Source organism: Schistosoma haematobium, chromosome 1 (assembly GCF_000699445.3).
Source record: "Schistosoma haematobium chromosome 1, whole genome shotgun sequence".
Taxonomy (NCBI): domain Eukaryota; kingdom Metazoa; phylum Platyhelminthes; class Trematoda; order Strigeidida; family Schistosomatidae; genus Schistosoma; species Schistosoma haematobium.
Window position 1 is genome coordinate 56,605,335 of NC_067196.1, and position 288,358 is coordinate 56,893,692.

Here is a 288,358-nt window from a genome sequence, read left to right on the forward strand (position 1 = left end):
TAAAGGGGGTGTTATCAAGGTAATTTACGATAAACGATTTGGGAATGATGGATGTGAAGATTAAGATAGAGGTAATAAAAAAAGAGGGGATAAGATGTTTATAATATCCAACCTAGGTATCCAGTGCACCAGTCGTGGGCCAAGGTAAACATAGAGGCTGGATATACTTTTTCTGGACACATACTTTTGGTTTTCTGGAGTTGATCCAGATGGCTTCGGCTTTGTAGAGTAATCGTAATCTAGCTCCTTGAGGTAGATATTTTGGGACTTGATATAAAACAGAGAAAGTTTCCTCTATTTTGATATGATGTTCACTATCTACCAAGTGCGAAAGAACGGTGCTGTTAATCGATTTGGTAACTCCTTTTCCCAACCATGTTGGTACATGTTCACGAACACGCAAGGATAAAGCTCTTTGAGTACGGCTTATGTAACTAGCTCCACAGGAGCAGCTGAATTGGCATACACACATGGAGGATCCCATCTTAGGTAACCTATCCTTGATTAGTTGTGTGAGTACTGGTTTGGTTGAGAAAATTATGTGTAGTTTGGTGGCGTGAAACGTCCTTTCGACATGTTAAAATATCACCTGTTGTATCCCCTTTAAGTCTAGTCTCAGATATAGGGTTTTTTTACTGACTGTGTCGCAATTTCTTCTTTGTAAAATATCATAATTATAGACTTATAACTGTAGAGCCTGATGATGAAGTTATTGAAAACAACTGCTCGCTCAAATATTCTTCATTTTTAAAAACTCTGTTAGTTTAATATCTACTGATTTACTGGCGAAACTATCGTTAGATAAACACTTATAAGGTTGTTGTGAATGACTAACTTTAAAGTGTATTTTATGAAGTTGACTTTATAAGTTGCAATTTAGCAGATCAACTTTGTTTGAAATAAAATTGTGATCAGAGATGAGAATTCTTTTAAATCGCAAAGCGCGATCATAACTTCCACCAGGTTATCAGGTCCTGAGTTCAACTTAGTGAGTGTTTACTTTGGATTTTATAGAGAATGTTCTGGACTGAATATAATTAGTCATGATGCGTTCTTTAATTTTTAGCGACAATTCAACCTGGTAATCTCTAGTGTAAACTACAAAAAGAGCAATACACGTTTCCAAAAACATTATAAATACATTTGATCAGGTCAAATATGAGGTATTTCATCTACTTGGAAAGAACATAAGGAGCACCTTCTATTTAAAAGCGATAACATCATCAATTTTAGAGTGAGCAGTCAATTTTTTTCAGGGATAAAATGTCATTCATTAACTTTATAAAAAGATTTCATTTATAATTACATATATAAAAAAGATTCAAGGCATATTAATAATTTTGATCAAAGTTTTATATCAACAATTTATTTTGAGTCTAAACATTTTTGTTTTCTCTCTTGCTTAAGTCTGTTAACCAGCAGCATAAAAACTGGCTTTATAAAATACATTCTTTCTAGAAAACAGTAGAACACAAGCTTCATCGGACCAAAGAAAGGTTTCACCATAGACGGGAATCTGTGTTATGAATGAACTGAACATGATTGGTATAAATAAATAATATATTTGTAATATCCCAACGAGTAGAAAAATTAGATTTTCTGACGTTTCGTGACTTAGAGTAAGCAACCGTTTTTTGATTGATCACATAATATTCGTGTTGTTTCGTTTGTACTATTTAAACTTGGATTAATTTTGATTTGGTTATTTATTTATTATATAAAGAAGTGGCTTATACTGAGTCACGAAACGTCAGAAAATCTAATTTTTCTACTCATTGGGATATTATTTATTTATAGCAATCTACCTAATACTCAATTTATTTGAAATTATCAAGTCAAACCTTGGTAATGATATCTATGAACATGATTGGGTGACTTAATGACTTATATTAAGACTATTTATATTGAAAAGAAAACGAAATTACTAATCTCAATCATTATTTTACTTACTAGGTAGTTAAAAGGAAATCCTGGTACTCGTCAGCAAGGTGTACCTGTAACCTCGAGTGTACTGATGTGCCTATGGGGATTCGATCCTGTATTATTTGGCCTTACAATCAAATGTGCCGCGATTGACCTCTTATAGAATTAAGATACATTTACAATTGATTGATCATTAAGTAGTGAGCGATGTCATAAACATCAATTCCATCTTAATGTTGATCAAATTCTATTAGTCTTCTAGTATATATTATATATATGTCAATTTATGTAAATAAAACATCATTAAACATTTTTTATTAGCGTCTGATTTCTATTTTACAACCATTATTATGAAAAATGTCAACCATTGTACCACACTTGGTAAATGTCACTTGATAAAAAATAGTGAACAAGGATTTGTAAAAATGAATAATTTTATTTCATTACATTTAAGTTTGAAATTAGTGAAACTTCGTTTTTTTTTCCGTAAAGAATATCATCGATTTTAAAGAGATGAAGGTGATATCATGATCAAGATTGTGAAGTAATATTTACTTTTAAGATAAATTGAATAATCTTAACTTTTCATAGCAACCAGTAAGAAGTGTTCAGTATTTTCTATGTTTAAATATACTTGCCTATAGGTTATGATGGTACTTAAAGTAATCGATAAGGTATTTGACTAAATAAGCTTTTTAAAGTATCTTATTCTATAGAAGAAAAAATTAACTTTTCACAAGGAATTCGCTTTATCGAAATTGTGTTTTTTTTTCAACTACATAATATGGTCTTCAGTGACAACGTTAAACTAGTAAAACGACATGTGTACAAAAAACATTCACTCAATATTCCGATAGATTTAACATGAAATATCAATTAAGTGAAAGTTTACTATTTTACTGTATTTCATTTAACATAAGTTTGTCAACGTGACTTACGTAATAAAAAAGCTTTTATAATAACTGTATATCGTAGATAGTTAGTGAAAAAAAGCCAAGTCAATCTAGACACCATGTATAAATAAGCTGTATATTTGATATTAAAATTATAGAGTCCTACCAATCCACATTTATAACCAATGAAGAAGAAAATATATTCGGAAAATATCCTCTTGTCAGCTTAGTTCCAGTTGAATCTTCGAGGATGCGTATATATATTGCCAATAAGAATAGCTATTAATGCATAATCTTTTCATAATTACTAGTAAATACAAAAGCATTCACAATTTTAATTCGTTTTTGCATTGGTTGTTTGAAACTACTCATTGACGTTTAGGACTGTAATTGATCAGTCTTATGTGTATCCTGTGCGAATTGCCTCGATATTGTCTTAACCTGTCGTTGGTTATTATCTACAATTTCAGTTGAAAACATTTTGTATAGATTGGTTTAATTATTAGATCGTATTTGTCACGCACCGATGTCATTAGAGGTATAATCAAAAACTAGGAAGACATGAAGTTTTTTATTTTAGTAACGGACTACTCAGCAGTGCGCACTTATGACCCTATCGGAAAATGAACCCAGGAACTTCGGGTTTCAACGTGAACTACCGGCCGTTCAAACCACATGGTCGAGATCTGGTGGTACAATCTTAATTTCAATTATTACTATCTTTGATAAGTTATTGGGTTCGGACTGTTGAGGAGTTCCTTACTGAAACAAAACAGCTTTCCAGAGCTACCTGATTTGTAATGGTATTTTAGCTGAGATCAATTTGTAGCAAATGTGTACATAAATTATTAATTCGTTTAAGCTTCGCTGACTGTTCACAAAGTAAATGCTTGAATACAAATTAGTATTGATAATATAGTTTGTAATAAATATGGAACCCACTTACTGAGAATTGGAGCAGAAACTCATGGGTTTCAATGAATGAAACCTTTGCACTACAAAATGAATACGGTTTTAAAAATAACTTGATGAATAATGACTCCATTATCTAAATATTTCGCGCTTACAATGAGACTTAATAATCCTTGGTCCGATTGTATTTAACACAGTACAAACTTCAATGTAATCCTAAACTAATAAAAAACTACTGTGAAATATTTTTTTCTTTTATTAAAACAAACCTCTAAATCATGTAAGATAGCTAAGAAAATCCTCTTACTAGAAAAGTTTTTACAGATTAGGGTTTTATTCTTTATTGCATCCAGTGGAACATACGTAGTGAAGGCTACACATTTGTATGATGACACGAATCATTGACAGTCATATGTATAAATTCAAATGATTACTTAACACTAATATGATGAAAAGTAAAAGCATGACAGTGTAAAAATATAATGAGAAGAGGAATAAAATGATTCAATTAATCTTACATTCATTTTTGTAACTATCAAATACGTTTAGGGAAAAACTTCGATGAAACATCTTTTTATACCTTTCACATCTAGCTTGCACATAAAATAGGGTTTAGTTATCACTATGAACTCCGCCAAGGTCGGAATAGACAACACTGGATATGAAGATATTATGGGACGACATGGACTGGGAGAGAGGAACGAAAATGGAGAAAGATTTGCAAATTTGTGTGCATTCAACAAATTAGTCATAGGAGGCACAATATTTCCACACAAACGTATACACAAGGCTACATGGATCTCACCGGACCACACTACAGAGAACCAAATAGACCATATTTGCATCAAAAAAATTCCGAAGGACAATGGAAGATGTGAGAACCAGGAGAGGAGCTGACGTAGCTTCAGATCACCACCTAGTTGTAGCCAATTTCAAACTGAAGCTAAAAAAGAACTGGACAAGTGGACAAACAGCAATACAAAGGTTCAATACAGCCTTCCTTCGAGATACTGACAAACTCAATGAATTCAAGATAGCTCTCAACAACAGATTCCAAGCCTTTCAAGATCTACTGAAGGAAGAAGAAACCACCATGGAGGACAACTGGAAAGGCATCAAAGAAACATTGACTTCAACGTGTCAAGAGGTTCTGGGCCTAAAGAAACACCATCATAATGAATGGATCTCTATAGAAACACTGGACAAGATCAAAGAAAGGAAGAACAAGAAGACAGCAATTAACAACAGCCGAACACGAGCAGAGAAAGTCCAAGCACAAGCTGAATACATAGAAGCAAACAAGCAAGTGAAGAGGAGCATTAGAGCCGACAGGAAGAAATACGTGGAAGAATTAGCAACGACGGCAGAAAAAGCTGCTAGAGAAGGAAATATGAAACAGCTCTACGATACAACGAAGAAACTATCAGGGAAATACAGTAAACCAGAGAGGCCGGTCAAAGACAAAGAAGGCAAGCCAATCACTGAAATTCAACAACAGCGAAACAGATGGGTAGAATACTTCGAGGAACTCCTGAATAGGCCGGCTCCAATGAATCCACCGAACATCGAAGCAGCACACACAGATCTTCCTATAGATGTCAACCCACCAACGACGGAAGAAATTAGAATGGCCGTCAGACAAATCAAGAACGGGAAAGCAGCAGGACCCGACAACATACCAGCTGAAGCACTGAAATCAGACGTCGAAGTAACCACAAGCATGCTTTACCCTCTATTCAAAAAGATTTGGGAGGAGGAACAAGTGCCGATGGACTGGAAAGAAGGACACCTCATCAAGATTCCAAAGAAAGGAGATCTGAGCAAATGTGAAAACTACAGAGGCATTACACTACTGTCAATACCAGGGAAAGTCTTCAACAGATTGTTGCTGAACCGGATGAAGGATGCAGTAGATGCCCAACTTCGAGATCAACAAGCTGGATTCCGAAAGGATCGGTCGTGCACAGACCAAATTGCAACACTACGGATCATCGTCGAACAATCAGTTGAGTGGAACTCGTCACTATACATCAACTTCATTGATTATGAAAAGGCATTCGACAGTGTAGATAGGAGGACATTATGGAAACTTCTTCGACACTACGGAGTTCCTGAGAAGATTGTCAATATTATCCGGAACTCATACGACGGACTACAGTGCAAAGTAGTGCATGGAGGACAGCTGACAGATGCATTCCAAGTAAGGACCGGAGTCAGACAAGGCTGTTTACTCTCTCCCTTCCCCTTTCTTCTGGTGGTCGACTGGATTATGAAGACCTCGACATCTGAAGGAAAACACGGAATACAATGGACAGCTCAGAACCAATTAGACGATCTGGACTTCGCAGATGACCTAGCCCTCCTATCACGTACACGTGAACAGATTCAGATAAAGACAGCCAATGTAGCAGCAGTCTCTTCATCAGTAGGCCTCAGCATACACAAAGGGAAAACCAAGGTCCTCAAATTCAAAGCGGAGAACAGCAATCCAATCACCCTTGATGGCGAAACTCTGGAAGATGTAGAATCCTTCACATATCTGGGAAGCATCGTCGATAGACATGGAGGTTCAGATGCAGACGTAAAGGCGAGGATTGGCAAAGCAAGGGCCGCATTCCTACAATTGAAGAACATATGGAACTCAAAACAACTTTCAACCAATATCAAAGTGAGAATCTTCAATACGAACGTCAAGGCAATTCTACTGTATGGAGCTGAAACTTGGAGAACTACAACAACCACCATCAAGAAGGTACAAGTATTTATAAATAGCTGTCTACGCAAGATACTCAACATCCATTGGCCGGATACCATCAGCAATAGCCTTGTGTGGGAGAGAACAAACCAACTTCCAGCTGAAGAGGAAATTAGGAAAAGACGATGGAAATGGATAGGACATACATTACGCAAATCGTCAAACTGCATCACGAGGCAAGCTCTAACTTGGAATCCTGAAGGGAAGCGGAAAAGAGGAAGGCCAAAGAACACATTACGTCGGATAATAGAAGCAGATATGAAAAGGATGAATTACAACTGGAAGGAGCTGGAAAGGATTGCCCAGGACAGGGTTGGATGGAGAATGCTGGTGAGCGACCTATGCTCCTTCACGAGGAGTAACAGGTGTAAGTAAGTAAGTAAGTATCACTATGAATTGGATTATATCGTTTTTTTTACATTTCAAACCTGCTTTTATACTTTTGAAATAAAACAAATTCATACAAACAATGGTCATGTGTTCACTGGTTTTCAGGTATGAGTAGTCTTGAAATTTTACTTAGAAGTTGTGACTGTTATACTTCAATCATCGTGAGAGTGAACGAGTCACACAGTCACAAAATATGATGTTCTAAAGTGACCAAAGTTAGGGATGCTGATCACTGCCTTCATATTTAATGGTTTTCGGGTAATTTTTAAGTCGCAAGACTTCAGTCTACAGGATTCCATCAAATGGGCAGTCATAGACACACATTACATACAGGAGTCCCATCCCAGAAAAATGATGATCGTCCACTGCTTTCCAGCTTTCCCCTAACCTCATAACCAACGTGTATTTATCATAAAATCCTAAATATTAAAAAAAATTCTTTAGTTGAAAATAAATCCATTGTGTTCAGTGAGTTTATTTAGATATTAAGAGCTACCCTATGGATTTATATGAGTTCTACATTTGAATTCTTCGCTTTATATTCCCACTTAATTTCATCGGTCACTAGAATCAGTATAATTAATTTCCAGTAACGTTTACTATCAGAAGATGAAACATTAATAAGACTGTTCATTTTCTATGACTACCAGAAAAGGTACATATTAAAAATTGAATTCAGCAAATCCCATAGTTGATATAATCGATCTAAGTATCATGTCATTGAAAGTTTTGTGTCTCTCACTTTTATTCCTGATTAATAATTTATAATCCGATGAGTAATTCACATTCCGTCTAAGTTGAATATTTTCTAATAGAAATGATCATTCCAATTTAAATAGGTATTTATGTTTTCTCATGATTATAATAATGATAATAACTTTTCAGTATAGAGTTGTGGAGATTACTGAGTTTAAGGCGTTCACGCACGAGGCCGAAGATCCTGGATTCGAGTCCCGCGTGCGGTATCGTGGATACATGCTGCTGAGGAGTCCTATACTAAGACGAGACGGCCGTCCAGTGCTTCCAGGTTTTCAATGGTGATTTAACGTTGATCTATTCATGATATTAATAAAAACTTTTGTTTGTTTAGAAAAGTAAATTTTATGTTATGCTTAAAATTTTAATTAGCTCAGTAAATATATTTAATAAAAAGGTCACCTACACTCTACTATTATTTCAGTCTTTAAAGTCTTCATATATTGTAAACTCCAAATCTAAATGTTTAAACATCTTAATAAATTAAACTTAAAATTCCATTTTGTTTTTTTATTACTAGTGACACAACCCAGTTTTGCTGTCTTATTGTGTGAATAATTGAACACTGAATGAGGGTCAACAGTTATTGTTCACTAATTTTTTTGCAGTGTACTGAACAAACCTTTTAGATAGATCCCAATAAGTTACAAGCGTGATTTTTCAATCAAAACATACTTTATTTAAAAGGAAAACAATTTCATCATCTCCTTATTATCTTTTTTAGTTTGTTGCGCTTCGAAAATATTTCAAAAGTACATTCATTAATAACTTAAAAATAAGAAACAAAAAGGCGGTTTAAGAATAATCCTTAAATTTCTAATATTTCATGTTCGTAGAAAGGACTGACTGGTTTCAATTCGGATCTGAGAAAAGCTATTGGTGTCATTCATAAGTACTTTCTGTTTTAAATCAGTTTACCTTACTTACACTTGCTACCCCTCGTGGAGGAGCATAGGTACACCATCAAGATTCTACAACCAACTCTGTCCTGTGCAATCCTTTCCAGTTGTTCTCAGTTGCTACTCATTATTTTGATTTCTACTCCCAATTCCCGACGCAATGTGTTCTTCGGTATTCCTCTTTTCCTTTTCCCTTCAGGATTCCAATTTAGGGTCTATCTCGTGATGTACCTTGATGATTTCCCTATTGTATGTCCTATCCACTTTCAGCGTCATTTCCTAATTTCATTTTTATTTGGAAGCTGATTTGTTCTCCATCACAGTAAGTTGTTGCCGATGACATTTGGTCACTGGAAATGAACTATATTACGTCGATATCTGTTTATAAATACATGTACATTTTTTATTACAGTAGTTCGCCAGATTCCATCTCCGTACAACAAAATTGTTTTGATGCTTGTGTTAAAAGTTCTGACTTTGATGCTGGTTGAAGGTTGCTTTGAGTTCCATATGTCCTTCAATTGTAGGAATGCTGCCAAAACTTTTCCAATCCGTTCCTTTTACGTCTGCACTAGATCCTTCTTATCCATCGATGATGCTGACAAAACATGTGAAAGGTTTCACCTCATCCAGAGTTTCTCTATCAAATGTGATTGGACTGATGTTCTCCTTGTTGTTATTCAGGATCTTGTTTTATCTTTTGTGTATGTTGAGATTTACTGTTGTAGAGGCTGCTGCTACTATAGCTGTCTTTACCTTCATTCATTGCTGTGTATAGCATAGGTCATCTACGAAGTCTAAATTGTCTAACTACACGCAGGCTGTCCATTATATTCCGTGCCTTCCCTGAAATGTAGAGGTCTTCATAATCCAGTCCCCATAAATCAAAAGAGAAAAACAGGTGAGTAATCAACCTTGTCTGACACCGTTAGGAATTTCGTATGATCTTGACTATCTCATCAGGTACACCATAGTAGCGAAGAAAGTTCCATAAGGTTCTCCTATCCACACTGTCAAATGCTTTCTCATAGTCAAGGAAGTTGATGTATAGTGACGATTTCCATTCAACTGTTTGCTCAACAATGATCCATACCGTTGCAATTCGGTCCGTAGATGACCGATCCTTAAGGAATCCAACTAGCTGATCTCAAAGTTAAGTTTATACTTAATCTTTCATTCGGCCCAATAACACTCTCTCGAAAACTTTTCCTGGTACTAATAGTAGTGTGATGCCTCTGTAGTTTTTACACTTGCTCAGATCTCCTTTCTTAAATATCTTGGAGTGTTCTCCCTTCCAGTTTGTTGACACTTGTTCCTCCTCCCAAATCTTTCTGAATAGAACGTGGAGCATGTTCGCAGTTACTACTGTGTCTGACTTCAGTGTCTCGGCTCTCGCTACTAGGTCTTCCATGTATTTCTGCTTGTCAGCTCCAATGCTCTACTTCACTCTCTTGTTTGCTTCTGTGTGGTACGTCTGCGCCTTGCCTTTCTCTGCTCTTGGTCGGTTGTTGTTATTTACTGTCTTCTTGTTTTTTCCTTTCTTGAATCCTGGCCAGGGTAACAATATAAATCAATTCCTTATGATGATGCTTCTTGAGGCTCAGAACCTCCTGGCACGTTGAAGTTGATGTTAACTTAGTACCTTTTTAGTTGTCCTCCATAGTGGTTACCTCTCCTCTGAGTAGATCTTGTAAAGCTTGGAATCTTTTGCTGAGAGCTAGCTTGAATTCGTTGAGTTTGTCAGTACTGTTTAGTTACAATATATCCTTAATACAAGTGCATAAACGGCTTAAAATTTAAAATAATCTCAGAATGAAGTATTTTCTAATAACCTATTTGCATGAAAAATACTTTTACAGTGCTAAATACATATGAGTTCATCTCCACATTTGGTTTTTTAAACATATTAGCTACCAGGAGTTAAGAAAAAAGTGGTCTCGCTGTAGAGAATAAATTTGATGTTAGATGAAACATTCTTGGTCAATTCCCCAGTTATTCAATTCAAGAAAATTTTTCATAAACTGTTTATTCAATAGAATCAATTATATTGATAAATACAAAAGTCCCCTTGAGTGCAATTTCAATATTACGACTGCCCATTTCATTGGTTTCACCTTCATATAAAATACTTTATGAACAAATAGAAAAAATTATTGCTGAGAAAATTGCTTTTATATAAATAAAAGGTATTTACAAATAGCTCTGATAAACTGGATAGATTTAATGAAAATTAATCTAGCTTGCTTGAAGATTTTTTGAATATTGAGTTTAAAGAATATGACAAATTGCAACTCCCAAATCATTAATTCTATCACCGTTTTTATTTTCTATACAACCTATACAACGCTCCCATTTTCAACCATATAAACTTCCCTGTCTAATATGGTATGTAGATAGTGATTTAGTTTCTAATCATTTATCAGTGTACATCAGTTTATTCAACCATTTGACTTATTTCAATCTTTAGGCAACTGAAAAAACATACAGCAGGACAGTGAATTTTATGTATACTGAGAAATGATTAAACAATATAGCATTATTCTCTAGTCAGGAAACTGACCGGAGTAAAACATATTACTTAGACTTACAGAAGTTTAATCGATGCCCATACATAGTTCGGTAACAATATAACTGAGCCAAACTATAATTAGTATCATTACCCTAACAACTACAAATATGTTTTACTGGCAAGTTCTAATCAAGATGATACTCACACCAATACTTTATGTTAGTTGATTACATTAAGTTGAAATCAGTAATTAGTATTCTCTTCTTTATGAAAATATGTACACTTTAACCATGCAATCAAAACTTTCTTAAATATCGCTGATCATTCCTCCGTAGTTATGTTAACGTGCACCACATGTATACCTTGAAATAAAAACAATCCGAAGAAATAACTGAAATTTATTCAACCAAATGGAACTCTCCGTTTTACAACATGGCAGGAGATTATAGTCGTCGCAACAGTTTATCGAATACAAAAGCTTTTAAAATAATCCCACATATAATTTTTTTTGCATTATGCTATGCAGTTAGTTCAACTATTAACACTTTTTAATTTCAACACATATTCTTTGTTTCTGAAAGTGGGTTTTATGACCGAATATTTGCGATTTTAGATAATCACTTGCTTGTGAGGTAAATACTCTTTAAAATCATTAATTATGTAACATAATTATCGAGATAATCATTCGTATTTCATTTTGAATATTCCAATGCAAAAGAAAAATTAAATCAATTTAAAAATCATTCGATAACCAAAAGTTAATAGACAACTGTTCACTTATATTAAAGTTGAATAATGGCTAGCAGTGGAATCCAAGATTTTCGTTTCGTTCTATTTGAAGCTTATCAGTTATCCACTCCTAGTTTAGAACTTAATAACAAAGGGAATATATTGGATAAACATAATATTAGCTGTTTGACTTGAGAGGAAGTGAAATTAATTCAAGGTTGTACACTTGAAAAATACGAAATCCACCTTTGTTGCCTGAAAAAAAAACATTCAACATTCAAAAATTCGTTTGATGTAACTATGTTTAGACTTACTTTTAAAATACAAGGGACTGTTTTCTGTACTTGCGAAAGATGATACTGAGTGTGTTAAGCTTTCACCTTCAACAAGTATATCATAAGACATTCTAGATTAATTCAATACGGAAGAGATGAGATGCGTCGAGTTTAATCTATGAATATTTATTGACTTTGATCGATTATCCAATCCACATAACACTATTAAATTCCTTAAATCTTTAACTCTACAGAACCTTTTGCTATTCGTAAGATGAAGCTTGAACTTTGTGTACAAAAGATGTTTTATCTCAGTCTTTATCTCGATCCTAACCAAACATTATTATTTTTATTTCATATGCTCTCTGAAACTTAGTTAATGAGAATAAAGCATTTATTTTAATCGAATTACCTTACACACACGATTATTCAATGTCAAATATTTCACATCATTTGGAAGTTACACAATATTGTATTTTTACCATTTATACGGTCTAACTAAATATTAGATTCGTTATGTTCATTCACTGTTGACATTTCCCCATAGCATTGTCTTATAGATTTCACATAAAACTATTCATGTACAGTTTGATCAGCGAATTTTGTATCCCGAAAAAAATCTTGAATAGTTTTAGTGACATATTTTCATTACTACAATATAGCTTATTTATATTCAATAATAAAATTAATGTGAATAGCAGACCAGTTGGAATTTCGTTCCAGTCTGGTTTGAACTACATTCAATCAGTGATATTAAATGATAAAATATCATAAATTGACTTCAGATTGGAAAGCTAAGCATTATCATGTTCATCAACAGTCCAGAAATTCTTAATCCAATGTTCCATAGGGTCATAGTAGCAAAATACTGAGGTCTGAAAGACTAGAATAAAACAGTTCTTATTATTATTTGTGGATATCATTACCAAGAGTTGACTTAACAATTTTTAAAGAAATTGAGCATTGGTTAGACTGTTATTATTAAAATTAATTATAAAGATTTAGTATCTCAATGAAGTAGAAAATCAATTTTCTGATATTTCGGAACTGATTATGAGCTGCTTCTTCAGGGTAAATTTACTTTGAAAACTTTATACTTCCAGAATGATTTATTGAGATGTTGGAAAATGTATGTCATAAAATAATTTTTATTAAAATGTTTTGAAGAAGTAATTAATAACTTAGAAATTCAATCAATTGTACTGAGATCGATATCAAAAATAACAGCTGATCCACAACGATCACATAGTGAACTTAATTTAAATTTCTTTGAAAACCGGTTAATTCAAGATTTATATGAAACAATTAGTTAGCAGTTTGAAAAGGATGAATTAGACAGACGTAATTTTTTTAGCTAATAATATACTAACGATGATTTATGTTGTGAAACTGGAGCTAATGAAAATAAATTATCACCAAGATGATAAGACATGTTCAATATGATGAACTTATAATTGGATGAAAATATCATATATAGGATCAGTATATTCATTAGTATTCAAATTTAAAATGAAATTTCATTTTGGATAAAATTCAATTAATTTAAAAGTTGGTAAGTGTTATATGAATTTTTAAAATTTTTGTATTTCGTTTAGTAAAACATTTAGGCAAGAAGAAGTGTGACAATGATAAATCATCTTAACTGTGTATTTTGGATTTGATTTTCCATAATAGTGATTAAATATTTCGTATAAATCATTATAATACAGTTTATAAAGGAATTTTTCGAAAGGAAGTAACATTTTGTTTTTAAAATAATTACAAATAAAGCTTGTATCAACTTGTTGCAAACATAAAGAATGTTAATCACAACCAGGATGCGACTTGGTAGTAGTAAAGTAAACAACATAAAGATTCAGGAAAAACGTTCAAGTAGAATGAAATCATTTCTTAAATCCTTAACAATTCTGGATTTATACTTCTGTTATGTCGTTTTTAGTTTAGAAAGATAAAATATGAAAAATTTTTACAGTTGAGTAGATGAGTGGGCAACTTTTTTTAATAAATATCAGTGATAATTTGTCTATGTAGTTTGTAGGGTCAGCGATGTCACTGGGCCCTGGCGAAATGATCCAGCATGTAGGTCACTGAATATCGAATAGTTTGCCGATTCGCGTCAAGGTCGAGGACAACCAGGGTGTGTCAATCAGTCGTAAGCCATGAGCTGGCCCATGTGGCAGTGGTTGCATCCTGTTTCTTTTACCTTTTATTACTAATACATTTCTGCTATAAAGTCATGTTTCTTCCATGCGGTCACCAAAATAACCACACTACCTGGACACGAAGAGAGGACAATCCATTTTAGGCATTCACTGCGAGACATGACTTCAGAATAAGTCAGCAGGTCACACCATTCCTGTCTAACTCAAGTAGACCCCAATCATGTACGCAGATTATTTACGTTAGTGATCTACAAGTTCTTTCTAATTATATGATGATATTGTAGTGTCTAGCACTATGTCGAGCCAACATGGATTATTCTAGCTTCCGGACAAACCATTTTATTTATTCATTTTGATCCACATTTTGACCTCATCAATTATTCGCTTATCACCTTAATTGTTTTCATTTCAGCATATGTGTGTATTGCATACCCTACTTATCATACGTCTATAGCTTATTTTTGTCTGGTTTTAAATATTGAGTCACGGTTCATCAAACTGCGCCGGTATTTCTGAGTTCTCCGACCTGCTTCTCCTCTTCGTTTCTCTGAATATCCATCTGGATCAACGAGTGTATGAAACATACGTATCAAAAAATTCGTTCCCGTATTTAACGTTTTTATTCTGTTATTCTTTAACGCGAATTAAGTTGATGATCACGTAAGAGCATTGAAGGCATGTATATTTCATTAACATTATCGTTCGATCAAATTGGAGTCAGATTAAGGTTACAGAAACATAATACTTTGAAGTAAGTTATTTCGGACGTATACTGTTTTGAGAATGTTTAATATTTTGTATATAAAATTGATCTTTCACATTGATATTTGATTTGGCGTATATATATATATATATTTGTGATAGCCCAATGAGTCGAAAATTGTTTTTCTAAATACAATGCTCAGTTTATTTGAAACTATCAAGTCTAACCTTGACATTGATACCTACAAACCCATGATGTGTGTTTTGTTTACTCAATCCAATAGTCAGATGTCTTTTATGTCATTTGCCGGCTGACTGAGGATTTATTTATTTTAAAGCATCTGCTATAATCGTATGAGGCTAAATAGGCATTTTGTTTTTTACAAAATAAACACGTTTCCAGCATAATCCTGTGAAAAAGCAACCATGGTATTTAGGCAAAGACTGATGAACATTTTCTCAAACGGATCTTGATTAATAATCTACAAGTTATGTTACGTGTATAAATTTTTTTGTTTGACAAGTTGGCACTTGTCAGTGAGACTTATCTGTAAACATGATATATTAGAAATATCTATCTTGCAGTAAGTAAGTGGTGACACGAATAACTCAGTTGTACCATCTTATGCTGTAAAATTGTGTTTGTCACAGGTTCAATTATTGAATCTTTAAATATGGTAATATTACTCAAATGTTTGAAGAATGTCTAGAAAACATAAAATACTAAAAAATGAAATACAAAGAAATACCCTATTAGTTAAAAATTTCATATATTTTTCTCAACATTGATAAGATACTGTTTATCTATTCACTTAGCTATTCGTTTAATCAAATTACCACTGGACTGATATCAATTAAATGCAATGATGACAACTATAAAACTATGTTTTATTATTCTAAAGACTGAATTGTACAAAACAGAATATTTTGTACAAGTAAAAATAAGTTTAGATTATGAATCGGGATACCTTTTATGGTTGAAACTACTATACTTTCAACTGAATCAGCCTATAGTTCTTATTGGTGCTCCGATATAGTAGCTTCTCCCCGAACCCAGCCAGTTCAGTCCAGAACATAAATATCAGCCTCCACATCACGAATCATATATTTTAGAAATACTTAGTTTATATACAAACAAACCAGACCGCATCATACCAAAAAATAGAAAATAACGACCACACAAGTTCAAGTCAATGTGACTGTAATTGTGAGAGGCTGTGACTAATAGACTAAGAACAACCTGAGAATAGTCAATCGTATAACATTAAGCAATAGGTCAAATGAAAGCTTATAATGACAAGAATATGAATATACATATAATATAGTTACTTAAGTAACACTTATCCAATAAGAATATACGTTAAGATTAGTCCATAAATAATTCCCAGAAGTTACCCATAATTTAATCTTCGCTAGGATATAACATATATATTTATATATCCAAAGGTCTAGAAAAGTTCTGGAAGATTGTCATTCCTGTTTTACAAGGTAATATTCACTTTATTGTTCATAATAAAATAAAAAAATTTCACTTGTTACCTGGATCTAGATAGGCAATATTTATTGGAATATACAAGGAACTGAATGTATTCTAGTTACAGATGGTAATAAGGTCATACTAACAGTGTTTATCAATTAATTCTTATTTATCAGTATGGGGGTTGTGGAGATTGTTAAGTTTTTTGGTTGAGATCATGAATTAATTGATGTTAGACCACCGTTGGAAACCTGGAAGCACTGGACGGCCGTTTCGTAGAGACAGGTATCTGCCTCAGTACAATGGAAGGTGGTCGCGCAATTTCGTGGATTGGTTGATGTTAGACACTAACACCATTGGATGCCGGCTCAGTGATCTAATGGTTAAGTGCTCAGGCGCGAAGACAGTAGGTCCTGGGTTCGAATCCCGCGGGGTGCGGGACCGCGGATGCGCACTGCTGAGGAGTCCCATACTGGGACGAAACGGCCGTCCAGTGCTTCCAGGTTTCCAACGGTGGTCTAACATCAATTAATTCTTACTTACCAATTTCACAGTTTCCTGTTACAGCTGTTATGCATGATATAAACGATTTTTCTCAAACTCAATTTTAAACGTCATCAGTGATATATTTTATCTCTGTGTACTTTCACAAAAAGAAAATGGGTGATGTACACTTCAATAATTTTAGTGTTTTGACCCGGAAAGTTGTATTGATCTGATAATATTATCAACAATGATTATTTATTTTGGTTTGTCTATGAGCTCCATTAAACTTAATAAAACTAGTAAAACAGTTGAAAACTTCAGAACTATAACGTAAATATTAGGGTACTTTTATTAAAAACGAACTTTTTTTAATAATCAACGAAACGAGTTTACTTGTTTCGTGTTGATTTATTGAACGCATTTAAAAGATTCAGAATATAGTTAATGGACATAAATAGTTCTGATATTTCTAATTATGATATTCAGTTGTTACACAAACATGCAACGCTATCTTTAGCTATCCTGATTCATTACTGTTTCGAGTCTGTAATCTGATAAAAAATTTATACAGAGCAAGAAAAAATGGAGAATAAAATAAATTCATTCGATTTCACGGCTCTTCATCAACGGCATATTGCTGATAATTACAATGAATAATATTGTTCGAAGCAAATATTTAATTCTACATTGTAAAGTTCAAATAAATGTTCGAAACGTAACAGAAACAAGGTGAACAAATAAACATAATTAAAATGGATTTGTAATCATCATATGTCGGAAAGTAGTAATATAGAATAAAATAGTTGACGTTGTAATTACTAGTAGTCTCAATGAAGATAAAAGAGATTATGCAAACGTAATGCAATTATTCATTAATTGCATAGTCATGCAATATGTTAAGAATAAAAATCAAATAAATATGTAAGTATTAATCAGATTAAGCAAGACATACATATTCAAAGACAATAAAAGGAGGGTTGAAAAAAACTAATAAAGGTTATTTAATCAACATTCAGTTACCATGTCAGAGAACGACTAGTCATACTCACTTTACTGTAAACATAGATCAGGTCGGAAATGTTTGATGGTGAATTCCTCTGAAAAACGGAGTAAAACTGGTGTCGGTTAACTATTTTAAATGCATTTCTTATGTCTACTATCCTAAAGATGCCTGGCGATTGCACATGTGACAGTGGTTTTCTAAGTGACAGTTGATTTGTCATCCCATTTCCTTTAGCACTCCTCTATTCCCCTCAATTGGCCACATTGTGGAAATTATTAAACTCAATCACAAACCAAACTCTAACTTTGAATTCTCAAGGCAAAAGAGAAAGTAAATGACCAAATAACACGTGGGGCTGGAAATCGGAGGCAAAAACCAAAAGAATGAACAGTACTTGACAACAGCCAAAAGGAAAACCTCAGAATAAAGTTGGTTGGAGATTCTTGATCAGTGGCTTATGTCCCATGAGGGGCGAACGGTTTAAACGACTAGAATCTAAAATTTTGATATTTATTTAAACATTTTCTGTACGATACACCTAGTCGTTGGTTATTTTTAAATGATTATTACCTTACAGATTGTTTTACACCATGGATAAACAGATCCTTAGTTTGTGTGTATTTTCGATAACTCTGGATAATTAATTAATTTCACATTTTTTGAAATTATTTGACAGAAAGTTATCTAGAAAAGCTTTCTGTGTAATCAATTTCTCTCTTGTTTAATTCTAATGAGCTCAGTTTTATTTCACGTCTAAGAATCAAATCGCATATAAAACTTCATAACATTTTTATGGATTTATAATCATTTTTAAGGCAGTAAAACGTTACCATCTAAAAGGGTTATATAATCTGGATTCATTTACTCTCATGCAAAATTGTCTCATTTAATTAACAGTTAGTAGATGTTTTTGATTAACAAAATTCAAATAATCTAATAATCTCATATTAAAAGTTTCCAAATGTAGATAAAACCAGATTAAAATAAATTGTTCACAGACACGAATGATCTCTATAGACTTAATTTTAAACTGACGTAATCTTTAAAAAGGAAAATGATATTCAAGATAACTGTCCAGTGCTTCCAGGTTTTCCATGGTGATCTAGCTTCAATTAACTCATGATTTCAACTATTGAAATAACTGTATTTGTTGAATTTTTCTATAAAGATTATCCATTTTGTTTAGGAATAATATAAATTATTCATTAGAATGTACAGCTTATGAGATGTACATTAAGAGGTGAAATAAATTTCTTATTTTTTTTGTTAATACTTGTTAATATTTTACATTAAACTTAAAAATTTTTCTCATTCAATCCAGTTTAATTTAGATGACAAATGTTTTACTCTTTTAAATTGTATAGATTACCATTCTAAAATGATTAGTTTGTTCTTTTGTTTGAAATTATTGTTTCAAATCTTATAAATACATAATTCTTTATGTTCACATTTTGGAGACAATTGCTTCCCTGCTGTAAAAGAATTTTTTCTCATTTAAATAAGAGACAATGTTTAGTTAGGTAATTCATATGAACAGTTTGTATGTGTGCATAAGTATTGAATTATAAAGTAGAGAGAAACAAATATCCAGGTCTTTTTTATTGTCAGTGGTCATTGTGAAAGGTATCCCTAATGACTTATTTATTATGAGTACAAATATGACATTTAAACATAAACATCTGATAAAAAGTAGACTTCTACTCATTAAACAAACTTTCATCTAAGTCGGATCAATGATTGTTAAATTAAAATTGTGTTACATAGAAATTGTGCTTGTTTCTTCTTCCTTATAAGGTTTTAGTCAGGATTTCTTTCCAGTACTATATATATATATATATATATATATATATCAATGATTATTGATTTATGCTGGTTTTACATCATTTTGTTACACAACTTTGAACAATTCATACAAGGTATTCTTTCATAAGGTTCCTTATCAAAGCCCTGAAATAGTCTATACTAAATTATAAAAGAATGTTCGGATAACCAACTGTATCCACCTGTCTGTATGAAGTCTCATTAAAAAAACGTTGCTATTTGATTTCAAATATGTGATATTAAGCGTTCAATGCTGAAATCCCGATAAATTTGAGCATTCATACTTCTGTTTCCACTAAATTTTATAAACGACATTAGAATATAAACAATAAAATTATTCTACTCTCAATAGTATAATCCCGAAAATTAGTAATGTGCAACTTAATTTACTGCTTTCCAATCAGGTTTCAGTATTTAAATGAAATTTTTGCGAGTATTCATCATTTGTGCATAATCATTATGCAAACAAAACTATGGTATCACAGTAAACATTTGAAATCATTAAAATCTAAACTTTTCAAGTTTTTTTTATTAGATTTTTTATTTAAACAATAAATAATTTTATAGATACAAAACAGCTTTGAATATTCAATTATTTTATATTTCATCGTCTATACAAGTTGAACGGCGGCTCAGTAGTCTAGAGGTTGACAGATCACGCGCGAAACCAAAAATTGTGGGTTCGACTCTCGGGAGTGGAGTAGTGGTTGCGCACTACTGATGAGTTTCACACTAGGACGAAACTGCCATTCAGGCTTTTATTGGTGGTCTAACTTAGGATGGTTCAACAACCTCATAATCCCACACCAATAATCTTACATATATTGCTTAAATGCATATCATTAATTTCTTTTATTTGTGTACACAATCTGCAGAAAATTAGGCGAGGCTGTGATCGATGGGCGAAACAATGGGAATAACGATAGACGCTCTTGAATTTTGACCCGAACTTCATTCATCCATGTATTTAGATAGCATTTATGCCCCATAGGTGATGTAAGTCATATTATTCTCTTTGGATATGTTGTTTATAAACGGTGGTATCAACCTGATATATTCTATCAAATGTCTGCAAAATGTTGATTCAGAATGTATGAATCATTTCTTTGAGTAAATTTATCATTTCAATCATCTCAGTCATGTAGGTATTTTATCAAATAAACTTTTCTCCATTAATATTAGTTACTTCAACTGTGATCACTTAAATTTTCCATTATAAAAAGTGAGAATTTGAATGGTAGTTTAATTCCTCAATGAGTTTAATAAAAGCTTATGGATGAATGAAAACAACAAACTATAATTAATTATAATTCTAATCGTACAACTACAAAAATTGTGAAGGTAACAAGTATAAACGGTTATTTAATCTCTCTTCACAAGTATCTATGAGTTAGAAAGTTTAATTTTCAGCTGACATCAACATGACAACACTATTAAATTATAAATTTAATAGTGAATAAATCAACTCCGCCTGAAGTCCCTCCGGGGGCTACTGCCGGTCGTAAGCCCGGATAAAGGAGGAGGGTTGGGCATGGGGTTAGCGTCCCATCCCGTAGAAAACTAACTAGTTAAAAAAACGCTAACCAGAAAAAATTATTCAAGCCTTTTAAATTCTGCCACGGGAGTCAGAAGGTCTTCATTTAGAAGAATTATGACGCCTCATGATGAAAGCCGAATTCCTTCGGAAGTTACGAGGCCGATGCCCCTTCTGACAACCGGAGCGACCATTTATTTAGGTACATAGAGTGTTCGTACAATGTGGGACACCGGGAGAGCCTTCCAAATTGCTGCAGAAATGAGAAGATACAACCTAGAGGTACTTGGGATCAGTGAAACACATTGGACACAAGTTGGACAACATAGACCAGCATCAAGAGAGCTCCTGCTATACTCCAGCCATGAAGAAGAAAATGCACCACATACACAAGGAGTTGCATTGATGCTGTTCAAACAAGCACAAAATGCACTTATAGGATGGGAATCTCATGGAACAAGGATCATCAAAGCCTCGTTCAAAACAAAGAAAGAGGGCATTTCAATGAACATCATCCAATGCTATGCGCCTACCAACGACTACAATGAAGACGCTAAAGATCAATTCTACAATAGGCTGCAGTCAATAATCGAGAAGTGCCCAACAAAGGACCTGACCATTCTGATGGGAGATTTCAACGCCAAGGTTGGAACGGACAACACTGGATATGAAGACATCATGGGACGACACGGACTGGGAGAAAGAAACGAAAATGGTGAGAGATTTGCAAATGTATGTGCCTTCAATAAGCTGCTCATAGGCGGCACCATATTCCCACATAAACGCATACACAAAACCACATGGACTTCACCGGATCACACCACGCAAAACCAAATCGACTATATTTGCATCAACAAAACGTTCAGGAGGACTATAGAGGACGTGAGAACCAAGAGAGGAGCTGATATAGCATCAGATCATCACTTACTGGTCGCCAAGATGAAATTGAAACTCAAGAAGCACTGGACAACGGGGCGGACAATATCACAAAAGTTCAATACGGCCTTTCTTCAGGATACTAACAAACTCAACAAATTCAAGATAGACCTCAGCAACAAGTTCCAGGCCTTTCATGATCTACTCAACAGAGAAGGAACTACTGTGGAGAGCAACTGGAAGGGGATCAAAGAGGCAATCACTTCAACATGTCATGAGGTCCTGGGTCACAAGAAGCACCATCACAAAAAATGGATCACTGTTGATACACTGGATAAGATTCTAGAAAGAAGGAACAAGAAGACAGCAATCAATACCAGTCAACCAAGAGCAGAAAAAGCCAAGGCACAAGCTGAATACACAGAAGTTAACAAACAAGTGAAGAGGAGCATCAGAACCGACAAACGTAAATATGTGGAAGATTTAGCAACGACGGCGGAAAAGGCTGCAAGAGAAGGAAACATGAGACAATTGTATGACACGACAAAGAAACTCTCTGGAAATCGCCGCAAATCAGAACGACCAGTGAAAAGCAAGGAAGGCGAGGTAATCACCAACATTGAGGAACAATGAACCAGGTGGGTAGAACACTTCAAAGAACTCTTAAATCGACCAGCTCCACTGAACCCACCCAACATCGAAGCAGCACCCACGGACCTCCCAACCAATGTTGGTCCACCAACAATTGAAGAAATCATCATGGCTATCAGACAAATCAAGAGTGGCAAAGCAGCAGGACCGGACAACATCCCAGCAGAGGCACTAAAAGCAGACGTAGAGGCAACTGCAAGGATACTACACATTCTCTTCAATAAGATTTGGGATGAGGAACAAGTACCAACAGACTGGAAAGAAGGACTTCTGATCAAAATACCGAAGAAAGGCGATCTCAGCAAGTGTTATTACTACAGGAAAATCACTCTTCTCTCAATACCGGGAAAAGTCTTCAACAGGGTATTGTTAAACAGGATGAAGGACTGCGTAGACGCCCAACTTCGTGACCAACAGGCTGGATTTCGTAAGGATAGATCGTGTACAGACCAAATCGCAACTCTACGGATCATTGTGGAACAATCAATTGAATGGAATTCATCACTCTACATCAACTTCATTGACTACGAAAAGGCATTTGATAGCGTGGACAAAACAACACTATGGGAGCTTCTTCGAGACTACGGCGTGCCTCAGAAGATAGTCAATATCATGCAGAACTCATATGATGGATTACACTGCAAAATCGTGCATGGAGGACAGTTGACAAAGTCGTTCGAAGTGAAGACCGGTGTTAGGCAAGGTTGCTTACTCTAACCCTTTCTCTTTCTCCTGGTGATCGACTGGATCATGAAGACGTCAACATCTGAAGGGAAGCGCGGGATACAATGGTCATGTAAGATGCAGTTGGATGATCTAGACTTCGCAGGTGATCTGGCCCTTCTATCCCAAACGCAACAACAGATGCAGGAGAAGACGAACAGTGTGGCAGCAGCCTCAGCAGCAGTAGGTCTCAATATACACAAAGGGAAAAGCAGGATTCTCCGATACAACACAGAATGCACCAATCCAATCACAATTGACGGAGAAGATTTGGAAGATGTAAAAACCTTTACGTATTTGGGCAGCATCATTGATGAACACGGTGGACCTGATGCAGATGTGAAGGCGCGGATCGGAAAAGCCAGAGCAGCATATTTACGATTGAAGAACATCTGGAACTCAAAACAACTATCAACCAACACGAAGGTCGGAATTTTCAATACAAATGTCAAGACAGTTCTACTGTATGGGGCAGAAACCTGGAGAACTACGAAAGCCATCATCCAGAAAATAGAGGTGTTTATTAACAGTTGTCTACGCAAAATACTTCAGATCCGTTGGCCAGACACTATTAGCAACAACCTACTGTGGGAGACAATAAACCAGATCCCAGTGGAGAAAGAAATCAGGGAGTAGCGCTGGAAGTGGATAGGACACACATTGAGGAAAGCACCCAACTGCGTCACAAGACAAGCCCTCACATGGAATCCTGAGGGTCAAAGGAAAAGAGGAAGACCAAATAACACATTACGCCGAGAAATGGAGATAGACATGAGAAAAATGAACAAGAATTGGATGGAACTAGAAAAGAAGGCCCAGGACAGAGTGAGTTGGAGAATGCCGGTCAGCGGCCTATGCTCCATTGGGAGTAACAGGCGGAAGAAGAAGAAGAAGAAGAAGAAGAAGTGAATAAATGAGCTATAATTTTCAAGATAATGACCCCAGGTTTGTGCTTAGTTTCTTTAAGTAAATCATTCTATTTAGTTATGCACATGCAATAAGAATACTATGAACTTAGACTGCATTAATTAAGAAAGTTTCTATACATATAATGTTTTCATGATAGTTAATGAAATCTTTCCATACTTATTTTCTACAAGACGATAGTGATGTTGATGACAACAATCAAGAAATCCACATATAGTTGTAAAGAAAGAAAATAAACAATTAAATAATCAAAGCAAGAAAAAACTAATAAACTGTTTACTTTGTTCGTCATTCTCATGTTATATATGAATGATTCAATTCAATCGACTTGCAATTAGAACACGGAAAAACATGGTTTAACAGTTATAAAAGTTGTATATGTAACTTAAGATTACTTGATGCTTTTATTTACTGCACATCATTATCATATTGTAAAGTGGCTCACAAGAACCAAATGTCAATTTGGTCATAATACTAAAGATGTGAATTGTTCTCGAGAGTGGGGAAAGTCAGCTCTCCATCTCTAAACGCTCTCACATGACCACACGGATACAGCCACTGCAAGGGAAGTTCTACTCACTGTCTTCTCGTGGTGCGGATTTGTTTACGACGTTGAGAGGAAGAAAAGCGAATGTCCGGCTCGTCAACCGGCTTGGTGGACACGGAGAGTCTACCTAGGGGATTTGGAAAACCCTGATTCCAAACTATTGGTGAACATGGGCTCCGGCATCCTGAAGGAACAAATGGCGTATGAACCTATTGTTGGTCACCGGATACCATGTGATTACATCTCCTTAAGTTGCTCCACTGCCTTTTGCATGAGACCTTTGGGTCAAAGGCTCGGGGAGTGGCCTCCTAAGAAACAAAACGCTTCGGTTTGGACGCCAAGACAGTATCCTATCCCTCACACAAACTAAATAATTTTTGTGGCGCATATATACCTGGTGCTCCCATGTACTAATGTTTATGTGTTTAAATAAGCCTTAGATCAAACTGTAACAGAATTAAAACAGAAAAGTAATCCTGTTAAGCAGTGAATAATGTAAAACGTATTGATGAAAAGTGGCAATTCCATAAATTGCATAGGCTTCATTTGTGTTATCGATTTCTTTCGATATTATTCAGCAATCAATTACTATTGATAATTATTTTATCTTATTATTGACTAAATTATCTCTTCAATAATCAATAATCGTCAACATTTGAAATTTTTGGCTAATTTTGAAACCGGAAATTACACCTATTTACTGTGTAGCCTGTGTATATAAATCCACGTTTTACATAATTTTCTAATTTTAATTATATGACCTTAGTAGAATACCACTAACCGATTGGATGAATTCAAATAAACCAATTATCCAATCAAATGAAGGGCAAAAACAGAATAATAAAAATTCACTGTGAATCAGATTGTATTTCATTCCCTATGCTAATCATCAATTTGTATTATTACAAAGGAAATGTTTACATAAGTAAATAATATAACTGATTACATGAATAAACTGCTTCCATTATTTAAAAAAATAACTTATGCTTACATAACACAATTACAGAGATTATTGAAATGACAGAGGTTATGATTAAAAATCCCACTGTAAAGTTTCATAAACTTAACTACATTATAATATTAACACTTACTGTTAGCATCACCTTACCTACAGTCTTTAGTGATCAAGGTAAGTAAAACATATTGTTTGATAATCGAAATGATGTTGTGTATGAAATGTGATTGCATGGTTTAAAGGTTGATTTATTTTTAGAGAAAAAAAGACATGATCATTAACTGTATGTATACTTATTTCAAGATATATAAGAGGTATTGATATGGTGAAAATGCGTAGATAAAAACTGTCTTGATATCGTTTGCAATATATATAAGTAAACTGGTTTTCTCATGTTATGCAATTTAAATAAAGAAAGCTAAAAAGTTTTGTTTTTTAACAAGAATAAATTAATGTTCAGATCATCAGTCTTAATGAAATCAAATGGATAGATAAGACTGTCAATAGTAATAATTCATGCTCTAACTCAGCTCCAGGTAAACACTCACAAGGCTGTAACTCTCTATTTGCAGTGTTATTATCGAATACACTGAAAATATATTCAGTGATATTGAATTTTTAGTTGGATCAGTTATCAGGAAATATAGCATTTCTTAAACGCCAGTTGAGAGAATAAATCTGTATCCTACTCTTATGGACCAAAACTTATACTAAATATCAATATTACCAAGATTTTCATTTTTAACAGCACTTACAAATTATATGAAAATGGATCCTTTCCTGGTTTAATAACCAGTAAGCCTTAAACCAGTTTTCTCATTCCATATTGGTACGCTTACTACAGATTATTCTGTATGTAACAGTTTTAGTTTTTGGTGATTAATTACATTTGTAGATATTTTTTTATTTTATCATGGACTGATATAATCTACAAATCCAGATGCGACACTGATAGGAGAAAAGGGATAAAAGATTTCAAACAAGAATAAAACAGCTGTTTAGTGTATCTTGATTTTTAAATGGTTTTCCAGATTATATTAGTCTGTCAAAAAATTGCCTTTAAAGATTTTACTATCGTAAAACTATATATGATTACTGATTTATTTTCCGTCAATACTGGTTTATTCTTTATTCTCAATTATTTGAATTGTGTGAATTAGTGAAACTTTAGTAAAACTAACAGCTTAGTTAAATAATTTATGATATATCAACAATCTAACACATTTACCCACGTCTACTTTTGTAAACACAGTTCATTAATCGGTTGTATTAAGTACAGTATATTTCATTTGTGTCTAATATTTTTTACATTGTTAGGGGTGATATTGTTGGAAAACAAATAGCAATGGATTGTTTGCGAAACTCATTTTATTTCATGAGTATCAACAGAATTAATAACAAATAGACGGATATTTGTAATTTATATCATGTACTAATCTCAGTTAAATAATCGTCGAAAATAAGGATGTAATAAACAGCTGTTTCATCCGAGTATGTGATTCATAAGCAAGGTGTACCCACGGCCCGACTAGAAGTCGAACTCAAGACCTTCAGCTCTCGCTGTGAGCTCTGAACCTATTTACCACAGAGTTGAGGTTTATTGGTTTACTTTCTTAATTTGAAGGGATTCGCAATATTGCACAATCATTATTCAGTGACATTTATGACTAACTACTACACAATTGACAGTTGAACTCTACTGATCACAACTTCTTACTAGAACTCACGTAATTACTTTTCAAAATTAGTCACTACTGAGCACAGGAATTTATATATTTAAATAAGTATTACAAATCTGAAGTCATCACCTTCTGTTTTATTGAATGTTATAAAGTTGGTTCCTTGCTGTCCAACTGCTGCTTAGCTTTTATTAAATAGCATAAAAGAAGAACTTAAATACATTCATCGGTTAGCAAACATGACTTAGTTTTCTTATTATCTGAATTCTATTGTTTTATCTAATTGTGTATTCCATCTAACATTTAAAACTGACTTTTTTAAAAAGATTTTAGTTTATTGATAAAAAAACGGTTGATAATTCATTGTGTTTTTCTCGTTAACAGTTGGAAATTTGTAATTGGAAAGTGCAAAATAAATGTTGTAGTAACTTTTTTTAAAACACTCTATGAAATACTATTCATACATACTTTCTTCTAACGGTTTTAAGATTTAAAAAAAAATAATATATTTCTAGGAACTAAGTATGCTGAATAATAGGATTATTCTTTTTCAATGGTCTAAAAGTATACTGTAATTGTGAATAAATATCTTTAGATCGAAAAATCGAAATTATAACCTTTGACAAATAAACTGTTGATACAATAACATTTGACAAATAAGTTGAATAACATTCCAGAGTGAATTTAAACGATTGTACTTAAGTAAAAACAAAACATACTATTGGCTAGAAAACATATAATCTAAGAAGAAAATCTTGATAAATAGCGAACAATTTCAAAGTGATTATATCACCCTATAAAGTATGTAAAACTAGGAGTTCAAAGGGGATCAGAACACTCTTCATTAATATAAGTACTATGTTTTGATCAGATTTGACGAATTTACACTTGAAATTGTTTACACTTAACAACAAAATAATGTTAAAACTCGATAAGACAAAATCTATTTTGAGTGGATTCAAATTATTTTCCACCTCCAAAGAAAAACTATATAGATAAAACACCTTAGATTCTGTCATTCAACTGAAAAGTGAATTCCAAATGAAAAAAAACAAAACAAAACAAAGACAACTATTGTTGTAAAATGTAATCAGAATGAATTATTGATTTCATGAGCATTCTGTCCTAATTTAAGACGTTTTGTGAACGCGAAGAGATAAACTTTTAGGAAATTGAGTAGAGAACCATCTGGTAGCACAGAAAGTAATATACCACCAGAAAATATTTCAGATGACTCATAATATACATATATAGGCTTTTTTTTAAAAATTCTTCTAGAAATCACAAAGATATGGTTACTATTTCTAAAGTTCATAGGTTTTCGCACGTTTTCGTGAAAGCTAGTCGACTTCGTGGTTTGACTCAGCAATAATAATAATAATAAAATCTTTAAAATTTAAACGAAACTTTATCAGTAAAGTTTAAAATTCAACTGAATTCGGGTTGATGATTCTCTTATGATTTAATTTATTCTAAGCTCATACGTAACATTGCAAACTTGAGTTCAGTTGCTAAATCACATGCTTTGATCACAAGATTAAGACAGTTATTCATTAATAAAAAAATAATTTGTTCATTACTCAGCAACTATTATCAAAATTTTATACAAACTCACTACTGCAAACATTTTTTCCCTTCATGAGTATCGATTTTAAAATCATAATTGAGGTTAAGAAGTTAAACAATAATCCACATGGAGCACATAATGTTATTATAAACTGTCTTCAGTAAAACACGTTCCATGTATACAATTAAGTAGTGACTATTAAACTGACTTATTTTCACACAAACCGATTACATCAGTAGTATGTTGCAAATGGGGAACGTGAATCTCATTTTCCTATCGCACATCTTTAGTTGAATAAAACTATATATATAACCTAAAAGTAACACCGGATTCATACTCGTCTTAATTCCTCTAGATATATTATTAATGATACTGATGTGACCATTTTGTAATTTTTCCCTCATTTATCTGAACAGAACAACTGTTTTAAACTATTCAAGATATATATATATATACAAAAAAATTAATCGATTCATCTAAACAAATCATCACATCATGAAAATATTGTCCACTGCTGATTCATTTCAATGTTTAATTGTTTAACAAAGATTAATTTTTGCTGAAAAATTGTTCTACTGTAATTTGATAATCGATATGGATATTCTATTTGAATTTATACAATATATTATATAACTGATTACATATAGAAATATCAAGAAAATGATTTATTTATAGTTCGAACTTTAGGACAACTATTGATTATATTTATCAATAAAAGTGAACTGTTTAAGTTTTAAAAGTATTGATTATCATCGATTATTTTGTTTGTTTTGTTTTTAATGGTTAGGTGACCTAAATGATGCTCATAATATTGCATTACTTAGAATATGACAAAATAAACTTTTATCAGAATGAGTTTTGTGGAGATTTTAGGAAATTTCACAGGTTGAAATCATGAGTCAATTGAAGCTAGACCACCATGGAAAACCTGGAAGCACTGGACGGCCGTTTCGTCCTAGTATGGTGTTCGGTGGCACAACTTCGTGGATTGGTTGAAGTTAGACATTAACACCGTTGGATGCCGGCTCAGTGGTCTAGTGTTTAAGTGCTCGCGCACAAAGCCAGTAGGTCCTGGGTTCGAATCCCGCTGTGTGGGGGCGGGTTCGTGGATGGGCACCGCTGAGGAGTCCCATACTAGGACGAAACGGCCGTCCAGGGATTCCAGGTTTTCCATGGTGGTCCAGCTTCAATTGACTCATGATTTCAACCTGTGAAAATAAATTTTTATCAAAATATGTATGTTTTTTAAAGAAAAAATGAACAACATTTATCTTATCTTTTCCATGTATATTTCAGTCAACTTTTAAATGTATTGCTTTATTATAGAAAAAATTCGATCATTTCATATTGTAGTCAATAAGAAATAACCTTGAGTAAATAGAATAAAAGAGGGAAAATATACAAATATTAAAGATATATGTTAACTATTTGTAGAATCACCGACTGAATGGTATCGAATATCACATTGTCTAGTTTCAGTTATATGGAGAAAACTATGAATTTACTATGTAGTCACTTATGTACGTGAATTGATATAGATACTGTATTTTGTTAGATGATGATAATCAATGGGAGATTAGGTTTCGTGTTAGATGTGACTCATTGATAAGGGAAACTGATGAAACAGAAGCTTCCTATATGAGTTAACAAGTGTTTCAGTTCGAGACGATACCACTGAATCAAAACTAACATTTAGTTCTACTTTAACTATATGTCAGTAAAGAATACAAATACAGTAATCTAAATGTTTTGTAGCTATTGCTATTTTTTAAGATTAGATGTCATATATCAAAAGTAATACTATACCTTAAGGCTTCTAGTTCAATGTAGTCTCTAGATAGGTGAGAATTAACCAAAACAAGACTTAATCTATTCTCTACAAAACATAATCAGGTTAGTAACTTAGTTTAAAAGAAGTTAATATCAAATAGGTTATTTATTTACTAACTATTTAACACATTATTTTAAAAAAGACTAAAAAGATTTATGATAACTTATGTTTAACCAGTTGATTAGTAATTCAAATTTCGAAATGAAAAGAAATTAAGTCACTACTAATACGTACCGTGAAAGTATTTAACTATGCTTTAGAACTTATGAAAGTACCATTTTAGTTCAGATGCGTTAAAATCAGGATATTCTATCCTCATTTACTACTTTTCAGAAACGCTTTACAATAAACTATCACAACTGTCCTAGATTAAATATACTAAACAGTTTGTTTTAACACAGGTTTCAACCTTAACAATTATTAACAGGGTACATCTTTAACTATAAGGACGTCAGTATTCTAAATACTCTATAATTCAAGACAGTTTTTTCATATGAATCATTCGCCCCACTCTAAGTAAACTCCGAATGAAATTCTCTATTGACTAATAGCCGTCAGTGAACTTTGTAAATGTAACCATTGAGATGTGCAGTTAACGATATCAAATAATTTGAAACTACCATCGATAATGTTGGGATTAGAAAAATTAATACGACATTAGTTACTAAACAATGTTTATTGCTAAGTTTGTGTAATTTAGTTATAAACTGGTTATTGGATAGATAAATAAAAATGCTTATTTCCCAGCGCCATACGTAGATTGATTAGAAACTTTTAAAACTGACATAAAGTAATAACATCAGAATATCAAATTAGCTCATTCTTTATAATATCATCTACCAGAAAGTTGTTTTTAAGTTACCAAAGTTTATAATTTTTAAGAATCAAGATATTTAGTTCTGAAAATCTGTGAAGTATAACTAACTGCTTTATAATACACAGAATCAGGTCTTCATAACTGTTACCCACCCAGAATAATACGTATTTTTGCTAGATTTAATAATAAAAATCAATTTCGAAGGCTGATATGACTCAAATCTAATATAAATTTCCATATTCTAATTAGAGCCATACATTTTGTGAATTACTAAGTGATCTTACTTGACACTGGGAGTCAAAGTACATGAATTAGCAACTAAAGGTGTTTTCCAGTTATTACAAGAGAAGTAGTTTGATTAGTCAATCACCAAAAAATCAATCAACTGTGTTCTGAAATTGTCTCTTGCACATGAAGTAGAAACCCAATCCAATGCGGTATATAGAATAATCACATGGAATTACAAATGTTTTCCAGAACGTTTAGTCAGTACTGTTCAAAGACACAGAATATTATCTTTGTTCAGATAATCGATTGTTATGAATAAACCTTTCTGTTAAACTGGAGCATACAACATTTTGATTCATTTTATAATCGAATTATTTAACCATAGAATTAGACGAAAACCATATCATCAGAATCTTCTCAAAATATCTTACACTTCAACTTTTTCCCAAAACTAAATTATTACAAAATTAAGGTAACAATTGTTTTCAATGTTTACACAATACTTCTGTTAACAAATCTTAATTGAATAACTCGTATTCGAAACTAATTTGCGTTAATCGTCACAAAGATACTACTCGTCAATGGGAAACTAAGAAGGAAAGAAAATGTAACTCATAATAATCAAATTTACCAACTATTAGTTAACACTGACAGCTGAATCCTGTTTGAACACTAAATTGCATGTATTTATAATATATCGAACTGCCAATTCCATCAGGTGATGCTAATTCATATGCGTTAAATGGATAAGAGATTTATAATTCACATTGGTTTTCAACTAATCATGCAAAGTAATAAAAAAAAACCATAAGCCAGTTGTTGAGTAGTATCCAATATAGTTATGTCTAGTTATTTGTGCTTATTCAAATTCTGTTGGTTAAATACAGCATATAATCACTAGACTAAGTGACAAAATATAGTAGTCCAGTTTTTCTAATTCTATATGACTGAAGGCAATCAGGAGGCAGTTGTGGATCTAGGTTCCTTTCAGGTGTATCTACCTAGCGACTATCGTTTGTAAAGTCTTTTGTCAGCATTACACAAGATGATGAATCCAAATGTGTAAGGGAGCAGAACAAAAGTACTGAATACGATTAGTAGCTTACTAAAAACAAATTGCATCAAACTAATTCATAACTCATTGGTAGGAACCAGTAGTACGCTCATATCATCATCATCATCATCGTATTAACCAAACTTGTTTATTTTAACCAACCATTTCATGATGTACAATTCCTTGATCATGTCATCCATTGAGATTTTCGTAGGATATTTTCTAACCCAATCAATATGACGATTTCATTAAAGTGAGTTGAATAGTCATACCTAAAAGCTATATATTTAATGATTGTGTTAAAGAACTTACTTATTATTCCTAATACTAATAAAACATGGAAAAAGTTAACTGATCTTATTCAGATCACACAAATTAAAATCAAACAATTCTAAACTAACGATTTGGAATTTTGTTTGCATTTTCTTAAAAATTTACAGGAATATATATATGAAAGGAGAGCATATCTTAGATTTTTTGAACATGTTCCAAAAAGTCTTAGAAGAAGGGAAAGAAAGACTCTGAACAGTGCAATCACCAAACATCTCCTTGATACAGGACATCAGGTCGATACCTTACAATCCTTTAGGGTGGTTAGTAAGCAGCCAAACTCCAGTCTTCTGAAGTTTACTGAAGCCATCGCCATCAGGCGTCAAAAACCTAACCTATGTATTCAAAAGGAGACGGTGGTTAATCTTTCCTTGCCCTGGTGAAAAATATTCCTTCACTGCACCTTAAATTTTTTTTTCTTTTTTTCCTTTGCATTTATTACATCAGTGATGTTATTTTATTTTTTCAACTATCTTTCAAATTAGTAATCTTTCAACTGAACTCTACTCACTATTTTCCTATCAATGTTTATTCATTATGTAATCAATTGTTTCCAATCCACAATTAATGTGGTAGAATATCCTTTCACATTAGGTATATATTTACAATATTCAGTGAGCAATTTAAACCCATTATATAAGTATGATTTTTAAATATCACAGGTTGTAAGCAGCTGACGAGAACCTACGGAATATATTTCATCTAGATTCAAAAGATTATTAAAAATGAAATAATAGAAACATCTAGTTACACTTAAATAGATTTTAGAAAATTTCCAAATAAAAGTTCCATTATCAAATCAACTAGTAACAAAAATAGAAGAAATAAAAGTCAAACGTTTCTACATACCCTACTAAATTACTTTAAGTAAATCTATATTATATGACAAGTCGACTAAATCCAGAAAGTGTAGTACACCAAATCCTGATTGAATAATTCAATAGTATTTCATGCATACTTCAGTGAGAACAAGTACCATCAGTCTAGTTCACAGATAAAAATGATTTTAATTTAATAACATTTTCTTAATGATATTTCGTCAAAACACCTTTTTTGTTTTATTGTCATAGAAATAAACATTTGCAAATTCATTAAACAGTTGTAAATCAACTTTCTATGCTTTGAAATTGGATTGGCTGAAGTTAGACATTAACACCATTGGATGCCGACTCAGTGGTCTGGAGGCTAAGCGTTCGCACGCGAGACTGTAGGCCCTGTGTTCAAATCCCGCGAGCGGGATCGTGGATGCGCACTGCTGAAGAGTCTCACAATAGGACTAAATGGCCGTTCTGTGCTTCCAGGTTTTCAATGGTGGTCTAACATCAATCAGTTCATGATCTCAATCAAAAGCTTTCAAATTAGTTTAATTACCAATTGTCACGTTTGTAATTTTTTCATTAGAATAATTCGGGGTGTTTTTGTTTATGTAAAAAGTTTTCAGGTTCAAAATTCTTAATATTTTCAAGTCGCTTAACTCCTTACCAATGATCTATTCAGCAAGAGATCTAGGGTGACTGATCAATAATTAATTATTAATATCTAAAAATGTATTGCATACAAATGAAAAACGGCTTGTAAGTTGTGTAAGAGTAGTAACTAGCCGATAAATAAAAGTAGAATTAAATACCCAGGTATATGTTTGTAAGTTCTTTTTTAATTTTTTGTTCTATTTTTCGTAAAAATCAGTGTACTTTTGATAAATAATAGTTCTGTTCTACTGAATATTCAAGGTTAAGAGCGGAAGCGAAACAATAAATACAAATTTAAAATTAACTAATATAAAGTTCTAAATTCTTCAATATCGGTAATGATAAAGTGAATAATTAGTAATGGATCATCAGTAAACTGCCTTCAGTATCGAAGGCATAATTGAACACTGTCTGATTTTTCTTGAGCTGAACGCTACTGTTTGATTATAAATCTAATTAACTTATATAAATAAAGCATTTTGTAGTTATGAGATTGTTTTCTTGAAGAAAACCTATTGATGAGAAAACACATCCAGATAATAATTTCTAGTGTGTTTTTTATACTTAACAACATTAAACGGTGTAAATCAACTATCTATCTCAGTAAATAAAGTCAACTGACTCACACAAGCTCGAATCTGGCTATTCAGCCTGCCAATGTGTGTCATCGTGGTGTAAATTATGTCCGTGACCTAATAATAATGATTTACGACCATTTAACATCAATCAACTTATATTTTGTACATTTGGAAGAATTTTGTTTTCCTTTCTGTCTTCATTTCTACGGCTATTATGCAACTGTTAATTAATCACATCCTTGCTGGTAAAACTGTATTGTATTCTAATCATTTTTTAGACTAACTCCTTAATAAAATAAACAAAATACCAACGTTGAAATAATCACGATACCAATAGATAAGTAAATAGTGTGAAGAATTTCCAACATAAGACTATACATAGTTTATATAAGCATATTATACTTTAAACAAATAAATGTATTACTACGATTTATTGTTTAAAACAAAACGAGAAAGAAAGCAATAAATAGTTCTGACTCATAATGGAGACAAAATATTCACCTCAAAGAATTCATTCAATACTGCAGGATAGTTCACATATTTAATACCCATTGAGAGAAAACGGAAATATTTTGTTATTATTCACCTATGCGTTACGGCAGTTTGGATTTTAGAAGCTTATAGGATATCAAAAGCGTATAATCACTCTTGAAATAGGCAAATCACTTGTAACCATCGTAAACACATATGAAATTCACATGAAGATAAATATATATGTTTAAATTAAAAACTAATTCAAATACATGTATGCATAATATCTATCTTTACGTCATAATGTAGTGAACAGAACACGGGTGGAGACAATCGAATGTATTTAACACAAAATTTCAGAACTTGTTAATAAAATCTAACAATGATAAAGTAAATGTTTAATTTGTAAAATGTCCACCAATTGACTCATAATGACTCAGACTTCATTATTCTTGTATTTTCATACAAATTGCATTTTGTTTCCATTCTTTACTGTTCGATCCTCTTGTCTCTGCTTCCAGACCTTCTGTTTACGACTAACATCATATACTGCTTATGTCAATATAAATAGCACACACCACAATAATACTTAATAAGGTATTGTCTATTATAGTAAATTTTGTTCGTAATTTTTGTCAAAACAAGAAAAAAATAACTCAACATACGCACACGTAAAATTTTTTAGTTAATACTGTTACATAGAAATTATGAATGTACTTAGTTTCTGTCGCATCAGCGATCTATAAATTGACTACGTAAATTTTTAAATCTAACTAACAAATAGATCATAAAACATACAATTTCAGTCCATTTGAGTTTTATTAGAATTTTACCCATCTGTTGTTTGGTTGACAATAAAAAAAATCATAATCATGTATAATAAATAAGGATATAACATATAGTTATTTTTCGCCCACACACAATGTTCATAGACAGAATTTTCCCAGTCTAATTGATAATATATTAAATAAAAGATCAATTGAAATCCAGTTACTAACTAAATTTCACAATTAAACTAATTAATACAACCATAATTAAGTTAGTTCTAAAAAGAGAAAAAGTTGATATTGTTTTGAATGCTATCAGCACTGAATACATATGATTATAAAATTTTATTGGTATACACTATACTGAACATTATGCATTCAAGTGAGTAAATAGAGATTAAGATTTGGAATAAACAATTAGTTCTTTGCTTTACAGAAACGTCTGTAAGTCATAATTAGATAGCATTAGTTATTTCGGTCGACCATTTTTGTACCCTATATAATAAAATCACCTATACGCTTAATTGAGTTGAAAAGAAATATGAAGTCTAGAAATTTAAGAAAACTGCAAACTAATCAGTGCACAAGAGATCTGATTTCAAACGAGCATAGAAGTAGTTAGTTGGCATTATTGAGAATTGAATGTGGCACTAAATGATTGTTTATTAGGATAGTTTGCGGCCGGTAGATCTTGTACTCTGAACGTTCTATATAATAAATTTTCAGCTGTTTTTTTGCTTCAAGAGTTCTTCCACTTCTTAACTCTCAGCAAGTAACAGAAGGCAGATGTTTAAGGAGCTAAAAGTCATGGGTGGTATTATGTAGAGAAAATAAAAGCATTTAAAGGATTGAAGGCAATCTTAAGATCCTGTCAGTTTTGAGAAAGATGCTACATATAGCAAAATAATTTGTAATTATTTAGTTAGAATAAGGAAAACAAAATCGATCGTTGTCTGTCTTTTCCTTCAAAATTTACAAAGGTTATTGATTCTCCAAGATGTTTTTGGTATTCCTTCTAGCTTCTGGAGATATTCTGAAGGAGTTATCAAGAACTTGTAGCAATAAATATACAATTTAGTTTAGAAGTGGTAATTTTAAACTATCTTATTATAATTAGTGTACTGAATATTAGTTAGAAATGAACAATTAATTGCATGGTGAATGATACCAATTGTAATTGGCGGTCCGACGCAACATGTTGATAACAGAGTATTTGCTTTAAACATATATAACCATGTTATTAAGTGATTTAGAGGTAGTGGAGAAGGTTTGTAGCTCCTGTGAACGATTTTGTTAGTTTCATACTTTGAGCTGGATGGCGTATTGGCAAGTAGGCTAATAATATATATATATATATATATATATATATATATAATAAGAAAATGTAGTAATGCATTATAAAACATGATAGTTTTTCTCATCCTTAGTTATTTTCTTCAATCCAAGGAACATAATAATAGTTTTTGTCGAATTCATTTCTGAACTCCTCAGCAGTGTGTCGCTCAATTTCGTGGATTAGTTAAAGTTAGACATTAACACTGTTGGATGCCGGCTCAGTGGTCTAGTGGTTAAGTGCTCGTGCGCGAAACCAGTAGATCCTAGGTTCGAATCTCGCAGGGCGCGAGGTCGTGGATGCGTACTGCTGAGGAGTCCCACAATAGGACGAAACGGCCGTCCAGTGCTTCCAGGTTTTCGAGGGTGGTCTGGCTTCAACTGACTCATGATCTTAACCATTAATATATATATATATATATATATATATATATATATATATAAACACATAAATGTGTAAATGCACACATACACATGTACTCTTATCGAAGTATAAAGTTTTCATGACGAGATGTAATTTAGCCTTTTCATTTAATATCGAGCTTATGAACAGTCGACAGAATATTATAAGTCGACAAAAAATACATACGAAATATGAACGTACTCATAGAAACTAAAAGTGGAAATATTCACCTGAAATGAATATTTTTAGAAATATAGATATGAAGATAAAAAAACATTTAGAAGAAGAGAAAGAAATTCAAAAAGACTTTTAGGGATGAATTCAATGACTAGTAAAATAATATTAATTAATTAGATATAATTAAAATTATTGTTATCAATTTCTGAGATCACAAAGCTTCGATCACTTCATGTATTTCATCGAAAATTTACAGATATAAAATAGAATCTTCAGTAAATTTAAGCCTGAACTTTAGTGTGAATGCACACTCACAACACAATTTTGAATAGACGCTGAAATGTACTTTTTTGAAATGCAACTTTTTACAGACACGGACAAGAAAGAGTATGAATGTAATGGATGTCTTGACGTATTAAAAAATTTGTAAACATACGTTTTTAGATGTTCACCGAAATTGAATATCATAAAACTGTCCCAACTTTTAACAATTAGAAAGATTAAGAATTAATCAAATTTAAACATGGAATATAATAACATCATAAATTAGTGATTTTTCTCTTTTTCTCTGATATGTTTTAAATTACAATTCAGTTGTATAATAAATTAATGAATAAAGTTGAAAGTAAACGGAAACATCTTAGAATCCAAATTAATACATTTCAGTTTAGTATCTCAATATTGGACCGACTAGTCTATAGTAAACATACATAAAAATGGCATGTTTTTGAAACTAATAAATCGTAGACGCTTATTTACAAATCACAAACATTTGATTAAATTACGTAAGATAAATAGTTGACATTTAAATTCCTTATTGTATTTCATACATATATGTAGTTTCCGAAACAGTATTCGATACATTACATCCATTTGTAATCACAACAAGTAGATTCTTCGAAATGGTCAGTGTCAACCGTATTCGTATATATTGGAAATGAATCGTAGGAATAAAAACACTTAAGTAATAAATGGTAAATAACTTGAGTTTATAAATCCAACTAGCGAAAAACGTCCGGTTAAGTCGAATTATGTTTAAGCACATACGAACATAATATACAAGCATAAAGACAAATCTCATTAAAATTTTAAGAAAAGGCTCTTCAGTTCCTTTTCTGAATGACTTTCAAACAATGACGAAAGACTTGTCAGCCGCTAATCTATAAACCAAAGATTATTTTAGTTTGTTCCAAGTGCGTTTTGAACAGCACAAACAAGCAGCTAAATACCTTTACTTGTATATTTATAAAAATGTAACGTCCATTATCATCGAGAAATATAAACAAATGGAAAATTAAGAATACAGAACTGATTCTTCAAGTTGGTAATGTAGTGAACGAGAAAACAAGTGGGGACGATCGAATGTATTTTAACACAAAACTACAGAGCATCTAAGTAAAATCTGTGGACCATATAGTAAATACTTTATTTGCAAAATATCAATCAGTTGTCTCAAACTCGACAGTTCCTTTGCAAATATCAGTCAAACGTCTCAAACTTCACTGTTCCTGTATTTCCATACCAATTGCTTTTTGTTGCCGTTCTTTCCTCCTTGATCTTCTCGACCTTCTGCTGTTAGATATTCTAATCCTGACTATCATCATATACTACTCATGTCGATATAAGTGGCACACACCATAGTAGTATAGCTATATTAAACACTTGTCCGTTAAATCCGTTTGTCTAATTTATTTTACCAATACGTATGAATATGATCTAAAATATGTAGAATATGTTTTTGTTTTCAGAAGCCTAATAAATCACCTCAAATCCAATGTTTAGGTTAAACAACGAATCAATAAAAGCATTCATGAACTTTTAATCTACCCATGAGAAATATACTTTTACATCTATAAGATATTATGTAGCATCATGAAATGAATGCTTTTTAGTTTAGTCAAATAGTTCCAAGTATTTGAAGTTTATTTTTCTCTAATAAACTGTAGAGTTTTAAGATCTGATGTATTAGTCGAAAAGATGTTTTTTTTCAATTTCGCTTAGTATAAATATTTAAGCTGCTTTTATCATAAGATATGCAAATTAATAAGCGTTAAGTTTATCGAACAACTCTTATCTAACTGCAAAAAGCTTGGACCAAATTGCCGGGCGAAACGTAGGATTTACTTTAAATTCTTACGCTGAGATTTTATGAATATATTCTTCCTCTTTAATATTATCTAACTTATTTCGTTAACTTTTAAACCATCATTAAATTTCGCACAAATTGAATTTTAACATATTGCAAATTAATTTAAATAATACTTCCTAGTTAACTCGATGCTAGTGAGCCATTCAACTGCTATACACTACATGGTCCGATATCTATTCAGTTTCGTAGACGGATAATTATGTGAATGAATGATAACATCCTCACTATACTATGTGGAGCTTAATCATGTGTTACAGCACGAGGTCATAATGTTAAAAAGTCCTAAACTGACGTGATACACAAGTACGATTTTTCCCAATTCTCAAAGGTTACACAGTTGATATCAGTTCACGATAATAAAAAACTACCTACACATTTCACAATCTAAACAAAGCAACTTAAATTAGTTTCTCTTATTTCGTAATCATTACTAGGTAGCTTAATCACCAATATTTGTTTACAAACAAATTCCATTTTCAGTATATTTTTTCTCTTTCAGTAATCATATATTTTTCCTTATATTTTACCTACGTAATTTTAAATTAACACTCACCCATCTTACAATCAGACGTATTCTATTCGATATTATTTAATAATTATATGAAAGCGAATAACAGTAAAGTTCAACACATCACTAACAACAGTTTACAAAAAAGTTTAATTTTCAGTTCATTGTGTTCCGATTATTGGAATATTGTTAATACAATACAATATTTTACACAATGTATGTTGTATATGACAGTATGAAGTGAAAACTGGTCTATGCAAATGTGAAAAATATACCCAAATAATCTGTAAGACCAGGATTTCAGATGATAATAGATAATAAATGAATGTAAGATATGAATGTCTATATAGACATATATGTTTATGGACAGACTCAATATTAAGCCTAAGAATAAATGTTTTTTTTCAAGAACCAGTCGGTAAAAATACGTTTTTCGAAAATTATTAAAACTACCACCCAGTGTTTAGTTCATTTCAACCTGATCATCGAAAACTCTCAATTGAATTTGTTGATCCAATACTAATTAAATCGGTTAATAATAAGTATTTTACTTCTATCACTAAAAATGTTTTCCAACAAATTAACCAAGTGGTTTTCATCATGAACAGAAGCCAACTGAGAAACTAGTAAAAATCAATGAGTACAAGACATTTAATTCATCGTAACCTGAGTATTTTAAACACTGTTTTCCCTCGAATCTATATGAAATGAATATTATTAGTATTAGTCAATGAATAGACAATAATCGGTAGTACAACCTAATCAACCATATAATTCGGTTTTAATGTTATTTTCTTTGTGCACAAAAATTAAGTGACAAAGTGTTTTAATATTTTCAGAATTTCATTTATATCCATTTAAAATTCTCTAGACAACCTGTTCAAGAAGATTAGAAATGAATTAGGTAATACAATATCAAATTCGAGGTTCTATGATTTATACACAATGTGTTGTTAATACAAAACAATGATATTTTGCTAAGTTGAAAATTTTACCCAAAAGAATGAAATAAAACCTTTAGACAATACATACTATCATCTTTCATGTAAATCGATAAAATCTTGCAATGAACCTGTACAAGATTCATTTACTTTAGTTTAAATAACAAATAAACAACATAAGAGAAGTATCAAACTAGTATGAAACAGTTAAGTCGATTCTATTAGCTTTATTTCACCTTTTTAGTAGATGTAATTATCTGATGATGATAACCTTCATTAATGAAACATTTCCATACAAACACCTTTGATAGCTCTATTGTTAAGTATTAAGCGTGAAAGTCATAAATTTAACAATAATAAAAAATCAATTGGATTTAATTCAGTGAAAATATATAATTAAATAGATCTTATTCTCCTTGCTTAATGAATTTCATGTTATTATTCCTTTTCTATCTTTTTGCTTTATATAGGTGTTAATTGGGATATAACGTATCTATTAAATCGTCGTTATGATATAGCACGTGCTGATGAAGAATTCCCTATCAAAATTCAACCACCTTCAGGTGATCTTTTATATAGTGTACCAGCATTACGTTTATTTCCACAATCAAAATTACCAAATGAAACATTTTTTATTCATTTAATATTCAAACCAAATAAAACAGCTATTCAACATGGATTATATTTATTCAGTATACGTGATCCAGATAATGTATTAAGACTTGGATTAAAAATAGTTGAAGTTAGTTCATTTAAAAAATATTTGTCTTTGAACAGTTAAACGATTTATGTGCTGTTATATATATATATATATATATATATATAAACCTTATTGATGTAACCACTAACACGTTTATCAATCATTTACAAACAACTAACTCTGGTGATAAGTTACTGATCATTTAGTGTTAATGACCAGAAGATAAAAAACAGATTAACTATTCCTTCTCCATTTAGATTCGTAAAAAATACTCTACTATGTTAACTTTTAAATTTCAATACAAAGTATGAAATCAAATACTCTATATGAAAACATAATTATAGCAGTTAGTGGTAGCTCAAGAAAGAAAATTCAATTTCCTGGATCATTCGTACTAGATTTTTTTGTGAAAAGCATTTTTAGAGTTTGAACTGAAAAATATAGCATAAGCCAATTGGTATTGGACAGCCTATCTTTTTATTATTGTTAAGTATTGTATTCCTCCGTTGCCGATATTAAAGACTGTAATTGATCGATCTCTATTGGTATATGAACACCCTGAGTGGATTCCTTTAATACTATCATCTAGTAATATGTTTTATATTGAATTTGGATAGTAGCCAGGCGTGAAGTTCAAAACGCGTGTTTTGTCCTATTTGGAACTCGTCAGCAGGATGCACCTGCTTCTTAGTGTTGATATACATACAATAATTAGAGCCCAGTACATTAAGCCTCAAGCCCAATAGCATTATAAATTGAGAATTTTACTTATTTATATTTATTTACCTATTTTCAAGTAAATATTTAAAACCAGAATCTCGATTGGATCCAGTAAAATGGAATATTTGCAACTATAGATGTTATAGTTACCATTACTCAGCACAACTTTAAAATGTCAATATACCAAAATGTATTAAATTGTTACTGAAAAATAAATATCATGCTCTTTAGTTGGTCTTATAATAATTATCTCTTGAAAACACCAAATTTATTTGAGTCATGTCGCTTATTATGTTTCTGAATCCCAACCATAGAAATCTTCGTGTCTAGACACCAGTTAATAAGCATGCAATATGTAATAACATTGACAAATTTGGAAAATGTTTTCATAGTGTTATTTCATTTAACTACAAAAAGGCATAAGATGAGTAATTATTTAACAATAAGAAATCTTTATGGCTTCAAATAGATTACTTTAAATTTGTTAAAATCCTCCTCCTATGATTCATAACAGAAAACATAATTTTAAATGGATTTTCCACAATTCTGTTCATTTAATGACTAGTTATTTGATGATCATAAAAAATTCTTTCAAAACAGGTATATTTCAAATTCACTTGGTGTTGTTTTTTTACCTGGATCTTCCCATTGTTGTTTAGGACTGCAATTTATCAGTCTCTTATTGGTATATGTTCATTCTGTAAGGATTGCCTCGATATCGCCTTAATTCACAAGCATTTTAAGTAAAGATGGATGATGGCTAACAATGGAATCCAGGACGCTCGTTTCGTCCTATTTGAGACTCATTAGCTAGATTTACCTGCATCCCAGAGTCGATGTTCATCTTTGTTTTTAAAGCTTATGACTTAAGGGAATATCGAGGCAATACGCACAATATGCACATATGCCAATATGAAACTGAACAATTGCAGTCCTAAACAACAATGGGAAGATACAAGCAAACAACATTAAATGAATTTAAACTTCACCCCATTGCACAAGCAGGGGGCTATCAGGACTAATTAGCTAATTGGATAATGCGATGGCGTTTGAAGCGAACAGTACTGGGTTCGAGTTTCCGAGTGAACATCAACTCTGAAATTCATGTACGTCTAGCTTACAAGTCCTAATTAGGGCAAAACGCACATCCTGGATTCCACTGCTAGCCACCATCCATCTTTGCTTATAAGTGTATTTCAGTATATTTCAAATAATTATAAAATGACTGAGCCTTTTAACAGCTTTCAATAATGAACAATTTGAATCTCATCCCACTTGAGGGTTAGTGATTTGTACCACTAAGGAGTTTCGAATTAAAACAAGATAGATGTTCAATACCAAACGAGTTTTTTCTAAAGTTCTCTAGATGAAATGAGTTTATAGTAAAATATCAGCTTCGAATTGTATAAAATCTACATAAAATCATCTTAGCAAATAAATGGACAGGAAGAAGTTATCTTTGAAGTTGGAAACGAATAGAAATTATTGGTAATTAACTTTCTGAAAAAATAAAACAAAATTAATTTAAATTGTTTCATCAAGTATCTATGTTAAATGATAATACAACTGGTCTACAAAATTTAAGTCTTTACGTCTCATCCTATCATAATCTGGCTAGTCTCTCACAATTGATTGATCACTGCGTGGTGATCAATGTAATGCTTGTCTAGTCCTTATTAGTGCAGATCGAATGCTATCGATCAGGTTGCAATGTGGCCACCAGTCTAGGTGACTCGACACTGCGGGCACTATGTATTGAGATTTAGATGGTGGTTGGAGGTAGTCAACAGGGTTTCCTGTTGACTACCTCCAACCACCATTTAAATCTGGCTAGTCTCTATTGATTATTTAATACAACTCACGAACTGTGTGTAAAAAGAATGTGATGAGATTTCATTCAACGGGGATATCTTCATGTTAGTACAAAATGGGACTTTGAGGAAAGTGTCACCTATTCAAAGTTAATTTCTGTTTCAATTTATTCTATGTTACTACAAAAGATAGTCTTACACCCTTGAATGTCAGTCAATAGATTTTTTCGAAACTTAATTTAATACTAGATAAAAACTTTTGGTGTAAAATGAATAATCGAAATACAACTGTAACAAAACAACTGAAAATATCTAAACATTATTTCTGAAATACTTTTTTTGAAATTAAATCCAACATTCATAATTATTGCACATAACAATTATGAATCGCATTTCACATTGAGTTGGCATGTAAACATTTTCTTATCTAAAAACAAGGACTTATAAACTAGCTATGAGATCTAACACACAAGTTTGATACTGATCAGATCTCCTTAACTTATTGGACAAAAATCTATGATAATTTAAGGTTCTTATTAAAATTGACTGGATTTAAACGGATTAGTGATGTTCTTTGGGCTACTATCAAGTTACGATAACCATTAAGGGATGTCAGTAGGTAATATACATTATTTTAATTGTAAGCTTTGAGTGTTACCAATGTTTGTATTAGCAATGATTGTAAAAATCTGGTTAAAATCTTATGGTTCATATGTTAAACATAAATCAATTCTTTAAATGTTGTTTTACTTAAACCAAGAAACTTAACTCAAGTTTGTTACAATTTATCAAAGCTATAAACCCATTAAGAATGAAACAGTAACTTGATTCCTTCATTCAGATAAACATGAGATATAAAGTATGTTTTTGATGAAATTATTAAAAAGTTGTTTTAAGAAGGCCATTTTGATTTTATTTCTTAAAAGTGTTGTCAAAATAACAGAAAGAAAGAAAATGGTTTCATTTTAGGACAAATTCCATTTTTTCAAACTATTCTACAAACTGATATAACATGAAATGAAACTTATGTAGCCGTGTTTAAACAAATACAATAAAATCTTGAAGAAAAATTGCCCTTAAAAGCATTAAACTGTTATTCTTAGTTAAAAGGAACCGACAATACACTGAAATCAAAATATAAATAAGTAAAAACTTGAATGTTATGTAAGTTATTTATAATTGATATTTCATATGTTGATTGCACAAAACTATAAGAAACCAGTTGGTCTTACTCCAACTAATTTGATTACAACTGGTCATCTCAATACTTCTCCCAGGAAACATTCCACTTTTTTGAAGTTATAGAAATATATGGAAATGTTTTTACAGCGATTGAAAGCCATTTTCTGCTAAAGTATTTATTTAACTAAATAGTGTTCGTGTGCTTTTTTGATATTTAACTTCCAAATGGATTTAAATGTATACTAGCCAAATGTTTTGTCTGTGACGGCAGCAATGGCAAACATAAGCTAACTACAAAGTGGTGACTTTGGATCAATATTTTACTTTATCACGAACTAAATGACGCCAAAAAACTGAATAAGTTGACACTGACTGGAAGTGAGTCCTAATATAGTTGTATGGTACCTAAGAATCTCAAGTAAAAAACTATATGGGGTTATGAGTGCATCATGTTGAATAGTTTCAAGAGTAGATTTCTCGTGTTGAAATCAGCTTTTCTGTAAATTTACCTTTACTAAGACTTTAATCACAAATGTCTTATTCATTAAACGACATGGATGTAGAAGTGAAGTGCATCAGCAACGGAACCTTGATAAATAAGCAGATTGAAAAAAAAGCTGTTATATGTTTCAGTCTACATGATCCAGTGCAAATAAGTTGTACGGTACCACATATCAAACTTGGGCTGTTACGTGGGAAGTGAGAGTACGCTGTCCAGAACGGACCTACAATAATTGCGAAAGTTGAATAAGATCAAAGATATTTGTGGTTATTGTCTTCAATAGACCATGCTTCTTTCTAACACATTTCATAACATTAATTATTACGGAACAACTATATAATGAAGACTTGGGAAGATAAAATCAATCATATCATGCAAACGTACACACTGCATTTGTAAAATATGAAAACGATACATTAAATATACCATTTACTCTTCTTCCTTGAGTTATCCTTTACAAGCTTTCATTCCTGCTGCCACTCTGATTACCCTTGTATTCCTCTTCTGCCAGTAAGAATTCCACTTTCAATTCCTGCTACATACTACATAGATCTGTCAGTATAAATGACACAAATCACACTGCTACATGTTAAGTCATAGACACTGACTGACTGATGTACACATATAAAAGCACATAAAAACACAGATATGAATTAAAGTGTCTGTAATGAAAGCAGAGACACTCAAAAGTTATTACCAGGACAATTCACTTCAGGAGGTTGAAAATTCCACTCTTTATTATTTCAGCAAATTTAACATCATTGAATGTCAGTCCACACTAATAAGGATGTGACCAAAAGTGTGTGGTTAAAAAGGACTCATATTAATAAAGATGACAATTGATAGGGGGAAATATTTTCGATGGTGTGAAATATGTTGGATTTATCCTATTTCAGAATACCTTAGCATAATTAACAATGTGGTGGACGAGTGACATTTAGGCCCTAGCCAACTTATTGGTGCCACTTATCCAAGTATATGGAAATTTACTGATACCATGAAAATGGAACAGAGCGTAATATTTCATTGAAAATCGAACAATCTCTCGCAGGAATCCAGCAATAGCACTTAAAAAGTATAAGGAGCTAACAGTATGTACCGAGCTAATCGTAGATTACGGATGTTGATCGACACTAAATCATCTTCGTGGAAAAGTAGATAATTTAAATGTTTGTATATAATAATCTTGAACTGTGTTACGTAAATTTCATAACGTGTGTAATTTTTACATCTGTATTAAGTTGATGTAACCTCTTTTTGATGTATTATATTCAGTCAGTTAATATATTGTAGGGATTATTTTATTGTAGTATTTAAATCGCCTTATCGGGCTGAAGAGATATCACCGTGTCAGAGTCGTGGTTCGAATTTTAAATGTTTCTATCGCTTACTTACGCCTATTACCCCTCTTAATCTGTCAAAAAATATAAATAGTGCATAAGTTCGATGATCGAAATAAGATTGCGTTATGACTGAGAAGTAAAAAGAAATCCAAATGCGAGAAAGATAATCATCCATATAATGTGTATGGGAAAGATGAAGAACAAATTAAAAACATGAAAGTTATAGTAATTAATGACTAGAAGCGAGAAACATTAAGATAAAGTGTCAGTAACCTCTTGACTGTGTGTGAAAAATTAGATATTAGAACATGACTCGAATATGATGACGGAGCTTTTGAACAAACAGCTCAGATTTGAAATGATGAACTGATACCGCCTCTACAGAGAAACTATCTATAAGATATTGTTGCAATGTATTTGAATTCGTAATTCAAGCTCATTTCAAAGACTGTTTAAACGTTCCCACCTGTCAAACGTGGATCTGTGTATGGTTTTGACTGGAATAAATGATAATCTGACTTGTATGCATATTGAAAATTCTTATGTTAACAAAAATAATTGGATATCAGACACCTAATATGTTCCACCCATTCATCTAATTAATATTATGATCACAGACCTCAACAATCGATAGAATAAAAGTTCATCAAGTTTCGCTAAAGAGCACAAAGGATAATGTTTTCTGGAATACATTTGGTGAAGAATGCCGAGCATGACTTTAGTTTTTTTTTAAAAAGGCATGTATTTTTAATATTTGAAACTTATTTGAAATAAAATTAACCAAACACCGCTCAGGCATTTTCGAAAAATCCCTATAAATAGACTACAATATTATAGTATCTGCTAAAAGTAGACTCTTCATTAGAAAACCACTATTTTGATTGGTCGTAAGGAAGAGGTACAGAAGCCGAATCAAACATATTTTACACCTTTAAAAGTGTTATTCGTCTTTTCAATTCTCATTCTTAATAATGTGAGTCTTTTTGATAGTCACCCTTATTATTGTGCACCCTTTTAAAAACGTACCTTGAAATTACACTAACAATGCAATTTTGACTACATCTTAGCAAATTTACCTGTTCAATTACACTTTATTTAAAAAAATACCATGTCAAATTACTCAAACAATTAATAATATATCAAACCATTTCTATTCATAAATATTTTATTCTTAGCTTACACAGTTTCACTTTTTTTGTTATTGTTTTATTATTACCAAAGAAAGAATGTAAGAATAAAGTAATGGTCTCATTCATCTACTTTCATCTTGAGAAATTTTTTAAAAGTATATTTTGAAACTCAATCTAAGAAGTGAACTCACTCTCTCTTTCAGGCATCCCTGAATAAAGAAAGAACAAAATCGTAGTCAAGTTGAGGGACTAAATATCATATGAAAATGATCAATTTCCTGCAAGAAATTCAGACAAAATTGGGCAGAAACTTTAAAAAGACATTTAAAAAAAGCCTTGTCAAAGAATAATTATTTGAAGATATTCTAGAAAACCCTGAAAAACTTATTTTTAATTTGTCAAGGATTAGCTTGATTCGAATTGAAACTGAGGTAGTTTAACTAGGATCCTAATTTTATATTCTAAGAGAACACACTAACATAACTGATACAGAAACTGAGTTTGAAAACTTGTATCAACATCCGCTACCATATTTGTTTTTTCGTTACTCATTTTCATAAATGAAAAACGTTATATGAAATCTCAAATATCCGTTGGTAATAATCTTCGCTGTAACTTTATCAAACAAAATAAAACAATGTTCTTATTTACATGTTTTCAGATGTTTCTATTAAAATATCTATTTGTACTGGGGGAAGAAATCATCTTTGAACACAAAGAAGTGTCTTATAGCTTTTATGTAAAATCTAGTTTTATTAACTATTATCTGAAATTAATTCAAATGACCATATACGAAAAGCTAAGTTTACGTTGAGTGTAAATTATTTATTTATTTGAACACAAATATTTATACAAAGGAGCACCGAATACATATGCGCCATACAAATCACTTGATTTGTGTTTGAGCTATAATACTTCTCGGGTGCCCAGATCGATGCAGGTGATTTTTTTAAGAGGCCATGCCTGAAGCCTTCGGCCTAAAGGTCTGATCCACAAGGCAGTGGAGAAACGTCAGGAGATGCAGTCCCATGGTAGGTGGTGACCAACAATTGGTTCATACGCCATTTGTTCATTCAGGATATTGGAGACATGTGCACCATTGTTTTGGAGTCAGGGTTTTCCAACTCCCCTAGGTAGACTCTCCGTATCCATCAACCCGGTTAAAGAGCCGGATATTCGCTTTTCTTCCTCCCAATGTCGTAAACAAATCCGCACCACGAGAAGGCAGTGAGTAGAACTTCCCTGGCATTGGCTGTATACATGTGGTCATGTGAGAGCGTTTCCAGAGGAAGAGCTGACTCCTCCCACCCTCAGCCGTACCAGGGCATTTATAGAATGAATGAAATTAAAAATTGGATAAACTTACATTTGATATCATTTTTATTTCACAGATTTTCATCATGTGCTTTTAATATATGCTTTCTTTTGAATGCAATTATAGTTGTGTATTTTAATTCCTGGTTATAAATATTCTGTTCTTATATTTGATTTAGGTGACAAAAAGGTCTTTATTTTTTTTGTCAAAAAAAGGATAATTTAAGAAATGAAACAAGTTTTCTGGTTGCCCTCCCTATTCTTATTAAATAAATGTTCAAATATAAGCAAATGATATCCTGTCAAATTTAGCATACCTTACATAAAATTTGTCAAAACTAGTTCAATCGGAAATAAAGTTTATTTGTAAAAATGTATTTGAAACAAAATAGTAACCATGTATGTTATATCACTTTACAATTTATTTAGTAACAAAACTGAAAAAAAAAATCATACTATCTTGTGAATCAAAATGACAATCAGTTAACCCTTTTAAACTTGGTTTATGAGTACACGTATTGGTTACTAACTGTAAGCAATAAATCACATAATACAATGTAACGAATATTTTAATTGGTCGTTTGAATCTTACTGATGATGTTTAGATCTGTAATTGATCAGGATCTTTTTTAGCATATATGCATCTTGTGCAAATTGTCTTCATATTGTCAGTAAATCACAAGCATTTTAAGCAGAGATGGATGGTGACTATCAGTTGAATCCAAGAATTAAAATTAAAATTCACCCAACTGTACAAACCAGTAGCTATCTGAACTCAGTAGCTATGTAGATAATGCGATGGCCTTTGAATTGAATCACACTGAGTTTGAGTCTCAAAGTGAATATTAACTCTGAAATGCAGGTAAATCCAGGTGACGAGTCCCAAATAAGATGAAACGTGAGTATGGAATTCTACTGATAGCTACGATCCATCAATGCTTAAAATGAATTTAACCAATAATTTCAGATTATGGTTGACATAATTATTACAAATTTGAAACCAATCAAGAATTTCATCCACTCATATTATGAATATAATCTATCATGTTCGACAAAGTATTTTTGCATTTGCTTATTACTCATACCCTATTTCTCTCATCAGTTTATCAACAGAGATAAACAAATCGACTGACCAATAGAATTTGTTTTCAATGTTTAAGATCATGAGTTAGTGGAAGCTGGTCACTACTTCTCACTAGAACTCCAGGATATACCACTTGAAGCTAGTCACTAGTGAGCATATGTTGATTAATATCATATGGGTTTTGTGGATATTATAGTTTCAATGCTTAAGATCATGAGTCAGTTGAAGCTAGGCCACCATGGAATACTTGGAAGCACTGGACCGCCGTTTCAACCTATTGTGGGACTCCTCAGCAATGCGCACTCAAATTTATTCTTCCTAATTAAAAACTGTGACCGACTCGTTTTACTCTACTGTTATGCATTCAATATCAAAATGTTAATTGTTTGTGATAATTTAAAGTGATTTAAAGAATTTTTTAGAAACAAACATGTATTGATGAACAATTATGAGCAAATATATATCTAAGAATTATTAAGACCTTTATTTTCCATTGATCAGTGACTACATTTCTTTTTATTAGACTAAAGACTAAATTTGCACCAAAGTTGTCGCCCTTGTAAATCAGTCACGTAATATTTTATTACTTTTGTAATTAAAATCAGGCATTTCCACCACTTTTTCTATTTTATAAAGTATATAACGGTATGAAATCACTACCATGTTATGTACCATTCTAAAGATAACCTAAGTATTTTTACCACCAAACTGTTTGTACTGAATTATTTTAATATAATTTGCTTCTCTGTCAAAATATACATTAGGCGATTCAAAGTTTTTTAAAATACTTAATTTAAGTATAAATCAACTATTTGAACAGAAGCTGTTGTATTAATATAAACCAATTTTCAGTAGGTCAGACATACCTAATCTGTTCAATAAATGCACGACCTGAAGTTATGGGAAGCTTTTTCTTTAAAATGTAATGTGCGTCGTTCGTATTCCCTCCAATAAACCTCCCAATATTGAAATCTTACATGTTTGTTCTCCAGTTCCACTGATCAAAATATTATTAGAAACCTTCAAAAGTCAAGCTGATCAGCTAACTAGTTGTTGCACATTTCGTCGGAATTGTATAAACAGATAGTTTTCCTATGTTTATGACATCGACAATTATCTGGACAGTTAATCGATGATTGGAAGAAATAAGATACTGTTCACATTCAATGGGTCTGTTAACATAAGAAATCAATGGATATCCTAATTTTATAATGTTCACAGCACTAACTAAAAAGCTTGACCTACTTTAAAAAATGTTACTTTTATTGAGTTAACCCCGATAAACAGACTTTAACCTTCCATAAATTTCCTGATTTGTTAATTATTGACAGATCCAAAGTAATCAGGATAACATCTTTGCGTTCTCCTAGTTTGTTACTGAATCTTTATTATTAATGTGAGTAGTAGTTAGTGGAAAAAAACTATAGAGGTTGAACAGAACAATTAGTATGTCTAACTCAAAGACTAAATATACATCTGTCTCATAATTAACCGTATGATAAAATATTAACTGATCATTCGTTATTTGCATTAGGAACATTAGTGAATAAAGCAGTTTGTTATGTCCCGGTTGTTCTCATCGTTCTTTCGCACTGTCATTGTCTACAAGAGTAATTATTACTCCGGAACAGTTTGTTTTTACTAATTGTGAAACATTTTTAGAAGAATTGCTCGAAATTGTATTAATTCTCCTCACTTTCATAATTCACACAATACAACTAAATTATTAAGTTTGGTGTCTTAAAACAATTATTTAAAGCTCTGCTGCACGTTCATTTTGTAGATCATAAAGATAAGAATAAACAATTTTTATTGTTTACCATCGAAATTGCTATCAAATCACATATCCCACCACAGCGTGATTTACAGACATAAATGAATCTCTGAAAAACATTATAAATCCTATAATTTATGCAATCAACTACTTTCAACTATGTATCAGTCCCCATTTATGCATGAACACTTTTTTTTCAAATAACTCTTAATTAATCGACTAGGAATTAGCTTTTTAACATTTTTGAGCCAAATGGCTGTAATAACTCCCTTAATAGTTAAGGAGAATTTGAAAATTTCTAAAATAAACTCAGGCATAACGTAAGCATAACATTGATGGATGAAATGTATTGCCTAAATGATTATTCATCCAAAGGCTGAGTTCATCATTGAAATGTAAGTATGGTGTATCCGATTGGATAAGAAAAGCTTCATGATCAAACCACCAACAAAAATAATATTTGGATTTATTTTAATGAAAATATAGAAAATATCATGGATGAGATATCTATATTCCATACCATTTTCACTAAACAATTATTTAATATGTCTATGAAATGTTTCCAAAAAAGAAGCACATTCAATGGTTTAATTCTTTCTCATTTAGTATTAATACTACATCACTAGATACTACTACATATATATGTGTATGGGCACACAAACACACTTTCGACAAAAGATGAGTCATTTAAATACTGTGTATAAACGTGTTGTTTTCTTTTTCACATTTTACACCACACTACATATTTTCTTCTGTTTCTTTAGTATAGTTTGTTTATTTATTTCTATATCATTGATTTTATTTACCCTTTGTTTTATCTACAGTACACTACCTATCAGATAATTTTTACTTATAATCCACTATCATTTAATGGTAATTCAAAAGAAGTGGAATTCTCCATTCCATGGAATGATGATTATTGGCATTTGGGAATATTAATTAAACCCGATCAAGTTAGTTTACGTCAAATTTAGTTGTGTGTTCAACTTGTTTGGCATATATATCAGTAAAAATTAATGCTGTTTATTTTATTTATAATATTCGATATTTGTTTATTGCTATTAATAATTGTCTATTTTATTATTGTATTATGAAACAAAATCAAAGTTATAAACAATTCCAACGAATCATTCAGAATTAAATGACGAAACAAGAGTTATGTATGATAAAGTTGAAATTCTAACTGGAATATTTGATGTTATTTTCTATATTTCAAGTTGGTCTGTGTTTAAGTCAAACTAAACTTAGAAAATCATTTCGATTAAAACTGAAATGTGCAACATAAACTATGCAGTTAATATTATGAATTAAAGGAAAACACAGATGAATCTGTAGTTTATTCATATGAAGTAATATATGACTTGTAGAAATAACTATAGAATACAATTAATCATAAAGACTTTATAAAGAAATCAACAGAACACCATATATGTGTTAAAGAATACGTTTGTTTTTATTTTAACAATAACTCTGATTTCTTATGTAAGTCATGAAGTTCTTGTTAAATTTTGAAAAAAAATATGTTTCTTCCAATCAAAATTTACTGACTAATACATTTTAACGTTTTGTATACTTTAGCTGTGAAAATTGTTTCTAACTACAAATAAATGTTTCATGTCATTGTAAACTACAATCTGTTTTAGATGGAAACAAAAATGTCATTTTTAAAGGTGAAACACAATGATGAATTTACTATAGTTATAAAAGATCTGCTTCAAACTACTGCAAATTATAAAGTCATAATTACAGATTATTATGTTTTGTAATTAGAAATATTTACAACATCGTCACTGATATTGAATTAAATCCAGCTGATGGGTCCCTGATAAAAGAAACACTAGTCGTGAATTCAGTTGGTAGTCACAATTCAAAATATCTCATCAATACTACACTTTTAAAAAAACATGATTTAAGCTCATTATTATGAACAGTCTTTATAAGAGAAGTGAGCCAAATCATAGATTCGTGATTGCCTAGGATCAATGAATCCAGAATAACTACATAATAATTCATTGTACATTATGTGCATACAAAAGATTCTAATTTCAAAAGATTGTTTTCATCTTGTCAATGATATTGAGTTATACTTTTGCTTTGATGAAATATCAAGTGTTGATGAGTTGATGGAATACTCGATAGAGATTATTTGCAGCTCAGTTGGATGGTTTTGATGAAGTTGCGTCCTCCAAGCTAGATGGTTTAAATGTGAAGCTTTTATTGTTTTTCCAGAAAATATCATCAGTATAAACTTCAGCTCCAAGAACAAAACTTCACAAAAACTTGATAGGTTCATTGAGATAGTTTATCGAAAATTCATTATCGGCTGACTTAAAGACATTGCAGGTGGAACGACTGGTATAGCTGGCCTTACATTAACAAAAAAATATAATACGATTGTATTTATGATTGATACAGTGGACAAATCAAAATTCGTCAAATAAGATGCCTGTGTTATACTGATCAAAAAACCTCCTAATAACAAGTACATGTTACTGGCTAAGAAATGATTTCATTTTCTATGGAGTAGACGTAAAATAAGTGCCTATGCAATTGATTCGGTCAAGTCCAGTGAACTTCCTTCTTCATTCTTGGTCTTCTTACTCGATAGCTGGTTGACAGTGTACGTATAGGAAGTTTGTGTATCAGCATCGGTTCTGTACACCGCTTGTTATATAAAAGACATTAAGGAAAAATTGTCCCTTATCAATTATTGCAAATCAATATACCGTTTTCACTGCGACACAAACATATAAATTAAAATTTTGTTAACTATTTACAAGGTTCGTTGTTCAACTCAAATAAACTTCTACTCTACAGGGACCATGTATTAAATGAATCGTTTTGTTGCCAACATTCTTAAAACAGGTGATCATTTCAAACTTGTTCACTTGTATATATTTAATTACTGTTCTAAACAAAACACTAACAGTTCAGATTGAAAAATTTGTTTGGTATAGATAACTTATTTAGTTATTTTTCATGTTCTAATTTAGTAACAGCACAGAAAATGCACACAAAAAGACTTAAATGCTTACCATATAAAATGAAAACTGAGGAAACAGATTACTTTTCAAACAAGCATAACTTTGGAGGTAGGTTTTTATAAAGCAATCAACCTATTAGATAAACTAATTCAAAAGTTACGAAATATTTTATGCAGTGATTTGTAAGCATTTAATATTACCGGCCTGTAAATTCGAACAGATTGCTGCTGGAGGTAATCGTCACTTAAATCAATTTATTTATCTGTGGTTTCTAGTATTATGATTGTGTACATGGTAATGTTTTTTATCGATTAGTAATTAATTTTAACTTTAGTTTCATTGCATTTCTTTTCTTTTCGTTTCTTCTTGTACACACATCCATCCCATTGAAGATTGACTTCTATACATCATGTGAAGAAACTCAAAGGATCGCTTATCATTTCTATCCAGTTCAAGGTTTACTAGGTGAACCATTATTCCGTAAAGGTGCAACATTTTATGCACTTAATAGTGGCTTAAAGAATGCATCTGAATATTTTGAGGTAAATTCCCCAAATCATTATAGTTTTTGTTTAATTTCCTTTATTTATTTGTGTTTTTACTTCAAATTTTAATTTACTACGCAACAATTTCTTCACTTGTAGGCAATGGAAACAAATCTTTTTAAAAGAGTGTAGGTCTTGTAATTATAATTCATTTATAGGTAAATAAATAGGGAAGCCACATGTATAACTGATTGTGTTGTACTAGTCTAACGAGGGATTCAGACTTATGCTATTGTTTTAGAGGGTAACTAACAAAGAAAGCGAAACACTAACATCAATAATGACTCTTATTTAATATTTCCTTATCAAAACTAGAGCTCTTTTAGAGTGTATCGTAGTCTAGACTTTTAAATCTAGAAAAAACAATAAATACTACTTTAAATCGAATGTACGACCTGACTATCTCAATCACTTTAAGATCTAAATTAAGACAGTATACGGACATGTTTTTATAAGAGTGAACTTTTAATCGTAAGTCAAAATTCATGGGAAATAGGTCACAAAATTTATTATAAAGTGCATTTTATTATTTTATACACCATGAGTATTTTTCAAGGTAAGTTCCGAAGTATAAACAAATCGTTACACAACCACTAATGTATTGTCCATTTGAATTTGAAAAGGATACATTTGAATACAAAATAAACTTGTTCTGTAACCGAACTTAATTAAATAACTAAACATTTACATGTTGCGGCTAATAATTACAATACATTAAACAACTATTCACTTAACTATGATTGTATGATGTTAATTTGTTTATTTCCGACAACTTTTTATGAAACGGTGCATCATGTAAGAGTCAAGCTACAGTCATATCCACAAAATGAGGTTTGATTAGTAGATTTATACAGTAAATGTAGTAAGTATTTGTAATTGTACTTATCAGCGCAACTATACTGGATAGAACTTAACTTACTATTGAAAATCTATATTACCAAATCAATAATTAGATCTAAGCGACTTTATTTTCAACAATCGCAACATAATATTTGTTGCATTAATATTATTAAAAAAGGTAGTCATATGTTTATATTATACGTGATTAAGATATAACTTGTTCAAAGTATATACATTAATTAACTGTTGTTTATTTCCATTTAATCATCAATTTGGTAATTGTTGTGTTTTCTCTTACAGGGTTATTTAAAAGCTTTCAGTTTTCATTCAGATGAAAATGCTCTCCGATATATGTGTACCAAATCGGAAGTAAGGTTTTTTTGTTTGTTTTTCCTCTTCATAAATATTTACTAATTCTACAGAGATTGATAAGTTTACAGTTACATTTTGCTGTCAGAATATTGTCTGTATATGATATTTTTAGCTTTATAATTTATGCTCTATTTAAACTAAATGTAATTTACTGAGTAATTATTTCATTGTAATATAATGAGTCAATTAATTGTCTATCAGAGATACTACACGAATAATTATTAGTAAAATATGAGATTGATATAATTTGCTTTAATGCATAAATTGGTTACTTTGTTCACATTAGGGAAAAATATCACATTAGACTTGTATGGTTACAACTTCCTTCAAAGAATAAGTAAACTATGACTCTACAGATAGATTTGTTAGTAGGAATTTTAAATCCTAAAGTGTAACAAAATTGCAGGTACACAACAGTATAAGAAATACAACATTTTTGTTTGAAAACATAGTAATGTAACCCAACATATACCAATATGTATCGTTGCTAAGATGTTTCATTTAATGTAAAACTCACTATGAATAATATTTTAAGTAAATTCACTGCATCAATACAACTTGAATAAAGAATATTTTAGAGCTGTAATTTGTTTAACTTCAAATTTCATGTCAAACACTTCTTTAACAAGATGAGTGAAGTGAGTACCGAACTAAACAATGGTGGTTTCTATTATGTGTAAATAGCTTCAATATTACTACATATAGGATATATGTACAATTTTAAATTTTCCAGTTTAATCATAAGGAAATCAAAGATAATAAAATTGTATTCTTACACAGAAATAATACATGTAATTATATAATACGAAAACCAATACGCTATTTGTATGATTCATATTGAATTATATTTAGATTGTGGGTAGCAGTGAAATCTTTTACTCGTGTCTCGTTCTATTTAGGACTTATAATCTGAATGTACCTGAATCTTAGTTCTAATGTTATTAGGACTTCAGTCTAGTATCAACTTCAAATGTCAACAGTTAATTTAATAAGTTACTGATTCCAGGCAGCTACTAACCTGTCTAATGGGTATAAGGTCATTTATAAGACTTGTATTCAACCGGTATTACTACTCAAAAATTAATAGAAATCTATGTTCGATTAGACTAACATATTACATGTTTCAGTATCCTTGTCATATTTATGGGAATTAAATAAAATTATTTAATAAAACTTACCAAGAATCTTGATGAAACGGCCTACCTTATATTTTTACTACGTAAAAAGAAACTAATTGTCATCATATATTTCTTCTGAATTATAAACCTTTTGCACTATAAATATGACGTACATTATGTAGTCACATTCAAAGTATTATAGTTTGATGCATGAAAGTTATATAGTTAACTGATCAATAAGGTTTGGAACATAGAAATTCACAGACCTAAAGATTTTTTTCAACAACCTAGTGAAAAGGGTTAACTTCATTTTAATGTTGTAATTTTTACGAAGTATAATATTGCATAAGAGTATATATGAAAACGATAGGAAATAAGGATCCATCAATTAACTTGAAAATGAAGCACTGAATAGTAAGTAGGTAACTTTAGAACAAAAACGTGAGTGCCCTTAAAGGTGAAGATACATTAAATTCTAAATATGTATCCAGATTATTTATGATAAATCTCCTAATTAAACGCTAGACTCTGTTACTTAAGCTCTTCTAGTAAATTCCAGATTAAATCTTTACAGCAACCTGAACACGAGAGAAAAGGCACAAAATATGGAAAAGATGCTTTACTCCAAGGTTCATTTATGTACAGAAAATTTAAGGTATTTATAGCATTTTAGACGGCTTTGTGCTTCTGAAAATTTCTGGAACACCACTACATATAGTAGCAGCATAGGTGACATGTGACTTTTCACTTTCTAGATGTTTCTGGTAAGGCATCTGTTGAATGCTAATTGGATAAGATGTTTCTCAGCGTTTTATGGGCCCTTTTTGGATTCTTTCGAAGAATTTTCCGAGTCTCCCCAACAATTTAGTTATTAATTCGCAACATTAAATCAAATCATTGAAGTCCTAAAGTTTATTTACTAAGTTCTTACCTTTCACACCTTTCACTGATTTGAAAAGAGCATTGACTTTGTGGCATATCTTGCGTAAATTAATAAAAACACTAAATTTACAATTATCATGTTTTATTTTTTTGATTACATTGTCACCTGTCGGAAAGTACTATCATAAGTTAACCACATAGCACTGAAATATAAAGTACTACACTAAACAATCAGCTTGTACGTAATTGTAAAATGTCGGAAATTCAAGATTCTATTCATTAGGACATTACTAACATACTATTATCTTATTATTAGAAACAATTACTATTTATTTAGGAGTTTATAAGACATATTTATACAACAAAGAATGTGCACCTCACTCAATGAGAGTGAAACTGTTTATGAAATATTGAAAGACTTTTATATTATTTTTATTACTCTACATAACTAAATAATTAATTGGGAAAATTTTAGTATTGATTAGTATTGGTTATCAAATTTCAATAATCGTTTCACTATCTATTTTAGAATTATGAAGGAAGTGGTGATGCAGATCGTTTTAAATATGATCCCGAATTCGGAAATATATTAATTGTAAGTTCTCAAGGGACCATATTTTTTGGTAAATTCATAAAGCGTATCCTGTATATATATCGTCACATTATTGGGTGTGGTACTTTTAATGTCATAGGAAGATGAATTTCCAGCTTATTTCAATTCAGAAAAAATATGATCTTTGGACGTAACAAATCTATACATACTATGAAATAAATAATTAACATCTTGCATTTACTAAGGGATTTACATTCGTTAGAACAATACAGAGATATTTACTAAAAACTACATTGTCAAAATTAATCTTATCACAGTTACAAATACAACCTTAATTATCGATCAACAACTGCTACGTTTATCCGTTTTTTGAATACAAATCATGCGAGTATTAAAATGACATTATTTGTAATAAATTTATTAAACACAATTAACCTTATCCATTACATGTCCATTAAGTGTAGCCTACTAACTATATATATATATATGTTTGTATACAGCGACTGAACTAGATGGAAACGGTAGTTATACGTGACCGGAAATATGTATTCCTAATCAATAATGTAAGGCGATTGACAGCATTTCGACGAATACAAATCATCACTTGTAAGCTAGTTAGTTATGTTGTCAATTTTTTTTTCTCCAATCCTACTACTTATTAGAACCATTTGCAAACGATACACATCGTAATCAATGTAACATTGACACATGAATTCATGGAAGGAAAAACACGGTTTTCTCAGACTATATAATTTTTGAGCGCCTTTTCAATAGGATGACATGCGCAATAATAATTGATTACGATTAAATAAATTATAGTAGTTTAACTAATAAGAATAGCTTAAACAACAAAGGGATAACTGAATCAGTGGCTTAGCTTTGTTAATCAATCACCTTGGTAACCGTTAGCATATAAGTCCCCAACGGTATTTGAATTCAGAAGGCGATAAGAAGCGGCAACTACGGCTTATTAGCAGATAGAACAAATAACAAAGTTACAAGCGCATCGAGCGAATTGGAGTAAAGAGGCCAATGTCTATGCAAGCGAATACACAGGCCAATTTATAGTTAAATCGAATCAAGGTGCAGTGAGGCAAGGCATTTAGTAAGATTCAAACATACACGTTGACAAAGAAATAGACAAATTGTTAATGTTCGAATAACACTGTCTGTTAAATAAGTCAATAAAAGGTTTCGACAAAGTTAACCATAAACAAAAGTGATTGTAAGAGAGTTGCTATAAGTCGAAGAGAAAAGCAAAGTAAGGGATCCGATTCAATACCTTGGATTCCTCAATGAATCCTCATTGTAAAAATAACATAAATAAAGTAAATTGGCTTTGTATTGTGCCATTGTCTCTGCTAACTTAAATAAAAAGTCATTCATTCAAAGAATGTGATATTTGACAGTAAAGTCATATCACAAAAATAAACTTCAAAATCTATCCAACTAAATTAACTGATTTCAAAGAGGAAATATTTACTAAATAAATCATTAAAAAAGGTAGATAATTTCAACTGAATGCTTACAGAAAATAAATCAGAGCCATTTGTAAAATATTGAACATCTTCAATTGAATATAAAATTTGCTCTAGTAGTTACAAATTGAATGATAGCAACAACAAAATTTTTATCAGTGAACACTTAACTACTGAAGAGTTTGAGAGTTAATGTTTCACATCAAAAAATCACTTATTTATATCTTAAAGCCAGTTAATATAAATTAATTAATGAATAAATTAGTGATCCCTTCAGATAATTCTTTTTTAATTATACTATTATTCTGTTAATTTTTAAAAAAAAATAGCATTCATTACAAATTATAACAATTGACTTTGTTTAATTATGTCAAATGAACCAAATGGTCAACAACAACAACAAATTATTATTATTATTTTATATTAAAACTATTTTTAATTTGATAATTGAATTAATTCTAGTTACAATTTATTGTTATTTCTGATTCTAAAATAAACTTCAATAATTAATTACTTGCTCCAAAAATAATTAACATATCACATTGATATAGATATATATATTTGCTTACATTTATGAGGGTAAATATCTGAAATGGTGAAGAAGATTTGTAGCTCAGGTGGATGATTTTCTTGGTGGGGTTTTGTTCTCGTTACAAAGATTTTACAGTGTTAAATTTGACAAATATTAGAAATACCAACAATAAATATTAGATATACACTTTAAAGAAATGAAAAGGTTAAATTATTGAATTTCTTCTATGTAAATTAATTTTGATCCTATAGTCTAGAAATTACACTGAGGAATGTATAACCATAAATAATCGACTTGTAACACAAAACTTACTTTACACTGTTTAAATTTTGATCAACTTGTCAACGTGCGTTGAAACAGTTGTTGATTTTGAATAATGAATTGAATTAAAAACAAGTAGATCCTTTTCATATTTGTTAAAGTTTGTTAGCTGATTGTATCTGAATCCGAATGTTGATATTTTAATCCAATGACTATCGCTTTGAAATTTATAGCTTTATTCATTAGTTACCAAGTCATAAAACTCGCCACTTATTCATTATATCCAGTTATTGATGTAAAAAAAGAGACTAAATCTGGTGGCCTTCAGCCAACCACTATGAAAACTGTAAAATCGAACGTAACTTCACCTATTTTGATTCATACTAAATATTGACTATCGAATAAAGAATTCGCACACGTATCAATGATATGGTAAATGGCCTAGATTCAATGACTTCCGTATAAATCAACTGTTGCCTATTTAAAAATCTTGTAATATATAAGATGTAAGAGAAATTTGGTTACAAAAACAGATGTGTTTAAAAGAAAACATACTTTATGACTGGATCTACGCTTGATTTATTATCAAATGTTTTGAATTAAAACTGATTTAGTTTGTCTTAGCAACAGAAACACTTTGAATATCTTGCCGATTAAAAATGAAAAGGAAAAATTTCAGAAAAGTTTTGAAGTACACAAATACGGGAAATCGATGATAAATTTAAATTTAACGACTACTTATAAGCTTGATAACAAGTTTATGGGTGAATGAGATGTTTCTCGTTCAGTCAGCTATTAATGTGTAAACAATTATAGTGTTTCATCATATTAAAAGTTTAGCTAATTTTGCATGGTGAGTCATAATACGCTTCTACAACCCCCACTTGTATCAATTAATAAATCAAGTGAAAAGGATTATTAACTTTAATGATTATTAATTTTTAATTTGGATATTTTCCTCATAACAAGGAAACTACCATTCACACAGTAATTGAATGTCATGAAGTAATGGAAAGGTTTTTCACTTTTCTGTGGTGTCTCAGAATTGTATGCACGCATAATTCATTTCACTGGGAAATTCTTTATAATCAGAATGGGGGTTTGTGGAGAAGGTAGTAATTTTAACAGTTGAATTCATAAGCTTATTAAAGCTAGATCACTATGGAAAACCTGGAAGCACTGGACAGCCGTTTCATCTTAGTATGGGACCCCTCATCAGTGCGCATCCATGATCCCACATGCGAGACTCAAACACAAGACCTTCGGTCTCGCGCGCGAACATTTAACCTCTAGACTACTGAGCCGGCATCCAATAGTGTTAATGTCTAATTTCAATCGATCCATGATTTTGCACAACTATTCCTCTACTGTGTGCGGTAGATACCTGTTTCTACCCAACACGGACTGGACTATTGATCACGGCTTCTCACTAGAACTACAGGCAGCCAGTCAAAAGTGAGCACATGATGATTATGATCAGTGCTTCCAGGTTTTCAATGATGGTTTAGCTTAGATCGATTCATGAATTCAACTGTTAAAATCCATTACACTCACATCCTTCGATGAAGCCTTTTGACTCAAGCAGTTCACATGTCTAGTCACATCCAACTCGCAATATACTCCATCTTTCTAATGTGACTGAAAAACAGGTGATCCACCTCAATACAATCATACATTTTCCTCTCTATTCAACAATAATATATATTAAAAGTTAGTAAACTGAAGAATTAATCTGTTTGTTCAACGGACTAAAATAAATGTCAACTACTGGGAAATTTCCATCCAATGCTTTTTCAGTCAACTGGCTGTATACAACGTAGGTCTCTTATGCAACTGTGTCTAAGCTGACACATCACAGAATAGTACAGTGACAAAATTACCAAGATAAAAGTAGGAGAAGAAACAAAATTAAGTCGAATGTAAGGCTAAGATTGATAAACATATTTTTTGAATCCATATTGAGATTTTGTCTGCCAAGAGGCTAGCAAGGCTTATGAAAATTTCAAGATGAAGAGCAATGATTGACATACTCAACAACTTGACATGAATCGTTTACACCTTAGTCTGTATTGCATGTTTGATTGTATATTATCTTATAATAGAATTAGCACTCAATCCACAAATCATCAGTTCATTACTAACATATAATAAACCTTTATCTTGTAGTGAATCGTGTATATCAACAGATTCATAGTGATATTTCGTAAACTATTATTTATACATAAATTTAGCTGGCTAATGTTTGTAATTAGTAATGATGAAAATGACAGTTTAGTAATATTGAGTAAATGAAAATTAATATCTTTTGACTGTGCGTGTGTAAGTTAATAGTGTTCTGTCCTGGTTATAACACAACAGAACGGTAAGGTCATCAAAATATACACAATTATATTCTTTTCTTGACATGTAAAACATAACAGTTTTGTTTCTATTTGTTTATCTAATACAGACTAGCTCAATACAAGACGATGAAGAGGTAAGTTCTAAAAAATTCATATAAAGCAAACAAATAATATAACACCCAATAGTTTTTGACACAGTGATCTGTAGTTAAAACGGATCATTTTGTAGTTAATGGGGATGTCTCTGTTGAATAAATTAATTGTGAAGATCTATTTCGGTCTTTCCAAACACCATCAACATCATAAACTCTAAAACAAATCAGCTGGTAGAATTTCTTAAGCTTGGGTTGATTATGGTGAGTGGGAGGAAAATAAAACCTCTACAGTTGAATCGCTTAACTGAGTAAACAAAACATTATTAAATTTAACATATTATTTATTTCTGAAAAGATACAAAAATTACGATGAGACTATAATTTGTGGACGACCTTTGAGCGACAGTGAAGTGATCTTGAGGATGTTCACCCACTTACTAGGGCCAAATGAGGGTTATAAACTTGTGCAAAGAATAAGCATTATGATTTACAGTTGATGGTTAGGATTAAGAATTATATTCAGGGTTTTCATCACAAACTGACATCAGACAAAATGCCAAAACGCTATTTAGCCAAATGGATGAATGAGTTTCGTACTAAGATCCAAGATCTGTTATCCTAAACCTGATTGATCCACCCATAAACTATAGTCTCACCCTAATAACAACCGATTAAAACTCGAAATGGGTAAAATATTTGTTTCTCTATTCATAGTATATTTAATTGATAGTATTGTTCAACAATTAACACATCCTGAACCTCATTCCTAGCTGAACGTATTCAAACTCAAGGAGGTTTTTTACTTTAGTTCAGATTTGGTTTAATGTCACTCAAAAATGCAACTTATTAATGAGGATTTTCTAAATTTCATTTTCTTCAATTCTAGTGATATTTTATTTAACTACTAGGTATGTAATAATAATGTCTTAATATAAAGCATAGTTCAAAGTGGGTAACACATTATTTAAACCTAATGTGTACCTTTACATCAGTCTAATTAATATATATATAAACTAGCAATCATGTAAGAATCATGAGTCCGCATTCCCTAATATGACCTTTAACTGAACATCCACTGTTTATTCCATTTCACATAAATAACATTAAATCTAATCAAATGGAATGTCGATTAACTTTCCTAAATGTGAATGAGTGGATTGTAGAAAAACTGACTGATTCAATATTGATACCATAGTAAATCTAAAAACCATTTAGTTTCAGTGTTCAGAATTTCTCGAATACACCTTGCGGCTAACGGTACCGCTGCAAGTTCAGGATTTACTTAAAACTTCATAAAGTGTGAAAACAGAAGCATTTATTTAATACTTTTAAAATTACTAATTCACTTCCATTTACTGAATTAAAAGACAGTGCGTATTTTAGTGGAGTAGGAGGATTAGTAGTTATAAAGCTTGGTTTTTAATCAATAGACCAACATTTCATTCCTGCTTTACCCACTTAAATTAAGACAGTTCATCAGTGCTGACTAACCATCACAGAAGCGGTTGGACTCAAAGTTTCGTACATTAATCCATACTTGGTTAATGAGTTACATTAAATAATTAGTGTATTTTAATGCTAAAACCAGTAACTCTATAACCCTGAAGAGTACTTATATACACACAAACTCCTCAGTCCTAGATGTCAGATGTTTTCATAATATAGCCTTCTGTTTCAGTAGGAATCGCTATTGATTTGATTAGGTGATAAAAACTCGTTATCAAGTGAACATTTGGTCAAATGAAAAGGAGAAATTGTACTCTCTAATATTAATGCAGCAAAACTGACTATTTACCGATGATCAATTTGTAACTTTTATTTAATTAAATTGTTTATCGTGAATTAGTTTGTCCAAGACTAATTTGTCAATATTTTGCTAATTAATTAGATAAATAAGTGGGTTTTGTAGTTATTGCTAATACATAACGAGTTCGTTCAAGGAGAACATATTCCAGCAGAGACCGATCTAATTCGGTCATGAATTTAAACAAAGGCAAAATATGAACTCTTTCGACCAGCAATACACATCAAACCCATTTAGAAAGTTTGTAGACATCTTGACTCAGTAGCCTAATGTGTAACTAATGAGTGTCGCAAGCGATAGGTACCGTGGTCGTAGGCTTATTTTCAACATTAAAATAAGTATCCACTTACATTAATCTGATCAAATTTAGATAAAACTAGACGTAAGTCCTGTGTTCCACTGATCGTCGCTATCAAGAAGTAAAATGAAATTTCTACTATAGGTTGATAAAAACCAATCACTGAAAACATCATCATTTCAGGTATTCAAGGTCTAAAACTTGATATAAAATAATAATAAAATATCATTAACAAAACAATGGAGCTTTCCATATTTCAGAATGATCCAATTTTACATGTATTTATTGAGAATTCTATAAAATGACGATAATTGTTTGAGTTTAAATTAGGAATTTAAGCCTAAAAATAAATTATTGATAAGCTCGAAATACCTATATCTGGAAAAAGACAAGAATGTGTAAAACATTTCAATCAGAATGCTTTTGACTTTCATAAATTCCAGGGTATGTAATTGAAAAGAGAAAAAAACAATAAATGAGCTTCGAATTCTTATACACCGTGTAAACAGAGAGAACTGAGAGATTTTGTATTAAAAAAATAACGAGATAAATTAGTCAAAAACGATATACCATGAAATTAAAATAGCTGATAGATGTTATCATAAAATAATACACGGTAATAGGAAAAGTAGAACAAATAACGCAAATAAGTGTAAATGGTGAAAAAAGTAGGAAAAAACACTTAATTCCCTTCTCGATAAATACTTCCTATTTTAGAAGGAGATTACAATAAACAATGAAGATTATGAAAGTGGAAAACAAGAGAATAAAGAGGAAATTACAACAGAAACAGACAGCAAAGAAATGGTAACGACCGAGAAAACTGACATAAAACTGAGAACGCAATATAAATATAGATATATAATGAAAGACCCAGGAACAGGAGGTCTAGTCGACATACAAGATATGAAGGAAAATGTCGTTATAAACGGAGCTATAAAACTAACAGATGAATTAGCAATTCTACCAAACGGAGATATTGTAGCAACGAAGCCGCTCATTGAAAACCAAAGTTTCATCATAGCTGAAAATATAAGTAAAATAAGTGACAGAAAGGTTTATGGAACCTACAGCGGAGAAATGATTAAAGGAGCAGAAGCAGATGACAAAGGAATAATATATTTACCCAATTCGACACATGTTATAAGAGTTTCACTAGACAAGGATCGATATGTCATATTGAAAAACAACAAAACACAGAGAGAATTAATATTCGACCGTCGTCTCGGAACAGAACTAGTAAATGCCACGCTCCACCATAATGGAATGATCAAATTAGCCACTGGACAGCTCGTAGCTCCCTCCTCTCGAGAAGGCTATAAATACATGGTAGTCACAAATGAAGACGACCAAACCCTTCTAGTTTACGATCGTTTTACAGGAGAACAGATCAAGGGTGCACAGGTTGATCCCAATGGTTTGATTCAGTTTGAAGATGGACGCATGGCCATCGAGCCATCATCCAAACTAGATAGATATGTTATAATGACAGACCCAAACAACGGTGAAAAACTAGTTTTCGACAGACGAACAGGTAGTCATATCAAGGATGCTGTGTACAGTGAAGATGGGTTGATTCGCTTTCCAGACGGTAGGCGCGTTGCACCAGGTTCCACTGATAACAGCTCACAGTATCTAATTCACTTCGACCCTACAACGAAGGGGAACTTGGTTTTTGACAGACACACTGGTGAACAAGTCGAGGGTGCCTCAGTAGACTCACGAGGTTTCATACTTCTTCCCGATGGTAAATTGCATCTAGATCAGAACCAAGTAAAGCATAGGTACATTATCCTACAAGAGACAACCGATAATACCACATTCGTAGTCGACACTAAATCAGGCCAGAAAATTGATGGAGCAGTTGTTTTGGACAATGGTCTCGTCAAGTTACCCGATGGAAATCTGGTTGCACCCAGCTCAAACACAAGCGCAAATTACATGGTGGTCGGATTGACTGAGGGCGAAGAGAATCCAGTAGTATTCGATCGCAGGACAGGTGAGCAAATCCCAGATGCTTACCTAGACAAGGATGGTATCATACATTTGCCGGATGGAAGTTTGGCTATCTCGGCATCAGAAACTATGGATCGCTACCTTGTGGCACAAGATAACCTGACAGGAGACCCTGTGATGTTTGATCGTCGCCTCGGAACAGAACTAGTAAATGCCACGCTCCACCATAATGGAATGATCAAATTAGCCACTGGACAGCTCGTAGCTCCCTCCTCTCGAGAAGGCTATAAATACATGGTAGTCACAAATGAAGACGACCAAACCCTTCTAGTTTACGATCGTTTTACAGGAGAACAGATCAAGGGTGCACAGGTTGATCCCAATGGTTTGATTCAGTTTGAAGATGGACGCATGGCCATCGAGCCATCATCCAAACTAGATAGATATGTTATAATGACAGACCCAAACAACGGTGAAAAACTAGTTTTCGACAGACGAACAGGTAGTCATATCAAGGATGCTGTGTACAGTGAAGATGGGTTGATTCGCTTTCCAGACGGTAGGCGCGTTGCACCAGGTTCCACTGATAACAGCTCACAGTATCTAATTCACTTCGACCCTACAACGAAGGGGAACTTGGTTTTTGACAGACACACTGGTGAACAAGTCGAGGGTGCCTCAGTAGACTCACGAGGTTTCATACTTCTTCCCGATGGTAAATTGCATCTAGATCAGAACCAAGTAAAGCATAGGTACATTATCCTACAAGAGACAACCGATAATACCACATTCGTAGTCGACACTAAATCAGGCCAGAAAATTGATGGAGCAGTTGTTTTGGACAATGGTCTCGTCAAGTTACCCGATGGAAATCTGGTTGCACCCAGCTCAAACACAAGCGCAAATTACATGGTGGTCGGATTGACTGAGGGCGAAGAGAATCCAGTAGTATTCGATCGCAGGACAGGTGAGCAAATCCCAGATGCTTACCTAGACAAGGATGGTATCATACATTTGCCGGATGGAAGTTTGGCTATCTCGGCATCAGAAACTATGGATCGCTACCTTGTGGCACAAGATAACCTGACAGGAGACCCTGTGATGTTTGATCGTCGCCTCGGAACAGAACTAGTAAATGCCACGCTCCACCATAATGGAATGATCAAATTAGCCACTGGACAGCTCGTAGCTCCCTCCTCTCGAGAAGGCTATAAATACATGGTAGTCACAAATGAAGACGACCAAACCCTTCTAGTTTACGATCGTTTTACAGGAGAACAGATCAAGGGTGCACAGGTTGATCCCAATGGTTTGATTCAGTTTGAAGATGGACGCATGGCCATCGAGCCATCATCCAAACTAGATAGATATGTTATAATGACAGACCCAAACAACGGTGAAAAACTAGTTTTCGACAGACGAACAGGTAGTCATATCAAGGATGCTGTGTACAGTGAAGATGGGTTGATTCGCTTTCCAGACGGTAGGCGCGTTGCACCAGGTTCCACTGATAACAGCTCACAGTATCTAATTCACTTCGACCCTACAACGAAGGGGAACTTGGTTTTTGACAGACACACTGGTGAACAAGTCGAGGGTGCCTCAGTAGACTCACGAGGTTTCATACTTCTTCCCGATGGTAAATTGCATCTAGATCAGAACCAAGTAAAGCATAGGTACATTATCCTACAAGAGACAACCGATAATACCACATTCGTAGTCGACACTAAATCAGGCCAGAAAATTGATGGAGCAGTTGTTTTGGACAATGGTCTCGTCAAGTTACCCGATGGAAATCTGGTTGCACCCAGCTCAAACACAAGCGCAAATTACATGGTGGTCGGATTGACTGAGGGCGAAGAGAATCCAGTAGTATTCGATCGCAGGACAGGTGAGCAAATCCCAGATGCTTACCTAGACAAGGATGGTATCATACATTTGCCGGATGGAAGTTTGGCTATCTCGGCATCAGAAACTATGGATCGCTACCTTGTGGCACAAGATAACCTGACAGGAGACCCTGTGATGTTTGATCGTCGCCTCGGAACAGAACTAGTAAATGCCACGCTCCACCATAATGGAATGATCAAATTAGCCACTGGACAGCTCGTAGCTCCCTCCTCTCGAGAAGGCTATAAATACATGGTAGTCACAAATGAAGACGACCAAACCCTTCTAGTTTACGATCGTTTTACAGGAGAACAGATCAAGGGTGCACAGGTTGATCCCAATGGTTTGATTCAGTTTGAAGATGGACGCATGGCCATCGAGCCATCATCCAAACTAGATAGATATGTTATAATGACAGACCCAAACAACGGTGAAAAACTAGTTTTCGACAGACGAACAGGTAGTCATATCAAGGATGCTGTGTACAGTGAAGATGGGTTGATTCGCTTTCCAGACGGTAGGCGCGTTGCACCAGGTTCCACTGATAACAGCTCACAGTATCTAATTCACTTCGACCCTACAACGAAGGGGAACTTGGTTTTTGACAGACACACTGGTGAACAAGTCGAGGGTGCCTCAGTAGACTCACGAGGTTTCATACTTCTTCCCGATGGTAAATTGCATCTAGATCAGAACCAAGTAAAGCATAGGTACATTATCCTACAAGAGACAACCGATAATACCACATTCGTAGTCGACACTAAATCAGGCCAGAAAATTGATGGAGCAGTTGTTTTGGACAATGGTCTCGTCAAGTTACCCGATGGAAATCTGGTTGCACCCAGCTCAAACACAAGCGCAAATTACATGGTGGTCGGATTGACTGAGGGCGAAGAGAATCCAGTAGTATTCGATCGCAGGACAGGTGAGCAAATCCCAGATGCTTACCTAGACAAGGATGGTATCATACATTTGCCGGATGGAAGTTTGGCTATCTCGGCATCAGAAACTATGGATCGCTACCTTGTGGCACAAGATAACCTGACAGGAGACCCTGTGATGTTTGATCGTCGCCTCGGAACAGAACTAGTAAATGCCACGCTCCACCATAATGGAATGATCAAATTAGCCACTGGACAGCTCGTAGCTCCCTCCTCTCGAGAAGGCTATAAATACATGGTAGTCACAAATGAAGACGACCAAACCCTTCTAGTTTACGATCGTTTTACAGGAGAACAGATCAAGGGTGCACAGGTTGATCCCAATGGTTTGATTCAGTTTGAAGATGGACGCATGGCCATCGAGCCATCATCCAAACTAGATAGATATGTTATAATGACAGACCCAAACAACGGTGAAAAACTAGTTTTCGACAGACGAACAGGTAGTCATATCAAGGATGCTGTGTACAGTGAAGATGGGTTGATTCGCTTTCCAGACGGTAGGCGCGTTGCACCAGGTTCCACTGATAACAGCTCACAGTATCTAATTCACTTCGACCCTACAACGAAGGGGAACTTGGTTTTTGACAGACATACTGGTGAGCAAGTTGAAGGTGCTTATGTTGATGAATTGAATATGATACATCTTCCTGACGGTGATTTATTTCTTCAGCCTGATATTTTATATCCACGCTACATGTCACTTTCTCGCAGCAGTGATAATTTTCCCGTGGTTTTGGATTCTTCCACCGGTGAAATTTTGAACGCATCGTTCTTAGGTGGTTCTCTTTTCCGTGTAAATGGTGGTGGAGTAATCGCAGTCGGCAACTTATCAGGTGGTCGTTTCGTTGTTTATGATGGTGTTGATGTTGAAATTCCACGTATTTACGACACGTTGCTGGGTCACGCTGTACCAGGAGCTGTTCTTCGGCCTGATGGTTGGATTGAGTTTACGGATGGCCTAGTCTTTCCTGTGCTTTCTTCTGTTCCTGTCGGTCAGCGCTATTTTGTTTTTCGCAATTCATCCTCAGGGCAGGAAATTGTTTATGACGCTATATTAGGTTCAGCTGTTTCGGATTCATTTGTTGACGAAAACGGTCTCATTCATTTAACAAACGGATCAATTTTTAGTCCAATCACTTATAATCACACTTCTTTTTTGTTTGACGATCTTTCGGAACCTGCTTATTCATCAACACTTCGTGAACGTAAAAATGCTTCTCTATATCATATTGTCTCATTGAATTCGACTACTAAAATGGTTAGTTATATAAAACCACTGATTTACAATGTCTGTAAACTAAACTGTACGCACTTGGTTATATAGCTTACACTAATCATTTTTAAAACGCTTATCATAGAAATGCTAATATATCTATGCTAATGACCATGTTTCTTAACTGCATATTTCATCAGTTTTGTTTATTGTTTTTCATTGTGATTGAATTATTTTTTAACCTATTACCAACTACCATTTCAATATCATAAAAATCTGCTTCCTAAATTATCTACTCACTATGTTCATCACTTCAAAACTTAGTAAAGTTTTCACTGAATGATCATAAATCTTACGCTTTCAACTCACCTCAGTAACTAAACTTTCAGTCATTGTAAACTAAACCTATTTTTATTAGTTCAATGGAATCGTCTGCGTACATCACTTCTGTAAATATAAACATAGCTTAGAAATTTTTGTGTAATAGTATACATTTAACTATCTGCAAATTTTCCGATTATTTGATATGCAAACACATTTGCACGATGCTTGTTAATAAATTAAATCCTTTCATTTGTATCTTTGCTATGTATGCACATTTGAAATTTATATTCACAATTAAAAATGTTTCTTTTTTCCTGAGGTTATGCTGCACCCATAATTGAATAAAATGGAAATATCTATCAAATTATTTTAGGGTATTTAACGCATAATAAACTCTTTTCTCCCTTATTCTTACAGCAACCTGAAGAAATGGATTTAATTTCTCCTGGTAAGTTCTGCATTTATGTTTTGAATTTCAAAAAATTTCCCGGACATCAGTTGATTAAGCTGGTAATCATGACCAGTTAGGTCTCATTTAGGATCCCTGCTAAAACACCAAGATCACAATACCATGTGCTATATTGATATCACTCTTAACTCAGCAATTCGAACTAAAGGATTACGTTGGTTACCACTCGTTCACTATACTATGCACAAGTCAATTGTTGACTTTCCATTAAAAAAGTATTTAGAATAGTTTTATTCGCAAACTAATATAACCTAAACTACAGACCGATTCTAATTAAAACCCTCAGACAAAATTTAGTCGTCAGTAGAAGGTTATTAACCAGATGTGATTAATGTAGAGCTTTCAACTGGTTGACAAGAAGTCAGGAAAATGTATTTCTAAGTGATTTTTTAGTCAAACACAGAGTCTCTTTATTTTAGTACAGTTGATAATAGTATGCGATTTCAAGCTCTTACAAGAATTACTTTATTTCAGCATGTAAATGACTATTAACTGATACATTCTAAGTGACTTTAAAATGTCATCCAATGTAATTACCAAGTATTAAATACAGCGACAGTTACATACCTACACAATAATGTCATGCTAAATGAATAGTAAACATTAAAAGTTTAAATAAAATCACTAAAATAACAATTTTCTCCAGAATAGTTTAGTTTCTAAACGTTTATACACAAACTTATGGAAACTTATATGGTACATTAAACTGTTACTTGAAGATTACCTCAAAAGTTAGTCTTAACAATTAGTATAAGACAGAATGTGATTGCGAGATAATATGGAAACGAAATTCCTCTAGCTTTGAAAAGCATCGATAATTTATCCAAAATAAAATAGAATTTAAGGACACCTTGAAGACTGAAATATTCGTGCTACGAAAATCTCAGAGCTATAAAATCTCTATGGGAAATAGTTAACATTGAAAATGTGGCCGTTGTATGTAACAGATCATATTGGAAAAGAAGCAAATATTAAAATAATGAATTCAATGGCATAAAATACTTGAAACCGGTGATCATTTAAGACATAAAACATAAGTTATACACAGAGATACTAAAAAGAAACTACTTTACACTTAAAAGTTTGTTGGAAATGAGTGAATAAATAGAATCCTAAGCTTTCATTAAACTCATTAGTTGTTAATATATCTTACCGTCCATAAATTACAGTTAATTTTTTATATACCCGCTACTAAGTTTTGTACCATAAATGACCTAATTATGTATAGGTTGAAATTTATTATTTCTGTTGCACTTCGGTCATGTATCAGATTTAAACAATCATGTACGTTTATATTTAATAATACAAAGTAAACAGGGCTAGTTTTTCTAATATTCTGAGTGAATATTAGTGATACAAGAATTTATTTAGACCAATCAGAGTTAGCTATGATCATTTGCATTATTCGTTTTCAAAACAAAATCAATCAGTTTACAAAATTACCACCCATAACTTAGTTCACAATTAAGAAAATGGGGAAATATAACACTGAAAAGTCTGGTTTGATTAAAGATTATTGATGATGCAACTAAGACAGATCTATAACGCTAGGACAAATTAAGAAAGTAATGACAAATGATATACAAGGTAGATTCAAATTTGAAAATGACGATCATAGTCGGTTACTCAGTACTCTGACCTATAAGATAACGCTTAATCTATCAGTCTAAAAACCGCTAATGGGGAGAACAAATTGCTCCTATGTGATATAAGTTATAGCTCTTTTGTCATTACCAGGGGAATTAACTTGAACGTGAAACGTAAAGATCCTGGCAGCAAACACTTCCTTTTCCCTTCTTAAATATATATATAGGGTGTTTAGTTACACTCAAGAGTATGGAAATTCTCTTAGATGTAAAAATTTACTACCTACTTTCACATTACCTCGTTATAATGGTGTGAAGATCCCTTTTTAAATGTTCAATGATTAGATTTTGCAATGCTATCACAGCAAGTAAATGCAATTAGTTAACTTGCATAAAACACAACAGCGTTTATAGATATATATCTTAAAGAAATTCTAGATGTTAATTTGTTTGGACAGTTTGTGATGTGATTGATTTCTTGTCACAATTTTGTTTGTCATTCTCCTGTAACTGACTTTTAGTAATTAAGTAAAATTTGGAATACTTGGTTTCAATTTACCTGAACGAAGATTCCTACATAACTGATTCGGGAATATGTGATTTGACAAACAAGATTTATGAAAATCCAATTTCACTCGTTACGATATAATTTTGCACTTGAGGTTAACAAGTTCATCTAACCTTTTAGTAATTTGTGTAAGGAGTCTTCTTTTCAGAAATTTAAAACAATTAGTCCCTTTGATAAATTTCGATAATGCTATTAGGAGACGAAAGTTATCTTTGCTACGGCTTACCTTTAACCTGTCTAGTTGATCTTTTAGTTTCCAAATAAAAATGTCTTAGCAAGTGTATGTGTGATCAGATTGTTCGAAATGTATTGTGCAAATATATTACATAATTCTGATAACCTTCGTCTTCTTATTGCATTATCGAAGTTAGTTAAATGTCGATACAATCTTTTAATGAACTAATGATTGTTTTTTGACCTTTTTCATAGATAAAGTCGAAAAAGTAAGTCAATGTTCAATATTTTCAAATTAATCAAATTAAGAGGTATTTTGTTTGTAATGTTTCATCAAAAATTTAAAGTACTTCTATAGATAATGAAGACGATGTTTCCAAATATTTATTTTCGTTTTAGATAATGAACGGCAGCTCATGTGAATGTATCGAAGATTTATTCCGACGAGTAAGACCTTTTTTAACAATATAGATCTGATTCGATGGAATTAATTTTTAACGTCTCGATACTAATCTAAGCCTTGCCATCAATACTATTGTACAATAATTAAACAATAAATGTTCACTCTTACAGTAAAATGTTTATAATTTAAATTTTAATGATATATAATATTTCAAATAATCTTTTTTTCAAATTTCTAAACAGTTTCCACTAACCTAAATGCAGTTCCGAATGTATTCCTCACCGTTTTTATTACTGTTGAGAAGAATCCGATACAAGAAAAGCATTCATAATGACTTTTCATGTTTGACTTGATAGTTTAAAATAAATTGAGCATTAAGTGTGTTGTTTATGCTGGTAAAGTGATATATCTGCAAAACTCCAATGAGTGGAAAATCAAATTTTTCACGGTTCGCAACTTATTGTGTCGTGTTTTTTTTTAGTGAACAAACAAATCACTAACTTAACACGATTTCAAATAGTAAAGAGCAATAACGCAGAATACTTAATACAACAAAAGTAAATTTGATTAAGTTAATGTCATGTCACTTCAGTCAATGAGATTCTGTGTGACATTATTATGTGTATTTGTAAAACAGAAGGATATATTGTTAAAATCTATTCGAATGAAATGTCATGGATTGGCATAGTAGTGTTACCGTACAGTCATGGCACAACAGAAGGATTGTGATTTGTCCCGAAACTGCAGAGAACAAAATCCCTCAGTAAAGAGAAACACTTCAAAATCTTTTAAAATGAATAAAGAAAAGGATCGCTTTCATGTTTACACAAAATCGCGTCTACAAACAAGATTGTGTAGACTGTGACCCATCCTATATTGAAGTCTTCTCGTGAAATCTCGGCCCTTGCAAAGGAACTCTTAAGCTACACAATGAGACCTAATAATTCTGTAGAGCAAGAAAATCTACAATTCAGATCGGCAATACCAGTGCATGTTACTTTCAACAACCATCAAATAGATATTAAAAATATTCAAATAATTCAGAAAGGCTTTTCTAACCATAAAGAAAGGATTCTGTGGAGCTTTTTAAATAATGTTTAATATTACGGTGGTTAATAGAAAGGAAGGTATAACTACACATAGAACTTCGACCATTTATCCAAATAACCACACTCAGTTCTGCACACAAGCATGCAAATTTTTAAATCCACTTCCCCATATTACAAAAAGGATATATTTTACACCCACTAGCGTACATACAAATACACACGATGTCTCATACAGAATCACCTTAACTGAAACGACATGTCATCACCATGATCAAGTCTACTTTTGCCGTACTAAGTATTCTGCGTTATTGCTCTTTACTATTTGAAATCGTGTTAAGTCAGTGATTTATTTATTCACTGAAAAAACGACACAATAAGCTAAAAAACATCAGAAATTCAATTTTTTATTCATCAGGATCTTATAATCTCATATTAATCATAACGAATGTTTGTATAGCTAATTTTTTAGTATGAGTACGCGCACGTAACTGCTTGGGATAAAGTAACTTCCAAAACAAAACCATCGTTGATACATGTCTCAATGGATTTGAGTTGTGACTGGTTAGACGAGTCATTTAATAAAATAGGTATAGTTGTATTTCACAATTTCATGTAACGACTAGACACACTAGCCAATTATAAAAGTAATGACGAATTCAGTTCAGCATTCGGGTTTAATATCTCCATCACTAGAGAATCAGAACGTCAATAATCCCAGAAATGCGGTAAAATATAAGACGTGTCAGTCCGCTACATTTATGATTTTATCTTAAGCAATAATCTACCAACAAATTCTACCTCATATTAGTTTCAATACAGGCATTTAAGCCTAGACTTCTTGTACTTAACTATTCAGTAACCTCAGTTCGAGAAATACCTGATTCACTATGTAACAAAACAGGTTGCTATTTGACTTCAAACCAATTCATCATAGTCTTAGTAAACAGCTTTATTTTGAATAAATCACTACATTACCTACTTTTAATGCATATAAAGTAAACATTCTCCACAGATAGCTTCTGAATTAAGTAACTAATCCTTAACCCCCGGAAATTTACCTTTACAACTAAGTAGATAATGAAGATATGACAATGAGATTGTATGTAAAAACTAATAATTACTGTCGATAGGATAAAAGTTATACTTTAAACTAATAATAGTACGCTGCAAAAACTTGTTAGGTTTTTAAAATAAGTATGAGGGCAAGACACATCGAATACCGCATATTTGAAATAAACTATCTTTTAATAAATAATCGGATTTCATAAGTTTACGAATAGTAAATATATGAATTTCAGATGATTTCATTTTGAAACGTACTAAAGAGTTACTCAGAGTTACTCAATATTTTTATGATAATCTAATAGTGTAAGTTATCTTATTTACTTTTCACCGAACTCCATAACCAAACTTATTTCGCTATACTTTCCTAGTAAAATGGTGATAAACCGCAGTACAAAATTGTATATAAAATCACAAGTTCATGGCAGTTTAGCTAAACATACATTTTAAATAATGTTTTAATAACTAATAACATATTTAAAAGATATCTTACATCTACCAGGTATCTCTCCTATAATATGCATTGAACTGTGTCGTAAAATATCACAGATAGAAAGAAACTTAAAAAATCAGCACATAATATATGGCAGTACCAACATATACCACATTCCTTGATCATCTAAAATTATAGTTCAATAATAACCTTGGCGTTTTCTGGTGATAAAGTAAATCTAACAGGTGTCTGTTGAACGGCTAACCTAGCAAATAATGCTGATGATAAAATAAAGCGTTACTGTTAGGCATAAGACTATCCATAGTCTGTATTGAAAAAAAACTGAGTAGAAACACAATGAAACCGTAACACTTAATGATGCTTTAAATCATAAAACAATATTGATGAGACAAATGTTGAAACTCGTGAAGTGAATGACTACTGTTTTCAAACTTATCATCTGGTTGTAGCCGTAGCCTCTTAAAGAAACCTGTAACATGAGTCAATTATAAAATAACATGTTATCCTAAGAAATATATTCAAGGATGACTAGTGATCTGTAGGGGTTCAAGTTCTATCTTACATCAAGTCCAGTCTTCGGTTACGTAATTGTAAGTATGCACTTAACTATGGTCCTGAATAATAGCATGACATAACTCAGTATGTGTTTGTTATAAAATGATATTTACGTGACTACAGAAAATGGTTGTCCAACTGTTTAACTAAGAACAAGACTGGTGGGGACACATATATGTTCAACATACATTGAAAGGAGCTTGTACAGGACGCATGAATATTCATTGAATACAAGTCAAATGCACGTAAATCCACCAGTTACTCGAACACAAGGTTGATTTTATGATATTAGATTGACCATCGGTCTGCCTTACATCTACTTTACTCATACGGCTGAGTACCAATAAATTGTAATCCTTCTGCATTTGATGATGCACTCACATGTAACGAACGTTGTCATAATAACTAAATCTTAGTAAATACTTTTACTGTTAATGATCAAGATCTACTTGTTGTTGATATTACCTCAAGTACGTGTATTTGATCTACTTATCATACAAATTGAGGAAAAAGAATGTATTTTTTAGAACTGAGTCATACAGATGAACGAGACATAAACAAAAATACATTATAATCCGAGACAAATCCATACAGATTCAAATTGTTCCATTTGAAAAAGGGGAAAAGGTAAGAAACCTAATGGCACCAACACTAATGAAGTTTTAACAAGAGAAATATATAAAACAGAAACAAGCAAGAATGATGAGTAAGACAAATAGGTTAATAGTTCTTTACAGATTTACCGCAAAACAATATATATGTGTAACAGTACTGGATATTGATTTAAGTCTTTAATTACAGGATTCTCTTTCTCTCGTTGCGAATTTAAACATCGTATTCAAATAAAATCGGAATAATTTTACACACCCCTAGAACTATTTTCCAAATAGATACTGGTATCCAAGAATGAATAACTAGTTTGGACTATATCTTATTTTCCATAAGAAATTTGACGACACCACCTCTTCAGTGATTTGTTTCTAGAATGATATGAACTTTAATTTTAAAGAAGAACCACATACTTTCATTCAATGGAAAACAAAAATTTAGGAAAATATTGACATCATAAAATATGATCGTCAGTTTCTATCCAAGTTGTGACAAAATACCATTGGTTATCAGAAATGACAATTTCTACATTAAATTTTAGTGATATATGTAGCAATTAGAAAATCAACTGTTAAAAATATTAATTCACAATCGTACTAGAAACATTTAACTAATACAAAATGCTTAGACTGATAGTTTTTTCTTTAGATACGACTAGTAAGTCAAACAGAAAGTTATGTGTAATAATTAACTTCTGTAAGGTGTCACCTTGTAGTAGTATTTTCTAGTTATGATGAAATGATTTAAGTTAGCATGCATAAAAATTCAATCGTTTTTTTTAAAAAAATCCTACATACTTTTCTTTTTAGGGTCTTTTGAGATTGAAAGGAGAAAAGGTAAGTGATTATACTTTGGATATGAAAAACTTTCACTCTAAATTAAATCTAGTTGAAGACATATAGATCCACATACAGTTTGACAGAAGGATGTTGTGACGATATCAATCGTTTTTCATCTGCTTAATAATCGTACTGGTGATTATAAAAACAATCCCAGTCAAAATAGGCTAACAAACTCAAGAATTGATTTACAACATGAGGGCGTAAGTATAACCTTGAAAATAGAACTCTAGCCACATAGTTTATCAATCGTCAAATCCACCACAGAAGAACTGACCAATTGGGAAGAAATGCATGAATGGAAAGTTGACCTTATCATTAAGTTGTCTACCAATCAAATCAACTAGAAAATCTATCGAACGCACTCATTTGCAAGACTTCATAATTTTCACCCAACCGTTTAAATTGAGTCTAAGTTAACAAAACAACTGATCAGGTGATAGGGAAAACAGTTGATGCACCGGTTCATACTACTGAACGTAACTAGTTAGGGTTTTCATTGCTCATACTTTTAGAGGCTAATGGGTTTCCTCGCCTGAACAAAAAACCATTACACCATTTCCAGTTTGATGATATCCCTCTAAGTTTGGTTAATATCGAGCAACATAAATTAATTGAAATCAAGCCAAATTATTGAGATTTAGAGAAATCATTAGTTATGGAGTGATAGTATTAATTTGTAATGATATAAAATTGCATAAATCCCTAGATTTAATTCAGGTTTCCTATCGGTATAATAATCTCATGACTACTCTTGATTTAATTGCATTGAGTCTGATGTATTTTATGAGATACAGTGTCGAGCGAAAGCTTACAGCTTTATGTTTGAACTTGTATATTCAAAGTAGGACCATAGGAATTATGACCTCTTTTATATGACTGAAAGGATTGAAGTAATGTCGTAGTATGTTGTTGAGCTATTGAGACAGGAATCCCAGCCGATATTTACAAATCAACAATCATTGCGTTATTTAAATGGGATCTAGTCTACAATAGTGCATTGTCTCTCATTATACAAAACACGAGTGAGTAATGACAGTTGGGATTGAATAATATCAGAGGGTCAGAGATTTCTGAATAAATTTGTTTATTAAGGAAACTTAACAAATGTTGCTATCAAGTGAGAGATTAAGATGTTGAGCATTTGACATTACTTACCACAGGTAATTTCGGTAAAGAGTTTCAATATTGAAAATCTACAAAACTCCTCAGAAATATGTCGTTTAGCTCTTCGGACTTTCTTTTCTAATGCGATATTTTATCTGCCGTTAATTTTACTGCGGAAAAAGCGTTGAGATAAAATTCACAAAGTTAAACATGTGAGTGAACTTGGACTACTTGAATAAATGTTGGCCGATCAGCTTCTCTGTCAAAACAAATATCAGCAATTAAAAGTATTAAATGACAGCTCAGAATTCATCCCAAGCACTTAGCCATTCAAGACCCTCCCCACAGAAAACTGTTTAACTACGTCATAATATGCGATAGACTATCGCTGCTAGTAAACACTGCCAAAACGTCCGACCTTCAATTATTTAGATAAGCTCAACTAACTGTAAAATGCATTTCGCAATCTATACGGATGACATCATTTTTGGTACGAATATATCTGATAAGTTCCATAAGACTTTCATCTGTTCTAAAGGGAATTGAACAAATATTATGCTCTCCATTATTATTTAAGCGTTTTTTTAATTTAGGTTTTCCTTTTCACTAAGATGAACCTTGAAGTGGTTTCATAATATTTAGACAATAAAATCCACAGTACACTTGTCAACTATATTTCAAACTATTCCATTGAGTGATGAATGTTTATGAATAAGAACTTTCGTCTAAATTTGAACGAATAGTTTCACAATATTTGGGCGCCGAGTTAATGTGAGACATTAAAGAAGAAGAATATATATTTGAAAAAATCTCAGCGAATGAAACGTTGGATTTACTTAAAATTCATTCGCTGGGATTTTTCAAATATATATTCTTCCTCTTTGATGAATGTTTATGTTTTTATTGAGGTGTCGCCCAATTTCATCACAAATTACATTTAAGTACAATGTTATTTTATCTATCGAATGTACATGAGTTCTGCGAGTAGGTTTACTTCTTAATCGATTAAATTATCCAATTATTTAATTGATCAGAATTTATTACTGTTTATTATATTTTTAGGGAGATCGTGGTGATGCAGGACCTATGGTATGTAAATTAACTTTTAAAAAATATTTGTTTGAGAAATAATAGTTTTCTGTGGTCACAACTTTGTTGAATAAAGTAAAAACTTACTGTGTCTAAACTTTCATTAATAAACAGCCACATTTAATCAATCAATATGAATTAATATGACTGACAGTATTTTCTTAATAATTACGGGAACAGTAAAAGTTGACTGGTGTTATTCTGTTATCTTCATATTTCCTTTTTTGTAAAATAAAGGAAATATTTAACACAAAATACCGAACATGATTAAAAGTCTTTTAAAATATTCTTTACAAATTCACTTGAAGGGTTTTGTGAAGATGGGTTTAATTTGATATCAGTCAGCAATCAAGGAAGATTGGACTAGTGTTTCGTCCTAGTGTAGAACTCTTCATCAATGCTCCACTACAACCCTCTTCAGAGATTGGACTTGAGACCAGATGATATCAAGTTGTAGAGAATACAACCTACAGCTTTTCCAAAACTAAAGCACAAATGTATTTCTGCGTCTCTCAATTACTAATTAAGTAATGACTTAACTATCATTTTTTATTTTTAGCACCTATATCAGATGATCATTTCTCACATTTTCAGCTTATTTTCGATAATAAATTCTTCAATCCCTTGGAATTTATTAGTTGTTTTCATGACTAGAACACTAAAACTTTGAGAATTATTTACTCTAAATTTAGTGTATGCAAATGAACATTTAACAACTGGTACCATATGTGTACATCCACATGACAAGTGTTACAATAAAAACAATCAAAAATACGACTATAAACCGTAATAGTATTAATCTACTTAAACAAAGTTTTCAATTTAATGTACGATTTTTAGGATATTGACATTTGTGCATTGAATCATATGAATTAAAAAATAATACATAAATTAAATTATTCTACTTACATTACCAGAAAACAATCTAATGCATAACTTTTAAAACATAGAATAGGTAAAAGTTATTAAGGAATAACTGACCGTGAAAGATGTTTTTCAAAAGTATTCGAATCGACAATAGCAAATTACATCTGATAGTTGAAGATATGCAATAAAACAAAACCCAACATATAATGTATATTTCATGCTTATTGATATCCATAACAAGAAAATCACTGTAGCCTTCCTAGAAATCGATACTTCATGGCATATACCAGTCCAGATTGTAGTTAAAGGATTTATCACTGTAATGTTTATACCATTACAGGATAACCATTTTTTTAAAGATTAATTCATGTAATTTAAGGAAATACAATAGTTATCAATGCGTTATTTAGAAATATAACCAGAACTATGTGTCTAAAACATTTTCAAGATTATGGTCAGTTATGAAAAATTCAGATGATAAGATGTTAACAGATAGGATTGAATAATAACAATTCTTATTAGATATTTAGTCACTGATCAAAACATCAGGCACGACATTTTTCAATGCATCTATAAAGGTTAATGAGTACATAACATAGAATTCAAAAGAAAAACTTAAATAAATCTCAAGTATATAAAAGTTAAATAAGGCTTCCTTAACGAACTTTGACTTTGTAAAACTATTTAAATACTAACAAAACTTAGGAATTATAGCAAAGGATGACTGATGATTTTCATTAAATGATTTCAGTAGGTTGTTTGCAAGGGAGATCAACAAGAGTAGTGATGACACAACCTTGTTTTTATATGGTGAAACAATGGCAGCTAATGAACTCGTGAAAATAGTATGAAATTTTTAAATAAAACCATCGTTGTGCACAGTCCAGTTCAGTTAAAACATTCGGTCTCGAGAATTTGCTCACCTTGATTAGACATTATAGAGAAAACAACACAGTGTGGGGAGTGTTTCTGATCCATAATGAACTAAGAAATCCCAATGCATATGCATCTATAAACAAATAGACCGACACCAACATCGATATCTCAGTGATAACCTTTGTTTATATAAATCATCCACTGACGCATCACTATCTCTCTCACGTTTACCTACAACTCACTATTCAATCTTAAAACACTATATAACTCTACTTTTATGGTCAGAACAATTAAAACAATTGATAAGTCCGTTGAAGCCGATGCCTATCACAAAGCATTTTACTTTTTAAAATAACGAGAATAATATCTACAATTACTCTTCTGAGTTAATTAAGAAGTAAAATGACTATGATAAAATAGACAAATTAGTGATGAGAACTACAAACCTAACTGTATCACTGAAAAAGTTCACAGATTAAACTTGAGTCAATAAATAATTTATAGAATTTTCAGTAATCTTACATGTAATTAACATAATTTCAGTATTGAAATGTGTTTGATATAAAAATATTGTAAAATATTAGAAATACAATCTACTGTATCCGAAGATTTTGACTAAGTTACACTTTTTGAATTGTTTTTGATAGCCTTACATAAAACGTATCTTGAATACTATTAAGTTTAATACAAATAATGAAGCTTTTAAGTACAGCATTAAATCAAAAGGATTTACCAATAGGAAGTAATCAAAATGGATGTCGGTCAATCGGTTTGTAGGTTAAGCATTCTTGAGGGTTCGACTCTTGGGAACGAGGTTTGGATGCGCATTTCTGGTGAGTTTTATACCAGGGCGAAACGGCCATCCAGGGCCTCCAGGTTTTCTGTGGTTTTCTAGTTTAGATTGGTTCACGATTTCAATGAAAATATTCAAAAGTGAGAGCAATCTATTTTCAAGGCTTTTATCAATTTGCCTATTGATCAAGGCTACAGTTGATTTTTGCAATGGCTTATCACAGTAACTGGTATTCACATCAAAATAGAATCAATAGGGCTCATGATCCATTTGGGTAAAATTTTATTGCATCTCTGATGAAATGTTTTTGGAATAAGTCATTATACTTAGAACTTGTTTAAAATTTGAAGAACCATGCTGAGAAACATGGCCGTAACTTCTAAAAATCAAAAATGTAAAAAGAAAACCTAATTTAAAGCATCACTTAGTAGTATATATATATAATTCAAACAAACAATACTCGTGACTTTATTATGATGACATCCATCCTATTTCATTTTAGTACTGATTTCACAAAATACACCAAGTAATTTGACTGATTGTCATAACCAAAGATAATTTGTTAATTTATTATTTCTAAAATCCTTCTTTTGTAAAAATGCTGATAATCAAAGTAACACATCTGCTGATCAGATAAGAAATTGTTAGTTGATTTTCCTAATGAAACATAAAGTTGTATGGTTACTAATCATGACTTCTGTTTACACACATAGGTAGTCAATAGACTGGACACAATAGTAATATTATATAAAAAGATTATTATTGATTATTGTTAGTTTATTAGGTTCTTCCATTGCATTCTTTAAAATATTCATTAGATCCTAATGTTAGGTAATTAGTGATAGTCGGAAGGAAATTTTGTGTGTAGATTCCGTGTTAGCTGACACTTGTCACCGAGGCATATGTGGGATATTGAAGGAATTGTTGCTAGATCTGGGTTTAATACGTAAATCACCTAGTGCAGCAACCTGAGATGTTGCCACCAAACGTTTTGGTTGAGAAATTGATCACTGCGCAGTAACTGATTTACCGACTGGCCACTAGTAAACAAAATTTATTCATCACTAGTAGCTAGATGAACATGACATTGTCTACCACTTGATGACTCGTAAGCCTAATTACCTATGTCCATTTTCAATTCTATTTTCTAAGACGTTGTTATTAAGTATTCATTTATTTATTAATAAATGTGATAAAGATTTATAAAAAAAATCCAGTGACTTGTCTTGTGTTCCGCAGTTACACAAGATCTACCATTACCTCTGTTCAAAATGTCTTTCTAAAGCTTGACCAAACAATATTCAGTAGTAATCGTCTCTATTACATATGACAGGAAAATATATTTGCTATTAACAATGGACATTGTTTAATGTCCAAAATTTGAATGATTATCAAGAACTTGTATTAGCTAGATGGCCATTAAAAACTAGAAAGCATTAGTCAGTCGATTTATCTTTGCCTGGAACTCGCTTTTCATCAGTATCCATTCACTTATTCTCAATGAATCAAATTCACACTGGTCGATCATTTTGCAAGGTACTTTTACATCATTAGATCTAAAACGAACGTCCAATATATTTCCAACTTCAGTTTATTGTATTGTAGTTATTCGATGTTATCAAAGACGTCTATTTCACTCATCACATTATGTTTCCTGGTTAGCGTCTTTTTAGCAAGTTAGTTTTTTACGGGATGATGTCGCTAACCCCATCTCCAACCACCCTCCTTTGTCCGGGCTTGGGACTGGTAGTAGCCCCAGAGGGGCTCAAAGCGGAGCTAAACATTACATGTCAGAGTCTAACCAGAAATTTAGACATACAACCCCAAGATTTTTTTCACTAAGTATATGTTATTTATAATAATGTAGTTTATGCAGAAAAGTTAACTAAAAAGTTTTATCTTACATTAATATTTGCTTTAAAAAGTCTTAAATTAGGACTAAACACCCCAAATTGTAGAACGACATAGTGCCAAGAAAACATCATATTTAGATTAGTAACTAATTGTTTATTTCAACCAGTTTCAATAGTAATTTACTCTTATTTTATTGTTTTCACATGCATGACGCGTAAAGTTATCTGACTATTTGTGCTACGTAGCTTCGGAGTTGGTGGAACAGTGTTTTTTTATTTAAACTATAAAAGCGGAAGCTCACAAATGTCTTGTCATTTGGCCTTGTTCACTGAAATAATTTCACACAAGTTTTCTTCAAGTAACTGTGTGATCAACAAATAATATGCTGAAGGATATTTTCAATATTAACTCACATCTGTAGGTATCATTACCAAGGTTTGACTTGATAATTTCAAATAAATTGAGCATTTAGCAGATTGTTATAAATAAAAATAATATATCTGTAATATCCCAGTGAGTAGAAAAATTAGATTTCCTGACGTTTCATGACTCAGTGTAAGCCAGTTTACTGGAGAATAAATGAACAGTTTAATTTGGTATGACACACTTACAAATATAATCTTTTTATTTATAAACTTATATCGACTGAAAAACCATTAAAAAATGGGAACACTACAAAACTGCTTCATCCTTTCCAAGGTTTACCTACATACTCTCACACTAAATTAAATTTTGTACCTTCAAATCTTACAGTGAACAAAATACCTTAAAACGTGTAAGAATTTAGTGGCTTAATAGTTGATTTATAATGAAAATGATTTTCAAATTTAACTAGAACATTAATGAAACCTAGCAAAAACAGTATGTTGTTTCTCTACAACTTCAATGAACAAAATAGCTGACATATCAACTGTTTTCTCTTTATGAACAATCAAGAGGTTGATATTTAGTTGGTAGTTTTGTAAATTAGATACGTTTAAAGCGTGCAATAATTGTACATCGTCGCAGATAAATAATAATCTGCAGTTTTTCCTTATCTGATTTTTACCAATTAAAACAATACCATACACAGGATATATTTTCCAGTTGCTCGTTTTTACGTCTGTAAACAAGTTTGCTTTTGATTTTATTCATTTTTCTCGTTTCCTTATCATAAAAAGGGACCTGAAGGACCCCCTGGAACCTGTCCTGCAACTTGTGGATCGAATCTATCGACTGTTATACAAGTAAACAAAGAATTTTCTATATATGTGTTATTTCTAGTTCATGAGTTATTATCAATTCATCTGTTTAAAAATAGTCTTGATTGATAGTGAAAATTTATATGTAGATGGCCAATGAAGTTGAAATAAAATTCAGGTAACAGTTACACTTAAATCAAAAGCTTCTACACTACTTGTCCAGTACACTATTATCCAAAGTTTGATGACTAACAGTTAACCAGATTTGAATTTCTTCGTCATGTAACAGACTGGTTATTCAGAATGTGTTAGTTTAAACCCCACCTTCATTCAACTAGAATCATCATCCTTGTGTAAGAACAAAATTATTTTTTGAAAAAACTGTTTTAAACAGCTAAATGATTGAAAAGAAATATTATACTTCTTTCCCTGTAAATAGCCCGTATTAAAGACAAGTAGTCTGTATGTAAATGGAGTATTTTCATTAAAGATTGGCCCAATGTATTTTTGATTTATTTCATCTTTTACATTTTAAAATCATCAAATGATGGGATAGAATATATTTGAATTAACGCTAATTTTATAAAGACTACCAGCTGTATATACAATTTTGTTTTGAAACAAAATCATTTGTTCATTTTTAAATTACAAAAAGATTATCGTCTTTTCTTCACAAGTATTTACTTGTTCCACCAGATACTTATTAATGATAATAATAAACATTAGATCCAAATGTTTCACCTGTTCAGTGATAAGGTTTTATTATAAATCTAAAGCATAGTCCCAAACGACCTTAAAGTATCAGTATTTACAGCCAATCAGGCGTCAAAGATAATCCGATGAATTGTTATACGAAGAATTGTGATTAAAATGTTATTAGGATTTCTGCATTATAGCTTATGTCAGTTTATGATTGAAACTGTAACCCCAGTCTCTGATTCTAACTCGTAACTCGAATTCCTACCCTAATTCAATATAAGTGCCATAACTTTTTTCCGTTCGACAGTATGATTTAGCTCTATCTTCATATATCCCACTTCATCAGTTTTATCACAGTGATTGTTATACAATTCAAACTATTACCGTACCTATGATATTATTTTGTTAGTGAACTATGTTTGCAAATTATTTAATGATAACAATCGAAGAGTTGGTAAATTTTTACGTACTAAAAACTCACGCTTAGGATTCAACTGAATTTTACAAAATATTCTTGATGTTCATTTATTTTTTTATTACAAACACCTCAAATCACTGCTAAATTTATTTGTCCATTCATAAACTCTATTTTGTTTTAATTTACCATTTTTTTCCAAAAAGTATAAACTATTGTACTCAGTAAATTTAATACTTCCTTTTTTTCATCGTTTTCCGTAGTTTATTTTCATATCTTTTCATAAATTCATAGGGACCTAGAGGTGATCCCGGTCCTCCTGGAGTTTGTACCATTGATCAATGCAAAGAAGCTGCAATACCCGGACCTCAAGGACCTCCAGGAGAAAAAGTAACTGAAATATATATAGATACATATACATATTTATATAGTGTAATTTCAATTTCCGACAGAAAATTCTAATGCTTAGAGAATCATATAAAACACAAAAACCTGAGTTAACATTTTTTCAGAATTTTCATCTACTGCACAATCTGAATATTCATCTAATGAATATGTGAATTTTTATAGCTTAAAAAGTGACATCAGTTATCTGTATTGATGACTGTAATGAAATAAATGTTTTCTTCTATGTTAATGGGATTTATGTTTCAGTATTGAATGAGTTGGCATCTTAGAATAGAATATAAACCACTTTCTGTAGGAACTTTCATACTAAATAGCACATGAAGACAATTTCAAGAAGAGAGAAAAACAGATACTCACCATGATAACTCGGATTAAATTTCATTACATTAGTTTTCTTTTAATAAACTTGATAATTTCCTTATATTGATCTCTGTTGTTGAATTTGGGCTACATGTGTAAAATACCTGACATTTTGATTAGATCATATCTGATGGTTGGTAGTGATTAAATTTCGAATGAGAGCTTTAATCAGTTTAGACTTTGTCAATGTTGTGTAAATGTTGTGTAAATGGTTAAATGATCATCTGCTATGGCACAGAATTAGTATAGTCTTTGTTTTTCAAAGAAATAGCTTCTCGCTGTTTACTTTTGTAAAGCTGAACAGCCAAGTCTCCATCGATATTATTACGTTTAATGTGTGGATGTCTCAATATGTGGAAACATAAGGTAAGTATACGATTTTGATTTTTCTTATATTCCCATCACAAAGAAAATCGATCACCATTGTAACTGCATCTTCGCTGAAAAAAATAAAAATTTATACCTCAATGATTTAGTCACTGGCCTTATATCTTCAAGGTCATAGAATTGATCCACTCTACTTGTCGTTGTCGGATTATACAATCATGCACAGTGTATTATACTGTTAAGCTAATGGGATTTAAATTCTGCTGATTGCTCCAAGTGATTAACGTTATTAGTTTAATTAAAGAACACAACTTAATTTGTAGTTCCTTTGTTTTTATTAACATCTTTGTATATTAACATAAATCAACACTTAGTTGATATATTGTTCATATCAAGAGAACTAATTAATAATCGTTTCTCACTCATATATCAATACATGTATACATACATATAAGCTAATTCATAAATTTTTTTATTGAAAAGGGAGAAAAAGGTGATCCAGGAGAAGTAGATCTTACAAATGATCAGTCGATTTCAGTTATTAAACAAGCCATTCACGATTTTATATTACAACCAGTAAGTAACTTTTTTTGATATTGGACGTTTTTTTCTAGATTATTTCAAAATATTTAATAAGTGGTTTTAGGGACTTATTTAATATTTTGATCTTATCTACTTAATCACTTGCATTTTAATTCAACTCATTGGAACAGAGAGTAATAGGAATCTAAACGTAACCTATGTATATATCGAAACCATAGATAGTTCTAGTGTACATGTGTAGAAGCACATGCATTTATATACTACTTAAACAAAAATCTCTTAATATATTCCATTTATCCAATTGAACAGTTTTATACGAGCATATGCGTACATAGATTGACCACAAATTAGTCAGTTGGTTTGTCTGATAGTTTTGTATCATTGAACAAGCATTTGAAGTTTATTTTTAAAGGTGAATCCTTCTAACAATTAAACTAATAATTATTTAACTAATTGATACTCCTTAAATATATATATGTAAAGTTTGACACAAGTAAGCAACTGTTTACCGTTTAAATCTGAACATGTTAATATGTGATGTTTCCTACAATTATACTGATATCAACTGTGATACCTGTGAAAATAAAGTCACTCTAAAATGTTTCTATCTGCCTGACCGTTTTGATTCTTGCAATTTAACAAACTATTGTTTGTGTACAAATGAGAAAGATATATGATAATCGGTCTATATATCATCTCAGCACTTTACAATGAAATCCAAAAATGTTCATTTAACCAATCTATACAACGCAGTATGGTCAAAGTACAAATTTTATCATCAAATATATTGATATGATTTAGTGAACTCACGTTAAAATGTCTAGCTTAAAGTGAAATATCTTGTTCCAGGACATGTTTTCTATGAAAAAACTGGAAAATAAATCTCATATGGTTTTTAGAACTCACAAATTTGAATAAAGTAAAAACAATGATTGTAACAGAATAATGTGAACTGGTCTATTTCTTGAGTTCTCTTCAGCTGCTTATAACCTAAAGACAATATTAACCGTTATTTAAAACCGGTGTCCATCCTTTATATCGTATTGATGACACTTAGCAGAAAAGTAATAAATTTCAAAGAATTTTTAAAATGTTCTGACGGTTGAATTCATTTGAAAATTCTAGAAGAAAATTTTCTTTAACAAGTTGAAATATGTTTCTAGAAGATGCGGATCGATATCAAAACTTCCATAGAAATAAACGTAAAATGACTTGATTAACAGAATAAACTGAATAAACTTCAAAAAATAATTCAAGAATAAAGAAAAGGAACTTTATGATTGAATGCATAGATTAAGATACAACGCTATTAAATGCTGAAAATCGAAATCATTATACAAGGGCAAGATCGATAATTGTATGCTTTTGACTAGACAGGTTCGCTTCCGACGTTCAGGTAGTGATAGCTATGAAAAAAGTACTACCGTTGAAATCTATGCGCATCCACAATCGTGCATGCGGGACCCGAACTTTGGACCTTCGGTTGCCCGCGTGAATGTTTAACCTATAGACCACTAAGCCGGTATCCAATGATGTTAATGTCCAACTTCAGTCAATCCACAATCTTAATCTGTTTCTTACTTAACATGGATTGGACTCCATCGGTCACGGCTTTTCACTAAAACTCCAGGACCTACATTTTAAAGTTAGTCGTTAGTGTCCAGTCCTTCCAGGTTTTCAGTAGTGATCTTATTTATTTACTCAAACACATAAACATCAGTACAAGGAGACATCTAGTATATTTGTGCCACACTTCATCATTTGATTTATGTGAGGGCTGGGGTACTGCCTAGGCACCCAAACTGCAACAGGTGGTTTTCTTAGGTAGCCACTCCCCGAGACTTTGACCTAGAGGTCTAATCCACAAGTCATTGGAACAACGTTAGGAGATGCATATGTGTTCACAAAACCTGACAACCGAATTTTCTATAAATAATCTCATACATTTTATGATATATATGGTAGAAGGCTAATAGCGGAACCCATGAAACTTGTTACATTCTGTCTAAAATTAATAACGTTGATGCTCACACTCAGACTCAGACATAGTATTTTTCGACTCGAAAACTCATTGCATTATCCTTTGAGATACTAAGTCTGGACATCCACTAATACATCCAATACTAATGAAAGTCCTTAATTACCCTCTGAACTGTTGATATTCAAAACTGCAATTAATTCGTTTTCATTACCATATATGCATTTTTAAGTAGATTGCCCAAATAAACATATGACTTATAACTCATAATTTTCCTTTTATTTCTTTGTTTTATTTATTTTTTCATGTTACCTCTTTCACTATTGAATTGTCTTTCTTTCTCTGTTCTTTTCAAAAAGGAAATTCAAAAACAATTTCGTGGTCCAAAAGGTGATCCAGGTGAATGTTCATGTTTAAGTGATGCAGCAGATAATTCTTCACCGAAAAAATATTCAAATAATGAATTAAATAATTCAAAAAATAATCATAATACTAATAGTAATAATAATGGTGAAATTTCAGGTTATGGTGTAAGTTATAGTTTGTTTTATTGATTCTATTATTTATAATTATTCTTAAGAATACTTCCATTCATTAAATATGAATAATTATCTTTGGTATTTACACTAAAATATACGTGTATAACAATGATAAATGGAATTAAAATAAAATATGAATAACATAAAAAGAAATTAGCTGTCAATCCGTTGGTGAATGACATAATGTTCAATTGATTGAGTAATGAATCTTGCTTGATCGCTTGAAATTTTTGTTAGTCGACTAGAATTGGTAAATTCTTATGAATAATTTAAGACAGATATTGATGAATTGATAATTAGTTATATAAAATTGTACGTTAGATAAGTTAATAAAACATCTACTGCCTAAAATAGGAAATAAACACGTTTTCTATATGTTGAATTTTCATGATAAAATATATACTTCAATAGAAGATCAACTATATAGATTGAACAGAATAAAATGCTTCACATTCTAAATCTTCGTATTTTAAAGTAACAATAGCAATGAAAAATTAATAGAATTATTCATCAAAATATCATCTGAAGTAATCTTTACTTAAAATTTAATAGTTGCCATCAGATAAATTACAAAAAATGTTTATTTAAAACGTTATTCAAAAATCCACAAAAATTATACTGAAATGTGAGAACTGCTGGAATTAACCACAACTGACAGTTATATCTATGGTACTGACTGTCTGCAAAATCTGTGTGTTTAAAACAAATGGAAATGAGCATATCTTTATGAAACTTGTCTTCATAGGTGATAAAATTGTTGGGAAGATGAATATTTTAGATTGAAGGCTACAATGTAAACGATGGGTCGAGCGGTCAAATTAACATATAAGCACCATCACACTGATCGAGTTTCATGCTGGATTTTATTCTTTTGATCCTGTCATATTACATTCCTCGCCTAAAAATAAATCAGGCTGAAGGCGTTGGAATAGATGCACATGACATTTCGTTTGAATTATATTCTCTATGTTCAGTTTCACAGTATTATTATCACCATCATTTCAACATCCTTTCTTTTAATCTTGTTAATTTGTCTTCATTATATTGACATACTGAACAGTAAGTTAGTCTGATGATTATCTTCTCCAGATTATACTATGTTCATGCCTGAGAAGCTATCATTCATAACTCGTAGCGATGACATTTCCAGTGGTACTGTTGATAGATGAAATCTGAACAGTTTCTAATTATTATTACGTATTAAAATTGTCTCTTACTAATTATATTAAGAAGTTTATCGACTATTTTTGTTATTTTGACCTTAAAATTACTTAGTTACAAGTTGAATAGTTTAACAATATTATCTCTGATTGTCTCACTTCATGTCAAACACAAAATACTTACACGACAACATTGTTTTACCTGGATTATTGATAAAACTACCTTTTCATTAAATAAATACAATTACATTCGGTAATGAATACAATCAATAGTTTCTTATCCGAAGCATTGAGAAGATTACCTGTATATATAAAGGAATGACAATTGTTTATTTATTTATGGGTATACTTTTAATTCTCTAGAGGATAAATTATCTGATATCATTTTATTAATCAAAATAATCATTATTACTATTCAACAATCTATTTTTATTTAAATTTTCATGATAAAAAGGCAATGGTCTTGAATACTGAAATGGATTTAAGCAAAGTATCACATACTTTCCCTGTTGGTACAATGGCTTATATTAAAGAAGCGGATACATTCTACTTAAAAACAATAGAACAAACTAATACATGGCGTATTATAAATTTGGCAAGTTTATTTATTTGATTCGAAAATTTAAGTGTATACATTTTAGACTGTATGAATGTTAATTATTACCATTATTATTTATAAAACCCATTAATTACTGTAATTTAACAATTCATTCCAAGTTTTATTAATGATATTAAAAAAAAGAAATACGAATTGTACTAATCACTTGAATGTCTTAAAAGAAAACAAAAAATAAACATCACTGGTTTAATTCATGAGTCATTTGAAGCTAGACCACCATGGAAAACCTGGAAGAACTCGACAGCCGTTTCGTCCTAGTGTGGAACTCCTCATGATTTCAACCAGTGAAATTTCTAAAATCTCCACAAAACCCATTCTGATAAAAAAGAAACAGTCAAACAATTCTACCATTCAGTTTTAACGATAAGTAGTCTGTGCTTTGAACAATCATTTATATAATAAAAAGCATATTTTTGTTATATCCCAATGAGTAGGAAAGTTATATTTCTGGTGTTTCGTAACTTAATATAAGCCACGTCTTCAGAGTAAATATAACAGTAATATATTTATTACTAACTTTCTATCAAATACTTAATTTATTTCAAATTAACAAGTCCAACCTCAACATTGACACTTGTGTGATTCTTTGAATTTTCTTATAAATTACAATTTCATAATATTGTATTTGAGATAATGATAATGTTTATTGAGAAAATTATTCTTGTCATCTAATTGAAAATATGTCATCTGTTAATCAGTCTATTGTTTTATTACTTCCTTAACTATTTATGTATGTTGTTGTTATCATATTATATCAGTAAATCTCACCGGTACTACTATCCACTATAACTTCAAGTACTATATAAGTATTTATGGAAGAAACATATTGAGTGAATATTTTTTTAAAATTATCTTTGCATTATACTTCGTTCTGACTGAATTTGACATAAGATTATTTTTACCAAACGCCCAATAAATAACCTTATGAACGTTACCTAATTGGTTGACCAAATTTATTTATTAGCTAACGGACTACTACTTGTCTCTGCAATCTTACTCACACTAATATAGGTTGTAACATAGTGGTTATTTTGGTTGTTTGATTGAAAACTGGTAAAATCTTATAACAATATTATTTACCGAGTCACAAAACCGGCCTAAAGAAAAAGTTAACATACTATGATTTCAATGAGTGTATTGACTACTAAATAACTTTGAAGAATTACTTATCGATACACTTTACTTTAATTATTAGCTCTCCATAAATTTTAAACTTAAGTAGTATTGATAAGGATATATGTTAATCTACAAAGACCATTTGATTTTCATTTACCGATTCTATGGAAAATACCTAAACTGACAAAGTAGTCAATACACCAAGTAGCTGAATTTCCAGACAAAATATCAAAAAGCCAGGAGACTACTCAAAAGTACCTTCATCAGTTTGGATCACAACTCAGAAAAATATGTTATAGCTCTGTACAGAGTAATCACTTTATATATTAGATGGTTGAAGATAGTACACACACAAAGTGAATAGCAAGATTTTCCGATACAACACAAATCAAATCACACTTGACGGAGAAGCTTTGGAGGATGTAAAAGCCTTTACATATCTTATCAGCATCATTGTTGAACACAGTGAACATGGTGCAGATGTGAAGGTACGAATCGGCAAATCAATTGAAGAACATCTGGAACTCAAAACAACTTTCAACCAACACCAAAGTCAGAATTTTCAATACAAATGTCAAGACAGTCCTGCTGTATGGGACGGAAACTTGGAAAACTACGAAAACCATCATCCAGAAGATACAAGTGTTTATTACAGTTGTCTGAGCAAAATATTTTTGATCCGTTGGCCAGAACTATCAGCAACAACCTACTGTGAGGAAGAACAAACCAGATTCCAAAGGGAGAAGAAATCAGGAAGAAGCACTGGAAGTGGGTGAGACACGCATTGAAGAAAGCACCCAACTGCGTCACAAGGCAAGCCCTCACTTGGAATCCTCAAGGCCGAAAGAGGTGAGGAAGACCAAAGAACACATTACGCCAAGAAATGGAGACAGACATGAGAAGAATGAACAAATATTGGATAGAACTAGGAAGGAAGGCCCGGGGTAGAGTGAGTTGGGGAATGTTGGTCGGTGACCTACACTACACTGGGAGTAACAGGTATAAGTAGGTTGAAAATAGTCGAAGATACTATGCTCGACCCACATTTCATGCTGATTGGTACTCGTTATCAAGGTATACCTGGAACCTTGAGGGAGCTGATGTTTACTGTAAGATTTAAACCTGGGTCATTCATCTTTACGGTTGTAGAAATTGCCGACGAGTCATTTGAGCCGCGTCTGAACTCCTTTGTAATAATGAAGTGTTTACAACCAGATCAATAGGATTCAGTCAGCATCAATGAACCAGACAAACATGATATAGGTCACTACTCAGGGATCAATTAATTGTACATTTCTTTACATGAAGCTTAGTAACAAATTTTTAATTAATTGATCATAATTAATGAAAGATAAGAGATGTTTCAACAATTCATGAGCTAAAAGATAATTTACATTTAGGACTGTACACAAATATCACAAAACATATATTTTTGCAGTAAGAAAATATAAGCTTCCAATATAATTCACTGGTAATATACTTTTTATCCAAAAAAAATAATGTATGCCTGGTTAGAATCTCAAAGCATTGGTAACATCTCTTACCGTTTCAATTACTTGTAACTGATGATCATCGATCTACTCAAAATTTAAGCCATTGTGCTTCTTTATGCATGATTACTTTAGAGCAGCTATGAAAGATTAACATTTATTCGTTATCTTAAGAGGGTATAAAAAAAAGTTAGTCAAATAATCCCAGATAATAATCGTGGTTTAGTCTATGTTGGATAAATAAAAATGAAAAAGCTTTTATAGTCTTATTTTGCTCCATTCCTTAAATGTTATTCTCACTGAATAAATTAAATCAAATTTTAACAATAAAAATATGTATTTGTATGGCTTTTTCATTTTAATTTTCTCTTTTCTAGCTGTCGAAAGCAGATGCAATTAATTTACCAATTCCAAAACCAGTAAGTTATCGATGAATATTATATTTCATAATAATTTATATATTCTGAAAATAATAATTACAGAATTCACGCCAGTTTACAGGCATGATCAACTTGATATAAATAGTAACATTAGATGTACAGAACAAACATGTGATAGAAGAAAGTTTTAAGTATACTAGTTCAGTAATTGCTTAGGTAGTACATGTATTACAGCGATCCAATACATCAGCCGGGAATTTTTAATATTTCTTAAATGGATAGCCTGTTGATTTATGAACGGTGTAATTAGGGTCATTTCGTGTGCCAGATCGAATTAATGATAATTATCTACAACTAGAGAAATCAAAACGAAAACAGAGAGCACGGAACAACAAAGCAGTAATTACCAAAATATATCAATCAGGTCTACCAAAATGCGTGTATCATGTGACACAGTGATATACTGTTGATGTTATTCAAATTAGTTAAACTTGCTGGGGACGGTGTTAACATAAAGTGACAGCAAGTAGGTGACTGAGTTAAATCTGACTTCATAATGTGTGATTATTTTTCTTTTGCTGAAACTAAGGAATTACATTTCAGCAAATGGTGGTCCTTTTCCAATTCAAATAAGAAATATGATAGTAAAGTCTGGAAAGTTTTGTAACCTAAGCAACGAATGTTAATCATCTAAATTAAATCAGTTTGCATGATATAGTATCTTGGATATTTTTAAAAGTTATAGATTATACTTAAAATACTCGTTCAAATAGACGCGCTTATTAGTTAATATCAACTAATTATATGACATGCTTGATTTAAGTCTTGTTACCAGTTCAGAAATCATACAAAGACTAGTTCAGACAAAGTGAGAGCATACAACCACCTCTCTCCATTGTATAATTCCAAAAGTTGTTTTAAGTAGAGTAGTCCAATCTCAACATTCCTCTTCAATTTTGCTATCGATTAAATTGCTAAAACAGGAATAATGAAGTAGGTAATGGTGATGAAGGTAGATTTTTTAATCCCGAGAATGTGTATGCTATTGCGTTTCTGTGTAGTGACACTCAAACTAAGCGAATCCCGCACAATTGGTTGGGAATCAATGTCCGTTGACATGTCATGTACTGTGCATTTTTTAAATGCATATGCCTACACTCACTCTTTGTAACGAGCTATCGAAAGTAATCGAAATTTCATGTGTCTGAAAAGTCTTTTGAGCGTTGGCTTTGCCCTGACTAATGAGATCAATTTACGTATAGTGAAAGCCTGAATTTCTTATGGAATCTTTAGTGCTGTAATGATGTTAGCCTGGGTGAAAAAGATTGAATTCACGACTCTGAAAGCAGTTCTGCACTATGTTTGTCTCTGAGTTGACGATGTGTGGCGACTGTCTATGTTTGATCAACGTTAACTCTGAGGGATTACTAATATTCAACAGCAACATCATGTTAGTAATGCTGGGGAATGACGTTGTGCGTTCGGGCTCAGTGATCATAATTCGACTGGTTTCATTATCTGAAAACACAAATTTCCTCGGTTTGTACATATTTCACAAATTTCGTCCCAAAGACCTCAATATTAATTTCCGAGTCTAGGACGGGTTTGAAAAAGAGACGTGTTCAGTTTATGATATGGCTGTGGTATTAAGGAGAGCTGTATAGGGCTGCTCTTTGCCAGCCCATCACAGATCATTGGCTGGGATCCTTCAAATGATCCAGCTCAGCGGCTTGAGACGTTATTAGATATGGCTCAAAACAGTAGATAATGGTGGTCTTACTGTATGGTTTTAAATTCTTAATTTTAAAAGTGACAGGAACTCACTTATCTGAAAGAATTCTCTTTGGCTGTATTTTATCTGAACTGTTTCTCCTATCTACACTGCCCTCGTGAACTCATTTTTATTCACTTTTCTGCTTTCGACTATACTTTTTTCTCTATCTCTTCACAATTCCATTTAATTTGTGGGACATATTTATTTCGTACTAGTTTTTATATGTATTCAATAAATAAAAAAAGATGGTTGGTTATGATGGGATTTGGATAGAAAGTTAATAAAATTACGATGGATAGATGATCTTAAAGTGATTAGTGAAATGTCACAGGTTAGACATTAGTTTACTCACCTCAATACAAGTTATTTGTATTGGTGAAGCCAGCCTATATGGAGAACCTTAAGATACACCATAAACACTCTTGACTATACCCTATGTCATACGAACTATACTCAACAAGTAATTTACATCCCAGTTACGATCTGGATCAGAAGGTTCAAGTGTTTTGACGTGAGTCACGTCAGAACATTTGGAAATCTTGACAACAGTCATCGAAGGTTCAAGTGTTTTTTGTAACTATAGTTTGACACCATCTCATATTATACGGTTGCACAAAAGACTTATGATTATCGATTTTAAGTGCCTTAAGAACTGGATAAAAGTTAATTTTATTAGACTCATTATAAGATATCAGTTAACTGAAATTACATTTGAAATTCTCACAAAAATCAAAGAGTAGCTATCTTAGACCTAATTAGTTCGTTGCTCACATTTATCATTTGAGGCTATTATGGGACGAAATCTTATTTGAATGAACATTAAGATGAATACATTCCAATTTTAGTTTTAATATGTTGATCCATTTAATAGAAATCCAAGAACATAATTAAAAAGTCAATCCAGTGTTTTTATTTGTCAACCAACCGATTACATTTCATCTCCGTTTCAACACTTTATCTTATCATGCTGAGCTATCCTCTCCCAATGATAATTTCCCTATCTATTTTTTGATGAATACTTAAGCCATTAACAATCAAACGATTATTAAACTTCCCTTGTTTTAAAAGTTTCTTTAATACTTTTATTTATTTAACCTCACTGTCACCATATATAAAAAGTTTATTATCAGTATTATTATCATCCTGTAAAAATAAGTAAGTATATTTGTGATTGTACAGCTTTGAAAATGAATTCGCCGGAAATAGAACTCTTCGCTGAACTAATCTTTCTTATTTAATGTCTTAATGGGTGTATTCCGTTTATCAATAAGAAACTGTCTGAATCTTTTATTGTGTTTTATTTTTTAAAATAAATAAGTCAGCTTAACAAAAATAATGAAAAAAATAAGTGGATAACGCGATGGCGTTTGAAGCGAACGGTACTGAGTTCGAGTCCCAGAGTGAACATCAACTCTGAGATGCAGGTACATCCAGCTGACGAGTCCCAAACAGGAGGAAACGCGCGTCCTAGATTCCACTGCTAGCCACTATCCATCTTTGCTTATAATGCTTGTAAATTAAGGCAATATCGAGGCATACGCACAGTATGCACATATGCCAATAGGAGACTGATCAATTTCAGTCCTAAAACATCAATGGGAAGATTCAAGTAAAACAATATCAAGTGAATTAAAAAATAAAATAGTTTATTGAATTTGAATGTAATTGGTATTAAATGTACATTATTGTAACTAAAATTCTGTGTAGGTGAGGGATCACATTGATTAGTTTAAATGTTAAAATTCCTATTTTCAATTTGTGATTTTAAAGAATTAGCATCAAGTCATCTGAAACTTGTTGATTAACCGATCAATCATTAATTTTGTATATTGGAAATAGTGTCGCTTAATGGACAATTTGATACTAACTAATGTACATTGATTTATTATGTTCAAAGTAGGAAAGGAACGGAATCCCCCATTCTGATAATAATGATAATAATAAATTCTGAAAATAAAAACTACAGAATTCATGCCAGTTTACATACATGATGAACTTGATATAGATAGTAATCTTAAATATAGAAGACAAGTGAGATATTAGATTGCTTAAAGTGTTCTAGTTCAAAAGTTGTTTAGACAGTACATTTTTCACACATTATGCAACTCATAAGACGTTGGGACTTGAAGTTCCATTTCGATATCCATTCTGTGAAGGATAAATTGCGGATGTACCTAAATCCTTAGTCCATTATCGTATGTAGCTTAGATAACACCTTACCATCTATAGTAAGATCTAAGTTAAATGAAGTATTAACGAAGCATATCCATCAAAATTCTGTCGTGTTAAGCTCCTATTGCCATTTTGAGCACTACTCTGCTGCCTTGTTGAGGTACATACTGATAAGATTTCGCATATTGTTCAGCTTATGAGGAGAAAATGAATACACTACTTTAAAACCATCTGCATATAAAAGAGACCTACCCATACAGAAGCGATCTGAAATATCATTTATATAAACTAAAAAAAGCAAAGAACCTAAGACACTACCTTATATTACACCACTTTTGACCAGGATATCGTCCGATGAGGAGGAATTAATTTGGACCATTTGGTGTCGGTGACCGAATAAAGAATTTAACCAAGCAAGTAGAGGGTTTTTGATCCCGTAAGATGAGAGTCTGACCATAAGACGCTGGTGAATAACCATGTTGGAAGCCAGGTCATGTATTGACTAGTTTTTTGTATGGAACGGTTATAAGAGGGATAGATACGGGAAGCATCAACTACTATTTTATGGTCACTGATTTCAAATTCATTATATACTTGTATAGATAGTGAGATGGTATATCTACAGAATATTAGATCAAGTATACTGTCATGCCTTGTTGGGGTACAAACCCATCAGGACCAGTATTGCATGTTAATTGTTGCTAAGACTTCATGATTACATGACTGACCACCACTGGTATTCTAGTTTATTCCAAGGTAATTGAAATTTCTTGCAATAACCTTCGTATTGGAATTTAGAGCAGACGCATCAGTAATAAGATCATTCACATTATCCGAATTGTCAGGGGCTCTGTATATACATTCCATGAGTAGGCTGTGATTCGGAGTGTTGACTGACATCCAGACCAATTCAAGCAAACTACTCAAGATACTGTCTTCAACTTTATTTATCAAAGGCATATATAAAACAGCCACTCCAACGTTTAGTTTCTCTATTACAGAGATAGAGATTGTAGTTCTGAATAATTAATTCTGAATCAGACACCGCAGTAGAGCACCTTGTTTCAGTAACAAGTATGAAAAAAGGTTTCGTTAGCGAAGCTGAGGTTTTTAAGGTCAGAATTTTATCTAGAAGTGAACGTGCAATGAAAAGTAATGAGTTTAAAAAAGGAAAGTATAAAATGTAAATGAAAAAAAACGAAAACGTCATTTCCGATGTTATTCACTTGAGAAGTGACTGGACTATAGTTTAGTACGGATGTCTAATCGTTTGTTAACCATGATTAAATTAAAATTATGTTTTCTGTTATGTGAGCTGAATATCCTAACTTATGTTAGTCAGTCAGTTTGATTCTGTAAATCGATATCAAGAAATGGTAAATCATAAAAACAACTCTAAGAATAAAGGTGACAAGAATAAAACAAATAAATAACTCGGTGGTTAGTTATGTCTTTAATGTAACTTAATTAAGTCATTTATATTCTCAATTTTATACGTACATCAAATTGTTGATTACTGAACATCAATTACTGCCAATTCAATGTAGCCAAATCTAATTATTGACCGGATATTCAAAATGACACATATCTATTTGAACGAAGAATATTCTTGTCGATAAATTCTCTTCAGGTTCTACAATTATATTATCCAAATTAGTAATCTGAAAAATGGCCAGGTTAAGGGTAAAGTACACTGTTTAAAGAATGTGAATTTAGGATTGTTAAACAAAATACAATATCTATTTCATTATAGAATTTGAAGCTGTGTTGATCATTTGGAGAATTCTGTTTAATATAATATAAATTCTTCATGTTCAGTTTTACTTCTCTCTTTGTTCCGCTTTCCTTTACCAAGTGAACTATTGTATTCATAGTCTTGACAAATAGCATTTTTATGCGAAGTTCATAATTATATTTATTAAATATGATATGGTTCATCACGATGATAATGCTGTTAGAGTTACAATCGGTATTTTTTTTATTTAATAGCTGCAATGAAGTTAAACGCCTTGTTCAAATTTTTTTTATGAAATAAATTATTTAATGAGTTCACTATCATAATTACTAGAGATCTATTTTAATAATTCGTCAACCTATTCTACAATATACATATTGTTAGTAAACAGTGGTCCAGGACATTTAAGGAAATATTTTAATCTAACATAGTAGTACTGTTTTATTATTTTTTTAAAAAAGAAACCGTAGTCAATATGAAATTTTTGTCCACTGTCAAGATCCATTCATGGTGATTAGTAAATGGATAGGAATTTAAAAATCGGCTAGATAAACAACCATCCCGTACTTTAATTGAATTATACTGGTTTATAATAGTTACATATCAGTATAGCTTTGTTACAACTGGTTATGAATTAAGCCACTGCAATATAATTAAATTCACTTTTTACATTGAAAGTGAACATTAGTTGCTCATCACTTTTATTTGTTTTTTTTAATTGTTGTATCTAGACACCAGCTCCTGTATTTGAACCACAATATTATCCAGTTCATAAAGGGAAAAAGGTGAGTTTCATAAATGTGTTTCACAGAAGGTGCCTGTTATAACTTGCGGCCTTATGTCCTACTAATATATAACGTAATGATACCGCCAATTAATGAACATTGATTTATCGACCGAACCAGTGACGCATAAACCCATACGAGCAGTCTAGAGTCTCTATCGATCCGTGTTCCCGCCTAGCCCAGCCTGTTAACTCCAGAACGTTAATCTCAGCCTCTGCGATTTGAACCATGTATTTCAAACATACTGGGTTTATATACAAACCAAACAGACTATATCGTACCATAAAATAGAAAATAACATCTGTACAAGATTTAGCCAAAAGTGACTGTGAGTGTGAGAGACAGTAATTAATAGACTGGCATAACTCAAGAATGGTAAATCGTATAATAATAGTGTATATGTCAAAATAAAGCTTATGATAAGAGGAACACGAATATAAATAGTTTAGTTACTTAACAATTATACAATAAAAATATATGTATATTATTAGTCCAGAAATAGATTCCAACAGTTACCATTGATTATGCTTATCGGGATATAACAGTGCCATGGGGGAGATCAATGATTATAGATTTATTAAATGTGAGAATAGTTTTTGTCATAGATGAAAAACTAGTTGGACAACTGTTTAAAGTTCGGAATTATTGGTTAGTTGTTTTGTTCTAGTGTCGAATTATTCATCAATGTTAATCCATGACTCACACAATGGATGGAATTTGTTACGCTTTGTTGTCTAAAAGCGAACATGATACTTATGGATTACTATAATGATGATTATTTTCAAATTTAATTAATTTCTATAAACCAGTCAATTAAATGACGAAAGGGTTATATTAATAGAAATTAAGCTAAAAATCCAACTATATCTTGTAGACAAACTATTTAATCAGTCTACTTCCAAGTGTTGTCATTTTTTATATGTACTAACGAATGATTTTTAGGCAACAACCAATTTATTATCTTCAATGTAATTATGAAGTTAAGTTGTAGTAATCTTTTGAAAATCTTTAAAAATATGGAGCTTTAACCCTAACTATATAAATGACTCGAAAAATTGATTAATGAAACATTTTCCTGATGGTAAATTAAGTTATATGGAAGAGATATGACATTAAATCCTTGGACTAGAATACGAAGAAACTTTAAACTATGAAATCTAAAAAATAAAATACAGTTCGTGAAAATAAAATATATATAAGTCAGATAAATATGTGCGGTATTTACTCTCATTGGTTAACGTCCGAACTAATGTCATGATAAATCGTATACAATAACTATTAGTAAACTAAAATCTGCTCCGGTTACTGTAAACAGTTTGATACTAATGCAACTCATGTTGAATTTCGTGTGTAGTCGAAAAATATTCGAAACTCTACTAATCGTTACAAAAAGTAACAAAATAAAATTATAAACATCAATATACGGCTGTGTAGATTGTGGAGTTTTATTGACATCACGAACCGATCTAAATTAGATAAACAATGAAAAACTGGGATCACTGAATGGCTGTCTCGTCTAAGTGATGGTCTTCTTAGTAGTGCACACTTACTGTGCTTCAACCGATAATAAAAACATGAATGCTTAATCTTTAGACTACTCAGCCAGTATACAGTGGTGTACAGGAGATTAAGCATTTGCTCGTTAAACCGAAAATCCTGGGTTCGATTGCCAGTTGGGGTTTCATGTGTCCGCAGTGGTGGGGAGTCCCACACTAGGACGAAACAGCGGTTTGGTGCTCTCAGGTTTTTAGTGGTTATCCAACTTAGATGTCGATAATAATCAAAAATCAACCCGAACAAAACAATCAAATGTTAGTAAACTAAGAAAATAAAATATAAAAAATTAGAAAATCAATAATACTGATTAAACAAGCTAGTAAAATGACTTCCATGGATTAAAAGGTTCACACATGTAATATGTAAATTCATATCATGCAGAAATGGAGTGAGAAATTATTTTAATATGGAACTATTAAAACAGGAAACAACTAAAGGTTATGAATATCGGTTTATAACTTCTTAGAACTCATTAACTAGATGCCCCTGGAACATATATATATAAATTCACAAGTTGAATATTGAATATGACGCAATCGAAAGTATTCCATACTTAAAGTTCAAATTTCAAAACCAGATCTTACTTTCCTTTGAATTAAACGTTTAGATATTTTTCTTCCTAAGTTTTTTACATGAATATGAAATCTGTGAATAGGTCAAGATAGAACAATTTTCATGTATAACTAATTATATGATCTTCAAATTAAACCATTTTTTTATAAATTACAATGTTGGATAATTGGGAAAATTTGACAAATTTTATAAATAATATAAAATACCAACAAGGTATTGTTGGTATTAACCAGTACATTTTATAAATCCCTCTTACTATTCAAAATATCAAATATAGTCGCTTAACTTAATAGCCAAGTTGAAATAAAAATCAAAACTTATATCATTGATGTTACAATTCACATACTGGTTAGCGTAAAAACTATAATTTTACTTAATATATAAACATAACTAATAATTTTGACAAGAATGACACTTTATTATCTGTTATATAATGTTGTATATAATGGATGAACCAAACTTGGAATGTTGTGACAAGTTTAAATACTTCACAGGATAAATAGATCTAATTTAAACATTAATAATGTTGTCATTTATTATAGTCTATTTCTTAAAATGACCAAATGACTGTGTCACATAGACTTGTGTAAATTCAGGATTTTTAATGATAATTGTTAGTGAATTGATTTAAAGTAATCAAAATGTACCTGTTATGTTTTCTAATGATGTGCATGTATGTCAGCATTTCTATAATCAAGTTTTTTTTGCATATGTTTGTGGATAGTTATTTGAACTATTGGTTGGTTTATCACACTTAAATCAGTTCGTTTATCTGTCAGAGCCATTGTGTTAATTGACTTCCTCAGTTGAGTTTTATTTTCATAGCTTTTATCTTTTACTAAGCAGAAATTTCTTAAATTTGCCATGTGTCAACTATAAATTATCAGATGAATGTTAAGTCTATACTCTGGAAATATTTTCGATTTCTTAGTGCACTATTAAAAGTATATCTCCCAAGAACAAACTTGTCATTCTATTGTAGGAATATTATATGCTACTTGTCAGTAGTTAAAATACATTAGTAGAAGTTTCGGACAGTGACGATGGTAATTAGATTGATTTGTTTGTCTATTTGTTGACCATCAGACAGATCGGAATCACTTCTTTGAATAAATATTCTACTTTGATTATTAGTTCGTTTAATTGTTAAACAATCTGGATTTCACATTTAACATATTGGTGTGTACTTAAGAATCATTAAACACTGAACCGAATTTCATTAATAACTGTCCTAATATGATACATAATATGCGAATTATATTCTAATCAGAACATACGACAAGTAATTTAGATACATGATTAGAGAAGATTTATTCAATATGAGGCTAGTTTTAGCCATAGACTGATACCAGCTGAACAACCAACGAAAATCAGAGTTTAGTGAAAAAAATTATAAATTCATACACAAAATCGCACCTAGGATCACAGAATTTATCTTCAGAATACATAAAGAAAACTATTACTTAACATTTTTAACTTCAAGAAATTTTTGATATGTCGTGACTAACATCCAGTACCATGATGAATATATGTTGATCTTTTGATTTGACTGAGTTCACACGTAACAACTTCTCATCAGAACTTCCAGAATGTTCGTTTTGATTACAGCCATAAAATTATCAGTGATATATTTCGCTTGTCAGTATTTAATAATAAAACTTAGTCACAGTATGTAACAGAAACTGTCTTTTTAAATTGCTACACAATTTGCATAATAATATGATATATTCGACATTCATTATTATCTTACGAATAGTACTAATTCCTAATATCATCAACATTCGATTTGTGATCCCTGATATCTTATTTTCATCTGTCCGAACGAAGTTATCATGTTAACTTTGGAATCGACTACATATCAGTTTTGAATAACAATATGAAATTGACTGGACATTCATTCAATCGCAAAAATACAGACTAGTTACAAGTTCCTTTCTTTAGTTCTTTTCTTCTTTTGTGGAAGGTATCGGTATTAAAAAGTCAGCCTGTTGAATGTTATTTAGTTGTTTAAATTATATGCTTATTTTTGAAAGGCTGACTTCATATTGACCTTTACTTATGTACAACTATAATTTAATGAAACTAATGAACTAATTATTATCACTAGATTTGGTAATTTTCCAGGACTTCCAGATCATTAGCTAAGTATAAACAGTCCTGTGGCTTTTAAGGTTGTATAGTGAACAGCACTGAAACTCAAAACGAGCTTTTCGTCATGGATGAGACTTGTCAGTTGGATGCACCTGCATCCCAGAGTTGATGTTCATACTGAGACTTGAACAGAGAACCTTTGATTTAAAAGATTCGTGAGGTAAATTTCACCTCATTAAAAGCAGAAACATTGCCGAAAAATTTGGCAATTCAAAAATAGTGTCTTTATCATAAGACTGGACCATCATCTAATTAACTGCATATTAAATAGGGTGTAGATAATATAATCTAATAATCATTCTTTTCAATAATCTTTTTATAACTTACAGCTTTATTTAATTGCACAAAATAAACCATTACGTGGTGATTTGAAATACAATGATCGAATAACTGGTGCACATGCTGGTTCAATTTTTGCATGTCAACGTGCAGCAAATCTTAAAGGTCTCGGAAGAGCATTCTATCCACTACTCAGTACAGATATGTTCAATATGGATTATGTTGTACCGCCAACATATAGATATGGTGTTCCTTTGGTTAATTTATATGTGAGTTAATTAAGACTGATTTTTTAATCTCATTGGTTATGTAGTGACTTTCATTTGATAACTATTTAATTGAAATAACTGAGTACTAGTTGTATCCATCATCAGTATTTGTTAGTCAGATCAAAGGGACACATAAATAATTTTATGCCTATTTGTTCATTTTCACTATATTCTGATATATTTATTAAGTAGCACCAACCTATTGGTTAAAAGAACAAGGTGTAGGTCACAAAGCATAAACAGTATAGACTAAGAAGTTTACGGAATAAAATATTTTTCAGTTGGTGTCATTTTGAGATATAAATTGTTTCTAACTTTCCAAGATTATTTGTATACATTATTAAAGACTGGATGACTGTGTTTATCCTTATTTCCAAATAAAGTACATAATACATTTTAAGATATTACTCACAAGCATATAAAATATATTTTAGCTCAGGAACACCTGAAAAATATACCTATATCTTCATGGTCAATCGTCAAAAAAGTATATCCTTTTTCAGATTATGTGATTTGGTTGGTTGCATTTGGCAAATTAATATTAAATGTACGATATCTCATACCTATTGAAAGCACTGATAAACTTCATCTGTAATATCCAAAATCATCGTTAACATAATTATTATTGATCCACTAACATATTAGTTAATCATTAATCATTTGACTACTTCCATTCTCATCCTTGATTGACCATCACTTATTTAACTAATTAATCCTAATTATGTGATCTTGTAATCACATTTCTTTTTATACTGAACCTGATGCTTAAATTCATTGACTAATAAATTAATGGCCATTTGTTCTTTCTTCTGATAATGATCCAGATAGAGATTTGTAATACAATTGTTATTTAACCATCTTATTTTAATATAGATCAATTAATAATTATTCCTAATAATTCCATAGTGGTCTAGCTTCAAATGACTCATGCTCTCAACTATTAACATTACTATACTATCCACAAAACTCCTTTCTGATATGAAATAATTGTGTTTTCTATTGTGACAACATGTTATTACTTGACTTCATTTTATGTTTTTGTCTATTTAATAGGGTGAAATTCTCTTTGATGATTTTATGAGTCTTGTTGAAGGACGTTCAAAGCCACAAGCGAAATTATTGGATTTTGATGGTGTTGATATAACAGATGATATTGTGTAAGAGTTTGATGAGAAAATTTTATTCTTTGTTATTCAAACTATATGTTATGTGCCTTTATGAAAAGTAACATTTATATTAATCATATTACTAAAAGGAAATTGGTTGATTGATTTGTTAATCAGTGGAACGGTTTTATAAATAACTTTTGGATATATATTGACGATTATTATTATTATTATTATGAACTGAGAAAAAAAATGAATATCAGAAAACAGTAGATAACTGTTTTACCACAGGTTAGAATTATTATGAAATGAGCATACATGACAGTACACGGGATCGTATACATGGTTTTTCGATTTTATGACTAAACCAGTATCCATTAATTCACATTTTCAATTTCAATCTATTTCCAACATAATCCATTATTGTTTAACTTTGTCATTGACGTACTTTTAGAGATAACACTCTCCTCTTCTAAATTTCCAGGGTTGAACTTCTACCAGAAACTTCACTTGTTGACTTGGAATATGCCGATGATATAGTTCTATTTGGTGAAGATGCTGACAAAATACAGAGTCTTCTGACCACTCTAAGCAACAATGCAAGCATGTTCGGGATGCGATTCTCCCCTTCGAAATGCAAAATGTTACTTCAGGATTGGGTTGCATCGACGCCCGAACTAATGATAAGGAGTGAAGTAGTTGAGTGTGTCGACCGCTTCACTTATCTTGGAAGTCTCATCAGCCCTTGTGGTCTGGTGTGTGACGAAATCTCAGCACGGATACAGAATGCTCGGCTAGCTTTTACCAACTTGCGTCGTTTATGGCATAGGCGAGATATCCGTCTATCAACCAAAGGACGGGTTTACTGTGCAGCAGTTCGTTCCGTCCTACTTTATGACAGTGAAACGTGGCCGGTAAGAGTAGAAAATATTCGTAGGTTACTAGTATTTGATCATAGGTGTCTTCGAAATATTGCTCGTATATCCTGGGACCATCGAGTAAGTAACACAGTTGTTAGGAAACGGGTACTACGTAAGGATGGCAAATCGATTGATGAAGTGGTGAAACTTCATCAGTTGAGATGGCTGGGACACGTGTTACGTATGCTCAACGACCGACTGCCTCGACATGCGATATTCATTGGTATAGGAGAAGATGGGAAGAAAGGTAGGGGCGGCCAGACCAAAACATGGCACAAGTCCATGAAGTCACTGACAAGTGGACTGAGTCATGTTGGTAGGTGTAGACTACCTGGTTGGGGTCCGTGAGACGATAGCGACCGATGGTTAGAGACCCTGAATGACATGGCTCAAAATCGTTTGCAATGTCGCAGATGTATCCACTCTTTGTGTTCTCCCAAATTCTAATCTTCTGATTTCTTCATGTCCCTTTCTTTTTCTCTTTCCAAACTTATTTCACTGGATTATATTCCTTGAATAACATCTTCAAACCCTAATCTTTCCGATTACTCCTTATACTCTTAATACCTCTACGACTACGGGATTTGAATCGACAATTTCATCTCTGTGCTAGTGTGGTGTGGCAACTCGAACTGATGTACGTACGTACAAAGTTCTACGTTATTACTGACTTTATTCAATTTCATTAGTAGATGATTACACCACAATCAACCCGATTGATTCTACACATTACATCTTCTCACTAGCCCCCAAATGCCCTGGTACGGCTGAGAGTGGGGAGAGTCAGCTCTTGCTCTCGAAATGTTCTCATATGGCCACGTGTATATAGCCTCTGCTAGGGAGGTCCTACTCACTACCTTCTCGTGGCGGGGGTGTTGTTTACAAAATTGAGAGGATGAAAAGCGAATATCCGGCTCTTCAACCGGGCCTGTGGATATGGAGAGTCCATCTAGGGGAGTTGGAAAACCCTGATTTCAAACCAATGGTGCTCATGGTCTCAGTACCCCGAGGGAACAAATGGCGTATGAACGAATCGTTGGTCACCGGCTTCCATGGAGCTGCATCTCCTTACGATGCCCCACTACCTTGTGGACCAGACCTTTAGGTCGAAGACTCTGGGTGCGGTCATCTAAGAAAGCCACCTGCTTCGGTTTGGGCACCGAGGCAGTATCACAGCCCTCACACAAATCAAATGAAATTTGTGTGGCGCATATGTATCTGGTGTCCCCTTGTACCAGTATTTATATGTTCAAATAAAATAAAATAAATAAATCTCACTAAGGACGTCACAACCTAATCACCATTAAACATACATTTGTCATTCAGTTGGATGATTCATAAAGATTACAACTGTATTCGTTGGATTGTAGGTCATTCTGACAACTTCATCATATTTTATACGGTTGTTCATTAGTCACACACGATGACTAAAAGAAGATAGGAGTGTAACATGAGTCTACCAACACTGATTTACGCTATTTCATACACATAGTTCCCTTTATCATTTACGCAAACTATTTATCATCACTTTAGTATTTAAATTACTTGATATCTCCAGTTACTAATTAAACTTATATCATGTTTTTTTGGCATAATTGACTAAGTAATTCAACACTTAATTCCACTGTATTATTTCATGCTTTCACTCATACTTTTCAACTGCAGTTAATTTTTTATATGGAGTATAATTCAATATAGACTTCATAAATTCTGATATTTTAACAAAACGATGACAGTAATGAATGTAGACATTATGAGAGAAAATTAATAATAATAAAGAACTAACCAAATTTAACTTATCTATCTATTTAAACAATTAATCCATTATGAACATGACTAATCGATACGAAATGAATAAAAAGTAGAACGTTTTAATGGAAAAAATGAACAGGAATTGTTGTCAAGTCATTTCACTGTTTTCTTAATAGAATTAGTCAATAATAAATTAATGTATGAATAGTGATATTTTTTTGAAGGGTTTCATCTAAGCAACTAACGGAATTCTTTTTAATGTACATATTTATTTATTTATTGTAAAATATACATTAACTTCACAGTGCAATGACAAAAAGGGGGGATTATTATGAAGAATGCGATTGAATGTATTCAGTTAGTCAGTTTGTTGTGATTATATTTCATTTTGAAACTTAAATCATTCATGATATTGATACTATTGGAAAAAAATAATAAAAGTTTACATTAAGGTATAAATCGAGAGAGTGAGAAAGAGAGATTAGATGACTAATCTAATAGATGTAAAAAATAAAGGTCAGTTTATGCTTTCATTTTATTAGTGAACATGGATTCTAATGTTTTGTTATTACTGACCGAATTATACGTATGGAATGCATTCAATATTACGTGTTTGGAGGAAGTCAGTAGAAAATCCTGGTTATGTGTCTCGTAGCTATTAGTTGGTAATCGTTGCCAAGAGGTATCCACATCCTTGAAGAAATGGTTTTCGCAGTAGAATTACATTCTTAAACGTTACCATTGAGCTACTGGTTTCATGACTGACCACCTGTAGGACTAAGGTGTTTACACTAGTTGAGTAGTGGTCATCGTCATGTTTGCTTAATTGTTAGTCCGCATCATAATTCGATATTATTTAATCAGTACTAAAAACAGGATAATAGTAAAATATGTTTGCGTCATACATTATGTACATAACCAAAATTAGGTTAATTGGTAAGTGGTCACTGCAAATTCAAAAAGAATACTATGAAATTGAAAAGTAACGACAATAACAAATGTTAAACTAAACTTCTATGAAACAAAATAGTTGTTTTTCAGTCCAAATATTTATATATTCCCACCACCACTGATCAGTAACTACCTAATTAAAATCGATATTTAAATCCTATTCTGTACAAATGTAATGTTTAGTGGCCTGTGGATCTGACTCCTATTTAGATCGTACGAATGTTTGTTATCGCCTATTCTCGTATATAATCGTCGACTTAAATCACGTTAGTCAATAACGGAATTAAATAAGTCAAATGACGAGAATGGGATTTTGAATACATATATTTTGTATATGAAGCGAATGAAACAGAGCAAAGCAAAATGACACGCAGGGAAGATGGTTGGGAAGGCAACTCCATTTTAGTCAAGCGTTACTAAATATTTATAGTCAGACAAAATAAAGCTACAGACATGTGATTAATGGGATAAGAAGGGCACACACATATACGCTCATGTAAAAACAGTCAAGACTGGTAAGCGAATAATTGACAAGGTCAAAATATGACTCAAGTAGAATGAATAGAATGGGATGTCCGTAAGCTAGAATAAGGTATATAGGCTTAACATAATAACTGACACTACAAATGCATACCTCCTGAAGACATTCGTCAAAAATGATTTCAGTACTTAAAAGACACTGCAAATGTACCAAAGAACAGGTGTTTTCGTGTAAATTGTGTTATTTAGCCAGTATATGCTGATAATACGACATGGTTACTACCTTGATATTCAATTTACTATCACCTTAAAGGATAATAACTAGTAACTTATTCAGGTTATTTATGTATCCGAATAATGTCCGATAAAATGTCACCAGAGTCACAATATTCTACAATTATTTAAAGGCTACGATAGATTTATTTATATTCCATTAACTATTTTCAACCACAGAAATACAGGGTAACTATTTTATTTCGGTCTTAAATTCTTTGCTTATAAAAAATTAATATCTGTAAATTTAATCGATGTGTTCCATTTCATTTTGGCTCTGTGCATTAAATTGATATCACTTTCATACAGAAACCTAAAGGTCATAAATATAAACGTTTTATTCGTACTCCTAGGAGTTTTAAAAAAATATTTTTCCAGGTTACCTTTATGTTAAACCATATCAACAAAGATCATTAAATTAAATTGATAGATTTATATACACATGAGACATTTTTTTTTTTAGCAGTTTTCACTTTTTTTTTAAAATAGTGCACCATGTTTATGGATTGGTCAAAAACCAATTTATTTAAATGGTGATTATGAATATGCAGCTCAGTCAAAATGTCGTAATTGGCAGTCAACTTATCCAGGTGAAAATGGTTTAGCTGTGTCTTTACCAATTGTTGACAATGCACCAGGTTTATTTTCTAAACAAAATTTTAAATTAATATCATGTTCGAAATTTTGTCGAATGTTATGCATACAAATCACACCATCCAATACGTAATCAATTATAATTATTATGATAATCAATATTCGATTTATGTATCCGTATACACTTATTCCTGTTCTACATCCAGAGACTTTTTATCGATTAATATACATATATATTGCTACTAAGTGAATTAAACGTTTGTCAATTTAATGAGATTTTCAAAATATTCAACAGCTTAAAACAAGTACATAGTTGTTTGTTATTCTCCTGAATTTGTTCACTATTCAATACGAAACGATACTACTCTTTTTTCAGTACATACTAATATAACTTACTGATTCCTTCATCGTAATTGAACACTTTCGAGTTTGTCGATTTTAATTTCAATGTTGAAATTCAACAGTCAAGCATTTATATCCTCTCATTTATTGAAAAAAAAGAAAGAATAAGAAACCGATTGTTTTTTGTCAAAATTTATTTGTCTATCTATTTATCTATCGTTTTTGACACTTAAATCCAACGTTTACATATACCTACGACAAAAAAGAACAGTTTTGAGTTTCATTTGAGTTTTTCACCGACGCACCAATACATACACACAGATACACATGAAGCACAATTTATGATTTTAATGATTTCAATATTTCTATCATTATTATTATTACTCCATATGTTTGTCTTTTGTTCAAAATTTTGTGGTATAATCTTTTCCTCATCTGCATGAATCACTATTTCTATGCAACCAATTGGAACAACTGAGGAATTAATAATTAGCTTTTGTGCAATTAATTTTGTGTGAAAGTGAAACAGAATTATCTGGTCAATTTACATTGGTTTTGTTACTTACTTATATTAATTGTGTGCAAATTTTATGTTGGAACAGTTAAATATGTAATGCACTAGAATAATGGAAATATAGACATATATTTTATACGTGATATAAATTTGTAATTTATTTTACGCTAAAAAGAAATAATACTAAATTCATTATACCATAGGCATTATATAATTTGGGTTTACATGGGATTCTGTATAAATTATTATGAATTATACCTACTAATTATTAAATAAGTAGCAAACAAAACCAATGGCATTGATTACTAAATCTTAGCAGTCTAATCAACATATTATTAGCTTAAAACAAACAATATTAAATGTTTTAATGAGACTAATTTCTACTCCAAATTGGAGATGAAACTTAAAGTAGTTTGGCACGGTGATTCTGATGTGTAATATATACCAACAGTTGATCTTATATTAATTGATATCGCATTATGTAATCCTCAATGTTGAATAAATTCAGTTGGCCAGGTTCTAAAGTGATCACCAGTTTAAATGAGAGCGTCTTTAACTGTGGTTCCTAATACTAAATGTAAGAATCCTATCTTCATTTAGTTATGAGCTAAAATTATAGAAGTATGTTGTTGAGGTTCAGATATATTGGTTATTAGGTTGGCTGTCAAGATATTCAACTTCGAGGTGGCTTTTGTCACATACTTGTATTAGTTGAAGATTCGTTGAAAACTTGATGGCAGCTGAACAAATTTTTCTTCATAGTATGAAACCCTTCAGATGTACATACTCAAAACCTTCACGGGTGTGAATCCAGAACTTTCAGTTCTCATGTCGAGAATCGAAGTGAAATCCAATAGTCTAGATTTTAAGGTTCACTTAGTGAGTATTTTATTCCAAGTATCACTCAATATTTTCATTAGTAATATCTATCTCACTTCCAGTATCATTTAACTTCAACTATCGTAACTTTTTACCATAACTTTGAGAATTTATCTCTACATTAATTACTAACGATCACACTACATGTATGTGAATATAGTTTCTGCTCAGCTTTCACCACTGATTGAGGTTATCTGGGAAACCAATGAAAATCACTTGTCACCAGGCCTATGTTCTACAGGTACCTCATCCATGATCGAGTCTAGTAGCTTTAAGTCTTGAAGAGTAGATTATCGCACAACTTGTGAACTGAAATATAATAACAAGAATAATTCAGTTTTAATTAAATTAAGACATACGGCGAGACTAATTTATGGACGACCTTTGAACGAATTTTAAGTGACCTTGAGAATATTAGTCAATCAGCAAACAGTCAGTATGGAGTAAAAATATGTTATACAAAACCAAGGAAAGAAAGTGGATACACTTCTTATACGTGGTTCAAAAATTGTCAAGGTTAGAAAGAGGTTCAGAAGTTCTAAAATCGTAATGCATGCAGTGGAGGAAATCTACCATACGGCTACAGAATAGTCGGCCTCTGGAGCCATGATAAATTTCCAAAAACTCTTTCAGCCTCGACCACATAGTTTCAATATTGTTTATGTGCACTTCGGTTGTTGAGTGCACAAAATGCTACTTGTGGATAACGACACGATGCACATAGCCAAGCCTATGTAGGAGTCTGTAGGCTCCCCAAACATCCGTATATATTGTAGTATCTGGCTGCAGCCAATGTTACTGGTACTTTTACTATCCAGTTCGCGATAATTGTCATAGTTTGCCTCAGTTAGGAATTATATATAGGGTTTTCATCACGAACTGACATCAGCTATGATGCCAGAAATTTATTTAGCCAAATGGATGAAGGGCTTTCGCGTTAAAATTCGAGATCTATTATCTTATACCTGATTGATTCGTCCACAAATTATAGTCTCGCAGTTTTATTTGTTATAACCGCTCAATTATCACGTTTTGTACAAAATTCCCTGTGAACCGAATGTACGTTAACACTAAGCACTGAAGTTGGCGCCGTAACCTTGAAATCTCTAAGACGTCTCTAACTGGCTCATCCATCAATTAGAGTCTCGCCAGACATACAACAACTATCTAGTTTAATCTGTGTATCTTCATCACCTTTAAATTTTATTGATCTCACTAGTTCTCTTTAGGTGTCGGTTAAATTCATCTTCAGACAAATAATTAATAATCAATGTTTTGTAATCACTTTTACGTAATCAAGTGATTTGTGATTAATTTGATCTATTAAAACTTTCGTTAGTTAGTTATACAGTTATGATAGACATTTTTAAAAATCTATGCCAGTATCGTAGATAATTATATTTCTTGTCTTTTTAATGAATTCACACAATAAATTCTTTTATTGTCACTCGAAATTATCTGGTTGCGGGCCAGTAAAGTGATCGATTGACCATTAAAGTCATAAGCACTTAGACTGCCGGGTTACAGGATTCATCTATTTAAAATTTGACAATAAATTTATGTCGTCATCTTTCAACCAAAAGGTGTAGCTCAGAAATGTCAAGTATACTAGTCAATACGTGTGCCAGTTAATTTAAATGATGTATTGGCAATCTAACAATTACACTCCCTAATCTAACTTCAATGCATCTGAATTGGTGATGAGACATGGTTTAGTAACTGATATAATGAATAGTTCGATATAATACACACAGGTATTGAAGAATGGAACAACACTATGGAAACTCCTTCGACACTACGGCGTGCCTCAGAAGATAGTCAATATCATACAGAACTCATATGATGGATTACACTGCAAAATCGTGCATGGAGGACAGTTGACAAAGTCGTTCAAAGTGAAGACCGGTGTTAGGCAAGGTTGCTTACTCTCACCCTTTCTCTTTCTCCTGGTGATCGACTGGATCATGAAAACGTCAACGTCCGAAGGAAAGCGCGGGATACAATGGACATCTAAGATGCAGTTGGATGATCTAGACTTCGCAGACGACCTGGCCCTTCTATCCCAAACGCAACAACAGATGCAGGAGAAGACGAACAATGTGGCAGCAGTCTCAGCAGCAATAGGTCTCAATATACACAAAGGGAAAAGCAGGATTCTCCGATACAACACAGAATGCACCAATCCAATCACAATTGACGGAGAAGATTTGGAAGATGTAAAAACCTTTACGTATTTGGGCAGCATCATTGATGAACACGGTGGATCTGATGCAGATGTGAAGGCGCGGATCGGCAAAGCAAGAGCAGCATATTTACAACTGTGGAACATCTGGAACTCAAAGCAACTATCAACCAACACGAAGGCCGGAATTTTCAATACAAATGTCAAGACAGTTCTACTGTATGGGGCAGAAACCTGGAGAACTACAAAAACCATCATCCAGAAAATACAGGTGTTTATTAACAATTGTCTACGCAAAATACTTCAGATCCATTGGCCGGACACTATTAGCAACAACGTACTGTGGGAGAGAACAAACCAGATCCCAGTGGAGGAAGAAATCAGGAAGAAGCGCTGGAAGTGGATAGGACACACATTGAGGAAAGCACCCAACTGTGTCACAAGACAAGCTCTCACATGGAATCCTGAAGGTCAAAGGAAAAGAGGAAGACCAAAGAACACATTACGCCGGGAAATGGAGATAGACATGAGAAAAATGAACAAGAATTGGATGGAACTAGAAAAGAAGGCCCAGGATAGAGTGGGTTGGAGAATGCTGGTCGGCGGCCTATGCTCCATTGGGAGTAACAGGCGTAAGTAAGTAAGTAAGTAAGTAAGTAAGTAAGTAAGTAATTGAAGAATGACTGAAGCCTTATCGATGATGAAATTTGACAGTATAATTGGTAGGACATTAACTGAAGGGAGTTTATTCGAATTCTATCTTGATTTCGGATTTCACCCCATGTTTTAATACATGGTTATATATATGCGGTCATCTAATAACGATGCTTATTAAGAGACCTTAGTGAAACTCGTTTACCATGAACATCTATATGCCTTCCAACAATGATCTGTCCATAGTTTTAAGTATAAAGGAGTATAATATTTTGGAATAATGTTAACAATAGAATTTATGACACACATTTCTTTGACGGAGCTTTGTTCCAGCTCAGAGAACAAAACCCCATCAAAATCATCCACCTGAGCTACAAATCTTCTCCAAGCATTTCTTTCCAACTAGAACTCGTCAGATGGATGTTACGGTATCCTAATATTAATGTTTACAGTGGAACTCCAACATAGTGCTTTCCAACTATACTAAAACTTTTAAATAAAGTCTATATCAAGGTAATCAGTTCAGAAACTGTACATGGTAGTAGAGAGTGGTTAATTCCATTCCTGTATAATATTAGTAACAACAATAGGAGATTACAAACACTCACTAATATTGAAATAAAGTCTCGAATTATGTCTTAAGTAAACTATGTTGTACACACATATATATCCAATTTTACACTGATAGACTAATTACTAATTAAGCATTTGACTGAGTGGAATAGTTATAATCCAAAATGATTCAAATAGATCTTTTTTCATGTACACAGAAAGAAAAAAAACAGGTAAATCTAATTAACATGTTTTTGAGAATTTAAATGTATGTACAAAAGATATACACAACAAAGCTATTACATTCATAGTTCAATATCTTTGTCAATGTATTTTAGGGATTAAGTCAAAATGATCATATTCTATGTGTCCACAAGAGAAGAGCAACTATCAATAATAATAATAATAGTAATAATAATAATAATAATAATAATAATAATAGTAATAATGTTCGCTTCAGAATAAATTATATTTTGAGGAAGAAACATTAAGGAATGTTGTAATCTAATATGATTGTGTTCATAAGTGTACTTGCTTGATATTTTTCAAAAAGGGAATGTTTCACAAATAACTAGAACACTTTCAAATAGATGAGTGTGTTTTATTTTTCCAATTATTTTCTTCACAACTATACACATGTAATCTCTATTTCTTTTTTTTTCTTTTTTTTTGGTTGGAAAAGAAAACAACTCAACATTAGATCTCTTCAAAAATTTCATTTGTCCATGTGTTCTTTTTATGTAATGATCTTTTGAATGTTTTCATATTCATAAAATTATTAAAATGTTGATTATTATGCATAGATGATGATGTCATAGACGATGATGTCATTGACGATGATGTGGTTGAAGCTGATGATGATATAGATTCTGTAAATTGATTATTAATTAATTCATTTAAATTACGTGTAAATCGATAAACATAACGTTTTCCAGAAACTTTTTCAATAATTTTTTTATCATAATAATATCGTAAACCACGACTTAATTTTTCATAATTCATTTTTGGTTTATTTTTTCTAGCACCCCATCGTTGTGCTACTTGATTTGGTTCTTTTAATTTGAATTCATTTTCATAACCAGTCCATGAAATAAATGCATTTGCTTCAGGATCTTGTAATTCTTCTAATAAAAATTGCCATAATTGTATATGTCCATGATGATTGGTTGTTGGTGTTATTGGACAATAGAATGATGTATTGTATGGTTTGTCCATAGATTCAATATCATTGAAAATTAATTGAGATTTTTGATGATAATGATTAGACTGATGAGCACATTGGCTAACTTTATTATGAATGAGAATAATATCACTATCACAATGATTTGTACTGACAATGTCAACAGAAGAATGGGAAGATTTGGTCAAGTTATTCGTAGGTAATTCTGGACATACTTGTGTTGTATCATTAATAGAAGAATTTGTTGGTAACTGGTCTAAGTTATATTTACCTACAAAAAATGTTCAGACAAAATAGTTACTTATATGAACGATTTGTCAAAAGTTGATTGGGCCCTGAATATCAGGCAAACATCACATGAAAATTTTAACTAAAGTAGTCTCAGAGATTGAAATTTAAGTATCCCAACGCTTCGCCCGGGAAAGTTTTGATCATCCCCTTGAGGAAACACTGACGGGTCTGCCCAGTGAAACGGACTATCTAAATTTCAGTTATTGAGATTATTTCAAGTAACTTACACACATAAAGGTTGTCCATGAAAATGTATAAATTACTGTTTAGCTACTAATGAGTAGGCAAATTATTATGATGAATTGTTTTGGCTTTTATGGCTAGTGTAAGTTTATTATGAATCGAAGCAACCACCAACTTAACTTTCATCAAACTGTCTGTTTCGTTCTAAAGAGCTTTTTAGTAAAGCTGGCTTTGTTATCAAACAGTTGAACTCTGATATAAATAACAACGAGGTTTTATTCATCGTCTACATATAACGGATTGTGTTGTTCTATTCAATTATCAGTATCTTATATCGTTACAATTATTTCCGTATAATAGCTGACTAGTATGTACTAGATATATACGAACTTCAAATAACACGACCGGTGATCTGTAAATTTTATACCTTTATGTCAAAACAATATTTTCATTAGTGGGGTATTAATTAAGGTCATATAAAAGCTCATTAAAATATTTTACCCATTTACTGATGAACGATGTGAACAAACAGATTTAAAAATCCTTATTTTATTTGAATGAATGGACAGATGAATCTATAAATTATACTTAAATTCTTACACATATTACGAGTCAGACTTTGATTCAGTGTCAAAATTTCATATACTTGATTTTTAACAACTGAGTAGCAAGATTACGAGCAGCAACATTTATACTCAATGTTAATCGTTTCCTTCGTTATCTTTCCATGGAATTAAATTACTAAATCTTTGTTGATATTTTAAATGACATGTACCAAGTAGAATAAAGTTATGGTGTCTTTCTGGTTATTGACGTATTGTCAGTACGATTGTAGGTCAAAACCGAAATTGAGTTCAATTTACTTTCAAGTTCAAACTGTACAAACAGTATTATGAAGGAAAATATGTCTATCAGCAATACTTTTGGTGCATGTATATACTCATTCATACAAGCCACTGTATTTACAAGTAGTGGCCACAAACTATTATCCTCATTAGAAAGAATACAAGTTCGAATTGATCCCTGCTATTCAAGCTAGCCAGTTCCAAAATAATTAAAACAACTGTCCAGTATCTTCTGGTCTTCAAACTGTTCTCCGGCTGACAGAAAATTCATAAGACCAACAAACTTAATGATAAATACAAAAATTAGTAACTCACTTTGATCACTGCAAGTGGTTTGTTGTTGGTGTTGGGGATTCAAAACCGGTAACAATTGACAATTATTAGCATAAATTGATTGAGAGGGATATTTGTATGCTGTGAAACTATTATTGTTACATATACGACTATTATTACTGTTATTAACATCCAGGATATGATTACTTAATCTTTCATTTTGATGGTTTAAACTATCATTATTGACATCCGAACCCAATAATTGCGAATTAACTAATGTATTATTATTACTAGTAGTATTACGATGAATTGTGCTAGTTGGTAAATTTAATGAGGTCGAATTATTCGTTAAAAATGAATGGTCAGGTTGTGTTGACTTCGTTGTCACCATTGTTGTCGTCGACGTCGTGGTTGAGGTACTTGTCACTGTTAACTGATTACATGGAGGAAAATCATTCCCACTGATTGTTTCTTTTTCAAATTTAATCTATGAAATAATAATGATAATAAACAGTCAATAAGTCAACAGACATTATAAATCTTAGGTGCGTCTATGTTATGCTTATCATTCCGACTAAGTTACAAATACATTCTTCCTAAATGCCTGGGAAAATCATTATGTAGGAGAAGAATACCATGGCTCTGTAGAAAGCTTTATTATTAAAATAATGAATAATTACTTACACAACTCATATGTGCAGATGTAAATTACAATACCTGATCCAAGCACAGACATATATGCAACGACCCCGACTAAGTAAATAATCTGCTCATTAACATGTTTTTGAGGCAGCATATGATATGTTAGGAAATAGTGAAAATCCATAAGTAGGTCATCACCAGATAACTCAGAATTGTACTATATTCATCCATTCAAGAGCTAATGCCTACATTGTCTGTGACTAATGAAAGACCGTATAGAATATAATAAAGTTTATATTGTCAGAATCACCTACAATCTATTGAATACAGTTGTAATCTTTACTAATCCTCCAACTGAATGATAAGTGTACGTTTAATGGTGATTAGGTTGTGATGTTCTTAGTGAGAAGATGTAATGTGTAGAATCAATCGGATTGATTGTTGTGTAATCATATACTAATGAAATTGAATGAAGAATGTTATGTGTGGGAAATAGTTTGAAACTGAAAATGTGAATTAATGGATACTGGTTTAGTCATAAAATCGAAAAACTATGTATTCATTACGAAACAGTTATCTGTTTACAATACAGAAAGTAATTTTTCGTCACTACATAAACACTGATTAATACTGATAAAATGTTTTAACTATCTAATAGGCTCGTCAAAGTATTTATAAATTAATTATACAATATGAAAAGAAATGCAGGTTGTGAGATGTAATCTCAGTCTATTTACTTCAAAAGAGCATCAGTAATAGATTGAAGATTGTAATCGTTACTTGCAAATGTAGACTGAATTCTGATTATCATAATAATAAATTTTATTGAAATGAATCTCTACTGATTATCATTCTACTTTCGATTTGTACGTTTGATTGAAAAGTGAACTCCACAATCAAAAGTGTTGATATCATATTTTAATTTGTTCACGTTTCATGAATTTATATTCATTCCACCAATCTTTCTTTTATAATTTACCACCTCTGAATTAACTACTTTTATGAATCCGGTGTCCATCTTGTTGTGTTAATGAGGTATGGCAACTTGGACCGATGCATATATGTGCCTGGCGTTAAGTTATAGCTGACTGACTGACTGACCGATGTGAAAAATTCAAAGAGAATATTATAATATATTTAAATTTTTAACAAGGAAACCACATTTCATGTCTCTTATAGCTCATTTATGATCAATCAATGTTTCATAATTTAAATTTCTACGAAATGTAAATCATTTTATCAAATTCAATTATATTATTATTATTAATGGCTTACTTGATCTTCTACATCAAAATGATCTGCATCCATTTGTTTAATTAATATACTGTTGTCACTGTTAAATTTCCTCATATTAGTTAATTCGTCTGGATTATTTTGCTGAATAGATGTTACTTTTTCAAAATTAGAGCAATATACAGGATTTTCAGACATATTTTGAATATGTTCTTGACTACGTGTAATGAATGCTAGCAAAATAATTATAAGATTTATTAAGGTATTTGTTAGAATTTTTTAAAGTTGAAGAAAAATGAATCGAAAATTTATCAATATTTTAGGATTAATTTATACTACTTAAAGTTAGTTAGTAAAAAGCGATTCAACATCAAAAAAATATTCCTAACGGTTTGAACTGACTAAGAATATGATCACTGTCTAAACACCCAACTCCACACGATATCCATCTATTATCTATTCTAAGTAAAGAACTTTGTCACATTACTCGATGATCCTGTCACTTTCGTGAATATAAGCGAACATTATATTGATGATCAAAGCACTTAAAGTTAACCACTAGATTTGACGTTGAAACCTTATTTTACTTAATTCTGTATGATAACACTGAACAAATCACCAGATTTTTCCAGAAAATTGTCATTCAAATCAAAGCGCACTGACCTGTCTGATTAACGAAAAAATCAAAATAGTTTAACGAGTAACTCATGGTAAAATAAGCCTAGCGGTAATTTTATGTGACAGGTTCAAATCCGAAGTAGAGTACTGATTCAATAAAGAGCAGAAGAACACGTTGTTGAAAATTTTGAATTAACATGAAATCTGTGTCTGGAGTTTACTGCCGGTCGGTCCAAACGGCCCAATATTAAAAACACTGTAAAATTGGAGCTTAAATAAGCCGATCTAGCATCTGTATTACGACTTGATCTATGGAATTCAATCACCACAAAGTAGTTGATAAAGAAAACGCATATAATTATTGCATATGAGCGAAGATAGGTAGTGTCTAGCAGTGGAATCCAGGACACGCTTTTCGTCCCGCTTGAGACTCGTCAGCTGGATGTGCATGCGTCTCCGAGTTGATGTTCACTCCGGGACTCGGACCCAGTACCGTTCGCTTCAAACGCCATCGCGTTATCCACTCAGTTACTGAGGCCTGATAGCCACTTGTTTGTGCAATTACAGCAATATCAAGGCATATGCACAGTATGTACATATGCCAATAACAGACTGATCAATTGCAGTCTTAAACCTCAATGGGAAGATACATGCAAAACAATACCAAGTGAATTATTACATATGGTTTACTGAATTGTGAACAACGGTTCAATCTAAAGGTAATTTATGGCAACGCAGACAGAACTCATCTAACAAACCACTCAAAGCAATTGAACAGCTTTTGGTTGCCAGCGTAAGACTACCGAACCCACACAAATCAAAACAAAAGACTAGCCTTGATATAGTTCCATAAACCTGCTGAAAAACCTCTGATTGTGTTCAAATAAGTCGAAGGTGATGTAATTATCTATAGATAGCACTATCCCAATCATATCAAAAAGTGACTGATGTCAAATCCGTGAATCATTGAATTCAAGTTCAGTGTATCATATTCTCACTCAAACCTGGAAGTCTTGGATTTGGCTCTTTATGAAATCATAAACATACACTGCTAAGGATACCAAACGTATTATAAAACAACTTTTAAGCACCCAACTCTACTTGATTGATAAACGGTTCTCCAACTGAATTTGGTCTATGACGGAAATCATCTAATAACATAAATATCTTCAAAGATATATCGATGACATTGTTTCATCAATATACTGAAGCCAACGTTAATAAATTTATACTAATCAGATTATCGGTGAACTTACATTTTGAAGTTAAGAATTACTAAACAATGTATTCTATTTAGCGAAACATTTTGAAATCTAATTATTATTACACCTAAACTGTGTAATATGGATGACATAATCATACCAAATGGAATTTATTTATATGGAATACTTGATGATAAACAATTTTAACGGATTAATTTCTAGTAAACAATTTTTAGGGGGGTTTGTTGTAATAAATGGACTTCACACATGTCCATTTCACTTAGCGTATTAAATAATTCGAGAGGGCCGTAGAGCATACAGAATAATAATTGTTATAATAATAATTATTATTATTATTATCGAATCTCTGCATTAGTAAATAATTTGGGTTGCGGATTAGCATTCTTAAACTATCCCCCTACATTTTTATGTTGTACGAACTGATACAAGTAGAATTAGGATTTTTTTATACAGTTCTAAACTGGTTTATTATGCAATCAGTTCATTTAAACGGATTAAACTGAAAATAAGTCATCGAGAAGTTAATTAGCTGGGGGTCTTTTTCCTAAAATAAACTGATAAAAAAACTAACAGTAAAGTATAATTTGAATAGTTTTTTAATTGTTTTCTCATTCTATTTCATTATCATTTGAATTTACGATTAAAAATTATAATGTCTCAATAGAGAACAAGATTGGGAGCTGTGTATTTTAGTTAAACAGAATATTGCGTAATTAAGCTAGATTGTTTAAAATAATTTTTCCTTAGTAAATAAGATAATTCCATCCACCCACCCCGGTTGGTTTTCAATAAATATTGTCTTGTTGATTATTTCTATTATACCTTTGATTAAATATACACTGACATTTCGTTAAAGTAAACAACAAACATTTTAAAAATGTGTCAATTTGATAAATGTTTTACTGCTTGAAGAAAGAGAGGGAAGGAGGGAGAATGAACTGTCGGTCACAAATGAAATTACGTAACCGAGTTTCTTTTTTGTGGAACTGTGCCATAACCGGCATTGTTGAGGAATTACACTTTTTTTGATAATTAATAAACAACATGAATCATCTTATATTTGGAATGAGTACAGACAGTAATGATGAATTACTTAGTTTACTAACCAAACTGTAACTTGGTCAATCGAATTATATGAACATCAATTAGAAAAACATGATGTTTTCTATGCAATGATTATCACCATAGGAAAAGAAATCTTACTCCCAGGTAAAGGTAATTCTTAAGCTAAGTTAAATACCTCGATTCGGTAATAGTTCTAACTTTGACCAGGGTACAAGTGTCATATGAAGCGTCAATTCTTTCAAGCTTACTGATGAGAAAGAATAATTATATAACTCAGTTCTATTTATTGCTTATAACAGTTTGATCAACTGATAGTATAAATTGTACACACTTATCATGTTATCGATGAAACAATATCAAATGGTATCCAATTTAAATGATTCAAATTTGACTATTGGTCAATATAAATAATTCTTATAAAACACAATTTATTCACACATAGTTTATGATTTAATTCTAGTGCTTAACACGTGCTCTATTTAAAAAGGACAGTGGTATATTTGCTCGCTGAGTTAAATTTATAGTTTTAATCGTTTATTAAGAATCAAGACTACTGTTTTCACTCTAACTGAATTTATTTCACTTAAACTAGCGCCAAGGGTATCTTTTTTCGGAAGTAACTTATCCTCTGTTCTTTTTAAGTATATTGGGTTTTTTATTTGTTACACTTTTGGATCTAACAGCTTACATTTTTACAGTTTCATATCTGGTGATAAACTTTTTGTCTCTGGGTATTGTTTGCGTCTGGCTTTTTTGGAAACCTCTGATTACTGACTATACACTGAAAAAAAGCTATTTTCATCACCCGGGCTGTCGATACCCTATGGAGAGTGGTATGCAGTGAGATGAGTACAAAGGATGGTACCACGAAGTTTGCACGAATCTAACTCCTGTGGCTTTCGAATGGTTTATTAAAAATGGTTGCGTACGTTTGTGTCAGCAGTGTTGCTCGGACTCAAACAGCTTGCTACCCGAAACCATTGCAATGGTGAACGCTGTTAAACGGGATACTAGCACACTTGATCGAGATGCATCAAATGGTACTCGCTCTGTCGATACACAAGTCGATATGAAGTTATCTGAAATAAGCTCAGAGTTGATTGACTTGCATGAGCCAAATGGGGAAGAACCAACTGCAAAGATGTCTGTTAGAAACAGAAGCTCAAGAATGGAAGTTTCTTTTGTTCCCTACTCTCAAAATGGGCTCAGGTAGGAAACGCCTAGAAAACTGGATCGCAAGGCTACGCCTGTTTCTAGCAGGAAAAATAAAATATTGATGGCCCTAGTCATCGACAATCATCCAGGATCTTACGGTGTGTGTGACGCAACTGTGATTGCTACTCCAATGAAAGCTGATTAATGGGTACAAATCAAGAATTAGAAGCAAACTAATATTACCAAAGAAAATCCAGTCTCCTGAAAGGTAGTTAAGAAATCGAAGGCTGATCATAGTAACAGGTTAATTGTTTTTCATGAAGTCAAGGAGAGTGAAAGTTCAGAAACCATAACTCACTTTGCGCAAGTTATCCGGTTGATAAAAGACTTATTTAATCAGCTAATGCCTCAAGATAACTCTGGGTTCACCTTGCTGAAGCTTTATAGACTAGGCAGCCAAACGAACTTGAAGAAGAATCAGACCAGGTTGCTGAAAGTGTTATTTGAATCTCTCAATGAAAAGGACTTAATAATACAAAATGGACAAATACTAAAGGGGTCAGAAATTTTTGTCCGTAAACACTTGCCGCTCGGGGACCGAAAAAAGGACGAGAAACCGAAAAAGAACTAAAACTAAGGTTATGTGCTAGTGAAAAGAACTTTAGAACTGTAAATTTTCAGATGGTTAGGCTCCAACAAAGGATGATGCCGAAACCACTCTGAGTGCAGCATGAAATAATCAAAATGGCCTTCGGATATGTTACACGAATGTCCGGAGCTTGCTCAACAAGCGATCGGAGCTAGGTGTACAGATAAACTCTGCCAAGCTGGATGTAATTGCTGTCACAGAAAATTGGCTGACGCAGTCTGTAGACAGTAGGGAACTTGATTCCGAATGATTCACATTAGTAAGAGCCAACAGAGCTTAGAAGAGTAAAGGAGGAGGAGTAGCTCTATTCATTAGAAATACTACTCCATTTACGGTTATCAGTAACAAGTTCCATGAAAGTGGGAAGTGCTAATTAATTAGTTACCTCATGAAATGCAAAGGAAAAGAGCCGCTAATTGGCTTGGTCTACTACAGTCAAAGCCGTGAGATGAGCGCGGTCTTTCTAGTCGGTTGTAATACTTGGTCATCAAGTGGTCGATGTTAAATCTTATGAAACCTTAATGAACCTACAGTAGATCTGAAGACTGAACTGTCAGAAAATCCATTCGAACAGAAACTAGTTAACGCGGTTGTCACATGTGTCCAAGTGCAACATGTGGAAAAAGGAAGTAGGTACTATCCGGACTCCTAATTATTCTTACTAGATCTCATATTGACCCATTGTGAGGATGACGTCACAAACCTCCATGATATGACATCCTTAGGTAAGAGTAACCACCCAGTTCTAGATTTTGTTGTCACCAACTATGTGTCAGTCCAAGCTAGACCAAACGCCAGCAAAGCAAATACACAAAGATTATATACCCAGCATCCTCAGTAGATTTGACAATAGAATCAGAATCTTCTATTGAAACGGTTTGTGAGGTATTAAGAAATTTGTACATAAGAGTTACTGAACCGCATATCCCCACCGTGATTCAGTAATGAGTTTCTCACTCTTCTCCGTCAGAGAACAAGAATGTGGGGGATATTTAGGTTACTGGGTACTGACGCTACAAAATCTCAGTATCAGGAAACTCCACAGGTCTAGAAGATTGTATGAAGAGAAACTTCTTAAGGAGTCTATAGAAACCTTAAACGCTTATACTCGTACATAAACCAAAGGACTAAGAGAATAGGCGACATCCCAGCATTATCCGGAGATAGGAGTACTGCATCATTATAGTAAAGCTCATGTATTCTCAAATTAACGATGCATATATTTTAATGGTAGCCTCTCCTTCAGGTCATACACCCTCCACACACACACACTCTGGACACGGTGACCATTAAAAAACCCGATGTCAGTGATTTAGACAAATCCCGATGAAATGCATCCTGGGTTGCCGAAGTAATTTTCAAATGTTGTTGCAAATCCCTTAAACATTTGTAATCCAAGGTAGATTACCAAAAGACTGGAAGAACGGCACAGTAAATCCTATCTTCAAAACAGGTATGAGACACAAACTTGATAATTATCGATCCGTAAACTTAATCAGCGTGGTTTTTAAAATTTTAGAAAATATTATTTGGAAGTTGTTTAAGTATTTAGACGAAAACCGAACTCTCCGAAAAGCAGCATGATTTCAGAATAGGTTGTTTATGTCTCACTAACTTATTAGTAGCCCGCGAAAGTTGGTGTGCTCTTGAAGACCGAAAGTTACCTATAGATGTAGCCTACATTGACTTCAATGGGACTTTTGACAAGTTCCTCATAACCGGCTGTTATATAAGTTTGGGACCAGTGTTGTTCCTCCTGTATGTAAATGACATTTTCAGTCTCTTATCATTATGGGTTTTGTTATATGCTGACGATGTTAAGATATTGTGACCGATAAAAGTAAAGGTAATAGTTTAGAGTTTCAAAATGACCTGGAGAAATCATTTGATTGGTCTAGAATTTGGCAGTTGCCGATATGTGCTTCTAAGTGTATTGTGGTGCATATTGAACATCAAGATACAAATACAAACATGGTGAATAACATTGGGCTACCTTTCGTCTGGCACACAATGACCCAGGAGACATAGTTAGCTAAAACTTGAAAACTACTACATACAGCCCTGCAATAGCTGTCAAAGGTTTTAGAACCGTATGGTCAATACATATAGCCTTTAACGATGTCGATATTAAAAACTTTTCGACCTTGTATACGGTATTCATTAGTCCTAAACTCACGTATTTCATACAAGCGACTATCCCCTGTATAAAAAGAGACAGTAAGGTGTAGAAAAAAGATTCAAAGAACCACAACTAGGCTGATTCCTGGAATTGTAAGGCCCCCGTATAATGCCCAACTGGTTAAACTAAATCTATTTCATTCCCGTGTAGAGGAACCTGGGATGACTTGATCACCGTTTTTAAATTACTTGGTGATAAATTTGCATTTGATATCCCCTTATTTTTCTTGTCTTCCAAAACAGAATTTTAAGGGACACCCTAAAATGTCCACAATTCCAAAACAAATTTCCTGTTGGATGACTACCGAATTTTCCATCGAATCATCAGCGGAAGGAATTCATTAACTCAACACATGGTTGAAGCTCCATCTGTTGACGCTTTCAAAATAAAGTTGGATCAATTGAGAAAACGCCTTTGTCAGGACTAACACAAACCACTTGGCCTCCTGTCCTTTCCAAACTGAAACTGTAATCAAAACTTCATAAATCTTTTTCTACAGTTTTTACCTTCTTCCTTATGTCGAGGTAAATGGGTCTTTGTTCAGATAAAACGATTATAGATACATATTGTTTTTACAAGTGATAACTGACAAGAATGTTGTGATGTTATGTTTTTGACGGTAGTATAGATTTTTTGTTCTACATTACTGTCAACCATATAATATAATTTTATGACTAGCCTTTAACTTACCTGTAGGAATATTTCCATGATGATTTTGTGAATGATTAAGCTGGTGTAGTTGTAGATGTTGAGGAGGATCATGATGACGATGATATTCATCTGTAGGTTGAGGTGAAACAGATAGATCAGAAAGATGATAAAAATGATCATATGGCTTATGCGATGATAACCAATAGTTTGACATATAATCATTATACACTCCAGTTTGTTCCGATTTCACAACTGTACTGTTCACTGTTTTATTATTATTATTATTATTATTATTTGAACCATACAAAGTAGAGCAATACAACTCGTCCATTCTGTGATTATTATTATTGTGTAATGAATCATTAGTTTCTTTCGTGGTTTTTTTAAGTATTGATTTTAACTCAATCGTGTTAGTGACCGTTGTTGTGGCTGGCGTTGTTGCTGGTGTTTCTGTCGATACTAATGTTAGTGTATGTGATATTGATGGGATTGTCGATGAGATGATTGATGTTTTTTTGTTCTTTATTACTTCTAATGACAGCAGTTCATTTGTCGATGATAAACTTGGGTGTTGCTCATGATAATGATGGTGAACTTGGTTACCATTTGAATATTTAATTTTTTTCAACCCTTCTAATTTTGGCATTCGACGTGAATAATGATTAGATCGTTTACTTTTTTTCAATTGACGAGTAAACTTTCCACTTGTATTTTCATTAGTTAACTGATCATTATTATTTATATGATAAATGAATGGTTTATATTGGTCACTGAATTCAGATGAAACACTATTCAAATTTGATATATTTGTTTTCAAATGAACACATGAGGAGGGGAGAGAAAAAATTCTGTAAATAGAAGAAATGGATTGTTCTCTTGAAAAGTAACTCAATAAAAGATATTAGATTAACTTTAAATGAAACTACTGTTTTTCTTTTTTTTTAAGTGATTCAGGAGCCAGTTGTAACAGCTGTAACATTTGATCGAAAAAAGACACTATTAATAGCCGAATAGAAAAAGAATGTTCATCTACTAACTGAATACTGGTTTTGAGACGAATTTCTTCAGATTTCTGAAACAAAGTTGCGTTACTTCAATACAGCTAATTACTTAGAAGTCTAGAAGTCACTTGTCGACAGGAAAGGATAAAATATTACATAAGGACCTAATTATTGTATCAAAGGTACCATGTTAATCAGAAAATCCATAAGTTCTTGGTTTTGATCTTCTGTGAAGTCATGACTATGTACACTTGATAAATCTCATACAAATGAAAAACAGTTACATAATGATACATAATCAGTCAACAAATCACCTGAACGTGAGTTCGAATCTCACGAGGCGGGACCGTAGATGCGTACTATCGAGGAGTCCCACAATAGGACAAAAGGGCCATCCAGTGCTTCCAGGTTTTCCATGATGGTCTAGCTTGAATTGAATCATGATCTCAACCATTAAAATTTTTTGAAATTATCAAGTCAAAACTTCATAATGTTACCTACACTAACAAATGAGTTTTTTATTGTTACTAATATATAACACAAAGTAATTGATTACATTTTCCATCAATAAAGTATTGATTACTTTGTATTATCCTATGAGAATAAATTGATGGAAAAATATTTATCAGGGAAAAGGTTGTATGTAAAAACCAGTCAAATATTTTTTCTATCGAAATGGATGGTAGATATGTTTATTCTCTAAATGTTTAACTGTGAATATTCGTAAAACGAATTAATTTTGTACAAAAAAACTAATTCATTTGTTTAGCTGATTATTTATAAATCACTCCAAAGACGTATTCTTTTAAAGTAACTTACAGAGCCAAGGGAATTAAATCGAAGGGATGTTGGATCAATATTTTATGCACTGCTGAGATATTGGCAATCCACGAATAATTAATATCATTGTCAGCTTCAAATTATAAAAACTAAATTCAAATTAACTTGACATCTGATATTATAATCATTTTTTCCCAAAAGTGGTTTTGTGGATATTATAATAATTTTATTAGTTGAGATCATGAGTCAATTGAGGCTAGACCAACATAGAAGACCTGGAAGCACTGGATGGCTGTTTCGTCCCATTGGGGGACTCCTCGACAGTACTCATTCACGATCCCGCCTCGAGAGATTCCTGGGGCCTGAGTTCGAATCTCGCGAGGCAGGATCATGAATGCGCACTGCTGAGAAGTACTACAACAGAATTATTAGTTAGATATTGATTTTTTTCATTAATTTTCATAAATTACTTAATTAAAGTTTATTCTAAATGGTATATTATATCATATCGAATGGTTTGAAAGCTAATTTATTTGGTACCCTCAAATTCATACATTTACTTTTGTTAAAATTTCTTCATTGATGAAACATTCTAAACTATAAAATCATTAATATTTTAGGCATGTATTATAAGTACTCACTTATCAAAATTATAATATTCATCCAATTGACTTTTCTCTTGTAATGTTTGTTTTCTAGTCATTAGTTTCTGTTCATTTGGATATAAAATAATCGAATCAGCTATTTGTTGTTTAGATGACATTGAATAATCAGATAGTAAACATGTTGATGATGTCAACGGTAATGTAAACGATGGTCTAGAACAAATTGGTGATATACTTAAATCACTGTTTTCTAATATCATTTTATTTAACATTTCAGTTCTATTTAAATAATTATAATAATTATAATGATTATCACTATTATTATTATTGTTATCCATATATGAGAAATAGGGTGAATAATTTTCATAATTTGAATTATTCTCATGTGTACTTTTTATTAAATTCATTTGTGATTTAACAAATTCATAATCTGTTCCATTTGGCATAGTATTTAATATTGACCAATCATGTTGAATATTTTGATTGTTACAATATCGATTAGTTTTATCATTAAATTGGTTATGATGTTGTTGATGATAAATTTTCTCAGTGGATTCTAATAAATGATTTGATATTTCTGGTATTTCAGTACATTGAAATTCACACAATGAAGAAGATGTTTCAGAATAATCTATTTTATAAGAATATATAGGAAAAAAAACAAGAAATGTACACCTAAACAAAATAATAAAAGAATGATATATTTATGATATCCTAATGAGTAGAAGTTTCAGTTTCTGACGTTTGTCAACTTAGTGTAAGTCACTTTTTCATTGAGTAAATAAATAACGGGATTGAATTGGTACAAGTTTAAACAGTATAAAAGAACAAGCAGAAAAGTTAATTTAACCAAAATCGGATTTTTACACTGAATGAAAGTGTAGCGTTGAAGTTGATGTACCGATTGGATTGTGCCGATTTTCATTAGACGTTTAAATTTAGATCGCTGTTAGAATTCCTCTAAGTAAACAGTATAAGAATAGAAGATCATGATGTTCATCTTCCTTTTCAAAAATGAATTTTATATAATCTGAGAAGGTATTTATCACTTTAGAGAAATTTCTATAATTTTTTTTTTCATATTACAGATTTCATATTTTACACACCTACCAGGATATGTGCAAATACACATAGTGATGTCTCACAGATAATCACCTTAATCAAAATAGCATTAACCAGTTTTTATTATCGGTTCAAATTCTTCATGTTTAACTTTTTCTACTACCATTGATACCATTACTGACTCTAGTACTCTAAGGTTCATCTTGATAATTTCATTTCCCCTTATTTACATAGTATAGCAAAGATTAAACTCAATATGATAATATTTAATAATGCTACAAAAAACGACTTGGAGACTTCCATGAGTTCTCAATATGTATGAATGAAGAGTTGTTTCAGATTTACTCAATATTAAGTTAAGATTTTGACTAAATTACATGAAGGCAATTTTCCTATAAAATTCTGATTATGTCTGAAAAAATTAGTATTTTCGGAAATAGAAGTGAAATCAATCTTCGTTAATTCTATTTCTTGAACATACATACATAGGGAGGAGCAATCGTGATCTCAAAATTAGGATATGTGAACATGTACCAAAATGGTTGCAGAAACAAATAGAATCAAGTGACCCAATAAGAGTAGAGAATAAACACACATCATCCTCTATTGCTAAACATATAATGGAAACAGGTCATAAGATTGATTTTAACACGGCTTTTGTGGTGTTGTATAAAAGTGTAAAAGGGCGTACACTAAGGTTTATTGAAGCCTTAGCCATACGAAAATTCAAACCTCCTTTGTGTATCCAAAAACAGTTTGTTGTCACCTTGATCCTACCCTGGTATTATTAGCTTATTATCCAGAGTGATTAGGTTTCAAATTGTGCTCACATTATTATTATTATTATTATTACTTTTCTTACTATCCTTGTCTCCTCTTACCCTCCATTTCTAGTCTAGTTGACCTTTTATTTTTATATACAAATGTCCTTAACAAGTATATATGTGATCAGATTGTTTGAAATATATTGCGCTAATATATCACATAGTTCTGACAATCTTCATCTTCTTATTACATTATCGCAATTTTCTCATTGTTTTATATTAGAATGTTAGTTAACTAACATGATATAATTGTTAACCAATTTTTTTTAATGACTAGATATCATCATGCTATTCTGTACATGTTTGATAAAACATTCACTGAATAATTGATCCTAACTTCAGTCGATTAAACACAATATACAAGAAGAAGCTACGAACAATTAACTTATAACTTCCTAAACCTCAAAGATTACTACTACATACTAAAGTCTATGCAGATTGACTTATATAAAGTTATGTACTAAACATTAATGAATTGTTTTAAAAATCAAGTAAATTATTCAAATATTATCTAGGGTAATTTCATTTAAATGTACATATGCATAAATAAATTCATTTAGTTCAAGTTATAAATATTAAGTTTAACTTCATTCATACTCTACAAATTAGTTTCATTGTTCCAAGTAACTATGAAAAATAAAGTCACATGATATTTCAAGTCATAAAGATTAATAATAATTTTCTAAAGTATACAGTTTTTGGATAATAAACTAAGTTTATTTAAGTGAAACTCAAAGTTTTCATTAATTTCATACATTCTCTAACTATATTTATATTAAAAGTTAGTACTTGTTTTCAACTTGTACCTCCCTAACTCTCTCCCTTCCCCCCTCTCTCTCTCTACATATATATATATATATATATATATATATATATATATATATATATATATAACATGGTTAGATATAACAAAGATGTAAATACTCTAAATATATTTATATATTGGTGTGTGATGCCACTTTATAGATTTAAATGTCCACTGAATGTATTCATGTTCATTTGTATGTGTATACATGAAGTACATATATTTATAGTTTATTCAATGTGTCATCGAATAACTAATTGTACATATATTTTAGAATACATAAACTTAATTAGTTTACATGGATAGAATACATATAAGTACAAATATGATATCTGTTTATATTTAAGTATGTAGTTAAAATGAACAAATTAGCCTTTATTATTCGATTGATAAAGAATGTTTTTCTTTTTTTTTCTATTTAGAAATAGATAATAAGAAAAATCTTAACATTGATGATCGTGATAATGTTTAGTTAATTGTAATGGCTCAACAATTATCCAGGTGATGACGATGACAATAGTGATGGTGGTGATGTCTAATTTATTTACTAATGGTTATTATAGAAATACCTCTGAGAAGAGGGAATATGCAGAAAGAGAAACAGATCTTCCAGGTGTCTTGTAAAACTTTTATTATAAAGATTCGATCTTAAAATTATTCCGTTAAGCTTTAATATTGCACGTGCGTATTTATAGTTAATTCGTGAATAGGGGTAATAGTGATAATAACCAAAAATTAGCTTTAAAAAAAAGAAGTATAATGTTGATTTGGTCAGTTCTAATTTGTTCGATTCATGAATACATTTCCATCAATGTTACCCCCCCCCTCAAATGTACGCATAAATATAGTCATTTCACTTTCTGTCATCCTTTTATTCACTTCTCTCTCTCTCTCACTCCCTCAATATGAAAGTTCATCTAAAAAACTATTTTCTGACTAAGGAGATTATTTATTCAGAGCTACTTTGTCAAAAAAAGAATCAGTAATTATGTTGATTTGTCCATACATACCTATTTATACTTGTACTAATATGTAGTTATATGCATATATTAATACAACACATCAAAACATTGTAGTAGGATAGTAAATTAATAGTAAACTTGATCCAATACATAAAATCTTGAACATTAAAGAATAATATAAATATATTGACAATTATACATGAAAAATTTACAATACTAACATTTTGAGACACAAGACATAATTCAAAAACTTAACTAATATATAAAAATTTATTCGAAATGTTTTAAAGATAAAAAAATCAAACAAATCATCACCATGTCTTCTATACCTTTTCATGGTCCGTCATCTTTTCCAGTTTACTGAAATAAACTGACATCTAATCAGATAAATTAATGTTTAGCATTATTTTTTGTCTATCTCTCTATAAAGAAAAAATAAACCTTTTTTGAATACAATAACAGGAACTTGACAGAAACAAATAGTTCTGAAACTATATTGGAGAAGTTAAAATAGACACGAGTCATTCACCATGTAGAGTTAATGAGAATAGGCATTACAATTTTTATTATTTATTTATTTATTGTTAATATTAATAATGTGGATAATTTTATTTTTGTGAGAATTTTCTGTTCTTTCTACTTTTACGTTTGTTTATTGAACGAATAAAATGAATTCTGACTATCGAAATGTAATAATAATAATAATAATAACAATAATAATAATAATAATAGTTATTAATGTCATCAATGGTAATTTTGATAAAACCATGTTGTTAAACTTATAGATACTTAAAAATCCCTTAACTTATATCATTAGCGTTTTTATTTCAATAACAAGATAAAATTGATAAGTTTGAGAAAATATCAGTACCATTATGAACTGACAGTGAAGAATAGGGAAAACGAAACATTGAATAACTGGGTTTTTTTCCACATTTTTGTGATACATTAAAAATACAAAACTATAAGCTTATACACGATTAAATGTGGGATCCTTAAATCTCATAATCATTCCAGTACTACCTAGGTACTAAGCTAGAATTCAAATATTACTTATGAATTCCTATTTCATTCTATGGCCGATGAATGTTACAGTTCATAGCTATCTGGTGGTCTCAGTCTTAAGGTTACCGAAGGTATCATATAGCTTAACTTCTACTGAAAAAAATGATAAGAGATCCTGTTCAGTGTGAGAAAAAAAAACATTCTACAGACAATCTAAGTTTGCTTTTCTGTTTTTTTCTAATGGAAATGAAACGTGATTTCAGTAGATTGGGTCTATACCACAAAAATTTAAGATTTGATGCACTGATGAAGCCGTTGATGGAGTATAATTATCCCTCGACAACTATTTCACTTTTGTCTCAGGTCATCAGGACGAGTCGTTAACCATTTCTGAAAAAAATTCACTACCTTTTTAAAATTATGTACTGATCATATTATCTAGGAGGACAATGAAAGCTCCATAACTAAATCATTCGTTACAGAGAATATAACACCTACAAAATATACCAGTGATTACGGGTAAAAAATAGTATATTGCACTTCAGCTGCAATAAAAGTGTGACTGCTTTTACAAATAAATTGAAACTTAGATGAGATAATAATAACACATAACACTAAGGCGAAGATAGTCTCCTGCTTGGAGATGAAAGTTACCAGACCCAATCGCCTATAATGTCTAATTTATCGGTCAGTCAACTTTTAATATCTTAAGACTAGTATAAGAAAACAAGCAACTAACAGAATATATATATATATATATATATATATATATATATATATATATATATATATATATATATATATATATATACCGACCGTTGCAGCTACCTTGACGTAGTGGTCGTAATGAACCAATCGAGCTATACTGGCTGGAACAATCGTTCCTCAAGGTCCTACCTTGCCAGACAGGTTGGTTGAAGAGCGGTAAGACTAAAACCAGCAAACCCAAGGTCCGAAGGCTAGGTCGTACTGCTGACTTTACAGAGATGTGACGACGGTAAGGTGTTTCCTTCAGACAACCTGCATAACAGCGATGCTGTCTCCCCACAAAGAAGGGGCGAGTTTAGAAAAGGTCGACCCTAAAAATGCACACCTCTCCTTATCCCATGGATATCCGTCTCCGGCGTTAAGGTCCCGGCAAGTGCAGAACTAACACGAAAACTACTCACAGAAAGGTCGTATGTGACCGGCTTCAAGCAGTTGTCCCTTAGGCACTGCGTTCACGTTCCCAGGTCACTAAGATCACTCATAACCGAATTTATTTTTCAGGTACCTCTATAAAAACCCTTCCATGGTGTGGACAACCGGGAAATAATTACCGCACTCATGCCTCTAACAGAACTCAAGATCACTACGAAACGTGAACATTAGGAATAGAAAATACTCGTAAGTTACTAGTATTTGATCACAGATGTCTTAGAAATTTTGCTCACATCTGCTGGGATTACCAGGTAAGTAATAGTGAAGTTAGACACAGGGTATTAGGGAACGATGGCAAATTAGTCAATGAGGATGTGAATCTTCATCGACTGAGATGGTTGGGCCACGTGTTACGTATGACTGAACACCGATTACTACGAAGTGCAATGCTGACTAGTGTTGGGGATGGTTGGAAGAAAGTTAATGGCGGTCAAACCAAGACATGGCAACAGTCCTTGAAGTTATTAACTTCTGGTTTGAGCCATGTTACTAGATGCAGACTAATTGGTTGGGATCCACGCGACTATCGTAACTAGTGGTTGGAAACTCTGTGTGACATGGCTGAGAATCAATCACAATGGCGTGGGTGTATACATTCTTCGTCTTCTCTTAAGTCGTGGGATTAAGATTGATTTATACCTTTCTTTCTACCAACTAATTCTTTCTTCCTGTATTATATCCTCATATACAATCTTTTCTTTATATATTACTACCATTGAAGTAACTACTTCTATGAGTTTGGTGCTGATCTTGTTGTGCTAACAAGGTGTGGTGACTTGGATCAATGCATATATGTGTCTGGTCCTACGTTCTAGCTGATATATATATATATATATATGTTCTGGCAATAAAATATTTTGACCCTTAATTATTTAATTGTAGGTTCGAACTCCATCCACTTCATGTAATTCAAATTGATTAGTCCACTAGTATCACTAACCTGTTTACAAATGTGTGAGTAAAAACTCAATACACAACCTAATACTTGGTTAGTATTTTAATAAAAAATATAATTGTCACTAAGCAAAGATGGATAGTGGCTAGCGGTGGAATCCAGGACGTGCGTTTCGTCCTATTTGGGACCCACCAGTTGGATGTACCTGCCTCTCAGAGTTGATGTTCACTCTGGAACTCACACAGTATGTACACATGCCAATAACAGACTGATCAGTTGCAGTCCTAAACATCAATGGGAAAATTCAAGTAAACAATAACAAGTGAATTTGTAGTTGTTACTGTTAAGATTTCTTTAGATTACAAAAATATAGAACAAATCAACCAGTCTCAGCTGATGTAAACATTGTGTCAAAAAAAATACAGCTCTACCTTGTATTATTTAATTTAATTCAGTCATGCCCATTAATTTTGTGTACTGACTAAAATTGATTACTAGATCACAAATAATAATAATCGTACTATTTTATGCAAATTAAATTCATGTTGACTATTAATAGGGTGATAATTACGTTAATAACTTATCCAATAATAAACATACATATTGACTAGACAACTAAGGGTATACTCTAAGTATGTACATAACTATGATCGGCTAATTATTAACCAATATGAGACATTTTAGATATGCATTAAAACTTATCACTTTAAATATCAACGAACATATTTATATGGGACAATTTAAAAAAATTTTTGATAGAGATTAAGAAATGATATAAATTACTCTATTTTTTCAAAAGGAATACGATGGGAATAGCTGATCAGTCTAATTATTCATGATAATTTTGTACGGCAACTAAGATATATATAATGTATACCGAAAACGGTTTCCTTAAGTTCCCCAGATAAACAAACATTTTAATTCATTTTTCTATACTTAAAAAAATATATTTAAATCTTGTCTAAAATAAATTCTTTGAACTTCATTAAAAAATTTAGTTGCTATGCTTAAGTTAAATCGGTTAAACTTTTGACCTCATTATTATCATAAATGTGTATGCATTGATTTAAGTGCTTATTTATGATATGTATTATTATTATTATCATCAATATAGTTATGTTTAAAAACGCATACTTTTTAATCCATTAATATTGTGTGAATAAGTGAATCTTTGTATGAAATACACAATTTAAGTGGTTAGATTGAACGATCAGTGGACAGAATTTCACTTGTTTAAATTACAAAAATTTACCGAGAAAAATCAATAATCATTATAATTATTATGATAATAATAATAAATACTTTGTTCAATATTTGAATAAATGATGATTCAAGAGTTTGTATAAATATTTATGTATATCGGAATCTATCATCAGGTGTGTTACATATGTCCATATACTCGAATTATATATGCATACACCAATAATAAAGAAGGGGTGGAAGAATGTAAAAAGAGGGGAACGATTAATATATACATATAAAATAGTGTAAAAAAAAAAATAAATATGTCGATCATATTTAAGTAACAAATAAAAAAATTTCATTCTTATTACAAACAGGAGAGAGCTACACAAGATTTGAATTTTCGAAAAAAATATTAATAATTCTATAAAATATTATCAGCCACTGAAAATAGAACTTTAATTAACCATACCATTATATATAAATGCTTGTATGAATGTACATATATATGTATACATTTTTAAATATAAGAACAAGTGAACAAATATAGTCAAATAATTGTTTATTTATGTAAACAAAACATTTACAAAGGCTTCTTCAGTTTACTACTCGACTAGTTAATATCATAAGTGATGAGTTAGTTATTTGGTTGTTGTAGAAAACTAATATAAACATGAACATGTATGTTTTCATGCTTTCAAACACTGTCATATATATATATATGCACGATAATTTAAACAAATTTAATATAAAGACTTAAACAACAACTTACATTTTTGGTAATATCATAGTAACAAGAGATGAACGTTTTCAAATTTAAGTTTCGAAAAAAAGACGATGAAAATATGGTTTAGATAAGATACTACCACTATTATTATTATTGAATTAACTAAGAATTATTGTTTACACCATAATAAATGTCAATTTAATACTTGCTTAATACATACAAGACTGTGAAAAAACGCTTATTTTAATTTATTGTTTGAAATTTATTTTCAATGGTTAGTTTTTTATTGCGTATACTTTATCTAGAATGGATAGTTGTTCTGTACGTAAGGATTAAGAATTCACTTTCGATGAAATGAAATTTAAGATAAATTTTCTATCTTAATTATAATCATATACTCATGAGTAAGTAGTTTCTAGAAGCATTTTAGGTGAGTTCTGATGTGAAACTGTAACTGGTTAACTTCGAATATACCATCAATGGATTCTTTGATTCTGGGCCAGAAAGTAATCTAAAGGTAAACTGCCCTTGCTGCAAGATCTGTAGACGGTTCATTCGTGAGACTTAGTTGATAATCATTTAGTTACAATAATATCTTATTAATGACTCACGTGCATTTGTATGTGAATTGGACTTACGTATGTAAACTTATGATAATTCTTACTAAATAAGATGATTTTGTATGAACCTACGTCATTTCAACAAGACAGAAAATTAACAAGGTGAGAAGTTTAGTAAATAGAATAAATCTAATTCCGATAGAATAAAATGAAATTTAAACGAAGGTAAACAATAAATACAAGTGACTTCATTGTGACCAACTTTGAAATCATGTCACCCATTACCTTTCTGATGATGGACTACAAATATTTTGTATATTCGTGTGGAAGTCGAAATCTACTGACAAGTCTTTTGTCAACAGTCAATATTTGTGTAGATTGGTACAATATATTGTAATAAATAGATTCTGAGTTTTTTGTACTACAAAGTTATACTGATTGACGAATATGACAACAATAGTTTAAAGCAATTAGTCCCTTTGATAAATTTAATGATTCTATGCTTGTATGTAAATCAGGCTTTGATTTGTGACATTAATAAAATTCAACTTTTTCTGGGATTTTGACTTGCTGAAAATTAGTTTTTATCAGTTGTTTCCCTGGTTTTGAACTCCTGAAAATTGTTCCCTTCTATACTGAATACAACATAAAATTTACTAAACTGCGTATATATTGTGCAGTAGCCTACCTGCATTACTTTACGGTTGTCAAAGACAGATGTTGATGTTAGAAGACGTGTGTAGGCTGCAGTTTTTTGATAATAGGTGTCTTCGAAGAACCTCTTGTATTCTTGTGAAAGGATCGAGTAAACATTGTTGAGGAATAAGGTGGGGAATCAATTGATGGGGCTGTAAATCTTCATCGATCGCAGGAGTTATGACATGTGGTTTGCAGGCCTACTAACTACCCAGCTCAATAAATGATACTTGAAAGCCCAGAAATAAGTGCGAAAAACAAAACAAAGTCTTAGACCTTAGCATCAGTCATTGTGGAACTGACCCAGATTGATTGATTTTGACTATATGGTTTATGTCGACGCGTCAACTGTTGTTGGAGACTTTGAGTGATATGGCTGAGAGGCATTTATTCTTTCTTCCTCTCAACCTTAAATTATAATATTCTCCCATACATACCTTTCCACTACGTCATTTTGAACCCAATTCCTAATGTATTGTCTTCATCATGATCATTGCTACTGTATTATTTCTATCTCTTGTTATCTCTATCTTGTCTAGTTAATTTGGTATTGTAGGTTAGGCCTACGCAAATCTATGCCAAACCATCTATTGATATGAACTGCTAACTGGCTACAGAACTGGTGGTCAATACAATATTATTTTAGCCGATAAATCAAAGTTAAACAGTTCTTTTTTTTTTGACTTCAGTCAACCACCTTAGTACCTATTCACTGTGTTTACTTATAGTATATTTTTTGATAGATTTACCTCAATATTTAAGTATGAAACTGTGACTTGTCAAATGAACCAAATGTAAAAGGTGTGATAGTTATTCATAGAATTGAACTGTACAAATGGACTAAAATGTTTAACTGATTTTCACGAATTGTAAAGGAATTCATCTTCAAAAATATATTGTCTATTATTAACTAAATTGAATTAGTCTACTTTTGGTTACCTAGTAAATATTTTTTAACAATTCAGTTATTTATAAAATTCAATCATGATTGGATTGTAGATTACTATGAAAAGCTAGTGACAATTGCTAATAACCTAAATAAACTGATACACTTAATAACCAAGTTTAAATTTATGCACTTGATTTTAATGTATACATTTTATATTATGCGGACTAATATAACTATTTGATCTGTCTGAATTGAAGCAAACAAAAGAAATAAACACGGTTTGAGTACATGACCTAATCATTGACTTCGATTGTTTTAATTATTGGCGTATCAGTACAGTAACTTCATAATGACCAATTTATATTTGACAAGAATTGTCAATATTTCAAGTTTATTCATATACTTACTGGAATTAATTTTCTCCGCATACATGTCAGATTGGTTACAAAGACAATTATTAAAATTAACTGATTTTGTATCTATATTTGGTTGATTTAATTGTTCATAAAATTGATTATTTTCTGTATTATTTACTCTGATAGTATTTGTCATGATATTATTCATTTGTTCAGATGAATTTTTTAACGTTCGATCCCATTGGTCGGAATGCTCTTGTACAAGGTCATGGCTCGGTAAAGGCATATTTTCTCTTTCATTCATCTTGTTACCGTCTTGATGCTGAATATTAACATAATCATTATTATCTTCAATATTGTTCATATTTCTACTATTATTATCATTACCAATATGATTTAGTGATATAGATTCATTTGGAGTAACATAATTCGTTAGTGTGTTACTCATTATATTATTTGTATTTTCATTATTACAATAATCCAAAGTAACCGGTGATGATGAATAATGTGACACAATCATTGTTGAGTTCGCATGATTACATGAAGTTGGAATTTGTAAAAATGATATTGGTAGTCTAGTATTAATAAAATTATTATTATAAGAGAATGAATTGATTATATTAGGACTATCATTTTGTATCAAATTTTCATGAATGGAAGGATAATTGTATGGAATCGATTGCATATGATGGAAGTGATCATTAGATGAATCAGGATTCTCTCGATTACTACGGTGATAAGCATTTTCACACCATGTTTGTATCCACATTTGTTGATCTTTATTGGTTAAAACGTAGATTTGCAAAAATTCTGAACGTATTTTATTCTGTTAGAGTCTAAAAAGTAAATAAAAATATTGTTTAGATAAGTTTATCACTAAATCATTTATACTTGTTTAAAGGAAATGAAATAGCATCTGCTGAGGATTATTGTATCAGTGAGGAAAAGCAAACTATTCTAATAGACAGTTTCCTGTTCTACTCATTTTATTTTTTGTTATCGAAACTCTTAAAATGAAGAACGAAATTTTCAGTTATTTAGCTCAAATATCATTTTCAAATAAAGAATATTCTTTACTGGTTAAGCAACTTTCATACTGAAGATGAAAAATTCACTTGTGTATTGTTTTCAGTAAGTCTATGAAGTTTAGAGTGAATTATTGTTCATTTTCGAAACATTATTTCCAATATATTACTTTTCAAAAGAAAAAGATAATAATAAGAACGTTTATGGTTGATTGTTGAATAGACTTACATGTTCTAAAAGTTTTGTTAAATAATTATTTCTAACATTATCATTCTCAAAAATAAACAAAATACGCTTCAATATTCTATTGGTTATTTTAGCAATTTTTAGAACCAATCAAATTTTACCCATTCAAAAAATGCTATTAATATACCCCTACAGATGTTTATTTATTTCCGTTAATCTGATTGGTCTTTTGAAAATAATGTTGAAAAGCATAAAAAGTAATACATTTTAGATGACTAGTTTTCAATTCTATTTTTTTCTCAGAAAATGTTTTAATTTTAACATGAACTGTTAAGGTATCTCAGATAACTCGGTGAAAACAAATTTATTGTCTAGAATAAACGTTTCAGAGACATTAATAATTGTTAGTTCAGAAATATGAGGAGTAAACTGATTTGCAAAATCAATATCGTTAAATTTAAAATCCAAGTTTATATATATACCACATCGATTAAAGTCGGTTTTAATTATAATCCTGATCTTTTATTACTTACTTGCTTACGCCTGTTACCTCTCATGGAGGAGCATAGGTTGTCCACCAGCTTTCTCTATCCAACTCTGTCCTGGACAATCTTTTCCAGTTGTTTCTAGTTGATATTAATTCTTTTGTTATTTGTATAATAAATTTACAAGTATGTTCATTTATCATAAGTTTACCTGATTGGATATAAATTTCCTTTACGTTTGTAGTTAATCTTTACAAATGATTTTTAGTGATTCCTCAAATGATGTTATGAGATCAATAGCAAGCAATAGTTCAATTTCAGCATAGAATCCAACCTCACTATAACTTTAAATATTGACAGTTGAAATATATATGATGCAATCGACTGACTGTAAACGAGTCTAATATTTTCGTTAAAAGTTCTTCAAGAAAATGAGAAACTTTAACATCGTCAATAAATAAATAAAATTAAATAAGAATAATGTTTGTGTAGACAAACCTGTGATTCTACTTTCCGAACTTGTTATATATGATGTGTATTTTAATTTTATCAATATTTCAGTAACAATGTAAGACTTCTTTTGATGTTTAACTGTCCCATATCAATAATATTGTATTAATATAAGCGGTTTGTAAAGATTACTGGGCTTTAGAGATTTCATTATAGACCGAACATAATGAAACAGCCATTCGAAACTGAAAAGTAATAGATAGTTGTCACAGCGTGATATATATCCCGTAAATAGTGCGCATCCAAAACCTAACCGGAGATCAAACACAAAATCTTTAGGCCTGCCAACAAGTGCTTCACACTAACTTTGCTCTCATTGAACAAGTGTCATGCCTTCTAGTTCCTAATGATTGTTTAACTAAGTTCAGTCTGTGGTGTAAACTATCAAGTATAATTTTGGTTGTGTATTTGTTAGGACTTATAAACTAGTTGTACATTATGATTGCAAGCCTCTGACTGTGAAGGTGGGTGACTCGGAGTTGAATCCATCAGGGAGCATCAGTTTTCCCAAGATTACAGGTACATCTTGCTGATGAGTGCCGAATAGGATGAAACCTAGATCCAGGACCTCCTATCGACTACTTCCACCTTACATCGCAGCTAAGTTTAGAACTTAAAGTTAGGAGTGTCAGAATTAAGAGTTACGAGTGAAACATGTTGTTAGAGTAGGAGAATACATTTTGCCACAAAAATAATCTTGGTTATGCCCTGAATATTTCGAAGTACATACGGATACAAGTGCAACATGGAGTAGATATAGCTTACAGAACATGTTAAACACTATTTGGTTGCATGAAAGATATTTTAAAGGCATTTCACTGACTAGATATAAACATTTTTGCTTAGTTTTTAGTAAGATACATGTTGTCCTTCACTGAGCTTTGAATTTCATGCAAAAATCCGAGGGTACTATTTTAAATTTGATTGACCTAATCAAGATAACCAGTATAGTACAGTTTTATCAGAACTGTTGATCATATATACTACAAATTAACTGACATGATATTTATCAGTTGATTGATGTTAAATATTTTAATTTTTTTCTTTAAAAGTACATTACTGTACATTGTCTCATAAGACTATTGATCTACATAATATTATGCATATATAAGTCATAATTCAATTGATTAATCCATCATGAGCATTTCTTGTTATCATGTGTAGATTTTCTGCAAATTAATCAATATTGTCTTATGTATTAAAAAATGACTAGTAACTCTTACCTGATGAAATAATTCTAAATATTTATTACCAACATGGTGGTCTAGCACAGATCAACTCATGAATTCAACTTTTAGAACGAAATACCCTGTCTAGAATACCATTTTCTCTTGACGAAAATTACTCCGGTTATATTAATCATTTAAATTGGATAACGTAGTTTGTAATTTCATTTCAAAAGTTATTTGCTAAAATTTCTACCCTTACATTGTTTAGTAATTTCTGTTATGGGATCCTTTTTACCTGATTGTTAAGAAAACCATGAGAAGAATAAGCAAAGATGGATAGTGGCTAGAAGTCGAATCCGGGAAGCGCTTTTCGTCCTTTCTGTAACCCTTCAGCTGGATTTACCTGCGTCTCAGAGTTAATGTTCACTCCGGGGCTCTCACAATATGAGAAGAATGGTAGTCAATGGATTTTCAATAATTTCGCTTACAACACAATAGTTTATTATTGCAGCAGATAAACTTGTTTAGTCCTAATAATGATAAGGAAATATTTTCAATACGAATAATTGTTAGACATTTATATAATTGAGGCATAACGTTTTAAACGGTAAAATGATTATATGTGAAAATTATATTTGAAATGATTGATTTTGAATTAGATGTTTTGATCAACACAATAATTTAATAAATATTGTAGTTAAATGATGATGTACAAAAGCCAATTATTCCCCCCTACAGACCATCAGTACCGTATATTTCACTGATCTACAAAAAATTCAGATATCTATATCTTATTTGTAACTAGGACGAAGCGCTTTAATGAATAATTTTTAATTAATGTAAGTAGGGAAATAGATATTCTAATCAATAATTGATGAAGAGATTTTGTAGGATTATATTTTGTAAGTTATACTTATTGCAGATGTAACTCATTTGGAGTACCTTTGAAAACTACGGAGCACTAGAGGGCGACTTAAATTTGGTACAGGTTCCTGAATTTCTGATAAGAAATCGTGATCAGAAGAGTTTAGGTATGCCCCGAGTGAAACATTGGTCACAAATGGCATTAGATGATCAGAGGACTATATCACGGATTGATTGAAGTTTAGGAGTGTGTAACATTGTATACTAACAAAGTGACCTAGTGATTAATTATTCAATAAGAGACTCCAATGTCGGATGATGGGTGCACAATGCAGAAGACTCTATGTTGGAATGATTCTAATCTAGGGAATTTAAGATATTACATCCAGTTTAAATTAATGAAGACTGAAGGTCGTGGGTTCAATCTCTGTGGTGACACTGTGTAGAGAATTTCGAAATCTTACGCTATAAATTTCTAATTTCGATTATTATACGATATTAATCGGACTATCGTGCTATTTCTGATTGTTGTCGATCGATCTCATTATTAAATGCATACGCGTGAGAAGTGCTTACTGAGCCGTAGGCTTTCGTTTTCGCTTGTTCTTTTCTCTTCCAAATTCTCTCATGTCCTGCTCCTCACACTCCCTCCGCGTATATGGTACCTTCAGGCTGGACGAAAATTTACTAAAGGCTGAACTTTGTAAATGTAGTTATTTAGTGCTTACTTGTTATCTTAATTGGCTTTTCAGTTCACATCAGTTTTTCATTTTTATATATTCTTCATTAGGTGGTTAGAAGTAGACAGTAGAAAACCCTAAACCAAAACTGTGAAGCTGGGTGATGTAGTTTTGAGTCTCACAGGAAATATTAGCTCCCTCAAGATTACATGCATGACTTTCTGATGAGTGCCAAATACCACAAAACTTAAGTATTCAATTTCCCACCGGCTATCTTCATCCACTAAGCACCTTAACATAGTTTAAATAATATTGAGTCACTTGAACAAATGACCATGTTACAACTTGATTAATAGAATTCCATCAATTCCGAGGTTATTGGTTACGAATCAGCTAAATATACATATATATAGCTTATTTATATTTTCGTGGACATTTAAGTTTATTCGTAAAAAAATTACATTGGTCATCCAGAAAACTCCACACAGTCTTTGTAAAAAGAAGAAACAGTTGACGATACTGCTTGCATTTCCATTTTATAGTCAAGTAAATCGTACTAAGATCAAATAGAACTTCAAAATACCATAACTACCAAAAATCTAAAAACACAAAGAATTAACAAATATTTTCGAATTTTATTATTAAATAGATCGAATTTAACAACAACAATAATAATAATAACAATGGCATCTTAATATAAGTAGTACGAGTCTTTTCACACCTTAGATACAATAATAATAAAAGTTGTGTTTTATTCCATAATGCATTAAATTTATGAATGGTGTTTATTACTTTTCCGAATTGTTCACATTTCTCTCTGTCCTCTCTTCAAAATGTCTAAACAAAAGAAACAATTTCATTCTTGCTAACAAACGAATGTACAAAGGAAAATAGCAAACATAATAAAGACATTTACCATTTAATGAATTTAATTTTATTTGGAAATTAAAAAACAATAATGACGTTATAAAAACAGTTTTGGGATTGTATAGATATTGACTACTTAATTTATACATATACTTACAATTGACTAGTTACTGAGTAGTGATCAATTTAATCGAAGTCAGGTCCTTCTTAACACCGATTGGATTGTATCTACTAAATTGCAGTGTGGCCACTTTTCTAGTTGACTCAACATCTCTTGGACTGTGTTGAGATGTAAGACGCTGGCTGGAGGTAGTTGACAGGACACCCCCATCTTGTGCTCGAATAGCTTTGTGATAACATTTCCGACCATGAAGCTGGGTGACATGGAGTCGGATCCACTAGGGACCATCAGTTCCCTCAAGAATACCGTTACATCCTTGATCTGTCTACCCAGTAATATACGGGGGAGAATTCGTCTCGACCTAGGTTAAGACTAACTGGTTCAATCTTGGAACTAGAAATGCGTGAGTCCCAACTGAGTCTAACGGTGTTGGGCAGAGGGACGAAAGCCATTCTATCACCTGATTGGTTGACAAGCGAGAGAGTGGAAGAGAAGACGAGTCAACTGGAACACTACTCGATTTAGTCCTGATTCCTGACTCAGATTAATGTAAAAAGGTATGGGAATAAATAGATGACTAACACGATCACAACCCACAAACAATTAGAAAAATACAACTAAGCTTTAATGTAGTAAAACTGGGTACGAAAGATGACGTTTAAATTACAGTAACTATGACATAGAAAGGGGTATGGCTGTGAATCATGCATCCAACGAAAGCTTACGGTTTATAGAAATAACTAGGGACGAAATAGTTATACCCGAACGAAAAACATATTAATGGTAATTGCTAGGAATTATTTATGGACTATTATTACATATATTCTCATTGGGTAATTATATATATATATATACATTCGTATTCCCTTTATCATAAACTTTCATGTGACCTATTGACTATTGTTATACACTTTATCATCCTTAATTTAATTCTAATGTATTGGCTACAGTATTCTATACTCAAAGACACTTCTAGCTTGATCTTGTATGATTGTAATTTTTAATTTTATGTGAGATGCGGTCTGGTCTGCTTGTATACAAACCACGTATGTCTGAAATATACGATTCACATAGCGGAAGCTGAGATTGTGTTCTGTACTGAACGGTCTGGGTTAGGCGAGAAGCTACTATACAGAGGACCAGAGGACTCAGAGCTGACTCAAGACTGCTGGTGTTGATTGACGCTTCGTTGGTTTAGCGCAGGGACAAGGTCATGGAAATCGATATTCTGATTGGCGATTTTGTCATGTAATATTTAATGGGCCATAGGACATAACAGAAACGAAATATTAGTATTTTACAAGCTTCCAAAAACAGTTTTCGTTGCTAATCATAGCCTTTTTGATTCTCTATTCCATCAGTTACAGGTACACCTTGGTGGTGAGTGTCAAGTAGTATGAAACCTAGGTTCAGAGTTTCTTGCCGGCTACCTTAAATTATCACTTTGTCTCAATCTATGCTTATGTTACTCTGTTTGTTTTGAAGACAGTTTCCAATACAAATTATAAATTGCAGTTGTCATTTCCTTACACTTATAACGTTCAAAGGTCGGCACTAATTATAAATTAACAACAAATACTGATCAATTGAAAATCAAAGTGAAGTGGACAGATGCTTTGGTTTAACTTCTTACTCCTCAAGTGTATCTGTCCACACTCCCGCAAAATCTGAACCGATAGATTTCGCATGCCATAGCAAGCATGGGGATGTTGAGCCACCAAGTTGAAATATAATGGTGTAAAACTAAAAACAGTTGACAGTTTGTATTCTTTATTGATGATACTTCGCGAAATAACCCGAAGAAATTATCAACTCCCAGATTACCTACCTGAAAAATTAATAGTAGTATAAAATGTATCTAAATGTAATGCAGAAGTCATATTTTATGTTGTTGATCTGTCCCTCAGTATTGAGTAATGAGTAATTTATAGAAATCAATATCTTTTAGAAAATTAATGAGCATGCTCATATGCTTCAGTATGACCAAGTACAAGAAGTATCTAACTTTTATTGAGATGATTTCACCAATTAATTATACCTTATGGTCAAGTTTGTTTTTAGTTTGGTGTTGTGAAGATTGTTGAATTTCTTCGAAATCTTGATCGTTTGAAGAGTTGTGAACACCCACTGCTAAAGAGTTTCATACTAGGAAAAATCAGAAATCTAGTACTTACATGTTTTTGGTGTTAGGCTAAATTAGATCGGTTCTTGATTTCATCGGATACCAAGTTTGTTATTTGAACATGGTTTATAATAAAACATGACATCTGGTTTCCACAACGTTTTCTAGCTTATCCAAGCATGAATTTTTTCTCTAAGTACTCGAGACATAGTTTAATTTTAGGTGAAATTAAACTTTACAGGATTCCTTTTGTCCAATCAGAATACTGTGAATACACGACAATATTTTGCCACTTTATTTCGATAGTTGGAGTATAAATACTAGAACATTTGGATCAGTATTTAACAATTTAATTTATTGATGAAAATAATCCAAAAATTATCCCTTATTATCGTAGTGTTTGCGTATTATGAATGAATTGTATGAATTCACATGAAGACTGTTTTAATAACTAATGGTCTTTTTCCCACATTGTTTTGATTTACCAAATGTCTTATACAGTTAAGGTCATTTTGTAGGATTAGCAAAATGTCACCGGACCTTAGTCAAGTCATCCGGCAGTCGGATTATTGAATATCGAGCATTTTACCTATTCTCGCACATGAGTCAGTGATCACACTATGTTACTTGTACCTATTCTTACTAATACATCTCTATAACATTGGTATGTTCGTCATCAAAATAGACTTAATACCTGGATACGACAAAAGGATAATCCACTTTGTGAATTAACACCGGGGCCTGAATTCGATGTAAGCCGGTTGGTCATAACATTTCCGTCCAACTCGAGTAAGATCCCAATTATCAATACACATCACCTACATTGGCGATCTACACTGTTTTCAACTTTTGCATTATTATAGATTGGTCGCGCAAAATTATAAAAACTGTTCGTGCTATCATATTCGAATGAAGTTTCAATCAACCGTCACTAGGATAAACCGTTCTGTTTGTGATTGACATTGTAAATAACTTTATCAAGCTTATAATATTATATAGGTATTTGCATCCGTCGATAAGATTCATCAACAAATTTTCTTCGAAGAATATTTTTTCGGATATACTGTAACATTTTTAAACGACTAGATTTCGCATTAAAGCTAACGTATTTTCTAGTAAATTTTGTATTCAAAGATAAACCATCTGCAAATGCGAATGAGATGAAATCATTGGATTGTTTTGAAATAATTAGCTATATTGAATGCTACTACTACTACTGTAGTAAAAACAGGACGACCGTTTAGTCCTAGTATGGGACTATTCAACAGTGCGCAAGATCATGGATTAACTGAAATTAAACGTTTACACCTTTGAATGTCGTCTCAACGGTCTAAATGTTAAACGTTTGCACACGATGCCAAACGTCCCGGGTTTGAGTTCTGTGTTCAGGATCATGGATGTGCACTGATGAGGGGTCCCATACTGGGACGAAACGACCGTATTGCGCTTCCAGGTTTCCGATAGTGGTATAGCATAGATCGAGTCGTGAAGTCAACTGTTCAAAAAACATAATTTTCTAATTGTTTGTGATTTTTTTGTCTAATTCGTCATTGCTAAGGATATTCTAGATAGTTGATTAACCCGACAGAGATCCAATGAATATATGTATATATATATACCGGTTAATTCAAATGATATTTTATAGAGTAATGTTGTTCGACCATTTTTGCTTGTGATACATTGTAATGTCGATAACTAATTCATCTAAATTAATGAGAAATAATTTCCAACAAGTGACTATCTGAAGCAAATATCGAATTTATAATAACATTTTTTAATGTTATGATTAACATGATAAGAATAAAGAGAAACAATACAATATAAAATTTACTGTTTTAAACAAATATGTGGTGCATGCTACTTATATTGACAGATATAAGTAGCATGTGACACCGATCAGAAGTGGAAGGCCTATAAAAAATACGTTGAGAATATTGAACTGAAGAACACAAAAAGAAATTGACAAATGGGAGAATCACAAACGATGTAAAGGATAATTAATAAAGGATTTGCAGATGAAGTATTTAGTGTATGGTTTCCACATCTTAGCAAAGAACTTTGTAATTTTGAGCTAACAATAACGTGGTTATCTTCACTAAGTCTTCAATCACTACAATTGACCCTGGCAGCGATATCATTTGTCCTGTACGTCTTTTATAATTCTCTCATCTGTCATTTCCTTTCTGTTTTTTTCAGTTCAATCGGCGAGACTATAATTTATGGACGAATCAATCCGGTATAAGATAACAGGTCTCAGATTTTGGCACGAAATTCATCCATCCATTTGGATAAATCGAGTTTTGGCATTATAGCTGATGTCAGTTCGTGATGAAAAGATTACGTAAAACCATATTATTAATCCCAAGTTAATCAGATTTGTGATTATTTCATTGATTGCTTGAGTACATTATTTGAAAAGTTCATTCAATTATTAATTGTCTAATTATTTATGTTAAAAAGGAAATAACTGTACTGTAGTATATAAAATGTATTAAATTGATGAGAATTAGTCTTGTATACTACTGTAATTGTTCATCAACTATGAAAATGTTCACTCGTTCTGATATGAACCGTATTTGATAACTTAAAGGAAATAATAAATAGTCTTTTGTCGTTAGTTCAAATTTAACTCAAGTTAATAATATCATCACTGACACAATAATAGTCAATTTGTAAAGCATATGCTTCAGTAGATTTCAACAGGATTATCAACTTTCTCTCCATCAAACATATTATGTTGACTAGTTAATGGGTACAAACATAGGTAATTTAGATGCTACTTTTAATAGTTTAAAACGAATTATGCTTCTACTAGAAGTCTAGAAGTAAACTTATTTAAAGTTATATAAACGAGTTTATGTTGAATATATGTTACGAATCTTTAAGCTTGAAAGACAGTTTTTAAACTTTGGTAAATTCTTACATCATGTACACACTCTAGTCTTATCGCTTTTTAATAGCATACTCATTTTAATTTAGCTATATACTTATTGGCTAGGTCATTTTAATAGTTCCTCAGTTTTAGCAGTCCAGTATAGGTAATATCAAGTATTTACTTCAGAAATTAGACATCCACTTAGTGCTAAAATATAATAATAGAAATTTCCTTCTAATACATATGATTATTTGTTATTGAAATCCTTTGATAATTATTTTCTTATATTAACTTGTAATAAAGCCCATTTGTTGACTCAGTACACCTTAGATTGAATAAATATGATCAACTGTTATAATGCAGTGATCTTACGCGCAAATGCTTCTATACGTTGTACGCGAAATTACTTCACAAGACATGTTGATTAGTAAATTCACTGTTAAACAAATCTGTAATTAGTTAGGAGTATAAATACTAAACCATGAAGTGTTATTCCTGTAATCTACTTATGGAAAGACATTATGATTTCTCATCGAATACTCAGATACACGATTCGGTCACTGGTAAATCACTTCCCTTAGTAGCTATGGAGAGATTTTTTCGATCGAATTGGATGTAGTAAACAGACACTCAGGTGGGTAAGATGAATCTTTAGCTATATGAAAAATTTGTGTTTTGGTAAAATATGAAAACCACACATTAAATACTTTAGTTCACATCTTCCATCGACTGTCTCTTACAAACTTCATCGTCCCTTCATTCCTACTGTTATTACAATTACTTTCCGTTTAAATTCCTGTTCTCTTCAATGCAATCTTCTAGACCTTGTGACGCCAGGTATTACACTTTTAGTTAGTTTTACGTACTACTTATGTATGTCACTATGAATAGCATACACCACACTACTACTACTCACTTGGTCACACTAAATCACTTAAAATTATCAATAGTTAGCACCTGGTTTTTTTTTCATTTGTAGTGGTGACTAAATTTTCACCGAGATCATTACGTAACTGATTAACATTTTCAAGTAACTTGACTGTTGGTCTGTATTTTCACATGCAACATAAATATTTGAAGACTCTACATCTTTCTATGTGAAACATTATATAAAGCAACTATTTTAAAAACAAAAACTAGAAAACATTCGCGTACAATTCCCAACTCGGCCTGCTTGAGCATCTGGGCTACCTGTTGCTGCCATCTGGATATTTCAACAAGTTATCTATTTTTGTTTGTTTTAATATATCATTATGTTTATCAATTGCATAACCTATTCTGCTGCGTTTCTGAAAAGTGTACAAACTTTCGTTGTCAAAGTTACAAAAAACTCAATAAGAGACAATGTGGTTGCTGGCAATATACAACGAAAAGAATGCACATTATTCAAATGTTCATTTACTGAACTGCTAACATCTAACTGGCGATCACTCGACATTTATCGCCAGAACCGACCAAGAAGAAAGAAACGGAAACTTGTTGAAACACTTTACGCTGAGAATTCTATATTGTACCGAAAATATAATATTGAATAAAGCTAATGATAATAATAATAATAAACTAATATGATAAATTTTTTATTTTGTTTGATTATCATTATAATTTACTAAAATTTAAATGTGAATATAAATTATAACATGGTAGTGCATGAGTACAACCATGCATGCACACAGACACACACACACACGAGAAAAAGTGTAATGAATTTCCAATTAATTCATTAGTTCATTTCATATTTATAGATGTATTGTCATCCTCTTCATCATTATTATCATTATCATAAGTAGAGCGTTTTTTGTAATCAGCTAATATAGCTTGCCGTTTTCTATAATCAGCTAAAACACGTTTAACTAAATATGACTGATCAATATGTGAATTTCTCGGAAGAATATCTTTTAAAAATTCTTGTCGTTGTTTCAACTGACTCTTCAAAGGATAAAGATGTTTAGTGAATTTCTCTTTAGTATTTAAATAATAATCAGTATTTAAATGATCTAAAAAGTATGAATTTGGTAATAAATTCATATGAGAAGTTTTATTAATTGTTGTAAATAACGGATTAGTTGGTTTATTGTTATTTTCATAGAATTTATCATTTGGATTGATATTTGTCAATAACTGTGAATATGTCATGGTAGCCTGAAATTAAGGGGAAAAGGAGAAGTAAATTAAAACAATTAAATAGATATGTTTAAATAATTTAACTATCAGTATGGGGTTGTGGAGATTATTAAGTTTTGGTTGAGATCATGAACCGATTGGTGTTAGACCACCATTAAATACCTTGAAGCACTGAACGGCCGTTTCGTCCTATTGTGAGACTCCTCAGCAGTGCACATTCTGATAATAATAATAATAATAATCATGTGCTCACTAGTGAATCGCTTCAATATGGATTTCCTGGAGTTTTGGTGAGAAGCAAAGACCAGTGGATTTCAACCGAGTCTGTTGTGAAATAGTAACTCACTGAAGACAATGGTGGATATATCGCTCAGTTTGGTGGATTAGTTGAAGTTAGACATTAACACCATTGGATGCCGGCTCAATGGTCTAGTGGTTAAGCGTTCGCGCGTGAGACCGATAGATCTTGGTTTCTAATTTCGTGGGGTGTGGTCGTGGGTGCACACTGCTGAGGAGTCATGCGATAGGACGAAATGGCCGTCCAGTGCTTCCAGGTTTTCAATGGTGGTCTAACATAAATCGGTTCATGATCTTAATCAAAAATAATTTAATTACTTGACTCAGTGAATATATAAACACAATCTTCTGTGTTTGCCTTTAGATGTGATAAATTACTGAAGCTTGAAATGAAAATGTAACTAGTACTAGGGTACGTAACTAGAGTATCGAACCAATCATTATCTAGGTCTGATTCTAGTTTTAATCAATTACTGTTTCATTAGACTGTTATACAAAAAAGAAATATCTACTTACATCAAGTTCATCATACTGATTGTTCTGTCAGATCATTCTGATTGATAGTTACACTTCTTGAGATGAAAATGACTATCTGATCAATATATGTTTCTAAAGGGAACCAATGATCTGTGTAAGGCGGTATTTAAAGATGTAACCAATTATCTTCAATAATATTACATGAAAATCACACTATTTGATTGATTGATGAATTTTAAAAAAGTAACCTACTGACTTAAAACTCCTTTATTTGTAGCTATAATAAACTATCCCGAAAAACCTGAAAATCATAGTTCCTATCTGGCGTGGGATCATGAGTATTTACTACTGATTAGTTTATGTGTTTTAAACAAACTTTCATGACTCATGTAGTATTTATGAATTCTCCAGTTTACTGTCCATTTCATTATGATCATAAATGCACTAGATTATAACAAGTTTTCTAGATAATCTTAGTTCAGAATGAAAACTAACTTTAATTCTTATAAAGTAGATAAATCGTAGATAATAGAGGAACCTGGGACACTAGCTTCGTCTTATTTTGAACTCGTCAGCTGAATTTAATTGCATTCCAATATTAATGTTCACTTTTGGACTTGAACCCCATAGCTTTCTTTTCAAATGTCACTGCGTTATCCACAAAGCTACTGAGTTAACTAATTAACCTAATGAATGCTAGTACATTCACTGTCAAGGGTGGATTACCGGAGTTCAAAAAGAGGATGAAATTCAAATTTCTGTTCAGTTTCTTAACACTTCATTATTTGTTCCGTAATTTTAATTTAACTGTATACATGCATTTGACAGTTAAGTGTACAAATAGAATGAGATGGACAAGTATGTCTATCCATTGATATAATTTTTAATAAGTAAGCAACGAATATAAAATTATTTACATGACTTATTTTAATATTTTTTGAAAATATAAAGGAATACAATTATATCGATAGATCCATCAAAAGGTTTTAAAAGTAAACCCTTCATTACAAACTTTACCGCTGTATCGAAGAGATTTCGAATGATTACAATTCGATAGCTAAAACCAGTCAAAATACAGCTTAGTCAATCAAAACTTGTTAAATGAATAAAAGAAAGGATAAAGAAAAAACAAATAACATGTCAAATGAGGAGCCTGAAGGTAGAGGGTTTGTTCCTTAGTGAGAGATGGTGACTACCCACTGCTAAAGAGCCTCAAACTAGAGTGAAGGAGCTCTCCAGTGTTTCTTGATTGTCAATAATTGTTTAACCATGGCCAGTTCATAATGTGAACTTTAAAAAATAATATACATACTAATTTATCCCAATTAAATATTGATATTATAACCCGTCAAACATTAGATTTTGCAAAACCTTGATCGCCGAAATGGTTAGTTTAATTTTGATTATTGAAACGTTCATAATCTTGTAATTCAAATCAATTGACATGATGATTCATGTCACGAACTACATACCATAGAAAGAGGACCCATAAAAAACAGTTTGTACTTAATTTATAATCATCAGACAAATCTGGTCACATTAAGATTTGATCTGTGTCAACGTGATATCAATCTTAGATGGGACAATGATTTCTGCTTCTAAATTGACTAACCAATTTCTTTTTTTGAATTCTGACTCACAGGTTTGAAAAATTTACACTGAAATACGAATAAAGTTTGGTAGATCAATTATATGAGGCAAAATAATTCTAGATTTAATATCTGTGTATCATTACTAACTATATTACTGTGTTACTATTTTATCTGTGACTCCAAAAATTACCTTATAAGTAGTTTACGATTCCTGTCATAGATTGATCATAATAATAATAATAGTTTTATCTACTAGAGTAATTATTTTTGCCAGAGAGAGAAGAGATAGATAGATAGACAAAGTTTCAATCATATAGTGATACACTGAAGTGAATGGAATAAAACACATTTTATAGTGAAAAGTACGTTAATTATCTTCGTAAATGTAAATTTATCAGAAATAATCGAAATATAACTAATACTACTTATTGATAACAAGTAATATGTGGAGTAAATCCAAAAATTCTAAATGAAGTCGAAAAACTAAAAAACACCGACAGTATAAGAACAATAAATAATACATTAATCACTCATTAATAAAAGAATCACACGATCAAAACCAGTGGTTATGAATTATTTAATTCACAACTCAAAGATATGTTTAGATTGATATTATGAATGGATCAATGTTAGATCACCATTGAGAACCTGGAAGCATTGTACGACCTTTCGTCCTAGTACGGGACTTATCATCAGTGCACATTCACGATCCCGCTCGTCGGATTTGAACCCAGGGCCTCCGGTCTCACGAGGGGACGCTTAATCTCTAGACTACTGAGCCGGCATCCAATGTTGTCAATGTCTAAATTCGACCAATCCACGATGATTTAAAGATATGTCAGTTCTACTTCACAACCATTAGTGGTTTCGTCAAAATCCCTGGGTATATGTATGAAAGAGGCGTAACATATACTACTTATTGATTGCTTGTAAAATATGCTTAACAATGCATTAGGAAAATAGATACAGAGAAGAGGAAGGAATAAAAAAAATTCCAAACGATTTACATAATTAGGTTAAGCCAGTTGATGAACTAACAACATAAAACAAAATGTTTTATTAAAGATTTTTAGTATACAATATTGTGGAGAATGTTTAAAATGGTAGTTGCTCACCATTATTTGACCTAATTTAGGAAACTGTTGAAAGCCATGAAATAAACGGGAAGGTTATTTCATTTATTTATCGACAACATGAGAACTTCACATCTATGATCCCACCAGAGATCGAATTCAAGCCTTATGCCAACCACTTAACTTTTGGCTTAGAAATCAATGAAAAACTATTATGTTCATATTTTTTTCAGATGTGTTTACTTTTATTATGTAGAGTTAAAAAGAGGAAATTAGAATGTGACCTACTTGCTTCTAATAACTTGGATGTTTAAATCGAGCATACTATACAATACCTGCGTGTATTTATCATTAATAATTATGTAAACTCTCTTAAGTTGTTATTGTACACAAACTGATATGTCAATTAATAATAATAGTGTTATTACTACTATTATCATTATTATTATATAGTGTAAGTATTTTAGAAAGTAAATAATGAACAATAACAAAGATTACACTAAAGAAACATTGATTGATATACTGAAATGTGATTAATAATCTGTTATGAACAAAAAGAAAACGCACTGTAACTTTACAAAAAATGACATAACAATTTGTTTATTTCCATACTTATCTTCTTTATTATAATTCTAAACAGTATGAATTTGTTTAAATGAAATAATGCTGAAGAAGAAGAAGAAACGTTTACTTTTCTTCAAAAGGTATTATTATTCATTAACGTCAATTATTCAGGTTTATATAAACAAAAATAATATTTCCTTCATAAAATCAACATTTCAGTTAACTTTTATTATAGTTGTCAATTATATTGTCTTTCAGGAAAAAGTAAAAAAAAATACATTTAGTCCTTTTCTATATGATTTAATAATGTGTTAGAATAACTAAGGTTTGAAAATAGTTTAGGGTTTCGTAATAATACATTATCATTATAGTAACTTATTCTCAGAATTATTGATTATCATTTATGAATGGACAATCGACAATAAAGTGAGAAGCTGATGAAGTATACTTTTCTCTATTTGTATATAATTTGTAACATAATATAATCATACTGATTAAATTTTTTTTTAAGTAGTATCTGGTTTTATAAATCAGTTTAACTTCTTAATTCATTCATCATGGATCTGATTACAGGAATCCTCGTATATATAAATATATAATTGTAGAGTGATTTATGTCTTTGTATTAGTTGAACCCATCAATTTGTTTAAGCTAATCAGTATGTACATGAATAAACGTAATAATTACTTTGACAAATTCTACAAATATTTCTTCGTATAATCTGATCCTTAAATAATACATAAAAGAGACATATAAATGACCTCATAAATTGACCGTTTATTTATCAAACAATTCAAATCCTATATTTTCTAATAAACACTGATTATTCGTAAAACTGTAAATGAATTTTTTTTTCTGAATTTTACGTTTATTCATGTACATACTAGTTAACTTTAATAAATTGATGGGTTCAATTAATGCAGAGAAAAAGGCCACCCTACAATTATATATGTTTATTTGAACTTTTACAAATAATCAGTGTTTATTAGGAAATATAGAATTTGAATTGTTTGATAAATAAATGGTCGACTTGTGAGGCCATATATCTGTCTCTGTCATGTATTATTATAGATATAAGTCTAAGAAAGCCTTCCTAAGACTGACCAGAACAGTATTGATAATACTGATTGAATATTTTAGATTAGGCATAGCAACTCACTACGGACAACAAAATACAATACATCAAGTTTTAGTAGTAAGATAGAAATCAACCTCATTAAAGCATCAATACAATCAGTAGTAGAAGTTCTATGTGAGACTAGTATGATATTTTAGTCTTTCGTATTATTATATTATAGACTTTTAGTCAATCTAGATAGCTTAGTAGAAGAAAGAGTAACGAGTATTTTAGTCAATTAAAAAACGTCTAAATCATGAGTCAAGTGAAGCCAGACCACCATGGAAAACCTGAAAGGATTGGACGGCCGTTTCGTCCTAGTATGGAACTCATAATTTCGACTATTGAAGTGACTGGAATCTCCACAAAACCCCTTCTGACAATAATCATCTGCTCACTAGTGATTGACTTCAAAAGGCATTTCCTGGAGTTCTAGTGAGAAGCCGTGTCCAGTGAAGTTCAACCAGGTCTGTTGTGAGATATCAGCTCACTAAAGATAATGGTGTATGGTGGCACGATTTCTTGGATTGGTTGAAGTTAGACATTAACACCGTTAGGTGCCGGCTCAGTGGTTTAATGGTTAGTCGCTCGCGCGCGAAACTGATAGGTCCCGGGTTCGGATCTCATGGGGGGGCGGGATCTTACATGTGCACTGCTGAGGAATCCCATACCAGGATGAAACGGCCGTCCAGTACTTCCAGTTTTTCCATGGTGGTCTAGCTTCAATTGACTCATGATTTCAACTATTGAAATTACTAAAATCTCCACAAAACCCCTTCTGATAATTAAAAAAAGGTTCAATTTGAAGTAATGTACCATGAAGTCAAAGTAATTGTCATTGTCATGTAACGAGCTAATTACTCTTACACATTTGATTATTCCCAACAAAATAATAATCTAGAAATTACTAGCTTAAATTAGAAATTCGATTTTAATCTAGAAAAATCTTAACATTAAACTAATTAAGCTGTTACAAAATTTTAAAATTTAAATTTATTATCAGTTTTCTCTGATATTAAAAGAAAATTTCTACAATATATAAACGAAATTTTTATACATCATGGAAATCTCTTTCTATTCACTTGGCGTAACTATAATATAAATGACAGTATGTAAATGGATTTCATTATGAATGTTGAATTGATGAGTTCAACTAAGAGAATACATTAAATTTTCCAAGTTTTTTTTTCCAAAATTTATAATAACTATGTAAAGAAGTACTTTACTCCCTTTTATCTACTTTACTAACAAGTGATGTTTTAGTGGCCGTGATCTGACTCCAAGTAGATCTTATGAATGATTGATTTCAAAATGTATATGTCGCCTATCCTAGTATATAACCATCGACTTAAATCGTGTTAGTCAATAGCAGAATTAAATAAGTCAAATAATGAGAATGGACTTTTGAATACATATATTTTGTATATGAAGCGAATGGAATAGAGCGAAGCAAAACGACGTGCAGTGGAGATGGAGGGTAAGCTAATTCAATTTAACCAAGCATCAAACAAAAATAAGTTACAGACATGTTATGAATGGGATAAGAAGTGTACACACACATATGCGCTCATATAAAAACAGTCAAGGTTGATAAGTGAGTAATTAACAAGGTTAAAATGTGACCCAAATAGAATGAAAAGATTGGCCTATCCGAAAGTGAGAATACGGTATATGGGCTTAACATAATAACCGACACTACCATGTAAACGACAACAACTAATTTAGAGAATTTCGATAGAACAATGAGAAGACGGAGTTGATCTGAAAAATATGATGTATTTGCGCTACACAATTCGAACAGTCTGGTCACACATATACTTGTCAGGGCGTTTTATATGAAAATTAATAAAGGTCAATTAAAGAACATTTATTCTGTTTGGATACAATCATTTATTTCGACTGCTGAGATCATGAGTCGATTGAAGCTAGACCACCATAGAAAACCTGAAAGCGCCGGACGGTCGTTTTGTCCTATTGTGGGACTCCTCAGCAGTGCTCATCCACACTCCCGCCTCGCGGGATTCAAACCCAGGACGACCTACTGGTCTCACGCGCGAGCACTTAACCTCTAGACCACTGAGCCGGCATCCAACGGTGTTAATGTCTAGCTTCAATCAATCCACGAAATCGCACCACCGTAATCCATTGTCTTTAGTTAACTGATATCTCACAACTGACCCGGTTGTCAACCAGTTAATTTATGAGTAAATAGTTGTTTCAAATAGGTTTATTTTTCATTTATCTGTAAGTGTTTGAATATTCTCAGTATTGGTGTTAAGGTCTGCAAGTGATCAGTCTATTTCAGTATACGTACACCCTGAGCGAGTTCCATTGATACAGGCATTAGTCACAAGCAATTTTAAGTAGAGTTAGGTAGTAACTAGCGATGGAGTCTAGGACACCGACAACAAGATTCAAAATGACTTATAATTCATCTCTGTTGCACAAATCAGTAACCAACCGAACTTAGTAGCTAATTGGATAACACACTGGTGTCTAAAGCGAGAACCACTGGGTTTCATTTTCAGAGTAAACATCAACACTGATGCATAGGTACATTCAGCCAACGCGCCTCAAACAATACGAAACGAGCGTCTTATATTTCAATGTTAACCACTATCCAGTTCTCCTGAAAAAGTTGTTAATCAATTTAATAGTGCTATAACCTAAGACAGTCGAATATTATGATAGAAATTTCCTGAAAAATGTTAATAATAACAACTCAACTGTTCATTTTTAAAAAAGGACATTTCCTTTGCAATTACAAACGTTATAGATAAAATGTATAATAGAAAATAAAGGGCTATAAATGGATGAAGAGTATGTTAGTAAACTTTTTGGTGAATAATGACAAGATTCGGAGGTATAGGGAATACTGTAGAGAGAAGTTTAGGTTAGTATGTCGTATGAAATAAGGAGTTGTTACAAAGAAATCGACGTAACGCAATCGTGTCCTGGATAAAGCTGAGGTAGAGGCAAAAATATAATCAGTTAAATAAAATATCGAGCTTTTTCACCAATAAAAGCGATACATTAAATTGTAGCTAATACATCAGTAAATTTATCACATTTAGTGTTAGCTTAACCTCAGTTCGTGATTTGGCTGAATCACGTCATCTGGTGCGCACAATGTGGGCATCAGATAACCTTGCCAAACCCAACTTCACTGGATGGATCATCTGAATAAAAAATGACTGTTAGAAAAAAAGAATTTCATTTTGAATGTTAATGAATTAGATAACGACAATTTTTTTTTCAACTTTGAATCGAGAATTGTTGGAGCTGCGTGATTAATGATTCGCTGATGGAACAATTAAGACCTCATCACCTTAATTTATTCAGAGTCCCACAATTCATGTTATGGAATTCAATATGATTATTCTCCTGGTTTACATTCAAGTGAGTGGTAAAAGTACGAATTCATGTATGCCCAACTTCAATAAACTAAACGAACAGTGCCTGATTATAAATCCATCAGCTGTCATGACTGATTACGAACATTCAGCTTTACTACGATTTCAAAACTATATCCAAATGCAGTACCACGAGGTTTGTTCTTCCACCTGACCCAATATGTACATAGGAGGTTACAATAACTAGTTAACTTTCAACAACGAATAAAAATTTTGATTTGTTAACCCATCAGTTGCCAGAATTATTTTCTGTATTGGTTGTAGGTGTCGTACTTTCATTTCTCTCGAAGAATGGAAAATTTAAACTAATCACGTGTTATTTCGAGAACACCTGGATTGAGCAACCTAAAACATTTGATGATCGCATAGATTTAGTATTCCAAACTAGACTGTTCCGTGGTGGAAAATCTTAAAATGAACAATACGATGAAGGCATGGTATGGAAGCTTTAGACAATTAATTAATGCTTTATAAAATGAACAAAATTTTAAAAAGTTGAAAATCGAACACTTCGTTGTTGAGATCCATTAACGGTATGGAAAAAAAGAAATACAAAGAGGTAGTAATGCGTATTACACTGGTCATATAAGATTATAGAAACAGATCTATTCTACCGTTGATGCAAAATAGCACATGATTTAAACATGAATATATTAGACACAGTGTTATAAAACTCTACAGATGTAAATAGTATATAAATTACATAAATCAATCGTCCTTTTAATGATGACTTAGTTTATGATATTTACTCAGTTAATATATTAGTAACATTATTTTATTACATGGTTAAATTGCTCCTTTGATGTTCATCTTTATTAAATTAAGCCCTTATTCACTCTCTCTTTTAATGTTCGTTCTTTTTAAAATACACAGTGGTTGGAGTAAATTGTTACTAAGATATCTGTATGTTTTGGATCGATTTTTATCATGGATTAATGATAATAAGTGTGTTTCAAAATGTAACTTATTACCTGTTCAATGACCGTGTACTTATTTAACAGATTTCTCAATCGAAAAACCTTTTGTTAAAGAAAATATTTGTTTTACAGAAGTTAAATTTATCAGATTAACTGATGATATGATTAAACTAAATCCGTTGAGTGAGAGATAATACTCATACTTATCAATATACAATTCCAAGAGTAAAAATAGCTCCTTGTCTGTATTACAATTTACACCAAAGTTGCTTTAATAAAAAAGATTCAAATGGTTCTCAAAAACGTTTTGTTTAGTAGTGAGTAATATACATATTTTTATTGCTAGTTTTAAATCACTTATCAACTAGTAATATTTTGCTTCAATGCATATTTCATACTACTAAAAAAGAAGGAAATGAATTTATTCCTGGGATATTCTAGTTAACATCTCTTTATGTTTAATCTTTCACATATATTTTCCATATTGTGAATTGGAACAACGTGTATAAGCGAACAATATTGTTTTCGATTAGATCCTCATCAGGGTTCACTCTAATATACAATAATATTTATATTCATATACGAAATTATTAAACCAATTAAGGCAGTTTATGAGTCAGTGATAATAGTGGAATGGATTACATAAATAAATATAATAAGTAGAAAGTAAAAATTAATAGTGTAATGACAGGTGTACTAGTTGTGTTAAGAATAATAAAGGCTTGAATCAATGTTTCACGATGGGAAACAGGTCGATGACTTGAAAAATATAGATGCTGAAATAACATTCATAAAAACTATAAGATTGCGTAGTAAGAAGTGCTCAGATAATTGGATAATGAAGTATATATTTGAAAAAAGGAGGAGAAGTAAAATAATAATAAAATCTTCTATCAAGGTCAATTCACCAAGAAGGAGATAAAGGTGTTGCGAATTTCTTATGAATACAAAGACTTGGATTGTTTACTCGAATTCCTACAGCTTCTGCTATATGTAAGAGACAAAATCGAACTCCATAAGGAGAACTACTAGGAATACGATAAACCACTTTAAATGACCTATTTCTATCTACTACATGACCATTATCGATCAAATGTGATAGAACAAAGTTGCGTATTGTTATGATGATACCCTTCCCTAACCACCAAGAGAGCTGTTCACTAACTTGTTGACTCAGTTTTCTGGTTGGGCACCTATTATAGCTTTCCTCATAGGAGAAGCGGACATCGTAGATACACATATATATTCTGTTGTCAACTAATTAATTCATATGAAGTAACTATATTAAATTTAAAAATTAATTATCAGGTATGTACCACACCAATGATATATATTAATAAGCATATTGCAATATAATTTCAGAACAAACATAATAGGATTTCTTAGTAATAATTACATAATTTTCAGACAATATTAATTTCTAGAGATTAAGCGTTCAAGTGCGAGACTGATAGGTCCTGGGTTCGGATCTCACGGGGGGGCGGGATCGTGGGCGCGCACTGCTGAGGAGTCCTACAATAAGATAAAACGAACATCCAGTGCTTCCAGGTTTTCCATGGTGGTCTAACTTCAAATGACTCATGATCTCAACTATTGAAATATTAATTTCGTAAATTTTTTTACTATATAAAAACATTTGATACACAACTACTAAAAATAAGAAATAAACACTAAACAGACGTTTCATTTTAGTTTAAGGCATCGTAAAAATGGTCCAGTACAACTTACACAAAAAACAATATTAAGCATAGAATATTTAAGTCACTTGTAATAACAAGCATAATACATTTACATGGATGAGTTAAAATTCAATCATCCATTTCTTTTTCTCTCATCAGGTTATTGTTAGTTCATAGTCATTAAGTCTTTATTCATATGTTCATTTCATTAAATAATATCCCTTTAAAAAGAAATAAAGATAACTGAACGAAGGAAATGTTCTTTTTAACTATATTATTTACCTTAGCTGTACAGTTATATTTATAGTAAACTTTTATAATTAGTAGTCAATGATAAAATAGTATGGTGTTATATCATTTAACAAAAAGTTATCAGCAATAATCCAAGTATTAGATATCAAATATATAATCTGTAGTTTGAAAAAAGATATTACGCAATTTTTAGAAAAAAAAATTAAAGATTAAAGTAATATCAATGGTTAAGATCATGAGTCAGTTGAAGCTAAACCACCATGGAAAACCTGGAAGCACTGGATGGCCTTTTCGTCCTAGTATGGGACTCCTCAGCAGAGCGCACCCACGACCTGGCCCCCTGCGAGATTCAAACCCAGGACCTACTGGTTTCGCTCACGAGCACTTAACCACTAGACCACTGAGCCGGCATCCAACGGTGTTAATGTCTAACTTCGAGATCGTGGATGCACACTGCTGAGGAGTCCCATACTAAGACGAAAAGGCCGTCCAGTGCTTCCAGGTTTTCCATGGTGGTCTAGCTTCAACTGACTCACGATCTTAACCACTGAAATTGCTACAATCTCCACAAAACCCATCTGATATTAAAGTAATACTTCATTTATCGATTTTATGGGGAAAAGCAGTAAATAATAAATAACCAGAAGGGGTTTTGTGGAGATTTTGTAGAAATTTCAATCGTGGAAATCGTTAGTCAATTAAAGCTACACCACCATAAATAATAAATAAATAAATAAACAAATATATTTGACTTACAAGAATAACAATAAACAAATTAACAACTATTTTGTTCATTCTAATTATTCTTTTCGGTTTTCTATTTGCTCACACAATACTAAATGTATTATTAATATATAAATAAGTGATCAACAATAAAATCAAAAAAGAGGGAATTCAAAAATTCCTTTCCGTTTTCAAAATTAAGTCCAATTAATTTCTTCTTCTTCTGATTTTTTTACTCTAAAATACAGTAAAATTTCATTCATAAATAGTTTTACTTATATTTCAATGATCAACAAATAATTTATTATTTCAATATCCAATTTGATTGAATAATAAAATGAAACATTTTCTAATTAAATGATTGGTTCTTCCCAAATGAAGTAGTCATAAATAATAACGAATGAATAAAGAAGTAAATTAGATAAATAAAGTAAGTATGTAAACATGGAAACATACAAAAAAAATTTACATGAAGTAACTGATCAATTGGAATGGAATTCATCACTCTAAATCAACTGCATTGACTATGAAAAAGCATTTGATAGCATGGACAGAACAACACTATGGAAGCTTCTCCGACACTACCGCGTACCTGAGAAGATAGTCAATATCATACAGAATTCCTATGATGGATTAAACTGCGAAATTGTGCATGGAGGACAGTTGACAAGCTCCTTCGAAGTGAAGACCGGTGTCAGGTAAGGTTGCTTGCTCCCACCCTTTCTCTTTCTCCTGGTGATCGACTGGATCATGAAGACGTCAACATCTGAAGGTAAGCGCGGGATACAATGGTCATCTAAGATGCAGTTGGATGATCTAGACATCGCAGACGCAACAACAAATGCAGGAGAAAACGAGCAGGGTAGCAGCAGCCTCAGCAGCAGTAAGTCTCAACATACACAAACGGAAAAGCAAGATTCTCCGATACACCACAACATGCACCAACCACATCACAATTGACGGAGAAGATCTAGTAGATGTAAAAACCTTTACGTATTTGGGCAGCATCATTGATGAACACGGTGGATCTGATTCAGATGTGAAAGCGTGGATCGGCAAAGCAAGAACAGTGTATTTACAACTGAAGGACATCTGGAACTCAAAACAACTGTCGACCAACACCAAGATCAGGATTTTCAATACAAATGTCAAGACAGTTCTACTGTATAGGGCGGAAACCTGGAGAACTACGAAAACCATCATCCAGAAGATACAGGTGTTTATTAACAGTTGTCTATATAAAATACTTCGGATCCGTTGGCCAGACACTATTAGCAACAACAAACTTTTGGGGAGAACAAACCAGATCCCAGTGGAGGGAGAAATCAGGAAGAAGCACTGGAAGTGGATAGGACACACATTGAAGAAAGCACCCAACTGCGTCACAAGTTGAGCCCTCACATGGAATCCTCAAGGCCAAAGGAGGTAAGGAAGACCAGAGAACACATTACGTCGACAAATGGAGACAAATATGAGAAAAATGAACACAAATTGGATAAAACTAGAAAAGAAGGATTAGGACAGAGTGGGTTGGAGAATGCTGGTCGGCGGCCTATGCTCCATTGGGAGTAACAGGCGTAAGTAAGTAACTGATCGATTGAAGTCCTAAATAAAAATGGGAAGATACAAGTTAAAAAACATCAAGTGAATTTAAACTTCACCTCATTACACAAGCAGGTGGCTATCAAAACTCAGTAGCTAAATGGATAATGTGATAGTGTTTGAAGCAAACGGTACAGGGTTCGAGTCCCCGGAGTGAATATCAACTCTGAAATGCAGGTAAATCCAGCTGATGAGTCCTGGATAGGACGAAACGCGCGTCCGGGAATCCACTGTTAGCCACTACCCATCTTTGCTTAAAAATACATGAAAAACGGTTTAATTTTTTTGTAAAAAAATAATATTGATAGGGGGAAATTTTAATTAATTGATAGGTTAACAACTGTTCGACAATATTTTTCAAAGTAAGCGGTTTAGTTTTCCCTTTCTATAAATTGTTACAATTCGTATTCATGTTGTTTTTTGTAGATAGTTTTTGTCAACTGTAGGTTCATGATTAGATCTTTCACGAGGTCATGACGGAGCACTGCTTAACAAGTGCTATAACACAAAAATATCTATTTAGCTTTCTCTTTCCCTCTTATTTTTAATGGTATTTAAGTTGGTACAGATGTGCGACGAACACCAAATTTAATTTAAATTGACCTTCACTGATTTTCCAGTTAGTAATTGTTACTGTTACTTTGGAAGTGTAAAGTTTATTCAAATGAACAGTCTAATTAAATGCTTTTTATATGTATTTTGTGATACTGTGTGTAGTAGCAGTATTAATGATACGTGTTCCATTTTGCCTTTGGGTGAATCATAGTATAGATATTTGCTGGAGTCTACATTGGGATTTGTCCCCAACACCTAGAGTTCCAAGACCTACAGAGATTGTGATAAAGCTATTGGGTTATGGTCTATCATCTTTTAAAGCAATAAGTCTCTTTGATAAATTTGAATAATGCAATGAGAATATGAAGTTTATAAGAACTATGTGATATCAGATTAGCGTAACTCAATTCGAACAATCTGATCACATATATACTTGTTAGGAAGTTTGTCTATAGATAATAAAAGGTCAACCAGACAAATTAGTAAGTAAGAGGAAATTAAGCTAATCAGGAAAACAGTATAAAAGACAGCATGATTTCATTTAGATTGATTTGTTTGGTTATCTTTGTTTCTTCTTAAACTTCAGTTTGTCTAGTTGACTTTTTATTTTACATATAAGAATTTTTTCACAAGTACACGAAGTTAAGCGAAGAACTCGCATTCCTTTGGAAAACTGTGGCTTAAAACGGCTATCCAAGCCGCTACATAGAAAAGAATATGAAAAAGGAAGTCGGGACAAGGAATCCGGTAATTCCGTTTCAAAGAAATACCTTTATATGAATCTGGAATTTAAACGTGACCGAAATTCTGTTAACGGCAGCGATGAAAACGACGTTCTATCCAGAAAAGCTACAAATAGTGCTCACTAATAGAAATCTGTTTTTGGCATCTGTACAGGAAAGGCTTCTCCGTCTTGTCGATCAAGGTTTTCAATGGTGGTCTAGCTTAGATCGACCCATGAATTCAACTATTAAAATTACTACAATTTCGATAAACTCCCATTCTGATAATAATCATCACGTACTCACTAATGACTGGCTTCAAGATTGATTTTCTGGAGTTCTGTTAAGAAACCATGACCAGTGAAGTACAATTCATAGCTGGTAGAGACAGGTTCCAACCTCAGACAATGGAGGAATGGTTGTGCAAGATCATGTATCGATTGAAGTTAAACATAAAGACCATTAGATGCCGGCTCAGTGGTCTAGTGTTCGCGCGAGGCCGAAGGTCTATGAGTTCGAGTCCCACATGCGGGATCGTGGATGAGCACTGCTGAGGAGTCCCATACTAGGGCGAAACGGCAGTCCAGTGCTTCCAGGTTTCCAATGGTGGTCTAGCTTAGATAGACTCATGAATTCAACTATTAATAATGTATAATTGTAATACTAAAATATCGCAGATTAGTTTCTGCCAGAATAATAGTGCATGCAAAATAAATAGATTGGATAAACATAGAGTCTAATCACTTGTTAACGAACATTCGCCAAGTAGTTGCTAGTTAAATACCCTCTTTACTATCTGGGTTGCTCTTATTATCTCGTATATACGGTGCTTGTGCTGCCAATGTTTCTTTATGTGTGTCTAAACCTTTCTAAAGCATTTTGGTCCCTATGAAATCGATATTGTGTTCTATTTCTAACACACGTAACGCTATCGCCGACTTATTCTCAAGTTTCTTCGGATCAACCGCTGATTTGAGAAAATTTCCAAATATTGTTTGTGTTCCTTCAACCTCACATTCAATTGTCTTGAAGTTTCTCCTGCATATACTGCATTACGATCTCATAGACAACATTTTGTTGCTTTTCCTTTAAAAACCTATCCTTAAATTTCACTAATGCTGATTTCAAGGTGTCATTAGCCTGAAAGTACACTCTTATATTTTGTTTGTTTAGAATCCTTTTAATTTATTCATATGCTTCACTACTGTATGAGATGACCAAAGTGGACTTCCAATCTGTCAGTATGCAATCTAATTTGGTTTTTCTTCCATTTCTAATAATCCTCTTCAAAAACTTCTTGAGGTGATTGTCAGCCATAAGAGTAGACAAAATTCCATTCAATTCAACCTGTTGGTCTTTCATATATGTAATGAGATTAATACTCCTGTTAATCAAATTTTCTACACTTGTGACTTTCGTACGATGCTCATGAGTCAAACAAAAATCTAAGTATCTCTCAGAATGTGTTTATTTCTTGAATACATTAGTTTTCAACTTATCATCATTATGTCTTCGTTCAACCAAACAATCGAGAAACGCTAGTTTGTGGTCGTTGGACTCTATTTTCTTTGTTAGCTTGATGCTCTCCGAAATGTTGTTTACATTTCCAAACAACTCTTCTAAACCATTTCGTTTAATGATAATAAAAATGTCATCCACATACTGTAACCAAACTTTCAGTGGATTTACACATCTTGTGATCGCAATGGTTTATAGAGAATGCATGAATTCTCTACAATCGGATAAACTGGTGAACTTATTGCCACACCTTTCTGTCTGTAAAGGTATCCTCAAAGTGTGAACAAGATGGATCGTAAACACAATTCCAAGCACTTACTAGCTTCGGATGGATCGAACGGGCATTCTGAATTCAAATCTGAGTCAAATTCTCAACAATCATACTTCATCGATAGGTACATTAGTAAATGAGGAAGAAACTTGTCATCACTTCATCCTCTTCTATATGGAAGGTATTGATAATATTCTTGGATTCAATAAAGTTTTTGATTCCATGACTAATCAGTTTTGTCATGCGTTTTAAATATCCTAGGTGAATATTTCACTGGATAATATGTCAGTGAATTTGTAAAATCAACCACTGGTCTAAGTGGAGTATTATTCTTGTGAATCTTTGATAGTCTATACAATCTGCAAGGTTTACAACTTTTTGGATATAAAATAATACATACACACACAAAAACACCATTTATTTTCACGTTGTGAGCATTTCACTTGATTCGGATGTAAATGACTTATAGTTATCCTACTTACAAAAATGAACATCTAAATATGATTGGATAAGCACAGTAACTATTTGATTTAATTGTTAATCACTATATATTTCTTTGATAATTTTGATTATTACTCTGAAGACGTCCAGACAAGTTTACTGGATGAAACGTTGGAATTCTTTAAATGTCAGTCTTTGAGATTATTTCAAATATAAATTCTTCTCTGTACTCGGCGCCCAATTTTCGTCAAACTACTCATTCTAATATTGACGAATATTCTTATGCATTATTGTTACTGTTATATTTCGTATTTGGAAATATCCTCTTCTTCCTTTATTTATGTCTCATATCCCTATGATTTTGTTAATAATTGTTTTTGATATCACTTCATTTAATTTTGCCCTTCGCTGAACTTTGTTTTTCATGTTTAAATGGGAATTATATGTCAAATATACATATAATTGGACTGTTCAAAATTCATCGCCTTAATCTGACATTACATAGTTCTGATAAACTTCGTCTTCCCACTGCGTCATCCAACTTTATCATCTTTTGTGTCGTGGACACTAACTGCAGTTGGAACTGAATAGGATTTAACGCGAATTCGCTTATTTACTACTAGTTACTACCTACGTTTTTCTCGAAATTAACATAATTTCTATCTGATAAGCCTTTGATTCTCTTAATTATTAATTATCATTAATCTGAAAAACTTCTCGAATTTCGTGTGAAAATTTTGAGAAATTAATTATTTGTAAATGTTCCTTCAACAAATTGTGATTCTTTAAAAAAAAATGGTTATAAATTAGTCTGCTCTGGGACACAGGGTTTTGTTATGGTGTCGTATGGACTTTCCAAATTGAGGTGTAGACTTTATTTTATGGTATAAACATATCAACATTGGGTTTCTTATAAGAATAGTGAGAAATAGTATTTTGTGATGTGATACTTTATCATCTACAATACATGAAATGACAGTTCATACGAATAAATTGGTTTTGCAAATTAAATAAGTTTTGTTGATAGTTAATTCGGTAGAAACAACTTCGACCAATTCTTGTGATAACACTATTAACTCATGTAGAATAAAACAAATTGAAGAATGAAATCATGATGAAGTAATAGTGCTATTTGTTTAAAACACAAATAAGAACTTGCTTTGAAATATGACAACATTAAAATTAAAGTACCTTAAACCAATTATTAAAGAAAAAAAGTTTCAAGAGGTTGGAAAATGTTTAAAAGTCACATTTTCACCTAAGTTGTGTTTTTTTTTGTAAAAATAATATTTTGAGTCACTATTTGGTTTTTCTTTTTCAGTGCTTATCAAACTTGCACTGTGAATATCATGCTTATTCATTTGAGATTATAATATAGTGCATTGGTTATTAAGAAGTATTGTAATGAAATTCTTTGGCTAATCGTATGTACTTGATAACATTTATCAACAAAGTAGCTTGGTAAACATGTGAATACTGATCATCCTTTCAAGAGATTAAATATATGTTATTTAATTTAAAGGTTTTCATATCCGAATAACTGATCACTTTATAATTGGCTTAAGCATGGATTAGTTGACAATATTCTGATAATGCTCATCTAAGAGTTTATTATCTGAAGTATTCAGTTTTCAATTAACTAACGAATGAATTATTTTTGTCAATTCTATCCTCTATTCTTAACAAACATTAAAAATAGTTGTAATCAAAACACTTTTAGTTGTATCTGAAGCAGAACGTATCTTACGTGTGCCATAAGTTGACCACGTTGTTTAAAATAGTTCAGGTTAACTGAATCAGTAGTGAGTTTTTACAACTTTCCATACCAATCATAATTTACATGTGCCTCGTGAAGGTAAATTATTATGGAAAAAAAACGAAGTTTATCTATCTCTATTCTTTCTATAGATTTCCCTATGTATGAAAAGGAATTTAATCTTATTTATGACGATCACTGCTTTATACCATACATACTTATGACTACTTCCATGGAACTACAAATCGACTTCTTATTGAATTCTTTATCAAATCATAAATCGTTTTATAAGTAATCTGACATAGTCTCAGAGTCTTTCAAATGAATTTTTAAATCAATTAACGGAATGAAATTAATGAACAATAATTTGATAATTATATTCAAATTTATTTGAATACAGATACATCACATAAGTAATTATTATTTAATAGATTGCTAATTGAATGATATACCTAAGCATTAACTACAAAACATGAGAAACAATGAAGTGAATCAGTTCTTATTAATTTGGCTGTTAATGCAAAACCTCACCAACACATAGTGTGGTGTTTGAATGAACTAATGATTTCTTTGTACTTGTTGAATGCTTGATTTAGAATTCTAAATACAGTACATTCGTTTGTGGTTATCTAGTACTTCTTGATCTGATTATGTTATTTTTGGGATTCTTAGTTCATACTATAATTCAAATACTTCTAATTATCATAAATAGGCATCTCGTGTATCGTTAAATTTAGTTGACCTCATTCTACAATCAACGATATCATACCAGACACTATCTTCTACTTATAATGATACTGTCAAAACTACTCAATAATCAGTGTATAGTCAGTATTACTTTACTGAATTTCTTATAATGATCCAAATGTCTGTGTTATAAACTTCATTTACTTAGCAATATAATGTAGTTTCATTTACTTAGTTGATTTTGGAAAAATTCTACAACTGTCACATTTCAATTGTTTGGATGGAGTACTATTTCAAGTAGCGGAAATTTTAAAAACATTCTATTTGAATACTGTGTAAGTTCTCAAAAAAAACTACATCCACTTGGAACTATTTGTTTAAAAATAACATTATTAATTTTTCTATTATTATCATTACTGTCAAGTAGTTTATGTGAATTGTCTTGAATTTAGTGTAGAAAGTAACAAATTAACCTCACTTATTATAAACGCCTTGTTAATAAATAATTCTATTTTTGAAAGAAGGAACGGTCTTGTAGATTTGAGTTTATCTACTTTTTCCCAACAAAAAAAGTAACTTACCCTCCTGTATTTATCCTACTTCTTTCATCTAGTATTTCTCGACATTAATGATAACAATTTTGTTTAATCTCTCTCAAAAGTATTTTAAGCATTTTTACATACATGTATTTAGGTTGGTTGTATTGTAAGGTTTCTTCGCTGCACTTCAATGTATTGTGAGTGGGATGCGTGTGAGCGCACATAGGAAAAGAAATGACTAAATTTAGCTGGTCAACTATATTTGGGTGACGTCATCCTCCATATCTTCAATGTCCATGGATTCCACCACTAGCCTCTATTCAACTTCAGCAAAAGCTTGTGACTAAATGGATATATGTAAGAAGTCTGCTCAAGTTACCCATATGTCAATACAGACGGATCAGTTACAGTCCTTAACATTAACCATGAGGAAGTACAACCCTTTACAAATGTCAAAATCATAAGAAAAGGTCTGGCTCATCTCGTTGTTGATATGCTTGACAGAATTTCGATCAGTCTTTGTTGGTATATAAGCAACCTGTGCGGATTGTATATATAGAATTAATGGATTTTGGTTAGCAGTAGAATCCTTACAAATGGTATTTGAGGTTGTTAAGGATTCTAACGACTTATTAAAATAGTACTGTCAATAGTCAGATTAGCTAAACAAAAATTACTCAATAATAAACTCCACAATAATCGTATTGGTTGAAGATCATCAGTTGAATTAATCCATCTGAGAAAATATTACATTAAAAGTTGGTCTCTTACTTATACAAATAAAATAGAAAATAGATTCCTGTTCACCAATAATCCATTTTGTACATATATTACTAAAATCTTATTCATAAACTCATTACATTATAATGGCAGACACTAAATTTAGACATAATACTTCCCTTTTTTTCTTCTTTTCTACAACCCTAAAATGATGCATGTTTTCTCATTTATTTAAGTGAACAATGAAAATGATTATTTAGAAGGAAGATAAATACAATACAAGATAGTGAGAAATTTATTCTATGTGTGCATGTGAAAGATGTACTTATGTAACACAAAATTGTAAATTAAATTATAATTAGTATAAAAGAAATATTATGCAATTATAGATAAATATATATATTTTGAGGAAAAGAATAGTAATTTGTTATTTATCAGATGAGAAAAAACTTGTATCATATTGGTCCGACTACTTATTTTTATTATGAGGTATAATTTATCAAGTTTTAATAAAATTCTCCTTATAGTATAGGAGGGAAGTAGGATTCTCTTTCTTACTCACTTACTTACGCCTGTTACTCCTAATGCGACATAGGCCGCCGATCAGTATTCTCCAACCCACTCTATCCTGGGCCTTCCTTTCCAGTTCTATCCAGTTTTTGTTCATTTTTCTCATGTCTGCCTCCATTCATCGACGTAATGTGTTCTTTGGTCTTCCTCTCTTCCGTTGGCTTTGAGGATTCCATGTGAGGGCTTAACTTGTGACGCAGTTGGGTGCTTTCCTCAATGTGTGTCCTATCCACTTCCAGTGATTCTTCCTCAGCTGGGATTCTCTTTCTAGTGATTACTAAGTTCCTTTTATGATGCGTACTTTTACCATGAACCGATATATCATAAAACTAACCGATAATTATTAAATTCCTAATCAGAGATATCTTAATACTTGTTTTTAGAACTCCAGGTATAATACACCATTGCTTAGTGAAATGTTCCAATGTTATTTCAGCCAATTTTGTTTAAGTAAACATTGATATTATTGTGTTTAGCCAACACAAATCCAACTGTTATTACAAAGAATGTCAATATAAAATTTTCAATGATAATTTATTTCATAATAATAGAGAGATCGGGATCCTAAAGTAAACTAAGTAGTATATGAGTTGATAAATCCTTTATTTGCATGGAATATTATTCAGAAACCGTATGGGTGGTTAGAAACTTTTTACTGATCAAATTAATATTCATACTTCCTTTTTGTAACTACATACTAAATCAGGTACAATAAATACTTTACAGAAGACCGGGGCGTACTTTAATAGACCCCGATTTCGAGGACTCAGAAGAGTTTAGCTTTTGTATGAAGAAGCTTTAATAAACCATCTGAATAACTATAAGGTGGTAACAGTGGATTCTACGATTAATTAATATGAACCATATCATGCCGGATGATGAAATGCAATAAATGTAATATGTCAGTCAATTCCAGACAGATAACATGTTATCATAAAGACACGTGGTTAATGAGAAGTTTAAGGGTGGATGGGGCAACTGTAAGTGAAGTACTCATCGGGACAAGGTCACCGCTCATATATATGATTAATAAATAATATGTAATTAAAGATAGCCCTTCGTTTGTCAATTAATTAGACGTTTTGATTTCCTTCATTTATAAGTAAATGACAATGAAAAGATGGGAGTTTAATAACAGCTGACCTTCTATATTAATTCAGATGAGTAGTATGGGAAATGAATAATGTCATCTTTTAAAAAGCAAACTATTTTTTGCAAGTTTACGATGATCTACTTGTTTTCTGATTTCATAAATATATTTTCCCTAATCAGATGAAAAATTAAGAGATTCCAACATGCTAATAAATACAATTTATGATCGAAAACGTGAAAAAAAAATGAGGAAGATAATCTAGACATGTTTATATTATTAATAATTTCTAGTTATTAGGATAATTTAAGCTTGTTTACTGTATTCATGACTAATTAAACCGAATATGAAAATTTAGGTAATCTGGATCGGAAAAAAATTCAACAAGATATACTAGTTTGTTGATTAAATTAAAATTAGATAAATAAGAGCGTAAAAACTAGGATATAAACATCAATCATAAAGGAGGTGAATAAATGCCAAATTCATTCATTTCTCTGCATAACATATTTGAATGTGTAGATACACACAAGAACGTTTTCGTATTTATCTGATCCTTCATTTGTAAACATTCTCAGTCTCCATTTTATTTTTAAATTCCAAGAATAAGTATATAGAATTTCGATAAAAACAACGTTATAATAATAATATTAAAGATTAATGACTGTGATGCGTGAAACGGAAAATCCTCTTCATATTTCGAGTAATAAACGGAATTAGTTTTTGTGTCCATTTTCATATTAAAGAAAGCAAATGAAATGGAAATTCTCCAGTTTAGCGGCGGCCTGCTTGAATATCTGGGCTACCTGTCTCTGCCATCTAATTATTTCAACAAGTTATCTGTTTTTTTCCATTTTGTTTTAACGTCTCATTATGTCCATTAATCGCATAACCTATACAGGCGCGTTTATGACAATCCCACGACCTTTCGCTGCACAAGTTACAAAAAGTACTATAAAAGACATCGTGGTGGTTGGCAATATACGTTAAAGAAAATGAACATTAATCGTATGTTGATTCCCGAGCTGCTAAACTCTAACTGCTGATCACTAATCAACAAAGTGGACTATCTTCAGTTCCTACTAAGTCAAAATATGTATCGTAATTGTGGTGTCATCAAAATTCAAGAATCTTGGTTAAATAATTCACTACGTGGTTTCAAAATTTATCGACAGGATCGATCAAATAATAAAAAGAGATGTGGTGGCGGTGTAGCTACGTTTGTAAACGTGGACTGGTGTCGATCTTCGTTTACGTGTTTTAAGTTTTCAAATGACTTTATCGACTGTCTAACTCTAAGATGTCGTCCAAAACATCTGAATTAATACAAATATGTTTATGTTAACAATAGTTACGTGACTCCAGACTGCACATCATCTGCGCTATCTGTTTTCGCTGATGAATTCACTGAGTTCGCTGTTACTGCTTCCAGTGATTCACTTTCAGTTGTATGTGGTGATTCCAATTCATGTGACTGTAGCTTCCTCACGTCACTAGGTCACCAAAATGTAGATTTTCCTACTCGTTTGGATGCTCATTTAGACTTCGTTTTCATTAATCATTTGGATATATATGTGACTCGTAAACGTGCTCCATTGTCTAGCTCGGATCACTGTATAATTCCTGTTCTACCTAAAGTATATGGAAAGCATGGGAAGAGTACACTCTTACATCAAACCAAGAAAGTCAAATATAGGAATTACTCAGAAAATATCCGAAATCTGAAAAACATGTTTCATACGACTAACTGAGAACTATTTACAGATGAATCACTGGAAATCACTACTGATGTTATCACTTGTTACCTTAAATTCTGTTTTGATATTTGTTGTCCCACTGAAACCATTTTTTAAAGCTTTGATCGACTTACATCTTCACAACCAAAACGACTACGGATGGTGAAAGAAGGAATGTACAAGGAGAAAAACTCTAATGAAGTTCGTAAGCTAAATGGTCTGATAAACCTAGAGATTAGACGTCTCAACTCTATGTTTACTCAAAAACTCTCCAAGTATATGGAAACTCTTTAAAGAACTTACAGGTGACAGACAGATTAGGAGCGATAACCAGCTGAATGTTTGTGACTTAAATAAGTCTTTTGTACGTCAGTCATCTGATGTAATGCTTCCTACATCCATAGGTTTAAAGAATAGCTGTGTTCCTAGTTTCACTGAAACTAATGTCCGAAGATGTCTCTAGTCACTTAATTCATCCCGATGTTTAGGAACTGATGGTATCCCAAACCTCCTTTTTAAAAATGTGCTGACGTCCTACGTTATCCATTCACGACTATCTTTAACAGATCCTTCTCATCTAATCTCATACCGAAAATGTGGAGAAAGATGAAGATAATCCCTGTACCCAAGAAAGTATCTGGTGAAAAGAATGTGAAATTTAGACCTATTGCAATAACTTCACCCTTCCTCAAAACAATGGAAAAATTATTAATACTTCCACTTCAGCCTGCGATAAAAGGGTATATTGATCCGTATCAGTTTGCTTACAGATGCAAAAGAAGCACCTTAGATGCTGTTACTATTCTGCATCACAATGTAGTGTTCAACTTCGAAAAGGATAAGAAGTATGTTCGATGTGCTTTCCCGGACCATACTTCAGCTTTTGATTCTATATCAAGACAACGTTTACTCAACAAGTTAATAAGCGTCAACACTGACAGCTGGATAACCAACTGGCTATGTTCCTACCTCTCTGGAAGGAAACAGTACACTGTATTTGGAGGAAAGTGTTCAGAGTCTCTACTGTTTCAGGAAGGTGTACCACAAGCTGTTCTTTCACCTTTTCTTTTCTCTTTTTTTCCGCATGATCTGCCGTCTTCCACAGAAAACACTTTTGTGAAATATGCGGATGATCTTACTGTATGTATGCCTATCTCTTCCTCTTTACATCCCATAGAAATGAATGAGTTTTTGTAATACAAGATGTCATATTTTTTGGAGAACGAAGACGGAAATCGTAATTTAGAAAATTAAAATGGCTTACGAAGACTTAAATATCCTCTCCACATTATTTATCTTCAAATGTACTATTTCATAAAACCAGCTACTAAAATGGATATAGATGGAGATATATCTTAACAACTGTCGAGAAAAAGTCAGTTAACACAGAACACTTTAAACAATACTATGCTATTCTACACTAGCCAAGTGAAAATTTTTTAAAAACTACTTACATTAACATTACTAAAGTGATTTGGGAGAAAACAACACTTTAATCAGTTATGTAAGGTGAAGATTATTAGATAAGTGTCAGTGCATCGTATTATTACGAAAAAAAATAATTTCTTACCATGAAAATCACTTTATTGACTGATGAGTTTTTGAACATTTCCCCTGTAGCCCCTCAAGTGTTATTACTAGTTCCAAGCACAGATAAAGGAGGGTTGGGCAAGATGTCAGCATCTCAATACCGTAAAAAAAGCATTGCTAGAAAGCGCTAACTAGAATAAACAATTTAAACCATTTAAGCTCTGTCCTGGGAGTTGAAGGAAGAATTATGATGCCTCATGATGAAAGCCGAGATTCCCGGGAAGTCACGAGACCGATACCTCTCCTAGCAGCCAGAACAACAATTAATATAGGTACATGGAATTTTCGAACAATGTGGGAGACCAAGAAGAGAAATACAACTTGTCCGTGCTCAGAATAATTGAAACCCATTAAACCAAAGCTGAAAAAAAAAGGAGAGATTCGGCAGATATGATGTTATACTCTGGTCACGAAGAGAGAAACGCCCCATACACAGAAAGTTGCTCTGATGCTGTCCAAGTAAGAACAAAAGTACTCATAGGATGAGTATCTTACGGGTCCAGATTCATGAAAGCATTCTTCAAAACAAAGAGGAGGACCACAATAAATGTTATTCAGTGTTATGCACCCACCAATGATAGTGAGGAAGATGATAAAGATAAGTGTTATGAGAGGCTGCAATCGACCGTAAAAAAGTGTCCAGGAAAGGACCTGACCATCCTGAATGGAGACCTAGACGCCAAAGCCGGAATGAACTACATCGGTTATGAAGATATCATGGGAAGACATGGACTGGGAGAACGGTGACAGATTAGCAAACTTATGTGCATTCAACGAAATGGCTATAGGTGGCACTATATTCCCCCACAAACGCATACACAAAGCTACATGGGTCTCACTGGACCACACCACACAGAAGCAGATCGATCACATTTAAACCAATATAAAAATTCAGTAAATCCACGGAAGTATTAGAAACAAAGAGAGGAGCTGATATAGATTCAGATCATTACCTGGTCATATCCAAGATAAAGCTAAAGAAACACTGGACAACTGGAGAAACAGCATTACAAAGGTTCAATACAGCCTTCTTTTGACATACTGACAAACTCAGCGAATTCAACATAGCTCTCAGCAACACGTTCCAAGACTTCCTAGATCTACTCGAAGAAGAAGCCTGAGAACGGAGTGAAGAACCGACGGCTTTAACATGTCAGAATGTGGTGGGCCGAAAGAAGCATTAGCATGAAATGTGAATCTCACTGACACCCTAGACAGGGTTCAAGTAAGGAGGAACAGGAAGACAGCAATTAACAAAAGCCGAACAAGAGTAGAGAAAGCCAAGGCATAGGCCTGATACGCAGAAGCAAACGAGAGAGTGGAGAAGAGCATCAGAGCTGACAAGCAGAAATACGTGGAAAATCTGGCAGTAACTGCAGACATGATTCACGTCATATTCAGGAAGATTTAGGAGGAGGAACAAGTGCTTCAGACAGACTAAAAGTAGGATACCTCGTCTACATACCAAGGGAAGGAGATCTGAGCAAGTGTGGTAGCTACACATGCATCACACTACTATCGGTACCAGGAGAAGCTTTCAACAGTGTTGCTGAACCGGTTGTAAGATCCAGTAGCCCAACTTCGAGATCAACAGTTCGTTTTCCGTAAGGATTGGTCATGCACAGACCGAATCACGACACCACGGATGTTCGTTGAGCAATCAATTGAATGGAACTCATCACTGCACATCAACTTCCTTGACTATGAGAAAGCGTTTGAGTGTGGATTGCATGACCTTATGGAACCTTCTTCGACACTAGTGCGAGTTTCTGAGAACATCGTCAACAACATACAGAACTCATATGACGGACTACACTGTGAAGTCGTGCATGAAGGACAGCTGACAGATGCATTCCAAGGGAAGACCAGAGTCAGACAAGACTGCTTACTCTCCTTCTTTCTCTTTCTCCTAGTGGTCGACTGGATTATTAAGATCTCTACATCTGAGGGGAAGCACGGTATTCAATGGACTGGTTGGATGCAACTAGACGATTTGAACTTCATAGATGACCTAGTTATTCTACCCCATACATACGAACTAATGCAGTCCAAGAAAACCACTGTACCTAGTCAGCATCATCGGTGAACAAGGAGGTTCGGATGGAAACGTAAAGCCAAGGATCGCCAAAACAATGGCAGTATTTCCACACTTGAAGAAAATATGGGACTCAAAACAAGTGTCAACTGATATCGTAGTCAGAATCCTCAATTCGAACGTCTAGACAATTCCACTGTACGGAGCTGAAACTTGGAGAACTACCACAGTCAGTCATCATCGAGAACTACCACAACCATCATCAAAAACATACAAGTATCTATAAACTATTGTCTACTCAAGATACTCGATATTTGTTGGTCGGATACGATAAGCAACAGCCTACTTTGGAAGAGAACAAACCAGCTTCCGGATGAAGATGAAATTAGGAAAAGACACTGGAAGTGGATAGGACATAGATTGCAAAATTCATCTAACTGGATCACGAAGCAAGAAAGGTCAAAGAACACACTGAGTCGAGAATTGGAAGCAGACATGAAAGGAGTAAATGGCAACTGGAAAGGATTGCCCAGGACAGATTGCGATGGAGAATGCTGGTGGGCGGTCTATACTCCTCCACAAGGGGTAGCAGGCGTAAGTAAGCAATTGCTAGCTTTTTTTCCTTAAATATTTGTTAGTCAGTGAAAACAATTTTGCACAAAACCAGTTTATTGATAGTTCTGATGACATTTCTACGTTTGAAAATAATAGGATGAAACTATACAATAAAATGCAAAAATTGTTTATGATGACCTAGCTTTTTGTTCCATAACTACATTTGTGGTGTGTGCTACTTATGTCGACATATATAAGTAGTATGTAGTAGCAATCGGAGGCGGAATGCATGCCAGCAGAAGATTGAGGAGATTCAATTGAATAGAACAGAAGTTGCAATAACAAAGGAATTATGAAACATGTAAAGGACAACTGGTGGAAGATGTGCAAACTATGTATTTAATGTATGGTTTTCATATTTTACGAGATCACTCTGTAATTTTGCATTTACCAATAAATTGATTTTCCCCACCTGAGTTGGCATTCACAACACATAGATACCATATACAGAAAATTCAATGAATTATGTAAATAATTTCAGTAGTTTCCCTTAAGAACTAAGATCAATTAGTAGAAAAGTACTGTAAAATGAAAATTAGAAAGCAAAACTACACGCTCCAGCGCACCCGGTTAGGGTTCGTCGCGAGTTTCAACCCACCGAGGTGCAATGGTGAGCCTCCACCCGGGGTCAGAGCATTCCTGATCACCCTGAACCCGGCGCCAGGTAAGTTTCTGTTGTCTGTAATGATTTATGCCTCTTAAATCCGTAACTAATAATATGGTCGAGTCGCGTATTTGGTGTTGATTCTATGTCATAAAAAGTGCTTTGATTTTTGAGAATGAACACATAAGTTAATAAAGCTACAATATCATTGCTATTGTTTATGGGTTTTGAATTATTATTAGTATCGTGTACATGGTTTCTTATTGTTTGAAATGATGAATAGAATGGTATCGAAGTCGACCGATATCTGTTCACAAAATCCTCCAATATACTTGCTAGATAAATCCAGAGAATCTCATAAAAATTGAATGACAGTTAAAAATGGCCAGACAATCAAGATTGTATGCTTCTTTCTGTTTACAAAAGAATAGAATGGGACACCATTTTTCATAATAAAATTATAAGATCAGGTAAACATGGATAGAATGTACGTACAGTATGTTGTAGATTTGTTTGAGCAAGAAGGGTATGGTGGTTTCGAATGACGAGTGTTTGAGAGATTCTTCTAGTACGAAAAAAGACCCATGAGGATTGGATAGACGGAGAGACTAATATGAGACACTTCAACGATATTCCTTTGCGCAATTAAAAGAGAGTTCTTGTAAAGAAGATGTATTGGTTAAGACTCCAGAAGAATTAAATTATGTTCAATTTAAATTGAATGGTCGTCAAGTGGTCCAAATATTTTTACAAAAGTTTATTTAACTAAATAATCGTCAGATGATCATAGTCATAGTGAAATTATGAATATAGTGAGAAATGAATCAAAAATCAAACTAACTTCGTACTTAATAAATTAATACAAATGAAAATTCGCTTTAATCACCACAAGAATTTTAAAATTTGACATCATCCTAATGTTGTGTTTGGGAATTCAGCATCCTTAACACAATATGATCTGTTGTTCATACAATCATAATCGTAGGTTGTCGAATTTTCATTTGGGATGTCGATCAGTTTCTGATGTATTATGAACGCCAATAACGATGCCTTATTCCTGTCCACTACCGACTACTGGTTGTAATAATAATTAATGAATATAACATATTTTATTTTTTATTTGGCTTTAAAATGCTTGATGGGTAAATACTATTTCATTTGTATTTCTTAGAAAATCGTCCTTATATTGCTAATTGTTTATCATCAATATACTGATAACGAACTTGGAACTTCTAAAATCAGTAGCTACTAAGCAAACTGTCAGTAAATTTAGATGGAACAAATTAATTATACATTGCACCAAATACACGATCACAAAATCACGTTATATTATGTATTGATCGTGATCGATGGAATAACCACTGTTTGTTTTGGTGATTGACATTTTTGATCTTAACTGTTTATTAAATAACTGACCACTAATTCATATTTATACCGCTCAAGATAGCAAAAATGCCTAGCTGAAGAGTGACAACTAGCATGAAACCTAAGTTCACAGTTTACCGACAATCGTCTCCAACCGCCTAACGTCAATTTCATTTTAATCAGTGAAATATCACAAGGTCTTATCTGACTTTTGAAAAATAAAAAAACAAATTATTTCATAAAAGGTGACATTTCATAGTGCGTGGGATGCGAGGACACTCGAGAAAAACTGTCAATTTAACAGATTTGTTACTACGCAAAAAATATTAACAACCAAATTATACAAGTGCTTCTAAACAAATGAAATAAAACTCGAAAAATTGACAGTGTAAATCTTTGTTACAAACAGTGAGACAAATAATTTAATATGGAGGATATTAGACTTTCATTTCTTGCGTGATTTCAATTGATGACCTGTACCACTGAAAGGTTTGAATACAGGTTCTTCTATTTTCTGTAAAAACAGGTAAATAAATAAATAAATAAATAAATAAATATAATATATATATATATATATATATATTTATAATAGAAAATGTCAAACAATAGTTAAGTAAATAGTAATATGAATCCCAACAAAATTTCTTGTCCCATTCAACTATTCACAACTTGAAATGAATAGGAAATGAAATTACTGATTAACCCTTAGAAAATATTAATGCAGTTCGGTAACCAAGTATAAACTCACTTAACCGGCTATTGAAACATATCTTCTGAATGAGAATCAATGGATAGAGTTATTATCCGGATGGTGGCTAAAGAGAAATGAGTGATGGGTCCAAATCTGCTAATTATTTAGTGATTTGAATATACGAGCTTAAATCACTGAGTTGCTCTTCTATGTTTCTAAATATAACTACGTGTGGAACCAATCACATAAGGAAGCGAGTAAATATTTGCAGTTGAAGGATGATAATAATTTGCTATTGTATACAGTACTTGAAAACTATCCAGTTTATCTACAAAGTCTACTTTACAATTGTTCTTTCTTTGATAAAAAGAACTTGAGTATTGAATATGGACAGATACTGTTAAAACATCAATAGCAAAAAATAGTTGGTTAAAAGTGAAAAAAACAAGCTGCGTGTTGCCTACATGTCAACAAAATCTAAAAATTCTACGCAGGTGTATGTGCTTTAGTCTGTCAGCTACAACGTAGGACCAGGCACATATATGCATCGGTCCAAGTTGCCACACCTTATTAGTACAACAAGATCAACACCAAATTTATAGTGGTTACTTCAATGGTAGTAATATATAAAAAAGATTGTGTATGAGAATATAATACAGGAAGAACGAACTAATTGGTAGAAAGAAAGGTAGAAAGTAATTTTAATTTCACGGTTTAAGAGAAGACAAAAAGTGTATACACACACGCCATTGTGATCGATTCTCAGCCATGTCACACAGACTCTAACCATTGGTTATGATAGTTGCGCGGATTCCAACCAAGTAGTCTGCATCTACCAACATGGCTCAGACCAGAAGTTATTAACTTCAAGCACTGATGGCATGTTTTGGATTGGCCGCCCCTAGCTTTCTTCTAACCATCCCTAACACCAATCAGCATTGCACGTCGTAGTGATCGATGTTCAGACAAGAACGTTATTCCCATAATAAGGTCTATGATGAAATTGAACAGAAAAAGAGTGGGCAGCCTTAACAGACACCACTTGGGGTCGCAAAAGCAGAGACAGTTCGTCATAAGCTCTGACTCGACTGGTGGTGTTCGAGTAAAGAGCCTTCACAAGGATTATGTACTTCTGAGGTACGCCTTTCAATGACAGACACTGCCACAGAATCTCGCGGTCCACGGAGTCAAATGCTGCTTTTAAGTCAAGAAAGACCACCATAATCGGACGCCAATAAGTATACTTGTGTTATAGAGCCTGACGAATGGTGAATATGTGGTCGAGGCAGCCACGACGAGGTCTGAAGCCAGCTTGATTCTCTCGTGTTTGCAGTTCGCGAGTCTTAGTTAAGCGTCTGATAATTATCGAGGCTAGTATTTTAGATGCTATGTTAGTCAAACTAACCCCTCTATGGTTATCACAGGATAATTTTGAACCTTTCTTATATATTGGGACAATCAGTGATTGTGACCAGTCAGTCATATGGGGTTACGTCCAACTCCCAGATCTTAGCTAACATATCAGTTAGCCTAATCGCTAAAACTGGACCACCATCCTTAAAGACCTTTGGGGCCAATCCATTTGGACCAGCTGCTTTTCCGCGTTTCAGATTAGCTATAGCTTTTTGAACTTCAATTAGAATCGGGAGGCCTACTTCAATGCTTCATTCAGGCTGTTTGGGAATGGAGGGTAGTTGTAGAGTAGCTGAAGGCCAGCTCACCTGTTCTTTAAAGTGTTCCGCCCATCGTTCTAAACGTCTGGACTGAGAGCAGATAAGAGTGTCGTCTTTTTCTGTGATTGTTTCGCTTACACCTGAATTCTTAGAAGACTTAGTTTTGTTAACCAAAAAGGATAATAAATAAAGGCGTCTGTTTTAACCATAGATAAATGAAGTAGAATGATCAATAGAATCCACAATATGGAAATTCAAGTCTTCTATTCTCACAATTCCAAATGTTAGAGTAAGCAATGATTGAAAAGATTTAAACATTCAGCAAGTAAGTACAAGTTTAAGTACTCAGATTTAATTTACAGTTACTTGTATGAAGACTAGTAATACTATTTGGTCGTCTAAACCATTGCAACGTAAAATGACACACTAAATACTCTGTCTCAAACCAGTTATAAATCATCCTCAGTGAGGAAAATTTAAGTTAATGGACAGTGTCAACGTCGAAATTACTTCCGCCGCCTTTGATAAACTAAATGTAACCATGGTATGATACATATTAAATGAACTGGCAACGGAATTTCAGCTTACAGCATAACATAGTATTATAAAAAATATTAGATAAAATAAACCTACCTCTGCAGTAATTTGTTTTAGATTTCGGAAAAATGTTAAACTTCCAGGTCGATAATTATAGTTTGGTACACCCCTGTGGAGAAAGTCAAGAGTGCAGAAAGAGTACTTTGAAACATTTAATCATTCATTAAGTTAAACTGAATTGAATGAAATTATCCTACCAAATAAGCATTAAGAGTATAAGGTAAATATTATTAGATAAAATTCATTACAGACTACACTGTGATAACACAGTCTGATATTGTGAACTACCAATAAAAATTTTCAAACTCAAGCCAGAAATATTTAGCATCACAATTTCTGATTTTTCATCGATCGCCTTAAATTTTCTGGATTTAATATGAACTTCAGTAGTATAGGGGACTTTTAGATGTTAGGTCTTTCCGTAACCATGGCCGCCTGAAAGTTTAACTTTAGAAAACAGGTGGTGAAATTTTGTTTTCCATATTCTCACTTTTGTATAATAATATTTGATAAACGGAATACACCCATTAAGACATTAATTGAGAAAGATTAGTCCAGCGAAGAGTTCTCTTTTCGGCGAACTCATTTTCAAAGCTGTACAATCGCAAATATATGTATTTATTTTAACAGGATGATAATAATACTGATAATAAACTTCTGTTAAACATGTTGACAGTGAATTTAAATAAACAAAGTTATTAAAAAATTCTTTTAAAAACAAGGAAAGTTTAATAATCGTTTGATTGTTAATGGTTTAAGTATTCATCAAAGGACAAGTATATATATTTGCGATTGTATAGCTTTGAAGATGAATTCGCCGAAAAGAGAACTCTTTCTGTTAAGATATGATTATTTGCTTCAGCTTTCGATTCAGTTGGGGTCGAAGATCAAATTTCTTTACTAAAATCACATGTAAATTACTTTCATGTTATCAATAATTCAATTTATTCTGTGAACACTTTGGTGTAACACTAATAAAGTTAGAAATAATGGTCATTCTTACCTTTCTCTTTCTTTCAATTGCCCTAATGATTGACCATTATCTGTTTCATCAGTTTTATCCTGTTTATTTTTTCCATCTAACCGATAACCTGTACCGCTAAATGCCTAGAATAAATGAGAATTCATGAGCTGTTTAAACAAATAAAACTGGTAACATACAAATATTCCTATGAATTAGTCTATTTAGCTACAAATACAACTCATGTGGATTAGGAAACCTGAATACTGATGATTCGCTTATTCGGAAGAAAATGGGTGGCATCCATGATGTGACTAAAGTTTATGTTACTTATTTTTTAGGCTGACAGGACCATTGAGGATTTTATATAAAAAGAAAACAAATTAACAGAAGTCGACGAATTAGTTTTAAAATAGACGATGAATAAGTCATAGGTCCTAATGACGATTCGACCCGTGAAACCTGAGACATGGATCCACAACTCGAATATGCTAAATAAACACTTTGTTCTACACTGCTGCTACTACTATTACCATAAAATCCTGAAGATAGACAGGGAATTAAACTGAAATAGGAAGTAAATCAATACTTTTGGATGACAGATAACATTATGGTTAAATATTACGAAAAAAGTATGATCACAAAGAGAAAACAAAAACGAATACTCAATATTTAGTTCTCACTTATTAACACGAATTTTTAATGTACGCAAGGAGTTCATTTTCTCTTCACGATAGTAAGTAATTGACGACGTATTGTCGGAGAAGAAACGTTTGGCAGTCGGGAATACAATATCAATACATTATGACTTCTATTGTTAACTCAGAATATGATGAGGTAGTTTGTTTCATTCTATCAGACTAGTTTGCAAATGATGACAAGTGATATTACAATAAAGGTATCTGCCAATCGATGAGAATGAAGTGTTTTTTGCACACAGTAGGGCCGATGAGTCAGCAAGGTAGGGAATCCGTACTGACCTAGGATACAGATCTATTACGCATTTCTAGTTACAGGCTATCAACAAATGTGATGCTAACTAAGATATCAGGTTGAGAAATATTTCTGGGTAGTCAGGCGAAGAGTTAATAAGTTATGAAGTCAATAATTGTAATATAAGACGATGACACTTAAGACCCTTTAGTATGGTTTTCGATATATGATTCCATGGATGTAAATACAAGATAGATTAGCATGGATCACTACTAGGTAAGCTTAGCTATTTGTCATTTATCCTTCTCATTTGATGACTCCGAACTATACCGATTTACTAATGAGATATTTGATGTTCCTCAGTTAACAAGTCAGTATTTTTCAACAAATCAAAACACGTAAACACCTACTCGATCTTCAAAATAGAAATACCAAGGATCTTGAAGTTTACTTAGAGTCCCTTAGCCATTGCAATAAGTATTTAAGTATTTATTGCCATGATATTTAAACAAGAGAGAAGTTACATGAACAAGTTACCTGGAATCCTTGAACAACTGAAGGGATTTCTATGTGATCTTCGATCTGAAACAAGAAGTCAGCATACACAAATGACAGAACGAGAAAAGATATTGTCAACAAATATTTTTGACAATTTTTAAACTGTCACAAAAATGGAAGTGGTGACAAAACGACGATGATATTTGTGCATCTAAATTATGTACAGTCATTAGGATAATTGATATAGACAAAAAAGCAATGCTATTTCAATTCTTATGATATGATAACTCCTACCTTTAAAGATAAGGATAGTGGCATCAGATACTTTTATTTATTAATTTTTACCACATGTGCGTAGGTTTACGGGGGTTCAAAACAAAAGCGTCACCACCGAACCAGCTGAGATGACACAATACCCTAAAAATTCTTCCTTCTGACAAATGAGTCTGCTATAATCTCGAACTTCACAAAACTAATTGGATCTCACCAACAGACTCGTACCATATGGGTTGGCAGCCAAAAGGAACTTTGAACAGCTGTCAGTAAGTTATGTTTCAAATAAAAAAATTTGAACAATTAAAAGATATACCTTATGTAGATCTTTATCACTTTGTTTGCTCGAAGAACCAGAATCAGTAGGCTGATATCCAACTGGAGGTGCGAAATCAACCTGAAAAGACAAATATATGAATAGGAAAATTACGCTCATGTCACATTCAATTATAGTGACTGCATCCTTCGGTTTCGTTTCCAACACTTTAAGCTCATATATACGCTCATTGTAGTTGATAGCAATGATATCTCCGACTGTGAGGCAAGCAAAGTCTCGGAGAGCATTTTCCAGTCTAAATGTAACTATAAGTTGGGAATAAAATTACACAGCTTTAGGGTTAGATATGTCCAGAAAATCAGTACTCTGAGGCTGGAAACGAGCGAAAGAAGCCACAGGTAAGGCTGCATTAACTACAGAGACCAGGCCACCCTCTTCCAAATGTAGATTTTTTAGCATCTAAAATAGAACTGATATATTTGATGTCTACCCAATAAGGAACATAAATCCTCCCTTCATCCGCAACAAATTCCAGTACACCACAATGAGTAGTTCGGTTTGCTTGTTGGTTAGTTAGCTTGAACAGCATTGGGTACTGGACGTTCAGTCGTGCTTAAAGTTTTATACGTTCATGAACCTGAGACTTACTAAGTACATCTAAAGCAGATGGAGGCATGATAACTAAAACACTTACACAGTATATGAAGTCTTACTTTTCCCTCCTTTTTCCACGCTAGAACGAAAATTATCGGCTAAAAAGGAAACTGGATAGCATCTGTACGAGGTGGTGAACGGTGAAGAATTATCAATTCGATGAAACTAAGAAAAAGAATCAAATAATCCCAACCACTTACGAACACCATCTAAAAGTAGCGTTACAGAAATATAGAGCGCTTAAAGTTATGATTGATCAACTAATTGTTTTGAAAAAAGTTTCAGTTCGTGGAGAACGGGAGGCAATGACCGTCTCTCAGATGATAAAACTTTCTTTTTAAAGAGTCGACAGATGGAGCTTGAACCACGTGCTGAGGTAATGAATTCCACTCGTCGATGATTCGATGTGAAAGTCGATATCTGACAAGTAATTCGTTATGTACTTGTGAAATCTTTTGCTGTGTCCTCGTAAATTCTCTGTTTTGGAAGACAAGAAAAATGGGGCATATCAGGTGCAAATTTATCAATAGGAAATTTGGAAACTGTAATCAGTTGCCTCTAATTCTCCATATATTCTTCAATCGCAAGACCTCAATCTGTGCTTTACCGGTCCGTGCCTTAACACATGCATCAGATCACCTTAATTTATCAGCGATGTCCCTCAGACGCGTAAAACTTTTACCCCGTCCAGAGTTTCTATATCGAGTGTGACTAGCTTAGTGTTCATCGACGTTGTGGATCTTGCTTTTTCCTTTGTGTATGTTGAGGCCTGCAGATACAGAAGCTTCTGCTATAGTTGTTGTCTTGGACTGCATTAGTTCGTATGTATAGGGTAGAATAACTAGGTCATCTATGAAGTTCAAATCGTCTAGTTGCATCCAACCAGTCCATTGAATACCGTGCTTCCCCTCAGATGTAGAGATCGTAATAATCCAGTCGACCACTAGGAAAAAGAGAAAGAAGGAGAGTAAGCAGTCTTGTCTGACTCTGGTCTTCCCTTGGAATGCATCTGTCAGCTGTCCTTCATGCACGACTTCACAGTGTAGTCCGTCATATGAGTTCTGTATGTTGTTGACGATGTTCTCAGAAACTCGCACTAGTGTCGAAGAAGGTTCCATAAGGTCATGCAATCCACACTCAAACGCTTTCTCATAGTCAAGGAAGTTGATGTGCAGTGATGAGTTCCATTCAATTGATTGCTCAACGAACATCCGTGGTGTCGTGATTCGGTCTGTGCATGACCAATCCTTACGGAAAACGAACTGTTGATCTCGAAGTTGGGCTACTGGATCTTGCAACCGGTTCGGCAACACTGTTGAAAGCTTCTCCTGGTACCGATAGTAGTGTGATGCATGTGTAGCTACCACACTTGCTCAGATCTCCTTCCCTTGGTATGTAGACGAGGTATCCTACTTTTAGTCTGTCTGAAGCACTTGTTCCTCCTCCTAAATCTTCCTGAATATGACGTGAATCATGTCTGCAGTTACTGCCAGATTTTCCACGTATTTCTGCTTGTCAGCTCTGATGCTCTTCTCCACTCTCTCGTTTGCTTCTGCGTATCAGGCCTATGCCTTGGCTTTCTCTACTCTTGTTCGGCTTTTGTTAATTGCTGTCTTCCTGTTCCTCCTTACTTGAACCCTGTCTAGGGTGTCAGTGAGATTCACATTTCATGCTAATGCTTCTTTCGGCCCACCACATTCTGACATGTTAAAGCCGTCGGTTCTTCACTCCGTTCTCAGGCTTCTTCTTCGAGTAGATCTAGGAAGTCTTGGAACGTGTTGCTGAGAGCTATGTTGAATTCGCTGAGTTTGTCAGTATGTCAAAAGAAGGCTGTATTGAACCTTTGTAATGCTGTTTCTCCAGTTGTCCAGTGTTTCTTTAGCTTTATCTTGGATATGACCAGGTAATGATCTGAATCTATATCAGCTCCTCTCTTTGTTTCTAATCCTTCTTTTCTAGTTTTATCCAATTTGTGTTCATTTTTCTCATATTTGTCTCCATTTGTCGACGTAATGTGTTCTCTGGTCTTCCTTACCTCCTTTGGCCTTGAGGATTCCATGTGAGGGCTCAACTTGTGACGCAGTTGGGTGTTTTCTTCAATGTGTGTCCTATCCACTTCCAGTGCTTCTTCCTGATTTCTCCCTCCACTGGGATCTGGTTTGTTCTCTCCCACAGTAGGTTGTTGCTAGTAGTGTCCGGCCAACGGATCCGAAGTATTTTACATAGACAACTGTTAATAAACACCTGTATTTTCTGGATGATGGCTTTCGTAGTTCTCCAGGTTTCCGCCCTATACAGTAGAACTGTCTTGACATTTGTATTGAAAATCCTGATCTTGGTGTTGGTCGACAGTTGTTTTGAGTTCCAGATGTCCTTCAGTTGTAAATACACTGTTCTTGCTTTGCCGATCCACGCTTTCACATCTGAATCAGATCCACCGTGTTCATCAATGATGCTGCCCAAATACGTAAAGGCTTTTTACATCTACTAGATCTTCTCCGTCAATTGTGATGTGGTTGGTGCATGTTGTGGTGTATCGGAGAATCTTGCTTTTCCGTTTGTGTATGTTGAGACTTACTGCTGCTGAGGCTGCTGCTACACTGTTCGTTTTCTCCTGCATTTGTTGTTGCGTTTGCGATAGGAGGGCCAGATCATCTGCGATGTCTAGATCGTAGAACTACATCCTAGATGTCCACTGTATCCCGTTCTTTTCTTCAGATGTTGACGTCTTCACGATCCAGTCGATCACCAGGAGAAAGAGAAAGGGTGAGAGCAAGCAACCTTACCTGACACCGGTCTTCACTTCGAAGGAGCTTGTCAACTGTCCTCCATGCACAATTTCGCAGTTTAATCCATCATAGGAATTCTGTATGATATTGACTATCTTCCGAGGCATGCCGTCCTATCAAATGCTTTTTCATAGTCAATGAAGTTGATTTAGATTGACGAGTTCCATTCTATTGATTGTTTCACAATGATCCTTATTGTTGTGATTTGGTCTGTACACGATCGATCTTACGGAATCCAGCCTGTTAGTCTCGACGTTGATCGTCTATGAAGTAATTCATCCTGTCTAACAATACTCTGTTGAAGACTTTTCCTGGTATTGAGAGAAGAGTGATGCCCCTGTAGTTATCACGTAATCACGTGTTCTTCTTTCTAGTCTGGTAGGCCAACATCGATTGGGAGGTTCGTGGGTGCTACTTCGATGCTGGGTGGGTTCCATGGAGCTGGTCGATTCAAGAGTTCCTCGAAGTGTTCTACCCACCTGTTTCTCTGTTTTTTAATGTCGGTGATTACTTTTCCCTCCTCGTTTTTCACTGATCGTTCTGGTTTACGATAATTTCTAGCAAGTATCTTTGTTGTGTCATACAATTGTCTCATATTTCCCTCTCTTGCAGCCTTTTCCGCCGTCTTTGCTAAATCCTCACATATTTAAGTATGTCGGTTCTTATGCGGAGTTGTGTGATACTTGAACGATGCTAAATATGTTTATTTTCGATTGCGCAATGCTGACATCTTTATCTGTCTTGTTGTCATGAGCTTTTTCTTACCCTTAGTAACAAGCTATTTAAAGATGTGACAAATATTCACTGTTTTACAGCGCTTTTATGTGTTTATCTTTGAAACTAAAGGATATCAACCCAGTCAAACCATAAGCCAGGGATGAATGAGTTCGAAGATGTATTTTGACGTTTTTGCACTATGTTGAGTAGCGTTTGAAGAAAACTGGCTAGTAGTTGTGAGTGGTACGTGGTATGGCGTAATTACTCTTGACCCGGTGCTGGAGCGATACTGTGATCCTTCAGATGGGTTGTGCTCATTGACGTTCACAAGGTCTAAATCAACGTCAGACTTACCAAACTGCTTATTTTGGGAACCTATTGACTGCCATATATTTTATTTCACAATGTTCCTCCTGATTAATCTTTTTTTAAACTTCGTCGCAACTCTCTTTGGGCCAACCAGAATGTATGTCTTCTAAATTGGGATAACTTTTACGTTTTTTAGCCCAAAAGTAATCTACTCCATCTAGGTGGTATTTTGAGTACTTGTAAGGGAGGGAAGATTATTTTTAGATCCTTTTTAAATGCTTAATGTTTGAAAATCCCTCCGCGTACATACTGTTGTAATTTATTCTTCTTGATTCCTTCAGATGTACACTTCGTTGATTTTTTGATTTCATTTCAGATATTAGTACTCATATTTGGTTGACAATTACTGCACGTGGTTCCGATTTCTCACTCTCCGTTGATGAGAAATTTCGGAGTGTGATTAAAATTTTTTGAAATAAGTGGCTGGCGAACTTGATTTTGAAAGTGTGTGTTCATGTGATAATAAACAAACATTTTATTTCCTGTAATCAATTGCTAATTGGTTGTATGCTGTGCATCTTTGTAATCTGATTAACTCAAATCCAATTAGCATAAAATGCTTTGATCGGGTATGAGAATTTGCGTTTTTACATTCTGATTTTATTTTGAATAAATAATTCTGTGACTATTCCGTCTGAGTTATGATAAAAAAATTTCGTTTCTTAAAAAAAGACATCAATTTTGTCTGACTGAAATGCTATAGTACTGTCTGTGAATGTATATTGGGATAAACGCTTTTTGATCAAGTAGAAATGGAACTGAAGTCGTTAGTTATAGTGACAACAGAAACAATATGTGTCACTAAACCGTTATTCATTAATAACGTCTGAAATCGCTTTTCAAATTATCGGTTTTGTTTGCTAAACATATTAGACGGATACTAACAAATTCTATGTACATGTCTGTGATATTTGAATATGTTAATAATAATTCTAAAACAGCTTAACGTTACACAAGTAAGCATTATTGACAAGTGATTGAAATATTGGTCGGAATAGGTGCAAATTAACAGGTCTACACCTGACATAATGCGTTTTTATGTCGACTGTACTGCTAAATGAGAATAATGTTAACTGCGTCAGTTGAAATTCGTCAGGGTTTAATTTCGATGTAATAAATAAAAGCCAGCATTTGCCTAGCTGTACCACGTAAAAACCATTGAAACATTCATGTTAAGTTTTGCATGAACTATTGTTAGATAGATTAGTGTTAATTAGATGATATAGTCGTTTAATAAACTGTAAAAAAGTATTCCTAATATTTGAGTTGTAATCACATTATCGCCATTATTTTCCAATGATTATATGGCTTAATCATTCTTATCTGATTCTAATTCATCAGTACTATTTCAGTTGACCTTCCCCATAGACATAAGATTGCTTTACCAGTGATTTGATCTTAGCACATAATTTTCAACTTATAGTATAACAAATCAATGTTAATAATGACCTAAACTTATTTGTGCTCATTTTCAGTAAACACTTAAAGGCAAAAATCAATCAGTGGTGACTAGATTGTTTTACGTCAAGAAGTTCACATGCATTGATCTATAGTATAATGATTAGTTCATTAAATTCACAGTCAAAATAATGCCATACGCCAAGATGATGGATATTGGCTATCTAAGAATAGAAAGTTGTATTAGTCATAACTACAAAATTTTCTAAAATGGACATGAGGTAACTGAGAAAATAAATATTCATAATTAAACACGGGTAGAAGGCCAACACTAGTGAACGCTGGAATATTCATACATTCAATCGAATTGCATGGCTCAGCCCCACAGACGTGATCATTCTGTATAACTTGTCTTGACTCACATTAAATATATTATTCTGTCTTTAGCTCAAACATTTCTTTTGTAAATTTTGGGCATCATACTGCTAGTTGTTACGATGTGATGAGTCAGTGTAAACAATGACGTGACTATCACATAAGATCTTATTGACTAGGCAGTCACATTGGGATATATCGACAATTTTAGAATTAGGTCTATTATTATAATTGTACTACTAACGATCTACACCATAATTATATAAATACTAATACAAATAAAACTTAGCGACCATAATAAACGTTTAGTTATTGTAAGGCCGAAATTGTCCTAACGCTTTTGTGCTGAAACAACGCATGGTCTAGTGAATTTACAACCGATATAATACCAAACGCGTTAGATATAACTGTTAAACTACTTCACTGGGAATCCCTGCTGAAATTAATGATGGCAGAACTGTCGTTTGCAAAAATATGGAGAAGGTATATAGAATGAAATTATTTGACGCGTGATTTTCGAACAGGAAGATTAGTCCTAAAGTGATTTCCATTTCTCAAACTTTTGAAGTGTTCTTACGCAACAAAAGTACCATTTCTGATCTAAAGAATCTATTCTGAGCTATACGTCCGGTAGATTACTTTTTTCCGAGTTTCACTCAATTTAATAGTTCACTGTGGTTTTGCCTCAGCTTACCATTCGGTTTTTCAGTTTTTCATGTAAAGGCTAGTTCAGTTTATCTCATCCGTTTTTATCCATTTTCGCCCGTTTTAGTGTGCTTTCTAGTGTATTTTTTAACGGTCTTAGGCTTTTGCTAGCATCTATAATAGTTTACGTCAATAAAGTCATGAAAAATTCATGCAAACGACCTGGATGCCGTTTCGCTGTTATATCTGGCACCCAGTTCAATAACTGCAAATGTTGATTCCATGAAGCAACTACTTACAACAGACTCGGCAAGTCGGATAAGTGGGTTTGTGTTACGTGCAACACGGATGCTGTAGTTTTGCTGAGTAATATCATTTTCCTATTGACAGGTCTGCGGAATAAGTTGTTAGCAAACTTGGAAGAAGCCAGCCATAAAACGGGTAGACAAACAAGGACGCGCAATGAAAACAAGAAGAGGGATGTCGACAGGTTTACTATCAATGGAGTATGCATTAGCACTAGTGATGAAATACTGAAACTCAGCACCATCATAACGTCTACAACAGCAGACTCCCTTAGCAAACTCGAGTCTCCCAGCTCAGGGTCCCTGAATGCAACAGTGGTTCGCAAAAACTCTGTTGGTGATTGGACCCACGTTAACAGAGCTAGAAAGGACCAGACGTCACTGTCTAAGCTGAACATCCCAAGAATTGTACGGAAATCAACTGGTGATGTGATTGCATAGTCTACCCCTGAGAATGTCCGTCCGGTCATCAAAGAGCCTAGAAATCAGAAACGTGCTTCGACCTCCAAACAACGAGGTGCGGAACCTGAACGCACCGGAAAACCTGGGAAAATAATAACGGTTCGTGATGACTCTCCCATAATCATGAACATCAAAGACAACCCTGAACTTCCTCTCAGTTTGCATGACAAAACTGACAGGATGCTCTGAGGAGAATTGAACAAGAAGCTCGAATTCCCAAGAATAGAGCATTTGACGGTCACACGAGTCACTCGGGGAAAGGGATCTAAGCACCAAACTATCCCGAGGCTACTTCCTGTAACACGCGGAACATATGTATATTAAAGGTGAAAACAAAACTGAAGCCCGGCTCATCAACACACATGGGGATCTGGGTTTATACTAAAACGTGGAATCTGCAACTCGTTGGCGCGCTTAGACTGTGTATTCACAAACGAAGAATTTCTAGTTGACAACCTCTCAATCCTGGCTCCTCTGGGGAAGAGCGATCGAGCTGTTATAGTCTTCAGTTTTGTCAACAAAACTAAGCTAAGTTATCCCACCAATAATTAGCGTTGGAATTTCAAACGGCTGAATGTCCCAGCTCTACATGACTATCTACAACAGGTGGTTTGGGATGTTCACCCTCAACTCGATGCGGACGGTCATTGGGACTTCTTAATGCACACGCCCTTATGTGCTACAAACCATTCAGTTCCTCAAACGTTTCCCAAAAGCTGCAAGCCACCTACAGTAATCAAGAACCGTACCCTTCGCCTGCTAAGCTGCAAAAGGCACTGTTGGGCAAAATGCAAATTAACTGACAACAACGGCGCATACAGGCAATACAAACGTACAAAGAACATTTGCACGAAGGCTTTAAGAGAAAATAGGCTTCAATAGCAGATAAAGCTTACGGGTAAATTTGTCTCTAATCGGAAAAGCTTATTCCGTTGTGCAGCCTCTCTTCGTCAAGCCAAAACTAGAGTTTCCCAACTGCAAGGTCCTAATGGCCCTACCAATAACGACGGCAACGCCGCTAACCCTTTGGATGAACAATACTCTAGGACATTTTAACCGACCCACATCAACCATAATGATGGCAGCTTCACCTGCAATTCCATAGGACTTTCCGAAGTGAGCCTGAGCGCTGACTTGGTGTTCCGGAAACTGCAGCACTTAAGACTAGATACTTCTCCTGGCCCGGATAAGATCCATTCTGCCATACTGAGGGAAGCAGCCTCAATCCTGGCAACACCGTTTAGTGTGATTTCTCACACTCGCTAAGCCGAGGCAAACTACTGGAAATTCGGAAGCTGGCTCACATCACACCAATTTCCAATGGAGGTCGACGCAGCAAACCTTCAAGTTACCGACCGATGGCTCTTCCCTCTACACCTTCAAAAATCATGAAGTCCTGATATGCGATGGTATACATGACTATTTACTGTCCTTAAACTACTCACCCCAACAGCATGATTTCAGGAAGGGTTACTCTTGTATAACCAACCTGCTGACTGCGGTGGACAGATGGACAAGCATCCTCGATCGCAAGGGAAAGGTTGATATCATTTACCTTGATTTCTCAAAAGCTTTTGATAGGGTTAACCATATATGTCTTATCAATAAGCTCAAATGATTGAGTATCAGACCACCTCTACTTGACTGGTCCACTTTATACCTGAAACATCGAAATTTTAAAGTCAGGGTTAAATTCAATTTATCTGAGGCCATGGAATGTCCTAGTGGGGTCCACAGGACTCAGTACTAGAGCCTCTCCTCTTCTTGATCTACATAAACGATCTTCCTCAACAGGTAACGTCAGACTTATTACTTTTTGCCGACGACGTGAAACTTTGGAGAGAGATACGTAACCAAGACGATATACAGGCACTTCAGGAGGATCTGACTCGACTTCAAAATTGGGCAGACGATAACGGACTTACGTTTAACACTTCAAAGTGTAAAGTAGTCCATCTGCAACATGTAGTAGACTACAGTTACAACTTAAGAAACTCCTCTCTAGTAGTATTCCGAGTCGAAAAATATTTAGGAGTCCTGGTGTCCTACGATTTGAAGTCTTATGCTAACTGTGACAAAAATGCCTTTCGAGCAAACCTTGCACTGGTGACATTGAAGCGCATTTTTGGCCAGTTTAACGGAAGAACTTTCCACATAATCTTCAAATGGTCCAAATGGTTGTGGACGGAATATAAGAAGCTTTCGCTTAACAGGCTTCCATGTTTAGTAGCAGGGGATCACCAAATCCTCCAGGCAGGAACCTAGGTATGTTAACAATAAAAGAGGAAAAGAAATTGGTAAATCATAGTGTGATGCTGTCCTTGGTCCTTAAGAATAGGTCAAGTTGCCTCTTGAAGGACTCCTGAGAAGTCGCTTGGACTAGCTTGGCCGGCAGCGAATTCCAGCTTCTGACAACTCTTAAGGAGTAGAAGTTATGTCTACATTCCGTCTTGCTATGTTGTGTTTCCAGTTTCTGGGTGTTACCCCTTAGGTTATTATTCGAACTAAGCTTAAGTAGGTGTTTAAGAGGATGTCCAGAAGTGTTAAGGATGCTATAAGCCATCAGAAGATCACCTCTAAGACGCCTATACTCTAATGGGTAAAGGTCTAGTGAATGGAGGCGTTCTTCGTAAGGTTTAGATTTGAGTCCTCGAACTGATTTTGTGGCTCGCCGTTGGATACGCTCCAAAGTGACCTTGTCATTTTAGAGTGAGGGGGAGTACTATGTTTCCGTACTCTAAATGGGGACGGATGAAACTATTGAAGATTGTATGGAAAGTTCGTCCGTCAAACTGTCTGAAAATGCGCTTCAACGTTACCAGTGCAAGGTTTGCTCGAAAGGCATTTTTGTCACAGTTAGCGTAAGACCTTAAATCATGGGACACCAGGACTCCTAAATCTTTTTCGACTCGGAATACTACTAGAGAGGAGTTTCTTCTATGGAGCCTGTTACTAATCAACTGGTTAGGACAACAGAAAATAACATCAGCACCAAGTTACTGTGAGTTCCTTCCTGTTTATCCTGTATTAACTTTTTACTCTTCTGTAAACTATGTTGACTAGCAATTAATATTTCTCCACTCGTTCCCTTATCCACAACTCATATACTTCTATACTTTTTCCGCCTGCTTAAATAAACAACTATCATACAATATACCCTTCTTAACGCTTACACTCTGATTGGCAAACTATACTTTATACTGTAGTCAACAGAGGCACTGCATCGATGCCTTACTCACAGTCCATAGCTTGTAACTGCCTGATAAGCTTGTAAAATGGTACTTATAGAAATGGTGCTTTCCAACAGGTTGTGAAACAGAGGATTGTGTGAGGTATGACGTATATACAAAAATAAGCCTAAATGAGCCTAACATCACAAAAGGAGGGAGGGTGGAGTTACTGACCAGCAATCATTGATGGCGAGGGCGATAACTTCAATCCACCCGTGCTTGTGGGGACAGAACATTTTGTATGTATCAGGCTCCTCATGATTGAGAATAAGTCAATCAATCTGTGATATAGATTGTCTTCCTACGCTCACCACTCAGACTCATGTTTCCAATATTATGCTGGATTAGCTATTCTACTAAGACAGCCTATAACATGCTAACTCGGACTTTTACACTAGGATTGTGTGGCTGGCATCGAATAGACAAAAAAAGGAAAAAAATTAGATAACAAAAAATATAGTCATTAGTATTCTTAACACTTCACTCTCTGTATACACACCCTTCTAATAAACCGCTTCCCTTGTACCAACCTTGACTTCCCTTCCTTCATGTGAGCTTACTCCAACTTGTTAAACATCACAATTCATTGTTCTTTATTAGTACATTCTCTAATATGGAGCCTCTGACTTCAGTTCACTCTAACAAGACATAATATGAATTTATTCCAATTTATTATACCTCTGTCCGTTCTACAACACAATGTTTAGCAACGTTTGGGGTTCATATCCAAGTGCCTTGCTGCTCTTCTGTTTCTCCTTTTTTTCTTCAGAATCTTGCTCTGAGAGCACAACTATGAAACTTCTGACGTTTGGAACAAACTTGACGTACGCGTCCTCTCAAGGTCATAGTTTACAGCAAGTGCTCTACGATTTCACCTTATAACAACTATAAACTTAATAAGTTGGGAAACATTTTGTGAACCAACAAGTGTTGTAATTTATAGATCATGCCTGTAAAAACGGTGTGTACCTGCACATGCAGAAATATATTATTATTAATAATATTGAAGATTGTGTGGAAAGTTCGTCCGTCAAACTGTCCAAAAATGTGCTTCAACGTTACCAGTGCAAGACCTTAAATCATGGGGCACCAGGACTCCTAAATATTTTTCGATGAAGAATGGGATAACACAATCCAAACCGCTGTTAGTGCAACACCCAGTTACAGTAACTGTGCAACGGATAACAGGAAAACTAATCATAACATTCATATAACTGACCACGCACTTAACGTTGATATATTCGAACCTCGCAAACCATCGCAAGTATGTTTAACAGTACACAATCCTCTCCAACTTATGAAGAAGCCGAAATCAACCACAAACCTTGGAAATAAACGTCTTAAACACGTTACCCATACGTCAGGTATAAATAGTTATCCGAATTGTAATTGGCCACTTGGTCACAACCATAGACCTGATAGCCTTCTTGGTCCGGCTCCCAATATGTACAGTATGCCCTTATCAGATGTTATATCCAATAGCAATGAGAAAACGTTTTTTGTAATTCCGCCGGCTTTCCTGCCGGCAACGGTAAACATATTTTACATGATGACAAAGTGGTTGAATCTATTTCCCCTCGCAACACGACTCTTACCTTAGCTAATCCTATGAGTATTCATGGAACTGCCAACTGCGATTTATACTCTAACCTGCTTCACCACGATGACTCTGAGTTTCTTATTCTTTCGTTCAATGCCCGCTCTCTGTCTAATAAAATTATTCATCTTAAAACTCCTTTATTCCTTGTAAATCCAACCATTGTACTTATTACGGAAACGTGGTGTAATTCATCTATATCCGATCATTCCTTGAATGTAGATAACTACGTTTTCTTTAGAACCGATAGATGTCATGGAATAGGAGGCGGTACAATTATCTATGTCCGTTCAGACATTCAGGCGTGCAAATTTGAGGATAAATCCCTTGATGCTATAGACGACTCCACTTGGGTTACTGTAAACTGTGGATCCCAAAATTATTTACTGGTGGGATGCATATATAGACCACCTCATGCGGACACTAAGTTTGACAGATTACTAACAAACATATTTTCCATTGCTTCGCACCAACCGCATACTTTTAAAATCATTGGAGGTGATTTTAATCTGCCAAAAATTACATGGGGCTTGACTCCGGTACCAGGTCGATATAACAAGCTTGTTGAAACATTAGAAATTTGTGGATGGGTTCAACAGGTCCGAAAAACAACCAGGGGGAATAATACACTTGATTTAATGTTCACAATCAACATAGACTCTATCTCAGTGAATACCAGTCAGGAGTTTTTTATGAGTGACCATAGAATTATATTGAGTATTATTCACTCCTTAAACGCCACACAATTGAACTCTAAAGCTTCAATGACGCACCAGAGCAGACATTTTGATCAACAAACATGGAAACGGACTGAAACTCTCATTCAATGTTTAACATGGGAAACTTATTTTACCACAAATAATGTTGACATTGCGCTTTCCAATCTATACCACAACCTGTGTAAGATCCATTTTGAGTGCTTTGTGTGTTTGTGAAAATCCCTCCATGTATATACTTACACTTTGTTCCTATTGATTCTTTTAGTTGTACATTGTTAACTTTTTGACTACATTTGAATTGTTAATATTTGTATTTTATTATAGTTTCGTTTTTACTACACCTTCACCAATTCCCCATGTTTCTTCCCGAACTGCACTTATGTTGTTTTACTTTATACTAAGTCTGGGCGGCAGTCATTTTGGTTTATCCCTGCTTTTGATTGCTTGACCTGTGTTGACTGGAATTGTGCATTTTGGTTGTGAATTGAAGCACTCTTCCAGAATTGAAAACACTCTGTGTTATAGAGCGACCAATTATTACCTTTTGAACGAATCTGTACGTGATCTATCCAGACAGGATAGAATAACATTTATTTGTGGTGATTGGTAATTTTCTTGCATCTTCTATCAACTTCTTGATTTATTGTAATTTAGATTTAATTGATTGAACAATCATTGATTGAATAGCCGGGTGATAATATTTGTTTAGGTAATGATTTACATTAAATTTATTATGAATTATAGAACCGCTAGTTACCCGATTACTTGTTCTGATTTCGACGGGAAAGGGCGCGTGTCTAAAGTCACGGGAGGCTATTCTTCAACATCCAAACCGTAGTTTGGATTCTACAGTTCTAAACAATTATTACTTGGTCGAAATCCTTTGGTAATCGTTCACGGATTTTCTGGAAATAATTGGTCGTGTCGCTTATAATGCCAGTTAATCGTCGAAGGAGATCAGGCTCAAAGTTCGTCGATGTTAACGAAGAAGTCCCTATTGTCAGGCAAGTGCCTTTTGACGTCCTTAAGGGTCATGTTTCAGACTTAAATAGGGTTAATTATCATGGCAGTGATTCTAGCCTTAATTCGATGTCAGATGATGTAAAAATCTTAGTTTAAAGGAGGAGCAAAGGCCTGAATTACTAGGAAAGAGCATGTCGCCTATAGTCCATGTTGTTGGCCCAGAGCTACCAAAGGTTGAACTGAGTTATTTCGATGGAGAGCCAAGAGGTTATTGGAAATTTATGAGGCAATTTGAAACGTATGTAGCATCAAGAGTCACGGATGATAGCCAGCGCTTGCTCTATTTGATACACTACTGTAAGGGCAAGGCTAAAACAGCTATTGAAGGTTGCGTCATGATGGAGGCATCCTCTGGCTATAAAAGAGCAAGGGAGATTTTAAAACGTTTTTTCGGACAGTCTCACGTAATTGCTCGAGAAACACTAGAGGACTTATTCAGTACTGTGAATTTTGAGTATATTGACGGGGACCAACTATCAAATTTGGCTATAGAAATGGAAAACTGTGCCATGGTCTTGGAACAGATGAATCATACTTCTGATCTAAATTCCTTAGTTACCTTGGAAAGAATAGTGAGACTCTTGCCTCAACCTATGCAAGCCCAGTGGGCGGACTGGGTGGATAAATTGACTGAAGATAACAGGGAACCGACCTTCGACGAGCTCACTCAGTTTATCGCATCGCGTGCGAGAGTGGCTTGTAGTAGATTTGGACGGTTAGCAAACCGTTCTAGAAAAGGACATAACGTAAAGACGAACTGTCACGTGCAACCAGAGCAAGGGAATAGTTCCATAAGGAAAATTAAATGCAGTATGTGTTCCTACTACCATGCCATTGATAAATGTCCACAGTTCTTAGCGCTTACAGTTCAAGACTGATGGTCTCACGCTAAAAGCAAGGGTATCTGTTTCGTCCGTCTTAGACAAGGACATAGAGTTAAGGAATGTAAGATGACAAAGCACTGTAACGTTGAGGGTTGTGAAAAGAAACACCATTCTTTATTGCACAGCGAGAGTGAGAAACCTGGTATCTTGAGTTGTTGCGGATATACTAAATCACTAATCAGTCAAGTGTGTTTAGGCATGATTCCCGTACGGTTGAAATCGCGAAAAGCCGAGATTGTGGGTTATGCTCTGGACAACGGTTCTGATGCGACACTGATAAAGTCAAACTGTTTGAGGTCTCGGGCTGAGCGAAGACGAAGCATCAGTGGTAGTTGAGACTGTGGGTGGTAATAGAACAATGAAGGTCACGAGTGCGCCTTTTGAGGTATATTCTTTAGATCGATCTGAACATGTTACGATTGAAGGAGCTCTGATTGTGGCAGTTATACCAGGTCATAAGCCAACAAAGTCGGCAGTGAACAGCCTAGTTAAGTGGCCACATTTAAGGGATGTACCGATAGATAACTTGGACTCTGAAGAAGTTTTACTGTTGATTGGTTGCGACGTACCAGAAGCACATTGGGTGTTAGACCAACGGTTGGGTGGAAGGAAGAACCCGTACGCTGTGAAAACGTTGCTGGGGTGGACGGTTTTCGGACCTACGTCATGCCCGGAATATAGGAGAAGTGTTGTTAACCATACCAGTAAGGTACAGACATTAGAGAGCGAAATACGTGAGCTTTATGATGTAGAGTTTTCAGATGCTTATTCAAGTGATAAATCATTATCAGTAGACGACAAGGCGGCTATAAAGATTGTGGAAGGGGGCACGCGCTTCGACAACGGTCATTTTGTAGTTTCTATACCGTGGAAAAAGAATCCAAATATGAAAGTGGATAATTATGAAGTAGCAAACCGTAGATTACAAAGTTTGAAGGGTATGTTGTCGAAGGATGCCAGTCTGCACATCAGGTATATCAACAGTATTGAGAGTAAATTTACTAAGACTTATGCGGAGAGGGTCCTTGAAATATATTTGCAGCCTAATTATCGCCCTCGAGGGTATTTACCTTATCATGCAGTGTTAAACATGAAGAAACCAGAAGAACTTAGAGTGGTCCTTGATTGTGCCGCCGAGTTTGCAGGGGTTTCCATGAATGATATGATTTATCAAGAACACGATACCACTGCTGAGTTAATGTGCATATTATTAAGTTTTCGCAAGGAGACAGTTGCAATCCCTGCAGATGTTGAAGAAATGTTCATGCAAGTGAAGTTCCCTAAGTCTGGTCGAGGAGCTTCAAGATTTCTGTGGTGGCAGGAGGGGGACATGTCGAAGGAACCATCTGAGTTTCAAATGACAACTCATGCATTTGGTGCCACATCATCGCTGTTTCGTGCGAACTTTGCCTTCAATAAGACCGCACAAATATTCTCTGACGATAGTGAGTTTAGAAAAACTGTTGTGGTTAACTTGAGTAGTATAAAGTACAACATGTCACCTATTCTCTCTTATTACTCCGAGTGGTTGAAATTAGTCAGGGCCGTAGCCTGGCTTAGAAGGTTCATAGAATTCCTGATGGTACTTCGTTCCCCGAGTCATGAAGGATCCGTTCATCTAGGATGTTTAAAGGTCAAAGAGATTGACATCGCCAAGCGTAAGATTTTATTGATGGTTCAGAAAGAAGTGTATGGAGAAATACTTAGTGGATTTAAAAACAATGGTAAAGTAGTTAGTCACAATGATCTGAAGGGCTTATCACCGATAATGCTTGATGGGTTACTCTGCGTTGGAGGTCGACTAAGATACTCAGATTTCCCAAATGCTTTTAAACATCTAGTAATTTTACCCAGTCGACCCTTAGTGACCGCAATGATAAGTAGACATTGTCCTAAAGAACAAGGACACATAGGAAGATCATTAGAAAAAGGGTATGGATATGTGTTTACTTGTTTGCAAACATGGGTAGTACATATTGAAATGATGTGTAGTTTGATTACTGATTCATTTATAATTGTCGTATTGCGTTGTATTGGAAGAAGAAGGAAACCTCCGGAGATTTACAGTGACAGTGCGTCAAGCTTCGTGTGGGCAGTTTCTGAGTTAAGGAAGTTTGTGCAACAGTCGGATCAGCAGAAGATAAATAGGGAATTGTCAGCGAGGCCCTCATCCAACAGCATAGGTGGAGTTCGGGGAAAAGTGACTAGGTCTATACCACGAGTGTTATTGTTGAACACCAGAGAACAAGTGAAACAGGTCTCCTTGAAGCTTCGGATTAGTCATTGTTGTTATTAATGTAGGTAGGTCGAGTAGGCGTACTGTTGTAAGTCCTACTCGTTCCTATAGTGTCATATGCTACATAATGAACCATGACCATAGGCATCACGGTAGCTTGTGTGATATGGAGGGATTTTGGGGGCCAGTGTAAGATCCATTTTGAGTGCTTTGTGTGTTTGTGAAAATCCCTCCATGTATGTACTTACACTTTGTTCCTATTGATTCTTTTAGTTGTACATTGTTAACTTTTTGACTACATTTGAATTGTTAATATTTGTATTTTATTATAGTTTCGTTTTTACTACACCTTCACCAATTCCCCATGTTTCTTCCCGAACTGCACTTATGTTGTTTTACTTTATACTAAGTCTGGGCGGCAGTCATTTTGGTTTATCCCTGCTTTTGATTGCTTGACCTGTGTTGACTGGAATTGTGCATTTTGGTTGTGAATTGAAGCACTCTTCCAGAATTGAAAACACTCTGTGTTATAGAGCGACCAATTATTACCTTTTGAACGAATCTGTACGTGATCTATCCAGACAGGATAGAATAACATTTATTTGTGGTGATTGGTAATTTTCTTGCATCTTCTATCAACTTCTTGATTTATTGTAATTTAGATTTAATTGATTGAACAATCATTGATTGAATAGCCGGGTGATAATATTTGTTTAGGTAATGATTTACATTAAATTTATTATGAATTATAGAACCGCTAGTTACCCGATTACTTGTTCTGATTTCGACGGGAAAGGGCGCGTGTCTAAAGTCACGGGAGGCTATTCTTCAACATCCAAACCGTAGTTTGGATTCTACAGTTCTAAACAATTATTACTTGGTCGAAATCCTTTGGTAATCGTTCACGGATTTTCTGGAAATAATTGGTCGTGTCGCTTATAATGCCAGTTAATCGTCGAAGGAGATCAGGCTCAAAGTTCGTCGATGTTAACGAAGAAGTCCCTATTGTCAGGCAAGTGCCTTTTGACGTCCTTAAGGGTCATGTTTCAGACTTAAATAGGGTTAATTATCATGGCAGTGATTCTAGCCTTAATTCGATGTCAGATGATGTAAAAAATCTTAGTTTAAAGGAGGAGCAAAGGCCTGAATTACTAGGAAAGAGCATGTCGCCTATAGTCCATGTTGTTGGCCCAGAGCTACCAAAGGTTGAACTGAGTTATTTCGATGGAGAGCCAAGAGGTTATTGGAAATTTATGAGGCAATTTGAAACGTATGTAGCATCAAGAGTCACGGATGATAGCCAGCGCTTGCTCTATTTGATACACTACTGTAAGGGCAAGGCTAAAACAGCTATTGAAGGTTGCGTCATGATGGAGGCATCCTCTGGCTATAAAAGAGCAAGGGAGATTTTAAAACGTTTTTTCGGACAGTCTCACGTAATTGCTCGAGAAACACTAGAGGACTTATTCAGTACTGTGAATTTTGAGTATATTGACGGGGACCAACTATCAAATTTGGCTATAGAAATGGAAAACTGTGCCATGGTCTTGGAACAGATGAATCATACTTCTGATCTAAATTCCTTAGTTACCTTGGAAAGAATAGTGAGACTCTTGCCTCAACCTATGCAGGCCCAGTGGGCGGACTGGGTGGATAAATTGACTGAAGATAACAGGGAACCGACCTTCGACGAGCTCACTCAGTTTATCGCATCGCGTGCGAGAGTGGCTTGTAGTAGATTTGGACGGTTAGCAAACCGTTCTAGAAAAGGACATAACGTAAAGACGAACTGTCACGTGCAACCAGAGCAAGGGAATAGTTCCATAAGGAAAATTAAATGCAGTATGTGTTCCTACTACCATGCCATTGATAAATGTCCACAGTTCTTAGCGCTTACAGTTCAAGACTGATGGTCTCACGCTAAAAGCAAGGGTATCTGTTTCGTCCGTCTTAGACAAGGACATAGAGTTAAGGAATGTAAGATGACAAAGCACTGTAACGTTGAGGGTTGTGAAAAGAAACACCATTCTTTATTGCACAGCGAGAGTGAGAAACCTGGTATCTTGAGTTGTTGCGGATATACTAAATCACTAATCAGTCAAGTGTGTTTAGGCATGATTCCCGTACGGTTGAAATCGCGAAAAGCCGAGATTGTGGGTTATGCTCTGGACAACGGTTCTGATGCGACACTGATAAAGTCAAACTGTTTGAGGTCTCGGGCTGAGCGAAGACGAAGCATCAGTGGTAGTTGAGACTGTGGGTGGTAATAGAACAATGAAGGTCACGAGTGCGCCTTTTGAGGTATATTCTTTAGATCGATCTGAACATGTTACGATTGAAGGAGCTCTGATTGTGGCAGGTATACCAGGTCATAAGCCAACAAAGTCGGCAGTGAACAGCCTAGTTAAGTGGCCACATTTAAGGGATGTACCGATAGATAACTTGGACTCTGAAGAAGTTTTACTGTTGATTGGTTGCGACGTACCAGAAGCACATTGGGTGTTAGACCAACGGTTGGGTGGAAGGAAGAACCCGTACGCTGTGAAAACGTTGCTGGGGTGGACGGTTTTCGGACCTACGTCATGCCCGGAATATAGGAGAAGTGTTGTTAACCATACCAGTAAGGTACAGACATTAGAGAGCGAAATACGTGAGCTTTATGATGTAGAGTTTTCAGATGCTTATTCAAGTGATAAATCATTATCAGTAGACGACAAGGCGGCTATAAAGATTGTGGAAGGGGGCACGCGCTTCGACAACGGTCATTTTGTAGTTTCTATACCGTGGAAAAAGAATCCAAATATGAAAGTGGATAATTATGAAGTAGCAAACCGTAGATTACAAAGTTTGAAGGGTATGTTGTCGAAGGATGCCAGTCTGCACATCAGGTATATCAACAGTATTGAGAGTAAATTTACTAAGACTTATGCGGAGAGGGTCCTTGAAATATATTTGCAGCCTAATTATCGCCCTCGAGGGTATTTACCTTATCATGCAGTGTTAAACATGAAGAAACCAGAAGAACTTAGAGTGGTCCTTGATTGTGCCGCCGAGTTTGCAGGGGTTTCCATGAATGATATGATTTATCAAGAACACGATACCACTGCTGAGTTAATGTGCATATTATTAAGTTTTCGCAAGGAGACAGTTGCAATCCCTGCAGATGTTGAAGAAATGTTCATGCAAGTGAAGTTCCCTAAGTCTGGTCGAGGAGCTTCAAGATTTCTGTGGTGGCAGGAGGGGGACATGTCGAAGGAACCATCTGAGTTTCAAATGACAACTCATGCATTTGGTGCCACATCATCGCTGTTTCGTGCGAACTTTGCCTTCAATAAGACCGCACAAATATTCTCTGACGATAGTGAGTTTAGAAAAACTGTTGTGGTTAACTTGAGTAGTATAAAGTACAACATGTCACCTATTCTCTCTTATTACTCCGAGTGGTTGAAATTAGTCAGGGCCGTAGCCTGGCTTAGAAGGTTCATAGAATTCCTGATGGTACTTCGTTCCCCGAGTCATGAAGGATCCGTTCATCTAGGATGTTTAAAGGTCAAAGAGCTTGACATCGCCAAGCGTAAGATTTTATTGATGGTTCAGAAAGAAGTGTATGGAGAAATACTTAGTGGATTTAAAAACAATGGTAAAGTAGTTAGTCACAATGATCTGAAGGGCTTATCACCGATAATGCTTGATGGGTTACTCTGCGTTGGAGGTCGACTAAGATACTCAGATTTCCCAAATGCTTTTAAACATCTAGTAATTTTACCCAGTCGACCCTTAGTGACCGCAATGATAAGTAGACATTGTCCTAAAGAACAAGGACACATAGGAAGATCATTAGAAAAAGGGTATGGATATGTGTTTACTTGTTTGCAAACATGGGTAGTACATATTGAAATGATGTGTAGTTTGATTACTGATTCATTTATAATTGTCGTATTGCGTTGTATTGGAAGAAGAAGGAAACCTCCGGAGATTTACAGTGACAGTGCGTCAAGCTTCGTGTGGGCAGTTTCTGAGTTAAGGAAGTTTGTGCAACAGTCGGATCAGCAGAAGATAAATAGGGAATTGTCAGCGAGGCCCTCATCCAACAGCATAGGTGGAGTTCGGGGAAAAGTGACTAGGTCTATACCACGAGTGTTATTGTTGAACACCAGAGAACAAGTGAAACAGGTCTCCTTGAAGCTTCGGATTAGTCATTGTTGTTATTAATGTAGGTAGGTCGAGTAGGCGTACTGTTGTAAGTCCTACTCGTTCCTATAGTGTCATATGCAGTCCTAAAACAAGGATGGAGCACAAGCTCTCCCATGCTACGTCCAACACTGTTTGGATGCACAGGATCCTGAAACCTCATTATCTCATTTAGCGCGTATAGCCGACAGAATAATGGAAAGAGGTCCTCCAACTGGATCAGACACAATAAATCACACACAAAAAGTAGAGTCAGCAAAAGACCCCGTAATAGAAAGACTCATTGCGAGTGTTAAGAGTCTCACTGAGGCTGTCACCAGAATGCAAATGGGTCATAGAAACAGGAGCAGGTCACCACAACGACCACGAGCCAAGTCACAAAACAGGTCACAAATGTCCAGACAATCTGGGCAGTTTTGTTGGTACCACTGGAAGTTTGGTGTCAACTCAACCAAGTGCATGCAACCATGCGCCTGGCCTAAGCATAATCCTAAGGCAGCGGGAAACGAGTAACCCCTCCCCAGGTCGCGACGACTGAGGAGGAGTGCCTAAACAGTCGCTTGTTTTATGTTAGAGACAGAAACTCTGGCTTGAATTTCTTGGTGGATACTGGCGCTGCTCTTAGCATCATCCCTCAAAATAAAACTGAGATTAGTCGAGAAACATCACCAATTACACTTCAAGCTGCAAATAAAACTAAAATTGCGACATTTGGGCAGAAAACTTTAACCCTAGATTTGGGGTTCAGGAGGCAATTCCCTTGGGTTTTCACGGTAGCCGACTTAGATCTGGCAATACTGGGGATGGACTTTCTAGAGAGATACGAATTTCTAGTTGACACCAAGAAACGGCGATTAACACTAAAAGAAACTTCGTATTACACAAAAGGCAAAGAAAGTCACATCAGCTCTCTTAACTTGATTCAAACTCCCCCAGTAACAACAGCGAAATTCCAAGATATACTCGCGGAATTTCCAAACTTAACTAAACCAAACCCACAGCCTTCTAAAGACAAACTAAAAGTAAGTCACACCATCAAAACCGAAGGTGCACCGGTTTTTGCAAAACCCAGGAGACTAGCACCAGATAAACTCAAAATCGCTAGGGCCGAGTTTGATTATATGCTACAATTGGGTATTATCCGTCCCTCTGATAGTCAATGGGCATCCCCTTTGCATATGGTCCCAAAGAAGAATGAAGGTGACTGGCGACCGTGCGGGGATTACAGAGCCCTAAACCGTCAAACCGTACCAGATAGGTACCCAATACCTCATATCCAAGATTTCACAAACGGTTTACAGGGTATGAACATATTCACTAAAATTGATTTAGTCAGGGCATATCACAATATCCCGGTGGCTGATGAAGATATCCCCAAGACAGCTATTACAACACCCTTTGGCTTATTCGAGTTTGTACGCATGCCATTCGGCCTGAGAAATGCGGCACAGACATTTCAAAGATTCATAGATAACCTACTTCGAGATACGCCATTTGCGCAGGGGTATGTAGACGACTTGTTAATTGCCAGCCCCGATTTGCAATCACACGAACAGCATGTACAGGCAGTGTTGAAAAGACTGGATGAACATGGAATAAACATACATCAAAGTAAGTGTGTTTTCGGTGTTCAAACTTTAGAATTTCTCGGTCACACAATAAGCCCAGAAGGGATTAAACCTATCAAAAAAGAAGTGGATACCATCAAACAATACCCCATACCTAGTTCTCTAACACAACTGAGAAGTTTTCTAGGTCTAATTAACTTTTATCGCAGATTCATACCAGGTTGTGCACAATTAATGCAACCTTTGACAGATTCACTTAAAGGAAAACCAAAAGAATTCAAACTGTCTTCTGACGCCATCGAAGCTATTAAACAGCTTAAAGATAAACTGGCTCAAGCAACTACGTTGATATATCCGAATTCTCTTTCCCTACTTGCTTTGATGGTGGATGCTTCAGATAAAGCAGTAGGCGGTACCCTTAACCAACTGGTTAAAAACGCCTGGAAACCAATTGCTTTCTTCTCGAAAAGACTCGCTCCAGCCGAAACAAGGTATTCTACCTTCGGGCGAGAACTTCTTGCAATCTACCTGACCATTAAACACTTCCGACACATGTTAGAAGGTAGGGAATTTATAGCCTTTACGGATCACAAACCACTGACGAATACATTAAAGGCGAGAGCCGATAAATACTCACCTCGAGAAGTCCGACACCTTGACTATATATTACAGTTCACAAGCGATATCCGACATGTCAAAGGTCAGGACAATCAGGCGGCAGATGCTTTATCTAGGCTAGAAATGAACGTGCTACAGCAGTCCACAGTAAACTTCGAGACGTTAAGACACGAACAAGAGCAGGACCTAGAATTACAAAACCTACTTAAAACAAACAATTCAAGTCTTAATTTAAAACAATTCCCATCACCTATCGATGGTATTCTAATTTATTGTGACACGACCAAGACAATGCCGCGACCTTACGTTCCCAAAAATATGCGAAAGTTGATATATAATAACTTTCATTCTTTGTCTCATCCCGGCGCAAAAGCTTCAACAAAACTAATCAATGCCAGATATATATGGCCGAATTTACAGAAGGATGTACACAAATGGGTTAGAGAGTGTTCAGCATGTCAACAATCAAAGATTAATCGTCACACAAATTCACCCATAGGTGTTTTCTCGCAACCAGATGCACGTTTTGCCCATGTGCATATCGACTTGGTAGGTCCTTTACCACGTTCAAACGGTTTCAATTATCTTTTTACATGCATAGATCGATTTACCAGATTCCCTATAGCCATCCCGATAGCGGACATCACAGCGGAAACAGTAGCCAAAGTTTTCATGCAGAACTGGGTAACCATTTTTGGTACACCCATAACAATAACGACAGATAGAGGAGCGCAATTCGAATCCGAACTAGTTAATAACTTGGCTAAACTTCTAGGCTCTAATAGGATACGCTGCACTGCATATCATCCTCAGGCTAATGGGATGGTAGAACGTTTTCACCGTCAGCTAAAAACCGCCCTTATATCTCACTCAAACCCCAATCAGTGGACAGAATTCCTACCGTTAGTTATGTTGGGAATACGAACATCTGTCGAAACTGACGCACAGTGTTCAGCTGCGGAACTGGTTTTCGGAACAACTCTGAGACTACCAGGTGAATTTATTAACCCTAATACTAACAGTCAAAAACATAATTTAGAAAATTACGTAGATCAACTACGGGACCACATGTCTAAAATTAAACCGATTAATACTCGTGAACAATCGCGCGCCGTATATATACCTAAAGACCTAAGCAATTGCACGCACGTCTGGATAAGATGTGACAAAATAAAAGCACCACTCAGTCCTCCATTTGAAGGTCCTTTCAAAGTCGTCTCAAGAAAATCTAAATATTTCGTGATAGAAAAACATGGAAACATCGACACAGTAAGTATTGATAGGCTAAAGCCGGCTTATCTAGATCATGAACCACCATACGTGTTGTTAGATCGTTTAACTGACAAATCCATTACGGAATCGAAATGTAAAGATAATAAATCTTTACAAATGACTAAAACGGTTCGCTGGGCACATCCAATTAGTCAGTCAAGGATGTTGACAGTTTCGGCTGCAGGATAAAATCTAACCACGCAGCTAATCACACCCTGCATCTACTTAAAAATAATTTTTTTCCTCATTCCGCCTCACCGACAACTCCCCAGACCTTTTACCTTTGATATATACGTGTTATGTCAAATATTTTTTTTAAAATACTGGACACATAAGCTAGGTATTCCGAAACGATGGCTGCGGATTTTAATTAAACTCATACAACTATCACTGGCAAATACAACGAATTCAAAAAGCAACCCAGGCGAGTTTTATAATTTCTTTTTCTGGTTAATTAACTATGTTGGCTGTACTTCTTATATATCTATACAAATTTTTCACGTAGACTGGCTATACATATTTACCATATGAACTACTTCTAAAAGTTTCCGGTCGAAGATGTGTTTAGTAGCTTGATATGATTAATACTACTATTAATAAGTAGTTTTCTAGACAAAACATTTTGGATTAAACCATGGTCAAGTACTTATTAAAGTTCTCATCATTTTTTTCATGTTTAGGAAACTTACGTAATGACTTAACCAGTTTTCCTGCAGCATGCTTTTTAGTGTGATCATATAACCCATCTTTATTGGCAATATTCAGATTTTTTTAAATTTCTGACATTTAAGAATCAATAACCGTGAAGATATAGTACAGTGCGTTACTGTAAGGTTACTATGTCAGCCGCATTGATTCCACATACCAAATTTTAAACAACTTATAAGGGAACTGTTTAGTAATCATAACATTGAACTGACAATATGAATATCACGACTATGCTAACGTTAAACCAATTATTATTAGTGGCCCATACAAAGTCCTGGAACTTAACATTAGCGTTATAAAAAAGACATTTTATGTCAACAACTGATATATATATATATATATTCGTTAGTTTAAATATAACTTAAAATGGAAATTTACTAAACTTGTAGTTTTTTTCTATAGTGATAATATTCATGTAAACAAAGAACTTATACTTTTCCAATATGGCACTTTGATATATCAATCTGTCCTCTTGTCATTTTTTCTCTCATATGTGCGCGACTTGCAGGCAACAAACATCGTATTGAAGGTGGGTCTGGTGAACAAAAACGCAGGCCCCACACGCACTCGAACCTCTGCCCTCCTGAATGCTAGACCGCGTGCTTAGCCGTTAAGCCACATCACACCACGGAGGAAGTGACTTCAATATTTCCTTACACCAATTAATCACTCATAATACTAATGAGTAATAGGACTTACACACTTCTGAGGTGCAAACCAATTCGTTACTTGGATGAATTGACGAAATATTGCTTCAATATATCATGCATACCTAAATCAAACAAGAAAAGGGCATTTGACACAACTGTACTTGATCCGCATACTCTACCCAGTTTTTTTGCTTCTTAACCGTATATTCTTTTCCGTTTCGTGGAGTATTCTGATGCACCCTTGGTTACGCACCTAGTTGTAAAACGCGGTCATCACAGGCTCAAGGTCACGCGTTTGATCGATTTTGTTAAAGAGTCCAACTTCTAGCATGTTCGCCCTTTTACATATATGCATTACAAAAGAGTTTTTTTCATGGTTTTTCGTGCACAAGATATCTACACTATGTCTATTCTCTTCCAGAATACCAATCCGTTCTGGAGACCAAGCACTTACATGGAACCGAACAATTATCAATTACATTTATGTATTTCCATTTTGTATCTTATTATTTTATGCAGGCAGTGGAGCAGTTCTTCAGGTTTGCTTGATTTTCACCATTACTTTTGAAGTAGATTCTTCTTTACGTTTTACTTGAGGGCGACTCAAGAGGCAGGTGAGTAAACACCCGATAGCCGGTCTGAGCACGGAAAAATCGTACCTCACCAACATGGTGTTGGGTAGCCCGCTCGCGGCACTTCCTCAGATATTCTTATTCTACATTCTTACACTTTCTCTTGAAAGCACGCAGCAGACCGTCGTCGATAGTTGTAGAAGAAATCACATGCTACAAAATAAGATGACAAGCTAGTAAAGAAGAGACATCCATGGACTATCGTTGACAGCGTTAGTCGTCACTGATTGTAAGTCAAACAGTGAGGGAGTTGATAATTTTCCCTTGGGATGAGAAATAGAACTAAGGTGTTTTCGATAGTTACGTTAATCGAACCGACGTTCCTACGGAAGTCGATTCTAGGGGGAAGCTAATGTAACAGCTTAGGTTGGTTGGTTAAGAGTTGACCCCAAACAACCAAGTATATGCCAAAACAGTATTGTTCAAGTATTCATTCACTTCCTTGTTTTGTATAAGCGTTATATTCCCTATTATCTTATATTGAATGTTGAGAGCCTTTGTTTGTCTGAACAGATAATCCCACGCTCCACTGCGACCGCGCTAAGATCGAAATAAAGACCTATTCACTACTTGTCTGGTTTCTTCTATCAATAGCACGAGGGTTACCTATAGACACGAAAAACGTACCTTTTGCCATACGTAGCGATCGGTTTTCCGTTTGCCGCCTGTAAGTTAAAAGCCGATTCCTGAAGCCGGTCGTTAGGATTTGCTGGGAGAACGCTAACTTCTGCGCCAGTGTCGACGAGGCAGCGAACTCTCGTTGTCACATCTGTGACGAATAACAGACGGCTTTGTTCTCCGGCTACGGTTGCCGTTAACGCGTGCCGGCTTGGAATTTTCCCGAATTGCTTTTCGAATCAGTCGGTTTCGTGTTGGGAAAATTGCAGGGTTTTCTGCAATTTCTGGAAAACTTTCCATACTGGCTATGATACCAACACCAGTCGGGGTTATCTGTCTCTCGTGGTCTAGAAACAGATCGCTTACGAGAAATGTTTCTACGTGGTGTGTGCGATCTCTTACGGTCGGTACGAAGACTAAGATAACGCGTGAGTGTGTGACATAAGTCGGTTATATCATTCTGAGTCGTGTGAGGCTTTTCTTTGACTGAAAATACCTTGGTAGTAGGTTTCGTAATTTCTAGAATTCGGTCGGCAGATGCAGCTAGCTCGTCTATGGCGTTGTTCTGGAACGAGACCAGAACTGCTTGCACCTGTTGGGGAAGTTTTGACAAGAAGAGTTGTTTGAATAGACCTTCGTCGAAAGTTCTTAGGCCTATAACCTCTCTCATCCGTTGCAACATGTCCGTCGCAGAACCGTGTTGCAGGTCGATGTTATTGAAGAGTTGATCTAACCTTTGTCGATCGGTTAGATCTCCTCGTTTAAGAATCGAACGTTTTAAGATTTCGTAAGGATCGGAAACATCACTAGTAAACATACTAGGTGTTACGTACCTGTTGAATTCGCGCGGTAGTGCCTTGACTACTGCGAGGAATTGTGCACGTGTGTCGATCACGCCGTGCTCGGAGAAGTCGGCTTCTGCGTAGCAAAACCAGGCTTCGATGTTGTCGAGCCAGAAAGGCATCAGTTGAAACGAAGGTGGGGACAAAGTCTTAAGCTTGAGTACTTTAGGTGTCTGTTCAGTCATGATGAAGTATGAAGTACGATAATGAACGAGGGGAAAATATATATATATATATCCAAGAAAAAACACGAAGAAAAAATCACAATGCTTAAGAAAAATAAAAAATAAGGCAACGATATATAATAATCCCAAAAAGGAACAGACTCACAGTTGCAAATTGGTGTACCAGATCACGTCGGTCTCACCAATGATGATGTCACAGGTATTCAGTGTTTGACAACGTTTCTACCAGTAACACCTTCTAATGTATTTCGTTCCCGCCCAGAGAAATCAAAAGACAGAGTCGAGGAGATCGGAAGAGTATATTTGGCGATGACCAATATATCGGAATTCTCTGATCTAATCTGGCTAGCGATTGCGGTTGATGTTGAGCACGGCGTTACCACACGTGATCTGGTGCGGATGCCTGACCGAGCACCTTCAGCTAGGTGAGTCCACTAAAACATATGGTCAGCATCCAATGTCGAAAACTTACAGTGCTATTTATTTTGGGGATTTATTTACCGCTACAACGGAAGCATTGTTAACGACCCGAATACTATATGCGAACAATTCAGCAAGCACTTCTCGCAGTGCTACAAAACTGGGACTGAAAACTCCATCATTACATTTCCAATGCTGACATCCAGACATCCTTCGAAAATTGATTTTACACACTCCAACATCAAGCAGGCCGTAGCTGCCTTGAAAAAGTCTTATGATGGTGGACCTGACGGGATACCTTCATCATTTGTGAAATATGGAAGTAGAGAATTTCCACTATTTTGTTTGAAACTTTTCAATCTATCTATGGAATATTGGACCTATCCATCTGTATGGAAAACATCCCTTATCACCCCTAGATTCAAAACAGGACCACGTAGTGATATTATTAACTATAGGCCAATTAATTTGACACCCGTGTTCTCAAGAACCATGGAAAAAATCATCCACAAACAGCTACTATCATTTTTACTTTCGGCTAGTCTGATCAGCCCATCCCAACACGGGTTTATGACTAAACGCTCATGTTTCACATCGCACCTGGAGTTTTTTGATCAAATTACCCAGAGAAGAGATGTTGGTCAGTCAGTGATAGTTCTTTACTTCGATTTTAGTAAGGCTTTTGACAGTGTCTCACACAAACCTCTTCTTTTAAAACTCTCTTCATTTGGCATACAGAATCCCCTTTTATCTTGGCTCAAATCTTTTTTAGAAGAACGTAGCCAAATCGTTCGCTTTGGATCTTGCTACTCCAAACCTGTGAATGTAACCAGTGGGGTTATACAAGGAAGTGTGGTTGGTCCATTACTCTTTCTCCTTTTTATCAATGATGTGTGTTCCCTCTTTCAGTATGGTAAGCCTGTAGTGGCATTGAACAATAACCGCACAATCCACAAAGCTGAACACGAGACTACTCAGAATATAGATATTCAATATTTAACGCGGATAAATACCTAACGATGGAGAAGGCGCGAAGAATGAATTGAATGGACTGGAGTTGATCGAGTGGCATGGCTCGGTCATGCAGGCGTGGTCTCTGCTGAATGTTACCTTATATCTTCTATTCATATTAAATATATTGTTCTTTCTCTAGCCTAACCTTGTTCTACATCATGTATTGGTAATTGATACGATACAGTGAGTTCGTGTAGTCTATGGTGTGACTTCCACGTAAGATCTTATGGATTAGGCAGTTATATCATGACAAATCTACAAATTTAGGATTAGGTCTATTATTAAAGCGGTACTAATATCATAGTAGACCATAGTTCTACATTGGTGAGCCCAACTAAAGAAACGCAACCTATTGGTCGCTGCCTTAACTTAAATCTGACTGTACACACACATACACTCAAACCTCTCAACACCGTTCGTGACCTGGGTTTAAGATATAGCAATAGTCTGAACTTTTCTGAACACATTATATCTCAAGTATCCAAAGCTAGAAAGCGCATCGGATTGATAATGATAAACTTCAATAATATCGAATCGAGATTGTTACTATACAGAAAATGTATCTTACCCATTCTTGAATATGATATTTTAGTTTACAGTAATTGCAGACATAATGACCTGATTAGAATTGAAGGTGTTCAAAGAAAGTTCACCAAAGCTGTTCTGGGGTATTCCGATAACAAAGACTATTACCAAAGATGTCAACAACTCAACTTAGAACCTCTTTGGATCAGACGTATCAAATTAAATCTTGCCTTTATCTACCGGCTTATTAACGGTATTTCCTACTCCTCGGTATCCACCCCTTCATACCTTATGATATCATCCCACAATCTACGCAATAAGGAGAATATTCTAGCGATTCCAAGAACCCACACAAACTTACATCAGAATTTTTTCCTTATTCGCTACTCAACCATGTGGAACAGACTGCCAGTGAACCTCCGTTGCAGTGAAACTACAACCCGGTTCAAAAGTCTCCTTGACGATTTTCTTTCCGAAAGTGGATTATGTCACCTATTGAATATCAATGTATTCAATAATGATTTATACAAACAAGGTCCGTCATCCATTTAATTGCGTGAAAAGCAAAATAAAACCTTTAAATCTTTCCACGTCTATTTTATTCTATTTCTATTTATCTTAATATATGAAATCTGCTTATGTTCGTGTTTATCATTATTACCGTCATTAATATCATTATTAGTTCCCCGACACATTGGATATTCTTTTTGTATCTTCTTATCCTTCTAAACACATTTAACTCCAGATTGTCCTTTAAAATAAATTGTGACTTTCATAGCATCAATCTTAATTATTATTGCACAAATATTTATACTAATATCCGGTTTCACTCTGTATACTATTACATAAATCTAAATGTATTCATCCGAGTGCTTTAGAGGATTTTTATTTTATTTTTTCAATTGCTGGTTTCCTTGTGAGGTTGATATTCATTACACAATTATTATTCTTATCATGGATCAGAACTTTTCACTAAGCGTTCACTTCTTTTCTCTCTTCTTTCCCTCTAAATGAATATTATTCTTAAGATTACGAAGTTTGTAATTAAGACAATAACTTGTGTTACACTTAAATTAAATTCTCAGACCCGTTTTATCTTCACTATGCATATATGACTCATACATATTGATATTTTATTATCCTTTTCATTTAATTGTAACTTTCATAGCATCACTCTAAACTATAACTGCACAAACATCTATTCTAGCGTCATATCTTACTGCAGTTATAAGTTATTTTTTCTTAATTATTTTTTGTTACTAATTTAACGATACACACATAGTCGTTTATTCTTGTTCTGTGTTCGTAAACACGCCTATTAGACTGTTTGCGTATTCCACGTCTCCTTTATTTCCATTCCCTTATTTTCTCCATTTCCTTCTTTAAACTCAATTCAATATTCTTCTCAACTGCACAGACCCGATTTATTATTATTAATATTCTACTATTATTGCCCTAAATTTTTTTTTAAATGGCAAGTATAATGCTGACATTATTGAAAATTGTGTATTATTGCATTTTTTGAAGAAACCCGAAATGGTTTCTTCACAACACTTATGTACCCATAAGATGTTTGTGAATAATAATAATAATAATAATAATAATAACGATGTTAATTTATGTTTTAGAAACAGATAAATTTTATCTAGCCAAATAGCTTGCTTGTTCTGACTTTGGCCAAACCAAGACTCTGTATTCGACGGTCTAGAGAATAACTCAGAATCAAACCTGTAGGAAATTGCTCCCTACAGAAGTATTACTTAAACAAATGTGGTTTCGGCGATTATCACATAGCGTCAGACAGATTCTTAGTGCGTCAAGAAGCTCTGTCAATCCAGAAGACCTAGCACATATGGCGGAAAGATGATGGAGATATACCCTGACAGTCATTGTCCAAATGCGATACAAATTTCCGGTAAAGACGATACGAACACTACACTTAACATCCAGCAACAATTAACGCAGTTAACAACTCAGTTAGCATCATTACAAGCTACTTTCGCGAGTCATGTAGAGCTGGGACATTCAGCCGTTTGAAATTCCAACGCTAATTATTGGTGGGATAACTTAGCTTAGTTTTGTTGACAAAACTGAAGACTATAACAGCTCGATCGCTCTTCCCCAGAGGAGCCAGGATTGAGAGGTTGTCAACTAGAAATTCTTCGTTTGTGAATACACAGTCTAAGCGCGCCGGTATCTGACTGTTTCTCCAACGAGTTGCCGACCTCACATTTTCGTATAAGCCCAAGTCATCGATGAGGTTGTGGAACCGAGATTCAATTTAGTTGTCGCCTCCAGTGTACGTGTGTTCCGCGAAGTTGACTCTAGAGAGATTATAGTCCCCTAGAATCAGGATGTATGTGAAACCAGGACGGGTAGATCGGGATAGTCCTTCCAGCATACGACTATCGTACTCGATGTCGGCAGTTGGCTTCCTGTAAAAGGCTCCGACTAGACACCTCGAAGTACTAGACAATCTTACATAGCACCATATGGATTCCTCAAGGTTGTTAAACTCGAGGTTGTGAACTTGGTGCGCCTCCAAGCAAGAATTTATGTATATGGCTACTCCGCCCCCAATTCCTGTTTTTCTGTCGTTGCGGAACAAAGTCATCCCAGGTAATGCTAACTCTTGGTCCGAGAACTGAGAAGATATCCAGGTTTCAGATATTCCTATCAGATGGGCCTTATTTGCGTTCCTAAGTTCATGCAATTCGTCCAATTTGTTTGGTAGACTCGCGGCGTTCATGTATAGGCAGTTTATGCTTTCAATTTGGAACGCGTGAGCTTCGTCCTGTTTGTCTGTATGAGCCTTACGTGAATGGACAGGTAGCCCACCTATATGAGGTCTTCCGAGGTGGTAGGCTATGTCCTTTACACGTTTTTTATCGTCTAGACAGCTCACAAGTGGAATGGTCAGCTCCAATTTGCCTTTGTGTTTGGTCCTAGCTTCGTATGGTCTATCCGGGTGCATGTGGATTCCAGGTGGCAATTGACGTCTTTTGGCACGAAATGCCATGTGGGAAGATGGGAAGGTTATCTTCATTAGACGGGGTCTAGGGTCACCATCCTTCTTGTATAGTCTCGTCACATGCTGAGTCAGTATGTCTTTGAGCCTCAAGGACTGCTTGATGAATTTCCATTCCCTAATTATCAGAGTTTGCTTGACTAGGGTTCGTGTTTTCCGGTACACCTTGCGCGATTATGTTTCTTCCGCGGAAAAACTTCTCACGAGATTCTTTGGGGGTGTTCCGGATGAGATTGCGCTCAGAATACGGTATGTCGAGCAGTATTCTTACGTTCCCATCAAATTTCAGTAAATGACTAGCTAGCAGGAAATCCTCTACGTCGGTAGCATTCTGAAGTGTTACTCGGAGAAGCCTCGGGTGATTTAGATGCTTAGAATCCTTTCCTCGAGTGAGCCGGATGACCGTCAAAGGCTCTATTCTAGGAAGTTCGAGCTTCTTGTTCAATTCACCCCAAAGCATCCTGTCATTTTTGTCCTGCAGACTGAGAGGAAGGTCAGGATTGTCAACGAGGTTCATGATAATGAGAGAATCGTCACGAACTGTTGTTAATTTACCAGGTTTCACGATGGGTTCAGGTTTAATAACTTGTTGTTTGGAGGTCAGTGCGCGTTTTTGAGTCTTGGGCTCTTTGATGACCGGACGAACAGTCTTGAGGGTAGACTGTGCGACCAAATCACCAGTTGTTTTCCGTACAGCAACACTTGGGTTGCTCGGCTTAGGCGGTGACGCCTGGTTCTTTTGGGCTCTCTTAACGTGGGTCCAATCACCTACAGGGTTTTTGGGAACCACTGTTGTGTCCAGGGACCCAGAGCTGGGAGACCCGAGTTTGCTTAGGGAGTCTAATACCGTCGACGTAATGATGGTGCTGAACCTCGACACGCCATCATTAGTGTTGATGGATGCTCCATCGATGGTATACCTGTCGACATCCCTATTTTTGCATCCGTCGCACGCTCTTGTTTGTCTATCGGTTTTTTTACTATCGTTATCCAAGTTAACTGACAACTTGTTCCGCAGACCTATCAGTAGGACAATGATGTTACTCAGCAAGACTACAGCATCCGTGCTGCACGTGACACATACCCACTTTTGGTCTGACTTGCTGATTCTGTTGTAAGCAGTTGCTGTCAGATCTGTGCATGCTTCATGGAACCAACCTTTGCAGTTGTCGCACTGCATGCCAGTTGTAACAGCAAAACGGCATCCCGGACGTTTGCATGAGTTTTTCATGACTATGTTGAAGCAAACTATGTAATAAATGCTTGCAAAGGCCTAAGACCTTTAAAAAACACTAAAAAACACACTGAAAACAGACAAAAATGGATAAAACGAGTGATATAAACTGAAACTAGTCTATACGTGAAAAACAGAAAACACCGAATGGTAAGCTGAGGCAAAACCACAGGTAACTATTAAATATGGTGAAACTAAAGAAAGTAATCTAGCGAACGTATAGCTCGGGATAGATTCTTTAGAACTGAAGTGGTACTTTCGTTGCGTAAGAACACAGCAAAAGTTTGATAAGTGCAAATCACATTAGGACTAAACTTCCCGTTCATCAGCTTTATTTGTCCTCATTTAGAGTACGGAAATATAGTATTCCCTCCCTCACTTCAGAAGGATAAGGACACTCTGGAGCGTATCCAACGAATTCAGTTCGGGAACTCAAATCTAAACCATATGAAGAGCGCCTCCAATCACTTAACCTTCACACATTAGAGTATAGGCGTCTTGGAGGTGACATTCTGATGGCTTACAGTATCCCTGACACTTCTGGACATCCTCTTAAACACCTACTACAGCTTAGTCCCAATGCAAATCTAAGGGGTAACACCCAGAAATTGGAGATACAACATAGCAGAACAGACTGTAGACACAACTTCTACTGCTTAAGAGTTTTCAAAGGCTGGAATTCGCTGCCTACTGAACTAGCCCAAGCGACTTCCCAGGAGTCCTTTAAGAGGGAACGTGACCTATCCTTATGGACTAAGGATAACATGTTATTGTGATTTACCAATTTCTTTTTTCTTACTCTATTATCGTTAATACACCTAGGTTTCTGCCTGGAGGTATTGGTGATCCACTGCTACTAGACACGAAAGCCTGTTAAGCGAAATCTTCTTCTATTCCGTCCACAACCATTTGAACCATTTGAACACAAACCTTTTTGATACAGTTTATAACGAATTGAAAAAAACTTCAAACCGATTTGTGTGTGACCGTCGAAAGGGACCTTCATTTGATTGTCCTGAATAAGGGCGTCATTGTTATTTCGTTATCGCGCTGCAAATCAAACAGTGAAATCCATGGAACTGTGGTCGCGGGTCCTGGGCACAAAATGAATGGTACATTGCATTGTAGCAACAAAAAATCCAATCGGCAGTTTCACTTGGTGACTAAACAAGATTGCATATATCACACAGTCTGTTTCAAATTCCACGTCCATTAACCTATGTACCCAAGAATCCTTGTCGTACCTCAAGGAATTGCACTCATTATTGTGATGCACGTTCCGACGAACAACAGTCCAGTGACTTCAATAAATTTAAAGTAGAATAAGGCTGGATAGTGAATGCTGATAGCGGTCCTTCATGAACAATGTAGTAACATTATCCAAACCACTACCTCCGTCAAATCGGCTGCGAGGATCCTCTAGGTGTTCGGTAACCGCTTCGCAAACATACGAACTTAATATATGGATCTGGTCCTTATGGAAATAAGAACCGCACACTGCTAAATGGCAGTACGTTGCCCTTCCATAAGTTTTGATGGCGTTCTTTAACTCTTCAAGTGATTGGAACGCTTCCAGATGCAATGTGCTTGAGAAACGATAAAACTTGTACTTTGTACGTTATCAACATCCAAAATTTGAAAAAAGTGCTCTGTCGACAAGCCCTTACATTTTATATCACTCTTGCGAAATAACTAACCAACAATTACCAATTTAAAACCAATCATTTAATTGGACGAAACGGAATGAAAAATTCAAAAAATTGGGGTTAAAAAGAATTAAATTGGAAAAAAAATACAAAAATTACCGTGTGTTTAATAATATTATCCATATTTTGTCGTAGTAATTAGTTTTGCATGTCCTCACTAAGTTTCCATGTTTTTTCCGAACTATATCTGCGTTGCATTTGTTGGTATTTAGCTATGAAGGCTGCCATACTGACTAGCTCTTTTTTCACTGTGTTGCATGAATTTACTGGAATTTCGCATTTCTGATTGTGAATCAAAGCAGTTTCTCAGAATTAGAAACATTCTGTGTTACGACATACATATATATCATTTTTCGTACAGTCTGTACATGATGTACCAAGAAAAGGCGGAGTGAAATTCTTATGTTAGTAGGAACATAAATGTGTTGCACTTAGTCATTCTCTTATATTTTTGATCAGATTATCTATTTAGCTTAATCTATATTTGGATACTGATTGAACAATTATTAGTTGTAATAATGTACATTTACATTTATAGTGAACAACACATATAAGCGAACAATTGTTTTCAATTAGATCGTCATCAGGCTTTACTCTAATATACATGAATATTTATACGAAAATTTTTAAACCAATCAAGGCAATATGAGTCAATAATCACAATGAAATAGAATAAGTCACTACACATAATAGGTAAAAGTACAAGTTGATAGTACGAAAACAGGTGAACAGATAGTGGTAAGAATAATAAACTACAATAACAAAGCTCTTATCAATAGTTAATCGTTGGAAATAGAAGGTCAAATAAACATGGTTAAATAGACTAGGAATAGTAATCACAAAACATTAAAAATCATTACGTAATAAGATGTGTGTAAATAATTAGATAGTGAAGAATACAAAGAGGCGGATAATGACAAACAAATAATGGATGTGGAAATAAGGTTAACAATAACACAGATAGAATAAAATAAATAAATAATGATAATACTAAAATTTAAAATAAAAATTGTTAGTTAAGTTATAACTGGCCATGGAAGGGATAGGGGAGTCACGTATTTCTTCTGTACACATAGATTGGGGTTATATGTACGAATTCCAATGGCTTCAGCTATATATAGGAGACGGGAACGGACTCCGTCGGGAAATGATGGAGGTATACGATAGATAACTCGAAATGATTTCAATTTATCTACTGCATGACCGTTATTTGTTTGTCATTATCCGCCTCTTTGTATTCTTCACTATCTAATTATTTACACACATCTTATTACGTAATGATTTTTAATGTTTTGTGATTACTATTCCTAGTCTATTTAACCATGTTTATTTGACCTTCTATTTCCAACGATTAACTATTGATAAGAGCTTTGTTATTGTAGTTTATTATTCTTACCACTATCTGTTCACCTGTTTTCGTACTATCAACTTGTACTTTTACCTATTATGTGTAGTGACTTATTCTATTTCATTGTGATTATTGACTCATATTGCCTTGATTGGTTTAAAAATTTTCGTATAAATATTCATGTATATTAGAGTAAAGCCTGATGACGATCTAATTGAAAACAATTGTTCGCTTATATGTGTTGTTCTAATTTTCACAATGGGAATCTTTAATATTCTAAAATCGCGTGGGGACCCTGTTGCATTAAAGACACTCAATGAGTTTCTGAAGTTTAATGCACGTCTCACAGAAGCGAAAACGAGCTTAGAATTTGCTATTAATTGTATACAATCTAATAGATATCCTAAAATATATTGGAAGTCTTTACGTCGTAACCGAATCTATCCTAATGCAAAAACACTTGAAAGACATGCGTCGAATCAAATTGATACTTTGAAAATGAATATCTGCGACTTCGAAAGGAATCTTCTTCAGAGACAATATTCCGTTAAAAACCTTCCTTCAGAGCTTCAGTCAATGTTTATGGATTATGTGGGAAAAATTTCCAAGAACAGATCTGAGAAAACGTTGACGAAATTAACGAAAACTTTGGAAAACCAAAAGCCAGAAAAGCAGTTTCCCTTCGACACGAAACGGTACGTACATAATTTTTCCAATATTGAACTAGATGTAGTACAGCTAGAAGCTTTATCTCTGGGACCTAAATTCTGTGATAGTAGACATAGAATCAACCAATTAGATACTGATGTACAATTTGAGAATTTATTTTCACAAACAACTGACTTGATTCCTACCTCATTGGAGGACCTTGCTCGGTTTAAAACCACACTAGTTGATAGCTGCCAACAATACAAGAATAGTAAGGGTACCACAAATCACCTACTAACCAAGCAGCACCGTGACTCTTTAATGAAACTAAGAAAAGATGAAACCCTGACCATAACCAAACCAGATAAAGGAGGAGGTATAGTTCTCATGAACAAAAATGATTACATGGGAAAAATGGAAACAATGCTTAGCGATTCTAGCAAATTTCAGAAAATTACTAGTAATTGTGACATTAATAATAAAGTAGAAAGACAATTGGCCAATTTCCTTAAAGATCTAACGAAAAAGGGAATAATTACGACTGAGATTTACGATTCAATTAAGCCGACTGGATCATTTACACCACGATTGTATGGTTTGCCTAAAATACATAAATCGGGTCTTCCTCTACGTCCAGTTCTAAATATGTACAATTCTCCTTACCACAAAATCGCAAAGTGGCTAGTACGAATCCTAGAACCTTTACACAAATCAGTTGTTAGAAATAGTGTAAAAGATGTCTTCAACTTCACCTCCAAAGTAGAAAATATTAATGTCAGTATGAAAAATATGATCTCATTGGATGTAGAATCTTTGTTCACCAACGTACCACTTATAGAGACTATTGATTTTATATGCAAGCAAATATCAAAGAAACAAATCAACATTGGCCTGCCTAACGATAGCCTAAGGGAACTGCTCCTAAGATGCACTCTGAATGTACATTTTGTCTTCAACAATACTTACTATAGACAAATAGACGGGATAGCCATGGGCTCGCCTCTAGGCCCGATTTTAGCTGACCTCTTCCTAGCAAAGCTAGAAAACGGACCTCTCAATGAGACTATTAAGAAACTGGATTTATATTGTCGATACATTGACGACACATTCATTATCGTAGACCAAAACACTAGTAAGGAGGAACTCCTAGACCAATTCAACAGTGTTCACCCAGCGATCACCTACACTGGTGAAAGCGAGCATGATAAGAAGCTGAGCTTCCTTGACGTCACACTAAGCAGACGAAGTGACGGCACATTAAGTAGAAGCGTGTATAGAAGAAACCCCTCTTCATGCCAATATACTCACTTCTGCAGTTTCACACCCATCCGTTACAAGAGAAATTTGGTCAGATGTCTCACGAGCAGAGCAAAAGGATCTGTACAGTAGACACTCTAAGTCAGGAGCTTGAATTTCTCAACAACTCACTGACCGAGATCGGCTACCCCAGCGCGTTCATTAAGAAATACATGCAGGATATAATAAAGAAGTCGGAGATTTCGACTGTTCGTAAGAAACCTTTATACATGAAAGTGCAATTCAACGGGGATGTGGCTAGTGACACTCTGAAATATAGGTTAACCAAAGTAATCACCAAGACATTCTACGCAGCCAATCTTGCGTTGACCTTCTCTTGTCGACCAGCGATGTCTACTCAAACGAAGGATAAGTTACCTGAGTTGGCCTCTTCCATGTGCATTTACAAATTCAGCTGCTCCTGTGGAGATAGCTATATAGGGCGTACTACCAGGCAACTTAACCAACGAATGAGTGAACATCTACCAACTTGGTACATAAAGGGTCAGAGAAAAACTATTCGCAGTTCTATACTAGCACATCTTATTGATAGCGGTCATGCAGTAGATAAATTGAAATCATTTCGAGTTATCTATCGTATACCTCCATCATTTCCCGACGGAGTCCGTTCCCGTCTCCTATATATAGCTGAAGCCATTGGAATTCGTACATATAACCCCAATCTATGTGTACAGAAGAAATACGTGACTCCCTATCCCTTCCATGGCCAGTTATAACTTAACTAACAATTTTTATTTTAAATTTTATTATTATCATTATTTATTTATTTTATTCTGTGTTATTGTTAACCTTATTTCCACATCCATTATTTGTTTGTCATTATCCGCCTCTTTGTATTCTTCACTATCTAATTATTTACACACATCTTATTACGTAATGATTTTTAATGTTTTGTGATTACTATTCCTAGTCTATTTAACCATGTTTATTTGACCTTCTATTTCCAACGATTAACTATTGATAAGAGCTTTGTTATTGTAGTTTATTATTCTTACCACTATCTGTTCACCTGTTTTCGTACTATCAACTTGTACTTTTACCTATTATGTGTAGTGACTTATTCTATTTCATTGTGATTATTGACTCATATTGCCTTGATTGGTTTAAAAATTTTCGTATAAATATTCATGTATATTAGAGTAAAGCCTGATGACGATCTAATTGAAAACAATTGTTCGCTTATGTGTGTTGTTCTAATTTTCACAATGGGAATCTTTAATATTTATAGTGAAGTTCAAAACCGTCATTTACCCAGTTAACATATTTTGGTTTTGACAGAATGGTAATGAGTACCTAAACTAACCTGGGCAGTTATACCTCATTCCAAAGTGATTTGCATTGAAATCTACAATTGTGTTATTCGCCTTCTCAGAAGTTAGGGATGGAGCTCAACTAGTCCTGTTGACTGCTTTGTATCTTAGTAGTTTAATGCCCTTAACACACTGTCTTAGTTGAGATACTTTTTGATGATATTTTTCCAGAGGTCATGAAACGTTGAGTGGAGGTCCATACAGGAAGAAAGCCACGGAGCAATCTTTTATGGCTTGCATTTTAAATTGGTCTGCTTCCATCTGTGATTTATAGACTGATGTTTTTTGAAGAGACAAATTGCGTCATTGATCTCTAAATGGCATATCAAAGTAGTTGCTTTAGATGTTCGATTAAACTTTGTATAGGTTGATTTTCATATTTCTCCAAGCAACACAGATCGTGTTGACGTAGTAACGCCAGTTAGATCTGAGGAATTTTAGTGCATACACTCCAAGAGATGAAATCGATGTCCCAGAACTTCTTCGTTCGTCTCAGCGGGCGATGATTTTTTATATTTGTCAACAAACGGACGTGTGTTTTTCTCTTGTATGGTCGAGCTACTTGAATACCTAGATTTTTTAAGTGACTAAGCTGTTTTAACTGGTGTGTGCTGTTGTGTACACTTATATCACTCTCTTACATATCAGGGCTTGGCTTAATCTAGAACTTTATGAAACTGCTTTCCGGCCAATGCCATATAAATTGCTTTAAATCATGTTATATTTTAGAACCACTGCTTTTTTTCAATTGTAAATAGTTATTTTTGGTTGGACCATTCAAGTTTGCTTTGCTTTGCGTCTAGATAATGGCTCAATGTTCCGGAATAGTAAAGTATTGAGAGTGTTAGAGAAATCGGGACGGAGCATTTTGATATTTAGAGATTTTGTACAAATGTCCGTAGAAACATTTAGGCAGATTATTCTTGTTGGCATTTACTGTCAACATACGGTGTTGCCATTCAAATAGACCTTATAGTCAGTTGGCTTGGGCGCAAAAATGTTATGGATATTCAGGGCTTAACAACGTTTTTGTTCGTAGCGCATGTATTATCTAAAGATGTCTCAAGTATTTGGAGTTTGACAACTTATTTACACGTAACATCATTATACACCAACCCAATGACATCATAAATGATTGGTTCGAATACGTATTTGAAAGACTGTCGATATGTCGAGAAGTAACTAACCTCAGCTGGACAACAGTTGCAAGGGATGAGTAGCAAGGCGTATCCACTCGTGATCTGATAGGGATGTGTGACCGGACGCCTTCAGCTAGGCGAGTCCAGCAAAACCAATGAGGTCAGCATCAATGTCGAAAACTCACAGAAATATTTTTTCTGAGATTTATTTGTCACTACAGTTGTATTGCTAGTTCGAAAAAATTAAACGCAGCCTCCGCGATCCAAGTAGAAAGCATTTGTGTCGTTCTTGACAGTGTAGCGGTAAATAAATCCCCAAAATAAATAGCATTAAGTTTTCGACATTGGACGCTGACCATATGTTTTAGTGGACTCATCTAGCTGAAGGCGCTCGGTCAGGCATCCGCACCAGATCACGTGTGGTAACGCCGTGCTCAACATCAACCGCAATCGCTAGCCAGATTAGATCAGAGAATTCCGATATATTGGTCATCGCCAAATATACTCTTCCGATCTCCTCGACTCTGTCTTTTGATTTCTCTGGGTGGGAACGAAATACATTAGGTGTTACTGGTAGAAGCGTTGTCAAACACTGAATACCTGTGACATCATCATTGGTGAGACCGACGTGATCTGGTACACCAATTTGCAACTGTGAGTCTGTTCCTTTTTGGGATTATTATATATCATTGCCTTATTTTTTATTTTTCTTAAGCATTGTGATTTTTCTTCGTGTTTTTTCTTGGATATATATATATATATTTTCCCCTCGTTCATTATCGTACTTCATACTTCATCATGACTGAACAGACACCTAAAGTACTCAAGCTTAAGACTTTGTCCCCACCTTCGTTTCAACTGATGCCTTTCTGGCCCGACAACATCGAAGCCTGGTTTTGCTACGCAGAAGCCGACTTCTCCGAGCACGGCGTGATCGACACACGTGCACAATTCCTCGCAGTAGTCAAGGCACTACCGCGCGAATTCAACAGGTACGTAACACCTAGTATGTTTACTAGTGATGTTTCCGATCCTTACGAAATCTTAAAACGCTCGATTCTTAAACGAGGAGATCTAACCGATCGACAAAGGTTAGATCAACTCTTCAATAACATCGACCTGCAACACGGTTCTGAGACGGACATGTTGCAACGGATGAGAGAGGTTATAGGCCTAAGAACTTTCGACGAAGGTCTATTCAAACAACTCTTCTTGTCAAAACTTCCCCAACAGGTGCAAGCAGTTCTGGTCTCGTTCCAGAACAACGGCTTAGACGAGCTAGCTGCATCTGCCGACCGCATTCTAGAAATTACGAAGTCTTCTACTAACGAGGTATTTTCAGTCAAAGAAAGGCCTCACACGACTCAGAATGATATAACCGACTTATGTCACACACTCATGCGTTATCTTAGTCTTCGTACCGACCGTAAGAGATCACGCACACCACGTAGAAGCATTTCTCGTAAGCGATCTGTCTCTAGACCACGAGAGACAGATAACCCCGACTGGTGCTGGTATCATAACCAGTATGGAAAGCTTTCCAGAAATTGCAGAAAACCCTGCAATTTTCCCAACACGAAACCGACTGATTCGAAAAACAATTCGGGAAACTTCCAGGCCGGCACGCGTTAACGGCAACCGTAGCCGGCGAACAAAGCCGTCTGTTATTCGTCACAGATGTGACAACGAGAGTTCGCTACCTCGTCGACACTGGCGCAGAAGTTAGCGTCCTCCCAGCAAATCCTAACGACCGGCTTCACGAATCGACCCTAAACTTACAGGCGGCAAACGGAAAACCGATCGCTACGTATGGCAAAAGGTACGTTTACCTTAACGTGGGTTTACGCAAACCCATACACTGGATTTTCGTTGTTGCAGATGTTTCTATGCCAATCATTGGTATGGACCTTCTACAACACCACAATCTGATCATCGATACGCGCAAACGGAGGCTAGTAGACGGGAACACTAATTTGTCCGTTTGCGTAACTTCTTTTACTGGTTGTAGAGTATCCCCAGTCACAGTTAAACATATGATAGACCCACTCTATCAACCACTACTCGATAAGTACCCTGGGATACAACAAACTCAACCGAAACTACCGTGTGTAACCAGCAACGTTACACATCACATCACGACTACAGGACCACCTGTATTCTCTAAAGCACGACGACTAGCTCCCGAAAAGCTAAGGTTAGCGAAAAACGAATTCGATCACATGATGGACTTAGGAATCATACGACCGTCAAGTAGCCCATATGCATCTCCGTTGCACATGGTCCCTAAAAAGGACAGCAACGATTGGCGTCCAACTGGTGACTATCGGCGATTGAACGCGAAAACCATTCCCGATCGTTACCCGTTGCCTCACATTCACGATTTGACAGCTACCTTGAAAGGTACAACTGTCTTTTCGAAAATCGACTTGGTTAAAGCGTATAACCAAATCCCTATGGCTACTGACGACATACCGAAAACAGCTATCATAACTCCCTTCGGACTCTATGAATTTTTGCGAATGCCTTTCGGTCTACGAAATGCTGCTCAAACATTCCAAAGATTCATAGACGACGTTTTTCGAGGTCTCAACTTCGTACACGCGTATGTTGATGACTGTCTAATCGCAAGTCCGGACAGAGAAACACATCTCAAGCATCTGGATCTTGTTTTCGAACGACTTCAAAAACATGGCATAACTGTAAACGTTCAGAAATGCCAATTCGGAACCGACTCGTTAGACTTTCTGGGACACACTATCGATGCTCAAGGCATTCGACCTCTTAGGACCAAAGTGGCGGCCATTCTGGATTACCCAGAACCGACCACCGTCAAGCAATTACGCACGTTCAACGGCCTGGTAAGTTTCTATAGACGTTTCATACCGAAATGCGCATTACTTATGAAACCTCTTACCGACCAACTTCGTGGAAATGCGAAATCCATTAATTTGGACGACACCGCACGAAAAGCATTCTCCACAGTTAAGGAACTGATTGCTAAAGCAACAATGCTCGCACATCAGGACACCCGAGCACCCATTAGCATCGCAGTAGACGCATCCGACTCAGCAATCGGAGGAGTCTTACAACAATGGGTTAACAACTCCTGGCAACCCTTGGCATTTTTCTCTAGAAGGTTGCTAGACACCGAATCGAGGTACAGCACATTCGGTAGGGAACTCCTAGCTATGTATTGTGCTGTACGGCATTTCCAACACTACATCGAAGGTCGTGAATTCACTCTTTTCACGGACCATAAACCGCTCACTTTCTCGTTAAGCTCTCCTTCTGACAAGTACTCTCCCTGTGAGTCTCGACAACTGGACTACATTTCGCAGTTTACTTCAGATATTCAACACATCTCTTGAGCAAACAATGTAGTTGCAGACGCTTTATCTCGTATAACTTCCTTGAACAGTTTCCAAGGAATCGACCTTCTTAAACTCGCCGAGCTTCAAAAAGAAGACAGTGATCTTCAGCACGAGTTATCGTCTACAACCCTTAAACTACGCATCAAAGAGATGGGAACAGGTAAAGAAACCTTACTTTGTGACACATCTACAGGTAGGGATCGCCCAATCGTGCCGAAACATTATCGACGCAATGTCTTCAACACATTGCACAAACTTTCGCATCCAGGTGTTCGTGCAACCATCAAGCTTATAGCAGAAAGGTTTTGCTGGCCTGGAATGAATAAAGACGTGAGGGAGTGGGCACGCTCCTGTGTAAGCTGCCAAAAATCTAAGGTTATCAGACACAATAAATGTCCCTTAGGCTCGTTTAAAACTCCCGATGCCCGTTTCGACCATGTTCATCTGGATTTGGTAGGACCTTTACCAGATTCAAATGGATACTCTTATCTCTTAACCTGCGTTGACCGTTTCACTCGATGGCCAGAAGCAGTACCTATTAAGGACATCACTGCTGAAACAGTGGCCCGCACCTTCGTCGAACGATGGGTAGCAAACTTCGGTTGCCCTTCAACCATCACTACAGACCGCGGACGTCAGTTTGAATCTGATCTTTTCCGTCGTCTGACCACACTTTTAGGAATCACTCGCTTCCGAACGACCGCCTACCATCCACAAGCAAACGGGTTGGTAGAACGTTTTCACCGACAACTGAAAGCTTCGCTATCAGCAGCAAACGTTTCACAGTGGACCGACGCTCTTCCACTCGTCTTACTAGGTATCCGCAATGCAGTGAAAGCTGACATTGGATACACTGCGTCTCAACTCGTTTATGGAACGACACTTCGACTTCCAGGAGAATTCGTGGATCCTTCATCCTCTTCAATGAACATGGATCTAACCTCCTACACGAACAGGCTTACAAACGCAATGCGTTCAGTTAAACCTGCTTCCACTCGACCTCAATCAACTGATGTTTTCGTTCAACCTGACTTACGATATAGTACACACGTTTTCATTCGTCGAGACTCGCATCGACGACCATTCGAATCAGCATACGAAGGACCCTTCAAAGTTCTTCAACGTGAATCTAAGTACTATATAGTCGATAAGAACGGAACAAACGATAGCATCAGCATCGATCGCTTAAAAGCAGCGTATTTAGAAGGAAATCCTATCCACGTCGATTTTCCTTCGGTACAATCGAACGACACGACTCCGACACTTACAATACCTCATCCGACAACCAACACACACGATGATACTTCGACAGTATCCGAAAATAAACTTAAAACGACGCGTTCTGGAAGAAGGGTGAGATTTCCAGAACATTTAAACGACTATTGCACGTAAGGCACTTCTCGACATTTTATATTATTTTTAAAAAAAAACAATTTTAATATGCTTATATATTTTTCTTTCTATTTAAAAAAACAAAACAAAAAAACAATTTTTTAATACTATTACGTGTTCATGAGTTTATTTTCCATTTTTTCCGCCGACATTGTGTTTTTACGCACATACGAGTGTATTTCGACATGCACTTACATTTTCTTTTTTCTTTTCCAGGACGGCTGGAAAAGAACGATGACGTTTATGAGGATCCGAAATTTTCATTGTACATTTTCTTTTTTTACTATGTTGTACCTCCGTCCCATATAGTAAGGAAAGACGACCAGACGCTGCTAAATTTAGTAAGCTATCAGAAGAGTGTTTACCAACGACAAACTCGTTGGGTTTAAACTTCTGGCTGGCCACGTCTTAGGGTCGTCACTGCCCCACTAGGGGGAGTGATCTGTAGCGGTAAATAAATCCCCAAAATAAATAGCATTAAGTTTTCGACATTGGATGCTGACCATATGTTTTAGTGGACTCATCTAGCTGAAGGCGCTCGGTCAGGCATCCGCACCAGATCACGTGTGGTAACGCCGTGCTCAACATCAACCGCAATCGCTAGCCAGATTAGATCAGAGAATTCCGATATATTGGTCATCGCCAAATATACTCTTCCGATCTCCTCGACTCTGTCTTTTGATTTCTCTTGGTGGGAACGAAATATATTAGAAGGTGTTACTGGTAGAAGCGTTGTCAAACACTGAATACCTGTGACATCATCAACAGCTTGTGCATCCTAACTTCCGATCTTGTTTACGAAGCAACCAGATACTTTTGATTTTAAGTAACGCCTCCAATTTGATGGATTAGACACTAGTTACCCAACAATTCGAATGTTACAACAACTACCAACCCCAGCTTTTGATCAGCTCACAATCTATCAAGTTCAAGATTACTGCGGACAGTCCTACAGGTTCTGACATTGAAGAGTAACACTAACTGATAAATATTAAAGGACTGACGATATAAATGAATCCGTTTAAATTAGAATTATAGAGGCATTTACACCACTTGATGCCTTTTGCAAAAACTCAGGTGTATGGTTTTGCTACTTTTAGCAACAGTTTTGTTTTATTATGCCAGTTAATTCACCAGAGTTGTGTAGCTTGGTTGGCGCTGTGACTGATTGTCCTTTCGTCGTTGCGATGATGAGCGGAACTGCTGTTGCTTCATATGAGTGTCTAACTTCCCCATTCCCCGGTATTGATGACTGTCGAACTTTCAATAAATCGTCAGAGTGCAATGGATCACATGTCAGTACAACTCCTGAGTCAGATAGACTATTCATATCCGAAGACTCGATTTCTAATGAGACTAGTGACTCGTTCTACCCGAAAATTGACCAAAGTTTTGACGAAGAGGTAGAAATTACAGATATGGAAGAAGTGAAAACCCCACGGACAGCTTCACCGACGTTGAATGAGCTAAGGAAACGTTTGGTTGATGTCTCCCTCAATGCTAAAGTGACTGCGAATTCTCCTATATATGAATGTAACAAAATCAACAGTCAGTTTCATCAGAAGCTGTTATCAGAGGTTGCCTCGAAACCGTGCCTTTACTCTCTGGATAGGCTGTATGACGAATATATCCCTGTAAGATCGCGGATTTGTCCACTGAAAGGGAAACTTGGACTTACTGGCGATGTTAAGTTTGGAGACCAAAAATCCAGGCTGACTTTACGTTCCATATCCTCCAAAAATACACGGCGTCTCCTAGAACACATTCCTGTGTGTTCTCTTCCAAGTCCACTACTACGTCAAACTTACTCATCTTCGGGGAGTTTAATCTCAAACTTAACAGATTTATCGTTTAACAGCGACGCTATTTTGTCTGTCCCTTTGACTTCTGGTTTACGCGTTTCCGAAGTATTGTCTAGCGATTTTCTCTTCTCCAAAGGTGGACCAGGTAAGGAAACATCTATTTTATTTTCTAAGTTTAAATTTAGCTCTCAATCAGATGGCAGAATCATCAATACAATCTGTAAGTTTGTCATTAGAGTTTATTTGACTATTATATAGTTACACTTGTACATACTAGTTGTTTTAACTCCATTTCTAAGGCTTACGTTTTTGTTAAAAAGGTTTTCATCTTTAAATAACATTTGTTCCTGGGTTGATTTTGTTCGTGAATCTCCATAGTCATACTCGTAAATGTAACTATTATGTTTGTTACTAAGTTTTATGACTTTATATCGCAGTTATTAAACCATGTCAAAAATGTTATGACAGTTGCATATGATCTAGTTTAAACATCTTAATTCAGCTATCTCTTCCAAAGCATAAACGATGAATTACTAAAAATGATGTTCACCATAGATTGATCACAGTCAATATACTATTGTAAAGCAGAATATCCTAGAAGGTTGTCAGTAGCAGGTATCTGTTGAACTACTTCGGGGCCAAGTTCTTACGGCCCTAACAGGGCCGAAAACTTTGGCGTCTATATGTCTAAATTTCTTGATCCGTAGCTAAACTCACCTATTCTCCGCAACTCTTATCTACTGATATTCCTCTACCAGTGAGATGATCAAAGTGCAATTAGATATTCACACTTCAGGTTCCTAAACAGTATGTGATTTCTGAAACTTTTGTTTCAACGATTCAGGAGTTTAGTTCTACATAATATAAATTCATACCGTGTGTTTCTCTGGATTATAATTCTACTTATAGTCTCGTACGCCATTTCTAGACAACGTTTTGAGTCCGATTTTGACTCTGAAGACAATTCCAAAAGCCTTCGCTAGGTCTTCTGGTTGTGGGTTTATGTATGGGCCTATTTTTTCATAAGACTTGCTTGTTCATATAGCTGAAGGAAAAAGAGGACATCACAAGTCCAACACTGGTATAGTGTACACCATGAAACAGCTGCTTGTTATCCTACTGTTTGATATTTCCAAAATGGTTCAACTTCCGATTCTGTTCATTGTATGGTAAACAACATTTCTGAAATCGGACATTTGAAGATCCTCAGATTCCTTTCTCAATGACTGACCGATTTTCAAGTAGGGGGCTTACAACCTTCACTTTAGTTTGTATCTCATGAATAATGAACATATTACTACCTACATTCTCAAAATTTTTCTTACAACCATTCTGTCCTAAGATTTTTAGCTGTAGTCTGAAGACAATTTACCGTGGCTTTATAAATCACGATGTTTCCTAGATCATTTAGTGAGGACGGATGACGGAAGTTTTTAGTTGTTTTTCGAGTTTCTGACGCTTGAATGCTAATATAGTTGTGCTTATCGGTATCAAACATGCACTTAGTCGGTTAGGAAAGGTGTCTAGATTACCTTTAAGTACTGCCATATTTCGGCACAATTTTTGATCGGAGATTCGAAACTTTGACAGTTCGCTTGAAGGAATAATAATTGGCAATGAATTTTGTAGCGTCCACTTGGACACACTTCCTGAGAAGCTGTTTATTTCTATCTTCATTTCTTCTCATTTCCTTGTGAATAAAGCATGGGTTTCATAATAATGATTTCCAAAATACACCTACCTTCATTGAAGTACATATATTGAAAGCTATGTTTATTATTAGAAATGATATTTTCGTTTGACGGAATCTCAGCACGGATACAGAAGGCTCGACTAGCTTTTACCAACTTGCGTCATTTATGGCGTAGGCGAGATATCCGTCTATCAACCAAAGGACGGGTTTACTGTGCAGCAGTTCGTTCCGTCCTACTTTATAGCAGTGAAACATGGCCGGTAAGAGTAGAGGATATCCGTAGGTTACTAGTATTTGATCATAGGTGTCTTCGAAATATTGCTCGTATATCCTGGGACCATCGAGTAAGTAACACAGTTGTTAGGAAACGGGTACTAGGTAAGGATGGCAAATCAATTGATGAAGTAGTGAAACTTCATCAGTTGAGATGGCTGGGACACGTGTTACGTATGCCCAACGACCGACTGCCTCGACATGCGATATTCATTGGTATAGGAGAAGATGGGAAGAAAGGTAGGGGCGGCCAGACCAAAACATGGCACAAGTCCATGAAGTCACTGACAAGTGGACTGAGTCATGTTGATAGGCGTAGACTACCTGGTTGGGGACCGCGAGATGATAGCAACCGATGGTTAGAGACCCTGAATGACATGGCTCAAAATGGTTTGCAATGGCGCAGATGCATCCACTCTTTGTGTTCTCCCAAATTTTAATCTTCTGAATTCTTCATGTCCCTTTTTTTTTTCTCTTTCCAAATTTATTTCACTACATTATACTCTTTGAATAACACCTCCAAACCCTAATCTTCCCGATTACTGCTTATGCTCTTGCTACCTCTACCACTACGGGATTTGAATCGACAACTGTATCTCTGTGCTAATGTGGTGTGGCAACTCGGACTGATGTACGTACGTACGAAGTTCTACGTTGTTACTGACTGACTGACGTTTGAACTAACGTTAATTCTTTTCATTTTAATTGTTCTGCACATTTTTCTTATTTATGTATTCCGTTGACCTATATGCTTATTTTTTGTAGAGTGAGTCTCCCCAGTCCACCGATAAAATCGCATGTGAGCCGATTTCAAACGGTTTATCCGATAAGACGGAGGTTTCGAAGTCTATTTGCACTTCAAATCACGGTTTAAGTGAAAGTCAGAACTCTGATTCAAACATTTTGATATCAAATAGTCAAGTTTATCCTAGTGAACAATATTTCTCACCACATACGCAGTCGTATAAATCAGGTTGTCTCAGAGAAAAAAATCATACCCGAAGTAAACGATCAGAGAACAGAAAATCCCTTCACAACACTGTTACTTCTAAAAATGGTGATCTGTCATGTATCGAAGCTAGAACTCCCATAAATGACACTAATATGGTAAATAAAAACGTAAATCATCAGTGCAGTGATTTGGTTGAGTTTCACTCATTTAATGAGCCTACATCAAAAACTGAATGTCGTTCATCTTCAAATACCCCCGAAAGAGTATCAGACAGAATGGCATTACTCAGTGATTGTGGTGAAGATAAAGTGTCCACATCATTAACAACAAATCTAAACACTCATCCAGATTCATGCGATATTTTATTTCCTTCCAGTTCATTTCCAACTAGCTACATAAATGAAGAACCCATAACTGTTGAGGAGGATTTCACTCCAGTGACCAACAAAAGGCTAAGACGCAAGCAACAGCAACATTCAAAGTTGGTTCAAAGTAAAACTTGTAACTTCGAAGAGTCATCTTGTGATTCTAGTTATAAAACGCATAGTTACCTATCTACACAACCGGTCAATAATGTAAGTACATTTCAGCAACAAAATATTACACATCGACTCAGTTCAAATTTACCCAGACGTTCTGTGCAGCGTAGTGGAATGTATTCAAATGTACATAAAACACCTCAACCTTCCTCTGCTCGCTCAGTAACTTTTTTACCACACCCTCAAGATGCCTTATCTAGAAAGTCCAGGAATGCAGATAATGTTTCTTCGTCTGTGTCAAGTATTTTACATAATCCTAAACCAACATCTAATACGTATTCTCATTCTGCAAATCGTGATCTGGCTTCTCAGAAGTCTGTATATAGCAATCCGTATTTAAATTCCTCTCTTCGATGTTCTAAAGTGATAAAAAAACCGTTTTCTAACAGTCCTTCTATTACTCCGTCTTCAAACGTTCAAGGAACTCAACCTGCAGTTAGTCCCGTCCAGTATCAAATGCTTAAGCAATTCATGATATCTGCGTGGAAATCGTTTGCGAAATCTTGAACAATTATACAGTTATAACTCAACTTCTTAGCTTTGTCTTGTTGCATGTGATAGGTCTATTTCCCTGGACTCGCCTCGGAGTGTAAGCTCGTTAATTCCTCGTAGAAAAAGTGCTTACACTCATCATTTGGTAGAATTTTGTTGTAAGTAGAAAATTAGTCTTAGTTGCTTATTTTTTTTACAAAGTATTTCTAGTCTCCATTTCTCTCAGGTCTTATATGTGGTGAATGTATCCTTCACTCTACGTACAAATTAATACAGTTCATAATACCTTGCAGATAACATTGTCTTCTTAGACTTTCAAGTTATCACGGGAGTGATTTTCAAAGTTGGTGATACCAAAAATTAAAATTGTCAGTTCAGTGTTTCTTGTTAATCATGTGATTACTGTAAACATAGTTATCTGATGATATAATTTCTGTAGTTTTGTGATCAATCTCTCCCAGTTTACTTTTATCCATTTTCATGTCAGCAATACTGTCTTTCTTTTGTCAACTTTTGCATTTGTTTATTCCAGCTCATTATGTGTTGCAGATAGCTAACGTACTATTCAACCGGGTTGTCTTTTTTCACATAAATGTAATTCATTTGATCTATTAAACTAGTTATTTTTTGTAGTATATCCCGGTATTCGCCTATGTATTTTACTGTTTACTTTACCTCTTATTATTTTTCTATAGTATTATATTTCATTTTTACAGTAGTTCATATTAGAATAGTATCCAGTTACATACTCCCAATGAGAGCATTTGAATCAGTCTTTTTCTTGTTGACGAAATCACTTTTTTGTTTTAGGTATTAGAGTATTATTTGATAAATCATTGTGTTGTCTTATTTCTTTGTGGATATATGAGGAGCGTATATGATTAGGATATTCCAAATTATTCTCTAACTTGTTGGTATTTAAAAATTACTGAATCCACGAAACTGAGAGAATAAGTAAAAAAGCGATTATTAATTATTTAAATATTTCAAGTAAAACTAACTTCGACCACGTCTCTAGTTTTATAGTATAATAGGAATTATTAACAGTTTACCTCTCTTCAGTAAGCAGAAGGTAGGCGGCGATTCCTAAGAGTTTTATGTGATGCACATCTTTCAACGTGTTCTTATAAACTAGAAACGATCAATAGGTCACTTACCTGATGTTTATTACAGGTTGTCTGCTATCAATAATTTGGTAGTTTTCGCGTAGATACTACAGTCAGGCAGTTTGATGAAATTGGCTCTTCGCGTGAACATTATTCGCAAAGCTGACGTCATACACTCAGAGGATTTATCTAGCAAACTAAATCTGCCACTGTGTGGCACAGTTCCTGATTTGATTTTACACATTCACTACCTGTAAAGTCTTATTTCAAAGTAATCTGACATGTTAAAGTAGACCTCTGAACATGGTTTGGTTTCATCGTAGGAATTCGTTATTTCTAAGGAGGACTGAAATAATATAGTAATATAAACTAAGGTTATTGATTGCAGGTCATGCGAACTATGACTTCAGGTGACACACCAAGACAACTGAATGTAAGGGTGAAGGAACAAAAACTGCTTAAAGCACATTCCAATATTCTCACATGGTGTAAAGAAAACTTGAAAACAAATTCCGCGATAGCATTGCGCTCAATAGTGTCGGTTCATACAGTTGATTTCCATGGCACTAGAGTCCTTCAAAAAAGTCCTGAATTTTCCAAAGAATAGTAGATGAGGCCCTACACATGGGCGAATTCAAATAGTATTGATAGGAGACGGGGTCCCGATCGAAGCTGCTACCTTGACGCGGTGGTCGGGCTTGCCTATCGTGATGACCCAACCGAGCTATATTGGCTGGAACATATGTTCCTGCAGGTTCTACCATGCCAGGCAGGTCGATTGGTGAACGGTAAGACTAAAAGCAGCAACTCAAGGTCTGAGGGCGAAGTCGTACTGCTGACTGTAGAGGGGTGTGACAGCAGTAAGGTGTTTCCCTCGGACAACCAGCATGACAGCGATGCTGCCTTCCCACAAGGAGGGGTGGGGTTAGAAAAGGTCGACCCTAACAATGTCACACCTCACATTACCTCACGGATTTCCGTCTCCGGCGGTAATGCCCTTTGAAGAACGGAGCTAACACGTCAAAAACCTTCCACAAAAAGGCCGTGCGCGACCAGCCTCAAGCAGTTGTCCCTTGGGCTCTGCGGTCACGCTCCCAGGTCGTCAAGACCAACACTAATCCAATTTCCTTTTCAGGTTCCTCAAGAAATACCCTTCCACGGTGTGGGCAGCCGGGAAGTGATATCAGCCCTCATACCCGTAACAGCACAAGAGACCAAGGTGGTCACATTCAAATCCTTCCTATACCTTCTAATACCTCTCTTATCTCCCCGACTAACCCTCCTCACGTCTCTTTATCACCTCGCACCGCTAGGGCAAACGATTCGAGTACGTGGAACGCCATTCCTGGTCTCCTGAAACCACGCTCTAAACTACACGTAGGAGCTTTTAACGTACGAACACTTTGCCAAATAGGACAGCAGGCTTCCTTAGCTAGGACTTTAGAATCTCGCGCCATCGATGTGTGCTGCGTCTCCGAAACGCGCATACAGGATCCGAGTAGCGTCATTCATTTGACCTCACCATGCCAAAATAAAGAACCAACTCGATTTACGCTTCGTGTATCTGGAAGCCCTGATTCTGCTTCCCGTGGCCTCGCCGGCGTAGGTATAGCATTGAGTCCTAGGGCAGAACTAGCTCTCTTAGAGTGGATCCCAGTAGACAGTCGTTTGTGCGCTGTCCGACTGAACGGAACAGTAAGAATCCGGAAAGATAGGGACACTCGTCGTTGCCTCTTCGTCGTCTCTGCCTATTCTCCCACTGACTGCAGCTCAGATGATGTAAAAGATGAGTTCTACAGAAAGCTTTCGGACCTTCTCTGAAAAGCTAAGCGCTCGGATGTAGTAATAGTGGCCGGTGACTTTAATGCTCAAGTAGGTAAACTAAGCGATAGGGAAAGACACCTAGGTGGATCTTATGGTGTCGTGGCTCAGAGAACAGATAATGGCGACCGTCTGTTGCAGCTATGCTCAGATAACCGCCTGTTCCTTGCAAATACTAACTTTAAACATAAGGAAAAACATCTTTTAACATGGAGACCCCTAATTCGTCCCAACGTTGGACCCAAATAGATCACATCGCTATCAGCCACCGATGGAGGGGCTCGATAGAAGACTGTCGCTCATTCTGGAGCACATGCCTAGATTCAGATCATGCTCTAGTGCGAGCGCGTATTTGCTTGCGTCTTACTGGACGTAGGAAAGACGCTGCAAGGAAACCTCTTAGGGGCCTACCTAATGATAGTCAAGCTAAGAGTATATTTCAGGAACAACTAGGAAAACAGTTAGGCAGCCATGTATGTGATGCCCACCCCGAGGCAGCATGGAATGATATCCGAAAAGCTGTGGAAACAGCAGTGATATCTGCTAGTAAGGTAAACCAGAAGGTTAGGGAGAAACACTGGATCTCAGCAGCATCTATCGCACTGATAGATGCTCGGAAACTCATTCCACCTGGCTCTGAACATAATGAAGAGCGGAGTCAGCTTAAGCACAAGCTGGCAAGAAGTCTACGCAATGATCGCGAACAGTGGTGGGTAGCGAAAGCAAGAGAGATGGAAAAGGCAGCGGCAATAGGTAATAGCAGACAATTGTTCAGACTCGTTAAGGAAACCGGAATTAGGAACCCGACCGTTAGCGAAACAATCTCAGAGAAAGATGGACATATTATTCATTCTCAATCCAGGAGATTGGATCGATGGGCAGAACACTTTAGGGATCAGTTCAACTGGCCTTCAGCCACACTTCGGTTTCCCACGATCTCTAGTCAACCTGAATGGCAAGTTAATGTAGGTCCTCCGTCCCTTTACGAAGTTGAAAAAGCCATAGGAAATCTGAAACGAGGGAGAGCAGCAGGCCCTGACAGGTTTACTCCTGAGATTTTTAAGGATGGTGGTCCAGTATTAGCAATGAGATTAACCGAGGTCTTAGGTAGGATTTGGGAACTGGACGTAATCCCATCTGACTGGTCTCAATCACTGATTGTGCCAGTCTATAAGAAAGGACAAAAGTCCTCTTGTGACAATCACAGAGGAATCAGTTTGACTAATATAGTGTCTAAAATATTAGCTTCAATAATACTTCGACGCCTAATCAAAGCTCGTGAAGAGCAGATTAGAGAAAACCAGGCTGGTTTTCGACCTGGACGTGGTTGTATAGATCAGATATTCACACTACGTCAGGTTCTAGAACACAGACACACATTCAGACGCCCCACAATGGTAGTATTTCTCGACCTTAAGGCGGCATTCGACTCTGTTGATCGTGAGGTTCTATGGCAGTGTTTGTCACTGAAAGGAGTACCAAAGAAGTACATTAACCTTATAAAGGCTCTCTACTCGAACACAACTGGTCGAGTGAGAGCTTATGGCGAACTGTCATCAGAATTGATTACCTCAAGTGGTGTTCGTCAGGGCTGTCCACTCTCCCCATTCTTGTTCAACTTTGTGGTCGACGTACTTTTAGAGATAACACTCTCCTCATCTAAATTTCCAGGGTTGAACTTTTACCGGGAGGTTCACTTGTTGACTTAGAATATGCAGATGACATAGTTTTATTTGGTGAAGACGCTGACAAAATGCAGAGTCTTCTGACCACTCTAAGCAACAATGCAAGCATGTTCGGGATGCGATTCTCTCCCTCGAAATGCAAAATGTTGCTTCAGGATTGGGTTACATCGACACCCGAACTAGTGATAGGGAGCGAAGTAGTTGAGTGTGTCGACCGCTTCACTTATCTTGGAAGTCTCATCAGCCCTTGTGGTTTAGTGTGTGACGAAATCTCAGCGCGGATACAGAAGGCTCGACTAGCTTTTACCAACTTGCGTCATTTATGGCGTAGGCGAGATATCCGTCTATCAACCAAAGGACGGGTTTACTGTGCAGCAGTTCGTTCCGTCCTACTTTATAGCAGTGAAACATGGCCGGTAAGAGTAGAGGATATCCGTAGGTTACTAGTATTTGATCATAGGTGTCTTCGAAATATTGCTCGTATATCCTGGGACCATCGAGTAAGTAACACAGTTGTTAGGAAACGGGTACTAGGTAAGGATGGCAAATCAATTGATGAAGTAGTGAAACTTCATCAGTTGAGATGGCTGGGACACGTGTTACGTATGCCCAACGACCGACTGCCTCGACATGCGATATTCATTGGTATAGGAGAAGATGGGAAGAAAGGTAGGGGCGGCCAGACCAAAACATGGCACAAGTCCATGAAGTCACTGACAAGTGGACTGAGTCATGTTGATAGGCGTAGACTACCTGGTTGGGGACCGCGAGATGATAGCAACCGATGGTTAGAGACCCTGAATGACATGGCTCAAAATGGTTTGCAATGGCGCAGATGCATCCACTCTTTGTGTTCTCCCAAATTTTAATCTTCTGAATTCTTCATGTCCCTTTTTTTTTTCTCTTTCCAAATTTATTTCACTACATTATACTCTTTGAATAACACCTCCAAACCCTAATCTTCCCGATTACTGCTTATGCTCTTGCTACCTCTACCACTACGGGATTTGAATCGACAACTGTATCTCTGTGCTAATGTGGTGTGGCAACTCGGACTGATGTACGTACGTACGAAGTTCTACGTTGTTACTGACTGACTGACTGACTGGAGACGAGGTATAATTAGCCGTCCCATGGCAACTAATCATTAATGAGTAGGCCTTTTTATTTATTTAAACACAAACATTGGTATAAGGAGGCACAAAATAGATATGCGCCACATAAGTCGTTCGGTTTGTGCGAGGGCTGGGATATTGTCCGGGTGCCGAAATGGGTGGTTTTCTCAAGGGGTCACACCCTGGGCCTTTGACCTGAAGGTCTAACCCACAACGCAGTGAAGCAACGTCAGGAGATGCAATCACATGGCAGCCAGTGACCAACAGTTGGTCCGTACGCCATTTGTTCCTTCAGGATACTGAAGCCCATGTGCACTGTTGGTTTGGAATCAGGGTTTTCCAACTCCCCTGGGTGGATCTTCCATATCCTCCAACCCGGTTGAAACACCGGGTATTCGATTTTCTTCCTCTCCATTTCGCAAACAATAACCCCGCCGCGAGAAAGCAGTAAGTAGGACTTCCCTGGCAGTCGTTGTGTGCACATGTCCATGTGAGAGCATTTCGAGAGCGAGAGCTGACTCTCCCTACTCTCGGCTGTACTTGGGGACAAAGTGGCTACCGCCTGAACTTATTCCATTTAATCTGTCACATATTATCTGAATAACAACGATTACATTCAATTATTCTAATCAATTGTTTTATCTGATATCTTGAAGAATTAGCTGAAGGAGTGGAAATAAACGTTCATTCCTTTATTCTTATTTTGTTTATTTCTCTTTATTTTATGTATGACGGGACACTGATCATAGGCCATAAACAGTAAATGAAATTTCTCACACAATCTATTATTTTAAGACATTTCGTTTCACAACCATATGTCTCATACACACTAAAGTAAATACCCACTTTAGGCATTGTCAACGTAGGACCAGGCATATATATGCATCGGTCCAAGTTGCCTTACCTCATTAACATAACAAGATGGACACCGGATTCATAAAAGTAGTTAATTGAGAGGTGGTAATATATAAAAGAAAGATTGCAATAAGGATATAGTACAGGAAGAAAGAATTAGTTCATAGAAAGAAAGATATGAAGCGATTTTAATCTCTTAGTTTAAGGGAAGATAGAGAGTGTATACACCGACGCCATTGTGATCGATTCTGAGCTATGTCACCAAGAGTCTCCAACCATTTGTCACGATAGTCACACAGACCCCAACCAAGTGGTCTGCATCAACCAACATGGCTCAGACTACAAGCACTGATGCCACGTTTTGGTTTGGCCGCCCCTAACTTTCTTCCAACCATCTCCAATACCGGATAGCATTGCACGTCGTGGTAATCGGTGTTCAGGCATACGTAACACGTGGCCCAACCATCTCAGTCGATGAAGATTCATAACCTCATCAACAGATTTACCATCATTCCCTAATACCCTGCGTCTAACCTCACTATTACTTACCTGGCGATCCCAGCAAATGCGAGCAATATTTGTAAGACATCTGTGGTCAAATGTTGTAGCTTACGAGTATCTTTTACTCGTAATGGTCACGCTTCGCAGCCGTAATGTAGGATAGAACAAACTGCTGCGCAGTATACACGCCCCTTAATTGATAAACGGATATCCCGCCTACGCCATAGGTGACGTAAGTTGGCAAAAGCCAGACGAGCTTTTCGAATCCGTGATGAGATTTCGTCAGACATCAACCCATTAGGGCTGATCAGATTTCCAAAACAAGTGAAGTTGTCAACGCGTTCAACTAATTTACTCCCTATCCTTAGTTCAGGTGTTGACGCAGACCAGTCCTGAAGCAACAACCTGCATTTAGAGGGAGAGAAGCGCATTCCAAACATTCTGGCATTGTTGCTTAGTCCTACCAGAAGACTCCGCACTTTTTCAGCGTCTTCACCAAACATGACTATGTGATCTGCGTAATCTAAGTCCATAAGTGGACCTCCTGGAAGGAGATCAATACCCAATAATTCAGTCGACGTGATTGGATATCCTGTTTAGTATACAGTTAACCAGAGAACCATGTACTTATCTATATTCGATAATTTCGATACCTGGTTATATTTCTTTGAAAAAGCTTGCACCGGATTGCCAGTAGTAGCAGTAAAATATCCACTCGTTTGTGCGTAGTTGCTATGTAGGTTTATAAAAACAGAATTCCGAGAAGCTAGGCCTTTCAAGACATCAGTGACTGTTCATATTATCATTAAAATCAATAAATAGTATATAAATATGTAATCCTACAATCGTAAATGAACCCAGAATAATAGTGTGTTTTGTGTCATTAATAAAGGATTCATTCATTTAAAGTGCTATCTTTAAAAAAAATACTCACTGTAACTCTGTAATCAAGCTCCTTTAATTTTTTTCATTAACACATTCACCAGGTACTTGGGCATAAGTTACACTCTAAGTATGAAAGTTAATAATACTACCCGGTTGCTCAAACCAAAATAAGTGAGGGAGAGTTCAAACCTGTGACTTAGTCTCTGAAAATAAAGACGAACGGCTAAGATTAAATTGTCAGATTAAATATGGTGGCACCAATCATATTATATTCAAGTCACTTTATTGAAATCTTGCAATTAAACCATCAGTTTAGGCATCATGATCAGTCACAGATTGTGATGATAAATGATACATGTTTATGGGGATCGCTAGTTCTCTTGAAACTGAATGTACGCCTTGTTGACAAGTGAGAACTAACACTAAATATAAGTCCAGATTTTCTCCCAACTTCCTAATTACTGTTTTGTTTTTAAATATTCAGTTCAATTCACTTGATCATTATCTCTATTATTCAAATATTTATCTTGTAAGCATGTCAGCTATTCTATGTATCGAATGGACTTTTTTCGACTACTTATTCTTTATGTATTTCTTAAAAACTGTATAAAATACCTAGAATTTTTAGTATAACAAATAGTACCTTTCTGAATCAGTCAGATACCTCGTTGTCTATTATTTCGTATATTTATTATACTGATACATTGACCGCTTTTCTACGAATAAATAATTCTTTTATGTACTGAACAGTATATTTTAATGAATGGTTTTATTTTAACTTAACTAATCCAAACAAATTTAAAGACTGACGATATTACTGATTTATATTTTAGTCATCAATCATATTTTAAAATGAAATCCCATTCTTTTGATACTTGGTCTATTGTAAACTGAAATTAGCATATATTTATCTATCTTAATGTTATTGAAGAAAAATACAATAGCCTATAGATAAACATAATTATTTATAGGATCATTTAGGAGAACATTCTAATAAGTCTGTACCAAAAAAAGGTATGTTTAACAAAAGTGAATATTTGATTTTCAACAGTGGAATACATAGAGATAATGAGCAAAAATGTATATTAACTTGAAGACGATTTGAGATTTTAAACACTTTCTCATTTATTGATATACATGGATATTTAGTTGTTTTCTTTGTTTTTAAATAAATAGAGAAAACACATATTATTAACAGTAATGATGTTAATAATATAACTAAAGCATAAATAACAAATGTTTTCTACATATTGAGGAGTACACAATTATTTACATAAAAGTCCTACTTTTTTGGGTCCTGTATGTTAAGTATTCCATTGTATTTAGGTATGTTTTATTAGTTAAATGAATAAAAATGACTAAACAACTTTGATTTATCTTTTTTTTGTTCTCCTCTGAAATATTTTTTTACACTGAAAAATATTAGTTGACCATAAGAAACTTTAGACTAGCGAGAAATATGAATGTATGTTTTAGCGTAGAAATATAATTTATACGAATATTCGTCAAGATTAGAGGCTATATATTTCTTTGATGATTTTGATTATTACCCTGAAGAAGTCCAGACAAGTTAGCTGGACGAAATGTTGGAATTATTTAAGTTTCAATCGCTGAAATTATTTCAAATATAATTTTCATATATAATATAGAAATTTAGTGTTTTAGTATAATTTACAATCAATTGTCTGAATTGATGTGAAGTGTGTCAATTGATGATATTACGCAGAACTCAAGTTAACGACAAATAGAAAGATAACAAAGAAAAAAAATTAACATAATAAGTGATTAGAGGTATTCGATAGGAAACCTTAGACCTATGTTTCGTACTAGTTGGAGTTCTTCAGCAGGGAGGACCGGTAATCTTGAAGGAACTAATACATACACATACTAAAATTCAGATACCTTTTGAATTCTCTAGTAACAGATCGTTTAACAAAACGACTTTAATAGTTAACGAACGGTGTATATAAGCATATTGTTTTTAATAACCCGTATATATTAATAATTCTAAACTTCTGAAATACGATTGATCTGATTGAGCATGGCAATTTAACTCAGTAATGAAAGTCCATATTACTGTTTATGGAAATGGTAACTGTTTCTTTGTACATGTTAGATGAAAAAAAATCTAATTGAGTGGATAAAATAAAAATTTAACATGAAACAATAGTCCATGAAAATAATCCAATATATATTTTTCGGTCCAGAATTCTCAAAAAACGGTTGAAATAACAGCGTACTTTTAAATTTCATCAATATTCGAATTAGCAAGATAATATTGTGGCTTCATTTTAATCTTTACAATTAAACAATAATACCAATCATCATCATCCAACATTTTATCTATGCATCCAGACTGACATCAATTTATTGTGAAAGCAAGTTGAAATAGCTATTAAGCTTTTCAGTATGATGAATTGTAAATAAGATTTCATTATGAAATGGATGAAAAATGAGTAGTCTTCAAGTTAAGAATCGAATTATTACCGCCACAGAACTAATCGTCTTGTTTTACTCAGTTTGATCTCTTTTTATTTATCAGAACAAGATGAAGGTACATTAAGGGATTTAGTGACTAGTAACATGATTACTGTGTGTTTGGGTATGGAAATAAAGGAATCTCAAGATATCAGTATTAAAGAAAAGTAATATTAAATATCATAGTTCACGTCGCCGACTGACTTTTTAGCTAGACAACTACTGGAAGCCATGAAGCAATGTGGAACTTTTCTGTCTTAGTATAGAACTTCTAACTAATGTATATCTACTACCCCACCAAGAATCAGTTCCAGAATATTTAAGTCTAGCAGTAAGCGCTTAATCTTTAGATTACTGAATTAGCATTCAAAGATTTACATGTCTAACTTTAATCAGTTGGCGATAGTAAATAACTATCTTCCAGTGTCATCGGGGTGTAAAGGCCCCACACCATACATGATTTAACTTCTGCTTTCCAATAGTTGTTTAATTAAAGCTAGTCCATGATTCACTTTATAAAATTCAGTAGTCTCCACAAATCCCCATACGGACACTACTGAATACAAGACTTCCAGATTTTTGTTAAGACTAGATGTTTGGAGCGCGTGAAATTAGTGGTGAGGAATAAGAGTTGAAATCGTGTGATTCCACCATTATGTGAGTTGACTATGAACACACATCAATCATTGGATTTCAAGAAAGCTAATATAATTTAGTCTTCACTATAGACCACGAAAGAATGGATGGTTTCGACTTATTGTTCACTCATGAAGATAGATAAAGTAACAGTATAAATACTAACTTACTTCCCTAAGCCTTTTGCCTCTCATGTAGACCAGGAGATTCCAACCTCAGCTGTTCTGAACTGTCCTTTCAAATTCTTTTCAAGTACTACCAATCTTTTTTTGTCTGTCTCCAATTCTTGGCACCGCGTATTATTTAGCCTGACTCTTTTTGCTACAAGTTAACTTTGACACTTCTGACCCATCATTTGTCAAACATCATGAAACCATGCGTCAAATGTGATGGTTTACGAGATACGATATTTTGGATAACCAAGAAATCCGACGATGACAGCAAAACAAGAGAAATATTGTACAATTCAAAACAGGAAGGAAATCCTTAATTGAAAAGCAAACAAGCATTTCAAAGCCGTATGCTGGACATTTAAATGTACATAAAATAAGGCTTCCTTCCACCACAATTAACTATCAGAGTAAATTTGTGACTTCTTTACTGCTTAAATAACGTAATTCAGTTTAACTTTCGTCAAATAATAAAAAAAATTGAAATATCCTCGGCGACTACTTGACAGTAAATCAGTATTATTATCTCATGTTTATTTACACTATCAAAACCATCAAAGACATCGTAAGAAAGATATTAGTACAAATGAAACTATCAGTTTCTTCAGTACGTCACGAAACACAATAGATCAGTGAACTATAGATTACTCATAATATTTCATAAGGTTTTTTGCACACCTTATGTTGTTTCTTATCGTATTATTATGTTGTTATTCCTATATTCCTTTATAATAGAAGAATCGTTTGAGATACTAACAGCACAAATTAGAATTAAAGTTAAGCTAACACAACTATCAACTAAAAACGTGACAATTAGGGAAATAGTACTACTCATTCGTTACTTTTTTTTCAACCAATCATGAAATGATTTTTGGTGTTTAACCCTTTTGAAAAACTAACTATTATTTTTTATTCATATGTATTGCCTGTTTGAATCTCCCCATTGATATTTAAGATTGCAATTGATTAGTTTCTTTTGGTATAGCCGCATCCTATACTGATTGCTTCGATTTTGTCAGTAGGTCACAAGCATTTTAAGCAGAGATGGTTGGTAAGATCCAAGCAGCTAATATGTATGGAATAAAATTAAAATTCAACCCATTGTACAAGCCAATGGCTATCTGGCCTCAGTAGCTAGGTAGATAACCCACTGGGGATTTTGAACGAAAAGTATTGAGTTTGAGCTACGATGAGAACATCAGCTATGGGATGGACTTGTATCAAGTTGACAAGTCCCAAGTGGGATAGAATGCATGTTCCGAATCCCACTGACTCACCATGCATCTCTGCTTATAATCGCACACTGTTAGTTTGATTATCAAAGTTAACTTACAACGATTTTGTAAATTTTATGTACGAGATCTAACCGTATACTATTAGTTTTTTAGAATTGAATCCGAACATCCTGCTAGCAAAAAGTGTATCGTACTATTTCAAATAATGCCTAAAACAGTCAAAATTATGTCAAATGTCATAGAATAGAAAGATTCTCTCATGGAATCTATAATTTAAAGTTTGGTACACAATTTTTATTTTAATTTTAACTTAATCAGATTTCAATTTCTTCGATAGATAAAGGTTAAAGGTCAGATATGATGCTTACAAGTTATTACTAATAATTCATGACATTGTTTATGCTACTTTATCTATATATATATATAATATTTAATCGAATATGTGAGCTAAGATAGTTAAGATTTATTCAGTAACAAACTTAATGCAACTGACTGATGCTTTAAAATAAACTGTACCAATAATTAGAACTTCACGTGTCAAATTTATGCATTATTTACAATCCATATACATTATACTTAGTTTCTATCTGCCATTAATACCATTTATTTTGACCTTTTTGGCTTCCATCCTGTAAATTTTCTTTCTATCTGCTCTCTTATATAGTGTAGCCGATTGGAGAGATGGAGATTCATGCCAAATCATATGTCGTTTATAACTGACTTAGAGGGCATTCCTATCTAATTACCTATTCTTTAAATCATACTCTTTTTTTCTTTCTTACTATCCAATCAATAACAGTGAATTTCAAGTTCACGACAGAGTTAAACTGTACATCGTAACGAAATTGCTTATCGTTAATTGGTAAAGTTTACTTCTGTATCATGTTGATAATTGATAATATTCATAGCTCATTTACGATGGTAAAATTTATTTGACTTTTAGCAGTTAGTTCACATATGAATTAGTCATATTCATTTTGATATTATGGGTTATTATAAACAATTGCTAAATTATAAATTCATTGATTGCTATGTTGATGTGTTCGGTTGAAGTTAAGAAGTGAGAGGTTCAAATTCCATCGCTGATCACTTGTTTTCCCACTCTTGATCTGCTTGGTGACCATCCTGATTTCTTCTATCGCTGGTAGAGTGACATCTTCGGAGAAATCTACGTACGTTGTTTCAATGCCCAGTGGGCTTACTGTGGCTGATTTATTCAAGAGTTCTTCAAAATGTTCTCCCCACCTTTTCCTCTGTTCTTGAATCTCAATGACTGCCATGCTTTTTTCGTCCTTGATCTGTATCTCTGGTTTACTATATTTCCCTACTAGTTTCTTCGTTATATTATATGGTTTTTTCATATTACTGTTGCAGCTTTCTTCGATGCCACTGCTAGATAAATTGTTTTAAAAAGTTTTCCTATAAAATCACTAAATATGCAACTATAATCATACATTTCAGTGAACACATAATTTTGTGTTTTTATCGAACCTGGAGAGTAAAAATATGTCTTCCAGATTATTAAAAAATGATAGACAATGAACTTTATTCATAGTGTTTCCGAATCACCTTTATGTGTGACGATTTGAATCCCACAATTAGAAGCATGAATCCCTTGTTACCCTTTTTTAGATATATCCTCTTCATAATACATAATCAAAATTCATTATTTTCCGTAGAATATGTGTCAAAATCTAACAATAAACACTAAGATAGATGTAAAATATAGAACGCACAATTCCTCCTGTTTGGAACATTTTATCTGAATTTACCTGTATTTTAGTGTTGATATTCACACTGGAACTGGAACTTAACACCTGTTACTTGAAGTGCTGACGTTTTATCTACTGAGTTCAAATAGACTAAGATTTATGTTATACGCTACATCGAGGAAATCGCTGAGGATGTAAATATGACAACAGTGAATTACCATTTCTAAAGATACCTATGATTTAGAATAAACTTGTATCCATCACAACTGAAGATAGTCTGGTTAATGAATTAAGATTTACTGGTATCAATAAAATTCTCGTATTATTAAAAAATAAAATCCAGTAGTCATTAGCAACGATTTAGTTACAGGGATAACATGTAAATATTCTGGTATTTTTTGTTCATCTAATAATATATCATTTCATTTTATGATATGATTTCTTAAATATACCTGAATAAACAACCATTCAATATGATAAACTTAACAACCAAAAATCACCCTAGTTGTTTACAGATAGGCTTATAAATATGCGATTTGTAAATCATTAAGTTTTATCTAAAACAGAATGTCATTAAAGTATGATTATTTAGATTTTTCTGCTACAGTGAACTTAAAATTTATATTAACTGTGATACAAAATTGATTTATTTCAAGATGGTCAAAATATTGATCGAATAAAGTAAAATTACTTAATGAACTGAAATTTCACCGGTTGAAATCATGAGTCAATAGAAGCTAGACCACCAATGAAAAGCTGGAATCACTAGACGGCCGTTTCGTCCTAGTACGGGACTCCTCGGCAGCGCGCATCCACGGTCTCTCACCCCGCGCGATTCGAACCAAGGACCTATCAGTCTCGCGCCAGGCTCTTAACCAACTAGACCACTGAGCCGGCATCCAACGGTGTTAATGTATAACTTCAACCAGTCCACGAAGTTGCGCCACTGTACACCATTGTCTTGAGTGAATGGTCTAGCTTCAATTGACTCATGATTTCAACCAGTGAAATTTCTAAAAATCTCCACAAAACCCCTTCTGATAATGAACTGAAGTTAGATCAAGTGAATAATAGTTTTTAACTGAACAATTAACTGATATAGTGTTCTCTATGATATTTCGAGTTATTGAACATGATATTTTGTGATGGACAACGTGACTGTAAACTATTGAGTTGTTATAGATTTGAATAAAATAGCTGTTCAGTTTCTTCTGACTTTTTAATGATTTTATTATTATTCCCAATTTATGGTGGAAAAAATATTCACAATATTCATTAAACTTTCCATAAAATTATTAAACTTAATCAATATTATGTTTAATTGTTTAGTTGGAATAAAATGAAATAACACGACAGAAATGGATCCATATATTTTCTTCGTTTGTAGAATGTTAAGACCTTAAAAGAATAAATTTGATTGTATTATGTTCTTTATGCTGGTTGATTTAATAATCAATAAAACATCGTTGTTTTTTGTACAGTATGATCGGTAAAACCGAAAAAAAAAAACGAAATTAGCTGATAAAACGTATATTCAGAAAGACTAGAAAATCTTTATTTAGCTTAGAACATAAACACTAATGGAAACCTTTATTTGAAACAATGCACTAGCTGGTTTTTCTGAATGATCGCATGAATAATGAAGTGAAATTTATCGTTGGAGTATCACAAAAACAGTAATCATTTGAACAAATATAATATCAAGAAATGTTTGTTATATTTTATATATTTTGTTACATCCCACTCAAATTGATATTAACTTGGGGTATCAGTATAGTAAGTTAGTCTGATTATTTAAGCTATATGTGACTATTTAAGGCAACTTTGCGTTATAAGGAGTTATCTATAACCAATTTAAATACAAACTATAAGCTTGTTGATTTAAATCTGATATGTAAATAGGCTTTATTGATCAATTTGACCATATGGTAGTACTATACAAAATAAACATGTTACACTTAGGATAAGGGGTTCGAACTATTTGAGACGAAACCCTATCTGACATGTATTTCATTATATTTGTCACTCGTTGCCCAATACCATCTGAATTCTTGAGGGGATTGTTGCTCCCTGTGGGGATTCAAACACACGTCATAGGGCTGCACAGTCTGAGAAATTACCATTAAGCTGTTTGGATCTCGAACGGCCTCTTTCAGTGCTGAGATATTTACGACTGACTATTCGCTAAGTAGTGACCATTGTTATATTCATCTAATCGTTCAACATTGGTTGAATTCTATCGATGAAGTTGTACTGTCACATTTATCCGTTTCATCAGTCAACATGTATTAAATTTTCTATGTAAATAACTTCTATAGAAACCAGTTTCTGATAATTCACTACTAGGTATGATTAATTAATCCCAAGAGTGTTCGAATCAGAGACAATGAAAGCAAAAATTTACATAATATCATTATTTATTACTTGAAATTATTTCATATTTAAACACCTGATCCTGTTTTCAATTCTACGGAATACTGGCGTCAAGCATGATGAAGATATTTTTAGCCCGAAAATGTTCTTACTTTGATGTCTGATCTGGTCGTGAATGAGCATTGCTGAGGAGTCCCACAATGGGATTAAATAGTTGATAAGTGTTTCGTAGTTCTGGATGGCAGAACAACTACGACTAATCCTTGATGTGAATTATATAATAGTCAATTTTTGATATTATGTGGATCAATGAGAATTCTGAACAGGAATAATGCTTCTTATGTGCTTAAAAAAGGCGATTTTTATAGAAAAAATACATGAAAATAAAAATCAACTGAGTCTATTAAAACACTAATGGCGCCATATTCTTATTTTGAAAATCACAAAACTATGCCAGCATTACGTTTCTTGCCTAATCTATTTACAGGACAACTAGTTTTTTTTCAAGTGTCGAAATATTAGTTGAGGCGGTAACAATGAAGCGTTTTTAAAGTTTAACATACTGAACATTTAAAATTTTCTTATACTGAAGCAGAATCTGTTGGATTACTTCTCTTTTCATGTACCTGATAACCATTTATTGAAATCAACCACTCATATAAAACATGAATGTCAAGGAGTTAATTTTTGTAATGGAGAAACTGACAGAAGAATCGTTTACATACCACATTAACTGTGAAACTATACGAACATCTCTGTCGTGAATAAAATGTATCACTCATTCCGGTCATCTTTGGAGTAGGAATTTATTTGGTGGTATAATGAAAAGAAATACCACAACAGGACCTTAGGTTAGTAAATAATATATTGATAACTTATCTAACGTTATAATAGATCGATTGTTGAGCATATTTTTAAATTAATATCCCATTTACTGTAGATATACTTTAAACATGAAAACAAAAGGAAAATAGGCAGACTAAAGAACACATTGCGCAGGGAATTGGAGCCAGACACCAAAGGAATGAGCAACACTTGAAAACAACTGGAAAGTATTGCCCAGGACAGAGTTGTTTGGAGAATCCTTATTGGGGTCCTATGCTCTACTAAGGGTAACAGCCGTAAATAGGTAAGTACTTTAGACGTGAAATATTTAACTATTCAAATATTTTTAAAGAGGCATATTTTTGTCTGGCCCACTTGAACATATTTTTGCTTAAAAGACAAATTATACAGGTTTAGAATCCCTGGATTAATTATCTGCATGTAAACAATTAATTCTCTTTTGTTATTTACATACATGGCCGACATTGTTTAAAAATATAAAGTATCTTCGTTAGAAATTATTTGGAACTTTGACAATTCTCAGATGAAAGATGAAATATTTAACTACTATTGGTAATTTCAAATGGTAATCTTCTGTAAATGCATTCATATTCATTAGAGATAAAAGTCTAGTTCAAATATGTTAATTAAATGACTTTTATTTCCATTTATCTGATTAGTTTTATTTTTAGATTTGATTTATGTATGGCACATCTTACAATTATTATATTTATGCAAAGAAATTTGAGAATTGTACAGTACTGTGGAAATGTAATTTAATTTTGATCGCAGGGGATCACTGAGGAGTCTCATAATAGGACGAAACGGCCGTGCAGTGCTTCCAAGCTTTTCATGATGGTCTAGCTTCAATTGACTCATGATCTCAACTACTGAAAATTTAAAAAAAACTATCGACAACGGAGAGGAATGATACAGCTGAATCATTCTAATTTGGAACGGCATAGTTATTTGAACCCATGGTCCTTTAACGGATTGGTCTCAGTACCTTCACAGCTAATGACAAGCGTGATACTGTCAAGCTGTCTAGTCTTATTACTATTGTTATGGTTCGCGATTCGTATGAGTATATTGGATATTCGGTTGTAACTTGAGTTACTTACTTGTCATCCTTGATCTGAATGTACTCTATTGGATTTCTGAAGGATCATGGTTTTTATACAATTGAAATGTGTAGCTCGTAGGTCAGTCATTTAACAACACAGTTAGATGAACTGATAGATATAGAGAGGGAGAGATGATCAAATTGAGTGCATACTTTGTGATCGATAAATTACTAAATGCATTTAATTTGTAGTTATGGATCAAAGTTAACTTTATTGTTTGGCTTTAATGTTACATCAATAAAGTACAATTTAATCAACAGGCCTAAATAAACTGAGATAAATATTTTATGTAATTTAGAAAATACAATTTCAGTAGGTATGTGTTTTCATTAATTTCCGAATTAGAAATATTGATTCAGAACATCTGAACTATCACAGTCAATAAAATTGGAGAAATGGTACGTGAATTATATGATGATAAATATAATTACAGTTATAACAAAATCATTTAATTGTTTATATTGTACGGCCGGTGCAATGTCACTGAGCCCAAGACAAATCACCCGGCATTTAGGTCACTGAATATCGAACAGATTAACGATCCCTGTCAAAGTAAAGGAAAACCAAGGCACATCAGTTAATCATACTCCATGCACTGGCCAATGCGGTGGTCGTCTCACTATCTTCTCTGTACTCATTCTTGGAGTTATTTTGATTTTACGTCCACCATCAATTTGGCAAAACAAGTTTGGGGAATCATCAAGAGTATCAGTTTTCATTAAATGAGGACCTGAGAGTCCAAAGTTTCAGTTTTATTGTTGGAAAAACAAAACGCTGGAAGTCTTGAGTTGGTCTCCATCGAGAAAATTTCTGAACCTAACCAACAACTCAGGTTTCTGAATGCTGCACATTGTTTTCGAACTGGTTCAACGCTGTACGTTAATTTTTATTTTACTCTCATCATTTGGACTAGGTTAGTTTTCCGTAATAATTAAGTTCAACAAAACAGGGATCTAAAATCTTGTTTCTTTACTTGATGGGATTCTTTAGCCAGGGATTTCTGCAAATTTGAGGTGAATAATAACATCTGAAGAAAATATTTTACTTACTAACAGATAAAGTGAGGTCTGTATACATAGTCCATTTTACTAAATTTTAGAGAGCGAATCTAGGCATATCTTTGTTTCTATAAGAATATTCGTCAATATTAGAACGAATAGTTTGACAAAAACTGGGCACCGAGTATAGAGAAGTTTGCTGGACGAAACGTTGGGATTAATTAAATTTCAATCGCTGAGATTATTTCAAATATAATTTTGCATTTGTTGCCCTCAAACTACTCAAATATTTATTCTTACCCTTGTCAAAAATAAAATAAGTGGACAGCAATGTCGCATTACCTAATTCAGTGGCTACAATGGATTTAGAATAAGAATAAGATAATTTAAAATCAGTCTCCACCAAAAGATCATCTAGTAGGAACTAAGTTTCTGGAATTAATTCATAAACAGAAAAACAGCACTGATTGATAATCACTGATTATGTGGGAAACTAAAACAAGCTAATAAAATGAAAATTTGATCAAACCACTCGAGCTGTATTAAACTAATAGACTGTATAATCTTGATAAACTTCATCTTCTTAATGTGTGGTATGCACTACTAATACGAACAGACATAAGTGTGGTGGGTGCTACTTATCTAGATAGATATAAGTAGTATGCAACACAAATCAGAGGTGGAATACCTGTCAAAAGAGGATTGAGAAGATCGAACTGTGGAGAACCGAAAGAAAAAGAGAAAAAAGTTGGAATAAAAACAGAATTGGGAGGATAATGAAGAATGTAAATGACAAATGATGGAAGACATACAAATGAAGTATTTAATGTATGGTTTTCATAATTTGTCAATACACTAATTTTGTATTACCTAGAATAATTGGTTTTCCACATCTGAGTGTTCCATCAATTCATAAGCATTGTATAGAAAGAATTGTAATTGGAGTGGTTATCAGCAGAAGATTGAAATAAAGAGAGGAGGAAGGAAAGCAGAGAGCAATTGTAATAACAACAGAATTGGAAAAATGATAAAGCATCTAAAGGATAACTCAAGGAAGATGTACAAATGTTGTATCCACTGCGTTGCTTTCAAATACATCATATAAAAACCTTCACATGTATTCGTAGCCTCAAGTTTCAGAAGAAATTTTGATTGTAACAAATAGCTTTTTCAAAAAAGCTATGGAGTGATACTCATCTGAAATAATTAACATGATAATAGGTTTATTTGTTAGTATGCACGGAGTGTAACTAATACTAGTGTCTAGAATTTATAAATAGATCATTAGACTGACTAGAAATAAGGAAGACTATAGGTCAAAAATAACGATATAGTATAAAAATATGTTCTGACCTTTTCAAAGTACACAAATAAAGGTTACTGCAGATGATAATATAATTTAAGTGACGGAGTTCTGACAATAATAAAATGTTTGATTTTGTAAGTTTAAAAACTGTTTTATTTAACAAACCCAGAGCTGATATCAATCGAAAGAGAAAACCGTCTAAAGACAATAAAATAAGTGAGGTTTATTTTCTATTCATAGTATGATTATGTACTTGGTCATAGCCAAGATGTTGTCTCCGATATCTACGGAACTTAATGAGCTACCATATTGTTTCTTAATAGTGGTAAGGAATGAGACTCAGGTTTTTAGACAAATAAACTGAGCTCCCCAAATATTTTAATCGCTGAATAATTCCCCTTATCATACTGTGGCAAAGTGGTTAGTAACCATTTTAGAACCACTCCACAAACACCTAGTGAAGCATAGTATTCCAGCTCGTCGACAAGATTAAAAACATAAACACCTTAGATGTAACATAATTGTTTACAAATGCCCCACTTAGGGAAACTGTAGAATATATCTGTAACTGCATTATTCTCTCTTTCAACTCATGTTGATTATATTTATTCTGATCATTTATCTCACAATTTCGTTTCACTTATAAACTGATTCCAGTTATCACTCCATATTAGTTATCCCAACATTAACGATTTTATTTTATTTTCCATTTCAAACAATCCTTAATTCACATGCTATAATTTTAAATGGTGTACTCTGCCTCAAACCCGGCTACTTTTTTGGATTAATAATTTGGATATATAATTGTTGAACCTGAAGAGAACTTTTCAAAAAGAATATTGTTCTTTTATATATCTGTGCTTCATAAATATTTTGAAACATGCTGGCCGATTCTCTGACTTCACAATTTATAATTAAACTTGGAGACCAAATATCTTTTATCAACAACCATTCGATTTATGTTTATAATTTAAGGATTTTGGTGATTCAAAGTAGATTGAAAATTATAAATATAAAACTGATGAAATCCCTTAATTTATCTGTGGCTCTTGAAAAATTCCATAAACAGCTGGAGAGATCTGTATACAATGATTTATAAATAGGGAAATGTTGTCATAGTTTGCAATACTGACTAATCATAGCTGATGAGAACCAACAGAATAAAGTGAATTCATGCTAGAATTCTGCTAGAATCTTTTTTCTTTCTCTTTTCAAAATGATAAAAGGAAGTATGTGATCTTAGTCAGATAACTATTGAGAACCCAGAAGCACTGGATAGGTGTTTTGTCCTTATATAGGACCGTTCAGAAGTCTGCTCATAACCTCGCCGGGAATCGAACCCAGGGTCCTTTGGTCTTGCTGCAGGTGCCCAACATTTAAACCACTAAGAGGAGATCCGGTGGTGTTAATGTCGAATTTAAATCACGATACTGCGTGACCATATTTCATTACCTGCAATGGGTAACTGTAACACTCTGGATAAGGTTGAAATCTACGTGATACGGATTCTCACTACAACTCAAAGAATTATGTCTAGTAGTTAGTGACTAGTGAGCATCATTGAAAATAGTTATTTAAGTAACATCAGTTCGTGAAGTAAACTGTGAAAATTCAACGACTTTCACAAAGCCCTTATAATAATGATCTTTTTGCTAAACTCTCACATATCTTTGTTAAAATCATACTCCACAACGAGACGTAGTTTGAAAACTTGCCTAACCAAACAGGTGATCTCAGTCCAGCTTCATCAGAAATATTCAGTCTATTAATTTATTGTATTTATAAGTAAGAACCATCCTTCACTGATCCTACTCATTATAAACATATATACTAACTAATAAACAAAGTTGTCACATTAATTTTGTTCATATAAACATTATTGTACGGTTCATGAAAATAAAATCTTAATAAATGATTACCAGTATTCTATCCAACTGACCTCAGTAACTACTTTGGACTATTTTCCTGAGTGTCTGATTTGTCAAATACTACAAGTTAGTGTTTATGCAAAATAATCAAGGTAAGGTCATTTTTTAGTAAATACACATGTTTATACAGAGGGTAGGTATAAGATGAGTTAAACTCATGGTGTTGTGACTGAAATAAACAAATGAATCATTAAATCGATCAGAAATATAAATGTAACTAAAAGGTCAAAGATATGATTAGATAGTCAATAACTGTGATGTGCTTTGTTTTGCGGTAAATAAAGGTAATTAATAATAAAAATATCATTTCTCCCATAAGTGATAAGATAATAATGAAACAAAAACATGAAAGAAATAAGAGTCAGTGAATTACAACAATGGTGACCTTAAAAATGTAAACGATTATTCAAACTTTTCTGTATAAATGGGTGTAGATTTCGATGGAAAATAGCTAGCGGTTCCATAGAGTGAAAAGATGCAATTATAACCATTTAGCCTAAGGCTTGTAATTTAATATTACTTACAAGATACTTGTTCAGCCCACCTGAAAGATGTAGACATATCCTTTTATTGCCTAAATTTATTTCGATTCTGTACGAAATCTGTTATCTTATAGTAATAATTCCAAAATAAACACAACAAAAAAACATGAGAGCAAACATACTCCTGCACACAACACTTGTCATCAGCCAAGGGCATGAAAATATGGAGATTCTTTACAAAGAGATAGTTCATAGCTCCACAAACACCTGGAGAAATCAGCAAAATGATCGAGAATTCAACAGTTATTGATTGGTATTCCTAAGTGTATAATGATTTATATTAGTCATCAAAATATAGATAGATACAAGGTGAACAACACGGAGATATCCGCTATCCGGACAGAGTGACCTAAGAGTAATTACTCCATACAAGCAGTCAGTCCCTGTATGAAAAAGATAGTGAGCTGTTGGGAAACTACGCTAATTCCTAGAATATCTACTCTGTCACGTGATGAGAGACTGAGTGAACTAAATTTAGTATCATGTTATGCAGAAGGACTAGAGACAACTTAATTGTCTGTAAATGACTTAATAATAATTTCACTTCTGATGTGGACTGATTTTTGTTGTCTTCGAAAACGAGGACACTCCAAATAACTTGACAAACTCAAAACCAATTGCTTATCACCTGGCTACTGACTTTTCTATTGAATCGTCAACCAGTGGAACTCTGCTTAAAATGTGGTTAAAACTCTATCTCTCGTTACATATATATATATATATATATATATATATATATATATATATATATATATATATATATATAAAGAGTAATTGAGAATGTTATTCATGGATTAAAGAAAATGAGATTACTACGTACTTCATAAGTCTCATTAAATAAATGAGTTGAAATGGTTTGCTATAAGGTTAACAAATACATGGAAGAACAATATTCTTCTTAGTTAATTCTCAGAAAGTTCAACATTTCTGAGTTAGAATTAATTAATTATAACTGAGATCATGAACCGAGCAATGTTGGACCACAACTGAAAGCATTGGGTTGCCGTTTCGTCCTAGTATGGGACTTTTCATAAATGGGCATCCACAATCTCTCACGCAAGATTCGAACTCATGATTTTCGATCTCGTGCAAACACTTAACCTCTAGACCACTGAGTCGGAAATGATTATAATAACAAGAGTTAAATGATCAAAGATTAATGATAGTCATTTAGAATAAAGGAATGGTACATAATTCTCGATTCGACAGATGAGTGACTAGGGTTTATGAACCTTTTTTACAGCAACTCAATAATTTACTCACAAGAAGAAGATGATTCATATCGTTTATCCATTGTAGCTTCATGAAAGAGTTATTACTAAATGTAAGCGTTGATACTTCGAATACAAGGTAGTGACTACTGCTCTCATTTGAATTAAATGATGATAAATGATTTTTGAACATCCGAAATTGTTTGTATTGTCTTGCCATCAATATTGCTTATATATATAGGTAAGAGTATGATATAGAAACGAATCAATCTGAATCAAGAATGAGGTTTTTAAGCTTTTGTGTAAACTTTAAATATCACGTATAATGAGCAGCTGAAACACATTTTTATACTGTTTTAAACGTTTAAATTTGAGAAAAATTATTTTTTGATGTCATAGAATAAAAATGATAGTGTTGAGTGTAATAAGTGCTCAATCCTATCTCTGTAGATTGTAGATAATAGGTGAATTGGTACTAACCATAAACTCTAACCAGAAACCCTTAATCCTGAAACTAACTTCAACCTTGTGGAACTATATTTTATAGAAAAACTAATCACATAAAGCCTTTTAAGATTTTTACGCAAAATTCGGTCATCCATATTGGAAAAAAAGCATTTTCCCAGTTTGTGAAAATCCTAATCTACAAATCCCATTCTCTACTCTAAATACATAAGCCTAACCAAGAACTGTATGGATACTCAGAAAAAATATATTTAGGTTATTTGAAAACTTAGGGGAGACGGATAATCTATATCCATAAGGATGAGTTTTGTTTTATCGTTCCTTCATCAATTTACAGGAATAGAAACTTTTAGAAAATGGAAACAAATGTATTTAATATATAAAATCTGTTTATCTTTTGTAGTACTATTGTTTTCTTTTACAATAAGTTATTTTTTTCACTAGAGATGTTTTCTGATTACCTAAGAACTGGGTAATGATTCGTCATGTTAATTTTAAGTTTATCCCTAATCATACTCTCTCTTCTATGTATATTACCAATTTGAAATGATAGTTAATCTGAATAAAATCTGAAAATAAATTCAAGTCAATGTTAATATTGTTTAGTTTCACAAAACGTTTACAAGTTAATTAGATTTTATCAATCAATAAATAAATGTCATTATGTTACAAGTATTATGATATAAGAAATAAGTTACTATGGTATAATATTGACAATCAATGATGAATATTTATTGACCTTTTGAACTAGTTATATGTGTATCTAACCTATAAGACTTTGACAGGAAAGGTAATATAAATTAAAATAATGATTTATTTTAGCCCATATATACATATATGTGAATAAACATAGATTCTTTTCTATTTTAATGACATTGTTCTAATCAACTTAATTGTATTAACATTCATAAAGGATTTTTATATATTTATTAATTTAATGAAAAGATTTACATGTAAAAACATGTTTGCCACTTTTGATCTGAGTAAATGAAATAGCTGAAGTATGAGAAAATATTAAGGTAGAAATGAAAAGGAATACACTTTAAACATACTCATTTAGGTTTCAATTGATCATGCATATTGATCAATTATGAGTTGTGCCTATTAGTTGTAAGATACCTAAAAGCCTGTTGGTCAATATCATCATAAGCAGGTAGTTTACATTATTCGGAAGATTTTTGGAATCAATATTAAGTACTACATTTAGTGATTAACTCTAAGTCAATGAAGGCTAGTTTCCACTGTAACAGGGAATAGAAATGATAAACAAGAAGTAGAATAACTGATATCACACTGACTGTTCATAACCAGATAAATCAGTACTAAACTTAAAATGCAAATGTCTAGGTCTTTTATTTGCGGTCCTTTTTATAATAGATAATTTGTTTGGGTAACAATATTTATGTATAGTTCAGTAGTAAGTATACTACAAAATACTAAGAATTATATTTAATTATCATATTCCCAAAGCTGAAAATGTTTCAAAATAATTACGATTAGTTATTGCCTTACATCAGTTAAATATTAATCAGTATCGATAATCCCACAGGGATGTTGAACTCACTACCTATAAGTTCACGTTATTTCCATCTGTTTCAAGTCTTCCAAATGGGACCCACTACAAATCATTCATGCTAAAAACTGAAGTATGTTTACGAAAGCATCAAACTTCATACTTTATGGATGTTTGACTAAACCGTAGATTCAGTCCACAAAAAATTAAATTCAACTTTAGACTAATAACAAGTTCAGAAATTCGCATCTATTAGTAAGTTTAGAAATCGAATATTACTTGCTTTTTGTCACTTCCTCATGTCAGTAGATATTTTCAGGAAGTACAGTAACAAATCTTATGAAGTGTTTTGAAGATGTTCTAATAAGTCAACTGTTGAGATATTCAGAAAAATATCCCAAAAATTATCCTGTTAATTCTAATGCTATCCTTGCACTTGAAATGGCATCATTTTCCTATTGGTCAATTTATATTTCACGTGTCGTTTCCCTACTGGTCAATATTTATCTCACGTGTCATTTTCTTGTTGGCCAAATATTGTACAAATTTTATTTTCTATTTTATGGTACGTTGTGGTCTGTCTGGTTGATATATAAACGGAGTATGTTTGAAATAAATGATTCATATCGCAGAGGCTGAAACTTGCGTTCTGGACTTATCTGGCTGGGCTAGGCGGAAAACAGGGCCAATCAGAACTCTAGACTGCTAGCACGTGTTTACGCGTCTTTCATCCGATCGATAAGTCACTGCTCTCTAATCGGCGGTCACAAGTTATAACATCAACATTCCCGAATAATAAATTCTCCTTAATATAATAATTAGCCGGTGAAATGTTTGTTAGACAATCGAAAGAGTTGTTTCACAAAAGATTTGCTAAGTATTGAAGAACTAATTGTTGTGGTGTACATATTGTTGAACATCTTTTATAAGTCTCGGTAAATATCTAGCACTATCAAATGTTTAAAATCGATAATCTTTGTGAGGAATTTAAAACATTATGACAAACTTCAAAAATGTCTTTCATATCTTCTCTTTATATGTAGACTTAGAAATCTCAGAACAATCAAACATATCAAAGTTCTTTTAGATGAAGCTAAATACGTACTAATAGTCTTATGATTTCAGAATCAGCTGAATTTTTGTATAGCTCTAGTTTTCAACTGAGAAACTTACATTCTGTGATTAATAAATATGAAACATTTACTTAAAGCGTTCTCAGTATAGGGTTGTGGAGATTATTAAGTTTCCAAATGAGATCATGAATCGATTAATATTAGACCATCATTGAAAACCTGGAAGCACTGGATGGTCGAAGGTCCTGGGTTCGAATCCCGCGATCGGGTTTGTGGATGCGCAGTGTCGAGGAATCTCATAATAGGATGAAACGGCCGTCCAGTGCTCCCAGGTTTTCAATAATGGTTTAAACCAATCGATTCATGATCTCAATCAAGAACTTAAAGCGTTCTATTTAAACATTCAACCTTTTAAAACTTAATATTGAATAAACACTTTCTAGACTTTTTCACAATTTACTCATTATTAAGACGAGTAATTATGTTAGACTAGAAGGAACTTATAAGGTTTAAATTCAAGATATTGTTACTAAATTATAGTTCTGTCTTTATTCAAGTTTATCAAGATAGTCAAATTCAATAAGTTAATTATTAACAATCATTAAAAAAATGATCAACATAACATCAAGTCAAGTTTAAAGAATTAAAACGATTAAGAGAGTATGACTTAATGGTAATATCAAAGCATTCCACTCAAGATGTATGTACATATCAAAAGAGATTGACCGTTTATAGTCTATAGCATTAACAAGGCTTACAAATGATTTATTTATGGATTATTTGTAAAGTATATTCAAGGAAACTTATTAGCTAAAGAATTGTCAACAGTTACCTTGGGTAATTACGAGTAGAAAGCATTTTGTATATCCTTGTATCTGTGTGTCATAAAAGTTGAAAAGTAATATTGATTATTGAGTAATATAATAAAGTAGGAAAACATGATCTTGTGTTTTTAACTAAAAAAAATAGAGCACTATCCGTGATCATGATATATTTTAGTCTTCAAGTCAATCGCAATTAGCTGACCGATTTCGCCATTAAAAAATAATAAAAATTTTTGTATCACTTGATGGTCTATAGATAACATTGTATCAAAGAATGAGTATGTAGATCACCAACGTAGATGATCTAAATTGAATGACTGAAAGCCTATTCGAGTTAGACGGGAATGGTGTGATTAACAGCTGACGTCGAAATCACACCTCTCAGTCAGTACCTAACGTGGATTACCCCTCCGTCGTATCAAGGTACTATGGATGCTTTGAAGATCGTACAACACAAAGCACGTTATTACGGAACTATATTAACAAGAATAAGTACAGAGAGGATAGTGAGATCACCACCGAATTGACCACTCCATGGCATACGATTAACTGACGCGCGTTGGTTTTTCTTGACTTTGACAGGGACCGTTGATCTGTTCGATATTCAGTGACCCAACTGCCGGAAGATTTGTCTTGGGTTCAGCGACATTTCACTGACCCTACAAGTCAAAATAAGGAAGATTATGTTATGTTTAATGACTACATACTGGAGCTTATAAAAAAACTATTTTCATTGTAAATATTCAAGTCCCCTATACATCTCATTATTTATTATAATTCAGCTTATAATTAAGAATCTTTTAAACAACTAACAATTTAGTTAATTTGAACTTTTCTAGCAAACAAACATTTTCTTATTCAACTTTTATTACTATTAATTTATTTAAAAATATCATCGATTCTACAAGGGATTAAGTTAATAAAAATCTTATCAGTTGTTATTACCAAACAGAATATTTCACTTATGGGAAATAATTTTCCATCTAACCTTGGTAACACCCTTCAAATAATACTTTAAATCTTTTTTTCTAAAATATTGTCATTGAGAGTTTCGTCGAAATATTTTTCTTTACACCTTTTATTTGTAGTTTTTCTTCCCAAAAATTGAAATGTAATTATTATTGGCCACAGAAAAAAAATCGCAAATGAACTGATATGATAATTATTATTTATCATTAATCAGAGAGAGGTTTTGTGGAGATTATAGTAATTTAATAATTGAATTCACGAGTCAACTGAAGCTAGACCACTATGGAAGACCTGATAGGTCCTGGGTTCGAATCACGAGGGGCGGAATCGTACTGCTGAGGAGTCCCATACTAGGATGAAACGGCCTTACATTGCTTCCAGGTTTTCCATGATGGTCTAGCTTCAATCGACTCATGAATTCAATTATTAAATTATCGTTTTCGATTAGATCCTCATCAGGCTTTACTCTAATATACAGTAATATTTATATGCATATACGAAATTATTAAACCAATCAAGGTAGTTTATAAGTCAATGATAACAATGGAAAAGATTACATAATAAGTAAAATGTGAAAAGTACAAATTGATGGTGTGACAACAGGTGCATTAGTCGAATACCATTAATATTTATTGAGAGATATATTATGAGACAAATTGACTGAAGTTGAAAATGTGAACTAGTGGTTTTCCAATCAACAGTTTAAATATATCTTGCTCACTTACCGATCTGCTTTCCTTCAAATATGAGGTCATGAATGAAAACTCCTAAAAAGTTCAAAACTTTAGTTTATGGTGAAAGTTATCTCCAATTCATAATTTAAAAGAATTATTGACGACAAGCTGACAATAAAATCGATTTTCTTTTCTCCAATAAAGTTATCAGCAGTACATGTTTCTACTGAAAGATGCTCAAAAACAACGTTCATAAAAGTAAATTAGTTTTCCCACTTTATTATCAGTGAATCTCTAGGCGCAGAATGTCATATTCGGTAAACCTAAGTTTTTTTCAGTGGATAACTTGATGATGAGAGCACTTTTATAAACTGTACATAGCTAATTTATGTAAACTATCTGCAAATAAATTAGTCTCTTTGATTGTAATAATTGAATATCATTATATCAGTTGATAAATTTCATTGAGAATGTCTCAACTGTGAAGTTTTTCAGGCATTATTTTTAATATCTTAAATTAGATTTCACTTGATCATTCATTAATCGTAACCTTCTTTTGAAGAATACTTACTTACTTACTAGTTAGCGATTTTTTGACAAGGTTGTTTTCTACGGGATGGGGTTGCCGACCACACGCTCAATCCTCCTCCTTTACCCGGGTTTCGGACTGGCGGTAGTCCTAGAAGAGCTATATGTGAAGTTTTGAAGAATACTTGTAGTAAGTAAATCCGCAAGATAAATAATGACTAATTCGGTCGATTCTCAAAAGTTCATACCAATCTAAGATGTCTTAGTCAAGTGGACTAGAAAACGATACAGGATCAAGCACTCGTACAAGCTATCCGTTTCCCCGACATTTTTCGTACAAGTGTATTGTTCTTCCAAAATCAATGTTGTATCGTATTGGATTTGAGTATTTCCGTGTTGATGGACTTTTGAAGTTTTTTTAAAATTTGTCACTAGAATTCATCAAAATCTTAACTCTAAAATTTCACACAGCATTTTTCCTCAGTGATGTGGACTAAGTAAACTTTGATAAGAATGAAGTAAATTTCTGTGAAAAATCTAAGTTGTTTTGATGTTAATGCCATATTCACCGAAGTAAAAAAACGGATGAAAATCGTGTTTCATATTAACATAAAGCGATGCTTAGAAATCAGCTATTATATAAATAAATTTATTAAACCCCTGTGTTACGATCTAACCGTAATCAGAATAAAGTACTGTGAATTTATTGAAATAATTTATTGTTAGGTGGTTAGAGGGTTCCTTTCAATCATGTAAAATCTTAACATAATTTACCCGACGTATAGTTACTCAGACTAGCAGCTACACTGCACCTGAGTCAATAAGAATAGATAAATACTAAGAGACTAGATATACATGACAATGGTCATTACCCTGTAATAGATCAGTTATAAAAATGTTCTATATAATGCAATTTGAAACTCATCATATTAAAGTTAATTAAAATTTTGGAATCTATTAAATGATTAAGACTATTATACGATTTTCATCTTTAAGAATCACTTCAAACAATATGACTGATACATGAAGTTTAAAAAAAAAGATTTTTATACATTATATGTTTTCGAACAATTATTCATTGACTTGAAAATATTATTCATCTGCATCCAATAATACAGTACACTTGTTAGACGTATATCGAACACAGACAAATGAAAATTATTCTTTGTAATAAGTTATCATCATGTTCAGTAGGAATTAATCTAACAAACTGTCCAGAAAATACTAAACAATGTGAGTTATGTATCCCATGAAGTAGAGAACGATCCCGAATCATTACCTCAAAGACTTTTAAGCTAAATAAGTTCCTACTATTCCTTATCACGGAGTTAATTTAATTTCCACTCAACAGAACAAGTGAAAATATTCGCTTCCTGCCAACAGATTTTATAACTATAATTTGTTCGCTTATCATATGTATAAGTAAGCTACCACACTATACGCAACTATCAACACATAAATAGCTATTCATCTAACATATTGGGGACTTTATTTTTATTGGTCAGAATGGCTGCTTCGATTTCACATCATGAGATATGCAAGGCAGTTAGATGTACAAACCTAAAATGGTTTGAAAAATCTTGAGCACTGGATATATGTGTAACTGAGAGCTCTATTTTTATGGTTGTGAAAAATAAACTTTAAAGGTAGATGAGATGTATATGTTGTTAATATTTGACCATAACCGTCTTCGTGGTATTTACAAATTTAGGTGAAAATATAAAGTTAGTGATGCATATGTCAGAAGTAGGGGTGTTTGTTGAAAACGTTAAATGGATCCATGAAACTATAGATCTTCACCTAATAAGGCGATTGGAGAATGTGTTTTACAAACTCATTTAACGTCTACTACAACAAATGTCCACTAGGATAACAGTAGGTTTGTAAAAGGTTGGGGATGATTGGGACAAGACATGAGTCAGTCCATGGATTCCCTGACTCTTGGTCAGAAGCATACCAGAAAGTGGAGATTTCTTGGTTGAAGTCTTCAAAGTAACAATAGTCTGTGGTATTAGATGCTAGACCATGTAATTCAAAATCGATGCCCATAGAGAATAGATATTCACCTTTCATCTTCACCTAGATCTTGAATTTTAGTATTGTTTTACATTTTTGGTTTGTCGATTTTGTTCGTTCCTAAAATACTTTACTCCTTATGTTCAACTCCTTTTTTTATTACCACTACTACTATTACGATTTCTTTAATGCTTATCTTTCTAATTTCTTATCTCTGTATTAATGCAAAATATGACAATTTGAGTTTATGTGTATTTATCTCAGGCTCTAAGTTATGAATTTCAATCGTTATATTTTTAAACATTCTGCTTTTTTTTAATAATTGGCAGATACAAACTTCAGCATAATTTGTTTAAGGTTCTTTCTTTTCTTATACATAAACTTAACCATTAACATACCGATTTCTCGTCAATTGTACTTCTTCTACATAGATATACACACATGCAAATCTGTTGATAATATACAATTTCTATTGTCTTTTCGGACAATATCATCAGTACAAACGTTATATTAATAATACTAAAAGTTTTCACAGATTGAACTCATGAGTCAGTTGAAACTAGACCACCGTTGAAAACCTGGAAGCACTGGACGGCCGTTTCGTCCTAGTATGGGACTCCTCAGCAGTGCGCATCCACGACCCCGCACCACCCGGGGCTCGAACCCAGGACCTACTGGCTTCGCGCGCGAGCACTTAACCATTAGACCACTGAGCCGGCATCCAACGGTGTTAATGTCTAACTTCAACCAATCCACGAAGTTGCGCTACCGTACACCATTGTCTTCAGTGAGTTCCTATCTCACAACAGACCTGGTTGAACTCCACTGGTAACGACTTCTCACTAGAACTCCAGAAGTGTCTCCTGAAGTCAGTCACTAGTGAGCAGGTGATTATTATTATCAGAATGTGTTTTGTGGAGATTTTTAGAAATTTTCACAGATTGAACTGACTTCGGGAGACACTTCTGGAGTTCTAGTGAGAAGTCGTTACCAGTGGAGTTCAACCAGGTCTGTTGTGAGATAGGAACTCACTGAAGACAATGGTGTACGGTAGCGCAACTTCGTGGATTGGTTGAAGTTAGACATTAACACCGTTGGATGCCGGCTCAGTGGTCTAATGGTTAAGTGCTCGCGCGCGAAGCCAGTAGGTCCTGGGTTCGAGCCCCGGGTGGTGCGGGGTCGTGGATGCGCACTGCTGAGGAGTCCCATACTAGGACGAAACGGCCGTCCAGTGCTTCCAGGTTTTCAACGGTGGTCTAGTTTCAACTGACTCATGAGTTCAATCTGTGAAAATACTAAAAGTAAGGAAGAGCAATGATAGTAGACTTAGCAATCAACAATAAGTAACCAATAAATAATGTATGACTTGTTGAAAAGCATCGTTGAACACAGAAAATGTCATACAATTTCCTCTTTATAAACTAATAAATCCATAACTAATACTTTAGTAAGATTAATATGAATTCATCTATGTTAATGATTTTCTTTAAATGTTTACCATGTAAAATAACTTTATGATGTATTCGAGGACAAATGAACATTCTTCTTTTCCTTCTTATCTATTTTACGAATAATTATTGATTAAGATAAAACTTATTGTAGATGTACAAATACATCCATCTGTTTTTTAAAACAACTATTCTTTTCGTTTAACAAGATGTTGAAAAAGAATGCTGAAATAAACTGAAGTTTTGTTAATATTTATGAAAGGATGTTTTTAAATCGATTGTTGGTTTTCATAATCATATTTAGATCATGAATAAAGTGCCTGTTTGACAATAAACAAACAAATGGATTGGAACTATTTTCATGGAAAAGATTTTTAATGGGCTTAGTAACTGCGTTGATCATTGTTTTCTCTAGCCTTGACCTAATATTCATAAGCAATCTGTTTTCGATTGTAATTTATGGATGGTGATGATTTTCAGCAAGTGACCGTGATCCTGAGGTTTTTAGTGTGGAAAAAACCAATTACTTTAGGCTCTAAGTTTCTCTTATCATTTCCGAACTTACTTTTTACTTAACTGAAGATATAAATATCGATCAGTATATTCTAATTTAGTGGGTTAAAGGTACCATCCCGCACTGTGAAATCTGAAGATCATGAGTTAGATCAATCAAAGGCTTTTGGGTGAAAACTGTCAATGGTTTTGAGACTAGAATGAAATATTTATCTAGTGTTCCTTGGTCTTCAATTGCCTTTGACTGATGTTTATTTACCACAGGAAAATATCCATAAGTCATTGATTTGATTAGAGACAAATTATCAACTAAATATTTTTCGTATTCATTTTGAATGCATACAATGAAGTAAGCAGAGTAATAAACAAACACATTTACTACGATGTAGACATTAGTTTGGATGAATCATTGCCCTTTATTTCTGGGTTTGCCTACAGTGAAAGATATTGTCATGTTTTTCAACGTATATAAATTTTCCACATAAGACATGTACAGGAATTGTTCACTCTTTTATTCCTATTGCACATATTATTTCTTTCATTATTATTATTGATTTGAATGGTATAATAACCTTTGGCATCTGTGCTGTTGTCTAGAAAGTTAGTGTAAACTGGGAACTGAATCACTTACCTTACAGTCCACAAAAATTGTTTGATTCACACTGAAGTAGTGTTATTTTGATTAAATGACATTGTAAACAAGTAAAAACATGAAAAATGTGACCTATCATATGGAAATAGTAAGAATCTATTTTATACTAATGGAGTTATAAATGAAAGAAATATTAATTTCCTCTAAATGGCTTATCATTTCCCAATCATAAATTGTTTTGTATGATGATTAGTTTAATGTATGCTGAAGAGGAAGCCTAATAACACTGAGCTAGAGCTTATTTTATTCAGCACTGCTATTACTCAAGAACAGCAAGTAGACAGTATACGAAATCCGGAACTAAACCAGCTAAGAAAACTATAAAATCTTTGCATTCTGTTTTTTAAGAAACTCAAGACTGGAAAAATTGGAAACTAGCAGGATATTAGTTTTGGAAGGTAAACTGTGACAATATCGAGATACACTACATTGGAAGAATAGGTCAGCATACGTTTCTATCTCAGCTCAAAAACCAACTGGATGATAGACGTCAAAGGATATTACCCCGAATATTATATTAAAAATTATAGACAGAAAATTGGAGATAATGTGAAAACCATAAGTAGGGGAAATCTTAAAGACGTTAGTCTCCAGAATCTTGTTGAATAGCTGACATATATTTAACTTATAGGTCAATGAAGGGAACGAAAACCATTTACAAAATTTTCGACATTATGAGTACTGATGTGGGTTGAAAATATCTTATCTTTGGCCCGAACGACAAATTTGTGAAGATGGACGAATCATAAAACTAAAAAGTGTCAAGTCCGGCCAGTCAATAAAGGTATGATGAAATAATTTTTAATAAAAGAAATATTCATAGAATACAACTACAATGGTCTGTAAAGTAGTATCAATCTGGCGATTAAACTGTCATTCTAAAGGTGCTACTGATTAACATTTGTGAGTAGTATAATCCAAATTTCCAAGTTTCACGTAGCGGAAAGAGCATCGATTGGAGGTGACTGAAGACAAAATTATCATTGATAATCGCAGTAGTAGCCTAAACGGTGTAGTTATGATAAGATATGAGAATTACTTCCTGGAAACGACAGTGAAGAGTTATTTGCCTTAAAAAAACAAGTTTTATTATAAGACAAGTAATTTTCATCGGAAAATCACAACACGACACTACATACTACTAGTAATGTACATTTTTATTCACTTACAGAACATTTTAGAGAATAAATATTACCCAATATTGAGTAGGCAAATATAGTAATAATACGGTAAGGAGGAAGACGCCGGTTACTCCTAATGGAGCATAGGCCGCCGACCAGCATTCGCCAACCCACGCTATCTTCAACTCCCCTTTCTAGTTCTACCCAATTTTTGTTCATTTTTCTCATGTCTGTTTTAATTTCTCGCCGTAATGTGTTATTTGGTCTTCCTCGTTTCCTTTGGCCTTGAGGATCCCATGTGAGGGCTTGTCTTGTGATGCAGTTGGGTGCAGTAATAATACGGTATTTTCATGCAAATAAAAATATAATGGTATATTCTTATTGAAAAAATTCATTCTTGCTTCAGATACTAAATCACCTCCCAAATTTCTTATAGAAAATAGTTCAGGGGTCGCGATTTACGGTTACAGAATATAGGAATGTTTCATTCTCCGGAAAAGATGTTCACTGCATTGTTTTATTCTTCTCAATTATTTCATGTTGGTATCAAAATCTTTTTTATGAAATAGAAATATTTATGCTGCGATCATGCTGTAGTACATGGTTAGACAAGTTAAGGCAATGAAGTGACATATGTTTATGTTATGCACTTCGGTTATTTGTCATATAAATAAAGGGTGTAGTTAACAAATTCGACAAAAATGTCTAATTTTTTTTCATAATCTGATTATCACCAAAAGATCTTTCGCAACCATTTTAAAAGAATGATTCAGTTTAATAATAACGGATTGTCCACTTAAATCTGGCTGGTAATGAGAATTTATTCCATTTTGATAAGTTCGTTATAATCATGATAATGAAATTTTTTTAACGTTTCACAATACTTTAACTTTATTGTCTAAAACATGAGGAATACTACTTAAATGAATCACTAAGTTGCATATTGATAAGTCATGGGTTCGCACACATTTTATTCTGCGCGACTTAGTGAACAGTCATAGATTATCTTAACATTTGCATTGATATATGGCCATATTTCATGACAGATTCACGATCATGGATTGAAACGTTTCTGACATAAAGTTTTACAAGTTACGTAAACTACACTCTTAAGTCCTTGCAAGAGACTGGGGCTACCTAATTGAACTGGCTTATCAGATGACTGTGTGAATTGCGTTGCATAATCTGAAGACGATTGTCAACACGAATTCGCATCAGCTGAATGGGGTAAAACGTGTATCTCATTGAGGAGTTTCGACCTACGAAATACGGATGTCAGTAGTTCTTTCGCTAAAATAACTTCACTATGAGAATCAATTTCAAATTAATTTGGTTGTTTAAGTTTTCAGAGTGCATATTACAATGGACGTTTACATGTTGCATCAAAAAAGTCAAGTTAGGAATAAATGCAAAGGCAATTGACAAAAAATCACTTTTAGTTAATAACCAGAGTAAGATTTATAATCGATGAAAGTCTGGTTAATATACCCACCAACAGTAAACAATATCTGACTGAAATGAATGAACTGACAGGACCAACAAGTTAGTAAGTTTTCCCGATATTAACGAAAATTAGTGTATCGTACTGTCTGAAACTAACAACATCAGTAGCCTACGCTTAACTGAATAAATCAAATCAATAACCGGAGACATTACAATTTGTTGAAACATTGATATTTTCACATGCTTGGAAACGATCAATAAGGTTTCTTCAGATATAG

At 33.8% G+C, this 288,358-nt stretch overlaps 5 protein-coding genes across 8 annotated transcripts; 2 read left to right on the forward strand and 3 right to left on the reverse strand.

The window, feature by feature from the left end:
* Positions 1-25,719: 25,719 nt before the first annotated feature.
* MS3_00001676 (uncharacterized protein) lies at positions 25,720-118,180 on the forward strand. The gene is made up of 23 exons (XM_051209146.1): positions 25,720-26,079; positions 42,677-42,948; positions 54,591-54,719; positions 57,143-57,292; positions 58,436-58,504; positions 61,037-61,102; positions 65,781-65,807; positions 68,588-70,403; positions 71,328-74,645; positions 77,250-77,263; positions 77,394-77,441; positions 81,936-81,962; positions 84,135-84,161; positions 89,712-89,777; positions 91,141-91,236; positions 92,425-92,517; positions 94,822-94,992; positions 96,616-96,756; positions 99,764-99,805; positions 106,179-106,232; positions 110,843-111,061; positions 112,115-112,218; positions 117,033-118,180. Exons 1-9 carry the CDS (start codon positions 25,968-25,970, stop codon positions 73,982-73,984), a joined length of 5,298 nt encoding a protein of 1,765 aa, XP_051074577.1. The 5' UTR covers positions 25,720-25,967; the 3' UTR covers positions 73,985-74,645; positions 77,250-77,263; positions 77,394-77,441; positions 81,936-81,962; positions 84,135-84,161; positions 89,712-89,777; positions 91,141-91,236; positions 92,425-92,517; positions 94,822-94,992; positions 96,616-96,756; positions 99,764-99,805; positions 106,179-106,232; positions 110,843-111,061; positions 112,115-112,218; positions 117,033-118,180.
* Positions 118,181-122,365: 4,185 nt separating this feature from the next.
* Positions 122,366-149,225, reverse strand: ETS1_1 (Protein C-ets-1; the record flags this gene model as incomplete). Of its 2 annotated transcripts, XM_051209147.1 has the most annotated exons (7): positions 149,192-149,225; positions 148,048-148,832; positions 136,870-137,464; positions 134,487-135,235; positions 126,950-127,140; positions 125,075-125,519; positions 122,366-123,711 (listed from the first exon to the last, which is right to left on the reverse strand). In XM_051209147.1, the coding sequence occupies exons 2-7, from the start codon at positions 148,763-148,765 to the stop codon at positions 122,957-122,959; spliced, it is 3,453 nt and encodes a 1,150-aa protein (XP_051074578.1). In that variant the 5' UTR covers positions 148,766-148,832; positions 149,192-149,225. The 2 variants fall into 2 exon arrangements, with proteins under 2 accessions (XP_051074578.1, XP_035586548.2); XM_035729447.2 differs by lacking the exon at positions 149,192-149,225 and having other exon boundaries at positions 122,957-123,711; positions 134,487-135,295.
* An 11,171-nt stretch (positions 149,226-160,396) lies between these two features.
* MS3_00001678 (uncharacterized protein) lies at positions 160,397-173,429 on the reverse strand. The gene is made up of 3 exons (XM_012938364.2): positions 173,402-173,429; positions 173,160-173,363; positions 160,397-161,040 (listed from the first exon to the last, which is right to left on the reverse strand). The coding sequence occupies exons 2-3, from the start codon at positions 173,196-173,198 to the stop codon at positions 160,627-160,629; spliced, it is 453 nt and encodes a 150-aa protein (XP_012793818.2). The 5' UTR covers positions 173,199-173,363; positions 173,402-173,429; the 3' UTR covers positions 160,397-160,626.
* Positions 173,430-190,270: 16,841 nt separating this feature from the next.
* UFD1L_1 (Ubiquitin recognition factor in ER-associated degradation protein 1) lies at positions 190,271-198,391 on the reverse strand. 2 transcript variants are annotated; one of them, XM_051209148.1, is made up of 12 exons: positions 198,300-198,391; positions 198,159-198,264; positions 198,094-198,126; positions 197,936-198,057; positions 197,774-197,904; positions 197,599-197,740; positions 197,485-197,565; positions 197,190-197,431; positions 196,935-196,979; positions 195,507-195,610; positions 194,540-194,612; positions 190,271-192,056 (listed from the first exon to the last, which is right to left on the reverse strand). In XM_051209148.1, exons 1-8 carry the CDS (start codon positions 198,306-198,308, stop codon positions 197,360-197,362), a joined length of 696 nt encoding a protein of 231 aa, XP_051074579.1. In that variant the 5' UTR covers positions 198,309-198,391; the 3' UTR covers positions 190,271-192,056; positions 194,540-194,612; positions 195,507-195,610; positions 196,935-196,979; positions 197,190-197,359. The 2 variants fall into 2 exon arrangements, with proteins under 2 accessions (XP_051074579.1, XP_035586549.2); XM_035729448.2 differs by lacking the exon at positions 197,190-197,431.
* Positions 198,392-245,702: 47,311 nt separating this feature from the next.
* MS3_00001680 (uncharacterized protein) lies at positions 245,703-252,453 on the forward strand (the record flags this gene model as incomplete). Of its 2 annotated transcripts, XM_012940998.3 has the most annotated exons (3): positions 245,703-246,531; positions 246,572-246,606; positions 249,118-252,453. In XM_012940998.3, 3 exons carry the CDS (start codon positions 245,703-245,705, stop codon positions 250,348-250,350), a joined length of 2,097 nt encoding a protein of 698 aa, XP_012796452.1. In that variant the 3' UTR covers positions 250,351-252,453. The 2 variants fall into 2 exon arrangements, with proteins under 2 accessions (XP_012796452.1, XP_051074580.1); XM_051209149.1 differs by having other exon boundaries at positions 245,723-246,531; positions 246,572-252,453.
* Between the last annotated feature and the right edge of the window lie 35,905 nt (positions 252,454-288,358).

Bases quoted from the DNA above. Each gene is read 5' to 3' on its own strand.
- MS3_00001676 (XM_051209146.1), top strand. From the start codon at position 25,968: ATGACAGAGGTTATGATTAAAAATCCCACTGTAAAGTTTCATAAACTT. The intron at 26,080-42,676 runs GTAAGTAAAACA...TGCTTTATATAG, and splicing joins TACAGTCTTTAGTGATCAAG to GTGTTAATTGGGATATAACG. The intron at 61,103-65,780 runs GTAAGTTCTCAA...TATCTAATACAG, and splicing joins AATTCGGAAATATATTAATT to ACTAGCTCAATACAAGACGA.
- MS3_00001678 (XM_012938364.2), bottom strand. From the start codon at position 173,198: ATGAACAAAATAGTTGTTAATTTGTTTATTGTTATTCTT. The intron at 161,041-173,159 runs GTAAGTCAAATA...CCTTAATTTCAG, and splicing joins ATTTGTTTATTGTTATTCTT to GCTACCATGACATATTCACA.
- UFD1L_1 (XM_035729448.2), bottom strand. The intron at 197,905-197,935 runs GTAGACATCAAA...GTTCTATTTTAG, and splicing joins GGATTTATGTTCCTTATTGG to ATGCTAAAAAATCTACATTT. The intron at 196,980-197,484 runs GTATATCTTTTA...TTCTTGTTTCAG, and splicing joins GTGATAAAGATCTACATAAG to ATCGAAGATCACATAGAAAT.